The 288,358-nt window shown below is 43.1% G+C and overlaps 1 protein-coding gene across 4 annotated transcripts; it reads right to left on the bottom strand.

Moving 5' to 3' along the window:
* Positions 1–129,392: 129,392 nt before the first annotated feature.
* Positions 129,393–267,836, bottom strand: LOC118076889 (transducin-like enhancer protein 4). 4 transcript variants are annotated; one of them, XM_035100057.3, is made up of 21 exons: positions 266,666–267,836; positions 265,592–265,689; positions 264,235–264,298; positions 262,751–262,795; positions 228,328–228,390; positions 208,673–208,747; positions 191,298–191,502; positions 189,145–189,161; positions 146,681–146,800; positions 145,937–145,990; positions 145,594–145,746; positions 143,438–143,570; positions 142,134–142,327; positions 141,658–141,734; positions 139,942–140,191; positions 136,712–136,959; positions 133,843–133,990; positions 133,232–133,382; positions 132,913–132,989; positions 131,387–131,837; positions 129,393–130,216 (listed from the first exon to the last, which is right to left on the bottom strand). In XM_035100057.3, exons 1-20 carry the CDS (start codon positions 266,708–266,710, stop codon positions 131,730–131,732), a joined length of 2,325 nt encoding a protein of 774 aa, XP_034955948.1. In that variant the 5' UTR covers positions 266,711–267,836; the 3' UTR covers positions 129,393–130,216; positions 131,387–131,729. The 4 variants fall into 4 exon arrangements, with proteins under 4 accessions (XP_034955948.1, XP_060136050.1, XP_060136054.1 ...); XM_060280067.2 differs by having other exon boundaries at positions 191,298–191,499; XM_060280071.2 differs by lacking the exon at positions 208,673–208,747.
* Between the last annotated feature and the right edge of the window lie 20,522 nt (positions 267,837–288,358).

Genomic DNA, 288,358 nt, shown 5'->3' with positions numbered 1-288,358 from the left:
TTCAGGACTGGTTGCTATACTTTAAAGAAATTGTATAATCCAGGCCTTGTCATCAGCTTTCTTAATTTATTTCCCTGAAATGACAGACCTGGCAAAGGCGGGCTAGCCTCTCAGATTTCTGGATTACACTGTAGCTATGGAAACAGGTGTTAAAGTGCTATGAATTTCAAGTTATACCAATACTCTGCACATCACATTCTGTACTGATGGTATGTTGTTATTTTACACACTGACCAGTGTGGCAGCTTCGATTTGGCTTGACTTAAGAGAGGTGACAATCACGTGTAAGTTATTCTTCATGATGAACTTTGTGAGTTCCTCTTCAGAGATGGAGTTGGGCGTGCACGCTGAAAGGAGATTTGATACTCAGGTCAAAGAAATGAGAGCTTTTCGAAGAGAGGCAACTAAGGCCACAGTCACACCGTACATTTAAAGCACAATGGTATCACTTTAAACAGTTGTGGCTTCCCCTAAAAGCATTCTGGGAGCTGTAGCTTGTTCAGGGTGTGGCTAGGAGACCCCTATTCACACCTCACAGAGTTTTAGTTCCAAGAATCCCCTGTGAAGAATTGCAGCATCTCCTCACAACTCTAGGACCCTTAACAAACGACAGCTCCCAGAAAGGAATGCCTGTTTAAAGGGGTGCTAAGGTAAAGGTAAAGGGACCCCTGACCATTAGGTCCAGTCATGACTGACTCTGGGGTTGCGGCACTCATCTCGCTTTATTGGCCGAGGGAGCCGGCGTACAGCTTCCAGGTCATGTGGCCAGCATGACTAAGCCGCTTCTGGCGAACCAGAGCAGCACACGGAAACACCGTTTACCTTCCTGCCGCAGTGGTACCTATTTATCTACTTGCACTTTGACGTGCTTCCGGACTGCTAGGTGGGCAGGAGCTGGGATGGAGCAACAGGAGCTCACCCCGTCGTGGGGATTCAAACCGCCGAACTTCTGATCGGCAAGTCCTAGGCTCTGTGGTTTAACCCACAGCACCAACACTATAACTAGCAGGCAGTTCCCCAAATTCAGGAAATGGCAACCAAATTTCTTGGAAACTGTGCCACATGCAGTGGCGTAGCAAGAGGGTTGATGGGGGTGGGCCACCCCGAGTGCCACCCTGGAGGGCGGTGACACTCGGCGCCCCCCACTGGGGAACATTTTTTAAAAAAAATTCTGTTGCATGAAATTTTTCAACTGTTCTTATATGTTCTTTCAATGCTGATTTCATATCAGAAGTTGGTTTTGTTCTGTAAGCTCTAGGGTTTTTTTGCAATTCGTTTTTCACTTTTCACCAGAGCCTGAGCCGCGTGGAGGGGGGGTGACCAAAAAAAATCTGCACCAGGTACCACCTGGGCTTGCTACGCCTCTAGCCAGATGACCTGTCCCGTGCCCCACTCTCTCCTATATTCTGATGTGCTCCAACAGTAACAGAGAGAGGGAAAGAGGGGGGCTGATACTCAGCAGGGCTGGCTCCACCATTAGGCAAAATGAGGCAGCCACTTCAGGTGGCAGCTGCTGAGTGATGTAGGCCAAAACCAGAAGTTCTGTCCTGTGGCCCCTAAGCTAGCCTGCTGCCACCAAGTGCGGTGAAGGAGTCTGTCTCATTTCTGCTGTTAACAATCAACTACCAGTTTGGGTTTTGGGGGGAGGGGGGTTGTATGTGGAATTGGTGGGGTGGCACACTGTCCCTCACACCAGGCAACAAAACGTTGTGGCCTAGCCTTGATACTCAATCTTTCCCCCTACATTCTTTGTGTTCCTGCCAGTTGATGAGTAACAGTTTGCTGTTGTATTTGAACTTACAAAACTGTAGTTTGCACCAGGATCAAGGATAGGGGAGGGCTGCAGCACCTGACTCCTGGAAGAAGTTTACCTGTCAGCAGGACAGTGCAGGGACCGATGTGTGTGTGTGGCAAGCATAGCTGCCAAGTCTCCCGTTTCCCCCAGGAAATCCCCATTTTCCCAGCTGTTCCTAGCTGAAAAAAACGGATTTTTTTTCCCCGGTTTATTCTGGCGCGGTGGCCATTTTGGAACTGGGCGGAGCATGCTCAGAAGCGACTTTTGATGCTGCTCTGCCCAGTTCCAAAATGGCTGCAGTGCGACTTCTGGCGCGGTGGCCATTTTGGAACTGGGCAAAGCAGCATCAAAAGTCACTTCTGAGCATGCTCCGCCCAGTTCCAAAATGGCGGCAGCGCTACTTCCGGTCTGCTATTTCCAGCCCGGTCCCTTATTTCTCTGACAGCAACTTGGCAGGTATGGTGGCAAGGTCAGAGCCACATGGATGCAGCCATAGGAGTGCTGTATTGGCTCTGCTGGTGTCCCCACACTACCCTGACCTCAGCATTGCCCTGCCCCATCCCTGCCCCTTTCCAGGAAGTGGCAGTCACCCCACTGCTGAGAGGCTAGCTCTTCAGCACCACCCTGCCCCTCCACCCCCCCCCCGGTGCAAACCATAATGGTTTGCAAAAAATTCTACAAACTGGAATTGCAAACAGGCGCTCGCGGATGGTGTAGTTTGCCATGTTAGATGTAATAGCAATTTATGGCCTGTCAAATACATTTATATCAAACTGAGCACAGAAGAGGGGGAAAGAGCACACAACACTGGACCCTAGTCATCTGACCCCTTGATTTGGAGAATCAAAAACATTACATCTGGTCCAATACAAAGCATAAGTAAAAAGTGCTCTTATTAGAGTACGAGAGTGTGAAGATCCATGGGGCAGAGGCCCAGGGATTTGGGTTTACCCAGGGTTTGGGTTATCCAGGGGTGACAGAGAAAGGTCTTTCCATAATTAAAGACAATATTTTAGAGCATGGTGCTGATAACAACATGGTTGCAAGTTCGATCCCTGCATGGGGCAGCTGCATATTCAGGGTCTATTCCAACTCTCCAATTCTGTGATTCTATTTTTATTAATATTACTTCAAATGCACCATTTCTCAATCCTGCCAATGAACACAACATTCTGAGGCTTACTCAGAGTAAGCCCTTCATCGATACATATGAAGATATTTTCATGGAGATTATGAATTTGAAAACATAACTCCCAAGTGGTTCTCTTTTAAGCAACATCCTTATCAGATCCGAAAAGGTAGGAGAATTCATCTATCCCCAGAATTCATCTCTATCCTATTGCCAAATTGCTTTATCACTCATTATGTCTGGCTAGCACACTCTAATCTGAGGCAAAACTACAGGGGGAAAAGTGAGAGGGGGTTAGCAGAAAGAGATTTTCAATAAAAAGTGTGGCTTCGGGAACACAGCCTTCCTGATATTTTGAAGCAACTAAATTCAAGAAGTATGTCTTCCTTCATTTAAATTTATATAGTCTCCAGATACTGACATTGAAAAAATCTAACAACGGTCCCCAAAATGTCATTTGGGATAGAGACACTTTTCAACAGCGAACAAGATTGAGACCAGAACCGAGCAATTTGACCAGCCATTAGAAGCGAAAGACTTTCTAGCACGGGTGACCTTTTGCAGGTTTCATCCTGGAGGTCAAAGGCTCAGTACCTCATCAGCCCTCCAATACCATTTAAAAAGGTAAGGAGACCTAATTTCCTTTCCCAGCTTTGGAAAACGTGTGCTGAGAAATCACAATGAACAGTAGAAGAAGAAAAAATTATAATCTGTCACCAAGCATCAAGAGGTATGAAAGTCTAGTGAAAAGCAAGTCAAGAGAAATATAACCTAATCCGTCTGTCCCAGGTATGCTGCATCAGACAAATAAGGCGGCGGCAGCAGCAGCAGCAGAGGTAGTGGCAGAATACCAACCATATTCAGCCATGCATTTACAGAGGGAGTGAAACCGTTGGAAGAAATCTTGTTTATTTTACCACCATTGCTTTTAAACGAGTGTAATCTCCCACATATACTAAATTGGCATGCACTTTTAGCATAGCAGAGACCATAACATAGGGCTTTATTATTGGATTAACTGAAAATGAGGTACTGTAAAATGAATTTTTGAAAAATAAAAATAAAAAAATAAACCCTACAGCTTTATCATCAGATGACATCTGTGAATTCCCTAGGCTAATGATACTGTTTCTTTCTAGCTTTCCAGATTAAAATGTATTACTCACATGACACAGCAGGGCCTGCTGATTCCAGCAGGAATATAGCCTGCAAAAAGCTAGAAGGGGGGTGGGAGCTGAGGGGGGGGGCGTCGGATTTCCAGGCATTAAGAACTGATGCCTAGCAATTGTTGTGAACAGACAGAATACCTCAGAGCTGCTGCCTCGCTGCCAAGCAAATGCTTTAAAAATCATGTCTTTGCTCCAGAACTCATATGAATGGCCTATTATCTTCCATTTGCGTGTCAGCCCAGACCCTCCCTAGAGGCAAACGTGATTCTGTTAGGTCCAGTTAAAAATATCCCCAGCCACATAACACATAGTTTGCTCCACTAATTCCCCATTACTCTAGCCTGCGCTGCTTTCAGGCTAGAAGTCCCACAGGCTAAAAGGATGGATCATTAAATCCACTGCTCAATCAATCCCCCTTGCCTGCGTCGTCGACTACATCACTGATTTAAGCAAGCCTGCTTAAGGGCAAAGGATGGGAGGTTCAGAAGACGCTGCACACAAATAATTTGTTCTTTTCATATCCTCTCTTGCAAGTCTTTGGCAAAGAGATAAAGGAATCAAAGAGGAGGGAAGTGAATAATTTTAGAGACTGCCTCATAAACAGGCTTAACTTTAAAGTGAGAGTGACAGCGGTTACCTGAGACCCCTCAGAAAGTTGCAGCTATCCCGTTCGGGAAATTTAAGATGCCCCCTGAACTGTCATACGCAACATGTTAAGTGTCAGGGGCTCTTCCCCATAAAATGTCACCATCTCCACCTCGTGGGCGGCCTCTTTAAATAGCTTGCTTTATTTACGGGGCGCATAGTGTTAATGTCCTTCGGTTGCTCTATTTTCAAGGATGGAAAAGCAGTTGCTAAGCATTTCTAAATGACAGCCCCCGGGTTCATTAAAAATATGGCAAACATTTGCTAAGCTCATTAAGTGCAATTTTTTGTGTGTGTATCAGATTCCTTCTCTGCATGTTCTGCATGACCAAACATCTATTAACCCTAATCCCATTGATGAGGCTGATATATTCAAACCAGCAATTAGACAAAACAAAAGGCTTATTTATTGAGAGATTCATAAATGGGCTTTTCATATTGGTCTAAGCTGTTCCCTTCCGCTAATCCCCACCTAGTAGAGTACTCCCTTTGTTTGATTATAGGTTGTCAGATTTAGGGATTCTGACTGAATCAAAATTTGAAGTAAACCAGAAATACACAGTAATTACCCTAGCCAGGCACTCTTGCCTACTCTATATAAGCAAAATAAACGCTGCACAAATGAGAAATCTCCAAGAGGCTTATGGAAATTGCTACTCAGAAAAGTACACTGTTTACCAGAATGTTCCATTTCTGGCTTCTACTTTTTCCAAATTTGGTTGTCATTACCCCCCAAACCTCCTAGCCATAGCTCATCCTTTGCCCTGTAAGCTACCACTGTTGAGTTCATTTCCAAAGACTGAACTATGATGATTCAACCAAAATCACCATTACTGAAGATGTGAGGGAACCTAAGTCACTTTCAGATTCCTTTTAATTAAAAAAAGAAGTTTGCAAAGGTAAGGTGACATCAGCTATTGAATGAGCAGCCATACTTGGCCAATAAATTATTCTATTCTATTCTATTCTATTCTATTCTATTCTATTCTATTCTATTCTATTCTATTCTGTTCTGTTCTGTTCTGTTCTGTTCTGTTCTATTCTGTTTTGTTTGCAAGATGGTTACACAATATTGTGTCAAAGACTGTAATTCCACACTTTCCAGTGCATTTTCTGTCACTTTCCTTGTTACAAAAAGTTCGGCTTGGTGGTGGTTGGGAGTGTGTTTGTTGTTCAAGAGTGCCAAATCAATTTTAATTGTGCAACCTGCATTTCTCAATAGGTGATTGAATCCCACCCCAAACTGCTGACATTCTGGAAGAGGTTCCTTGTGACAAATCTAGGTGGTAGCATCTTGCCCTTCCAGAGCATGCCACCGGGAGTGCAAGGGAACAGCCACTACTCATTTACAGAGTATATGTTCAGTCCGTCTTGTTTCCATATTAGTGAAATTAGGAAGGCGTTCCAAAGTTGCTTCAGAATTTCTCTGAATCTCTTCAGAATATTGGTGATTTGGGTGCTGAGCTTTATCGCTGTGAGGTTGCAATGGGCAGTGTATATGTTTTGCTTTCCAGTAAACATTTCTGTAGCACTGTGCAGCCTCCCAGGCTGCCAGATATGGGGGGGGGACTTAATGGGAGGAGTTACCTCAGACACCTTCCCCTGAGCTTTAATTCAGGCACAGAAAGTCAAGGAGGTTGACTATTGAATGGCTGAGTTTGGGGCACTCGCTGATTTTGTTCTCAAGGGAAGTGCTTTCTTTTGGCTTTAGGAGAGAAAAATATTTCCACATTGATTTCTTCAAAAGTAAAATGATTTTGCTCAAAGTCATAAAATACTAACGATGAAGAGCTGTCAGCTTCACAATAAGCAACCTCTCCACTTTCTGTGCTTATAGGAAAGCCCAACTGAAGATGTCATGGGATTTCAGGAAAAGTGAACACCTAGGAAGGCTGCAGAGTCCATAGCACTGGAGAGATGAACCGTGGAATGAAAGGACTTTCACAAACACCCCTTGGCCACTTGAAATTAAAGGAAGCAGGAGAAAACTCTGCACTCCATCCACGAGAATTTCAGGTACTTGTAATCTCCCTTTTTGATAATTTTCATATGAAATTTCTTTTCCCATTAAATAGTGGGGAGTGGAAGTAAAAATAAAATGGAGAAGAAATTTTCAGCACAGCACTAGGCAGTGCTGAGCTAGAGGCATTCTGGTCAACTGAAAGCTAATCAGTCCAGGAGGCAGGGGGGAATAAATGAAAAATAAAAAGGATATGTTTGCTACTTTATGGGAGGGATGACATATGAATCTGTTAATGCCTTTTTGCGTGCAGGTTTGACATGCAAAAAAGCATGTGGTGTGTTTTTAAAGCTATATTTGCTAACAGCCATAAAAGATCTAGGAGTTATTTGGATGCCTCAGGTGCCATTATAAACAACCCCACACAATGTGATAAAACACACAGCCTCTCTCACACACAAAATTTCTCTCACACACAAAAATTTTCCTCAACATGTCCCTCTTCTCATTTACACTCATATTCAACAGCCTAAGCTTTGTTAACACTACCTTCCTTCAAACTGTTCAGGGCCTAATTAACAGAGCATCACTAGCTCTTCCAGTCTAGTTGTCAGGGAAAAGACCTCAGGATGGTTCAGTGTGAATTCTTTGGCCTACTGCTCAGAGAATGGCTCCCAGGGAACAAGGCAGCAAAACTGTACCACCCCACATGTCTAATTCCTAAGATGATGATAACAACAACAACACACTAATAAAAAAATTCCTTCCAGCAGCATCTACTTCTAGCTCATACCAAAATAAAAAACTTAGTTGGTCTTTAAGGTGCTGCTGTAAGGAATTTTGTTTTATTTTGTTTCGACTACTTCAGACCAACACGGCTGCCTACCTGTAACAACAACACACATTCAACATAGATGATTGCATGCATTTCCTTATTTTTATTTATTAAATTTATATCCCACCCTTCCTCACAAAGGAACCCAGGGTGACAAAGAGTTCATTAACAAAAATACAATTAAAATCATATTTATAACATTTAAAAGCTGTAAAAAAAAATCTAAAGCACAATAAAACACCTGGACCAAATTTAAGAACAGATACAGTGGTACCTCTACTTACGAATTTAATGTGTTCCGAACGCACATTCGTAAGTAGAAAAAAATTGTAAGTCAAATCCCATAGGAATGCCTTGGGAGAAAAAATTCGTAAGTCGAAGCAACCCTATCTAAAAATTTGTAAGTAGAAAAAATCCTATCTAAACCGCATCCAAGATGGCAGACGGAGCTCCGTTCGTAAGTAGAAACATTCATAAGTAGAGTTATTCGTATGTAGAGGTACCACTGTACAACCAAATCATGTATTTGAAGAGACTGAAACAGAAAAGTTTTCAGCAGGCCTCTAAAGGAGTACAATGATGACTCCTCATAAGCATGAAGTTCCAAAGGAATGACTCCTCACAAACACAGAATGGACGCTGTGTGGTCAGTTCTGCAGATCAACTGCTCCTCTACGAAAGATGCAAAACCTTTAAATGACAGTAGAGAAACAGCATCAGTGGACCTTGCTGCTGCTGCTGCTGCTGCTGCTGCAAGGTAAGCTCAGGAATTACACCTTGTTCTCTGAAGGTGGACCTCTCTCTCTCCCTCTCTCTCTCAACTTGCAGAGAGGCAGATTTGCACAATCCTACAGTATATCACAAAACATAAACAGAATCAACATGGAAGTCACCATCATCAGCATGCACTAGTGGCTGAAAAATATTTGCTTGTTCCTGCAGAGCATTATGCCTCAGAATGCCCGTCGTTGGGAATCCCAATCAGGCAGAGGACTGTTGTGCTCCTGTCCAGCTTGCAGGCTTCCCCCAGGCATCTGGTTGGCCACAGTGAGAACAGGACGCTGAATTAGATAGGCCATTGGCTTGATCCAGCAGGCTCATCCTATGCTACTATGAAAGTAGTTTTAAAGAGCCAAATATTGAAGCCATTAGTAAATTAGAGAATTCTCAAATAATTTCACCTGTTTGGTCATAAATGCTCCATCATACTAATCTAACTCTACTTGAAAGAGGGGCTTACATCTTCGTCACAGGAGGGGGAAAGCCTACATACTCCAAAGAGCTCAGTTATGAATTATCCAAATCCTTCTCTGCCAGATAGAAATTAATTCAGAACATAATAATAATCTATATGTGTGAGTCCACACATACCAGATTTTGAGGCTGACTTGGATATTCTTCAGCTTCTGTCATAGGAAACTTGAAACAGGAAAGAGAATTAACAATGTGCTTAGCTCTGAAAAAGCACTGTATTTTTAAACTGGAATACTTCAGAACAGCTGTGTCTCATGCATGAGGAAGTCTGAATTCTCTGTCTCATAGAAGGGAACCTCGGCATTCACTGTTCAATCCTATGCACTTTCACTTGGTCGTAAGTTCCATCATGTTCCATGGGGTTTCCTCCCAAGTAAGTGGGCATAGGTATGCAACATAAATTCTACATCATATTATGAACAACATGAATTATTAAAATCAAGTTACAGGTAGGTAGCCGTGTTGGTCTGACGTAGTCGGGGGGGGGGGGATCCTTCCAGCTCATACCAAAAATAAAGCTCATGCCAAAATAAAAACTTAGTTGGTCTTTAAGGTGCTGCTGGAAGGAATTTTTTTATTCTGTATTAAAATCAAGAAACATGTTAAAAAGATAAGTTGGACAATAGATGACCCTATTCAGTGCTTTTTTCTGGGGGGGGGGCACAGGGGTACACATACCCCTAAACATTTTGTGAATCTTTGTACTTTTGTCCATTTACTGTATTTATTTTATCCGATTTGAACTATAAAATGGTGGTTTTCTTGAGTCAAAAGGAGAGTACCCCTAAACATATTTTTTTAATAGAAAAAAAACATTGACCTTATTTATATTTTGTTTTTCTATTTTGAAATACTTCAGGTTTGTTTTTCAGAATTAATACCGGGGTGGAGGTGGTTAGACTATCAAACAAGCATGTAGTGATAGTCGCAAACTGTATAGCTGTTGATGGTTAATACAAAGAAGCATATCAAGTAACACACATCCACACTGACCCATAAAGTCCCTTGCTGCTTCTTTGCTAGCCAAGGGAAGAGTGTTGCAGAATCTGAAATGAAAAGCAAATTCCACGCCTGCCTTTGCCTCGAGGGTGTCCTTGCCACACAAGACCTTACAATCTCAATTGCCTGATCTACCGGAGCATATGAAGCAGAATAACACTCAGGGTCACTTCAATCATTCATTCACCTTCAGGACATAATAAATAACAAATTGGCCTAAACTCACCTAGAGCTTTCTTTAAGATTAATCCAAATGGGGTGAGGCAGAGAGCAGAGGAAGGGGAACCACATGTATTCAAAAACAGTGAGCAGGAGATGAATGGAATGTCTCCCTAGGCTTCCTTCTGTTTTGACTATATACAAGAAAAATGGCTCTTGGTACCTGAGACACTGACAGTCCTTGTATGCAAGGGCTCAAGAACATGCTGCTTCCTGATTGAGGTACTTCGCCTAAGAGTCAGGCTAGAATTTTATCAAAAGAAATGAGTCAATGGAAATGAATAATCATGCTTTTCAACTTCACAAATCAAATTTGAGGGCTCATTTCCTTTGCGGAGACTTGGATCGGAATGCATGCCATGTGGATCTGTTAATTAGTTGCTTTCAAATTTGATCATCTATGATAAACCCTCGTAATTGCTTCTTCTGTCATCCCATTCCACCCACCCACCCTCATCAAGTATCCTTCTTGACGTGTGTGGCAGTGGGGCATGGAATTGCAGCATCGAGAGAGCTCAGGCCTGAACCTAGGGCTTCCTTGCATGCTTCTTTGTCAGAGTGAAAGCACATGCTTTCAAGGAAAATCCTGCAATTGCTTCAAGTGAAATCATTTCCCAGTTTCCTCCTTCCTCATTGTTCTCTTGCGGTCCTATGATGCTATATAACAGCAATGCATGCTTTTCACAGGATCTCTCAAAATGTGCTTTCTGTTTGAAGAGTACAGAACTTATAGGGCCAATTTATGCAACCTGTCAACGAGGACCACAAAATGTGGTCATTCTGTGCACATTCTGATAACAGACTTGCAACCTGCTTAGAATTGGGTAGAGGGAGCAACTGTATGAGCCAATACCTCCATAAGCCTAGGTAGATAAGGAAGCTGCCGTATAACATCAGACCACTGAAGCATCTAGTGCAATATTGTCCACACAGATGGGCAGCAGCTGTCTATCTACAATCACTTGTTAAACAACTCTGAAGAGAGTCCTATTGAATCTAATGGGGCTACCTCCCAGGTAAGCAGGGCCACAATTGCAGTCTGTGTCATATAGGAACCTATTCTATTCAGTATGGTGGGCTTTTTGTCTATGAAGCATTACCATGAAGACATGAGTGAACATGTGAACAGGGCCGGCTCTAGGTAGACCCCCGGTGGCGCTGTGTGCCAGGGCGCCGGGCCAGTAGGCCGGGCGCCGCGCGGCAAAGCCATGCGGAAACCATGCTGCACCCTGCAAGGGCAGGGGCGCTGGAGCGATCTCCGCCCCTCAGCACCAGGGCGCACGATCTGCTCGAGACTGCCCTGCATGTGAAGAAGGCAGGAAGGAAATGAACTAGCTCTGCCCCCCCAACACCCCCCTTGCATTCCTGTGGAGGGTGACTACTGTGGGGTGCCTCCTGTTTTTATGAAAGCTGCATGTGCATTTCAGAGCCCTGGAAATGTTAAAACATGCAGGGAGCATCTACAAGTACAGAAGGCTGCCACCTTCAGAAGGTGAGTGGAAGGGTGGCAGGAATGGTGGTGGTGGGGTAGAGCTGCCCCCCTTTCCTCTCATGTCATCTGTTCACTGAACACTTCATCATAACACATGATTAGAACGTATATATCTACTTCTTTGTCAAATGCACCCTCCTTTTATCAGTTCCCATTCATTTCTAAGAGGCTGTGTCTAGCAACCAATGAGCGAGCCTTTACTGTAACATAAATATTTGAGGGTTTTCCTTGACAGTAATCTAATCTTAGTTGTACTTGTGGAATGCCTTCCATCCATCCCCAATGCATTTGACAGTTTACTTACAGTTTCAACAAACCATGCATTCATTTTGCTCTCTAACTCCTTTTTCTAAACAGCAGTTTAACTGTTTCAAGCATTTGTTTGCAGAGGGGGGAGTGTAACATGTTTGCAGCTTTTTAATCCAAGGGTTTATCTTCACACCCTGTGCAAGCTCCAGGTTTTGGAGGGTATTCATGACCTGCTGCTGCTGCTCTTCCTCCTCGTTCTGACTACCTGCTTTTTTGGCGGGCAAAGAACCGATCAGCAAACAGACAAAATACCCTCCACTTTTCCTCAGATGTAAATAGGGACATTCTATGCTACATCAGTATCGCTGCTTGAGCATTTCCTCCTGGTCAAGTACAAAAGTTATTAAAGGAAACGCACAAATTGAATGAAAAGGTGGAGAAACATTTGAGTTTTGTTTTTGTTTTGTTTTTAGTGGGGGGGGGGAGGAAAGGCTTGCAACTGGGAATTCAGCACTCTGCATGACAAAGTGAGAAACCGTGATGGTTTAAGGGTTTTCGTGAAGGTCCCAGCATTTTTATGGCAATTGGAGACTATGAGACAGTGGCGTCTGTTGTTCCTCAACCTGACCATCGCAGTAGTCTGGATCAAAGTGAGAGGCAGGTGAAGAAGCTGGCAAGTTGCAATGGGTGAATGGAAGGAGCAGATCCAGAGGGATCTTGTCAGTGAACCCCATGATGGGGTGTGGGCCCTCAGGAAATGGCTGGCCATGCTGAGCATTAGGGCAGACCCACAGCATGCATTTAAAGCACATCCAATGCACAGTTAAGGCACATGAACTCCCCCTGGGAGCTGTAGTTTGCTATGGGTACTCTGGCCTTAGAGAGATAGCTATATTCATTCTCCCCAATTTTGATTCCCGGGGATAGGCGTTCAGAGACATGCTGCACTAAATTACGGTATATGGAAAGCTACTTTAAAAATTGAAGCACAAAAATTAAACACCCAGGGCACCATCCAGCCAATGTTAAGTGCCCAAGTTGAGTTCCAGTGATTTCCATGAGAGAGATTAAATGCTGTGCTTAACTCTCCCTTGAAACCAATGAGACAGCAAAGTGTAGAAAATTGACTAAATTATATTGAAGTATTATTGTAAGAGCCAAATTACACTAAAAACCCTGATTTTTATTTATTATTAGAGATTACACACACACAAAGAGATTCCCAAAACACAACATTAAGACAGATGTCATTGAAGCAATGCTAAGCTTAAACCAAAAATTTGGAAATAACATCTTGGTTTGATCATATGTCTGGAAATAATAGGCTAGACAAGGGAAAAAAGAGAAAAATAACAGGATTTATATGATAAGTTTTGCCAGATATGAATCTAGCCTGTTAAAGCCCAACAAGTCAAGGAGGCTCCTGTGACCCAAGAAATCCTATGCAAATACAGTTGTCCTTTGATTTGCTGTGTCTTCTCATTTAAATGCACAAGTTTCTAGATCTTTGCCATGCTGGCATTTTGCTCCTCAGAAAGACAGAACAAAATGGCCCACAAAGGTCTCATTCATGTTAAATGAGTCTCTGCTGAAATCGCAAGTGACCTGTTAGGGGCTGAAGACACAGCAGGGGTGTTGCCACTCAACTGGTTTAGCTTTCCACCAGTTCGAGCCTGAATTATTAGTAGATAACATAGCCAGCTTTAAGAAATTTCAGTGGTTAAAAACAAAAGAAACAAAAATCGAAAAGGCGAGCCATAAAATAATTCAGAACCCATAACAATCACATCCCGAATACCAGTAGAATCATAATTCAGCTTAGAAAACAGGCACTGATGCCAAGGTTTCCCCCTCCGTCTCTTCAAAGCAAGTTCATGGGGAGTTACACATTAACAACCAGCCCCTGTTGTTGCTAATGGGATTTGTGCACCCTGCTTTGAAAACGTAGCCCTTTAGGCTGCGATACAGTTAGCATACCAAACAGCGGCTTCCAACAGCCAGTGGCGGGGGGGCGTAGAAGAGGAGGAGGAAGAGTGAACACACAATTAAAATGCCATGTCTTCTGAATCAATAAGAATTGATTCAAAAATAAACACCCAGGCTTAATCTATTAAGGTCAGAGAAAATCAACCCTTTTGTTAAAGACCACTGAGAAAATCATGCTGACCTCTTTTTGTTTCCTGTCACACAGATAAGCGTTTTCTACAAAGTTGCAGCCTGCAAAACCTCACAGCTATAAAGTGTGTAACGGATGCCTTGTTGTTTTAAAATGACATCCGCTGCCGCAGAATCTCTGGTCATCTGGCCTTTTGGGTCATCTGTGGACAAACTCACTCCACATTGGTCCATTAATTTTAGTAAGTAAGACAAAAAAACCTCACACTTTCCTCCCCATGGATTCTCAGGTAAAGAAAGCTTGTGGGCCTTGTTAGTTAGGCTCCTCAGAATCTGGAAAAGTGTCTGTCTCCCTCCCTCTCAGCATGTGCTCTGCAGGCACTTTTGCCCCTGGTCCCACCCACCACTGGAATGGGTCCCCCATAGATTTTCCCAGAAGGAAATGCAGCTCCCAAGCTAAAAAAGAAAAGAAAAAAGGTCTCCCTCCCCTGTCCAGAAATTACCCCTCACCAAAGGTACCGAGCATCCCAAAGCAGGGTTAGGCCCCATCCACCCCCATTGTTCTGCCCGGACACTGAGGTCCAGCGCCGAGGGCCTTCTGGCGGTTCCCTCACTGTGAGAAGCAAAGCTACAAGGGAACCAGGCAGAGGGCCTTCTCGGTGGTGGCGCCCGCCCTGTGAAACGCCCTCCCATCAGAGGTCAGAGAGATAAACCTAACATTTAGAAAATACCTAAAGGCAGCCTTGTTTAGGGAAGCTTTTAATCTGTGATATTTGATGTATTTTAATGTTTGTTGGAAGCCGCCCAGAGTGGCAGGGGAAGCCCAGCCAGATGGGTGGGGTATAAATAAATAAATAAATTATTATTATTATTATTATTATTATTATTATTATTATTATTATTATTATCTCCACCCAATATCAGGATTATTGGACAAAGTATGTAGGTGGAATACAGAATTCACACAAAGCACACCTGTTAAGAGTGGCTTGACACCACAAGCATATGCACCCCCCTATTATGCCTTAGCTCTGAACACAAACAGTTATATGCATGTAATACCACAAGCCCTGATACACTGCCCCCCCCCCACTCTCATTTCACATTTCTAAAGGCCCTTTGCTGCCCAATGCATGTTCTCTTGTCTGGATCAGCAGTCACTTTAACCTTAAAACATTTGTGATTCTGTAATGAACCCCAACACTTCCTCCTCCTCCTCCTCCTCCTCCTCCTCCTCCTCCTCCTCCTCCTCCTCCTCCTCCTCCTCCTCCTCCTCCTCCTCTCTTGAGAGTTTTCAGCTGCTTCCACCACCCAGCCATCCTTTCCCTGTTTCACAGACGCAAACTCTGCCTGCCACTGAGGCAGAGTGAAAAAGCCACACCAGGCATCCAATTTGGGATGCGACGAAAGGGCAGGGAATTGTTGAGTTATTTAATTCATTGTTGTATCTTTACTACCAGGGAGAGGAAAAGGTGCTTGTGGGATTTGGCTGGCCTTGAATGGGGGGTGGCATTTGCTTCTCTGTGTCAGGCAGAAAATGAATTGGGCCAGCCCAGGCTCACTCTGTACTAATAATTTGACAAAACCATTATCCACCCAACTCACTGGTTTGCCAGAAAGTTCACAAAGTAAGAGCCAAAAGGTGGCATTTATTCCACCACCCAGTTTACCGTGAACTTCAGAGAACCATTTCTCTGGCACTCTGTGATAAAATGAAAAATATAAGTCTAGCCTCTACATGTTGCAAGTTGGAGAGATTCTCACTGTGAATTCATTTTGTTAAGGTTGGATAAGAGACTTCAAGCCAAGTAGAAAACTAATGGCATTTTGATTGTACTCTAATTTTTCAAATGTGCATTATTTAGCCGGTAGCCCACGATGGCTCCTTCAGCTGCTTTACTTCTCAAACCTGTTTGAACAAAGAGACCTTTAAAAACCACAATGAATGGATATTAACAAGGGTACAGATTTATTATGGAGCCATAATAGTGAATAAATGAGCAGAAAAATAATATGCAGTGAAAAGGATAACTATGCATGATGAGCTATTGCTTTTCAAACATTGTTAAGGGGTGTTCATTTATTTCTGTTAATCACAGACAGACCTAGATCACATTATAGCCTTACAGCCATCAGGCTTTCAAGTTTAAAATCAAGCTCCCCCCCTCTTTTTTGACATTCTCAAGGAGTAAAAATGCACCTGTACACTCAAATCAATCAAGGCTCATTTGTATAGCCTCATGCTGGAAAACACACTGAATTACAGAGCTATATAGGGGTGTGTGTGTGTTTTTTTGGGGGGGAGAACTATGCCCTACAAATAATAGACAAATGTATGAAAACAGATCTCACAGAAGCAATTTGTTAACAGCCACAGAACATTAAACCGCAGAGACCAACAGTTTCTTTACCCTTGAATAAAGGCATTGCAAATTGGCCTCAGCTCATTCCATACTCGTAAACTCCAGTTGTAAACAACCACAAGGCTTGTATATTCTCTATGTAAATGTCAGCACAGAGAACAGTGCTCAGGACCAGCAGATGGTCAGATGGTTTGCACTGGACAGACTAAAGGTGTGTCCACATTAGCAGCTTGAATGTCATTAAAAAGTCATCCCCCCCCCATTGCGTCACATTTGCAGTTTTGCTGACATCAGAGAGGGGGCAGGGGTGTATTCACCCGTTTGTTTGTTTGTTTGTTTGTTTGTTTTCCACCTTTTCCCTTGGCAGGGGCTTATGTGCACCATGCCCCTGAAACACCTCCCCACACTCTGGTAATTCCTATTCATGAAGTTGTTCTTGGCGCATGCACAGCAGCGCATACCATGCTGAACCACAAAGTGATGGTGCCTTCAATTTTCTAATCTGATTGAAGCTGGATTGAGGGAAAGCACATCAAACAAGCAGTATTTGCCAATAAACTGCAGCCATTTATTTATTTATATGCCACCATTTATATGCCACCCTTCATTTTTTAAAAAAAACTACCCAAAGCAGTTTGCAATACACACACAAACACACAAACGCACAGAATAAAAAAAATGTTAAAAGTCAAACAATATGGAAAGTAATTAATGTGCGAATGTGGTCTCAACAACTCATAGTGAGAGATTGCTGGGTGCAGAGTAAGCAGTAATGTGAACACAGCCTCGGTCTAAGGGTACAAATTGTATAATTATGATTATTACTTATTTATTAAAAACTGCCCTTCATCCGTAAATCTCAGGGTGGTTCACAGCATAAAAACACAAGATAAAACACAAAATACGGTACATAATAAGAACAAGAACAAAGCAATAGCCCCTCACTCACCCAGTTCCCACAAACACCTTTAAAAGGTTTTAGGATTTTAATCAGCCAAAGGGCTGGTGGAAGACAAACGTTTTTGCCTGGTGCTTAAAGATATTGAATGTGGAGAGCATTCCTCAAATGGGGAGCCACTGCGGAAATGCCCATTCTCATGTTGCCACCCTCTGGACCTCTCAGGGAGAGGGCACACAATGTTGTACTACTGATTTATGGTGTCTATGTATTTGTTGTTGGGTTTCCTTTTATCAGGCTGAACACTCAAGTAGATGGAGTTTATTAGTATGGATATATTGCTGGTTTGAAGAACATGGCCTCCCCCCGTGCTGAATCGTATTCAGGAAATAAATCTGCACCAGTCACCATAAGAAAGGGAGCATACCACCTCTAAACGTAAAGGTATGAAACTAGACCTATCTTCTATGAATTTCTTTATTCCAAGACAGTGCATTCCATGAACTGCCCATTGTAGTATATGCAGCTTCTTTTCTGTCCTGAATCTTCTTCCTCAAAAGGTGGGGCACTTTCCTTAGTGCCTAGATGACCATTTAGGAGGAACTTTCCAACTCTGATGTTGTTGTTGTTTAGTCGTTTAGTCGTGTCCGACTAAACGTGTCCGACTAAACGCCAGGTACTCCTGTCTTCCACTGCCTCCCGCAGTTTGGTCAAACTCATGTTTGTAGCTTTGAGAACACTGTCCAACCATCTCGTCCTCTGTCGTCCCCTTCTCCTAGTGCCCTCCATCTTTCCCAACATCAGGGTCTTTTCCAGGGAGTCTTCTCTTCTCTTCTCATGAGGTGGCCAAAGTATTGGAGCCTCAGCTTCATGATCTGTCCTTCCAGTGAGCACTCAGGGCTGATTTCCTTAAGAATGGATAGGTTTGATCTTCTTGCAGTCCATGGGACTCTATGGTTCTGTAAGTCCAAGACTATCTACATATCCAGCGAAGGAGAAACAATACATGTGTGAAAGGGGCTCAAATAAATGAAAACAAGATACCTACCATATTTACAGGAGCCATGACCTGCCATTTACACAATGGGTTTGCACAGAACGACAGTCCTGAGCTACTGGTTTCATAATATTTTCAAAATATGCAGATTTGGGGGCTCTGACCATCTCCAACAGGCTCTGGAAGAACCAAGCAGTTTATGGGACCCTGCCAAAGTCCCAACAATTTTGTATTTCCTTTTCTTCAATCTGTTTCCTGTGTAGTGGCTTTAAGCTTTCCAGCCAGGTCTCTACCATTGCACATTGCACATTCAGAGCTGCCCTAGCCATTCTCCTGAATCTAAGAGAATTAGGAAGGCCTGCATTTGACCTGCACCAGAACCAGGGGCGACCCCCAAACCAACCAGGGAGAGAGCTTTCTATAGTTCATAGCATGTCTCAGGTAGTGAATGTGGTTGTTGTCAAACTGGCATCTATTCAGGGCTGCCCCGAGTTGCCTGGCAACATACTGTAACAACTTCAGGGTGAGTTCCGGCACCTATTTTTCTTGAAAAGAGCACTGTCCCTTAGCATGGGGATTGTAGCATTACATGGTTGTAAGTCTTAATTCTGACTTGCTTTGCAGTAAGATGGATCACTGGCCAATGTTGTGTTAATTCAACGAAGAACAACTGGCTTGCATTCCAGTATTCTAAAGTCAGTTTTAGAACCGATACATTTAATGAATCCAAATTTCAAAGTGAACCATGTCAAAATTTCAGTATGAGGTTTAGAGAGCAATGTGACAATTTAATCAGGCTTAGCAGAGGAAACTAGCAACACACAGCAGTGGAACAATACTTCAGCTCTGGGCTATTGATGCTTCCTCTTTTATTTTAAACGTAAGCCAGAAATTAATTTGGCTTGTTTATTTCCACAGTAAATAGGCAAACATATGTATTTAAAAATAATGAACATATGTGTTTAGAATGAAATGGGAGTGGGCGGATCAAGCAAGAGTATATAAAACGGCAGTGAGAGATCTACCTCACTCTGTTTGCCAACCTTCCAAGTCTGGGAGAGTTTCCCATTCCTACACCCACTGGATATACTCCAAAACAGTCTATCTGAGCACAAAAACTCACCAGAGAATGGCAAAATGCTCCAAACTAGGAGCAGGGGATTGTGTGCCTTGGAGGGGGGGGGAGGTGTTTGTTACATGAATATGATTATCAGCTGCAAGCCACAACACAATACCCATGTATCACTGCTAATAAATCAGATCAGAATCAAGGCTCCCCTTCTTCACTGCTTCACAAAGCATATCTGATTATGCACAGAGGGCTTGTAAGCCAGCAAGGCGATGCTAGATTGCAAAAATATGATGTCTAAACATGACATGTAATTTCATTGCACTTTCCTGTATCTCTTCCCTCCAACTCTGATGTCAGGTGCATTTTCATCTACAACAAAGGAGGACAGTGGAGGTGAAAGTAAAAATAATAAGAATAAAGGTAGCATTTTTAAAGCCACCATTCATATGCATATGTGCTGCTCATTTGTTAAAACTTAATCGTTTAAGAAGAAGGCATCTCTGGAAAGATGATGGTGATACAGTATAAAGAAGAAGAAGAAGAAGAAGAAGAAGAAGAAGAAGAAGAAGAAGAAGAAGAAGAAGAAGAAGAAGAAGAAGAAGAAGAAGAAGAAGAAGAAGAAGCATATGTAAAAGAAAAGGGTGCCCGGTTGGTTTTCTGCCATTGTGTAGTGATTGCATGCTTAATTAAAGGTAAAGGTAAAGGGACCCCTGACCATTAGGTCCAGTTGTGACCAACTCTGGGGTTGCGTGCTCATCTCGCATTATTGGCCGAGGGAGCCGGCGTATAGCTTCCAGGTCATGTGGCCAGCATGACAAAGCCACTTCTGGCAAACCAGAGCAGCACATGGAAACGCCGCTTACCTTCCCGCTGTAGCGGTTCCTATTTATCTACTTGCATTTTGACGTGCTTTCGAACTGCTAGGTTGGCAGGAGCTGGGACCAAGCAGTGGGAGCTCACCCCGTCACAGGGATTCAAACCGCCGACCTTCTGATCAGCAAGCCCTAGGCTCAGTGGTTTAACCACAGCACCACCTGGGTCCCTGCATGCTTAATTAGCCATGTCTAAAGTGCTGGAATGGTGGATTCTGCTTATTTGTGATTCTTTAAGCTTGCTACTGGTGTGCAACGTAGTGTATATGAAGAGTATGGACCACTGAGTACCTACTGAAAGCTCAGCCTGGAAATACCTGAAGGACACATTGAGCTCTTCAGAAATCCATGTCATGATACTTCATGTGTTAACAGAATGTGTGGGCACACAGAGGCATAGCAAAGTCTCCGCCTGGGGTGGGCATCTAAAGTGTTCTGCTTCACTGCTGAATGCCAGAGTGAAGCGCTGTAATTTTATTCCAATTATACTCTTAGTGCCATGATGTCACAGCATAAATTTGTACTTGTGCATGCAGCTCATGCTGGTGTGATGACAGCTCTTAAAATATTGAGTGATTGTGGGCCCGTCAGCATAAAATTATTCTAACATGGTGCCTTTATTAGTGCTTCAATAAATGCCATTCGTTTTGTGTTCCAAGGTGGCATTTGCAAATGAGCTAATTTCTCCACAGTAAAATAATTATGTTGCACTTATTTTGCAGGAATGTGGAAGGGAAGCAGGGGGTGGGGGGAGGGGAAAGTGCTATTACATAAAAGAGGCTATTTTGCCATCAAAACTACATTCACTGTAGTTAAGCATGTTGGAAAAAAGAGCATGCTAGCTAAATGACTGTACAATTATTCAAATGAGTTTATAAAGACATAGAGGGGAATCAACAAACAGATTTTTTAAAAAAAAATAGGAAAAAATCCAAATAAAAGTGGCAGACCTCTCTTAGGAAAGCAGGCCCTGAAATTCAAACAGAAACTGTTTGATGATTGATGACATATATTTTGATGATCAGAATTCATCTCTTTAAGCACAGTGCTAAATTCTAATCTGATGGAGCAAATTAAGCCAAGGGTGAAAACATTTATTTCACTTTTGCATGCTGTGTTAATTTTTTGTGTTGCATATTACTCCTATGACAAAAGAATGTGAAATTTTAAAAGGTTAATTTAATGACTACAACATCAACACAAAGCTTATCCCAAGACACACAAACAGGGGCGTGCACATACACACACACACATAGGGCTGGATTTAGGTTTGATGAGGCCCTAAGCTACTGAAGGTAATGGGGCCCTTTATATGTCCAGCTGTCCTTTGTCAACAACAAATTGTCACTATATGGTAATATATGGAGCTAATAGGTATCTAAAGTCATTTGCACACAACAAAATATGTATTTTATCAAAGAACTTCTACACCACATTAACAGTCATGCCTTGCCACAAATGATCCTAGGAACTGTGGTTTGTTAAGGGTGCTGAGGGAATCCAGTCCCCCTCACAGAGCTACAGTCCCCAGACTTCCCTGGGAAAGATTTGTTGTTAAACTACTCGGAGAATTGTAGCTCAGTGAGTGGAATTTGGTTCTCCTAACAACTCTCAGCACCCTTAATAAGCTACAGCTCCCAGGATTCTGTGGAGGAAGCCATGACTATTCAAGTGGCATAATAATGCGGTGCAGTTGTGGCCTAAGTGCTTTAATATATAACAGGAATGAGAAACCTGGAGATCCCCAGATGTTCTTGAACTCCAGCTCCCATCAGACCAAACCAGCATGTCCCAGGCATGCTGGGAGTTGGCTGGAGTCCAACAATGTTTGGAGGGCCACAAGTTACCTGTTCCTGACATAGATTATCAAGATGTCCACCTCCATGACAGAAGAGGGATCTAATTCAATGTTCAATCAAAAGTTTATTGCATTAGCCATATAGCCATAGCACATATAAAAGATCAAACAGGCAACTGTCGCACAACAACATAGAATACAACAAATACGATGATAACATTAAATATAAAATCCAGCTGAGTGCGGCTGGTGAGGTAAAAGACAAAGTGAGGCGTGTCGACTGTGAGTATAACAGGAATTTATATAGGACTAGGGCTGGGCAAGTTAGCTGAAAAGGTGGCCCTGAGTTTCAGGGCCTGTAAGATGTAGATGGCCACATCACGTGAAACCAAGGGGTTGGCGTCCACCAATAAGTACTTCATGCGGTCGATGTTGTTCCACTGCAGCAGCCTAGAGCTACTCCTGTCATGTTTGGGAGGCTTAAACAGCACCTCCACATGCAGCTGCTGGGTGACCTTGGGCTAGTCACACTTCTCTGAAGTCTCTCAGCCCCACTCAGCTCACAGAGTGTTTGTTGTGGGGGAGGAAGGGAAAGGAGAATGTTAGCCGCTTTGAGACTCCATAGGGTAGTGATAAAGTGGAATATCAAATCCAAACTCTTCTTCTACTCTTCTTCTCCCTCCTGAATTGTCATTTGCCCCACTTGGATTCCCCTTCCCTTGATTTTGGAAATGGAAAGGAGGATGTTAGAACACCAAGTCGCTCCTCTGAGTTAGCCTTATCTTCTACCAGTGGAACCAAGATGCATTGCCAAAAAAGGAGATAAAATGTGTAATCTAAAAATAGAGTGCACAGCTTTGCACAAAATTTGCATATACGTATAAATGCAAATTTAGAAATAATTGGTATAATTTAAATAGCAATGCAACACATTTAATAACAGTAGGGAAGAGTGTGATCTGTGTGTCTACTCTATCTCGATGCTAACTATTTATGGACAACTTCAAGGTCCCTAACTCCCTTTTTATGGTGCTTTTATGTTTGACTGAACAATGTATTTCCCGTATTACAAAAGCCCATTGTTATCTCAAGGAGATATGGGTGATGTTCAAGAGTCAGCTCTACTCCTTTTATTAAGTATTAGTTTCTCACAGTCAGTAATACCGGTATATCGATAGGGCACCATGTGGGGATTTTTATTTTTAAGATAAGGCTCCAGGACCAGCAGGCATCTGAAGTAGGGTGTATTGGTTATCCTTGAGAGTTATTGATGTTGACTTCTTACCAAGTATTAGTTAGCCTTTCACTGATGTGTCACCCAAACACACTGCTGTGGCAAATGTAGTTCATTTTGCCACTTTCTGGCATCTCTGTAGGATTGCACAGCTCTTTAACAGAATTGTGTGTATACGGTATTTCTCTCACTACCTGAGATGGCAGGACAGAAATGTTGTGGATTGGAGGGGGAACCTTGTCCCAAGCCAGGACATAATTCCACAGCTTCACAGCATCAGTGGGATGTTCCTCTGGGTTCTCAGCAGGTTTACAATGCAATGGTGTGAGGTTGGTCATGATATGCAAACTAGAAATCTTTGTTACTTCCTACTCAAAGTGATCCTGCAAAGATGCCCCAAAACCTAAAGGCAGCCACTGCAGTTGCCTCAGTGCTGCTGTTATAATACTTGCTTTGGCCATCTCTGGACAAACAACCACTTTGCAGCATTCTTGATCAGCTATAGCACCCAGACAGTTATCAAGGCAGCTCTAAAAATACAATATGGAATGGTGACGGCATTAGGTGCAAAATTGTCATGAAGGACTGGGTGGGGTGGGGAGGGGAGGGGGAGCTCCCCTGCATGAATGCCGGCAGAGCATGCCTTAATGCTTTCTGGTACATGGGATCCACACAATGCAGTTCAGTATAGGGCTCATATCTATTTTTCCATTGACTTTTTTTGCAATCCATGAGCCATTTTAGCACAATCAATTCGCACACATCTCCAGTAACGCAAAAGCTGGATCCATGTGATTACTTCACATGCTATTGTTGTGTTGCTTGCAAAGATAGTATATGAACTGAGGCACAGGCTGGGATCCGATCACATAAGTCAGAGAAGCACATTTATTTAAAATGAGTCCCATAGATTAAACATTAAAATGTTGCACCTTTGGCTAATGCCATGAAAGGAAGCAGGAATATTACTGGTGGGCACACAGGGAGAGCAGGCTGCTTCACTGTCCCACTGACCTCTGTTTTTCTTGTATTTCCTTGATCACTGGATTATTACTATCTGTATACTGTATCTTTCTTTCTTTCTTTCTGTATACTGTCTTTCATCCAAATATGAAAGGATACAACATGAGGACACAAAATACACTATAAAACAAGAACAAAAACCAACCAACCCTTCCATATGAGCTTCTTGCCATTTGTCGCCTATTCCAGTGGCTCCTAAAGATTTTCCCCATGCACCACTTGCAAATTGCTAAAGGTCTTGGTGGACCACATAATGATTTTTCTGCCTGGTGTAACGTGCTGTCTTACACATCACTGGGGAAGACAGGCAGACTAATATCAGTGTACTGGATGAAGCAAAGATCACCAGTGTTGAAGCAATGATTCTTCGATCAGAGAGCCAGTGTAGTGTAGAGCGGTAGACTCGTAATCTGGTGAACCAGGTTCGCGTCTCTGCTCCTCCACATGCAGCTGCTGGGTGACCTTGGGCTAGTCACACTTCTTTGAAGTCTCTCAGCCCCCCTCACCTCACAGAGTGTTTGTTGTGGGGGAGGAAGGGAAAGGAGAATGTTAGCTGCTTTGAGACTCCTTAGGGTAGTGATAAAGCAGGATATCAAATCCAAACTCCTCCTCCTCCTCCTCCTCCTCCTCCTCCTCTTCTTCTTCAACATCAACTTCGTTGGACTGGTCATGTTGTGCGGATGCCTGATTATCGTCTTCCAAAGCAACTACTCTATTCCAAACTTAAAAATGGAAAGTGTATTGCTGGTGGTCAACAAAAGAGGTTTAAAGACTGTCTCAAGGCAAATCTTAAAAAATGTAGTATAAACACCAACTACTCAGAAACACTGGCCTGCGAGCGCTCCAGTTGGAGAACAGCCATTACCAAAGGTGTCATTGACTCTGAAAACACGCAAACTCAGAACGCAAGGGAGAAACGTGCTAAGAGGAAGGCACGCTTGGCAAATCCACACCATGATCAACTCCCACCCGAGAACCAATGTTCCCACTGTGGAAGGATGTGTGGGTCCAGAATTGGCCTCCACAGTCACTTACAGACTCATTGTTAAAACCATGTTTATGGAAGACAATCTTACTCGGCTATGAGTGATCGCCAAAGAAGAAGCTAGATGCTGTATGATTTTTAACTGTTTTTTATTGCTTCTTTTATTATATACAGACTGTTGTTGTATTGCTATTTGAATTCCACAGAATGTGAATTTGCAACATTCACCTCCAAAGGTGAACTGGTTGGACTTTCTCTCCCATCCCTAACCAGAGCCCACTCAGTCCCACATATCTGAGCCCAGATGGCTCTCCAGCATCTTAATTTCATGCCAATAAAATACTGATAGTTTCTCCACCTAACAGTTTTTTTAAAAAAACAAAGCAAGATACATGATTTGCACATTTATGAGGCCACCTTGACTCAAGAGATAATTCACTTGCATTGCAACACATGCCAGAAATCTAGGCACATGCAGACACCCAAAAATGAACACGCCCAGCTCAGTTCTCAACAAGCTGCCTTTGTGCTTGATGGATTTCAGTACACATGTAAGTGTTTGGTGTATTTTGATTCAGAGGGAGGTACCCTTTTCAGCCGAAGGGCAGCACTCTCCCAGAAATAACCTTCTGGGGGCCACATACCAGTGGAGGGCAGGGACAGAGGCAAAGTGGGTGGAGTGACAGGTGTGACTTGTACCTATGTACAGTCAACTGCACTATGTGCAGGTTTCTACACCAACACACCTCTCCATCCCTTGCCCACCCAAGCTAGAAGCATCATTATAATTCAGGGACACACCCCAGCCAAGCAAAAGTATGAAGAGTACTCAGAGAAAGACCAGTGAGGAGAGTGGTCTGGGGAGAATCCTAAGGTCCAGGCAGAGAGCCCAAAAGGGCTACATCCTGCCCCCAGGCCTGAGGTTTCCAACCCCTGTTTTAGAACTCAAAACTTACAAAATACATTTGAATAACTTTTGTTCAATATAATAATAATAATAATAATAATAATAATAATAATAATAATAATAATTTCTTCAGGAAATCAGCCCTGAGTGCTCACTGGAAGGACAGATCGTGAAGCTGAGGCTCCAATTCTTTGGCCACCTCATGAGAAGAGAGGAGAAGAATCCTTGGAAAATACCCTGATGTTGGGAAAGATTGAGGGGACTAGGAGAAGGGGACGACAGAGGACGAGATGGTTGGACAGTGTTCTCGAAACTACGAACATGAGTTTTACCAAACTGCGGGAGGTAGTGCTATGGTAGTGCTATGGTCCATGGGGTCATGAAGAGTTGGACATGACTAAATGACTAAACAACAACAACAAATAATAATAATTTATTATTTATACCCCGCCCATCTGGCTGGGTTTCCCCAGCCACTCTGGGCGGCTTCCAACAGAAAACTAAAACACAGTAATCTATTAAACATTAAAAGCCTCCCTGAACTGGGCTGCCTTCAGATGTCTTCTAAAAGTCTGGTAGTTGTTTTCCTCTTTGACATCTGTTGGGAGGGCGTTCCACAGGGCAGGTGCCACCACCGAGAAGGCCCTCTTGCAACGAGGGAACCGCCAGAAGGCTCTCGGTGCTGGACCTCAGTGTCCGGGCAGAATGATGGAGGTGGAGACGCTCCTTCAGGTATACTGGACCGAGGCCATTTAGGGCTTTAAAGGTCAGCACCAACACTTTGAATTGTGCTTGGAAACGTACTGGGAGCCAATGTAGATCTTTCAAGACCGGTGTTGTGTGGTCTCGGCGGCCGCTCCCAGTCACCAGTCTAGCTGCCGTATTCTGGATTAAAAGACATATTGGTGTTCCCCTAGGCATCAGTAGAGTTGAGGACCTTTGTAACTTTCTTGGCTCCAGCAGGCCACTAGGAGTGTAAACAGTAGGATTGTCACTTAGGCCGCAATCCAGCTGAAAATACCCAGCAGCTCTTGAGCTGGGAAAGCTGTGGACAGCCATGCAAGCTGAGCTAAGTAAAGGACAGAACGACCTGTCAAAGAAGCCAAAATGAAATGGAGATGATCCACTTTCTGCAGCTGTGAAGTGTGAAGGTGCCAGAGGAAAAGCAAGGGAAAGAGAGGTCACACAGGGGGGAAAGTTGTGTGCCTTTCCTCCTGAAGACGAGTCCAGCCAGCTATCCAATGCACCAATCAAACTGCAGGCTGTTAGTTCACATGAAAGACATAAGATAAGCCCATCTTGTCCAATAATTTGTCTCTAAGAGTTATGCAAGCTTCAGAAAGTTCTACATGCTTGAGGACAAACGATTGTTGCAGTGTGTGGAAAATACAGGAAAATCCCACCTTGCACCATCATGAGCTGCCTTCATTTTTATTTTCTATTTTTTCGCACACCACAGCAAACCATTCTAGATGTGCTGAACTGGGAGTGAATTTATTCCACGTGACACATGCAGAACCAACTGGAAATCGGCGCAGGCTAAGCCCTTTCCCACACTTTCCACACACTGAAACAGTTAAGGAAATTGGCATCTTTTCCTGAGTCCCTGACAGCTTAGTGCTGTTCTCACTTCTTGGGTTGACAACTATGAGTGGATTGCTTTTTAATGTGGGCACTTTCATGTGTATATTTTATTTGCTTATTTCTCACCTGAAAAAAGTCTTGTGTGTAATGACCCTGAACCTGTGGAGTGCGGTTAAATGAATTAACTGGCAAACCACTCTCTTGCCAACAATGTCGTATTTCGAAGGGAAAAAAGAGGACACAAACACACCAAGCGCCCCCTTTATTTACTCGTTACTTCCTGCCCCTCCTCATTGTCAGTGGCTATTATGCTTCACAACCTTTCAGCACCCCACCCACCCACTCACGGGGGGGGGGGGGGTTGAGACTGTGTTATTGTACATTGTGACCCAGTGTCCACCCTCTGTCACAATTCGGTCTTGCAAGTTAAAAGCAGACAGAAATTTTAACCCTGAAAAGGAGAAAATGTCTGGGGGAAACCAAACGTATGGCAAGCCTAATATTGGTTCCACTGCGTGTTAACATGCAAGGGGCTGCTGTATGAAGGGTCCTGCTTTTATGGCAACAAGAAGGCCTCCTAAATCCCACCCCCCCCCCCCACACACACCCCAGTCTTACAAAGAGTATATCATTTAATTAGAAGTACTGAAACAAGAGAAAATTTATGAAAATCTTCCAGAGGCAAGATGCTGCTGGACTCATTTTGTACATTGGCATCTGTTACTGTCACAGAAATGCATTCCACGAACAAAAATATGCCTGCTCACCATCATTCGGCAGCATGAATTATGACTGCATAATTTTACAGCTGGGGAGAAATCCATCCCCATTTTTATTTGCATGTTGAACAATATCAGAATAAGAGGTTAGGAAGAAACCAAGAGAGTTAAATGCATCCTCCCCCTTTTTTCAACTCCAGCCTCACCAAAATATGCACATTTTGTGTCTCATTGAAAGTCACTGTAGCCTAATGACTTGCAATCAAGGTTTCTGCTTGAAGACGTGGAAGTTGCTCCATGTGCAACAAACTATTCTGGTGAAGAAGTTGCCCATGTGGTTCTAGCCATGTTGACCATACTATCACAAGCCCTTTGAGATTTGGGAACCCACAGTAAAATATAAACTGGAACCACATGTGGAGCTAAACACATGCATTCACATTTCCAGGTGCATAGGAATACAGAACATAGAATCATAGAGTTGGAAGAGACCACAAGGGCCATCCAGTCCAACCCCCTGCCAAGCAGGAAACGCCATCAAAGCATTCTTGACATATGCCTGTCAAGCCTCTGCTTAAAGACCTCCAAAGAAGGAGACCTCACCACACTCCTTGGTAGCAAATTCCACTGCCAAACAGCTCTTACTGTCAGGAAGTTCTTCCTAATGTTTAGGTGGAATCACATGAAGCTATTGTGTGCCTTATCAGAACATGGGTCCATTTAGCTCAGTATTTTCTGTACTGAGTGGCAACAGCTCTCCAGGCTTTCAGACAAGGAGTTTTCCAGCTCTTCCTAGAGATGTCAGGAATTTGGGCCCTTCTGCATGCAAAGCACTGAACTACAGGCAATACCCTTTAGCCATAGGTGACTATCATACCCATGGCTGAATGTGGTGTAGTGTATGACTTGAACCTGAAGAGTTCTGGACTCAGAGCACATCTCTACACTGATTCAGAGGCAGGTACCCTTTTCAGCCAAAGGGCAGCACTCTCCCAGAAACAACCTTCTGGGGGCCACATTACCAGTGGAGGGCAGGGACAGAGGCAAAGTGGGTGGAGTGACAGGTGTGACTTGTACCTATGTACAGTCAACTGCACTTTGTGCAGGTTTCTACACCAACACACCTCTCCATCCTTGCCCATCCAAGCTAGAAGCATCTTTATAATTCAGCCACCGTCATCCGCACATAGTGCTTCCCTCTTTGAGGGAGGACACGATTTGGAAGCAACTAGGGAAAAAGAAATTTCCTGTAGCTGTCATATAGGAAGCTATGTCGCTGGCCTTAATCTCATATGTTTTCTTTTTTATTCCTTCTTACTCTGCTAATAGCCTACCCTTTGGAGTAATCAAGTATCTGCCAATTGAGCTGTTTGCATTACACAGATGTATATGCTTAGAGGAATTGTGGGATCATGGAGGTTTTGTCTCTGAAACAGAACACACGCACACAAAAAGTTAAAGCAGTTTTATTCACAGTAGGATTGTAAAAACTCTCTTGCCTAAAGACCATGCTGATAATTTAGGCTAAGGAAGGCAAGAACAGTGACTCCAACCTGTAATCAATTGATTGGCAGTGCTAAGAGTTCTATATCAGGCCAGATCTGAAAAACAAAAAGGCAAGAGAGAAATATATGGAAAGGAGAGAGAGAATGAGGTTTATTATTCCCGTGCAGGCTATGGATTTATACACAAAAATCTATACAAGTCTAATGGAAATGCCAATAGGAACAACACAATGAAGGGAATGGCAAAGCACTAAGACAAAATGAAAAGGGAAAAGAGGATTAATTGTAATCTGTAGTGTGGACAAATATATATTTAATATCTCTCATTTTGCATTTCTGCTTCTAAACACTGTGGGATTTCCTACTATTTCTAAGTTGGATCCTCCTAACAGAGGGTCCATGTTGTGCACGGCCCTGGAACTCTTCCCCAACTGGATTGTGGGCAGGGCTTTGCCCCACTCCAGCCGGTGGTGCCACAATTATGTCAGGAGGTTCTTGAGATTGAGACCCCCTGGAGTTGGTCCACTCTTCATTCATCAAGATGGTTCCGCATTAACTAGGCAGCAAGTTACCCGTGTTTTGAGGAAGGCCATTTTGGCCTGTGGGTTGCCTGCAATGGAGTTTGCTGCCCATTCATTTAGAATAGGGGCAACCACAACAGCTGTTCATTGGGGTCTGTCTGTGCATAGAATAAAGAATTTCGGGCATTGGAACGTTGTGTCTGACCCCTTTTTGTTCATTTCCCTTATTCTTAGGTTCCTTGGTTTTAAAGGTTTGGATTATTGGTCACAGCATCATCCACTGGGACAGTTGAATCAGGTCTGGGTCGCCAAATGAGTATGCTGGAGAATGTCAGCCTTACCTGGGTCTCCAGACACAGGATGCGATGGGACGCCTTACTTCCGTTGGTCAAGGCTAAGGCAGTGGCTTGGGGACGGCCTTCTGCACTTGTGATCCAGTTGGGTGAGAAGGACCTGCCTTCTTTAAAAGGTGTGGCCCTGAAGTATCGCATAATCAAAGGCATGGATGAGCTGTTGGCTAATTTTACCCAATTTTACCCAATTGACTGTTATTTGGTCGCAAGTACTCATGCGATGTTGTTGGCGAGATAGTCACCACAAATAGGACCAGGAAGTTGGTGGACCATGCGGTGGCCAAAAAAGTGTTGGCGCTGGGTTGTGGGGTGATATGCCACCCAGGCATTTCTTATCACAGGAATGTTCTATTTAGAGCAGATGGTCAATAGACCTGGGACTTGAGTCCTATGTCCAACCTGAAGTCTTTAGCAACAGCTACCTTAATCTTCAATATACAACACTGAGTAACTGATTCAAAGGTAGAAAAGTGGAAACCGTGGGACCAAGACTTCTAAAAGCAGAGGGTAACTCACTTATTTTACTTTAAATACCAACAACGTGAATTATAAATGCCAAATCCATAATGCACTCTGAAGACAAGAGAGACAATAAATAATGCTAAAACAGTTAGCAGAAAAAACTATATATCCTGAAATCTTTGACTCAGTGTTTTCAGAGAATGGCCGCTGGCCACTATCCCAAGTTCAAATTGAGGTGTGGATAAAGTTGAGGCAAGTTGAGGTGTGGATAAAGGTCAACTGCTCGTGACCAGGGTAACCGCACCCCATGATATTGTTGGACTAAGTCCAAGCATGGGCAGTTATCAAGGATGATGGGAGTTGCAGTTTAACAACTGCTTTTTAAACATCTAAAGGGCCACGGGTTCCCCAACTGCTTTTTAAACAAATGCAAGTGAAGCATTTATGAACCTTCCCACAAGAGTGGGAAGAACATTCTTGGAGCTGCGGGCAGGAAACTAACCACATATTTTCTCTTAACATCCACGGGAGTTATGGAAGGCTTAGCAATTTGTTATCAGTTCTTACACCAGATTCTTCTGCAGCATCTATTTCCCTATTCAGGAGACCACAGGATAAACCAGTTCCTTTTAAAATATACCCAGCTGGGAGCACAGATGTCTTTTGACCTTTTTCATGTGGGAAGCCTCTTGCATTAAGTTGTTCAAAGGTGATGTTTTCTCTGCCTTGCACTTTTTCCCTCAAATGAGAAGAATTAAATCAGTATAACCTCTTACATGGCCTAGAAACCACAGTTTGAAACTGACTTTTCAACATTAATCCATCCTAGAGCAGGTTCAGCAACTGTACATCCTCTTAACCACATAAATTTAAGATTAGCTAATATGTTTTTGAAAGTGAGTTACACTCATGTTGGCACATTCACAGGGAGAAAATGTAGGCCTTGATTCTTATGACTGATGAAAATCCTCTGCAATCCCATTCAGCAAATTTTGCCTGGTGACCTATCACAGAGAGGTGTACGCTTTGATCTAACATATGCTGTGGCGAGGGAAAGCAAATGGAAAGACATGTGTGCGTGTCTGTTTGCATACTTTTCTATCTTCAGTAGAAAAATTCTAGGTAACAGCAAGAAGAAAAAAGTACCTTACATACAAACAAAAGAGTGTCCTGGCCAGAGGTGAAAGCCAGTCAGGCCCGGCTCTAGGTGTAGGCCCGGTGGCGCCGGGCGCTGCACGACGAAGCCACGCAGAAACCATGCTGCGTGTTGCGAGGGCGGGGGCGCCGGAGCGATCTCCGCGCCTCAGCGCCAGGGCGCCCGACCTGCTTGAGATGGCCCTGAAGCCAGTAGTGACTAACTCCTGATGTTGCATGAAGAAGCTACCAGAAATCCCCCTTAAATAACACACAACACACACGTTATTTTAGGTTTGGGTTTTTTGGCATTATTTTGGCCACAACTTTATTTAAAAACAATTTAATTTTGAGTGTTGGCTTAGGCTTTTGGTTAATCCATCTGTCCCCTTCTTGGGACAGGACCATTTCCATCTGTCCCGCTTGGGACAGGACCAGCTCTGACTTCCCTATGCGTATAGGGAAGTCAAGTAAACACCCCATGGGAGAGGAGGTAGCTGTGCCCAGGCATTCCCCCCCTCGACAAGGAATGTTCCCCAAGACTTGTGCTCTGTAATGGCCCCTCAGCCCTGCCTATGGTGAGAATGTATGGACTAGAGCCCCTGAGCCCCAGGATTCCTTTAACGGAATACTTCCCTATGAGGAGCAATATTAAGTAAGGGGAGCACCTCAATGCCATACCCCTCCTCCAACCAAATTTATTAACCAAAGCCTAACAGCCAACCTAACAAGTTGTGACGATTTGCTAAGCAGTAGGCAAAAACCAAATGGCAACAGGCAATCAGCCAAATGGCAAAATTCCTACTGGGCCCCTGAATACAGGCGACCCCATGGAAGGCAAAGCAATGTCAGGCTAAAACCTTCAGAAACCGCAGCGGGTGGGAGGGAGATTCAAACACTTGCAAGAGTGAGGCAAAACCGGAAGACACTGAATAGATAAAGGGGCCAACCTGTCAATCAAATGATGCAACATGCTTTTCTGCCCGACAACAACCACGCCCCCTATCATTCAGCTCTGGCTTAGCCAACCCCCACCCAAACCCTTATGAATTTCTTCCTAGCCCTTCCGCAATCCTCATTATCTCTTATTAGATAACGAGCTTTATCACAAATCCTATATTCTAACAGAAAGTAAGGATGGGGCTGAGCTAAAATCGGGACATGCAGGCGCTGCCAGTTATCAACAAAATCCTGTGCATAGTAGTGCTGTGCAGGACTCTCCGAAAGCACCAAAATCAGCTGATCACTAGCGCTTGCAGCGCTGTGTGTGACTCTTTGAAGCTCTGTCAGCTGATCATTGGCGCATCAAAGAGCCACATGCCACACAAGGTAAAAACAGGTCACATGTGATGTCAGGTGTCCCAGCCAACATGATGGTCAGGGAGATGGAAGCTGTAGTTAGACAGCTGGAGGAGTACTGGTTATATACTCCTGATCTATGGCCATCTTTTTATTTAAAATTTCCAAACCCATACGCAAAGTTTGGACTCAAAGAACTAGAAGCTAATAATTAAGAAGGGAGAATAATGTAGAGACCCAGGTTATGATGGAATGAGAAATGGTAGGTAAATCTCAGCAGGAAGCTCCCTAGCCAAAGCCTGGTGGTTGTCTGCATCAGCGAAGGCAAACACCAATCCGGCTTGATCCTCAATCTAGACATAACTACCACATTTAAACTACATTGGGCTTTTCCGTTTTTTAACAGGAAGGTTGTTGTGGACCCACCAAAGTCCAGGGGGAGGGGTGTCTGAATAATATATATTAACTGATTCCAGGGGACTTTTAAATGACTGATTTGATGACTGATTATGAGAGGAGGAGATGGCTAAATTGCCAAGATCAGCATTTGAATCTGTGCCAAATGGTTTGGGTTATCTTTGATTTGATTATCAATAATCGTGCCAGGTCTACTCCTACGTACCTCCCCTGACTTGATCCTCTACACCTTGATAGCTGACAGAGAAGATACCTAAACACACTTTTTATCTCAAATAGCCCTTTAGCAGAAAACTGTTTTGCCCCTTTTATTGAACAAAGAATTGACCTTTAACCAACAGATGCAACACCATTTGCTTTTGTTCCAAAAGTATTTCCGCTGATGCTGGAACAAAAGCTCGGTTAATAATTCATAAGATCAGACATCCTGATTCTTGTAATTTCTTCTGACTCATCATGCTAAAAGAACTCATGCATATACATCTGGTGCGACACAACAAGCGTATTGATATCAGACAGAGTATAAAAGTTATGCCTCAGAGATTCACAGCTATAGGCTTTCACAGTTGTTTGCACCCATTGGCTTTTAACAAGCATGAAAAGCAAGTTAATGCAAGTGTCAAATAGGGGCCCAAGTCTGCTGCAATTACAGTAAGCTGGGTGCAAAGCTCCTTAAAGGAGCAAAGTAGAAGAAAATGGGGGGTTTGTTGATAGTTCCCCTCATTGTTCCTGCAAATATTTTACAATTTCCATTAATTTATGGATGGGTTTCAAAAGAACACCAACTATTTCCGAGGCTTACATAATGATCCTATAATTCCGTAATTCTAATTCATACTTATAGAATATTGACATTTCCTCTTCAACATGATATGAATTTCTCCATCCAGACTTTCGTAACACCGAGCAAGCTTTGCTGTTGCATAAGCAACATATTATTTGCTTGTTCTGAAGCATCATTTGCATTATCTTCTTAGATTGTGTCTCAGAATCCAGGAAATAAGGCAGGCAGGGTGTCTTTTTAGGGAGTCTAATAAGAAAGAGTAAGGGAGAACTCCTCTTTAAATGCAATAGCAGATACTGTAGTAGAACTTCCAGTCTCCTCAAATCTTCTGATAGCATAATTTAAATTCCAGTTATCTCATTCCACATCCTATGTAACTCTTGGTCAATGTCATCGTGATGATTTTGACTGGCAAAGTGTGTGTTAAGTAAATGCATTACAGTCGTACCTTGGCTCTTGGACAGCTTGGCTCCCGAACAAATTGGCTCCCAAACGTTTGAAACCCAGAAGTGACTGTTCCGGTTTTCTAATGGTTTTGGAAGCCAAACGTCCAATGGGGCTCCCTGCAGCCAAATAGAACCCGCGCTTCAGTTTTTGAATGTTTTGGAAGTCGAACAGACTTCCGGAATGGATTCCATTCGACTTCCAAGGTACAACTGTATTACATTTAATGTAAATGACTTTTTAAGCTAAAATAGCAAAGAGCTTTGACTCTCTCCTACCTGCTCCAGCCAGATGAAAACGACATCCTCAAAGCTGCTACTTGCATTGGAAGAAAAGCTCTCATTGATGCTAATGGGAATTAATAATAATAATCAACTTTTATTGGCATCAAACAAACACACAAACAAAACAATATCAGATTAATACTATCACTGTGGCAGACGCTGTGCTAAGAGAGAGAAGGGAGTATTCCGCTATCCGCTTTCACGACACTGGGGCTTCTAATAATTCAGACGACTGCAGAATATAACGGCGAGAAAATAGCAAATGAAGATAATGAGCCACCGTCTTGGTGAGCACCTGGTCCTTCCCCAACAATAGGAATTGTAAGATTTCCCGCTCTGGTCCCCTACTGGGGATGCAGAGCCGGTCCAGGAATTGCTGACGAAGGTCGTCGTAAAGTTTGCAATGAAGAACCATATGTAGAAGGCTTTCCTCCTGGGGGACATGACACGGACAGATCCTCTCACCCTCCGCCCTGCCGGAGAACCTTCCCCATAGGAGATTCGATGGGTTTGCGTTGAACCTGGCCAACGAAAATGCCCTTCTTTAATGGGAGTTTCATGCCCAATATAATAGCAGCTGTGAGTGAGGATGGGTTTTCACTGAGTTGATTTTGTTAAAATTATTGCTAGAGATTGTATATCATCCTTCACCCAAAGATGGTGTGGTTCACAACATAAAATCCATAATAAAAAAGAGCAAAAACAAAACAACCAGTACAACCCTACACACAAACACATTTTAAAGGAAATAAAATGTTAATCAATCAAAGGCTAAAGGTTAAAGAGAAACGTTTTCGATCGGCACCTAAAGATATGTAATGAAGGTGCCAGGCAAGCCTCCTTGGGGAGAACATTCCACAAATGGAGAAATACTGCAGAAAAGGCCCGTTCTTGTGTTGCACCCTCCAGTCCTCGTGTGGAGGAGGCACACAAAGAAGGGCTTCAGAATATGATCTCGGGGTTCTGCATTCTTAGCAGGAAGGAAACAGTACCTTCGTCCCTGCTTGCAATGATTCTCATCCATTGCCCCACATCTGGCTTTTTAAAAAGTTTCACTTAACTACAACAATCCATTTAACATAATGGATTGGCTCTGAGTTTGTTTGTCTGCCATTTTATGGTGCTCAAACTCAATTCTGAGAGAAACCAAAGTTGATAAAGTTTAGTCAACCCTACTGGGTTTATCTATGCCTGTTACTTAGCAATGCAGCCAAATATAACTAGCTTTTGAATAGTTTTTCACAATCATCTCTCTGTTTTTATGGCTAGTATGATATTGCTTGGTTCCCATCACAGAGGGTTAATTATCCTTGCATTGCATTTATATCCCAGCTTTTTTGCATCATAGAATCCAAGACAGTGAAGACGTGGTTTCCCAGGCAGTCATCTGTCAGCGTTACCAATCCCAAAAGCTTTAAGTTTTAAAAAGAGATGGGACCTTGGGATATTCTCTAGCTATCATTTGCATACCACTCATTCCAATGTTGAAATGCATCAGCCAGAAGCTGTTCCCATCTGCCCATAGCATTTACGTGCATGGATTGGAAAGAAGACTGTGTCTTTTGCCCCTGGATGTCCCCAGGTGTCTGTGCATTGATGTGGAGATTTGCAAAGGGGGTTTCTCCCTGCCTTTGTGGTTGTCAACATAAACAAGTGGCCACCAAGAGAGTACAGGGAATTAGGTGCGATGTCAAGAGTGGTTTGAATCCCTGCGATGGGGTGATCTCCCATTCCTCCATCCAGCTTGCCAATCCAGCAGTTTGAAAGCATATCAGTGCAAGTAGATTAATAAGTACCATGTGGTGGGAAAGGTAAATGGCGCTTCCATGTGCTCTGGCACTCGTCACAGTGTCCCGTTGCACCAAGAAGCAGTTTAGTCCTGCTGGCCACATGACCCAGAAAGCTGTCTGCAGACAAACACTGATTCCCTTGGCCACACCAAGATGAGCGCCACATCCAGGGGTCCTTTACCTTTTACCTTTACGTGAATTTGGTCCTACACATGAATGGAGGGCTTAAGTGATTAATAGTTTTACTTGGCATATGCCAAGTACCTCAACAACCGAAGGTTTCAACTTCCGAAGGTTTCGACTTCCGAAGTCGACAACCCTGGAAGTCTTTTTGCCGTGCGCGCCCTGCGCACGCATTCTGTGCCTGCGCAAAGCGGTCGCGCGGTCAGCGCAAGCGCAGAAGCGCAAAATTGCGCATGTGCACAAGCGACGCTTCGACAACCAAAGACTTCAACTTACGAAGACGGTCGCGGAACGGATTGTCTTCGTAAGTCGAGGTACCACTGTATATTAGTGAAAATAACAAAAAAAATGCATTCTATTAGGGGATGCTGTTTGGAAAAAATGTGTGCATTAACAAAAATGTGCACTAAAATGCACATTTTTGTGAGGATTCACCCACCCCACCCCCAAAGAACTGCAAAGTGATGCAATAATATGGTGAATGGAATTCAAGTTAGGGAAAATGTGAAGGTGAGAGAAACCAAAACTGGCAGATTCATCCATTCCTATTGTAAGCCAGGGGACTATGAAACGTCAACAGAAGTCTGGAGTAACACTGATGTACCTGTAACAACACAGGACTTAGACCACGCATAGACTTCTGCACTAAAACAGACATGCAATGCTGTAAGCATTATCTGACATCATGGTTTTCTCTCCCCTGCTTCCTTATACTGGAAATAGTTGATTTTTAAATGTTTTTCATACTGACTGCATTCTCTGGATTGAGGTGGAAGGAACAGAAAAACAGAGAGAGAGAGAGAGAGAGAGAGAGAGAGAGAGAGAGAGAGAGAGAGAGAGAGAGAGGAGGGGTGATATGGTTGTGCCTCTCCTTGAATGAGTAGAAATGCAGCAATGAAGAATATTTGCTTTGAAGCTGCAGAGTGAATGGGTTAGCCCCACACTATCATTTCCTCAAGTAGTATGTGCTCTGCTGGAGTACTTCTCTAAACCTTCTTAATTACTAAAGCTTGCATTTTGATCCTTCATAAATACCACCTAAAATCAATTCGTTGTCAGGCAACAGCTGCAGCATTCACCATGGCTCATTCCCTAGAAAATGGTTAATTCTAAGATATGCTAATAGCCTCAGCTTTTCAATGGAAAGATTTAATAATCAACATTTTAATTTGCCATATAGATAGATATATATTTGACTATATAATACGCCTGCGTTTAAGACAGGTTAGCCTGACAAGGGCATCACTTTTGATCCAGCTGAAGGAGCCAAGAAGATTGTATATCCTCGTTAATTCCATAATTGGCATCTGGAATCTGTTCAAAAATTCCGATTTACTTTGTAACAGAGGATTAGGGTTGCATTTGGAGTTCTTTATGGTCCACAGAAGCTTGTGAAATTCAAATGTAAAAACTGTCAGTTAAACATTGTCAAGAAAAGTCCTACCTTATGCTAATCCACAGAAACAGGAGCAAGTGCTACCGTAGGAGCTATCAGGCTTCAGTTTTCAACAGACTTCCAATACAGGGTTTTTTTTTTATTTAAAAAAAATCAGAAGCCTCTAGTATTTATGAATTATTAATGCTGCCTTTCTGGGTTTTTCTTTTCTATTTTTTCTTTCTTTTTTTTTAGGTTTGGCTTTTGTGCGTGTGCTCAGCTGAGTAATTCAATAGAATGATAGAGACATGAATAGATATGCTAACTAGCGTGAGGGCTAACCTTTAAAGTTTGTTAAAGCTGCCAGAGAGCTTTCACTGAAATATTTGTAATTTTTATCTGAGCTGGAATATATAAATATTTTTTGAATGCTTGGCAAGGGAGGGACGAAGCCCCCAAGGAATCAGCGTTTTAAGATTTGAAAACAAGAAGAAGATGAAGCAGGAAAGGATAGGTTTAGGAAGGGTGTCAATTTTACAGTCTTGCGTTTACAGGCCTTGTCACCACAATATATTCATGTTGTTGCCAGTTAGCACTCTCGGTTTTCATTACAATCATTGTCATCCAAACACGGTGACGAAATTTGAATATCTCCTACACGCTCTCTATGCAATATAGTGTGATTGGAAAGCAAATAAATCTGTAGGTGGGAGGGGTGGAAATGTGGCAGCAGTGTGTGGGCCACTGATAGCACAAGAGTTATGTTCAGGCTAAAGATGGAACTTAAAGATAGCAAATGCAGTTTTGACCTATTGCAAACAGGGGAAGCACAAGTAATCACTTTTAGATCTCCTTCAAAGTTTATGTTTATGTTAACTGGAAAAGACGATAGTATGACAGCTGGAGTCCAAACCCTCCAACATTTCTCCAATGAAAATAGGGACATCATAAGGAAAATAAGTAATTTCGTTGTTCCCGCAAGGGGACAATGACAATAAAAGCGGAACATTCCGGGATCAAATCAGAAACTTGGGTGGCTTCTCTAAATCAGGGATGTCCCTGGAAAATAGGGACACTTGGAGGGTCCGGGAGTCCTGTCTATATTTGATATTCCCACCCAAAACATATAGGAACATGACTTGTGCCTAAAAGAAGCCTTCTAAATGGAGATCTTTATCCGAGTTGGTATTGAATTTGAATTGATTTTTGTATGTGTTGTTGTTGTTGTTGTTGTTTTGAACTGTGAGTGGATATGTATGTTTGTGTGCATGTCCACGCTTTTAATTATTTTGATATACACAACTGCTAGTTTTTATATAAGTAACTGTTTATATATATATTTATTATAAAATAAAACAAAGTAATAAGAACAATAATAATGCATTCTGTTTAATACAAAATCAATGAGAGTTAGATGGAAAGTAAAGCAGCAAACATAAGTTTTATCTCTGTGCAGTAAGCTAGTTTCTCACACAACCCTATCTTCTATCCATACAATCAAAGGGTGCTATCAGAGTTTAAGGTATTAGCAGACCTTGCAGCTTGATTGAATTGAATTGAATTGAAAGGATTGCTTACAGTTGTGGCAGTTCAAAGGCTTTATTCATGCAAGATTTTTTAAAGTATGAGTGGAAATAGAAGGAGAGAAATACCGTGTTTCTCATATTATAAGACATGTCTTATATTTATTTTTTCCTCAAAAAAACACACTATGGCTTATTTTCAAGGGATGTCTTATTTTTTCCCTCCTCCTCCTGCCGCGGCCGCCATTGCTGCTGCGCCTATCACTATGTCTTATTTTCGGGATATGGCTTATATTCCGTGAATGCTTAAAAATCCTGCTATGGCTTATTTTATGGGTATGTCTTAAAATATGAGAAACAGGGTAACAGATACTTGCTTAGAGAAAATAGCAAACAAAAATGGCTCTGCTTTTTAGTGGTGGAGTTAACTTAGGGAAGTTACAAGCAAGTACTGTCTAGATTGCGACCAAAGCAGCGCCCTCAGGTGATTTAAAGCAACACATACATTAACTAGATGCTTAAGTTAAGGAAATGTATTTACTTTCCTACAGCCCACAAGTAGATGTGGGGTGTGGCCTGCAGAGGATCCCAAGAGCTGGATCACCAAGTGAAGGTTCCCCACCACCTAAATAGGCCAAGAACAGTATGACATAGGCTCTTAAAAATATCTCTGAGAGATTCGGTTAGAGTTAGACCTAAGGCAAGTTAGAAATCTATATTCCTCATTAGCCAAGCTGGCTCCTGGTTAGGTTGAATTATTTGGGGAACTTCTTCAGATAGTAGGTAGCTTTTAGATTCGGTCAAACACTTCCAAGGATGTGTTAGTCTCAATTTTTGGATGGTCCAACCTTTTCTCCCACATTTGTTTTTGTCGGCACTGATTTCATGATCCACCAGGTGAAGCTTGGTATGGAGCCAGGGTAGTTGTCTACCTCAGTATTCAACATTCTGGTGTTTCATTTATAATTGTGGAAAGCATATAATGACTGAATGTTTCATCTTCCTGATTTGGAGAATGGAATATGTTCCTCTATGAGTAAGCACTAGCACTAGCTTACTCAATTTTTTCCTGTATGAGTAAGACAATCTTCACACACACACACACATACACACACACACACGAAAGTAACTATTATTTCATTCAGATTTGTTACATTTGTAGAAGAAGATACTTAGGTATTGCATTGTATTGTATTGTATTTCTGTTTGTTTTATGTGTATATGTCCCACTCTTCCTCCCAAAGGAGCCCAGGCACAGAAATGTACATGTGCACACATGTACACACTCATAGATACTCACACGTATACATATATTCAGGCATTCTGTACAAGCCCACAAATCAGAAGAAAATACTTTAAGAAATTAGCATCAGTTAATGTTGTATATTATCTGTTATAAGAAACACAATGGGTTCAACAACAGACACTGCCTTCTATGATGGCAATTTCTGTTAAAGAGCCATGGTAGAAGAAAACATCTCAGTAATTTATACAATTTTCAATTTCTATATTAGCTTTTTCACACTCACTTTGCATAAGGCAACAGGGAATTGAAAGTACAGAGATTAATTTAGGTAACAATTACCACAATTCACAATTGCATTAGCACCTATTAAGCTTCATTGTTCTGTGGAAATTTTAATGATATATCCCTGAGTGAATAAAAGCAGAAGATGATTAGAAGTAAAATTGTTTCTATGTATGCTGACAGGACCGCTGAGCATAATAATACATTTCTGAGACAACCTGTTTGGAGTTTACTCCATAATTTTATGTAAATTCCAAATAACTTCATTTTTTCCAGGTTAAATGCTAATGTGTTATTTTAACACATGGGGAGTACTAATGGACATGTATTGCCATTGATGGAGCTAGTGTCACATCAGAGTCCTGAATATCTCAAAATGACAGATATTTTGCTTCGTCGTTGATTTCCCCCTTTGCTCAATGTTTCAGTCTTGAGCCAGCTACAATGTTTACAGTTTTAAATAGCTGGAATCTAAAAACGGAACCAAGCCTATCTGAGACTAAAAAGCTACTCAAGATTTCACTTTTTTAAAAAAAGCAATAATAAAAAAATTGAAATCCAGCACATTTAGACATGCTTAAATCTATGGATTTAAATGGAGTTAAGCATGTCTAACTCTGTGATATGTTTTGGTCTAAGATTGCACAATGGTTTACAACAGTTTGGTGTGTTTATTTTATTTATTATTAGTGATGTGCTGGCATTCCTTCTGTATTTTTCCTTGAGCATTCTGTATCCATTAATGAAGACGAAGGTCGCTTTCAAAATTTATGAAAAGGAAGAGAAAAATTTGGTGACAATCTGATGGGTGGTGTCCAGGGTTCTTCTTGTGGTTACCTTGAGCAGTGGATAGCAGGATCAAGCAGTCGCATCTACCAGACCTCCTAGCCGCAGAGTCACTGCTGCTTACCAGGAGGGAGAGTGGGAGAGACAAAGTTATGGGGTTGCTGCTGCTGTGCAAACACAGTGGTGGAGCTAATACAGCGTCCCTGCTGGCACTTTTGCACAATGCTGATAATATAAATTTTAAAAAATGCTCCTTTTCCCTTATGGGGTACCCAAGAGCCCATATAGAGTCCTTTTGCAGGTTCTCTATCGGTAGGAGAAAATAACAGAGACCAACCAGAGAATATTCAGAAGCAAAGCAGCTAGTAAGCCTGATCTTTATTAAACTGTTGCAACAGGGTGCTCCCCACATGCAGGAGAAAGGAGGAGGACCCTGAGCCATGCGTGCAAGCCCTTATATAGACATTTTAAATTGCCTGCCCTGGAGTCCAAGACCACTCCCAGAAACATCATACATACATCACAGAAGGGGTGAAGCCCAAGACCACCCCCCAGATACATCATACCTACATCACAGAAAAGGAGGTCTACAACAGAAATCTGAGTGAGTTGTTTATCTCCTGTCTGGCAAGTTGCCTGATTGCATTATCTGGGTTTTGGCTACTCTTTTGTTAATATAATATAACTTAATAATATAATATAATACAACTTAATTCCTGAATCTAGGTCACAGGTCACAGGCTCACACCCTCTTCATATCTTGAATGTGCCCTTAAGACAGGATTTGTGAGGAAAGAGACAATGGGGAGGTTTCCCAGACCCAGTTTGACCTTAAAATTCTTATAACATTGATATCCCTGCCCCCTTGTCCTTCTCATTCTTCCTCCCAGTAAGCTGCAGTGACCAGGGCTAGCCCAATGCATTTTGGTACCTGAGGCAAACCACAAAATGCTGCCCATCCCCTGCCAGGCTAGAAGGGGTGTGAGTAAAGATCTACATTGGGAACAAGCAGTGGGAACATGCAGAGGGTGGTGCATACTTTGGAAGACGGGTATGCTACCCCTGTGGATCCTGCCACCTGAGGTAGTTGCCTCTCCTTGCCTCATGGATGCGCTGGCCCTGGCAGCGACTCTGCCGACGGGAGGTCAGGTAAATTCTACCTGTCCTATCAGAGACACCAAAGGAAGATAAAATTATCCTCCTGGGTGATTTTAATGCAAGAGCTGGGCGAGATTTCGATCTGTGGCCTGGGACTATTGGGAAAGAAGGGGTTGGCAACAGCAACCAGAACGGAATCTTACTTTTGACGATATGCGCAGAATACAACCTTGTTACTACCAACACACACTTTCAATAGAAAAATACATTTAAAACTTCATGGAGGCATCCTCGGTCAAACCACTGGCACCTCTTAGACTATGTTATTGTCCATGCTAAAGATTGCCGTGATGTGCTCCTTACCAGAGCTATGATGAGCGCTGACGACTGCTGGACAGATCACCGACTAATACACTCCACGGTGGCTATCAAGATTATACCTCAACGCAGGGTTCAAGGAAGGAAACCATGGCGCAAAACGAACACTCAAGCCCTTCAAGATCCCATTAAGTGGAATAGCTTCCTTTAAGGGTGACTCCCTAACGTCCACCTGGCCAAGCATGAACAGTCATGTCCTGCTGTGGAGAATGGAGATTGATTGCTCTAACCAGAGGCTGGAGCCCATTGCTTGCAGAAGACATTGGAAATTAGGGCCATATGTGGTGTACTATAATCTTCTCCTCGCTGGACACAAGACCACAAAAAAATAGGCCACTAGCAACCTGGGGTGGAACAAGCACATATATGTATGGCCAGGGTTTTTTTCAGCCAGAACTCACCAGAATTGTATTTCAGCACCTCTTAGCTGGGCCCCAGAAGTGGGGGAAGAGACCCTCCCCAAGGGATATCCTCTATGGACTCCAGAGAGGCATAGGCGAGCTGGAGGTGCAGCAGGGCCTTTGCTGAGGCTCTTTAGCCTCCCAACTAACAGCTGATGTGCGAAAAAGATGTGCCTCAGCTGAGCAAGCCCCCACAATGCTCTGGATCACGGGCGGGGGGGGGGGCAGAGCTCATTAAGTGTTCCACTGAGCCATTGGTTGTCTCAGTTCTGTTGTTTGAACAACACTTCACCTTCCTGGAATCCTCCATGTGTGGTTCTGTGCCCCTGAAATGTGCAATGTATGCATCATTCTGATCATCAGATGGTCAGGGTATATAATTTTTTGTTTTATTTTCAGCATTATTCCATTTTCTCCCCATCAGAGACATCTCCCGCATTAAAATACACAGAAGCAGATAAATGGGATGATTCTTTTCAGCAAATAGACAAAAGATTCCTGTCCTGCTTTACCTCTCCCAGCACCCCTTTTTATTCTAGAAGTTTAGATGTAGCACAAATATATAAGAAAGTGCAGGAAAATAAGTTATGAAATTAAAATAAAAGGACCTCCTTGTGATTTCAAAAATGATCTCTGAGCTAAGTACGATAAAGAAGAAGGCAGATGCTGCTGAAATGGTAGAAACCACAAATAATATTTTTGAATTATTTCCCAAATAGGTCATCACAGCAAGAAAACAGCAGCACAATTGGAGATGCATAAATTGATCGCCACATGTCTAAAACCCAGTGAATTTCTCTTATTTTTCCTGTTGATCCCACTTTAGAGAGCAGTTCAGCAAATTGCTGAGCCTGAGTCCTCGTGATTTTCTTTCTCTCCAAGGTATCCCTTTCTACCAGACCTCATTTGTAAGCTTCAAATGGTCTGAAGCAGGAGTTAGTGGGCCTGAGTTAGTAAAATGTGATCAAACTTGAAATAGCCAAGCCTATTCTGTGGAGAGGCCTGAATTACAGTACACTTTCAAGTTCAATGCTGTAGACATATTTTTAACCAGAGTATCATGTTCATTATAAAAGGAATAAGACATTTGGCCCTATTTGACAGAACACAAAAAATTGAAGTCTATCATAGAATCACATAATCTTAAGAGTTGGAAGGGACCCCAAGGGTCATCAGGTTCATCCCCTGCAATGCAGGAATCTCAACTAAAGCATCCATGGCAGATGGCCACCCAACCTCTGCTTAAAACCTCTACCTCTCTTTCAAATCAGAACCAGTGGTTGGAGGATGGATGATGGCTAACAGATTGAGGTTGAATCCTGACAAGACAGAAGTACTGTTTTGGGGTGACAGGCATAGCTGCAAAGTTTACCCTTTTCTCACGAGGAAGCCTATTCAGCATAAGGGAATTTCCCTTAAAAAAAGGGAGAACTTGGCAGCTATGGTGACAGGAGACGGGCAGGTGTGGAGGACTCCCTGGTCCTGAATGGGGTAACTGTGCCCCTGAAGGACCAGGTGCGCAGCCTGGGAGTCATTTTGGACTCACAGCTGTCCATGGAGGCACAGGTCAATTCTGTGTCCAGGGCTGAGACCCTACCTGCCTGCAGACTGTCTCACCAGAATGGTGCATGCGCTAGTTATCTCTCGCTTGGACTACTGCAATGTGCTCTATGTGGGGCTACCTCTATTTTATTTTTTCTCAATAAATTTTTATTATTTTCTTTTTTAAAAAATTCTTTAACATCATACAACACTTGATCAACAACTATACTACCAATAGCTTTGCCAAGCTCCAACTTCCCTCCTGCCCTCAACCAGTAATTTATTTCTTTTCACTCACGTATTTTCCTACTTTTACTTAAAATCAAAGATGCAGAGTTTATTTCAATCCCGCTAGTGTCTTCATATCTTGATAGTTATCTTTTACATATTCTACAAATTTACTCCATTCTTTCTGGAATCTCATGTCATCCTGATCCTGGATTCTGCAGGTCAGTTTAGCCATTTCCATATATTCTAACATTTTCGTCTACCACTCCGTTATCAAGGGTACTTCTTGGGATTTCACCTTTTGGGCTATCAATATTCTTGCCGCCACCGTGGCGTACATAAACAACCTTTGGTCTGATTTTACAATTTCCTTACCCATTAGCCCCAACAAGAAGGCCTTGAGTTTTTTAGGGAAAGTATACCTGAATACCTTTTTTAATTCATTATAAATCAATTCCCAATTATTATTTTTTTATCTTATCACACAACCACCACATGTGGTAGAATTCACCATCTGATGCCTTGCATCTCCAACATGCCTTTTTTTTTTCATTCTATACATTTTTGCTAGCTTTACAGGTATCAGATACCAGTGATATGTTATTCTTCATTACATTCTCTTTTAGAACTGTACATGCCATAAATTTTAAATTCTCCTTCCATAATTTTGTCCATGCATCAAATTCGATAATGTGCCCAAAATCTATTGCCCATTTAATCATTGCTTCTTTCACTTCCTCATGGGGCTACCTTTGAAGGTGACCCGGAAACTACAACTAATCCAGAATGCGGCAGTTAGACTGGTGACTGGGAGCGGCCACCGAGACCACATAACACCGGTCTTGAAAGATCTACATTGGCTCCCAGGTACGTTTCCAAGCACAATTCAAGGTGTTGGTGCTGACCTTTAAAGCCCTAAATGGCCTGAAGGAGCGTCTCCACCCCCATCGTTCTGCCCGGACACTGAGGTCCAGTACCGAGGGCCTTCTGGTGGTTCCCTTGCTGCGAGAAGCCAAGTTACACATAACACTTATATAAAATTGGCAGGGTTGTTTTTCAGTCTCTTTCCTGATAATTCTTTGCATAAAATTTGTCTTTTTTACAGCTGATGCAAAGTGAACCACTTTTTTCACCAAACTATCCAACTAAAACAAAGGTCCTCGAGAGTAAGAAAAGCAACAGACAATGGTTCCTATGACCTTGTCAGTTGTTGTTGTTTTCATAAAATTATCCACCATAACCTCAAGATCTTTGTCTTGGTTATCCACTAGTTCAGAGCCAAACAGTGAATATGTAAAATTAGATTATTATTTTTTCTCACAATGTTGTATTTTATTATTTTGCTGTCAAATCACCCAGATTAGATCTCACTAGAGGTCTTCACAGTTTTTCTTGCTTTTCACTGGCAGGAAACTACAAATTTGGCTACCTTCCTTCTCACTACTTTCTCCAGTTAATAGCCTGCTATGTCCTGGGAAACCATGACATAATCAGAAAATGCCTCAAGTAAGAACTCTGCTCCTCATACTGTCCATCATCTGTAATACAGTAGACAAGTGATGGCGAACCTATGACACGCGTGTCAGACGTGACACGCAGAGCCCTCACTGCTGGCACATGCCCCATTGGCCCATTCGTGCTGTTGTTGTTGGTCCCCCCCCCCATTTTTTCTCCCGCTCCTCCTCACACTACAGCTTGTCTCTGCTGTTAAAACCCAGATCCTTTTGTTGTTGTTGCTGCTGCTGGTAGCCAGAGATTGGTTTTTTAACCCTTTCTGTGCTGGTTTTTTTGGCGCTTTGGCAGACTATGTCCGTGCTGCGTGTTAGTTCCAGCGAAGGTATTATTCGTCATTTATTTCTGTTCTCTTCCCCCCCCCCAAAAAACACAGCACCTTTGGGGCACCCCCCCAAAAAGCAAAGCATCTTTTGCACCCCCCAAAAAAACTTAGGTCAGCAGCTCCCCCCAAAAAGCTCAACAACTCTGGGCACTTTGTGATAAATAAGGGTTTTTTTGTTTGGTTTGGTTAAATAATTAGTTTTTGGTTTATTAAATACAGTTATATATTACAATTATACATTTTTGTTATTTAAACTATAAATATCACGGAATTATGGTGTTTTTCTCGAAGTGACACACCACCCAAGTTATGCTCGGTTTTTTGGTGAATTTTGACACACCAAGCTCAAAAGGTTGCCCATCACTGCATAGATGCACAACATTTAACTTGTGTGCATTCAGCTTTATGCACTTAGCAAAAAAAAAAAGGAGCAGAAAGGGGGTGGGCATTCAGGAAAAAATGTTTGGCAACTCCACCCACCATTACACCCAATATGTTTTTAATGTTAACTCCCATGTAAATTGGTGGTCTACTTTATTTGAAGTATTTTTTGCCTTTGAATTCACAATCAAAAGGACTAAAAATTTACAGTGCTATCATATGCATATCTATTAAGAAGCATGTGTTTTGACACCCCAATAAGGGATATTGTCATTAGGGATGTTGGAGAATTCCGATGAAAATGGAAACAGGCAAGGAAATTGCTGGTGTTTGTTTATTCATCCCATGTCCACAACTGGTATTTGTGGTTGTTTTTGCTTTCAGTCTGTGAATGATAAATAAGTGATTACATTTTCCCCTATTTGCATTGTGTTTTACTTTGCACTGAAATGAATGGGATAGAATAATGTAATGATACTGTAATATAATTATGATAATTACATAAATTAGATAACTTCAGCAGAGTGAGCAATGAATGATTAACATAGGTCTTTAGTGGAAGATGAACTGCAGGAGAACAGAAACAGTGTTATATGTGACGAATACAGGGTAGGACAGATAATGATGGTTTATTACACCCCTTCTCATTCACACACACACACACACACACACGCCTCTGTTTCTCTCTCTCTCTCTCTCTCTCTCTCTCTCTCTCTCTCTCTCTCTCTCTCTGTGTGTGTGTGTGTCCTAATAACAAGGACAGGGGCAAGGAAATAGGGAGCACCCCAAGACAATAGGGAAAGATGAATCATGAATTTTCATAAGCTAAGGGTTTACATATATTTTAAGACATCTGCATATATTTTACATATATTTTAAGACATCTGCATATATTTTAAGACATCTGCATCTTACATATATTTTAAGACAGGTAAGTAGACATCTGTCTCAGATAAAACAATTTTGTAAAATTTACTAAGAATCTGTAATTTCTGTTTTCACCAGCAGTGAATCTGCCAAGATAGAAAAAGCTCGGGGGGAACGGGGACTTGTAATACATGTTTTAAACAAATACTGTATATAAATCTCCTCAGACATTCATCATTTGTAGAATGAAAACAGTGCAAAACAAAACATAATATACCGATGACTTCAGTTACCTCCTTTGCCAGGCCCTAGAGACTAGACCAAGAATGATTATAACAACAAACATTTTACAGGAAGTTGGTTCTGATAATATGGGGGAAATATATTTTGTCTTCCCCAACAAAGAAAATGGTTACAAGCATTATCAAGACAAAAGTGCCTAAACTGAAGCAAACAAGGGTAGAATCACTCATTTCCTTTTTAATGCACACTTATTTAATTATCATTTAACTCGGTGGGACTTACTTCTGAGTAAAGATACTTAGATCACAGGTTATGACTCTCTTTGGACCTATTTGCACATTTGCAAACCAAATAAACTGCCTTGGGCACCACCCACATACCCCAGCCAAGCACACACCACAACCTGTTCTATTAGCTACTACAGAATGCTTCTTTTAATCCTACTTCATAGGCAGGGCAGGGGTGCATATGTATCCATGGGTGCCATGTTGGCAAGCCAAGTAAGCAAGAGAGTATATTTTGGTAAAGTTTGGTTAATAATGCCACAAGGTGGTGAGAGGAGACAGTTTCCTGATATAAGCTGATTTATAATAGTGGCCCTGCCATAAGGCAGAGTAGGAAAGGGTCCTAGCTCAGTGGCAGAGAATATGCTTTGCATGCAGGAGGTCCCAAGTTCAAGCCCTGGCATTCCTAGGTGGTTCTGAGAGAGAAACCATGGAGAGCTGCTGCCAATGAAGAGAGTAGACAATACTGAGCTAGGTGAACCAATGGTCTGACTCATAGCATACCATGTTCCTTGTGAGGCAGATACAGAGGGGTGGGGAAGCCAACAGAGCTGAGTTACCAGTAGTCTTCAACCCTGTGACACAGTAGAGGATGCTGTCCTGTCCCCAGTGCTGAAATGCTGCTAACCTGGATGTCTTGAACTGGCTCTGTTGATGTAGCTGTTTCAGAAGGTATACTTCCCCATTCCCAGAAACTGTAACTACTGAAATAAATCCCTCTTATTTCAAAACTACATGTGGGTTAGGCAAGAGAGCTGTTCAGAAGACAAACTGGAGGAGCGAGGATAGCATGTGTAGATCCACCAGTGTTATTTCCCCATTTGAGTAACAGATTGTTTTTTGAACTATTGCAAGGTCAGCTCAGAAAGTTTGTGCCTACGTTCTTGTGGTTCTTTCAGACATTATGTTGGAGAGCCTGTGCTACCAGAAATTGCTGTGTGGACCTGTGTGTGAGAAGTATGGTGTCAGATTTTTGGAAGTTTCTTTCTCAGCCTATCATGTATGCAAGGATTGAACAGGATCTGTTTTGTGCCTTGGGTCAGTTGTCCATGAGAAACTGAACCAAACTAGGTGCATTGAACAATCATGATCAGGGTCTTTACTCTACCACTTCTCTCTCTCTCTCTCTCTCTCTCTCTCCTTCCTCTCTCTCCTCTCCTCTCTCTCCTCTCCTCTCTCTCCTGAAGCAGCAGGTGCATGGCTGCAGGTTCAGGTATAGCCTAAGGGTATAATTCTACTGAAAACGTATACCGCTTAACTGTCAGCTTAGTTCTCACAGCTTCTGCCATAGAACCTTGGGGGTGGTACTTGAGAACTCTGCTTTACAGTTCTCAAGACCACTCTCAAGGATGAAATAGGGTTCCTTGTAGAGATAAGTCAGTAGACACCTACAGAGGGGAATCATTACGTACCAACATTATACACTTTAAAAATAATCAGTCTAGTCTCTTTTTCTCTTCACCTGCATATACTATGCTTCAGGGGCCACATATCACAGTACATGTTAAGGAGGCTGTAGCCTGGTGGTAACATACGTTGTCCCCCCACCCAAAAGGCTCAACGTTTAGTCCTTAGTGTTTACATTTAGAGTTGGCAGAACTGTAAAGGACCTCTATCTAAAACTAGCCTGACCATTTATGCATTACCAAAACACAGGGAATACCTCACCCCAAAGCCAACCTAAAAAAACAAGGGCAAAAGAGGGCACATATATTATTTGCTCATTTATATGTATAGGTGCAAACTTATAAATCATAACAACACGTCTCACCATAGTTGTGGGGACTGTGACATGGTGATCTGTGTGCCTGTCTGCTGATGGGCAACTTCAAGGCCCTTGCTCCCACTTCTTATAGTTCTTTACTTAACACCAGACTTGGACTAGACCGCCCTTAAGAACAGAGGATGGTCCTTTGACAACCCTCAAACAGAATTCTGTAAATTAAGACATGGGGCCACCTTTCGGAAAGCAACGATCAAGCCAGCATGGTCATTATAGGGCTTGGAACACTGGCCTTTTGACAGGGACAAGGCAGCAGGGAAGCAGTTCACTGCAGATCTGTTAATAAACAGCCACATCCTTGTGTTGTCAGCTATCAACTATACGATTTTGATAGCACTATGAAGGACCTTATATAGTTAAAATAATTTAAGCAAAGTGTGATGGACAGCAAAGCCAGACCAGAGTCTGGTAATGCAGTTCCTCTGAAACTCCACCTGAGGGCTGGAGCCTCTCTCTGATTGGCTACAGTTGGCCACAGAGGGGGTGGAGCCAGCACTTTGAGGGGGATATAAAAAGAGTCATTTCTGAGGGAGTTGGTTAGATAGGGTTTGGTTTTGAGATAGGGCTAAGGTTCAGGTTGAGAGATAGGGTTTGATTGGAGTTGGGAGATAGGGAGTGAGATAAGGAGAACTGGTTCTGAGGAGGCTATCCATGGCGAGAGGACAGAGCCCTGCAGCTTGGAGAGGGAGACCAGGTTGAGGGTCTGGGAAAGGAATACAGACAGGAGTGTCCTGGGAAGGCTGAGTCTGAGCCGGGAGAGGTAGATCCTGTGGGAATTCAGGCTCCCTGGGTCTAATTCTAAGATAAGATAAGAGATAAGGTGATCTTTGTTGTCATTGCCCCCCCTGAAGAAATTCCTGGTTCTAGCCAGGAAGGGAGAGTTCTTCTAGGTACTGAAGACTCCCGACCCAGTGACAAGGGGTGAGGGGATCCCCTGGGCCTTATACCATTTAGAATACCTCAGGGGTGGGATGGTTAAGAGAAGGGAGAACTGCCCCTCGCTCATGAACCAAAGTATTAAGCTGCGAAGGAAGCTGTGCTGTAATAAAAGTATTTAAAGGAACCACGTGTCATAACTAAGTAACAGTTAAACTGAAGTCTAACAACTGGTTTTGAGTAAAGAGAGGTTAAGAGAAGCTGTCACTGTAACACTGTGTTTAAGGCTGAGACATCCTATAGTTAAAGTAAATAAGTTAACTTCTACCTGAAAGATTGCATTTCTGGACCCACTTTGTTTCATAACCTTCTTTTTGTTTAATGAACTTTTCCTCCTCCTCCACCTCCTCCTCCTCCTCCTCCTCCTCCTCCTCTTCTTCTTCTTCTTCTTCTTCTTCTTCTTCTTCTTCTTCTTCATTTCTGCCTGAGACTATAATCATTAAGTCTTCCCTTACACACGTCCCCCACTAGATAATATGTGGTAAATTGTAGAATAATGTGTAATCGCTATACTGTGAGGTGGGTACACTGTATTTAATTGGGGGCAGTTAGCCGGAGCAGATCTGCCACATTATTAATTGGTGGTATTAAGTGGTGGGTCCACTACACAAAGGATCTGAGATGAAGGAAATAACCAAATGAAAACAAAAGAGAAGAAAGACAAGCACTTTGCTGCAGGCATCCTTTCTGCGCAGAGTGCAAACCACAGTGAGAATATCAACCAAGGCTCTCTCAGGTTGCTCTGGTTGTATGTGATGACAGACAGGCTTTGAGGAACACAGTTCAATGAGTATGTAAAAAGAGAGACTTAAAAAAAAAGATCCTCCCTTCTCAAATGGTGCTATATGCTGTCTGCTGAAGGATTATGTTCCTTTTATCTTAACCTCATGCAGATGAAAAGTAACAAATGCATCATCTTCACACAGGGTTGGCAAGACGTGTGTATGTTGTAGATGAGATCAGCTTCACCTGACTGAGGCTTGAAATACACCTGCAAAATATATAAGCCATCTGAATACATATAGTAGGCCTTGTGGACTGATTCAGTTACTTTTGAGGATGATGATGAAAACCAGGAACTCCAGCCCTATGTCACCTGTTAACTAGCTCATCTTCCCAAGGTTTTCTACAAAATCTCAGGGTCTCTGCATGCATTCTTAAAGAACATCGGGGAAGACCAAGGCTGGACCTACGTTGACCTTTTTAACGTTATTGGAATGGTATTAGATATATTGTTCTAAAACGTCACAGGGTATACTGGTAAAATAAAAACGTTCCTTACCTTGTTTTTGCCCATCAAAACACAGTTTTCCTACTGCTGGTTCCTGGTTGCTCTGCAGTGCTCCGGTTTCACTATTTCTTTGTCTGTCACACCTTATTATACTGTATATTGTATTCTTTATTCTTATTGCATTGTTTGCAAAATAGAACTTATCCTCTCTCAACATATAAATAAGCCAAATGACTTAAAGGCTGTTAGAACATCTTATTTGTGTCTATTAAGAGCTTTAAAAAATGCTACTAATCATCTGAAAGACAAGTTTCTCTATACTCTTAATAAACAAAAACATTCTTGTGAAGCACCAATATAATGGCCATATGGATATTTTCTTTTGTTGCATAATGGATCACAATCCTATACAAGTTTGCTTGTATTGCCCCCCCCCCTTTCTGTACCCCACATGATGGTACATCTTACCAATGTGAGTTTTATGAGAACTGGATCAGGCTGGATCAGGCCAAAAGCCTATCTAATCCAGAATCCCAAGACCATTGCGCTCAACCCTTTGGTGCTGTTTGCCCTCCATCAGCTGGTGTTCTGCAGCATTCTGTCTGTGATCCTGGGTACAATAATCAGAGCCATTATCTAGGCTAGCCTTATTCTCCATGAGAGCCAGTGTGGTGTAGTGGTTAAGAGCGGTAGACTCGTAATCTGGGGAACCGGGTTCGCGTCTCTGCTCCTCCACATGCAGCTGCTGGGTGACGTTGGGCTAGTCACACTTCTCTGAAGTCTCTCAGCCCCACCCACCTCACAGAGTGTCTGTTGTGGGGGAGGAAGGTAAAGGAGATTGTTAGCCGCTTTGAGACTCCTTAGGGTAGTGATAAAGCGGGGTATCAAATCCAAACTACTACTCCTCCTCCTCTTCTTCTTCTTCTAGGGGACCCAGGTGGCGCTGTGGGTTAAACCACTGAGCCTAGGGCTTGCTGATCAGAAGGTCGGCGGTTCGAATCCCTGTGACAGGGTGAGCTCCCGTTGCTTGGTCCCAGCTCCTGCCAACCTAGCAGTTTGAAAGCACATAAAAAAGTAGATAAATAGGAACCGCTATAGCGGGAAGGTAAACGGCGTTTCCATGTGCTGCTCTGGTTTGCCAGAAGCGGCTTTGCCATGCTGGCCACATGACCTGGAAGCTATACGCCAGCTACCTCGGCCAATAATGCAAGATGAGCGCGCAACCCCAGAGTCAGTCACGACTGGACCTAATGGTCAGGGGTCCCTTTACCTTTATTCTCCATGAATTTCCCTAACCCTCCTTTTAAAGCCATTTGGTAGTATTCACTACATATTGTGGTACCAAATTCCATACTTTAGCAATGAACTTTCTTTAACAGTTTCTGAATCTTCCACCATTCCATTCCAACAGAGACAAATGAAGAGTAGGGAGAGTGGAGGCCTTGGATTTGCTCATCAATAGTTTGCACCTGGACAGCAGACTGAGCAAGGAGACAAGCTTCTCTGCTATGATTTGATGTGTTGTGTTTCCTTTTAAACTGCAGCTCTTATTTCAAATGACTGAAATACATACAACACACACACACACACACACACACACACACAGATTATTAGTGCTTTTTAGGGTATGTGAAAAAACAGGTGTGGGTACTCCTATATTGAGAAAAGCTTCATTGGTGCCAGCACAAAATAGGTTGATAACAGTGCTGCAGGACTTGTATAAGACTGAGACAAAATATGTGTCAGATAAAAGTAACTTTGTCCCACAGCAACTTCCTCATACACTAAGATCTTCTGTTAAGGCCTTCTTCAAGGCCCCCAGAGCTGAGGTAAATGGGTGAAGGCAAAGCCCTCATGCTACTGTTTTCTGAGTCTCCATCTCAGGAATGGAGGAAAAGTCATTCAATTTGCTTTTTCCAGTGGACTGTCCCAATCTGACCCTCTCACGTTTGCTTTCAGATCAGAACACAATTTTCAGCCAGATTGCACATTTATTTGGCTTCGCGTTGTATTTTTCATGCACAAGATTGTTATTTTACTTTAAAATGCACACATTTTTTTATGGAAAATACATTGCAAAACACTGAAAAATAAGTATTTTCTAGATAAAAACTGTGGATTTCATGCTAATAGTGTGTTCAATTTAAAGGTGAGCTTTCAGTGTGTTATTTTTTTAATAAAATTTTTTTGCACAAAATGAGATAGAACAGACCCGTGATCGAATGTCAGCGAAACAGAAATGGAAAAGAATTAAGCAGATTAGTCGATACATACTACCAAGCAAAGTGCTATCTATTTTCCTGGGCTTTAAACACCTAGTGTATTTTTATTTTGACTATATTTCATTTTAGTGCTTCCCATTATTGTTGTCAAGTGTTATATCGATTACTGTTTCTTCATTGTTGACTTTCAGCCTGAATGGTAGAACATATGTATTTTAATTCATTAATAGTAACTCAAAGCATTTTAGACCCCTCCTTTCATGACTAAGCCGCCAAGTGGGGAGTTCAGGTCAAGGGAAGAGGATTCAGTCTTCCAGCCTCTCAAAACTCCCTCCATGCCTGTCTTCACTCTTCAAGTATTTCTGCCCAGCTGGTAATGTCTCTTGCAGGTGTGCATAGAGAGGAGTGTGTAGGGGGGTGAAGAAAGAAGACTCCTGTACAAAGGTTAAATTTACATTTGTTGCTCCTCCAACTTTTGCTCCTAGCTCCACCCACCAATGGTGGTCCTCAGAAGGTTGCCCAGAAGGAAATGTGGCCTTCAGACTGAAAAAGTCTAAAGCATCCACAACTCAATGAATTCCAAGGCATTATGTCCATATGTGGGAAAGCCAGAGGACAAGATCACTAGTCTGATTCTAGAGTTTTTCTAACACGTTTCCCAGAAATAACGGTAGGATATGAGTTTAGAAGACTAGTTGCATACAGTGGTACCTCTACTTACGAATTTAATGCGTTCCGAACACACATTTGTAAGTCGAAAAAATTTGTAAGTCGAATCCCATAGGAATGCATTGGGAGAAAAAATCCGTAAGTCGAAGCAACCCTATCTAAAAATTCGTAAGTAGAAAAAATCCTATCTAAACCGCATCCAAGATGGCGGACGGAGCTCCATTTGTAAGTAGAAAAATTCGTAAGTAGAGTTATTTGTAAGTAGAGGTACCACTGTACTTTGAAGGACTCATAATATAGCCCAAGGTGGCATCCTTCGAACCTTTCTAGAACCTGAATCGAGCTCCTCTGGTATGTACAGTAAAAATGGCATTTCCCCTCTGATCATTGTTTCTAGCTGCCATGGAATTAGCAACCTGCTTTGAGTTGCCTTTCGCCAAAAGGTTCCCCAACCCTCTCATCCAAATTTGGAGGGTCTGAATACAGGAGGGGAAATAACTGAAAATTACTTCCTACCTTGTTCTTCTGACTATAGCCTTCCTCAGTGGTTTGGTTGGGGGGGGGGGTTAGGGGGAAAGGTGTCGGGCCTGTATTGGGTACCCTGGAGTACCCCATAAGAAAAAAAGCACTGGCATTAACTATCAGCTGAACAACACCAGCTGATACAACCCTCACCAATAGTTATAGTTATCTGAGCGGTAAACAAAATAAATAAAAAAATCTGAAGAATGCAATTGAAAATGAAGCAAAATCAGAACTGCAAAGTCAGTATAAACTACAGTGGAACCTCGGGTTGCGGACATAATCCATGATGGAGGCACATCCGCAACCTACAGAGTTCGCATCCTGAAGCACCGCGTCTGCACAGGCGCAGGCGCGATTTGGTGCTTCTGTGCATGCGCAAGCAGCGAAACCCAGAAGTAACCCGTTCTGGTACTTCCGGGTTTCCCGCGGTCCGCAACCCGAAAACACGTAACCTGGAGCATCTGTAACATGAGGTATGACTGTACTTTAAAATCAGAGAGAATAAAACACCTTGGTGCTACAACAACAAAAAGAGGAAACAAAAAAGCAAATATATTACAGAGCTAAACACTGCTAACCACAGCATATTAAAGGTACCTGCTAGGTACCAAGAGGACATTGTTGCGGGTGCTAGGTAGCCCTCTCTGTGCTCGGCTTTCCCATACCCTCCAACATTTCTCCGATGAAAATAGGGACGTCCCATTCCATAATCATAATATTACTATTTATACCCCACACATCTTACTGGGTTGCCCCAGCCACTCTGGGCAGCTTCCAACATATGTATATAGAAACATAATAAATCATTAAACACTTAAAAACTTCCCTATACAGGATTGCCTTCAGATGACTCGAGGGTCGGATAACTCCATACCCTTCAATATTTCTCCAATGAAAATAGGAATATCCTAAGGAAAAGTGAGACATTCCAGGATCAAATCAGAAGCTGAGGTGGCTTCTCTGAATCAGGGGCATCCCTGGAAAATAGGGGCACTGGGGGGGGGTGTCCTGGTTTCCACAACCAAGGGGTCACTGCCAAAAATACCTTTTCTCTCACCTGCCATGTCTCATTTAGTGGGGGCACTGAGAGAAGGGCCCGAGCCAATGATCTCAAGGTAGAGTCCTAGGTTCATGTAGGAAGAGGGAATATTTCAGGTATCACTTTAAATCCCCCTTAGGAAAGTTGGTGGAAGAAATACATATTTTATAAATAAGGCAAGCAGACAGAGGGGAAGGTTAACTTTCTGGATTTAAAATAAAAAAAAAATCCTTCAGTAGCACCTTAAAGACCAACTAAGTTTTTATTTTGGTATGAGCTTTCGTGTGCATGCACACTTCTGCAGATTTAATTTGTTTTCATCTATTTTATCCTCCCAACCGATTCACACACAAAATGTTCATTTAAATTCTGGACAGACATTATCTCTCAGGAAACCCTGAATATGCATATAGTGTGATTGTGAAAAGATTCAACAGCTGATGTAAGAAAATTCACACTGCTAAATATGGGATCCTGGGGAGGAAGTATTCAAATAAAGGCCTGAAGGACAGTGCTGCCTGTCCTGGATCGAATACAATCACAATTTTCGGTTGTATAAGGCAACCTGGTCTCCAAGAAGAGATTGTGAGATGTTTGTTATCTCCAGCCTGTGTGCAATAGCTACTATGTAATGCATTATTCAAAAATCATCCAAGTTACAATGTTTGTGTTAACTTCTACTTAGACTGCCCTGAGAGAATCAGAAAGAGACAAGCATACAGTATTTTGTCTCTTTGTCATTAGGAGATCCCTAATCTCCACTCAGAATTACAATTCCTAGAGTGGTTTAGCAATCAATTCCTCTGCCCAGGGGATTCTGGGAATTGTTGTTTTGAGGGGGAGGGGAATAGTGGTCTTCTAACAGCTCTGCACGCTTACCAAACTACAGAGTTCCCAAGAAACCGTGACTCTTTAAAGCAGGGGTCAGCATTTTTTTCGGCAGGGGGCCGGTCCACTGTCCCTCAGACCTTGTGGGGGGCCGGATTATTTTGAAGGGGGGGAGAACGAATTCCTAGGCCCCACAAATAACCCAGAGTTGCATTTTAAATAAAAGGACACATTCTACTCATGTAAAAACACGCTGATTCTCGGACCGTCCATGGGCCAGATTTAGAAGGTGATTGGGCGAGCCTTAGTGGTATGGTATACATGTATAAGTGAAAGACAGGAGTGCCTGGGGTCACGAAGAGTCGGACACGACTAAACGACTAAACAACAAATACATGTATAGTGCAGGGGGAGTCTATGTGAGGCCCCAGGGTTCTGTTAGGCTCCTGAAACAAATCCCACTTTTTCTTGCCTTCAGTCTATATTGTTCTGTGAGGTAAACAGGGAGATTTGCTGTGCCTGTAGGTACTATTCTACCTTAGTGCTCAAGAAACCTAAATAATTTTTTTAAAAAAAAAATCAGTCTGCTCTGATTTCTTTTCCCTTGTAAAAAAATAAATGTAAGATCACACATCTTTAACAAGTCAATCCAATGTTTGTTCCAACCTAGGAGGAGTCCATTTGTCTGCACGAGGCTTTTTTAAAACTTAAAGAAAAAGAAGAAAAAAGGTTCCAGCATTCTCAATCTGTCAGAGGCTGGAGAGCATAAAATTCATCACCCAGATAGTTTGAAATATGATAATAAAGAAATAAGCAGAAAAGGGATAAATTCATCAAAGTGCAAGAAATATTCGAGAGGAGAAAAAGGAATTTCCTGAGGTAACTGTCCTTGACCTGGCTCTTTAATCGAGTGAAATTTCATCACTTTATCTAATATCATGCTTCATGCTTCAGGCTCCTGGCAATTCTATTTTAGTGTGGTCTAATGGGCAGCTGACACATCCACTCAGCACCAGACTGCATAATATGTGCTGACACACTGTGTGGTGAGCACCCTATTGAGAGCTGTTTATTTGTGCCTGGCAAGGGAAAAATTCATCCAGTAAAAGTCTCTTCATAACAATTTCAGTTTCAGCTTTCATGGCCTCTATGGGCTTCACATTTCAAGAGGTTCTGAAACGCTTGTTGGGGGGGGGAGGGAGGGAGACAGTTGCTTATTTGGGTGGCTGTTCCATTATCTGACTTTAGGTGAGAGGTTGTGAAAGCGCTGGTTATGGTTGTCTGAAACCTGTATCTAGATAGGGTAATGAAGAGTGTCATCCTAACTGCTTTGCAGGCAGCTCTCCTCAGAACCCTTGATTCAATTTGATATTCTGAGGTTAACGCATTGCATTGGGACTGAAAATAGGAAGGCGCATGAAACACTTTTATATTTATTCAGTTCAGTAAGCATGGCAAACTCATCAACAGCTATTTGTACACTGTAGGCATGGTGGGACATTGATGTACTGATTTATGCTTGCTATTTTCATCCTGCAGTATTAGTTTCGAGTAGAAATGCCCTCTTTTTTAAAAAAAGAGAGAGAGAGTAAAAAGTAATAATAATAAAAAACCAGTATGTGAAGGGGGAAGGGAAGGATAGGAAACAAGGCTCTCACCCTAACAGAGGACATTATCATAAGCAAAGCAACCCAAGAACATAAAGGCATGAGACAATAAATGACAAATGATTCCTGCCCTCCTGCCTTTAGGCAGCAATCAATGTTTTCCCTAAAGGGAAATAAATTATTTCTTGTACATGTATGCCCATAGCTTTATACTAACATATTTACAAATGTATTCAAAGCTCAAACAGAATAAATGTGCATATGATTAATATAAACAATAGATCTGTTCTGTATATTAATCTGTTGCAAGGTTTGTAAAGCACATCTGCAGGGTCCCTACAGGGATCCTTCCCTCCAAAGGTGTTTGCTCCTTAAGGCGTCATTTGCTAGATTTCGAAAAGCACCGAACTGAAAGTACCCGAAGCTCCCTGTGAAGGAGCCTGGCAGAAAGAAAATGTTGATCATTTTCGTTAATCAAGTCCAGGTCATTTTTTTTCTAAACACTGGGGGTGATAGCCAGTGTTAATTCATCCTCAGAGCAGACCCACTTAGAATCATAGAGCTGGAAGAGACCACAAGGGCCATCCAGTCCAACCCCCTGCCAAGCAGGAAACACCATTAAAGCATTCCTGACAGATGCCTGTCGAACCTCTGCTTAAAGACCTCCAAAGAAGGAGACTCCACCACACTCCTTGGCAGCAAATTCCACTGTCGAACAGCTCTTACTGTCAGGAAGTTCTTCCTAATGTTTAGGTGGAATCTTCTTTCTTGTAGCTTGAATCCATTGCTCCATGTCCGCTTTTCTGGAGCAGCAGAAAACAACCTTTCACCCTCTCCTATATGACATCCTTTTATATATTTGAAGATGGCTATCATATCACCCCTTAACCTTCTCTTCTCCAGGCTAAACATACCAAGCTCCCTAAGCCGTTCCTCATAAGGCATCGTTTCCAGGCCTTTGACCATTTTGGTTGCCCTCTTCTGGACACGTTCCAGCTTGTCAGTGTCCTTCTTGAACTGTGGTGCCCAGAACTGGACACAGTATTCCAGGTGAGGTCTGACCAGAGTACAGTGGCACTATTACTTCCCTTGATCTAGATGCTATACTCCTATTGATGCAGCCCAGAATTGCATTGGCTTTTTTAGCTGCTGCATCACACTGTTGACTCATGTAAAGTTTGTGATCTACCAAGGCTCCTAGATCCTTTTCACATGTACTGCTCTCAAGCTAGGTGTCACCCATCCTGTATTTGTGCCTTTCATATTTTTTTTTTTTGCCCAAGTGCAGTACTTTACATTTCTCCCTGTTAAAATTCATCTTGTTTGCTTTGGCCCAGTTGTCTAATCTGTTAAAGTCATTTTGAAGTGTGATCCTGTCCTCTGGGGTATTAGCCACACCTCCCAATTTGGTGTCATCTGCAAACTTGATCAGGATGCCCTCAAGCCCATCATCCAAGTCATTGATAAAGATGTTGAATAAGACTGGGCCCAAGACAGAACCCTGTGGCACCCCACTAGTCACTTCTCTCAGGATGAAGAGGAGCCATTGATGAGCACCCTTTGGGTTCGGTCAGTCAGCCAGTTACAGATCCACTGAATGGTAGCATTGTCTGGCCCGCATTTTACCAGCTTCTTTACAAGAATATCATGGGGCACCTTGTCAAAGGCCTTGCTGAAATCAAGATAGGCTATATCCACAGCATTCCCTTCATCTACCAGGCTTGTAATTCTGTCAAAAAATGAGATCAGATTAGTCTGACATGACCTATTTTTCAGAAAGCCATGCTGACCTTTAGTGATCACAGCGTTTCTTTCTAGATGCTCACAGACCGTTTGCTTAATGATCTGCTCTAGAATCTTTCCTGGTATTGATGTCAGGCTGACTGGGCGGTAATTGTTTGGGTCCTCTCTTTTCCCCTTTTTGAAAATGGGGCCAACATTTTCCCTCCTCCAGTCTGTTGGAACTTTGCCTGTTTTCCAGGAATTTTCAAAGATTTTTGCCAGTGGTTCTGAAATCACCTCTGCCATTTCTTTTAATACTCTTGGATGTAGTTCATTGGGCCCTGGAGACTTGAATACATCTAAACTAGCCAAGTATTCTTGTACTACCTCCTTACTTGTTCGGGGCTGTGTTTCCCCTGCTGAATCACTTACTGTAATTTGTTTCAGTAAGTCTACTCTACGGCTGCATTTAGTTGTGGGGTTTGTTGCATTACTTTTACTGGGTTTAGTTCCACTCCCATAGAACTTGCCCAGGCTCTGAGATCTTTGGCGGATGCTCTTCTCTCAGTCCTGCCAACCTCACATGGATGCTTGGTGGAGATGCAGGACAGGGCTTTCTTGGTGGCTGCTCCCAGACTTTGGAACTCCCTTCCTAGAGAAGCTAGACTAGGGTTGCCACCTGTCCTTTAAAATACACATTTGTTCTGTTTTGGTGGTACAGAGTCCCCTGCTCTGTTTCAGATGCCTTTTGTTACGTTCTTGAAGTCATTAAAAAAAAAGTTTGTGCACTCACCCTTGTCTTGCACAGCCTAACTTGCTAGGCCCCTCAGAAGTTGAGCCCACCCTCCAAAGCTGGCTGATGGACTCTCCAGGCTAGCCAATAGAGCTCACCAGCCAGCAGGCTCTTTGGGGTTGTGTGGATCTCAAGAGAACCAGCAAGACCTTTCCTGGAGCAGCAGCCTCTGCTTGCAAAGTTCAGCCTCACTTTGCCTCTTGCTGTATGTTTAAGGGTCCTCTTGGCTTATTTCCACCTCTAGAATGGATTGCGTGGAGGCTGCAAAAAAGGGCTTCTTACATTTAGCATTTTGTTGCTGAAATTGCCCGGATGAAGGGTGGTAGAAACATTTAATAAATAATAACCCAGCCATCTCTAGGCATTAAAGCGTCATAACCTTCATATATTTGAGCCCTCAGGGGGATGAGGGGGTCATGTGAACCCTTTTAGGATGTTGGAGGCAAAGCTCTGTGAGGAAGAGAAGCAGAATTTCTTGCTATCTCTTCCCCCCTTTTCTTGCTTTGTTCTTTTTTTGCTAGCTTTCTACATTTACCATCCCTCTGGCAGGCAGAAATTCAGCAGGTGGGGTGCATTTCCTTTCAATGTTGTTGTTAGAATGTCTGCAGTTACTGAGAGCTTCCATTTGATCATTGTAATGGATTGCTTTGAAGTTATTTCTGCATCAGGTAAAGCCATTTTTAGCTCCCCAATTCCCTCCACCCCTGCCTGACATGTCCCTTATTTTGCCAGACCAAAGGTGGCAACCCTACACTAGACAGGCTCCCTCCTTCTTGTGCCTCCACTAACAGGTGAAAAGTGTTTTATTCCAACAGGCCTTTTGGAACTGACTGTGTTTTTAAGAAACGGACTTTAATAGTACTGTGTTGTTTTTATTATCTGCATTTTAATAGATTTGTTTTGCATTTTGTTTTCGTTGTATTAGAGTTTAATTACTTTTTAATGATTAGCTTTTATATGTTTTGCATTTTATCTGTGTTGTTTTAATTTGTGAAAGCCACCTTGAGTCCCAGTCTGGGGAAAAGGTGGGAGAATAATAATAATGGCTGTAAGGCTGACTCTTCTGTCCCAATTTATAGCATTCCATTTACACTGCAATACCTTGTTGCATTATGAAATTGGATTTTTAAATTGATATATCTCCATGTCATTCTAAGTTTTAAATAGTGGGAAAGAACTTTATACCTGGGCACCACCCCAAATTTCATCAGAAAACCACAACAGAAAATTACATCACAAAACTTCCACAATTTTCCAACTTCATGGGGTTGCAAACAGATTTTTTTTCTGAAAACACAGAAATAGCACTAAACAACTCCTAGCTGCTTTTCAGTTAGGGTCATTTAGCATACATTTGAGATTTGATTGAATTGTCACAGCCTGCACTTTTACATTCATTTGTCATTTAACTCCGGGCTTTGCATATTTTCCTCCTTACAGAATGGAGGATAGTGTCAGTGGCATTACAAAGCAAAATGGTCCTTTGATTTCACTTCCCTCCATAGAAGCAGACTTCTTCTGTCTCAGGAGCTCTCATCTCCTTCCATCCCCTTCATCTCTGACTTCATGCACTTGTGCGGGTGAAGCTTTGCTGCCACAAATAGAATCAAAAATTTCTTGCTTTGTAGGACTGAACCAAACTGCCAGAAACTATACTTTATGTAAAGAAAGCAAAATTTAGAGGAGGACACACATTCTTATTCCTATTCCTGTTCTTATTATATTATTCTTTTTCTACTTTGCCCATCTGGCTGGGTTTCCCAAACCACTCTGGGCTGCTTACAATACATATAAAAACATAGTAAAACCGCAAACAGGACCGATCTTCATTTTCTGCAATTCACATATTTGTCTTAGCAACTCACACATACATTGTATACATTTTCCTTTCGGGGTCAATTCCATGCATTATTGAGCTACACATTATTAATAGATAGGGCTCAAGTTTTTCTATAGAGAACCAACAACTGTCTTTTAAGGCGAAGGTCCTCAATTAAATAATTAACTGAGATTTTTTTTAAAGGGCTTGTTGACTTAATAAATACCAAATGAACATTAAAGACTTCTATGATCTAAGAGATTAACTGTTGTGTGTGGAACATCTGTTTGGCAGTTTTTAATTCTCTGTGCCTAATTAGAGATATTGAATATAACTTGCAGCAGTTTTTGCTACCCAAACAATTATGATTTTGCATGTAGTGGCTTCCATTTATCAAATGAATATGAATTAGTTTTATTTTTAAAGAACTTTCCAACCATCTGGTATGTGTGCTGAAAGACCGACAGTTTTTAAGTCGATCTCCCAAGATCACACAAGAACTTTTAATTTTATATCTTATTTTTCAATGCAGCCACTCGGAAGTTGAACTCCATCTGGTCATTTTCAACACTTGGTAATATAAATTGGCAAGGCTGGCAATAGAAAACAGAATTCTTTAAGACATCCCTCCTCCCTGCCCTGAAATGGCTCTCATTGGGAAAAGCCACCAACCAATTGAATGATGTTACATATGATGACCAGGCAGCAATGGTGTCTTTGACCTCAGAACGCCTCCCGGGGGGGGGGGACAGGGCCAGGATCAGGGAAGCCATTGGATATCTCCTATCATACCTGACCACTGGCTATGCTAGCTAGGGCAGGTGACAGTTGGAGTCCATCAACACTTGGATGGTCACAGGTTCCCATCCATGAAACAACCATGCTTGACAGTTGTCTGAATTCCCTTTCTGGCGTCTCTTCACAAATACTCACTGCAAAAAGACAAGCCAGCTGCCAGTTTTGTGGGTATCTGTTCATGTGGCCATTCATGTAGTTGTGGGGGCTAACCAGTTTTTTTGTCCCAAGTGAAGCCTCCAGATGGGCGCCATTTAGGCTCCCGGCTGTGTGTGTGCGTGTGCGTTCATGCGTGCAAGTGTGTGTGCCACACTGTGTCTTTGACCTGGGTGAAATAAAGCCTAGTTTCACCCATGCATTAAGGGTGCTTCCAGATGGGAGTTTATTGTAGATCTGGCACACCTTGTGACCCCATGGTTCTTGCAGCATCCATATGATGCTGTGATCATCAAAGTGGCAGCTCATAACTTCTTTTGCATGTTGAATCCAGTTGCAAAGCAAAATATTCCCTAATTTTAGGCAAACCTAAACTGTGTGCTTGTGACTGAATGGTGTGTAATGGAAACTGGTGCTACATACTGCTGAGAAGAGGGTGCCTAATTTCTGCCATATGTGTGACAGCCTGGTGCATAAACTGCATGTGTAATTCAGAGCTTTAAAATATAATAGATTCTATAGAAATAAGTGCCCTTGATTGTTCATGAGAGTGAATGTCAAGGTGAAAAATCAATGGGCAGTAGATTTTTTAAAAAAAGAAAAAGATCAGTGGGAGCTCTCAGATCTGTTGTGAGAGGATATATTCAGCACCTGATAGTATCAGCCCCACTATTTGCAAAGGACAATTAAACAAAATCGTCAGGTTGTATTTGTTCATCAAAGAAATAAGAAGAAAAAGAGGGAGTGGAGGAAGGCCCGGGCAGTTCCCACTTAATGCAGGATAACACTGTTGTTCCACTATGCTCAGAATAATAAGAGTAAATCTATTTAGCAGATTTTTGAGTAGCAGTTAGAAATGATGGCATTAATAGAATCAGGACAACGTGGCTGATTTGGCAGCTACAAGAGCAGAGCAATTTTAAAATATGGAGAGTGGATTGACGAACCTGTCTCCAGCTTCTCAAGCAGATAAGTGCTTATGCGATTCAGACAACACAAGAATGAAGCTGTCGATATCCAGGGCACATTTAACTTTTGTCCTTTGCAAAATTGATTACTAAAGATGTGGAAGCAATTTGTGTTGAATGAAAGTATTTGGACATGGGTCATGGATCTGAGTGTCCTAGTCAAGTAGTTATTTCCTGAGTGTCCGTGATGGAATTTCTCATCCTTTCTTTTGTTGAAGCATCGAAGACTGTGGAATGTGGATGGTTAGTTGCAGGAGTCTACTGGAGACCCGATGAATTGATCCTACTAACAATTCTTGCCTCTGTGCATAAGTGTCCATTTAAATAGCATTCTGGCCTCTGCTCATATAAAAGGTTGATACTGCTGTGGTCAAAGCTGGGGTGAGAAGGTCCATCATAATGCATTGGCTCAGGCATCCAGATCATGTTTTGATTTGCCATTCTGCCTTACCTCACTCGTGATACGCTTTGTTATCTGCACTTTGCATTCCTGTGTAATACGGTGTATCTACATCTGCTTGGTGATTCTGACCCAATGTGGGTGTCCCCTGAAACAAATGTGTGTGTCCAATAAGCAAATATGCTTCCATCATAGTACTGATTTCACCTGTATCTGTTCCATCCACGTATTGTAGTTACTAGAAATTCTATTATTTTCCATCAGCACTCTCTCCTCTCTCTCTCTCCCCTCACTTTATGCTGGGGCTTGTCTCATAGTCCCATTGCATTAAGAAGGAGGACTTTGGAAGATACTGCTTTTAATAAATGCTCTAGCAAACTATTTCTGGCCTTCTGGAACCATCTGCAATGTCCCTTCGATGCTTGTTGCATCTAGACAATTTGAGCTACTGCTGTATCTTCCAGGCATGCCTAAAATCTGATTTAACCTCAAAATGCTACTGATAAAAAATGTGAATCCTCGTGAACAAGGAAATTGCAGTTATTAAAAAGAAAGGGAAAAAAAGTTATGTTTCCTTAAGGGAGTATAAGAATGGTTGGGAAAGAACTTTTAAGTGATTGTAAATTATTGCAGGTTAAGTGAGGTGTTTAGGCAGAAAGCTGCCCACCCTCCTCTTCTTATTCTGAGGCACTCAGTGGCAGGGGGTGCCCAGATGGGTGAGGAGGAAATGGAACCTTGGAAGTGCGGTTACCCTGCAGGTACCTCTTGTGGCAGGAGGGGACCTGTGGGGGGACAGCATGAAAAAGGAGGAGGATTGAGTTAATATTATAAGATTAAGATTTGAAACTGAGTTGGAAAATTCGCCACAAGTAATCAGTTTTTGTTGGAAAACCATGAGGAAGACCACCGAGGGAGTCGCAATTAAGATGTTAAAATAATAAGAACTGGGAAGTTTGAATTCTTCCCAATTTTTTTCTTCTGTTTTTTCTTCTGTTTTTTCTTTTGTTTTTTCTTTCTTTCTTTCTCTTTTAGGTTTGTTAATATGACTATGAAAGAGTTGGGGGATGCAGATCCCCATAACTCTTCCCTACCTGTTATCTCAGTGGCAGGGGGGGGATATGGGGGGGAGGAGGGAGGGGGGAAGCAGAACTCAATTCATAATTGGACCCCTTTGATTCTTAAAGCACACGGGTCCTACTGGTGGCAGAAGTGGACCGGTGTGTGGAGGGAAAACGAAGGGACAGTGTTATACTGTATGTTTTGTTTTGTAAAATCAATAAAAATTTCTTAAAAAAAAAAAGGAAATTGCAGTTATTGTCCTTTCAATAAAGCACCAGTAAAATCTGAGTGAAGACATGACCCTAAGAATGGGATTTCGAAAAGCTATGAAACAATTTAAGTGTTCTACTCTACTGTTCCTTTGATAGCAGCTAAGTCCAATTAGACATATTGAAAATCTCATCCCACATATTGCTGTGTTGGATTGTTAAGAGGGTTATAGGAAACTATGCCTGCTTCCCAGAGACTTCATGGCTTAATTAATGGCTGCTTTCAAAGCATACCAAGAACCTTTAATAAAAATGCTAGAGAAGTAAAAAGTGCTATTACTTCCCATTTGTATTGTAAATGAATACAAATGCTATTGTGGAAGCTGACATTTTCACTGATACTTTCTGAATTGCTCCAGAAACCAATCCTTTGCTGTATTAAATATTTAGCAGAGCTGTGTCTCCCCACCCCCTAGTATATACACAAAAATGTAAAGATCCTATGGCTGAATCGTATTCATTTGTGTTGTGCCTTTATCACACAAACAGAAACATAGACCTCAATGTGCAGAAATGAACCCTTGCTCTTCCCTAAATTGACATTATTGTGGTTTATTTGAGGAGGTTGATCCACCCTCTTTGATGAAAGTTTGCATCAGTTAAAAATTACTTTGCATGCCAAAACCACTTTGACTACACTCTCTGATCTCAAAAACTCAACTTAAATGGCTTGGTGCAGTAAATATAGTTCAGTAGTGTCTTAGTTTATAAGACCAGTTCTCAGAAGACAGGGCATCTGTGTCTCTCTGTTGTTCTCAGCAGGTGCCTCTACAGGTCAGAAAGGAGAATGTCATTGGGCTGGAATAGCTCAACCCTAACTTGCTGCACTTCTGAGCGATGCAAGACCAGCCGACCACAGCCAAGTAGTGCCAGCCAAATCTCCCAGCTGATCATTTTGCAGACTCTACCTATCAGTCTGGGGGCCCCCTTCACCATATCACACCCTCCAAGGAAAGATGTCAGACCAGACCAACTGGATGGCAGGCAAACAGCTTCCTGGTGATTTGGAATTCATGTCAGGCCTGCATAAGTAGGGCCTTCCCCTACAGTAAATGAAGGTCACTGGCCTCTCCTCCCCAGCCTAATACTATGTGAGGTGTGACAGTACAAACACAAGCAGAAAACTATCTGGATTAAAAATGGCCACAACTTTATTGACTACAGGTGTAGGTGGAACATTGGCTCAAGCATTGGGTGTATATCAATTCCAGCCTCCTGTCAGGGGGCTGGAACTGCTTCAGGGCCATGCCACAGTTTATGCCCCCCCCCTAAGATGTCGATATACTGAGGTGGCCATCTTAAGGCCATTGGTGGAAACTATTGCCTATCTATCCCACGCTTGTCTCCTGGACAGGGAGACCGTGAATATGCCGCTGACACAGTACTGGGTGATGCACACTTGAAGACTAGGATTCTACCCAATGTGACTGAGGTAACATATCGGCCACAGCGCTGATGGGAATTGCAGTCCAAAACATCTGGAGGGGACCAGGCTGGGGAAGGCTGGTTTAAATGGTCCAATCACACAAATGAGGGCTAATCATAGGGATCGTTTCTAAAGAACTGTTGCCCAAGAGGAGGGAAATGGCAATTCCATGTGAAATACTCATTGACCATCTCTCACTTTTGTGGTTGGGTTATTTAAATGTTACCTTTACCGTGCTCGAGTCATATAAAGCTCTTCCAACCACAAATCAGGATTGTGTGCATGAACACAGGATACACATGCATGCACATGTCACACAGATGACTTTTACAGCATTTTGAGGGAAAGTCAATCAGACAGTTCATTTTTTAAATGTTCGTGAAAAAAATTCTGCCTCTCACCCTAGGGAAGGAATTATTACTGCAATCTACCATCTGAGCAAGAACATACTTCCCTAGCCAATTAACCTCAACTCAATTCTATTATTAATTTCCAGATCCACATACATTATTTTTCACTGAAAGATTTTGATAAGACTTATGTCCAAGTTTCTGTGATCCCATCTATGGTAAATATTCCCAGGAGGCCTTTCCTTCTTCAAACTACTTATGTTTTAATTTTATTTCTGATTGTCACAAAGATAATCTTAATCCTGGCCAATTCATTAAAGATAATTTTGTACAATCTCCTCTGATTTTATACACCTATTCGTAGTCAAAAGTGCTGGAGTGGGATTCAGAAATCACTATGGCATGAATTAAAGATAAAACAGATTCCTTCTCTCTTATCAGCAAGACAATACATATAAAACTGAATAAGAGAGTGGCAGATTACGCTAAAGTATACGAGCCAACGTGGCGCTGTAGATGTGGATATATATGTGTTAGATCTGGACCAGAGTGCCTCGGATTCAAATCTCTGCTTGGCCATAAAGCTCACTAGAATTTGTCAAGTAACTACCGGTATGTCCCAGCCTATCCTATCTCACTGTTGTCAAGATAAAATGAGATCATTGTGTATGGGTCACCCTGAGCTCTTCCTAGAAAAACTGGGGTGCAATATTGATAAATAAGTTGTTGGCACTGCTGAAGTGGACCACAGAGCTTCTCTGTTAGGACTCATTTTTTATTAGCTGTATGGCAAGTTTCCTTCAGGAATCGGTGGAGACCCATTTCCAAAAAAGGATTATTTATTTGTAACAATTAGTGGCACCAACTTCCAGATCTCATACCAACCTGCAGGTATCTATACTAATGGAACTACAAATCTGTGGAATCAGGGCACATCCAGATGTTTATATATATATATATTTCCTAAAACAGAATGGTCCTGCTGCTGTAACACCCAGACCCAGAGCAGCTTTTGCTATTGCAAATAGCAGAGTACTGGCTCCTACTTTTGTTTTCACTACATCTGTGCTGAAAGTACTTTGTTTTTCATGAACGTTTTCAGTAAGCATGAAAAAGTTTCCACGTTTCAATCTTTTGTTCTCACTGGGAAAATTTGATTGGCTGCATTACCTTGTGGCAGTGTTCCTTTTCTTGTGTTGTCCCTGTTTGGGTGGGAGCATTTGTGTGAACAATCTCAGAAGGAAAAAGAAGCAGCAAAAGGAAGTGAAATGTGATAAAGGAGCAATAATTGGGAGAAACCATTGGTTTTTTTCTGGGGGGACGCATGCCCCTAAACATTTATTTATCTTTAGCTTTCTTTCTATACTGCCAGTTTGTTGGGGGGGGGGAGAAATACCATGTTGGCGTACAATAAAATAATTAAAACATCATAAAAATATAAAATTATAAAATACAGAACAAATGACCTACACATAGCTCCAACTGAAAACAACAGAACTTCATAGAACCATAGAATCTTAGAGATGGAAGGCACCCCCAAGGGTCATCTAGTGCAGCCCCCTGCAATGCAGGACTCTCAACTAGAGCATCCATGACAGGTGCCCATCCAACCTCTGCTTTAAAACCTTCGAAGAAGGAGAGTCCAACTTAAGGGATGGATAACTGGTCCCATTGACTTCAGTGAGACTTAAGGGCAACTGAGTCTGGGTCTCATCCAATGTACAATGCATTCCTCATGGGATAAAACCTTTGGGATGGGCCCTCCAAATCAGGGGAAATGGTGTTGGATCCTCTTAAGTTAGCACTCCAGAATCTGGTAATTACTTCCAGCTGACTCACATATTGGGAAACTTCAAGCAAACAGATGTTTTCCCTAACCATCATAGTTAACATCTGTTGGCAACACTATTTTCCATGAATTTGGGCTTAAGTGTGCCTAACTCTGTGTGGGGATTGTGGCCTGGCAACACCAGCAACTTGCATTTGTTGTCCCTCCCTGTAGCATAGAAAGCCAACCACAGCCTATAGAGTTTATCCATGTTGTAGCAATTTAGGGGAAGACTTTAATTGTAAAGCCACGCACTTCCCCTCCACAGTGCACATAAGTCAGTTAAGCGACAGAAAACGTAACTGAACTGGCAGGGAGGTCTGTGCCCCCTTCCATCAGAAAATACGTACTGTATTGATGCAGTGGGGGAATGTGTAGCTTAGAAAAAGCAGTTGCATGTGTGTGTTTTCCAAAGAAAAGGTAGACAACTGCCTTATACTAGGTGAGGCAGTTTGCCCATCTAGTCCAGTTTTGCCTGCTTTTACCTGGAGAAGATTTACAGACAAAGGTAAGAACATATGAAGCTGCCTTACACTGGGTACTATTTCTGTGATTATAAGCTGCTTTAAACTGTTTTTAAGATTGTGTTTTAATGTTGTAATCTGTCCTGGGACTTTAGAAGGTAAAGGGCAGGTAATCAATAACAAGCAATACCAATGGTCCAGCTAGTTCAGTATTGTCTACAATGGCCTGGCAGCAGTTCTCCTGGGTTTCAAGCAAGAGCCTTTCACAGCCCTACCCGGAAATGCTGAGAAGTGAACTTGGGACCTTCAAGGTCTCTTTCCCACCCCCACCCCCTGCAATCTAACCCAGAGAGTGGGAGGACACCCCCCCCCGAACAGATTTGGGGAGGCTGCAGAGGCTGCGAGGGGAAAGGAAAATGCTACTTGGGCAACATGGTGGCTCACCCTCAGAGTTTAGATATTTTTTAAAAAATATATGATAAAATTCTCACTGAATGTATAAAGCCTAAAAGGAAGGACACACAGTTTGGAAGAGTTTCATTTAAAAGCCAAGAACCTTCTTACATTGACAGATTATTCTACCTTGTCTAAACACTCAGTCCTCATTTGGTCTCTTCCATGATAATATAATAACAATAAACACAGAGTGCAATCAGCAGCAGTGGCATTTCACACCACACATTAGTTAAGAGGCTTGAAAGAGGAAGCTCCCTTTTCCAAATTGCAAATGTTTGGATGGGCTGTCAAAAAGCCTCTCGGTAAATGCGCTTCCATCCAACAAAAACAAACCCTGTGCAAACAAATCAAGTGGTGCAGAAATCCTTTGCACAAGATGATAGGCGAGGCCTCCATGCTGACACTGTACGCAAGCCAAGTTTTCATGTAGTTGGATGGCTGACCTCCAACTCCTGACATATTCATTATATTCCAGCATGTTGGGCGCAGATTGCATTGAAGTGATGACAGCTACAAGACAGCCAACGAGGAATATGGGCATTCTGGCAACAGGTGCCCTTTCGCTTGTACTGGGGAAAGTTAATCTAGTTTATCATCAAAGTATATTACGTTCAAGGAGTGTCATGTTTTGAAAATTTTAGTGACAGATCAAATGGAGGGAGCACATTTCCACAGAATGTGACTTTCTCCCCCACATTTGAAACCTTTCAGACTACTCTAGTGTTTACGCTTGATCTAGGTCATTTAAGAAGTTGTCCTGCTGTTTCAAGTCATACATTGCCAGTTCCAAATTTCAGGTTGTGTCTTTTGTCAAAGAGAAAGAGTTGTATGTTTATAAGACGTTCCATGAGGGGAAACTTCTGTCTGGCTGTACAGTGAGTCAGTTATGAACTATTGAGATTGCATAGTGCCCTGTATGCATGAATCCCCAAGAACATTCCTCAGGATACCAAGTTTGAAAGGATCTTGCACCTCCTCAAAATTTCGCTTGGCACCTCTGAAAATGTTTCCTAGGAATAGGTCATCAATGGAGGTGACCTATGTTTACCTGGGAGTCCAGGCTCAGCACATGAGATCAGTGAAGGAGTGTGTGTATGCAACTGGAGCTGGAAAAAAATTGAACGCACCTTCCCAGTTATTCTTCAGGTAATGGTAGGAAATAATTGAATGGCTTTTTATTACCCTGATTAGTGGCAAAGAAGCAGTCTGAATATCTTCCTTAAGAGACAGATAGAAATGGATTGCAAGATAAAATGATGCAAGGGACTGAACAATAGCATGAATATCAGTTGCAAAAATTCATGAAGGGAAGTTCTTAATTATACTGAAATTGATGTAAATTGGAATTATATTGAATTTTCATATGCAGCCTGTTTAGCATGTGATATATTTCTATCTGGCACAAGACTCTTGCTGACTGGAACACCACCACGCCACAACTTCTCAGCACACTAGTTGGATAACTCCACTCCATGCCAGGTCTTGCATTACCATCTGCCCAACCAAGAACAAAATGGGGCCAGCCATAATAACAGATTGCTGGCACACTCAAGGAGTTCTGTTTGGGTGGATCATTGTGTCAAGGCAGAAGAGTAAATCAAGCTCAATCCAATTTGAACTGAGTACATCTGAAAACACTCTTACTACCTCCCTCATAATTTTTTTTTGTAAGTCTAATGTGGATTAGGAAAATGGTGCAATTGCAGCTGACGATTCAGCAAAGCACTTATTAAGAAAGCTAACGGTATTCATGCACATCCCCTGCCCAACTGACTACAGTGGCAATAATGTTTTGCTGAGAATTAGAGAGATGTTTAAATACGTAGCTTGCTGGACCTGGTCTTCCTTAAGAATTCAACTGTGTTAAGTGGGAGAGTGCAACTCATTACAAAGCACACATTAATGAAGAAACAGTAGGAAGCTTTTACTTGGCTTAGTTTCATAGGCATTAACAGGGCCTTCTTTTTGAAAGATGCTGATAATGAATCACCAGAAGGGAAAGCAGCATTCACCACCAAGCTTCAAGCTTTCCAAGGAACAATTTTGCTGGCATACTTTTGAAGCTAAAGCATATTCAGGGGAACTAACTTTTCTACTAACAATGCCTTTAAGATATTTTCAACAAGATTGAAAAACTTTCTCACCCCACCCTAAACTGATCAGAGAAATTTGCTTATTTGGCAGTACTGCATATAAATATTGTAAAGAAATAAGTAAGATTGTGGTGGCATGAAGAATAGGGTAGCCACCTGTGCCGATTTAAAAGGGTCTTTCCTTAACATGTATATTTTTCTTCTTACAGTATATTGTTCTGGCTAGAAATTTATCTTTTGAATAGCTCTACACACATTTCTGTTCCGAGAAAGAAAATATATATTTCCAACCCTCGCATTTTAAAAAAGTGGCTTTAATAAAGAAAAAGATACATTTCAGGCTTCAGGAAATTGAATAGCAATGAATGTCATCAAAGGCAAAGCTGAGAAACAAACTTAAAAAATTGGGAGGAAGAGAAGATGAAGCCAATCAAAACAAGCAACTTGAAGGAAATGTCTTATTTGAGCACTTAGCATGTTTGAGTAAAATGAAACAGAGGATTCTCTAAATTGAAGGCAAGTTCACTCGGGGACTGACTCCAAAAGCAGCTGATTGGTAACCTATGAAACTCACTGTTCAATTACACTGCTAGTTTGCAACATGACTTCCATTCTTACCATGCTTTCAGAGATGTTCCTAGATTTGAGGGGAGATGCGGACCAGGTGCCTTCCAAGGGAACTTCCACCTCTGATTGCTCTGAGGGCCCCTTTCTCTGGCCACTCTCCTCATCTCTCACCTTAAATGCAGATCATCACCATCTTTATGGTGCCGTCTTCGTCTTCCTCCCAAAGAAGTCCAGGGTAGCTTGTTGAAAGAAGAATGTCTTCAGTAGGTGCTTAAAAGGCAACAGATGCCTGTATGCCGTTTTATGGGAAGGAATTCCAAAGGGTAGGTGCCATGACAATAAAGGCCCCCTTCCTCTATATTATGTGGAATGGACCTCCTGGTGGAGATAGAATAATTGATTGGGTGTATAAAGCATAAGGGGGTCACCCCATCACAGGGATTCGAACCACCGACCTTCTGATCGGCAAGCCCTAGGCTCTGTGGTTTAGACCACAGCACCACCCGCATCCCTCTTAAAGGTTAAAAAACAGCAAATAACATGCATTCACCTTGTGCATTTAAGGTAAGGTAAGAGGCAAGCCTCCATCCTTCCCTTCTCTGTCAAGGGCCAAGTCCCCTCAGTCTGATGCACGCAGCACGTGTATGCTTTGATCCCACCATATTCCTAAGAGCTCGGTCACTATTACCCTAATTTTCCAGATGGTGAAAAGTTAGAGATATAGCAACACCTGAGGCCACAAAATGGAACTGGTGGGACTATGGAAAGGGAGAGGACCAATAAAAGGAAAGGCTTTCATTTGACATCTAGCTCAACTCAAAGCAATTTTCCTTTTAACCAGGAGTTACTCCTTCATGGAACTAATGTGGCATATACAGTAAGCACGGCACACAGGAATCCCTGTTATGGCAACTTTTGCCGTTTGGAACATACAGTTTGGAGCAGGCATCCCCAAACTTCGGCCCTCCAGATGTTTTGGACTACAGTTCCCATCTTCCCTGACCATTGGTCCTGTTAGCTAGGGATCATGGGAGTTGTAGGCCAAAACATCTGGAGGGCCGCAGTTTGGAGATGCCTGGTTTGGAGCTTCTGAGATCACAGCACATACATCCTGTCCATTTGTCTGAAAGCAATGAGTGAATGACACTAAGAATATGTTTACAGGTAGGTAGCCGTGTTGGTCTGGATCGAAGTAAAATAAAAAAATTCCTTCAGTAGCACCTTAAAGACCAACTAAGTTTTTATTTTGGTATGAGCTTTCGTGTGCATGCACACTTCTTCAGATACAGTGAAATGGAAGTTTCCAGGCACTTATGTAGAGAAGGGGTGGGGAGGGGTGGGGATGGGGAGGGGGGATCACTCAGAAGGGTGGTGGAAATGGGTGATTGACTGACTGATAGCTGTTGATGACCGCAAACGACTGCAAATGGTTTTGCATGGAAAAGCAAGGGTTGAGATGGCTGAAGATCGCTTATCATGTATAATGAGATAAGAACCCGATATCTCTGTTCAAACCAGGTCCCTCCATGGTTTTGAGCTTGGTGATAAGTTGCAATTCAGCAACTTCTCTTTCCAGTCTATTTCTGAAATTCTTTTGTAGTAAGACAGCTACTTTGAGATCTTGTATAGAATGTCCTGGGAGATTGAAGTGTTCTCCTACTGGTTTTTCAGTCTTCTGGTTCCTGATGTCAGATTTATGTCCATTTATCCTTTGGCGTAGGGTTTGGCCTGTTTGTCCAATATAGAGAGCTGAAGGGCACTGTTGGCATTTGATGGCATACACAATGTTAGAGGATGAGCAATTAAATAGTCCTGAGATGGTATGTTGGATGGTATGTTGGAAGAATATGTGTGTGCTATACCTTCAAGCTGTGGTAATCCCCTTCTGAGCATGCGTCAGTTGCTTTATTCGCGAGAAATCTCCTAGCCTTTTGACATTTGGACTCATAAACCTTCAAAGCAGTGTATTCACCTTGTCCAGTGCCCTGCTTTAGATCAACTGCAGAGACGTCTAGTCTGGGCTGCATCAATAGGAGTATAGCATCTAGATCTAGGGAAGTAATAGTACCACTGTATTCTGCTCTGGTCAGACCTCACCTGGAATACTGTGTCCAGTTCTGGGCACCACAGTTCAAGAAGGATACTGACAAGCTGGAATGTGTCCAGAAGAGGGCAACCAAAATGGTCAAAGGCCTGGAAATGATGCCTCATGAGGAACGGCTTAGGGAGCTGGGTATGTTTAGCCTGGAGAAGAGAAGGTTAAGGGGTGATATGATAGCCATGTTCAAATATATGAAAGGATGTCATATGGAGGAGGGAGAAAGGTTGTTTTCTGCTGCTCCAGAGAAGCGGACACGGAGCAATGGATTCAAACTACAAGAAAGAAGATTCCACCTAAACATTAGGAAGAACTTCCTGACAGTAAGAGCTGTTCGGCAGTGGAATTTGCTACCAAGGAGTGTGGTGGAGTCTCCTTCTTTGGAGGTCTTTAAGCAGAGGCTTGACAGCCATCTGTCAGGAATGCTTTGATGGTGTTTCCTGCTTGGCAGGGGGTTGGACTGGATGGCCCTTGTGGTCTCTTCCAACTCTATGATTCTATGATTCTATGATCAGTGATCAGGTAGAGAGTCTGTGTTTTTACACATGGCCCCTAAACTCTATAGTAAGTACCTCCCTAGGTCTCATTGCAGGAAGTAGTCAACTACAAGCAGAGCAACAAACTGTTTACACTCAGCAGAGTGGCAGCTTTACCACATTAGAAGCTGAGAGAGTTCTTGAGAATGGACTGCAGAGCATGAACAACATTAGAACTCTTTTTCACACAGTCTTAGAACTGCCCAAGGAAAATGTATAACGCTTCAGTTTAGGCTTAAAATAAAAACCATGGGCATATGCTATTTTTGTCAGACACTGTTGTAAAATGGTTGTGGCTGTTTCTGGTGCTGCTATAGTTCCCCTGACATTGACAGAAGTTTGTCACAGTAAGACAACTGGAGCAGACGATATATAATCTAGCACTGTTTGCAATAGGAGAACAAAACAAAAGAAGTTGAAACTTGTGCAGGCTGAAGCCATGCCTTGCTCAGGAGACTATTTGCTTTAAGATCCTGTTGAGAATTCAGACAAAGGATGCATATAGTTGCTTATTTTGTAATAACCATTGGTTTAAGTACATAAACTGAATTGTAGAGTATTCAGTGAAATAATGCCATAGTTCTCATACTACCATTTCTAGAAGTGTATGAACTGCAGAACTGGTGTACAATAACTCATTAGATACAGCATGTCCCTGCTTAATTTACTTCCTGCTGGTAATTGCCCATCTAGTGAGATTTAAATGATGCCACATCGAATAATCTCTGTCTCACTATGTACATGATCACATACAGTTGGAAGATGTTAATGTTCGGGGACACAACTTTCTGTTGTAAGTGGAATGGGGTTTGATAACAAAATACAATGTGGGTATAAAGGTAAAGGTAAAGGGACCCCTGACCATTAGGTCCAGTCGTGACCGACTCTGGGGTTGCGCGCTCATCTCGCATTATTGGCCGAGGAAGCCGGCGTATAGCTTCCAGGTCATGTGGCCAGCATGACAAAGCCGCTTCTGGCAAACCAGAGCAGCACATGGAAACGCTGTTTACCTTCCCGCTATAGCGGTTCCTATTTATCTACTTGCATTTTGATGTGCTTTCGAACTGCTAGGTTGGCATGTGAGTATACTTCATTACACAAATTGGGACAATTCATGTGGATCTTACAAAATTGCTATCAAGAGGGAGCAAGCACACAAGGGGAAGAAGAAATGGCAATTCAAATGTGACCACAATCCTCATGCCACCAGTGAACTTGGAGCCATTTATTTTTACTTGTGGAAAGTGCATAATACTATGGAGATCAGGTGTGGGGAACCTTTTTTTCTCAAGGACCTGACTGAGAACCTTCCAGGGCCCACATTCCAATGGAAGGTAGGGCCAGAGGCATGTGTGTATGGAGCAACGGATATGATTTTTACCTTTGTGTATTAGCAAAGCAAAAGCCCGATATTTCTATATATTCCCCACACATACCGGTATTTCTCCACTCGCCATCCTGGCAAGCTAGAGGCGTCATCACAATTTAAGGACACATTTCAGCATGGGTGTAGACAGGGGGGGCAGGGGGGGCAGCTGCCCCCCCCTAGAAGCAAAAAATTATTGTATTTTACAGACCATAACCAATACTTTGCCCCTCCAAAAACTGAAGTGGAAAGGGCTTTGCTTTAGCAAGAGCAGCTCTCCACTTGCTGGGGGCGGGAACACAGCTGTAACAAAAACACATCAAATAAATAAAGCAAAGTGGCTACCAGTACTTAAGCAGTTAAGACAATGGAGCAGAATATCCCTTCAGGCAAGGTCCACCCTATTCACCCTATTGTTATTCAGTGGGAGTTGTTAATGGGCATTCAGGGATCGCATTAACAGTTCTATTGGCGATTTAATGAGGGTGCAGAGGATTCAATTTGACTAGGGTGGCCCTGCAAGGCTAAAAGGAAGTGAATAAGAAGGGGGGGGCTGTAGCTTTGATAGACACAGTGATGTTTATAAAAAGCATTGGTGTTCCAGTCTGCCCCTCCTCCTGCATCTGTATACTGTAAATCAGGGGTGGCCACCTCCCAAGAGACTCTGATCTACTCACAGAGTTAAAAACTGGGAGTGATCTACCCCCTTTTGGGGGGTTCAGGTCAAAGCTGTTGAGTTTTTTTAAGGAAGGGAAGCCCTGTTTTGGGGGGTTTAGGTCAAACTTGTTGAGCTTCTTTTAGGAGGGAGGGAGGCCCATTTTTGTTTAGGGCTTCAGGTCATAGTTCAGCTTTTTTTAGGGAGGAGGAAAAATTTGGGTGAGCTTTTTTTAGGGGTGCCAGTGATGTAACAGTGATCTACCACAGACATCCAGTGGTCTACTGGTAGATCACAATCTACCTGTTGGACGTGCCTGCTGTAAATCAAGCAGAGAGAAAGCTGCTTACAAGGCTCCTGTACAGGTGTACCGGTATCTTCCTCTTGCTGCAGAGTTCTAGCATCACAGCGTCACCCAGAGGCACCCACAAATGTGAGTTATCCCTCTCTCTATTTCTTCCTTCCTTTCCTCCCTCTTCCATCCTCAATAAAATACTGGGGGGGGGGCAGATAAGCCCCACATAGAAAGCCCATCAACATGGGGGGGGAGAGGACTCTTTAAAATACAGTATTTACCAGTAATTTCTTTTTGGGGGGGAGGCACCTAGGCCTCTAGGAGTTGGCTGCTATGCCTAGGACAATTCAAGAAAGCAGAATCATGCATATGCTATGGTAATATATCAATAGAATCATGGAATCGTAGTCGGAAGGGACCACAAGGGTCATCTAGTCCAACCCCCTGCAATGCAGGAATTTTTCCCCAATGTGGGGCTTGAACCCACAACATGGTTGAAATATTATGCTGATATGCAGCAACGCCTCGGAGCCATCGAGACTGCGGCCCTGTCTTGCCTCGCCCTCGCCTGCCCTGCCACCCCCTCTCCCCTGCCCGACCCTCCCATCTTCTTGCTGCAGAGTTCCAGCTTCACAGCATCACCCAGAGGCACCCACAAATATGAGGTATCCCTCTCTCTATTATTCCTTCCTTCCCTCCCTCTTCCATCCTTAATAAAATACTGGGGGGGGCAGATAAGCCCCACATAGAAAGCCCATCAAAATGGGGGGGTGACTCTTTCAAATACGGTATTTACCAGTAATTGGGGGGGGGAGGCACCTAGGCCTCTAGGATTTGGCTGCTATGCCTAGGAGTAGGACAATTCAAGAAAGCAGAATGATGCATATGCTATGGTAATATATCAATGGAATCATAGAATTGTAGTCAGAAGGGACCACAAGGGTCATCTAGTCCAACCCCCTGCAATGCAGGATTTTTCCCCCAAGGTGGGGCTTGAACCCACAACATGGTTGAAATATTATGCTGATATGCAGCAACGCCTCGGAGCTGTCGTGACTGCGGCCGTGCCTTCCCTCGCCCTCACCCGCCCTGCCACCCCCTCTCGCCTGCCCGACCCTCCCGTCCTCTTGCTGCAGAGTTCCAGCATCACAGCGTCACCCAGAGGCACCCACAAATATGAGTTATCCCTCTCTCTATTTCTTCCTTCCTTCCCTCCCTCTTCCATTCTTAATAAAATATGGGGGGGGCAGATAAGCCCCACATAGAAAGCCCATCAACATGGGGCGGATGACTCTTTCACATACGGTATTTACTAGTATTTGGGGGGGGGAGGCACCTAGGCCTCTAGGAGTTGGCTGCTATGCCTAGGAGTAGGACAATTCAAGAAAGCAGAATGATGCATATGCTATGGCAATATATCAATAGAATCATGGAATTGTAGTCGGAAGGGACCACAAGGGTCATCTAGTCCAACCCCCTGCAATGCAGGAATTTTTTCCTAAGGTGGGGCTTGAACCCACAACATGGTTGAAATATTATGCTGATATGCAGCAACGCCTCGGAGCCGTTGTGACTGCGGCCGTGCCTTGCCTTGCCCTCGCCCACCCTGTCACCCCCTCTTGCCTGCCCGACCCTCCCGTCCTCTCCAGCCAAGCAGGGTAGCCGCCGCCGTTGCCAGCCCCAGAAGCACAAGGTTGCCGCTGCCGCCGCTGCCGCCACCACGATGTCGTCAGGCCAGCTGGCCCTGTAGCCCCGCCCACGTTCCCACTTTGTGGCCCCGCCCCTGAATGATCATGGCTTGCCCCCCCCTAGTTTTGATCCTGGCTATGCCCTTGCATTTCAGGCAGGCAAAAGCTCCCTGGGAGGTGAGCAGCAGGCCAGTTGGGGGTATGGCCAAGAGAGGGTCGCGAGGGCCAGATAACTGGGCCTGAGGTTTCCCATTCCTGATGCCGGTGCTCTTATGACTGTTAAATTATATATGATTTAACATAATGTATTCATCAGCAAAACCCAAGCTAAGGAAGCTATGCATCATAATACCATTTTTATTGGGTTGAAGAGAAACAAAGAAATGTGGTTACTTGCAGAGAAGTATTACTAGGTTTGCACAGAGGTATTTGTCAGCCAAGAAACTTCTGTTCAGGGCTTAAAGCTTGCCTTTCCTATTGCACTACACATTTGTTACAGCACTAGGGTTTCAAAAGATAGGAAGTTTGCTGGTTGTCACTGGCAATGTGCATCCATCTTAGACAAATACCCAACTGAAGCAGGCTGATTAGGAAGTATGCAAACCTCCTCCAAAGCAAAAAGGGTCTTTTTCTGAATTGGTCCAAAGATGGGTGGGTTGCTCTCAGACTAGAGAGGAAAATGGGAGGGTGTTGAAAACACCAGAAGTTCTGGTGTTTTTAGTTCTCTTTTGCTTGTGTGAGCGCTCCTCTTATTCTATTCCAGATGAATCATTTCCAAAAACCCAGTGCCTTGCATCCTAATTATTATATACTCTTACCGTTTGTTTATGCCTTTAACTGTTATTTAGTTCACTTCCCTCTAACTTCAGTGTTCAGAATTTGAAGGTCTGCGTAAATGTCAAGTTCTGTCTGTGTTCTTTGGTGTGACGATGCTGAGTGAAACTGTTGTGCACAGAGGTAGAGGAAGAGCATGCACGATGTTTTAGTGTGCACATTCACTACATCAGTGTACACTTTCAGATTTCAATTAAATATCCATTAAGGTTGAAGCAGAAGTATGCCTAAGCTTGTGTTACCCAAGGCAGTTTCTGGACCCTAGGGATACAGAGATCAGTCTATTTTTGGTCCCTGCCTTTGCATGTATTCATTCATAAATCTGTTCTATCTTGTTTCTGCTTTAGTTTACAATTTTTAAAAAATAGAAAGTGCACAAAAATAGGTTTAAGTACTTATTTTATCAGAAAACACACATTTTCATCAATATTTTATCTCAAAGTAGTTATTTCTAAACATATTTTATCCTAAAATACTTATCTTGCAATTACTTTGTGTTACAGTTTTTGAGTCATGAACCATATCACACATTTTGGAAAACTGAGAGATTCAAAGGATGAGTATATTCTAATCCATACATTAATCTGGGAGATGTGGATCGGGTCTGTTGACATTGAAATTCACAGGCATCAAATTAGAAATTATCCCTGCTTCCTTTTGTCCCGCTGCTTTTCCCTGGGGAAACTGTTCTTCAGTGTTCAATTGGAGCAAATGGCAATTCAAGTTTTTTCTGGATTGAAGTTTGCTCCAATTTGGCAGAGGTAGGGACACGGGTGGCACTGTGGTCTAAACCACAGAGCCTAGGGCTTGCCGATCAGAAGGTTGGTGGTTTGAATCCCCGCGACAGGGTGAGCTCCTGTTGCTTGGTCCCTGCTCCTGCCAACCTAGCAGTTGGAAAGCACGTCAAAGTGCAAGTAGATAAATAGGTACCGCTCTGGCAGGAAGGTAAACGGCGTTTCCGTGCACTGCTCTGGTTCGCCAGAAGCAGCTTAGTCATGCTGGCCACATGACCCGGAAGCTGTACACCAGTTCCCTCGGCCTATACAGCGAGAAGAGCGCCGCAACCCCAAAGTCATTCGCGACTGGACCTAATGGTCAGGGGTCCCTTTACCTTTTACAAGGCAGAGGTGACTTCCCTCCACAAGACACCAAGCACAGAACATAATTGGTGTCACATTTGGTAGGCTTCATCCCCTCATGTAGGTTGCCGTATCTACAAATTTCTACAAAAAGAGAGAGTTATACCTCTTTGTTGATTTCCCAATATAGTGTAGTGAGCAGACAAAAGAAGTTTCATAAGTGAGGCTCCACTTTGGATCTTGTCCAATGCAGCCTGAAATGAAGTTGGCCCCTATCCAAAGAAGGTTTGAAGAAAAACAAACAAACCTCTGACACCACTACTTGCCCCCATCTGTACTGGTAAGACCACCACCAGCATTTTATCTATTTTGGATGGTCAGAGGTGAGCAGTATTTCTTATGTGGATAAAATGGCACCATCTACATTCCGGAGGGAGAACACAAGGAGATCCCTGCTGAATTAGGCCGGTGGCCCATTTAAATGCAGCATCTTGTTCTCACAGTGGCCAGCCAGATGCCTATGGGAAGCTCACAAGCAGGACTTGACCACAACAGCATCCCCACTCCTGAGGTTCTCAGCAACTAGTATTCAGAAGCATACTGTCTGACAGCGGAGGTAGGTCAAAGCCATTAAGGTTAATAGCCATTGTAATGTCAGCAAGCTTGAAGGAAACCTGAGGTTTCCAAAAGCAAAAAAAAAAAAAACCAATGGGGGAGGACCTAAAAATACACCTGTGAGGACTGAGCCTATTCAGTGGCCAAAGAATGCCGACTGACTGGGTGGGTGAATGGAAATCCTGGTGGGAAGAGGGCTCTCCACGTTGCATTTTGCTGCAGGTTCCACTTGTTTTCTTCTGATATTTTGGCTACAGTCCTGGGTTAAGAATGGAGGCATCAGATATACTTGAGCTACCGCTTCCTCCTTTCCAATCAGAAAAAAAGTTTCAAATCTGAATTAGAGTGCCCAAATAATGTAGTCAAAGAATACAATAATAATCAATGAGCTAACACATTTTATGTCAGAAAACTGACTGTTTTAATTCTTGAGGTACACAACAGTATTCACCATGGAATTTCAGATCTAGCTTATTATTTTCATTGCTATTGCTTGCTGTGAACTTTAGAACGAATTAAGATCATGAACGAAAAGCTTGTTATTGCCATAATATTTAACTGCATCATAAAGTATTTGCTATTATACTTCCAAACTAAAAGCGATGTTGATGATGTGGCAAGCTTTCATATTTTCCTGTGGACATGAATGGGCACAATGCTGTTTTTGTTCCATTAGGATTAATGGATCTGTGTCTTTGGGATAGGATTTTCTGTTAAAGGAATGTACTTCTGCTTCATGAAGTCTACCCATCTATTGTCTGTAACTGCTTTGTTTACATTACAGTTGGCTCAAAATCCACATTTTATTATAGCCCAAAGTCCAGTGCTTGACCTCCCCAGGTGGAGTGGCATAGCCTTTCTGCTCCTTCGACTGTTTAAACAGGCCTTTGAGAATGGCTGCCATTGTTCAGAATGTAATCTGTCTTGTATAGCCTCTTTCCAGGGTCTGAAATTCAATGTTACCTACTTTAGCCTTCACTTTAATTGGCCTGTTTACACTCTTTACTTTCTGCTTAGTGATTTGCATGTATGCAATAAAGAAAGGTTCTCTTATGTGCTACAGTATTCATCATCAAGTGCTTCTTCAATTGCAAGAAGGTCAATGGTACTCCTTTTTTATTTGACAAAATGAAGGGGAGTGGGGTATTATAACAGTTTCCAAGCTAAGATGTATCTATATCGCCTTGAGTAGTTTAGCATCAGAAATCAAACCAAACCAACCTGTATCTTTTTTAAAAAAGCAACAGCAAAAAGGGACCATTTTAAATATTGTGAAGTTTGGAGAGAAATTTGATTCATTTCACATTTAAAGGTAAACCTACCTTTTGAAACAACACACAAACTGGAACACAGGCATCCTTCAAAATTCACACTTTTGCAGTGCAGTTCTCCAGCCAAGTAATGTATACAAAAATGCATAAAATGGGATAAAGTGAGCACAAAAATGCATGAAAATAACACACAAAAATGCAATGTCTTAAGGGAAATTGCTCTGTGAAAATATAAAATTCACACTAAAATGCAGATGGATTTCATGAGGACTTTTTTCTTGCAAAAAAAATCACAACTGCTGTGGAAATGTGGAAAACTGAAGTTAAGGTTGGAAAAATGAGAAGGGAAACAAAAAATGACAGTTTGCCCATCCCTAAAGTGAACCAAAGACACACTGTATTATCCAACATTGACAAGCGTCGTTCTCACTGTCTTGCTCTCGCTTCCACTCACCATTCACAAAAGAGTAGTTCTTAAGTTATGTGATGTATTGTGCTCTTCCAGTGTCAATTTCTTCTATGCTTGTTTAATTTCTTGATGATGCATTAACAGAATGTCCTTTTTCTGCTTCTAACTATGTGCTATCAGCAGTCATGCAACATGTACTCTCTGAAATCTGGCCTTTTCAGAGGCATTAAATGTGCTCTTGCTCCCACCCCCACCTGAATTTTCACTCTGGGCCATACGGTATCTCTTTCTGCCCATCATTAGCAAGGGAGATCACACTCTACCATATGATAGGAACGCCATCCCAGGGACCATAGGATTGCAGGGTATGAAGAGAGGACAGGGTCTGACTACATATTATACTAAATAGATCTTAGTCCATATGCAAACAGGAATCATGGTTGGGCTTGCTTGGGACTTAAGTGGGTGAGGAAGGAGGCCTGCAGCAGTCCCATTGAAATCTCCACCCTGGTCAACTCAGTGCTGCTATTTGCTTGAGGAGGGAAGCTCCCATTAGTGGCAATTGGGGACCGACCCTCCAATGAAAAGTAGCAGGTTGGGTTGAGTGACCATTTCCATCTGGTGAGGGGAATGGTTAAACTCCCTCTGTTCACCTCTTGAAGTCCCAAGTCTAATTGACCTCCCTTCCTGGTCAACTCATTGACCACATCTTCAGCAGTGTATTAAGCTGAATCTGTGCACAGAACCTTCCAAAATGCCACATAATTTGTATCTGTTATTTAGCCCCTCCCTTCAAATTTGGTGGCTTACAACATAAATAGACAAATAATGAAGATAAAATGCTATAAATCAGCAATATGCTTGGTTGTATCCATAGCCAATGGAAAGATTATAATAAAAATATTACTGGTAATAGAAATATCATTATTATTATTTATTTCATTTATTTGTCACGTACTACTGAGCCACTATCCTGATTAGCAGCGCATGCCCAACCATGACGATTGAGAGATAAGTCCTGTTGAATTCAATGGGCCAGTGGGGTTAGGATTCCATCTTCAGTTTCCATTTGTCCCACATTGCCAAGGAAGTTCCACATATGTCAATCATTTTCACAAGAGCTTTGCTGCCTCTAACAGAAATGACAACATTCTGCCAAACTGCTTATCATTGGACAAATGTAGTTATCAAGTTCAAGAACTGCTTAGGTTGTAGAATCAGAATCCTGTGTGACAGGTACATTATGAAATATATTTTCCCTTCATGTCTCACCCCAAAGAGCAAGCTACCTCTTTCTTCCAACAGAAATATGAACACTGTCGATAAACATGGAAGCAAAGCAATGAACACTACAAATAATAATAATAATAATAATAATAATAATAATAATAATAATTTATTATTTATTCACCAGCCATTCTGGGCGGCTTCCAACAGAATATTAAAATACAATAATCTATTAAACATTAAAACCTTCCCTAAAAAGGGCTGCCTTCAGATGTCTTCTAAAAGTCTGGTAGTTGTTTTTCTCTTTGACATCTGGTGAGAGGGCGTTCCACAGGGCAGGTGCCGCTACCGACAAGGCCCTCTGCCTGGTTCCCTGTAACTTGGCTTCTCGCAGCGAGGGAACTGCCAGAAGGCCCTCAGAGCTTGACCTCGGTGTCTGGGCAGAACATTGGGGGTGGAGACGCTCCTTCAGGTATACTGGACCGAGGCCGTTCAGGGCTTTAAAGGTCAGCACCAACACTTTGAATTTTGCTCGGAAACGTACTGGGAGCCAATGTAGGTCTTTCAAGACCGGTGTTATGTGGTCCCGGCGGCCGCTCCCAGTCACCAGTCTACCTGCCGCATTCTGGATTAGTTGTAGTTTCCGGGTCACCTTCAAAGGTTGCCCAACATAGAGCACATTGCAGCAATCCAAGCAAGAGATAACTAGAAGAATTTTAAAAGATTAAAAAGAATTTTAAAAAAACATTTTAAGAAGAACTCTGTGTTGTTCTGGGCAGTTCTCCTGGGCAGCAGCGGCAGCAGTGGCAACCGTCCTTATGAGGCCTGTCAGGCCCCGCCCTGGGCCAGGTGGTGATGGCAGGGACAGGACCTGCGGGCACTCACAGCAGGGGAGTTCTCCTGGGCAGCCCTGGCACATTGCATTCTAAACAGTCAAGAGCTTGAAATAAATAAGTAAAATTTAAAAAATTGTGCAGTATGTTATTTAAACAGTATTTTATGTATAGATAAGTATCGTGCCAAATTTCAGCCTTGAGTAAATTAATTTTTATTATGAACTTTTATATCCTAGAGAACAGTAGTAAATAGAAAGGGAACCTTGCCAAAGCGTTAACGACATTGGTGTTAACACGCATTGCTATAAATACATGCTTAAAGTCTGTGGCAATTAGCAGCTGACCGGAAAGATTAATACGGGGGGGGGAGGCTTACCCACCTTTACGGGATGTAAATTAACTCTCTTATCGATCTTGTATAAGCATGGCAATGTGTTAACTGTTTAAAATACTGTAGGGTATAGGAAATTAATTAGGGTGCTAGCCTCAGAAGTCATGCTAAGTAAGGATTTGCAAGCATTTTTAAAGTGAAACTTGTTTCCAGAGGTTTGTACTGCCAGCCATAAAAGTATGATCCTAATAAAACCTTAGGCTGACATGGTAAGGCAGAAGCGGCACCCTGCAGCTGAAAAAAATATATATTTGTTTTTAATGGCAGGCTGTGAGAAAATATGAACACTTAATGGCTTCCACCTGTCTTGGTTTAATTTTTATTTTCCTTTTTACTGTATGTGTAGTCTAATTATTAGGCTTCTAGTATTTGGGTGAATTTGAATGTCGGGAATGGCAAGCAGAAGCTGGAAACTTCTTTCTTGTCCTTGGGTGGAATTCCTGCTGCATATAAACAGCTGGCAGAGCATCTTTGCAGTTCTGATTAACAACGAAAGGCTGCATTTGAACTGGCTGCATTTGAACTGAACACAACTTAAAAGGTGAAACCAATATATGGGATAGATGCATGACATGCAAAGCAAGATACGTCAAGTCTTTACTTGTTGTAATTGTAATTATTTGTCGTTTTTGTTTTTGTTTTTGCCCAAGTGTAGTACTTTACATTTCTCCTTGTTAAAATTCATCTTATTTGCTTTGGCCCAGTTGTCTAATCTGTTAAGGTCATTTTGAAGTGTGATCCTGTCCTCTGGGGTATTAGCCATACCTCCCAATTTGGTGTCATCTGCAAACTTGCTCAGGGTGCCCTCAAGCCCATCACCCAAGTCTATGATAAAGATGTTGACTAAGACTGGGCCCAAGACAGAACCCTGTGGCACCCCACTAGTCACTACTCTCTAGGACAAGTAGGAGCCATTGATGAGCACCCATTGGGTTTGGTCAGTCAGCCAGTTACAAATCCACTGAATGGTAGCATTGTCTAGCCCACATTTCACCAGCTTCTTTACAAGAATATCATGGGGCACCTTGTCAAAGGCCTTGCTGAAATCAAGATAGGCTACATCCACAGCTTTCCCTTCATCTACCAGGTTTGTAATTCTGTCAAAAATGAGATCAGATTAGTCTGACATGACCTATTTTTCAGGAACCCATGCTGACTTTTAGTGATCAGAGTTTCTTTCTAGGTGCTCACAGACTGTTTGCTTAATGATCTGCTCTAGAATCTTTCCTGGTATTGATGTCAGGCTGACTGGGCGGTAATTGTTTGGGTCCTCTCTTTCCCCTCTTTTGAAAATAGGGACAACATTTGCCCTCCTCTAGTCTGCTGAGACTTCGCCTGTTCTCCAGGAATTCTCAAAGATGGTTCTGAAATCACCTCTGCCAGTTCTTTTAATACTCTTGGATGTAGTTCATCTGGCCCTGGAGACTTAAATACATCTAAACTAGCCAAGTATTCTTGTACTACCTCCTTACTTATTCTGGGCTGTGTTTCCCCTGCTGAATCATCTGCTCCATATTCTTCAGGTCGGGCATTGTTTTCTTTTTTGGAGAAGACTGAGGCAAAGAAGGTATTGAGGAGTTCTGCCCTTTCTCTGTCCCCTGTACGCATTTCACCATCTTCTCCTCTAAGTGACCCCACTGTTTCCTTGTTCTTCCTTTTGCTATGGACATACGCATAAAAACCCTTTTTGTTGCTTTTCACCTCTCTAGCAAGCCTGAGTTCATTCTGTGCTTTAGCTTTTCTGACTTTGTCTCTACACGTGCTGGCTATATGTTTGAATTCTTCTCTGGTGATTTCCCCCCTTTTCCATTTTTTGTACATATCCCTTTTAAATCTTAACTTAGTTAAAAGTTCTTTAGAAAGCCACCCTGGCTTCTTTAGGCACCTTCCATGTTTCCGTCTCATTGGTATTGCCTGAAGTTGTGCTTTTAATATCTCCCTTTTAACAAACTCCCAACCATCATGAACTCCTTTCCCTTTTAGTATTTCTGTCCATGGGATCTCACCCAGCGTTTCCCTAAATTTTCTGAAGTTGGCTTTCTTAAAGTCTAGAATTTGGACCTTAGTATGCTTGGTTGCTCCTTTCCGCTGGATAATAAACTCCAGAAGAGCATGGTCACTCCCACCTAATGATCCTGCCACTTCTACCCCACTAACCAGGTCATCACTATTGGTTAGGATCAGATCCAAAATGGCTGATCCTCTTGTTGCTTCTCCCACTTTCTGGACAATGAAATTGTCTGCAAGGCCAGTGAGGAATCTGTTCGACCTCATTCTCTTGGCATATTTTGAAACTGTGTGTGTAATATATTAACATGTGGTTGGGTTAAGCTGTTCTGCTAAAACAAATGTTTTTATTTTTTGAAAAATCAGCATGTCCTATGAGTCCATGAAACTATTGAGTGAGGGTTGTAATATTAGTACTCACAGGATCTAAGATGGTTAATAACTCTAAAAGGATTACTAGCATTAGTACTTATTTTTCTTGGCACACTGGAATTCCAACAGTTCACACCATGAAAGTGCTTACACATAAACTGTGGACGGTTTTTTAAAAAGAAAGGCTTATGCTAATAATATTTGTGATTTCTGAGCCTATTGCTTGTAGCAACCATTGAAAAAAATGACATCATCTTTGACCCCAGCAATATGGGTGACAAATGTAAGAGGATTAGTAACTGTTTTCTACTGGGCTTTCATGCAATTTCTTAGCTTGTCAGAAATGATTGCCTTATAAGCAAAGTGGTAAATATTAAAAAGTCTTAAGACGCTGGCAATTTTAAGAACTGCTGTTAAATGTTGTGCAGCTACGTATCTGGAAGCCAGGGCCACAGAAGAACATTCCAGGGTGTTAGGGGACTATAGCGTTTATATTTTCCAAAACATTTTAAGCAGCTAAAATTGTTGCCCTAGTGCCACAACTTCTTGTTCTGTGCATTTTCACAAGGAATAGAAGCATAATAATACTCCATCATGTTACTCTGCATAATAATACTCTGGCATAGACTGAGTGTGAAAAGTGTACAAAAGACACAACCTAGATGGCGCTTCCATGTCATGTTTTCACTTCTCTCCCATAATGTGTGATTCCCTGTGGCATTTTGGCATTACCCGCCCCCTCTAAGAGCAGCCAAGGATGTGAATAGGGAATGGGGAAATGCATGATCTGAAATTGTCATAAAGTAAATATAACTGTATCTATTGCAAGAAGAGGAAGGATCACATAGCCCATAAGTAGGTGGCAACATCCTTACAATAGACTATATCCAGCCAAGTCATACACAGTGAAAACTCATAAAAATCAATGAACATAAATTACTTAAGTCTGTCCATTTAAGTAGTTCTAATGTTGGATATTGCCCTAAGTCTTAAAACTATTTCAGTGTGCTTTCTGGTATATAAAAACATTAAAAACATGCTGAAGAATATGGAGTTTGAATTTTTTTATTTTTTTATTTTAAAAAAACTTTTAACAGAGGGGGGTTTTTTAATTCAGGGAAAAAGAAACATGTACTAATAAGTTTATTTGCTTTTAGAAGAAAGAAGAAAAAGCTCAAATCATTATTTTGCTTACCACCTTGATGCTTCTTGGGACCTTGGACCCGCGGCTTTCTCAGCCCCCAGATCAACTGACTATGTGAACTGAGATACTCCTGAACTGAAATTTGTATATGGACTCTGCCTCCAGGCAAGTACCCCCCTGAGACTTGGCTGGTTGGCTGGCTTCTCCCTCCCCTGAGCTCTGGCAGCACAGGACTAGGACAACCAGAACCTTTTACAGTCTTCTAAAGCACATCCTTTGAGGAACACATTCAAATCTCTTCCCATTCAAAGCTATGTTTAGACCAGTGAAGAAATGGCAGACCAGTTCCTCAAGTCAAGTGGAAAGCTTGACTTCAAGGTGGAGGGTGGTATGTTCTTTTTCACCAGCAGAACAAATAAAGTCCTTCACTTTAACTACACTCCCCAGAATTCTTGGAGACAAATAATGTGCTCTGTATGTGTTTTAAAGGTATAGTGTAATAATAATAATAATAATAATAATAATAATAATAATAATAATAATAATAATAATTTATTATTTATACCCCGCCCATCTGGCCGGGTTCCCCCAGCCACTCTGGGCGGCTTCCAACAAAACACTAAAATACAGAAATCCATCAGACATTAAAAGCTTCCCTAAACAGGGCTGCCTGTGTGTGTATGCACTCCTAGAATTCCTTGCCAATTGCCACCCTCCAACTAGCAATATTAAATTTAATTTATGTAATTATAAAAAATATTTAAATACCATCATAAAATATCATGATTGTGTACAGCAATATAAAACATAAAAACAATAGAAAACAATAGAAAAACCATTAAAAGCTGTACAGCTACAATACTGACAAATGCTGAACTCGCTCATCTTAGCGTCCATGCTTTGTATCGAGATGGTCCTCAGTACCACCTCCCGTTCAAAAGGTCTTGGGTAGTAGGGCTCTGTCCGAGATCTTGATGAGATGCTACCAGCCAGAGTAGACAACTGTAGTAATAGTAGTAGTAGTAGTAGTAGTAGTAGTAGTAGTAGTAGTAATTTATTATTTATACCCCACCCATCTGGCTGAGTTTCCCCAGCCACTCTGGGCGGCTTCCAACAGAAAATTAAAATGCAATAATCTATTAAACATTAAAAGCTTCCCTACATAGGGCTGCCTTCAGATGTCTCCTAAAAGTCTGGTGGTAGTTGCTCTCTTTGACATCTGGTTGGAGGGTGTGCCACAGGGTTGGTGCCACTACCGAGAAGGCCCTCTGCCTGGTTCCCTGTAACTTGGCTTCTCGTAGTGAGGGAACCACCAGAAGGCACCCGGCGCTGGACCTCAGTGTCCGGGCAGAACGATGGGGGTGGAGACGCTCCTTCAGGTATACTGGACCGAGGCCGTTTAGGGCTTTAAAGGTCAGCACCAACACTTTGAAGTGTGCTCAGAAACTACGTAGCTACATGGGCTAATGGTTGGACACAGTGTGAGGAAGCTTCATGAACTGGCTGCGTGAGCATGGACAGTGGGGAAGACTGAACAGCAGAAGCATGTTTGGTCCAAGTCTGTGGCAAGTAAAGAATTGTGTTGGAAAAGTACCGGTAAATTGTTACAGAGCAAAGAATAATCTCAACACTTTTTAAGTTTTAGTATAGCCAATTTAATATGATGACAGCTCCAACCTAATTTTCTTGCTCTTTCCATTTGAAAAGGATAAATTGAGGCACTTTTTCTTAGAATATTTTTAAATAATTGATTATTGTTTACCAGTGTCAGGTTTCTTTTTTTGATGTTTGTCACATTGTTTTTCAGACTGAAAGTGTTCCGTTTCATAGGAGGATTGTTTTGTCTTCCCTAAATTGACATCTTTCAGTTATTGATATAAGGCAAATCCCAACCTGACTGCAGTTGATTGGGTGGGTGGGTGGGTGTGTTGCTACTATAACCATCCACTAGGAGCTCCAAACGGGAAGTTTTCTGTAATCATGGAACTTTGTAAACATCTCTGCATGATGTCTGTAACTGTGGAGCCTCATTAACATATTCAGTACCAGTGGTAGGGAACCTCTGGCTCATGGACCTAAATAGGCCCAGCCATGACTTCCTATTTGACCTGCAAAGCCACTTGGAACAAGTCACAGCCACCTGGACTATCACATGATGCGTCTCCTACATTCCTCAAATGAAAACAGGGATATTTCTCACTCCCTTCAACTGACCCTCCTTGATCCCTCATTTTTGACTCCACCCCCCACCGCAGAGCATTTCCTATGAGAAGGGCAAGCGTCACCACCCCTCCACCAATGGGATACAGCACACACACCCTCCACCGTCCTGAGATGAGACGGAACAATGAGTCCACTTGGAGAGATACACCATTGAAAACATCCCCACGATAGCATACACATTTCTCCAAAACAAAACAAAGAAAATCCCCACAACACAAGGGAAAAGTAAGCAAACTATCCTCATCCCTATCCCCACTAACCCCCCCCCCTGGCCCAACACCCACTATTACAACACACAGCACAAAACCTCCAGATAAAAACCTATCAAGTAAAAGGCCTGCACTGTCTAAAAGACTTCTACAAAAACAACAAACCCACACCAACACAAGAAATACAAGACAAACTAGGACGCACCCAAATACCTTGGCTAGCACACCATCAACTACATGCTTTTTTAAACAATCCAATAGTAAAATCAGCAGCCACTAGGCCCTTGACCACCTTCGAAAACCTTCTCCTGACAGCAAAGGGACATGGCAAAGGGATGGTATCCACAATATACAAAATACTACTCCAAAATCCCACATATCCCCTTGGCGCAATCAAAAGAACAATGGGAGCATGACATAGGCTATGAAATTAACCCCACCCAATGGACTAGAATGTGGTCAAAACCTCCCTTTAAGTCCATATCAGCCAAAAGAAGGGAACTCACTCTGAAACACACCTACAGGTAGTATTTGGCACCATGGAAACTGGTGCCAGGAAGCTCACCAAGATGTTGGAGGGGCTGCACCTCCACAGGCACATACCTCCACATGTGGTGGAAATGCTCTAAATCCAACCCTTCTGGACAGCAGTCCTACAAGAGATATGCAAAATAACTAAACAGGTATTAGAACTCAACGCAGAACTGGCCCAACTGAACACCTTCCAAGATCATAAAGACACTCCCATTATACTGAACTTATAACCCACCTACTCCCAGCAGACAGAAGCCTCATAGTCAGATGCTGGAGAGACCTGTCAGGAGTAAACATGGACCAATGGCCTCAAACTGTATGGGAAATGGCCTTACTAGAAAAGCTAACCAATAAACTGAAACTGACATGGGGACAAACAGAAGAGGACGCCTTCACTCCAGTATGGCTCCCCTTACATACACAGCCCAATGACAAAAAGAATCCACCAACAGCATGCAAATCAATCTGGCTTACCTGACCCAAGTCCTACCCCCCTCACAAATGCAAACAAACCCCACTGCAGCCACCCACAAACAAACAACCACACCCTAGGCCCCCAATCCCTCTCACTACCAAGGAAATGTAATAAACGAATAGAAAGAGAACCAACCCAGTTGACGCTGACACAAAACCCCACACTTACACTGTAGAAAAGAATATAAGTCTCACTACCCCAACCTTACACTGTACTCAACACTAATGTCTCGCAACAAATGTCACTGATTTGTAAAAAGGACTGAAAAAAGAGACAAGGCATGTACTTTTGTAAACCAATAAAATCTTTAATAATTTTTTTTTAAGGGGGAAGAGTGCTATGCTTTTACATTTCAGCTTTGCAGGGAGTTGGACTAGATGAGCCTTGTGGCCCCTTCTAGTTCTAGAGTTCTAGGATTTCTATATTTGATTTCTCCCTACACGTTCAAATAGAATTGAAGTAGATTCAGATTCTGCTGCAGATTTGATTCCCTGTGTGAGCAAAGCACCATGGCTCTAACATACATTGAGGGGCATCAACTGAATGAATTTGTACACTCTTAATTTGTTACAAAAAGTCCACTGACTACTTAATGTGTGGCTATGGTGCTATGGGTTGAATTGTAAATATTTATTTAGAAAAAATATGTCTAGTAACCAGCAGTATATCTTCTCACTTTAGGGATGAACTTGAGTTGGTTTTGGGGAGCAGCACGAGATGTGCAGACCAACAGCAGACTTATCTCATGGGATTGCAAAATGTGGACTCATTATACAGATTGCATTGTGATGATTGGTTCCAAGCAGCATGGCTATACTTCAGGTGAAGACCTTGCCCTACCTAAACAGTTATAAAAATGAAGTTATTCCCATGATGAACAGGAAGCATGGGCACAGATGAAAAAAAGGGAAGATGGGTGCTTATTCTCACCCATTCAAAATGGCCCAGCATATAGTCATCACTAAGCGAAAGTAAGCGACTTTCAAGAGATAGGCATCTGAACGGATGGAAGAAAAGCAGCTTGTACTCAATTTGTGTTAATGTCTGCCATCCGCATCTATTGTTTGGTGTCGCCATTGATTAAGTGCTGTGAAGTGGAGAACTTGCAAAGTGCTTCAGAATCAACTGGGATGAAGTACAACAGTTAATGGATCTGAAGCCTGCATATGCCACATCTGGTGAAGAGCTGTAGACTTATAAAAAATGACAGATTGCACAAAAGAAATAAAATATAGTGCAAGGGTAAAGAGCTTGAAAGAGAATGCTGACAACTCAAAGTTAAAGGAAATGTACATTGACAAGAAAAATCTCAGGTTTCTACATAGCCAAAAGGGTAAAGGGGGAGGGGCACCTCTCAACACAACACAACAAAGACTGCGGGACAAAGACTGAATAAAAAGAGGTATTTCAGCCACTATGGAAGACCAGGTGCTGCAATAGCATCAACATAAAAATGAAGATGGCTGTGGTCCAAAAGGCTGGGGCTTGCTTAAACTCCCTGGTCTGATATTCGGACATTTATTGACAGATGTCCTTTGCCAATGCTCACATAAGACTATGTTACAAAATGCAAAAGGTAAGACTCTTTTTATCCTACTGGTAACCTATCAAGACTCTCGTGTGTGTGTGTGTGTGTGTGTGTGTGTGTGTGTGTGTGTGTGTATACATATATATATACATATATTCCGTAGTTGGTCTTAGAAAGTATTTAAGGCAGACTATTAAAACCACAATACCTTGTTTTTCAAGGCCTTCCCTACTATGCAAGAAGAAGTGCACTTGATTACACCCATAAAAGACATAAACAGTCTCAGCAGTCTCTTAACCCAAATTAAACTGAGCTGAAATGCCTGATTGGAGGAGGGAGAATAAGAGGTTGTGCAGTTCAGTCCAATTAATGCCCACAATGTGCTAGAAATTGTGCACAACAGAGAAGTGCCATGGTATCAAGCCATGCTGGGACAGTGGGCAGCCCTCCTGACATGGTGCAAACTGCAGACAGAGTGCTAAAATGCAGCAGGCCATGACTCTGAACCTTTATAGCAGGGCAAAGACGAAACAAAGCTCCCTAAATTTATACCAGACTTGGCCAATCCAGAGGTCTGCTATAAGCCATCTATCATAGGCAGTGCTGTTAAAACCCTCGCCTGTCTGATTTACTGTAGGAATGTGCGTTTGGTTTGGACAAATCCTGAACCAAATCAGACAGATTCAGAGGAATTTGAGGCTCTTCTGAGATGAATTGAGTCATCCTTCAAGGTCTCTCAAACAAAACTGAGTTGTTTCTGAAATCTTGAAACTTTGGATTTCCCAGAGCATTCAAACCCCTCTCCCTTACATCATTACATTCTGCCAAGATCTCTGTATAAGTATGTCATGTCAGCTGTAGTGCCAGTGCGTGTGGCTTGTCCAAAATGGCCCCATGGGTGAAACAGGGAATCCTACCAGACCTAATTAGTCTCACAAGCTGGAGGTTCCTCACTGCTGGTTCATAGGGTTGCAGCCTAAATCTCCTTTTTAAATAGGGGCTTCTTTGAATTGAATGAGAAGCTGCTGCTATGAGCTCACTTCTCATCCAGGTACTGAGAAGACGTCAAAGGTGAAGGAATAAGGCAGGGTTTCATGGCTGGGTTGAAGGGCTGCATTGGAGAAGGGATTATAAGTAGGAAGAGAGAATGCTGGGGTGATCCAAAAAAGAAAAGAAAAAAGAAGTGGATTGGGGTGGCAAAGTAAAGTTGGAGAGAAAGTTGGCTCCCAGCATTCAAGGTAAAAATACTTTCCAGCAAAATGAGGTGCATGGAGCAATGAAGAGAACAAAGGAAATCCGGGGAACCATGCAGACACCCCAAAACTTGAATAAAAGAGTAGGAGAAAGCATGTTGCAATCAATTCATCTAAGATGGTTTGTCAAGTAATTTCATCATTAGGTCTTCCTGGAGGTACATCCAGGGGCCTTTCTCACCCTAATAGTTAAATAGTAGTGCATGCCAGTCTGATCCCCAGTTGTACAGGAAGAGATGTTAGGAAATGTAAGCATGTATAAGCTGTATTTATTAGTCATGTAGAATGCAACTGTTTTCTGCTTTGACTGCTATGCAAACGGATCACTCCACTCATTAATCAGCAGCACAAAATCATACCCAATTTGGCTTCAGTGTAACATACTGATAAATCCCTTTGGTCTAGGGATGGACAAATCTGTCAGTTTTGGTTTCTCTCAGTTGTTTGTTTTTCCAGTCCAAAATTCTTGTTTTTCCAATCCAAAATTCAGATCACAAATTTGCACCACTTTGCAAATTCATTTATTTTAAATCTTCACATTTTCCAGCATTTTAGTCTGCATTTCTCCTACTACAAAATGTTTATGCAATTATACATATTTTTGCATGCAACCTTCCCTACTGTGCTGTATTTATGTGTTATTTTCTCCAGTATATATGCATTTTTGTACACTTCCCTCTAATATGCACATTTGTATACTTTCTCATGTTGTATAGCTGTACTGCAAAATTCAGAGAACTGCCAATTTAAAAGTATACCTGCATTTCATTTTGCACATTACTACAGAAAATGGGAATGAACTTGCTTTTCCACTTTAACAATCCAATCAAATCACTTTAAATATTCCAAATTATACATATCAAATGATCCAAATATTCTGCCAAATTATAGATTTTTGGGGGGACTTCCCATGCTTCAAAGTTCAGAGGGCTCTAATCATCATCATAGTTCTACTGCATTTTTTAATCATTTCCGGTGGTTCCTCTTTTTCTTTCTGTTGTTACCCTTCATTCTTTTGCAGCCTCTGAGTTGTCCCCATAAGCGAGTTAAAACAAACAATGATGTGTTTCTGTGTGAATTTTATGTCTATTTTTATGTTCCCTTCCATAAATTCGCAGTACAGTAGTACCTCAGGTTACGAACACGATCCGTTCCGGGTCGCAGTTCGTAACCCGAAAAGGTCGCAAACCGAGTGCCGCTTCTGCGCATGCGCAAAGCGCGGGACGCGCGCCGCCAAAAACACTTCCGGGTTTGCGGAGTTCGTAACCCGAACTGTTCGCAACCCGAGCGGTTCGTAAACCGAGGTACGACTGTATTTCCTCACAGGCTGGTATTTCTGGCAAATCAATCCAAAAGTTTTTTCACTGCTGGCAGCCGCCATCTTCACATAGTTCTAAAATCAAATCTAAGCATCTGCTCAATAATTTTCCCAAACCAGTTGCATCAAACATTAGCATTTCCAGGGGAGATTTACCAAATCAAACTGGAGGTACAAATATAATGACATATTAAAGGCTCACCTTTAATATGAAGTGAGGTGAACTTGCAGGAGATCTTGGGGTCCTCAATAGGCCCCCACGGTGAAGGTGGTTCTGTTAGATTATGAACCACCTTGAAGAGTCTCCTGGTGCTGTTTCCTGTAGATGCAATAGCAGCAGTGAAGAAGGTACTCTTCACCATTGCTATTGCCACTTGGTAGGCTCAACGTTGAGCTCTAATCCGTGTTTGGTCCTATTCAGAATGAGTTTTCCACCTGGAGTGCTCCAGCCACCTCAGTGATTGCTTATTGCCCTCAGCTCTAAGGAAACCCATGGGGCTGTCTGGGCTCCATGCAATCGGAGAGGGCACTTCAGAGCCAGATAGTCAATAGCCCTGGTTAACTCTGCATTCATGTCAGCTGAGAGGCCATCATCATGGGCTAAGACATACCCTGCCACTCTCTGAAAACCATTTGGATCCATTAAATGGCAGGGGAAGACCACATGACCTGGGCTGCTGCATGTAAGAGAAACCTAACCGACAAGCAGCAGCAAGAACAGGCCCATCTGCTATGTCCAACCAAGTCTCTGTTACAAATGCCAGATCAATTCCTCCGTCCATGATCAAGTCATGGATGACAGTGGACTTGTGAATCTAAATATTATTTACTCTTGACCAGCTATAACTCTTCATAAAGGGATATGCAGTCTAATTAAAACAATTGGCAAATAAAGGAACACAAAAATATGATACACCAAGTTCTGTTTTGTATGTGTGAAGGAATCCTTTGAACGTGTACTTCACTTTTGGGTGACCAACATATCAAAATTCAAAAGGCTCATTTCAACACACTTAACGGTTTGTCGAGATGCATGAGAAGGGTCACAAAAGAGCTGTGGGTGAAAGCTGTGAGATGGTCAGGCTTGTGAATTGAAAGGAGAAGGTGCTTTACAAATATTATTAAAAGTTCCAAGCCTTTTACATGGAGTGTTATAATTTGTGTGAACTTAGTACTGCAACATCTGTTTCAAAACTTCCATTAAGTGATGTTTGCTGGCAAGCAGTAGAAGGAAAGAGTTAGCAAAGCTGCAAATATTACTGAGTTAGGAATAGGGATTTGTCTGTTTTGCTCAGGAAAATAAAATTCTGTCATTTCTGCAAATCCATACTGAAATGACATTTTTATTTTGATTGAGTGACAAATAACTTCTTATGACTTTAAAGCAGAAAATTATGTGTATTCTCCTGGGTTATAAAATGCTCTCAGTGAGCATTCAAGAATAACAAATGTGCTGCACAGTTTCATGTCACATCTAAATCTATAGCAAACAAAGAAAAGAAAGCATGGCAGGGAAGGAAATTTGAACATTTGATAATTTAAGTGAATATGGTTTATTCAGTGTAAAGAAGGGCAATTGAAAATGTAGGATTGTGAGCTTCCAGAATCACAGGGTAAAATTAAGAATGTAGGGTTAAGTATACCAAATGTTAGGGTGGAATACAGGCATAATAATACCCTCCAATAGTTGGGGAATATTCCATTTTATCTGAACAACCTTGCAAAGTAGGCTAGACTGAGATATACTGTTTGGGTAAGACCATAGTTCAGTTGCAGAGCATGTGTCAAAAGGTCCCTGTCATCACCAGATAAAAAGACTATACATCTGAAATCTTGGAGATCCACTGCCAATCAGAGTAGATAGCATTGAGATAGATGGGCACATAAGTCTGACCTGGTATAAAGTCACTTCTTGTGTCACTCAGATTGAACACAAGTCTTCTCCTTGCTCCCAAGCACGATACTCTGTCCACTGTCACCACACTAGTTCCAAATGCACACATTTCAATTGCCCATATTTAAGCATAGGAAAGATATAAGTATGAGTGCCACAAAAGAAGAAAACTGTGCACACAACTACATCTGGCTTTGGAAAGCAAAGATCTGGAAGTTCAAATTGTTCCATAACTAATAATGGTAACGTCTCGTTGCACTGGCTGCACTCAGGCACTGAACTGTGGCCCTTCAGTCTAATCCTTTGTGCCTAGCAGTGCATGCACAGAAAGCCCTTTGTGAGGGTTAAGCTCCAAACTCAGATACCACCATCACCCTGTGCCAAGCAATGGTAACTGTTGCTCTCACAGTCACATCAACTGATGCTGCTACACTGACAAAGCAGCCTGGGTTAGCCCACAATTCACATGCCAATTTGTTTGCTTGGACTGACTATATATTTGTTGTAAATTCTGTAGTTTCTGGGAGCAAGGAAGTTAAGTTTTAATAAATAAATTGCAGTAGGATGTCATGAGCTGTCTCACTACAGTGGCTCTTTGTGTTAAATCCACCTGTAAGATACCGTGCACAACTCTGTCCATAGGAGACAGGCAGGCAATGGTGGATTGTAACAAAAAAATGTTCAGTCTGGCAGGAGAAAATAGCATCTGCTTCACATCTCTATTTCTCATTCTTATTTTAACAGTCATAAACACTTCCTAAAGCTGAAAAAGAACAGGGCTGCAATTCAGACAAGGTAAGATTTCTTGCAAAGTGCATTTGGATACACATACCCAATCAAAACAAAACACATTTCATGCTGAACATGGCTTCTTGGTTTTCTCTCTCTTTGAAGCCCACAACGGTGCTGATGGATTTGCTAATTCTTTGGCTGTTCTAGCCCTGGAAAGTCTGATGAGAAAGTAAGTTCCAGGCTCTTCTAATAAATAGCTGTCGTCTGTGCTATGTACCTGGAAGGATCACATTAATAAGGGAATGTTTCAAGGGAAGAAAGTCAAGTCATAATAAACAAACATATGGGAACCTCTATGATCAGCAATGTAGGCAACAACTGAGCCCCAAAGGTAAGATATACAGCATGTGTATATGTGTGAATATATTGATACACACACACAAACACACACCACAAACACACACCAGGGGCTGCTGCTGCCTCTGCTTACATTGCTTGCCAACCACACCTATATCTCACCCCTTTACCAATCCATTCCCCACCCCTCATATTTTGGTCAAAACCACAGAAGGACTAGGGGATTTGGAGAAAATTGTGGGTAGTGGCAGCAACAATAATGAGTTGCTTAGCCAGGTCACCCACTCTTTCACATTCTGGGCTTCCCTGTTTTGCATGCAAGCAAGTGGGGGCGGCAGGGGGGGGCAACAGCAGCACCCAGAACATAGGACTGCCCACCTGGACCACTCACCTGCCCACTTTGCCCACTCATGGCACAGGCCTGCCTGCTTTGCTTGCTCAATCACTCTGCCTGAGGTTGTCATGCTAGTTTTGTAGCGGCTGCATGTAGATGTTAAAAAGCATGGGGAAGAGAACGGAACCCTGAGGCACAGCACAAGTGAGAGCCCAGGGGTCTGAACACTCATCTCCCAACACCACTTTCTGGACACGGCCCCGGAGAAAGGAGCGGAACCACTGTATGACAGTGCCCCCAACTCCCAGCCCCTCTAGACGGTCCAGAAGGATGTTATGATCAATGGTGTCAAAGACTGCTGAGAGATCCAGCAGAACTAGGAAACAACTCTCACCTTTGCCCCTAGCTCGCCAGAGATCATCGACCAGCGTGACCAAGGCAGTTTCAGTCCCATGATGAGGCCTGAATCCCGATTGGAGGGGATCCAAATGGTCCGCTTCTTCCAGGCATGCTTGGAGTTGTTCAGCAACCACCCGCTCAATCACCTTGCCCAATAATGGTAAATTTGAGACTGGGCGGTAGTTGGCCATATTGGCCGGGTCTAAAGATGTGGAATGAATGAGGCCTGTGACAAGCACATTTTCCTCCTCCCTCCCCATTTGTCATAGAACTATCATCCAGAAATCCCTGCCTCCTGTTTCAGGCAATGGCACCACACGTCCCCTCAAGTCACAAAGGCAGGCAAACCATGTACGTGTGTGGAAACAGGTGCACACACACACACACACACACACCTATTCCTTTGTAAGCGGAGGTGCTGCCATTATCTTCTTGTCAACAACAGTTTCACCCTGTCCAAAGAGTAAATGAGTTCTTTCATCCAATGCCTCTGTTTTTAAGCATCATCTGAGCAGGCTCATTTACCCTGTCATTCAGAGCATTGCCTTAATAGGCATTCGTATCTCTGTCATTTTCCACTAAATTAACAGTTCCCACTATCATTGGCACATTCCTATTGGAAACGAGTTCAGTATCTGACTTTCAGCATGGCAACAGCACTCCCTCGCTCTTTGCAGTGTAAAGTGCTTTAAAAGCAAATAGTTCAAAGGGGTTTATATTAGAATCACTTTCACCTTACATTGTATACCAAGTTCCCAGTTAGTACAGTCTGACATCTTGCTGTAACTTTACACTTCTCTCCGGTGTGGAGTTGAAGGCTAATGGAAGTTTAAGAGTATCATTCCAAGGCATTAGTGAGCCCACGTTCTTTTTTAAAACAGAGGGCATCGTGGTTTGCCAGGCTTAGAATGTCACCAGAACAAGCCTTGCTTCCAAAGAGAAATTCTAGGAGTGACATACCATCCGCCTCTAGCTTCGTCACTGCAAGAAATTAAACTAGACCGTGATAGACAAGATTAACTGACTTTGTAACTGAAATTCAATTCAACTGTGTGCCTCCTCTAGGTGTGTGTGTGTGTGTGTGTGTGTGTCCCTCTGTCTGTAACATGCATATTTTTATTGGGGGGGGTAGCATTTTAATGAACCTGTAAAAACTGAATATATGCAGTCCTACTCCCCTACCTGCAAATTGGGATGCCTGAACAAAGCTTTGATGTCACAGTCACTGAATTGTGAACATGCATGTACAAAAACACCGTTCAGTTGCATTTATTTGTCTTTGGATTGTTGGGCTATAATCTCATCAGGTATTAACCCTATTCTTGGCACAAGGATCAAACAGAATTATTCAATGACTTAAAATGTGTTTAATTTTCCATTGGATTGTGCTCCATACGTTTAGGAAAGGGTGGGCAAACTGTTTTCTGTTGCTAGCCACATTACATCAGGGTTAATAATAATAATAATAATAATAGAAATATTTTTATTTAATAACATTTTTTATTATTTATACCCTGCCCATCTAGCTGGGTTTCCCCAGTCACTCTGGGCAGCTTACAGCATATATAAAATATAATAAAACATCAAACATTAAAAACTTCCCAATACAGGACTGCCTTCAGATGTCTTCTAAAAGTTATGTAGTTCTTAATCTCCTTGACATCTGAAGGGAGGGCTTTCCACAGGGAGGGTGCCACTACAAAGAAGGCCTTCTGCCTGGCTCACTGTAAGTTTGGTTCTTGCAGTGGGTGAACCAGCAGAAGACCCTTAGAGGAGAACCTCATTGTCTGGGCTGGACGATGGGGGCCGAGACACTCCTTCAGGGTTAATGAGTTTGGGGCAGCCAGGGGCATCTCAAGGGGTGGAAATCAATGTAGCACTGATTGGGGTATGCATGGGGAGGTGGAAGGTCTGCTCACACAACAGAACTTTCCTCCTCTCCTCTGCCCCCTCTAAACTTGGTCTGTGTTTCAACCCCCACAACCTTCCAGAACAGATTTAAGGAGTGTTGGGTGCACAGGGGTGGAGAGCGAGGAAGTCCCATTGCATATGCAGCCTTTGTTCTGCACACACCTTTTGCTGAATTTCGCCTAATACATTTTGTTGCCTGAAGCAAAGGACAAGCTGGTGCCCTTTGCCTTTACATGCACAAAAGCCAACTGCAGCTGACTGACAGTTGAAGATTGCTTTTGCACTGTCATCAGGTCAACAAACACCCTAAGGTCCCAGAGTAGGTCCAAGCAATGCATTAAAATCACTTGAAAACAAAATACAATTACAAGAATAGAGATTCCTAAAATATGCAACTCAAGTGTCAAAGGCCTAGGAAAAGTGGTATGCCTTCAGCAGAAGAGGAAAGCTGCATCGTGAAGGTGCCAAACACACCTTGGGTAGTGGGGGTGGGAATTCTACAACTTAGAAGCTATGACAGAGAATGTCATCTCCTGACCTACCCACCCCCAGCAAGCTCTTGAGGGCATAGGAACACCCAAGAGGGGCCCCTCTCCTGATCTTAACACCCAAGAGGGTTTGTAGAGATATTTAGGGAAGCTTTTAATGTTTGCTGGATTTCTGTATTTTAATATTTTGTTGGAAGCCGCCCAGAGTGGCTGGGGGAACCCAGCCAGATGGGCGGGGTATAAATAATAAATTAGTATTAGTATTAGGGTCTTGAGTCATTAGGTTTTAAACCCTAACACAAGCACCTGGAATTCTGCCTGGAAAAGAACTATTGCAGCTGTTATACAAGATCTAGATGGAACTCCAGACAGTAACCTGACCATTGCATTTTCTGCCAATTGAAGTTTCCAAGTCATCTTCAACAGCAGCCCCACAAGGAGTGCATTGCAGCATTCCAGTCTGCAACTAGATCATGGAGCACATCATTTCTGTCATAAGGGTCCGTAGCTGGCAAACCAGCCCATAGCTGCCAAGTTATCCCTTTTTTTAAGGGATTTTCCCTTATGCTGAATAGGCTTCCTCGTGAGAAAAGGGAAAACTTGGCAGCTATGAAACCAGCCAGAGCTGGGAAAAGGCACTCCTGGCTCTCAAGGCCACCTGAGCCTCAGGTGACGGTGTTCCTCTAATCATGTACATAGTAAAGTCATACTCTGTTCCTCTAATCATGATAGAAAGAAAGTAACCATAATACTTTTTCTGTATGCACCCGGGATAAATTTATTTATGAATGCTCTGTGCCTTGAGATCAAATCATTACAGGTATACCAGTGGACCAAAATGGATTTGCTAAATGAGACTACGAACTGGGTATCATCAGTTAAGCTGAAAAAATGGCCTTGGTGTATCTTTACTATCTGTCACAGTTGGATACGAGGGACCATCTGACACACACTCAGGTAACTCCCGAAAGTCAAAGGAAAGAAGTTGGAATAGATTGCATGAAGTTCATGCCCTCAGACCTGAAGGTATTGTATATCTATGCAACTGAAGGAGAGCAGATCAAAGCAGACATGTTGCCTCCTGATCACTTCCTCTCAGCATCAGTTTCAGGGGTTTGTTAAGTATCCACTTTCTCTTTTTAGATTAGCTTGTCTGCACCTCTCCATTCTTCTAGTTGCATGCACTGCAACATTCATTAGAATTGGGAGGAGGTCTGTTCTCCCAGTCCCTTTGGTCTCTGTTCTGTATATATTTGGGCCTCTCTCACAACCCCCAACTTTACCACATTTTGCATCTTTTTGATTACCCCAATCTCAGCATTTTTGCTACAGCACTCCATATTATTAATAATAATGATGCCTATTGCATCAATGGTGTTCCAGGAGATTTAATCAAACTAAACTAGGATTTATTTATGTTTATTTTTTAAAAAAACAAACAAACAAACCCATGCTTACAAAGAAAGCAGCATTAGCCTTTAAGGCACCACAAGACCATTTGTTGATTTTACTTGGCAGTGGAGATGAAAGGAGGGCATCAATTCCCATCCCTTCCTGTGCTCATGGCAATCAGGGCTTTGTCTATTCCACTGCAGTTCAGCTTCTGTTGAAAACTATGTTATTTGTCTCGCTATCTGCTGGTGCTAAAACTAATACAATTCATTACATAATTAATCTCAATGTAAAGAAAACGTCAAAAACTATGGAGAATATAACATAATTTCTGTTCCTGACTTCAGACATACATGCGAAGTGTAGCAATTTCCACTCTCATTTCTATTTCCAACATTCTTAAAAGGAAGAGTAGACTTTAGTTGGGAGTGGGAAGACTGTGACTATCAAAAAGAAAGCAAAAGCTAGATTGATACAGTGCCGGGGGGCGGGGGGGGGGAGTGTGAGCTTGTGGGATTCATGTGCCTACGTCCAGGTTATTATCCTTACTTGGTCATGAAAGCAGCTTCATGTCACTGCTCGGTGTTTCAGGGCCACTTTACACAACCAAGATTCCTACGTTTTCAACCTGAAGGATGTTATCTTGTGTTAATAGGGAATTCCACTCACAATTTCCTTGGACCACCCACAGGAATGATGTTGCACTGTGGAATAGTGAACCCAGAGATATCAGTGCTGCTTTTGTTTACATGAATGCTTATTTCAAGATCAGAGAGAGCTAGCTAGGTCAAGAACCTCTAACCTTGATAGGAATTACTGCACACTTTGACCTCAGGTTCACTCATAACTGTGGAAAACGAACAAAGCTAATTGAATCCAGCTCAGAAAGATGGCACAGGGGAGAACATGAGGGCTGCTGCATCATACATCACATTTTGAGGTGTGCACAAAAACACAGTTTTATGTGTACACCTATTAATGTGAGTATGACTGCAACAAGCAACTGCAATCCTGGCTTCTTCAGGGAGCCGGGATTGCTTGCCCACCACCATACGATGCTGTTTTGTGGCCCCAAGAAAGGAATGGATTCCAGACCTTGCTGAGTTCCTCTAATGGTAGGTGAAAATATGTCATCATTGCTCATTAGCTTACTTTTTTAATACAAGACACTATATGCACGATTTGCCAGCATTTCCCAGACTGGGTGTCAAATGTGAGGAAGTGTAGGCACCCCCTCCAGTTTGAATTCCTAAAATAAATATGGCAGGAACAGTTGTTGACAACTTGCCCAGGAAACTAGAGCCTTCACATGTCATCATATAAATAGGAAAACGGTGATAGCATCATCCATACTCTGCCTAAGTCGCAGAGAACTGCTGATTCCTTGGCTGATTATGGGGACTGACTCAGCCCATACTGAAAGGTCACAGCTAATTTGCGGAAGGGACATGGGTGGTGCTGCTGTCTACACCAGTGTTTCTCAACCAGTGTGCCTCCAGATGTTTTGGGACTACAATTCCCATCATTCCTGACCACTGGTCTTGCTAGCTAGGGATGATGGGAGTTGTAGTCCCAAAACATCTGGAGGCACACTGGTTGAGAAACACTGGTCTACACCACTGAGCCTCTTGGGCTTGCTGACTGGAAAGTCGGTGGTTTGAATCCCCGCGACGGGGCGAGCTCCTGTTCCTCTGTCCCAGCTCCTGCCAACCTAGCAGTTCAAAAGCATGCCAGTGCAAATAGAGAAATGGGTACCACTGTCGTGGAAAGGTAAATGGCGTTTCCATGCGCTCTGGCACTCATCATGGTCCTCTGTGTGCCAGTGGCTGTTTAGTCCTGCTGGCCACATGACCTGGAAAGCTGTCTGTGGACAAACGCCGGCTCCCTCGGCCTAAAAAGCGAGATGAGCATCACACCCCATAGTCACCTTTGACTGGACTTAACTGCCCAGGGGTCCTTTACCTACACCTTTTTACTAATTTGCAGAGCCCCTGTTGCTAGCGGTATTTTATTTTACCACTTCTGCACTATTATACTGTGAGGGACAAGGGATACCGGGAAGTCCCTCCCATCTTAAGTTCCAGCCCATCCCCAAGCGCTGGAGAGAGTAAGGAGAGCTCTGCCTCCAGCGGAGAGTCAGGAAGTGGTGTCCGAGGCTCAGGCAAGGTTGTGGAGCCCATGCCTCAGGTGGGACAGGAAGTTGGACGCACGGGGGGGAGGCCAATCCCCCCAACTCCCGAATTGCGACGCAAACGTAGGGGGAAGAGGTTGGGTCTGCCAAAGCTTTGGTGCTGGAAGAAAACGCGCCAATCGCCATTCGGAGGTTCTGACACCTCACCTTAAGGATGCATTTTTACCGCTCTGAACACTGTAAATAATCAGCACTTAATAAAAGCCTTAAAAGACCATGCTGGAGTCGTTACTCTAGAGTAGCCATATCAGGCCCTCTGACAGCAACCTCCGAATCTTTTTTTGGCTACTTTGGAGTGCAGCGATGAGCACTCAAGAGGCTGAGCATTGGAGGCTGGAGGCCGAAGCAGCGAAGCAGGAGCTACGGAACCTCACAGCGCAGGCACAGCAGCAATTGCATGCCGCTCAGGAGGAAGCGCGAGGGGCGCAGGAGGAGCTGAACAAGCTGGTGGACCAGGTGAGGACAAAAGAGGAGACTGAGAAACAGCTAAGGGTGATGGTATTGGACCTGCAGAAAAAGTTGGAAGAGGAGAAAGCCGCTAGAGGTGGGGGGGCGCCCCAGCCGCAGCTAGTCCAAGTGAGAAGGGGACAGAGCCTAGTCACCAAGTTTAGCGGCGACCCTAGGGAGTACCTAGGATTCGAGACAGAAATAAATTATGCGCTGGAATTGCATGCAGCAGAATTCCCAGATGACGCGCACAGAGTCTCCTTTATCATAGAGCATTTGACGGGGGCCGCCCGAGAATGGGTAAGACCGCTCATCGCGCAAAAAAATCCTTGCATGAAGAACGCAAAATTATTTCTAGAAGCTTTAAAAATAATGTACGCTAGTGACAGTGAAATGGAGGCCACTAAAGAGGAGCTTCATAACTTAACACAAGGAAAATCGACAGTTAGGGACTACTGGGCGAGATTCACCATGCTGGTGCACAAACTGGGGTGGGATCTGCAAAGTGAGCCAGTGAAATCAGCCTTCTACCTGGGTTTGCACGCAGACGTTAAGGATGAGCTGGCAAGAGGTCCTAAACCGCGAACTATGGATAAGTTAAGCAAAGCGGCGCTAGCGGTGGGGGTGAGACAGGAATCCAGATGGAATGACAAACAAGCGACGCGCGCAGCAAAACCTTGGTTCCCACGCTCCCAGGACAGACCACATCACCAAACCCCACCCCAGGGCCCGCCCCCAGACCCGCCCAGACCAAGCCCAGAGCCGGAACCGATGGAGATCGGTGGAGCGCGCGCGCGCAGGCTTTTCAAACCCCGGCGACGCCAAGACGCAAGGAGGGAAGAGGCGGGAATTGCTTTCTCTGCAACTCCCCCCGGCATCGCGTCAGAGACTGCCCTCATCGCAGAGAGTGGCAAGGAAAGGCGGGAACGGTTGTACCTTCCCCCACTGAAGCAGCACCACAGCAGGGAAACGAGACAGCCTGGCTGCAGGAGACAAGGGGCATCAGCCAGGCACAGACAGCAGACAACAGCCCCAGCCCGCCCACCCGCACAGAGAGGAGCAGAGCCAGCCCACCCCTCCCAGAGCAGGAGTGGTTCTAGAAGTCACGCTAACGCTCCCAAATGGCTATCCCCTGACGGTCCTTGCCTTAATTGACAGTGGTGCCTCAGCCAACTTCTTCTCGAGAACCTTTGCAGAAGAGCACCAGATCCAGCTTCTGCAGCTGGATTTTCCCCTGCACGTAGCCACCATTGACGGCAGAGAGTTGCTGGGAGGGGCCATCACTCATCAAACCCCCCCCCATGAGAATGACGGTGGGAAGGCACTAAGAGACACTGGCTTTCAACGTCACGACCATCTCAGACCCCCCCATCGTTTTGGGAATGAGCTGGCTGGCGCGCCACGACCCCACCATAAGTTGGCACCAGAGATGCATCACGTTTGGGTCGGACTTTTGTCTGGAACATTGCATGCAGCACCAACCAGGGGAGGGGCCTCCAATAGCCACGGTGGCCACCATGCATGTCAAAGGGGGTGAGGCGATACCCAAGCAGTACTGGGACCTGCAGGAGGTCTTCAGCGAAGCGGAGTCCGACCACCTACCCCCACACAGGTCTTTCAACTGCCAGATCAACCTGGTGCCAGGGGCAACGATACCCCCAGCCAAGCTGTACGCCATGTCAGATCAGGAACTGGAGGATCTGCGTGCGTTTATAGACAAGAACCTCAAGAGGGGGTTCATCAGAGAAAGCAAGGCAGCAGGGGGCAGCCCGGTCTTCTGGGTGGACAAGAAAGACACGCAACAGCGCCGTCTTGTGGTGGATTTCAGACGGCTCAATTCAGTGACAGAGCCAGTGGCTTTCCCCATGCCCAGAGTGGACGATCTCCTGACAGCGGCACGCAGGGGCAAGATTTTCACCAAGCTAGACCTGAGGGGGGCGTACAACTTGATCAGGATCCGGGAAGGCGATGAGTGGAAAACCACGATGTTCACGCCTCTGGGCTCTTTTGAATATCTGGTGATGCCCTTCGGGTTGCAAGGGGGCTCAGCCTGCTTCCAGGCCTTCATGCACCACGTCCTGGGGTCCCTTCTCTTCAAGAACTGCTTGGTCTTCCTGCATGACATCCTTATCTATTCCGCTGACCCAGTGCAACATGTGAAGGATGTCAGGGAGGTGTTGCAACGCCTGAAGGAGAACCACCTGTATGTGAAGCTGGAGAAGTGCAAGTTTCACACCAGGGAAGTGGACTTCCTGGGCTACAAACTGTCAGACAAGGGACTGGCGATGGACAAGGACAAGGTGCAGGCCATCCTGGACTGGCACAGCCCCAGGACGCGCAAAGATGCCCAACGCCTCCTAGGATTCGCCAACTTCTACAGGAAATTCATCAAGAACTTCTCGCGGGTTACGGCTCCCATCACGGACTGCCTGAGAGGCAAGCAGAAGTTCAGGTGGATGCCAGAGGCGCAAGCAGCGTTCGAAAGCCTCAAGAGGGTGTTCGCGTCCGACCAGAACCTGTTCCACGTGGTGCAGGATGCGCCCCTACGCGTGGAGACAGATGCTTCAGACCGGGCGTTGGGAGCGATCCTGTTGCAACTGGACGCCAACAGAGAGTGGAGACCTTGTGCCTTCTTCTCCAGGAAGCTGACACGGCCTGAACACAACTACACGGTGTTTGATAGGGAACTTCTTGCGATCCACGCTGCTTTCCAGCACTGGCGACACTTCCTGGTGGGCGCCAAGCACCCCATCCAGGTGTGCACAGACCACAAGAACCTGGAGTTCTGGAGAACGGCCAGGGTGCTCAACCAGCGACAGATACGGTGGGCAGAGTTCTTCTCGAACTTCAACTTCTCCATCCACTACATCCCGGGGGAGCAGAATGTCAGGGCGGATGCCCTCTCCCGCAAACCAGAGTACATGGAGCAGGAGTTGCCACCAGCGCCCAGGCACATTTTCCCCCCATCAGCATGGTCCTGCGGAGCAGCAGTGGTGAGCGAGGCAGAACTCACAGCACTGACGGCAGCAGATGAGTTTGCCTCCCGCATCTTCAGAGACTTGCGAGGGGGGAGGGAGCAGGCCAAAGACTTTGAGGAAAGGAGGGGTTTGCTTTTTTACAGGGGAGCCCTGTACCTGCCCACCAAACAGCTGAGAGGTAAGGTCCTCAAGCAGATGCACGACAACCCAACGGCAGGTCATTTCGGAAGGGACAAAACCACTCACCTAGTCATGAGACACTTCTGGTGGCCAGGGGTGCGGGAGGATGTTCGGGATTATGTAAGGGGATGTGACACCTGCCAGAGAGCAAAGGTGGTCAGAGCGCCACCAGCAGGTTTGCTGGAGCCATTAGCCACACCGCACAGGCCGTGGGAAGTGGTGTCCATGGACTTCATCACAGACCTGCCGTCGTCCAGGGGCAAGACCGCAGTGTTGGTGGTGGTGGACCTCATGTCCAAAATGTGCCACTTTATACCGTGTGCCAGGGCGGTCTCGGCAGAAGAGACGGCCAAACTGTTTGTGGACCACGTATTCAGACTGCATGGATTGCCTTTAAGAGTTATTTCGGATCGTGGCCGCCAATTTGTTTCCAGGTTCTGGCGGCGGCTAATGAACCTCCTGCAGGTGGAGGTCAGTTTGTCTACGGCTCGGCACCCGCAGACCAATGGACAGGCGGAGCGGGTCAACGCCATTCTGCAGCAGTACCTGAGATGTTACGTCAGCCAGAGGCAGACGGACTGGGTGGATCGCCTGCCACTGGCAGAATTTGCCTACAACAATGCGGTGCACGTCTCCACAGGGGTGTCGCCCTTTAAGGCCAACTACGGGCGCGACCTCAGATCTTTCCCGGAGAGGGAGGGGGAGGAGGAGGAAGAGGGCCCACAGGCAGAGGATTGGGCAGAGGACCTGGAGACGGTGCACCAGCAGCTCAGAGAACACTTGGAGAGGGCCAAGGAAGCGTACAAGAAGGAGGCAGATCGCCACAGGCGACCGGGAGAGGTCATCAGGGTGGGGGACAAGGTTTGGTTATCCTCGGAAGGTCTTCCCACCAGGGGGCGATGCAAGAAGTTAGCACCCAGGAGGCTGGGCCCCTTCACGGTCACGCAACAGGTCAACCCGGTAGCCTTCAGGCTAGCACTGCCTGAGGACATGAGAGTGCACCCAGTGTTTCATAGATCGCTGCTGTCGCCGTACAGAGAAAGTACCAGGTTCAGGGACAGCGATCAGCCTCCAGAGGGAGGGGGGGGAGACGGGAGACGCCCGACAGCTCAATGAGGCAACTGAGATTTTAGACTCAAGGAGAGGGGTGAGAGGGCTGGAGTACCTGATAGCATGGGAGGACGCTCCGCCGTCCCACAATGAGTGGATACCGGCCACGGAAGTACCCGAGGAATTTTTAGTGGAAGAGTTCCACGCCCTGTTCCCCCACAGGCCCAAGCCCTGGCACATGGAAAGGGAGGGAGAGGGGGAGGGGCGGGAGGAAGGGATCGCAGGCAGCAGCTCTCCATGGAGATGGGAAGCGGAATTTGAGGATACGGAAGAAGAGGTGTGGGTTTCACCGAGGTCGACTACGTCAGAGACAGGAGAGGACTGGCAGAACATTTTTACTCCCACCAGCTCTGACGCCACTGACTTCTTGGGATTCCCGTCTTCTCAGGGGGAAGGGGAAAGATCACAGGATTGGGGGGAAATTTTTACACCCACAGGCTCGGATGCCACAGACTTCTTGGGGTTTCACTCGTCCCCAGCAAGCAGAGAGCCCCGAGGGAGGGGGGGAGAGGAGCCTGGGAGGGGGGTGGATGTGAGGGACAAGGGATACCGGGAAGTCCCTCCCATCTTAAGTTCCAGCCCATCCCCAAGCGCTGGAGAGAGTAAGGAGAGCTCTGCCTCCAGCGGAGAGTCAGGAAGTGGTGTCCGAGGCTCAGGCAAGGTTGTGGAGCCCATGCCTCAGGTGGGACAGGAAGTTGGACGCACGGGGGGGAGGCCAATCCCCCCAACTCCCGAATTGCGACGCAAACGTAGGGGGAAGAGGTTGGGTCTGCCAAAGCTTTGGTGCTGGAAGAAAACGCGCCAATCGCCATTCGGAGGTTCTGACACCTCACCTTAAGGATGCATTTTTACCGCTCTGAACACTGTAAATAATCAGCACTTAATAAAAGCCTTAAAAGACCATGCTGGAGTCGTTACTCTAGAGTAGCCATATCAGGCCCTCTGACATATACCAAAGAGCCTACGATCTAAAATCAGACAGAAAGGAGCATACAGACATGAAATCATAAGAGCTCTGCTTGGTCAGAACAAAGGGATATCTAGTCTAGCATCCTGTTCTCAAACAGCTGTGAGAAGATAGCTGGGATTGGTGTATTGCCTGATGGTGTCACAAAAGCTAAGCATTGAAGAACTTCTGCTCTGTAGTAGTCAGGGATAAAGGGACATTTGGGGAACTCTTTTCCAGGTGAAATACCACATTCTACAAACACGGTTTATTTTCTTCTCCTTTCTCACCTATCTCAGTGTCACCTCTCCTGGGAAGAGAAGCAAGCAACAGACTTGCAGATATGGGAAGTTTTCCAAAGGTGCTGGTGAAAGTAAAAGGGGAAAAAAACTAGACAGGCTAAAAAAAATATCAGAAGAATTATGGAAACAGGCATTTTATACAGTACCAAAACATTGGGCCATCTAGCCTAAAGTGGTTCAAAATGAATGTCAGCAGCTGTGTTCACACGGCAGTTTATTCCATTTTCACAACTTTCCCCTAACGGTTAATTCACATCCTCTAGATGCCTGAAAATCACTGATTCCCAAGGTGTCACGGTGTCCCCTCAAGTGGGGAAAGGGGTGCAGCAGGAGGAGGAGGCCCATCATCTGAGAAGGGTCAGCCGCCCCCCTCCCCCAATGAAATTCACCCCACAATTGCATACTGATGTAGATTAAAATGACCCTATTTTCATCTGATGAATGTTGGAGGGTATGTTAATTTCCACATCATACACAAGCTTTCCCATGATGTAAAGCAGGGGTCAGCAAACGTTTTCAGCAGGGGGCCACTCCACTTTCCCTCAGACCTTGTGGGGGGCCGGACTATTTCTTTTTTTAAAAAAATGAACAAATTCCTATGCCCCACAAATAACCCAGAGATGCATTTTAAATAAAAGGACACATTCTACTCATGTAAAAACATGCTGATTCCCAGACCGTCTGCGGGCCGGATTTAGAAGGCGATTGGGCCGCATCCGGCCCCCGGGCCTTAGTTTACATCAGGAACCCCTGATGTAAAGCCACTTCTGGTGCTATAGCGGAATGTAGTGCCAGTTTAGCCCTTATTTCCATATTATTTGCAAATGGATTTTTTCCCCCGAGGCAAATAGAACTAAACTTGCTCATTTGGGTGACAAGAGACTGAACCCTGCAAAACCATATTCTGCTATTGAGCTGTATCTCTTCCCTAGTACACCTGCCTTGAAAATAATATAATAGTAATCAGAATACAGCATCCCAAATGCTGCAACACCTGTGCATTCATTTCTCCAATATCCCTTCAGTATTTACAGCTTTTGAACATTTCGCACATGATGTGTTGTAGAAGAGGATTAGTTCATCCTGGCTACAATTCTTTTTTGTTTTTGTGTTACTCTTAGAAATGTTGCTAATGCAATTAATGCTTAAAAAAAAAAGAAAAAGCAGACGGGATCAGTGATTGTGTTTAATTGGGTTTCCACACAGCAGGATTTATATTTCCCAAGGCTAGTCTTACGTGTCTTGTGGTAACAGACTTCCTTTTGTGGATCTCTTTTTCAGAGCTGCCAAGAAACGTTTGTCCCCTGGCAAGCAGCCAGCACAGATATTAGGCCCATTGTGAGAGGTTGCTCTCTAATGCGGCTGCTTGCTTAGGCGGAGAGGCAAATTGAAAGGTGTTCTCCCAGCACAGCTGCAGTGAATATTACTGCACTTAGCTATTGCAAGTTTGCATAGCATGTTTTGATTAGGGACGGGATGAGCCATGGAAGGGTCTGAAGTCTGGCTTATTTCTCTATAAGCCAGATTTTATGATGCCTGGAAGTTGATGTCGCCAGAGCTCTTGGTGATACACAAAAGAGGAGATCCTATGCTTACCAGCAGATTGACAGAAGGGCGTAAGGGTGAAGGGGAACGTTGCCAAATTCAACATCTCTCTCTAATCCAGCTATAAAGAAAAGTGATCATGTGGTTTTGAGTTTCTCTCATGAATCATCATAGAAGCTGCCTTCTACCAAGTCAGACCTATGGTCCAAAGAATCATAAAATCTTGGAAGGGACCCAAGAGTCATCTAGTCCAACCCCCTGAAACGCAGGACTCTCAGCTAAATCACCCATGAGAGGGAGGGAGTCCATTCCCATCAAATACATCTTACTCTCAGAACATTGTTTCTGATGTTTAGTCAGAATCTCCTTTCTTGTAACACGAAGGTATTGCCTCTAGTCCTACCCTCCAGAGCAGGAGACAACAATCATCTTTCATGTGCCAGCCTTTCAGATATTTGAAGATGGCAAGCATATCCCCTTTCAGTCTCCTCTTCCCCAGGCTAAGCATACTCAGCTCCTTCAAGTGTTCCTCGTAAGGCTTAGTTTCCAGACTCTTAATCATCTTGGTTGCCCTCCTCTGCACATGTTCCAGCTTGTAAATATCCTTCTTAAACCATGGAGCCCAGAATTAGACACAGTATTCCAGGTGTGGTCTGACAAAAGCAGAATAGAGTGGTACTATTACTTCCCTTGATCTGGACACTAGACTTCTGTTGATGCAGCCTAGAATAGCGTTAGCTTTTTTTGCTGCTGCATCACACTGTTGACTCATGTTAAGCTTGTGGTCCACCAAGACCCCTAGATCCTTTTCACATGTACTGCTGGTAAGCCAGGTGTCCCCCATTTTATATTTGTGCACCTGGTTTTTCCTGCCTAAGTGCAGAACCTTACATTTGTCCCTATTGGAATTTATTTTGTTAGCCTGCGCCTACTTCTCCACCTGGTTCAGTCTTATCCACACTGACTGACAGCAGCTTCCAGAGTCTTGCCCATCCCTACCTGTGGATGTGAACCTGGGACTTTCTGCATGCAAAGCAAGACTCTCTACTGCTGAGCTATGGCCTTTCCCCAGTCATCTCTAAAACAGATTGGCTGCTCTCTCCTAACACACATGTACATTCCATTGATTTAACACGCACAGAGTGACTTCAAGACGATTTACGTGCATGAAATTGGGGGTACAATGCAAATGGACAAAACAGATCCATCTTCAAATATGACAACTGTAGGACCGGCAGTAATTTTCTTCATTTTTCTTTCATATTTAAACACATTCCATTAGGACAGGAAGATTATGAATCACATCCTGTCCAGGCTGTAGAACAAGTAGTGTCGGTAATTAAAACCACCATTTTTCTAGCTCAAACAAGAATGCTTTATAGGAAGCATTAAATGTGATTGAATTAGTTTATAAATGTATTCATTACATTATAAGTGTCTGCACAGACGCTTCTGCTGCTGGGATTACAACTTACTTAATTGTGGCTTTGCTGAGAAAGGGGCAGTGAGGAAATGGGGGTTCCAAAATGAGGAGTCCCAAAGTAGAGAGAGCAAACATAGGGGCAAACACTTTTCAATATAAATTGTAACTGGTTGCCCTTGAATATGGCCTGGTATGGTATGGTAATTCGGACCAGGCGTTATGAACACATTCACACTGATCCTGGCCCATGTCCACTGGGCCTAATTCAAAGTGCTGGCTTTCACCATCCATGGAGGCTCTCATTCTGAATTATGCAAGGTGGCAACAAATGAGAGGCACCTTTCAATGGTAGCCCCCAATCTGGGATGCTTTGCCTAAAAAAGATATCTATATTGTCATTGTCCCCTTGCGGGAACAACGAAATTACTCAGTTGCTACATCCACTCAGATAAAGCATTCCGCATAATCCAAAATTACAAAACCTAATTAAAAACAGTAAATATAATACAAATAACAAGTAAAATAAGATGACTTCAAAGTCCAGGCTTTCCATTTAAGGCCAAAATCGCTCTAGAGAAGAAACTGTTCCTTGCCTGCATAGTTCTATATCTCCGTCCCGATGGCAGGAGCTGAAAGAAATGGTGACCAGGGTGCGTTGGATCTCTTGATATTTCTAGTGCTTTTCTATGTCACCTGGTGGTATAGATTTGTTCTAAGGTGGAGAGTGAGCAGCCAATAATGCTCTCTGCTGTTTTAATAATTCTACACAGCCCTGCTCTGTCCTGAGACAGCTTCCGTACCACACACATAAACCGTACGTGAGCATGCTCTGTATGGCACAGTGATAGAAGGCAAGCAGCAGCTTTGTGGAAGATGGTTTTTCCTTAAAATTCTAAAAAAAAAATACAGTCTCTGCTGCGCCTTCTTCACAAGCCCCCTTGTCTTAACACTCCAGGACACCATCAGTAGCACCTTAAAGACCAACTAAGTTTTTATTTTGGTATGAGCTTTCATGTGCATGCACACTTCTTCAGATACAGTGAAATGGGAGTTTCCAGGCACTTATGTAGAGAAGGGGTGGGGAGGGGTGGGGATGGGGAGGGGGGATCACTCAGAAGGGTGGTGGAAATGGGTGATTGACTGACTGATAGCTGTTGATGACCGGAAACAACTGCAAATGGTTTTGCATGAAAAAGCAAGGGTTGAGATGGCTGAAGATCGCTTATCATGTATAATGAGATAAGAATCCGATATCTCTGTTCAAACCAGGTCCCTCCATGGTTTTGAGCTTGGTGATAAGTTGTAATTCAGCAACTTCTCTTTCCAGTCTATTTCTGAAATTCTTTTGTAGTAAGACAGCTACTTTGAGATCTTGTATAGAATGTCCTGGGAGATTGAAGTGTTCTCCTACTGGTTTTTCTGTCTTCTGGTTCCTGATGTCAGATTTATGTCCATTTATCCTTTGGCGTAGGGTTTGGCCTGTTTGTCCAATATAGAGAGCTGAAGGGCACTGTTGGCATTTGATGGCATACACAATGTTAGAGGATGAGCAATTAAATAGTCCTGAGATGGTATGTTGGATGTTGTTGGGGCCAGTAATGGTGTTGTCTGGGTGTATGTGGCAGCAAAGTTGGCATCTGGGTTTATTGCAGGCTCTGGTACCAGTGTCCATGTTAAGTCTGGTGGTTGTGTTATTGTGGGTGAGGAGTTGTTTAAGATTGGGTGGCTGTCTGTAGGCAATGAAAGGTCTTCCTCCCAGAGCTTGAGAAAGGGAGCTGTCATTGTCCAGGAGAGGCTGTAGATCTCTGATGATGCGTTGTACTGTTTTAACTTGGGAGCTGTATGTGATGACTAGTGGTGTTCTGTTATTTTCTTTTTTGGGTCTGTCTTGCAGCAGGTTCTCTCTAGGTATCAGTCTGGCTCTGTTGATCTGTTGTTTAACTTCATCAGGTGGATATTTTAGTTCTAAAAAGGTTTGCTGTAGATCTCTTAGGTGAGATTCTCTGTTTTTGTTTTTGTTTTGTTTTTTATTTTATTTCATTTTTTATTTTACTTCGACCCAGACCAACACGGCTACCTACCTGTAACCACTCCAGGACAGATCCTCCTGTAACTCAATGCCTAGAAATCTAAACGTTGTTACCCTCTCCAGCGGCTCACCCAGGGTAATGACCCTTTTCTTTTTCTAGGTCTTTTAACACCGTGTACATATTTTTAACACCAGTTAACCAGTATTAACTTCAGCATCTCTTTAAACTGGCGTTAATGGATACACGCTTAAATAGATGGGCTTTTCCATTTTGATTGGCAGCTAAGAACTGGAAACATGTCTGATGCGCCTACTTGTTGACCCTGCAGGGTGGCGAAAGGTGAACTGGGGGCAGGCGGCACTGGACTGTTTTAATGTTAACTTTCCCACTGGATTACAGCCGATGCCACAGTCCCTCGCTGTAACTGAAGCTTCTTGTAAGTTGTTTTGTTTTCTTCATTAATAAGCTGCGTTTGGCTGTTCAAATTCTTGAATCTGTTTCATTGTGTGTCACCTAGAGGCTTCTGCATGAGATGACAGACAATTTATCTATGAAAAGAGACAGCTGTAAATGCTTATAGGCACCACAGACTATCAGGCCTTCTTAGGGTGGAGATAGCTACATAAAGTTAAACCTGTGTACGTGTGACGAGAAATGATAAACTTTCCTTTTATCTTGGCAAGAGTACCGTACGTGATTTATGGTAAACTTTAATGTACTGACGTGACATACACAATTTGTCACAGATGAAGAGCTTGAACCACTTTCATGTAAACAAATCATAGCTTTTCTTCCTGGTGTCGCTAAAAGGCTGTTTGACACCCTTTGTAAGCAGTAGAGAATCACACAGGATCCCTTATCAAGTTAATCTCACAGCTGGCTTCCCACCGGCAAACCTGCTCCATTAGACATTGATTTCAACTTTGAAGCCTTAACTCTCTCATATTTGCCTATTTACCTAATTGACACTGTCTGAGACTCAACTCCATACATAAACAAAGCCTGCAACAAACCCTAGCATATTTCAGTGACCCACGTAAAACAAAACAAAACAAAACAAAACCAGGGGCTGGAGCAAGGCAGCTAGCCAAGGGTATAGGTTATAATAAAGAAAGCATCATCTGATACCTGGGTCTCCTGTGCCAGAATGTTTTCAGTCAAGTGCTGTTCTTACATTAATTCACTGAGCTGGAATTTTAATGGACTGCAAAAGTCATATGACCAGCAGAAATCCAGAGTTAACAAAACCCATTACTTTAAGTGATGAAGGCAGACTGGACTGGAAAAAAGACATGATTATAAATTTGCTTTACACCCACTGTCCTTGTGTTCGTACCAAGTATGAACTTCATGAACCAGAGCAGAAATACCTAAAGAGCAAATCCTTGTAATTCACAGTTGTAATGAAATTATTCTAGTGATACTCCATCTGTGACTAAGGCTGCAATCCAATGCACAATTACTTGGCAGTAAATGTGGTTGATCTCACTGAGACAGACTTAATAAGTTTTTAGCATTTCAGTAGCACTTTTGAGTGTCCATAGCTCCACATACATTCTGCCAGTAGTCCTTACAACCACCACCACCACCCTATAAGGCAGGCACCCCCAAACTTTGGCCCTCCAGATGTTTAGGACCACAATTCCCATCATCCCTGACCACTGGTCCTGTTAGCTAGGGATCATGGGAGTTGTAGGCCAAAACATCTGGAGGGCCGCAGTTTGGGGATGCCTGCTATAAGGCATATCAATAGTGAGAAGCCATCCCAACAAATCAGAAAAGCCACACGGCAAAAAAGGCAATATGTCTGCAACCACCCACTGCAGGAAACACCTCTTTACCTCAGGTGACCTGGCGGTGGGCCCCATCAATCTTATTGAGACGCAAAGCCCCATGGAAAGCTCCGTGCTTCATTATCTTTGACCTATGACCAGGTTAGGGGCCTGAACTTTGATTGCAATGGATTGTTTGACTCCAAGTCCAAAGCAGACTACTGTGTCAAATCATTTTTGCCTACATGAAGGATGAGGGCATCAGGAATGGGACTACTGGATGCTAGTGTTGTTGTTTTTTTTGTTTTTTTTACAGCACTCAGGGTGTTGTTATGGTTTAAAGGCAGAGCAACTAACAACAAAGAATGACAGCAATGTTCTTTTTGAGCTTTATTTGGCTGATGCGCATATGTGCTCTTGGGCACTGGTAAAGCACTTCATGAAAAGGAAACAATACCAATTCTGAAATACTTCGTTCGGTTTCTGAACTCCAAAACTCTGTGGTCTTCTCACCAGGCTAGGTGGTTCACAGCCAGCTCTCTCAGCTGCTCCCAAAGAACATGCAAGAGGGCCGCACTGGGTCATGGCAATGATGGTCTTCTATGTAATTTGTCTATGGGCAGATAGGACCTATAGGTTGCCCCTTAACTAGCTCCCCATGGAAGAGTGGAATGGAAATTTCAGTTCCTTTGTTACATATATCTAAACCTGCCTAGTTGCAGCAATTACTGACACTAAAATGGGGCCTTCAAGTAGTTCCATCACCATTTTTTTCTTTTGAAGGAAACCCCCATGTTTTATTCTGTTGAAATTTTGTGCTTTTAATATATTATGAGCTGCTCTGGGAGAACTTGCCCTGAAAGGTGACATACAAATGCTGAAATAAATAAAATTAATGGAATGAGGATAATTTTGGAATTAATTTACATGGTGAAACCTGAAGAAAACTTCTTACGGACTCACAACATGAAATCTAAGTTGGCTGACATAATAAAAGAGAAATGTGTAAGATGGGGGTTGAATAAAAGCAAGATGCAAGCATTACAGTTCATAATAATTGGAGCTTAAATGTATGCTAAACAGGCACATCTATAATATTTTACAGAAGCTGAATGGTAACAATTGGCCAGCGAATGGCATTTATACCTACAATGGGGCAGGGAACCACTTGCAAGGGATAGTCATAGATAGCACAGATATCCTGACATTGGTGAACTAACACAGATATTATGATAAACAATCTTTTGTTTCAATTTAACCCAACAAGTGACATTAGATTTCTTTTATTTCAATCTAGCTGCTTCACACTGTATTTCTCTTTTTAGGTCCTTTGCACCACAGTGACAATTTTCAGGTCAGTTACACAGTGTTGCTTTGTCTCCAAAAGCTTATGCTGTTAGTCTTTAAGAACCACAAGGCTCTATGATGGTTTTTGCTGCAGAAAACCAAAATTGCTACCCCTCTAGTGAAGTAGCCCCCGTGAGATTTTTGTTGAAGGAAGGAACAAGACTAAAATTCAGCGCTGCAATTAGGATCGGGGCCAAAATACAGACAGCTTCAACGAGCAGTGCAATATACTTTGGAACTCCCTGCCTATTGAAATCAGGAAGATGCCTGCACCAAACTCTTTTTGACGCCTACTTGTTCAGGCAAGCCTATCCAGATGTATAGAAGATATATGCATTATTATCATTATTTTAGGCACTGTTTAATCATCATTAATATTTGTTGTTTTTAATAGTTGTTTTTAACTGTTTATAATCCATAATATTAAAACTTTATATTTCTGTAAAACTGCTTAGAGGTGATGTTTCTTCCTTCCTTCCTTCCTTCCTTCCTTCCTTCCTTCCTTCCTTCCTTCCTTCCTTCCTTCTTTACAATTGATGAACAAATAAATAATCTGGGTAGACAAAATGCTGAGGCAAGAATAGGCAGCCATGAAAGGAAACTGGAGGGCCTTCAATTCTTGAATCTCCATGTCCTGCTCCCTTAGAAGTCTTCCTGGAGTGGAGAACCTGTGGCCCTCCTGGTGTTCTTGGGACTCCCATCAGCCCCACTTGCATAGCCAGTGGTCAGGGATGATGGGAGTTGTAGTCTAGCAACAGCAGAAGGCAAGGACAGATGAGATTTGAAACAAGGAGTCAGCAACTCAGCAGACACCAATGTTCAACTCTCATAAAGTCTCCTATATTCTGAGTATCTCTGCATGCCGAGCCACACTGATGCTAACATGAGAGTTTGGTCTCCACAACTTCACATCTTCTCAGCAGCTGAGCTCAAAGAAAGCAGCAGCCCAGCCTTTTCCTCTATTTTTCACATTCTCTTGCACTTCCAAATAACCCTTTACTTCTGCTCTAAAAGTTAGCATTGGCTGGACTTCAAACAGAGAAAAAATGAAAATATTCCCCTTACCACCTCTTTTCCCCCCTCGTCAAGGTCTTTGGACAAAATGGGGCTGGATAAATGTCACTTTTTATTGTAGATGACGTGTGTGTGTGTGTGAGAGAGAGAGAGAGAGAGAGAGAGAGAGAGAGAGAGAGAGAGAGAGAGAGAGAGAGAGAGAGAGAGCTGTCATAGTGATATGGTTAGTGGCTTCCTTTTACAAGTCAGGACTGTAAAGTGAAAGAGGGCAAGAGATTATAGTGCTTGTTCTGACCAAATTCATCAAGTCTGCCCAACCCCATCAAATGCGAAAGCACTGGAAGGCCACTGACATGGAGCCTAAGAGCTCTTTGGGGAAAATATAGCAGCTGCCAAACACAAGCTTGCGCCCTCTATGATCTCTACTGTTAAATGCATCTGTTGCGCATATCACGGGCAATATGCATTAAGAATTATTTGCCTGCTTCTCCACTAAGTTAAAAAAATAAATCCTTTTACCTGCCTCCACTTTCCACTTGTCCATCAGCTTGGCAAAGAGCTTTCCACTTCAGTTCCAATCACCTAAATGCAATGGCAGCCTACCCAGGAAGTCTATTTAGGATGGAGAATCATATAGTGTGGCTTGATTTTAATTATACAAAGCCCTGCTCTCCACGGGAAGGGAAGCTTGATTCTGAAGGAGTCTCTCTCAGCATATTACCCATTAGTAGAATGACTCTACATACTCCTGCACTATTGTTCAATGTATTTTAGGAGTCAAAAGTGCACTACATACCTAATTTTTCAAAAGCAACCCATGATTTGGGGTGCTCAATAGAAGAGAAGCATTAAGGCAGCCGTTTTCCAAAAGTATAGGGATCCATCCTTAGAAAAACAACAACAAGGCTTTCTTTTAGTAGCTGGGTTTAGATGTTACCCACCCCCAGAGGAGCCAATGTGAGGCAATTGAGCATACTTCAGAAGATTTATTTAGAGAATGTAAAATTACATAGTTACGCAGCACTCTCGAGACGCTGCACAGTTCTCTCAATATGCTTTTAAAACAACTACTGATTTTCATCAATGATATATTTTTAAGTCTTATTGCGTACTTTAATTTTCTTTTAAAAAACTTTCTTTTCTATTCACTGAAAAACCTTAGTTGAGCTTCACACCCAGTGCTGGAGATTCATTTACTTGACAAATTTTTAGCTTCATTTCCCCAGCTAAACACATTTGCATGAAATGCTACCACACTGCTGAGAAAGAAATACATTTTCTAAGATGAATGTAATTAATGAAATGTAATAGCGATGCTTATTTTTGTTTATTTTTGTATTATTGTAACTATTTGTTTGATTACTGTGGAATTTCCAAAAGAAAGCATTTGTAAAAATTAAAATTAAAATAAAAAATAGTAAGCTGTGTTACTGAAATAAATAGGAAGTTCTGTTACTGAAATGCACTTTTTGACGATATTCTAATTTTCCGAGTTTCACCTGTGTGCTTTAAGTGTGTGATCGTACATCCCTTGGTTGGGTGTCCAAGGGGTCATAGGATGGATTGGATTTACAGCTGTGATGTCAGAGAGGGCCAAATTTGGCATGAGGTGATTCTAGGGATCCTAAGAAACATGGCGAACTGTCTGTTCTGACACCTTAGGACTTCTGCCTTAGTTAAGATATTCTACTTCTAAAAACCCCTCCTCACATTTGCTCTGCAAACCTTGTTTTCTGCACTTTAAAATTCGCTTCAAGTTCTGGACACTATTCAGTTGTCTAGTAGAATATAAGGATATTTCAATAATATTTCTGACCCCACACATTTCTACTTTTAAGAGACAAAAAAATAAATAAATCCTGACTTCACTAACAAGATAACTCTATTGGCCACCACAAAGCATCATAGCTGTATAAGGAATGAAAAATAGAGGCAATGTTTTTGACTGAATCCACATGAAGTCATGTGACCCACAGGCATGCTTCACTGCAGCCAACAGCAGTTTTATGGACACATTGTAAATGTCAGGCTACGCCTTTTTTAATAATAAAAAAGACACTATAATACTGTTTCCTTGTAACCAGGACAGAAAATCTTTTGGTAAAAGTAAAAACATTTATTGGTTTTGACATTAAAAAAAAAAACCCTTGCTCTGCGGGGTAGTGATGTGGTACTCCAAATACCGGAAGAAACGTGAAGTCTCGAGGGTTATGTTCAGTAACTCTTGGTTCAAAAGCAGATGGGGCAGGTGCATTATTTAAGAGCTTGTCAAATACGATCTTCTACAGCACATTTCTTCAAGCTTCATCTCTCCCACTGATTGTGAAGGGGGCACACGGTGGAAAATGTGGGACATAGGACTTCGTCTCCGCTCTCTTTTCAGTACTACCACCCACTGGCCCAAACCATATCACATACATGGCCATAATTGATTACATAAATGAGCAACCCATTGGAATCTTAGTTCACATGACAACTAATCCACAACCTCCAGTCTGACTGTCTGCACCCTGTGATATGTTGCAGACTTAATGTAACATAGGGAGTGCAATCAAGGATAATATACCGTGTGCTTTCCTTGCAGAAGGCCATCAGTCACTGTTCGTTATTTGTGAATCAGATTTAACTGGATTTGGCTTTTCAAAGCATCCCAGTTAACAGAATATAAGAAATTAAGTGCACCTCAAACAAGGACATGTGTGAGCTGATACAGCAATAATCAGATCCAGCATCTGAACAATGACAAAGAATATTCCCAAGGGAAGGCCATCCAAAGCAGAGAGCAACATCATGGATGTTCGGAATAAAGCAGTTTGAAGGGGTTGCTTCATGGTCAAGGCTTTAGAATCATAGAATCATAGCATCATAGAATCATAGAGTTGGAAGAGACCACAAGGGCCATCCAGTCCAACCCCCTGCCAAGCAGGAAACACCACCAAAGCATTCTTGACATACTGTATGCCTGCCAAGCCTCTGCTTAAAGACCTCCAAAGAAGGAGACTCCACCACACTCCTTGGTAGCAAATTCCACTGCCGGACAGCTCTTACTGTCAGGAAGTTCTTCCTAATGTTTAGGTGGAATCTTCTTTCTCCATTGCTCCGTGTCCGCTTCTCTGGAGCAGCAGAAAACAACCTTTCTCCCTCCTCTATATGACATCCTTTTATATATTTGAACATGGCTATCATATCACCCCTTAACCTTCTCTTCTCCAGGCTAAACATGCCCAGCTCCCTAAGCCGTTCCTCATAAGGCATCATTTCCAGGCCTTTGACCATTTCGGTTGCCCTCCTCTGGGCACGTTCCAGCTTGTCAGTATCCTTAAAATTCAGCTGTCATTGGGATAATGGCAGCAACAGGGCAAGATGGGACAACTATCACATAACTATCATTGAGAGCTGATTAGCAAAACCCTTAAGTGTGCTTTCTGGCCACAAGTCAGCCTTGAAGAGTGCAAATGCATAGAGATGGTAAGAGCATATTATCAAGATCATCCTGCCATTGAATGTGCCACCCTAAACAGCCCTAGAACAGTCTGACCAGTTGCAAAGTGAATTAGAGCACTCATACAAATCGCTTTGCCCCAAGCAAGCTTCAATCTAGGCTGTCAACCCATTTTTTTAAAAGGTTCCCCACACACATGTGATCATGCCAATTACACATAATGCCATAGAACCAAAGGAAAGAGGATTGCATTCTGCTCAATACAAAATTATATCAGAGCTCCTGCCACCAGGGAGGAGAGAAGGCGGGAGGGATTGTTCTCTGGATGTGTGGAACATTACTTGCTTCCACACCCAATCAACAAAATTACAAGAGATAGAAAAGGGTGGATTTACATCACAAACCTCTATCTGTTTTATACAACTGGTTTTACTGTCGTGCCTTCCCCCCCAAAAGATGACAAATGTACAGAATTGTTAATTTGGTGAGAATGCTGAGAATTTTCTAATAGACACTTCTAACTCTCTCTTACAAAACTGCAATTTCTAATTTCCCCCGGGGAATGACTATCAACACTTTAAGTCTGTAGTATAGAAATTCCCTGAAAAGGGACACATAAATGGGAGCTGAATCCTGCAATGCTCATGAAGTTGGCAAAAACTGCATTCCATATCTCTCTTCTGTTCATAAATGGGAAAACAGACACACATGGATGAGAAGTTCTTTCTAACACACACATTGTTCATGGTGTAGGCTTAAAAAGCTTTTATGCCTGTCGGTTGGGGCTCATTTTTTGTCACACATAAAGGGAGGGAGATTAGAAAAACCACTTCTTACAAGTTACTTATGTTTAATGCTTAAAAGTTTGAATGCACAAACAATAATCTACCATTATAGAAGTACTTGTGGTCAATACAATGCATTAGAACTATGTACAATGACACAGTTTAGTATCAAAATCTTTCTACACTGTAGAGTATTACGAAACTGTTAATGACATCAAACACTGAGTACTTAACACAATTATTATCTTTTTTTTGCTACCACATTTGGAACTTCAATGAACAGTCCATTTCAACTTGCAGCATTAACCAATTTCTAGTATGAAATTAAGTAAATTTCTACTTACACAATAAAGATTTATCTACACAGTTCTTTTGATTTTGATCCATAGCAGCAAAGGCACTGTACATCAGCAGATCCACAGACTTAAAAGATTTTTTTTAAGCATTCAAAAAAAAAAGTCACAGGTCATAGTTTAACAGCAACAACAACAACATAAAAAGATAACACAATGTATCTGGCACAATGGCTCAGCCTGCGTCCATTTCAGGGACGTTCAACTAAGACTTGGGTAAAACTGGCGGTAAATAACACAAGTCCTTCTCCCGAGTGAAAATCCATTCTGTTCCGCACTTCAGAACGAGTGCTCTTCTAAATCCTACCTCTGAGGTCCTCGCTTTTATAGTTTGTACACTTGTAGAATCCTTTCCCTTCTCAGTGCCATTTCCAATGAATATATCAAATATTTTTCTGTAATCTTTGTAACTGCGGAATTGCCCAAAGACTCACATCTCCCCTTTTCAAAGAAATGTGGCAAAAATGTCCAGAAGGGATGAAGGTCATTCTTTGAGACACATTATTGTACTTCTCTCTGAAACATACAAAAGAGAAGTTATATTCATCATTTTGGGCAACACACTGCACTTGTTTCAAAAGAACAACAACATACACAGCGCTGTTACAAAAAAACCACAGTAAAATGGCAGATTAATACAGTATAGCAATTCTATTTGGGGCGTATTTTTTGGATACCCTCGTCATACATCACTTGAACTTGCCATTGATAAATCAGAGTTACTGAATGAGCCCCAAAATACAGTAGGTGCAGCAGGCAAGACCCCACTGTGTGTGGCCTCTTGAGATTAAACCAACACCCATTTGAGTTCAGAAGTGGCAATAATATGACCCAGTTTTGATATACAACTACCAATTTCTTCCTTTTTTTCCTTTCAAATTTCCAATCAGCATGTTTGTCTGTATAAAATTTCAAGACAGCAAGAAAGACTTATGCTTGATTATGTCTAGGTTGGCCTGGGTCTGGAGAAGCATCTAGTCTATGCTTGGTGGGGAGGCACCTTGATCATTTTGCATCTGCTATGCCCCCCCCCCACAGGTGCAAGGTGTGCATAAGGCCTACGCATAAAAAAATATCAAAGGAGCACAGCACCAACTATCCTACATATAGGGAAATAAGCCCGGATCATGCACCATGCTTTGAAGTTAAGCCTTATTCCCTAATCCATAGTCAACATTGATCAGTTTATCTGGATTTGGACTGAGAGGGACAACTGCAACTTGTTAAAAACAGAAGTGAAAGTTTCCAGTCTCCTCAAAGCCATGCCAGAGGTGGAGAGGGAGGGAGAACGAACAAGCCCCCAGGGCTGTAATGATAAATCCTAGTTTAGTTATTGTGCAAATTGGACCACAGTCTGGAAAATGGGGGCTGGGCCTACCATTGTTAGTTTTAACATATAGAGGACCTTTCAAATATCAAGGCCATCCTGTCTGGCAAGGCCAAAGGCGAGGCAAGTCAGGTGAGATCTTGTGTAGTCCCTGTTTTCCCAGACTGCCATCTGACCCAGTTTATCAACTCTTATAATAAATTATGCATTATTTATTAAACAATAAAATTTAATGAAGCACTCGTTTGAGATCAGAATTGGTGCAGATGTGTACACTCGGTAATAAATGGTAAATTCCCATTCTTCCCCAAATAGCCTCATCCCACACAAACAATACAAACATTGAGAATGCAACATACCTTTAAATCCAAGGCAGAAGCAGACTACTTTATTTAGTCAGTTCCTTGTTAAAAAGATTTTCTTTAAACAAAATAAATACATTACAGCTATGATACATAATTGAAAGAGTCAGTTCCCTGTTAGGTATGCTTATTTCATCTTCTTCCAAGTAGATAGCTGGAGATTTGGTATTACAAGTCCTTAATGGATGCCTGATATTAAATAGCAAGTCTGGTGGGGGAAAGTCCACAATTGTGATGAACGGTTTCCATCCTCACTTTGGGAAGGAAAGAGAAAAAGAGAGAAGAAAAATATACAGCAAAGTGCTACAAGGAGGAGTACAGTTTTCATTCAGATTTGTCTCTAATAAATAACTTCATAGACTGTAGCCTTCTTGTCCCCAGAACCGGTAACAATGTATTTGTCATCCACAGAGATATCACAGCTGAGCACAGAAGATGACTCTTTGGACTGAAAAAAGAAAAGAGAGAGAAAGAGAGTTAACCAACAATATTGCAAAAAATTGCAATATTAAACTCTTCCCTTCAAACAAGACTTTTTTTTAGAATGGTCTAGCCATTTTTGCTTCCTTCCCAACGTCTTTTTTTGCTTGTTTCTGCACCGTTAAACTTCAGTAAACTCTGCAGACCTGAAACATTGATCATGTTATTGTTTACATGAACCGTCCTCTAGAGATTAAGATCAAGATAAATCAAGAACCTACAGGTGAAACTCGGAAAATTAGAATATTGCTGAAAAGTGCATTTATTTCAGTAATGCAACTTATTTTTTCTTTTTCTTTTAATTTTTACAAATGCTTTCTTTTGGAAATTCCACAGTAATCAAACAAATATTTACAATAACACAAAAAACCCCACAAAAATAAACCATGGATTACATAAGCTTACATCTGGCTTTCTTATTGCTTCCTCTAATTTGTTCAAAGCTTGATGGATATTTCCCACATTATTATTTTTTGGCATCAAAAATCAGATTCTTAAATATTGTTATTATTAATAAGAGTATGTGTGTGTCCATGTCCCAAAAGATAGTTATCATCATCTTAAACAAAAACTGCCGGGTTAGATTTTGTAAATTTTATGAACAGGACACAGGAGAAAAGTTTAATAACTTTACTACTCTTAGCAGGTGATTTTAAAGTTAGAATGGTGAACAGATTAAATTTAAAGCTCAGTAATCAATGTACCGGGTAGTTGTCAAGTTCTTTCATAAAGATAATCAAAGGATAAATATTACAACACTGCTAATTGCAAATTCAGTCAACAGTGGCAAACAGCAGAAAAATGGACACTTCCCAACGCAAACTACAGGTAATCTATTACTTCTCACAGACCTGCTTTGCAAGCAGGAAGTCACATGTTCAATCCCTATCATCTCCAGGTAGGGCTGGGAGAGACTCGGTGGTTGAAACCCTGGAAAGCTATTGCCAATCCGTGTAGACAATACTGAACTAGACAAACCATTGGTCTGACTCAGTATAAGGCTGCTTCGTATGTGCTTAACATCCCACCTCTGTGATTTATACCTGGAATATGCTGGCTCCATAAGGTGTTCTCCAAGCATTCAGAAGGTTGTCTTTTCCAGTGCTTACAAACCATTTGCCTGAAATCAGATTTTTAAATAATTAGAAGCAGTTTTCCAAGTGATTAATCTGCACATCTCTTCTCCCCTTCCCACCCACTCTTTATCCCTGGTTGAAACAATGATCTGCAGCTGAATGGCTCACCAAAACAAAAAACCCAAACATACATGTACAATTAAATATCTGCCATTTGATTCTCCCTTCTTGGTTTTTACGGGAAGCAGGTTCGGAAGACGGCGCTACAGTATACTGAACTGCTTACCGCAGTGAGCGAACTTCAGGGATAACACACAACTCTCATGAAGATGTAGTTGATACTTGTCTGGTTTTGTGACATGCAGCACTTCAACGTTGCTGTTCTCCATTCCTACTGCCAACCATTCTCCAGTTGGGCAATAACCCAGTGAGAAGATCTGCAATTAAAATAGGACACAGGTTGATGCTTAATGAAACCTTTACACACCTGTCTTGGTGACGGAATTTATTGCTGTTGGGAAGATCATTTGGTCTAACACAGTTGTTTTATTTTTAAAAGAGATGCTAATCAAGCTACAGCACTAGTTCAAGAGACAGCAGCTCAGCTCACATAAACAAAACTCAATTAACTGTGTAACTTACAGCACTCATCGAGACCTACGTTTTAATTCTGAGATGGGTTGAAGTAATATTTTCATACAGGGTATCTTGGAATAGGATCTACAGATAGCTGATCATCTACAGGAGCCCTGCACACACCAATTAAAGGATGCAAAAGCCAAAGGAAAAGATTCTTCTGTGGCTGTGGCTTCAAGCCTGCTTTAAGAACCTTGATTTTTAAAATATAAAAACAACACAGACTGCTTTTAATATGTCGTGAATTCTTCAGGAGAGTACCTGTGATGTGAAGTCATGCTGCTGTAGCTGCCTGCCTTCTCTTAGGTCCCAGGATCTCACTGTATTGTCCAGGCCTCCTGTCCAGAGCTTAGTGCCATCATTTGAAATATCAATACAACTGGCTCCGTCTGTGTGGCCCTGGAATTGCCTGGAAATGTGAAAATAAGGCAAAAGTGCCATCACTTTCAAAAGAAGTATGAATTGAGGCAGGAATTTCACACACACACACACACAATTTTGGATGTATCCTGAAAACAAATTACTTGATCCATGTTTTTTGCATCAAGGTAATGCTAGAAAGCACCAGATCCAAAATTTGTGCTCTTTAGTCAGTGGACCCAGGCGGCGCTGTGGTTAAACCACTGAGCCTAGGGCTTGCTGATCAGAAGGTCGGCGGTTCGAATCCCTGTGACGGGGTGAGCTCCCGTTGCTTGGTCCCAGCTCCTGCCAACCTAGCAGTTCGAAAGCATGTCAAAATGCAAGTAGATAAATAGGAACCGCTACAGCGGGAAGGTAAATGGCGTTTCCGTGTGCTGCTCTGGTTTGCCAGAAGCGGCTTTGTCATGCTGGCCACATGACCTGGAAGCTATATGCCGGCTCCCTCGGCCAATAATGTGAGATGAGCGCGCAACCCCAGAGCCGGTCACGACTGGACCTAATGGTCAGGGGTCCCTTTACCTTTACCTAGTCAGTGGAGATAGATGTGATCTGCAATATGATGGTGGTTGGTGAGGAACCCATTTAAAAAACTATGCAGTTTCAAGAAAATCCATTTTTAAAGATCCAACATATGTACACCTTCTCTCTCTCTCTGTCAACCCAATCACTGCATTTCCTGTACCCCCCTTCTGCTCCTTCCCCCCCCTCTACCACCACTCAGCCTTTCTGACCTCATGTGCTGATCTGAGCTGTGAAAAGCACATATAGCTAAAATAAAAGAAGTGAAAAGAGTGCTGCTCTTCCAACTTCCTATTTAGCTTTCTGTACTTCTAGAAGCAGAGCAGGAGAGTAATCATCATCGCCACCTCATCACAAAGACAGTAGTAAGTTTGCAGTGGAGTGGGCTCAAAATATTTCACTGGCAGCTGGGGAAGTCCTTAAGAGCACCATTTCACCCATAGCTACCACAAAGGCGAATCCAGACTCAGAAGAACCATTTAGTTTTACTAAACTGATGGCCAATATGCTACATTAAGTCTATTTTTAAACTTTTGTTCTTACGTCTGCTTATAGGATCACACTTCTAGTATTCTGAATGTTTTTTGATCCAATAAAATGAATTACATCTGTCTCAACTCCCCCCACCCCACCCCCAAAAGATTCTCCCAAATGAGACTAACAGGACTTAATAAGACTTGGCCTACTGTGACTTTTGGGATCAAACAGCTTGTCAGTATCAAGAAAGGACATTCAGCAGCTCAATATATACATGCCATGTCCCCCAATACATGCCATGTCCCCCAATTAGGGTTGCCAGACTCAATAGAGGACAGGACTTCTGTGCCTTTAATTGCCCTGCTCTCTTTTGAGTCTGGAAACCTTAAAGAGAAACCAGCAGACCCTTTGCTTGGAAATTAAACAAAGGGTCTGCTGGTTTCTCTTTAAGGTTTCCAGACTCAAAAGAGAGCAGGGCAATTAAAGGCACAGAAGTCCTGTCCACTATTGAGTCTGGCAACCCTACCCCCAATATATACATGCCATATATATGACATTGTGCCAAAACTGACTATCTTTTCGAGGAAGACCAACATTATTAGAGTGGCTTCAAGACAGAACATGATTATTAGCCAAGGACAACCCATGTTTTCCATGTATTATTACCCTTCAGATTTTGCATAGGCTATTAGTTTTTGTTCAGCCTTATTTTCCACTGGAGATAACAGCACACCAATGCATCTCAAAGAATTCCCAGCTTGGAGGTACTTAAGCTCTCATCTGTATTTATAATTAGGTTTATTGCCTGCCCTGCCCTCAGATCTCAGGAGCAAAATTAATTCATACATTTTTTAAAAAATAAATAAATCAATTTTTCCACCCAAGCCCCAAAAGAGCCAATGAAGAAGAAACAAAGGACAGCCACTCAAAATCAAGTATACATGTTCACACAATCTAATTGCAGAGACTACAAACACCAGGGTCTTTTATTCAGCCATTAATGCATATATACATAATTTTGATAGGAAGCTGTTTTAAACAGAATCAGACCATTCCCCAATCTAGCTCAGTATGGTCTGACTGGAAGTAGTTTCCCAGGATTTCAATACAGGTCTCTTCCCCAACCCTGAGCTACAGCCCTTGTTTCCATTAGGTCTGCACAAAAATAACAAATTGGCAGGCCACTTGAGCCATACTGTGTATTTTAATACTAATACTCTTGTTCTTTCAAAATCTAATTCTAACCCCTAGACCAGTGTTTCCCAACCTTGTGCCTCCAGATGTTTTGAGACTACGATTCCCATCATCCCTAGCTAGCAAGACCAGTGGTCAGGAATGATGGGAATTGTAGTCCAAAACATCTGGAGGGCCGAAGGTTGGGGATGCCTGATCTAGACTACACACACACACACACACACACACACACACACACACACACACACACATAGCAACTGCCTAGAAATGTCTCCTTTGATAGAATGGGGAAACACCTGGCAGAATGGGAAGTGGATGGCTGAAATAGGCCCTATGACTCTTCCCATCCAAATAATCCATCATAAAAGGTAATAATTCATGATTCTGGAAGCCTAATGTGCAAACAACTATTGACCTTTCACGTTTATGGCTGCTTCATTTGCTATAGCTCCAACAACATGACACCCCCAGTGCAAACACATTTAGGGTTGGCTTGACAATCCAGCTTAACCTGACCTACCTGACCAGAGTTTGATTGTGCAGATCCCAGACTGCAATGTTCCCATCACTACAGCAGGAGAAGCAGACCTTGGAATCGGGGCTGATTGCCAGAGCATAGCAGGCAGGAGCCGAGGACGTCAGCTCTGCTTTTATACGCGGAGTTGGAGCTGCCAGGTCCCAAATGGATAGTGTGCTGGCTTCCCCGCCAACAATCAGGGTGCGGCCGTCGGGGAGCAATCTGCAGGAGCGGATGTAGTTATCTCTGTTCTGTAGAGACAGAAGCCATCAAGAGATTACTCATGAGGAAAGGAAAACAGCATTAACACGAGAGCAGGAATCCATAAAAGTATTGTATTCCCTCTTGGTTTTAATGAGCCATTTATACTTATGACAATGATAAAGTGGATTAATGCCAGAAAATTACACGACATTAGGGAAGTACTTAAACTTGATCTACAAAATTCAGCAGTGAGAGATATTTAATCTTAATTAGTATCAAAACGCACATGCAGGCCTGCGCCCAGTCCCAAACAGTTCAGAGCTTGCGAGCCTTTTGAGTGCTTATGGAAGCCTTCATTTGAGGAAGTTTGTGTTTCTGTTATTTTAACCCCTTGAAGGAAACTAACGGCATTCTCAGCAGGCAGTGACTTTATAAAATCTACCACCGCTGCCAAGAAATAAGAAAAATAAAGAAACAAAGATATGACAAGGATTTTCAGTAATGTAATGTTTCACTACCAACTGATAGTTTGTAGTAATAGTAGCAATAAAGGGGAAGAAAGTATCAGGTCAAGAATGGGGAAAAGATAACAAACCAAAAGCTAGAACAACAATGCTTCTCAAAGATTTATTTATCTTCTTCTTCTTCTTCTTACATTTATTTTCTGGCTCTCTTCCATCATGGAGCCCAAGGTGTGTATACACACTTCCCCTGAAGGTCTACCATCTAGCTTCAGCAAGTTGATGGCCTCATGTGCCATCAGACCAAGGATTAAATCTTTTTGCAAAGATTGTCGAGATAATCTAGTCCAGTTCACACATTATGCTTAACCAAAGTGAATGGTTCACCATGAATGCAGAGATTTTTCCCACTTTACTTGTCCTCCTCTAGCCAGTAGCAGCAAGCAAGGATCCCTAACTTGGTGTTATGTCTCAACTAGGGACTGCATCTCTCTCTCTCTCTCTCTTTTGCTTCAAATAAACCATGCTTGTAATCCTAGAACAAAAGTTCCTTAACACTGTGGTTTGTTTGGAGCAAAACAAACCAAGATCTCAGTTCAGATGCAACACTGGATTGTGGTTTGTTGTTCCCACTGGTAAGAAGAAAGGAACAAATTGGAGCCTTCTGTGTGCTCATGATAAGCTATTAGGTAAAGGTAAAGGGACCCCTGACCATTAGGTCCAGTCGTGACTGACTCTGGGGTTGCGCGCTCATCTCGCATTATTGGCCAAGGGAGCCGGCGTATAGCTTCCAGGTCATGTGGCCAGCATGACAAAGCCGCTTCTGGCAAACCAGAGCAGCACATGGAAACACCGTTTACCTTCCTGCTGTAGCGGTTCCTATTTATCTACTTGCATTTTGACATGCTTTCGAACTGCTAGGTTGGCAGGAGCTGGGACCAAGCAACGGGAGCTCACCCCGTCACAGGGATTTGAACCGCTGACCTTCTGATCAGCAAGCCCTAGGCTCAGTGGTTTAACCATGGTTAAACCACTATGGTTTATTTCAGCTTAACTATGGTTTATTTCAGCTTACAATCAATTAAAACAAGACCGTTCCTGCCTACAGACTTGCAATCTAAAAGACAACTCAGAACGAAAAAAAGACACGAAATGGAGGGAAAGCAAACTCAAGTGTCAGTTAAGTATGGTAGTAGTTCTTATAAAGACCTGCTGGGATGGAAACAGCTCAGGGACAGGAGGTGCCTGACAGACATTTCAAAGTGTGTAATCAGAAAAAGGAGCTTTATAAATAGTATCATAAATATCACACACAACTACACCAGTGAATGCTCATAACTAGATATGAGTATGTAGATTACTGTTGCACCTTTCCCTCCTCCCATCAGCTTAAAAAGTGGCTATATGATTATTCAGATGTCAGGATACTGTACAGAGAGAGAGAGAGAGAGAGAGAGAGATCACGAGGACCTTTAGTTCAGAGAAGCGTACTTCATGAGGCAGTAGTAGGTTGTCAGCTAAGTTCACCAAAAGGTAAAGGTAGCCTCACTAAAGTTAAGGACATAACACAAACCCGTCTGATCAGGTCAAAAACTGATCAGACGGACTGTTTAAATCATGGGTAGGCAAACTAAGGCCCAGGGGCTGGATCTGGCCCAATTGCCTTCTAAATCCAGCCCGCGGATGGTCTGGGAATCAGCGTGTTTTTACATGAGTAGAATCTGTCGTTTTATTTAAAATGCATCTCTGGATTACTTGTGGGGCATAGGAATTCGTTCATTTTTTTTTTCAAAATATAGTCCAGCCCCCTCCCCCCCACAAGGTCTGAGGGACAGTGGACCGGCCCCCTGCTGAAAAAGTTTGCTGACCCCTGGTTTAAATTAGCAGTTAGTTGTTTTTAAATTGACTTTAAAAAGTCCCAATTAATCAGGCAATAAATTTTTATTTTATTTTTATTCAAGTAGCAAGTATGGTCTTAAATCTGACATTTTTTCTCTTATTTATTTAAGTCTTGTAAGATTATAGGTGCCATTGTGTGCATCATCTAAAAAAACAAAATATGCTTCTTGCTTCACAATTATTGCTTTTACTCAGATGCAAATTCATGTTAAATGATGAACTAGGTAATCTACTAACATCATGATTAGCCAGTTAAAATTTCTTTAACTGGATTCCAGCCACAATAAATGTCACTTTTAACAAATGCAGGTAATAATTTGAAAAATATCTAATGATTATGTTATTTCTTGGCTAAGCACCCAAAACTGAAGAATTATCCTCTATAGAAAAGCATAGCCTAAATTTAGAGATACACAAACTATGTAGCTTGCACAGAAACCTCTATTAAAAGTTGACAGGTTCCTTTGAAATTCAATCAAATTTCAAATATGTGATTGATTATTTAAGCAGTTGGCAAAATTACTGGGTTCTAGTACTACTTAAACTACATAGGAATGATCAAAGTGGACGACCAATTTACAGATGCCCCAACCACCCAACAATGGTCCCTGGGGACCTCACCACCGCCAGCACCAGCTCTCTCAAGACTTTTGTACTGCCATTACTCACCAGGCAATCCAGCTGAGAGACAGGGCTCTTGTTCCCGGGATGACTGATATCCCAGACCTTGACACATCCTTTCCCACCAGTGTACACATGCCTTGTGGGGTTGCTGATAGTAACTGCACATACCACTTCCCCGTGGTTCAGGGTGTTAATCTGCCGAGCATGACGCGGGATTCCTGGCCCAATGAGGGCATCAGGAGGAAAAGGCACCGGCTGCATTTGGCCATCTGCACTTACATGAAATGAGTATGCCCTGGGGAAAGAAGGAGAGAGAGGAACATGTTTCAATGAGCCACACGTGTGGTATGCACAAGACAAAAGGTTTACATAGATGCAGAACGTCTCCCTTAACGTAGAAAAAAGACACAATTTGCAAAACATAGCTTAAGATAGTTGGGCTTAACTCATTTTAGCCCCTTGCAATATATTTTATTGGGCACAAATACCGAGGCGTTTATATATTTTTTTCTTCAGAAAGAATTGCCAAAATGGCAGACCAATAAATGCTGAGCCAACATGGCAAACAGTACATCTCACCAGGAACAACATGTTATATGACTGCCAGTTATACCACCTGCGAATAACCTATCAACAACTTCATCTCAAAAGCTCTGCTAGGGAGAGCACTCCACTGCTCAAAACAGCTTTGTTCTAAGATGCGACGTGCTGGAGCGCTTCTGCCATTGCTCACAACTTTATTGAAGGCGCAGCAAGAGTACATTGTATGGAAATATATGGCTAATGGAACGGGTGGGGGAGGCTAGCAGATTCATGGAGGCAGTGCGCAAATGGAAAACTCACACAGGCCACTGAAAATGGATCACAAATCTTTCCTGAAGAAGAAATTCTGCTGCCTTATTTCCTGTAGCTTTATTATAAGACATACTGGCATGTGAAGCAGCCTAAGCTTTTTTAATGTTTTTCTTACATGTAGTATTTATGACTTAGAAAGTGCAAAAAAACAAAAACAAAACCTGATCGGTTTTTTTAAAAAAAACAAATAAACATGTGAAAAATGACTACTTATCGTCAAGAGCTCTGCCACTTCTTGCTTTTTTGCTTGCAAAAAGGGATTGCCATGCCACAAATATATGCACAAATGAAGGCCTGGGATCGCTGTGTCTATTTTCATTTCATTGAAGAGGAATACTGAGTGAAAACTCAGTATTAATGATATAATTCTTTCATGCCCAGCTCCCAGTGAACCAAGCTTGTTAGAGCAGGTCACCTTTTCTGGTCAGTTCCATCAAGGATGCATTTGTACATTACAATACCATAATTCTTTTTAGCATTCTCAATCAAACAGAACATTTCGCTGTTTCTTTCTCTGCAAAGTGCTGTTTATGGAATCCAGTAAGTCTGCAATTGATTGCAGGGCTTCTTTTGTGCACAAAGGAATTATTTCTAAAGCGGAGAGGCAGAACACTGAAGACATGCACACTAGAGAGCCCTTTGCAATTTGCATTTCTGTGCCAAGTTGAGCTACTGTGGTCCAGCACGTCCCATTGCAGAAGGATAACCCCTACCCCATGGCCTCTTTTATCCACAGCATCCGATACCCTTGGCGCGTATTCACCTATGGGAAAAACTGCCAAATAGGCTTTTAAGATTAAAAGGAGGATTAACCACCCTCTGCCACGCATCGAATTCAGTATCACAGAGGGAGCAAAAGGAACAAAAGCTTAATAATATGATTGAGTTTGTACGTTTAACACTCACGGTTTTCCTCCTGGGATGCCTGTCAGATTGGGAGGGATGCCTGGGACTCGCATATGATGGTGTGGATCAAAACCAACCTGAAGTTTTCCCACAAACAGAACAAAGAAAGTTCAAACCGTTAATGGGAAATGATAGAATTCCATCCATTAGTTTTAAATCTCAGGGGCTCACAAACATTTCTTTAAAAGAGTCCTCCCTAAGGTTTAAGAACATAAAAAGAATCCCTGCTGGATTAAGCAGAGGACCCTTATTCCCAAACCCTGTTTCCAGCCATGGCCAGACACCTGTCATTCCCACCAGGTGATATTCAGAGGTATACTGCCTTTAAACATGGAGGGTCAGGCGTCTCCTGGTTTATTTTTGCTTCTCTAGGGCAGCCTCCCTCCCTTTTTGTGCCTCGATTGAAAACAAACCCCTTCCACTCAGGAGCACAATGAGCATTCGCTGGGATACAAACCAGGAAGAAAGAAACTTACCACTGGAGATCTCCCGTACGCTGCGGCGGCGGCGGCGGCAGCTGCTGCTGCACTCATTTGAGGAGAGATGTTATGGAGACCTGCATAGGCAGCACCAGGGCTGGTCAGCTCCCCATTCATCCCAGAGTGGGGCACTATTCCAAATGGGGCAGGGTAAGGACAAGGTACTGCCATGGGCGTTCTCAGGCCTGAAGCTATAAAACATAGAAGGGGAGAGAGAGAGAGAGAGAGAGAGAGAGAGAGAGAGAGAGAGAGAGAGAGAGAGAGAGAGAGAGAGAGAGAGGTGACACCATTGTTTAAACAGCCGCACTGGCTGCCGATCTGCTACTGAGCCTGAAAGTTCTTGTAGTGCTTTCCAAAGCCCTGAAGAACTTGGGTCCAAGATACCTGAACCCTTATATCCCAGCATTTTTGGTCATTCCCAGAGTTGGTGAGGCTCATGGCATCACAGAACTGTAGCGCTGGAAGGGACCCTGAAGGTCATCTAGCCCCAGTGCCCAATGTGGGGCTCAAACCCATTAACCTAAGATTAAGAGTCTCTTGCTCTACCGAATGAGATACAATGAGAAATCAATTACTTTAGTGTCATTGGCCCAGTCCTGTGGAACACTGCCAATAAACTCAGTGGGAGACTTCTGTGCCCACTATTAAACACCTGCTGAAAACATTTCTATTGTGCCAGGCCTATGTAGGCAAATGAGAATACACCCCACAATGGTCTACTGATTTTTTTTTATTTCTTCTTGCTTTTGACTTGTTTTTTTTTAAAAAAAACTTTAATAATGTCTTTTCTTGGTTTTATATTGCTGTAAACTGCTGTGATATGTTTTTATGCTACAGTGTTACATAAATGTTTTTTTATAAACAAACAAACAAACAAATGTCATTTCTGCACAGGTGAATAATCTCAAACATAAAACTGAAGGCAAATTTTGACTGATCACTTGTAAAGTCCAAAGTGCTTCACTGTCTTGACCAGGCATCTCCAAACTGCGGCCCTCCAGATGTTTTGGCCTACAACTCCCACGATCCCTAGCTAACAGGACCAGTGGTCAGGGAACATGGGAATTGTAGTCCAAAACATCTGGAGGGCCGAAGTTTGGGGGTGCCTGGTCTTGACCTTTGCTGGTATACCATGAGATGAGTTGCTTATGATGAGATGAGTTGCTTATCTAGCAAACCCAGGGCAGGTGTGGAATCTGAACCCAGATCTAAACTCAACCACTTTACCACCGAGAGTGCAAAGTAGCAATGTGATCTTTTAAAAAAGGAAGGCAGCGCCCTCCTTCAAGAGGTCTACAAACCTAATGGGTCAACTCCTGGTGGCTTCCCAGGCACAGGCCTCAATCCTGGTGTAGAATTACTGCCGGGAGTTGGAGCGTCAGACCGTGGAGTGGGGGTACTCGATTTAGACACAGGGGTGGTGGACTTCTCATTCTAATGTGGAAAGAGACAGGTACGATTATTTACATTTTCAGCAAAAGACAATCAACAAAAGCACAATCTAGAATGGGTTGACTTGTGTGGTTTCTCTTTCAGTTTTCATCTGCTCTTACTGGCATCTAAGGGTGCAATCGTCCAGCTACAGCTTGTGCAAAAACAACAGCGAATGCAACTTGCAGACGATCATTTCAGTGGGATCTATTGGTACATAGCCAGGCTTCCCAGCAGTCTGTATTACAAAAAATGTGCATACGGTACTTGCTTGCTGTAATTAGCATTAAAAGCCAGTCTCGTTTGAATCATTAAGGTGTTTCCAGGAAAGGTAAAGGGCAGACATTAAGTGGTGTTATTTTTAGGCCCTCCTACTTATATAATCATTTATTTAGTTACAGTACATATCGCTTTGGAAGCACTAAGTCATCCCCCCACAGACAGAAATATGAAGCTGAGGAACCGTAACTTCTAAGATAGGTGCCCAGTGATGGGATGGGAAAGGATTTTAACTCAGCTTTTATATTTCCAGCCTCCACATTTATAGGATGGATCAGGCAATGGTATGTTCCTTCTCTGCCCCAAAATGTGCATAACTGAATGAAGGGATTCGACATTTAATGGATCCCACTGCCAACACTCAATCAACGAAGTGTAAAAACCCCTTTGAAATAGGGGTTACCAATGGGGTGGCTGCACATTCAGATATGCCCATGGGAGCCTTCCTTGGTGCCCACAGGGTCTTGTGGATCACCCTGATAAAAGTAGGGTTGAAAGTAGCATTATATTGTAGTCAACAGACTTGGCTGCAGTGTGTCCTCTGCTTTGCCAATGTGCCAACGAACCCAAAAGGGATGGCAACCAAACTGCAAAACCTAGTTCAGGCTGTCTGAATTATTTATTTAAGAAATTTCTATCTTGCTTTTTGCCACGTCTTAATACAGCTTACAGAAAAAATAAAAATATGAAGTATAAAATGTACAACATTGGCTAAAACATCAGAGAGTAAAACATCAGAACAGCATTTCTGCAGCACTCAGACAAAAGACGTCAAGGAGTATGGGTGGAGGAGTCTGAATCTGATTGTTTGAATCTACCTTTCTACAAGGTACCAGTGACATATGCAATGTTCAATGGTTATTCAGCCCAGAATGTAATGTAACATGATGTCTGACGGAGGAGGTGAGGATGAGACATGGTGCTTGCCTAAGTCCTTCCTCCCTCGCCTTTGCACTATAACATAGGAACAGGGGTGCAAATATGCATATACCCTGTTTCAGGCCACTAGTCACATGCCAGCTCCTTATTCTGCCTGGGATTTTGCGCAACCAAAAGGGCTACTACTAAATTTGCCTCCAATTCTCTGCACCTTCTAGACAATAGTGTGAGAAGAACAAGAACAGTATTTCCGAGAAAAATGTGAGCAAGGCATGACATTTTCTATTCTCTCTCTCTCTCTCTTTTACACACAGTGCACATATGTGCCTATATATGTACGAACACAGAAACAAATTATTCTGGCTTTGCAAGCAGCCCTTTTCTGAATTATGACTTGTTATGCAAGTCAAGAAAGGCTCTTGTGAATGACAGATTAGTTTTTAGATAGAAAATGATTGTAGTTGAACATAGCCCAGTAATACAAATAAAGCCAAGAAGCAAATCACGTCCAAGTAGAAAGCTGAATTTACTGTAAACTGCCATAGGAAAAAAATATATTCAAAGAACCCCTGTGTGCTCTTATTTATCCACAGAATGGCAAGCTTCCTGGCATGAAAAAAATATATCACAATAAAGGCATATACATCATTTTGAGACACTGCTAGCAGAACAAACCCTCTCTATCACCTAAAAAGAGTCTGGGTTTCCATTTGCTTTCTCTCTTTTTTTAAAGTAGAAATGCACTGAAGGCAGTTTTGTATCAAGATGTGCAACTGGGGCACATCTCATTATTTCCCCCCTCTCTATTTAGGCACCCAGCAGTGCACACAGGGATACGAGCCTGGGCATAGATTGTATAGTCACTTACAAGGCTAAGTTCTTTGGATTTGGAGGAAGGAGTGCTGCTGGAAGATGCTATTGAGGCTGGGCTAATTGGTGCATCTTTCTTGAGTAGACGGGTCTTGTCTAAGCCATTTTCCCTTGGAGAATGTGCTGGGCTTCCTCGTGGCGATGAAGGATCCTGAAAACAAACTGTAATTATAATCAGGGCATCCTATTTGCTGTAGGTTGGATGAGCTACATGTGTCTCTTTGGCTATTGCCTTTGGCAGAAATGGCCAAAGAAACATACATTCCAGCCCAGAGGACATGACAGTGATGATGCTTTCCCATTGGGTCTGATGAAGAGAAGAAATTTAAAGTTGCACATACCTCATTGGAAACATCAACCACTAAGTTGTCGTCACTCTTTTCACCATCACTGTCCTGCAGTGAAGAAGAATGAGTAAGTATTCTATAGCTCTGTAACTTCTTGCACAACCAATTATTTTTTTTATTAAAATACGAAGACTGGTAGGGCTGCAGTGCCAAAACGAATAGGACAACCAAAATGTAAAGGCCAACGATCAATGTCTGACATAATAGTTGGGCCATACAAAAGTGCCCATGGGTCACAGCAGAAAAAAATAGCTCTTGGCCTCTGTTTTTTCACCATAGGTCTCAAAGCAGCTTACAACAATTAAAGAGACAAAATTTAAAATATTAAACCTCCAAAATTTAAAACCCAAAGAACATAAAATCTCATTTTTAAAAAAAAAAAATGTAGAAATCTGGTGCAAAAACCTCCCGAAACAAAACAATTTTGACCAGTTGTCTGAAATGCAGTACTTAAATTAGGGGCTCACAATTAAGGGTGTTGTCAGAATTCCATAAAGGTAAGTTTGTCTGCTCATAGCCTATGGCACCACCTGCCACCTCTGCAACTGCAGCCCATCCCCCTTCCCTGGTCCCTGAAGGGCCCTCACAGATGATCTAGAACAGAAGATATGGCACAGCTGCCTTCACTGGAGCCATCTCTGCCCTGTCGCCTTTCTCGGGGTATGAAAAGGAGGCGGCAGTAGATGCAGAAGCCTCGGTGCATTGGAGAATGTTCAAAAGACAGACGGTTTTACTCACATAGCGAGTTGCTATTTCTTTTTCTTCTGTTTTCTGTTTTTTGCTTTCAGAGGAGTAGTCTGTTGAGTTTCTGTGCTTCTCAGAGGCTCTGAAACTGGCTGATGGAGACACAGATGAGCTCTGAAATCAGAGAAAAGAGGAGGAAAGGTGACTGAAAGTGTTTATATCTCATCTTTGAGAAGATCACCAACAACCAATGCTCGCTCTTTCCACAAACAGGGTCTCATATTTCCTTCCGCAACAAATAGATGCAAACTGTTCTGCTCCTGGCACAGTATTAGAGCAGCACATGAACTCTGTGGAACTAATCTAGCCAGCCATGTCAAGCATCAGGCTGTGTGGAACTTATTCACAAACAGATCTCTTCCTGTCTTCCACTGTAAGCAGTGGGCTGGAGGGCTCACTTGCAAAACAACCCCATATCTACTTCATGAGACAGCAGGCCGCAACAGATCTTGTGAACAGGGTCTTGCGAATGGGGAACAGCGCCAGGCAACCTTTCCAAACACCAGGTCCCTCCCAGAGGACCTGATGTTTGATAAGCACTTTACTATCTTGATGGAAGGAAGTGGAAAACAGGGGTGATTACTCTCAAGTTGGCAAGTTTGTTGGTGGCTGCACCAGTGTGCCACTTGAAACAGCAGGCTGGGGTTAGCACTGCATGAGCAGGTCTTCTTGCTAGTACATCTGCTGTCATTTCACATTGAAAACATGGGAGAATAAGCCTTCTTGCTGTCTCAATGGTGCAGGAAAGTTAGTACCTCGTAATGAAAGGTAAAAGTGGAGTCCTAATAAAGGGAACACAGCCTGTAATCCCAGTGTTTGTTATGACTTCAAGCAAGCAAGTGGCCCTCTAGTAAGAATTTTATTTTGTTAAGTCACACAAAATCCAGATCAGACAAAAAAGGGGGACGACGACTCTGAACTATTTTACTTAAAAAGAAAACTACACCTTCAACGTTAATGCTTCTTTTAATGTGTAAGAATGCTGGGTGTTCTTTCCTATCACACTGTAGTCTCAAATGATCGTCTTGGTACCCTGATGCTCAACACACTTGAAGAAAGCTCCACAGAAATCACTACAACTTGCTTAGCAGTTAAAGACAGACAGGATAAGGGGACACCTGAGTTGGGATGATGAAGGAAGTTGATTTTATACATGTTTTACCTAAACAGCCTCAGGGCGTTATTCATTTGTATTTTTACACACCAAGTGCTTGATTTCATTTTCCAGAGTCAAGAAGAGTATCATGTGTGAACACCTATTGCATCTTAAAAGCAGAAGGCTAATGCTGCACTATTTTGCCCAAGGAAAACATAAGCTGTATACAGAAGCTGTGGTTCTGATCACAAGCATTCTACAGTTATTTGTGTGTTCCTGGTATGCTACAGGAGCAATTTCTTAACAGCCCGGTCCCATGCTGCACCAGCAATGTATGCAAATAGGAAAATACGCGGGTAGGGCCAGAGAAAGTAACCACACCAGAAAGAAACACACAAAGCTGGTCTAATCTTGCAAATCAGGATCTATGCATCCCATTCTCACACTAGGTTTCTTGGCCCCACCAAAAATGCCCCTGGTTACCCTATGATGCAATACATAGGGACCTAGTTAGGGATCTAATGAAAGATTCATGGTGTGTTGGGAAGGGGGCTGGGATCGGTATAAAGAAGTTACAACCTCTTATCTCTAAGCAGCAATATTTAGGGTTCAGGGGCATATCCTTTCCCCTTTGCCCTAATACTACTAGAAACCTAGAGCTTTTCCCACAGCTTTATGCAAATACCCTTATGCATGTCTTAAAAATACCCCTGCTCCGTTTATTTTCATCCCACAAATGGAGAGAAGGCAGATTATAATTTGAATTCAATTTACTATGACTCATCTCTCTCTCTCTCTCTCTCTCTCTCTCTCTCTCTCTCTCTCTCTCTCTCTCTCTCTCTCTCTCACACACACACACACACACACACACACACACATAAAGTAATTGGCTGCAATAAGGAGAAAACTAATTGCTGAATGACAATTAGAATGATGACTACCGTGTTTCCCCCTTTTTAAGACACCGTCTTATAACTTTTTTTCCCTCAAAAAACACAGGGTGGCTTACTTTCGGTGGGGTGTCTTATTTTTTATTACCGGTACGGTTTTTACGGTTCAGGGCGCTGGCTCAGGGCGCTGCTGGGCTGTCTTGAGTGCTCGGCGCTGCAGCAGCCCCCAGTTCCGGGTGGCGGGGTGGCAGGCGTCTTTGGCCGGGCCAGGCAGAGGCCGCTGGCTCATGCGCTCCGCCCGCCGCTGCAGGCGCTCCAAGCTCCTTGGCCGGGCCAGGCAAGGAAGAAGCAGTGAGCCCAGCAGTGGCGGCAAGCACGGAAGTGGCAGGGATGGCGGTGGACGAGAAGGCAGAGCGCGGGGATGCAGCCAGCAAGGCGGGAGCGCGATCAGCTGTTAAGCGGAGCTCTTGGAGCGCCTCTTCATAGCTGATCGCGCTCCTGCAGTGCTGGCTGCATGGAGTGACTCTGCGAGTGGAGGTGCCTGCGGAGGTTGGTTTCCGCGGCGCGGAAGTATGGCTTATTTTCGGGGTATGTCTTATATTTCTCAAATACTTAAAAACCCTGCCATGGCTTACTTTATGACTACGTATTAAAAAAGGGGAAACAGGGTAAAGAGGGAGGAGTAAACCATGGTACTGATTTAAACGAAAGTATTTATTTTCATAAATTTGAAACCACATGGTTTCAATTTTTCTCATTCTAATTAGCCTCAGTGCTACAAATACCCTTTTAATCTTTGATTCTGGTGCTTAATAACGTTATAATTCAGAGCACTCTAGAAGCATGATAAAGCAGCTAAATTATGGCTAGCTCTTTAAAGGATGATCCACACATTGGGACAATGTATACTGCCTAGCATCTGTCTAGACATGACCTTAAAAATGGTCCATACACACACTTGCAAATATTCTTCTATATGACCCCATGTTATGGAAGTCCAAACCTAATCCCAATTTTAGAGTGTAACATAAATACAGGGATTTATAGAAAGGTGAACCACAGCAAACCTACAGCATAAACTACTTTAGTAGGCACTCTGTCTCCCCAGGAAAGTGCTAGTCTTGGATGGAATTGGCGGCTGGAGATCTCTTAATCATCGGCACCAACACAAAACCAGTGGCAGGTGGCATGGTGGGACACTGCCACTCACTTGGTGTCCAGCTGGTCACGTTGCTGTTGCTTATCAGGAGGTAGAGGATGAGGCAGGGATGAGGCTGCTGTGGTGCAAACACATCTGTGAAGCCAATCCAGTGCTCCGACCGGTGCATTTACACCATGTCAACCTCCACACCACCTTGCCTAGGTAAAGGTAAAGGTAAAGGGACCCCTGACCATTAGGTCCAGTCGTGACCGACTCTGGGGTTGCGCGCTCATCTCGCATTATTGGCCGAGGGAGCCGGCGTATAGCTTCCAGGTCATGTGGCCAGCATGACAAAGCTGCTTCTGGCAAACCAGAGCAGCACATGGAAACGCCGTTTACCTTCCCGCTATAGCGGTTCCTATTTATCTACTTGCATTTTGACGTGCTTTCGAACTGCTAGGTTGGCAGGAGCTGGGACCAAGCAACGGGAGCTCACCCCGTCAGAGGGATTCGAAACGCCGACCTTCTGATCAGCAAGCCCTAGGCTCAGTGGTTTAACCACAGCGCCACCTGGGTCCCTCCCACCTTGCCTACATCCCGGTAAACAGAAGCAATGACCAGAGGTAACATGGGTGGTGATGATCCACCACAACATCAATTACTGCAAAAGACTAATTCTCAATGGGGGTGAGGGCAACTACACTGTTATCAAACTGATTTTACACACACACACACACACACACACACACACACACACACGGTTGATTCACATAAACAAGTATTATTCAATGCAGTTGGGTACAGAAGTATAAGGAGAAACTTTAGTGTGACCAAGTGGATAAAGTAGAAAGGGTATGATTAAGGGAAAATGCTAAGTCTGATAGAAGGGACACGGGTGGCGCTGTGGTTTAAACCACAGAGCCTAGGGCTTGCTGAACAGAAGGTCGGCGGTTCGAATCCCCGCGATGGGGTGAGCTCCCGTTGCTCGGTCCCTGCTCCTGCCAACCTAGCAGTTTGAAAGCACGTCAAAGTGCAAGTAGATAAATAGTTACCGCTCTGGCGGGAAGGTAAACGGCGTTTCTGTGCGTTGCTCTGGCTTCGCCAGAAGTGGCTTAGTCATGCTGGCCACATGATCTGGAAGCTGTATGCCAGCTCCCTCGGCCAGTAAAGTGAGTTGAGCGCCACAACCCCAGAGTCGTCTGCGACTGGACCTAACGGTCAGGGGTCCCTTTACCTTTAACTAAGTCTGATAATAAATACTTGTCAGTGGACAATAGAAATTTTGCCTTAGAACTATACAGAATGTTGCTTGCTTCCAATTTCAAGGAGGTGTTTTGTTTTGTTTTAAAGACAAGCTTGGGACAAGACCTTGAAATGTCAGTACCATTGGACATCTGGCTGTACACACGAACAGTTGTGCATATTTTTTGGTTGTGCCCTAGTATATGTTTTTAAAAGGTGTTGCTGGTGTTGCACGCCTTTCGAAAATAATGGAGTGGGGGCAGTGCAATGGAGCTGCCCTCCCAAACTGGAATCACTGCCCTAAACAGGATGGTAGAAGGGTGTGGCAGGGCAGCAGTGAGGTTGGGGCCGTTTGTAAAATTTAAGCACCAGAAGATGAAAATGTAAATCTAATACTAAAGGGTTCTTCTTCTTCTTTCATTTATGGTGGAAATGCAAGAAAGCAAAGAAACTTCCAACACAAATTAAAAGTAAATAGAAGCAAAACAACTTTTTTTAAAAAAACAGATAAATCTGTATTAATATTTGGAATACTAGACCATGTTATTCAAAACCCAAGATATTTGAAATATTGTAAAATATATACCCACTAAATGTGTGATTGTACATATTATGACTTTGCACTTATGGAATCCAGAGTAGTTATTAAGAAAAAAGATGTTTAACTTTGTTATTTGTAATTATAATTTAAGGAAAGTCAAATAAAAGTTGAAACAAAATATAAATATCAAATCAGGAGGATCTTTAGAACAAAATATGGACACCGGAAGCTAGATCAGTCTCTATATACAGATTTAGAGGTTTTTCGAATTGATTTATTTGACATGACTAAGACCTCTTTAACACATAAGTTGATAGCACAGCTCCCCACCCCTCTGTAGATATGCTGCTATGCCTGCCTGCATCCATATAACATGGTGTCTCAACCACATGCTTAGAACGCTTGGAATATCATTCAGGTGACACAAAGCCCCCAGGCCTCAGTTGGGTGGTATGCTAAGCACACGCTTAGAATAATCATGTGGCTGGAAGCTTTTACACACAGCCCCCAGTTGCTGGAAAAAAAACAGTAGCAACCAAATGAACATACTGCAGGGAGTTGGCACCATGTCCCTCAATGCAATTGTGGGGTGTCAGCCACTGTTGGAAGCAGATGTCACCTATGGCCTGCCTATCCTAAAATTTACTGACCACAAAGGTGGCAGAAAGCCTCTTAGAAAGCCATAAATATCTCACCAGCAAGAGGGCAAACATCAGCATGCTGCCTGCCTGCAGTAATTAGTACTTCAAATTACTGCAAACCAAGAATTATTATTACCCTTCCACCCCCAATGTCCACTGAATATTACTTACATTAGCATAGTCAAAGTGAAACAAGGGAGGAGAAGGAAATACAGTGAAATAAAACTCCAGTTAAAGCAAGCTTTCCACACTGTTCAACTATTCGGCAAAACGTCCCAGACAGTTAACCTTGGGCAGACCAAGTTGGGGGGGGGGAGGAATTCAGGAAAATTAGAGCTGGAAATCATGACTAAGGACAACTGAGAACCCTCCCACGCAATAAGGCTGAGGACTCAAAATGTGATCATTCCCTTACGAAACTTTACAACACCAGGACAATGATGTATTTTGCGTGCAATAATTAAAACATCAATTCCCAACAAAGTGGGGATTATGAGATAATTGACCATCCCGGGGTATTAAACCAACCATAGTAAAAGCCAAGGCTTCTCGTCGCAATGGTCAATTATAATATAATTATCTGAATGACATTATTGGTGTTATAAAGTCTGCTCAAAGTACAAATGCAACAATAAAAAATTAATAAAGTATGCATGGCAGGAAAATGACCTCAGAAGAAAAGGCTACTAGGCTGACTATGCACTTGTGTGGAGTCTACTTTGCTGCCTCTCATTTTCACTCTGAAGAAATTCTAGGAAATGCCGCACAAGAGGATTCTGGGCCATTTGGGTATAACCATTCAGCATATGCAAAGCCACATGCTTAAGTGTCTAAATAGCAACAAAGAAGAAGTGCGAACTCATAATGTATACAGTCATACCTCGGATTAAGTATGCTTCAGGTTTAGTACTTTCAAGTTAATTACTCCGCGGACCCGTCTGGAACGGATTAATCCACTTTCCATTACTTTCAGTGGGAAAGTTTGCTTCAGGTTAAGTACGCTTCAGGTTAAGTACGGACTTCCAGAACCAATTAAGTACTTAACCTGAGGTACCACTGTACAGTAAAGGAGTTCAAACTGAATGTCCCTTTTATCCTGGCAGCGTGTCATCATAGAATCAGACTTGGAAGGGATCCCAAAGGTCCTCTAGTCCAACCCCCCAAGCACTGCAGGACTCTCCGCTGGATCATACAGGACAGATCAGCATCCAGCCTCTGCTTAAAAACCTCCAAGGAAGGGGACTGTCATACAGCTCTTATTGTCAGAAAGTTCTTCCTGGTGTTTAGTCAAAATTTCCTTTCTTGTAACTTGAATCCACTGGTTTGGGTCCTAGCCTCCAGAGCACAATCTTCCACAAGACTTCCAGAACAAGCCTAGACCTGCTTACTCAGAAGTAAATCTCACTTTCTCCAATGGAACAGACCTCCTAGTGTGCTTAAGAGTGCAGCTTTTGGTTTCTCTCCAGAGAAAGTAGACACATTTAAGCCTCAGTTAATTCAATCAAATTTTAAAGCCCTAAATGGCCTCGGTCCAGTATTCCTGAAGGAGCGTCTCCACCCCCATCATTCTGCCCGGACACTGAGGTCCAGTACTGAGGGCCTTCTGACGGTTCCCTCGTTGCGAGAAGCCAAGTTGCAGGGAACCAGGCATAGGGCCTTCTTGGTGGTTGGCGCCTGCCCTGTGGAACGCCCTCCCATCAGATGTCAAAGAGAAAAACAGCTACCAGATTTTTAGAAGACATCTGAAGGCAGCCCTGTTTAGGGAGGCTTTTCATGTTTAATAGATTATTTCATTTCATTTTTCTGTTGTAAGCCGCCCAGAGTGGCTGGGGAAACCCAGCCAGATGGGCGGGGTATAAATAATAATAATAATAATAATAATAATAATAATAATAATAATAATAATAATAATACTTGTATGAAAGTTCTATGCATGTTTACTTTGAAGTAACTCATATTACATTCAATTGTGCTTAATTTCAGGAAAGTGTTGCAGGACTGTAGCTTTAGGTATTACTTGTGTAGAAATCTCATTGATTTCAATGAGGCTTTAAGATTGCCTGTCTCTGCATTGCAGCCTTAGAGTTGTGCATTTTACAAAATTCAAGTACAAATCACTTTGTCTCACATTGGCCCTGTAAGGTAATTGGTTTGATATTAGTAATGCAAGGGTTCAATCATTACTTTTAATGAAAATTATGATTTAAACAGGCAGTGTTTGATGTTTATATGCCATTTTACCCGCTAATTAATTTCACTAATTGCTGATTAAATGAAGTTAATTAACAGAAAACAGTGTCCTATATAATATAGCAGAATACAAATGTTTAGTTCTGGTAGTTAACAATAGAAGTAAAATAATTTTGCAAATATATATATAAAGTTCCTTTTCCTTTTGATCGGAAGTCTACATAAAGCAAATCACTGACAAAATGGCAATATTACACAATGGGAACGGAATCCCAAGGATCCATAGTATTTCTGCTCTATCAAGAAAGGATGCTCGATGCCTAGATTAGCCCATATAATCTGGATGATTAATTGATGGATTAAATGTACACCCTGCACCCTCATCCACTGGGATCCCCATGGCTGTCCCTATTCTGTGGAACAGCCTCCTTGGTGAGGCACAACAGGAACCCACTAGCTCTACTTCCAGAAACAGCTGAAGATATTTTTGTTTCAACAAGCTGGTCCAGTTGGATGAAATGGTCTCTGCCTTAGATGTTCATTTTGTTTTGGTTTTTAAACCAAGGAGGGGGTTGTACTGTTTTGTTTTTTTAACTATCTTTAGTTCTTTTTTTGGGATGTCACTTTGAGGCATATGTAACAGGAGATTCACAAATTATTATTAATATTATTTTATTAGTAATTGAATAGTTAAAGCATAGAGGGTGGAAGCATAGAGGGTCAAATCCAAGACTGTGCTGTGTTGAACGTTCCATCTGCACAAGCATATCAACTTGCCAGATGGATCAGTTCCTTCTGCCTGCATGCCGTTCTGGGGGTTCACACAACCCCTTTAGAGCCAATTGTGGGATGCAGGAAGGGAGGGAAGCCCCACTGCACAAGCAGAAGCCCTTGTACAGGTCTTCTAACAATGGGGTTTCTTAGGTGAATCTCACTCGCAGGAAAAGAGAGAAAAGGGGTGGGAGGAATCAGTAGAAGTAGAATGTAGCTTAAAGGTAAAGGTAAAGGGAACCGAACCCTGACCGTTAGGTCCAGTCACAGACGACCCTGGGGCTGTGGTGCTCATCTCCCTTTATTGGCCGAGGGAGCCGGCATACAGCTTCTCATGTGGCCAGCATGACTAAGCCACTTCTGGTGAACCAGAGCAGCGCATGGAAATGCTGTTTACCTTCCCGCCAGAGTGGTACCTACTTATCTACTTGCACTTCGTGCTTTCGAACTGCTGGGTTGGCAGGAGCTGGGACCGAGCAATGGGAGCTCACCCCGTCGTGGGGATTCAAACCGCCGACCTTCTGATTGGCAAGCCCTAGTCTCAGTGGTTTAACCCACAGTGCCACCCGCAGCTTAGGAGACATTTAGCAGTGTGAGGGAGCCTGTGGCCCTCCAGATTTGTCCAGACTCAGATTCCAGTTCCATGAGCTGCAGCCAGCATGGCTGATAGTCAGGGGTGATGGGAGCTGGAATCCAACACCATTTGAAGAACTGCAGGTTCTGTATCACTGCCTTAAATTTAATAGAAGTATATAGTCTTATTTACTCAGTAACCCTTGGAACAAACTTGCCCTCAGAAGCACATCAGCAGCTCTCACTTAAAAAAAACCAACCCTGGCTATCAATTTATCACCAGACATTAGATACCAGGCTACGCAGACCATTTTGTTTACCCATAAACAGCAAACTGAACTAATTAGACTATTCTTACCTAAGACAAAGTAGAGTGCTGTGAAAAGGAAAACCAAAAGCGTAAATGCTTAATCATAGTTGTAAGGCTGGCGATATATAAACATTTAACTAATTTGGAGGGTCTTACTAAGCTGTCTGCAGGTTCGCGTCAATGTGTGCACTTAAACACGCACAAATGCGCGCGCACACACACACACACACACACAGAGAACGAGAGAGAGAGAGAGAGAGAGAGAGAGAGAGAGAGAGAGAGCGCATTTGTACAGACAGATCAGGTTACACAATGGAAGCCAAAACATACCAGCCAATTTTGCAGCATAATTCTGTCAGCATGGGCTGCTGATTCTCTGGCCCCTCCTGATTCACAAGTGCACAAAGGCAAGCTTAACAGGTGTTTAAAGCAACAGCAAGGGCAGCTACCTTGCGCTACACAGGTGGAAGTTTAAAATTAATCCTTTAACATACAGCTTCCTCTGCAATCATTGACTAAGGGGATCTAACACAGGTGAGGCCTAGCTGCTACTGAACCTACAAGGGTCAATGGAGGGTGAAAGTAACCAACCATGCCGAAGTACAGTCAGTGAAAGAAAATGAAGAGCACAGCAGCAACGCTTAGGGGAAAGATCACTGGAATAGCATCATGGGAAGGCTGATAAAAATAAAGGCACAGGGTATGACAAAAGGCCTTTCTTAGTAGGAAGATGAATACAGACAGAGAAAATAAATGTATATTTTGTTCAAGACAGACAATACAAAAAATTGCTTAGAATTAACAATACAGTACAATATTGCACACACAGGTGTCCATGCAAGCATGAAAGCAGCTGTGTTGCAGCAAGAGAAGTTTAGGATAAATATACAACCCATAAACCATGGTTTCTTAAAGAAGGAAGACCCTTAGAGGTGGTGGTGGTGTAAGAGTGTGACTTCTAGGAAGGAAAATGATCAAATACAAAAGAAGTTCCTGGCATTTTTGAAAGTCTTAGCAGGTACATAGAATGAACATGTTTGTGAACATAAAGTCATAGAATCATAGAATTGTAGAGCTGAAAGGTACCCCCAAGGTCATATCAATGCAGGAATCTCAGCAAAGGCATCAAAGACAGATGGCAATCCAACTTCTGCTTTAAAAGCTTCAATGAGGGAGAGTCTGCCACCTCCATGCAGATCTGCCTTCTTGTATCACATGTTCTCGAGTTGTTTCAAAGCAAGTTAGCATGAACCCACCTAGGTATATGGGTTCCATTTGCTTGTGTTGAAAGTATGTTGTGGCTACCACAAGCAAAAGCAATTTGAAGAGTTGCAAAGGGGCATGCAGAAATAGGAACATGGAAATGCCTTGTGATCACCCAATGTTGTCTGCTTTGACTGGCAGCAGTTCTCCAGGGTGCAATGAATGGCATTCCATTATAAGCCACTTCCTGATCCTTTTAACTCTCTGTATGCAATACCTGTGCTCTTCTACCCCAAAGTTATGATCTCTCCCCCAGTTCTGTCTGCATTGGATTGGATTTTAGCAACCCATAGCAAATGGCCAGAATTCCAGCCTTTTGCATTACTGTGCTAAAAACAGGATGTGAGCAGAGTTCTCCACGCCACTTCACCCATGGGACGGGAATGCAAAGGTTCTCCACGCCACTTCACCCATGGGACGGGACTGCCTCTCTGAATACATTCAGTGGATGTACCAAGAGAGCATTTAAAGAGGTGGAAGAATGGAAAAGTTGTGGACTCACTTCTCTTTAAACATTTTTTAAAAAAGGTTTGTGTTGCATTTCAAACTACTGCTCTAGGAATATAAAAAATAGTAAGCAGAATATTGATGGGGCTGGAATTTTATATCTAGTCCTGGTTTGGGTGACCAATTTTGAACTAGCTATGGGCATCTTCTTTATTTTCCGGTGGATATTGCCCCACAACTATTGAGAGAGAAAAGTTAATATTCTAGACTCACAGATGATAAACTGGAGTTGACAGAGATTGAGAGCTCACGACTGAGCTGGGATGCATCTTTATGTTTTCAGATAAACACTGAACATTTGGGCACAAGAGACACACTGGATATACACCAAAAAAAGTTATAAAATTTATGTTGGGATGGAATCAGAATTTATACTAGCATTTGAAAGGGAAAAACCAGGCAGAGTAGCTAGTCTGATTTAATTATTCCAGAAAAAAAGGACTTGGACTGTGGAGGGCATAGTAGCAATGGCACAGAAGGGAGATGGGAGTGAAGTGTTGTATCAGCAAGAACAAACAGGGACAACTACAGAACAACTCTCCTTTTTAAAAAACCTCATTGCAGAGAAGTTTGGAAACTCTTTCAGTGGTCATTTTGCAAGGTGTTTTGGCAACTGGCACCTATTTTAATGTAATGGAGGTACAGAACATATTTCAGGAGAAAAAACACAAGGTCTAAAGGTCTAAAGGTTGTGACCACCTTGAGTTTTCAAGTGATGGCTTGGTTCATTGCAACATGTATCATGATAGCTTGGTGCGTATCCTACTCATGACGTAAGAGTAACACTTATATGAAGACAGTGTAACAGTGTAATAAGAGTAACACTTATATGGGTGAAGTGGCATGGAGAACTTATATGAAGTTTACATGGTACATAGCTCAGGTAGGAGTGAACTGTCCACCAGAGCAATTTGTACAGAAGTCAGAATGGCTGTTTTTGTGGGACCAATCCAGCCCCTTTCCCCTCGATGATTTTAAAGTACTAGCATGGAGGCAGTCAGTCAGTCTACATCAACATATTTGTAAAGGGCAGACACCACACTGCTAATAATGCTAGACAGGAAATAAATCTCTGGCAGAGTTGTTTTTAAATAGCAACTATAGAATAGAATTATTTTTTTATGACACATCTCACAAGACTGTCTAGAGCAGGCATGGCCAAACTACAACTCCTATCATCCCTAGCTAACAGGACCAGTGGTCAGGGAATTGTAGTCCCAAAACATCTGGAGGGCCAAGTTTGGCCATGCCCGGTCTAGAGCAACTACCACACACGGCAATCTTACACCTCACTACTCAATGCCAGTAGTTATGTGTGGGTGTAACACAACTGAAAGCAAGACTTTAACTCCTCCCCACCAAAAACATAGTCAAGTTCCCAAGAATGTGAGAAGTGTAACATTTCGATTAGGTTTACCACCAGGGTGCTTTCATAGGATGCCCAAACCAATCCCTATAAACTGTAATGGTGTAAACTGTTGTTTGTTTACTTGGAAGTAAGTGCCTTTGTATTCCGTGGAACTTACTCCTCAAGTGTGTTTGGAATGCAGCTTAAAAAAGTAAAAGACAATAATACTAAAAAAAAAAAGGTGAATAAACAAAGCCAAAGCTAAATGTTTGCTACATAGGTATTTTAGTAGCCCCCTAGTGGGCCTGACTGTGAGCTGCTTAGAAGCTGCAGGGGGGAGGGAATCAGTCAAAGCAGAAATTAAGAAAGGCTGACGTGTCTTACTAAAACATTTACTAAAGCTGCGATCTTATCTACCCTGAAGTGGGTGTAAGTCTCAATGAACTCTGTGGAACTTCCTTCACTGTCCCCATGCACAGGATTAGGCTCTAAAAATGCCTATTCAGAACCAACTGTATTCATGCAAAGGACAATATAAACAACCATTATCTACTTCCTTGTTTCTAATTTCTTCTAATGCGGCACGAGGTCATGCCCTGTCTGTAGATCCCCGGAACACTGAGAGAGAGAGAAGGTCACTAGGGCTGCAGTGCAGAGGATAATGCAGCAAAATGAAGCAAAGGGAAATTCTCTTCCAGGTCAGGTTACAGGTAGGTAGCCGTGTTGGTCTGGATCGAAGTAAAATAAAAAAATTCCTTCAGTAGCACCTTAAAGACCAACTAAGTTTTTATTTTGGTATGAGCTTTCGTGTGCATGCACACTTCTTCAGATACAGTGAAATGGAAGTTTCCAGGCACTTATGTAGTGCACTCTACATAAGTGCCTGGAAACTTCCATTTCACTGTATCTGAAGAAGTGTGCATGCACACGAAAGCTCATACCAAAATAAAAACTTAGTTGGTCTTTAAGGTGCTACTGAAGGAATTTTTTTATTTTCTTCCAGGTCAGTAATTTAAAAGGATGGGCTCAATCATGAGACCAAATATGCATTATGCAACAAGGGTCACCAAACTCTATCGGATAAGCCACACCTGAGCATAGCTGAACCCCACCAATTTTATGCTTTTCAACTGGTGGTTGTTATCATGTGTCTCATCAGAGACTGGGATGGAGAATGGTTCTGTTTACAATAGCAAATGACCCTCAGAAACCTCCTCAAGTCAAATGCTGTCTCCCAAATTCCCCTGACCCAGTTGTAGAGCCATGTTGGCTTCTTGAGATTCTGGGAAACTAAGGGTAATGAAGTGGCAGGGCCAATGACTGGAATGTAAATGGGAGAAGATTCATAATGAATATGACTCAGCACAGGTAAGAACACACTGCTGGTCTTTCCTGTGGCAGCAACAAAGAAATCTTCACCATCATTTTATCCGCTCAACTTCTTCCAACGGAGCAATTTCATGTGGTGAAAGGCATAGACTAGACTCTTGAATGCCTGCTGTGATGAGTTGGCTATACATCCTCAGAGAAGGGAGCTTTGCAGAGGGTGCAGCTTCTACCTTCAAAGAAGCAGCATATCCTTTCCCTTGTTGGGCAGGGATACAAGCCAACAGAAGCTAAGAAGAATGGTGAATTTACCTCTGGCTGGGAGGCTACGGGCCAAGGCAGAGAGAAAGACTACCAGTGTGAGGCTGCTGCACTTCCAGAACCAGTTCTGGAAACCACACTGGACCTGCCCAGAGAAAGAGAAAGACAACTCCCAGCTTTTGTTTGCATTTCTTTTGACTCACTCCTTATTAAAGCAGAGGAGCTACTCTGTGAATGGGGCTGAAAGGCATCTCCATCAGATTCTGAGGACACAGAATCTGTGTCCTATGATTCAGTCCCTACACATCATCAATGCAGGAGGAGCTTCTGGCAATACGGTCCATTTTGACTGGCCTGTAGTACATTGGTTTCCTCCTCTCCCCATTGTTGTTCAGTGTCTCTTCTAACCACTTTTAGTACATTCAGATATACATTTTAATGCTTTATTTTCCAACGTCCCCTTGTATTTAACCTAACTGTTAGTTGATATCCTGTACTTTTTAACTCTAATACAACCTGTTTTCAGTATTATTATTTTTTACAATTCCACAAAATGTACAAGTAATTGGTTCTTAAAACCTGACATCACCTAAAAATTATATGTTGAATTTACAGATATTTTCTTTGAATTATGTGCAGCTGACAGAAATTTACCTGTGTAGCTTGCAGTTGATACTACTGATCTTCTTTGAGGATAGTTTTCAAATCTTTCACAGGGAAGGGTAAGCTTACTTTCAAAGGGTACCAAGCCTCGTACTCACTTCAAAATATGCTAGAGATTTGCAACATAAGCCTCCTTATTTGTAAATACTGGTAATGGTGGCACTTTTAATGTAGCTTTAGAAATGTTGATTGAAAGAAAAAAGGAAGTTTATCATTTGGCATTGCCCATATGCAGAGTGTGGCAGTGGCAATGAAATCTATTGGACCAGTTCCACCTGGAAACCACAGGTGGGGAAGGGTGCTCCATAATTTATGACCCTGCATATCCCATTTGCAAAGGAACTCAATATTAAAATATTCATTTTGCCTTTCCTACACTTTTTTTTTTTTGCAGCTCTGTCAACAGCTCTTCCCTCTTCCTCTTTCTATTATTGGAAGGAGAAAGAGTGCTAAGTTAAATTTTTAGATGTTAAAAGCATGATCAAGCCTGTCTGGCTAGAAATGTTTTAATGTCAGCAACGAGTGGCCAATAAATTTTTAATTCAAACTAGAGCAGCTGAAAAACAGGTTTCGTTGTCTAGTGCTCTCCCACATTCTGCCAACATGTTAAGCGTGATAACTGTTATTCAAACATGCAACCTTCTGTTTTGTTCTTTAGATACATTGAAAAGTCTCTATTTGGGGGGCGGGTTAAGTACTTCGTTCATAATAGAATCCATATTTCATTTTTGTTAAAAACAGACTACTGTAATCCTTCTAAAACAGTGTTCTGGCATGCACTCCTAAATTCACCAGACTCAACTCAGCTGTTAGAATCACTTTCAGGGAAAGGGGATATAATATATTATCATTATAGCTGTATGGAATGAGCCAAGCTTTTTTTTCCCCGTTGGCTCCATTCCTAACATTTTCATGCTGAAATTTATCTATTTTAAAAAATATCATTTGAAAGGTTTCTGAACACTATACATGTTCAAGCTCTTCATTTTAAATGGTTCAGAAATGAAATGATATAAACAGAAGGGGGGGAGATGCTTCTGTTCTCTAATCTAACATTAAGTACCATTTTAAGGAACAACAGGCATGTTTCCAAACAAACTATTGCAGTGTACAAATTACCCAGCAGGGACCGAGATAACAATGTCTCTGGTGTGGGTTTAGATCTTTGCAAAAGCTAACATTTCATCAAGGTTGTCTAGGAAACCACATCCTTAGATATCTATCTTCAAATGCGAGCAGTATGTATCCTAGTTTGGGATGCTTCTCGAGATGCTACTACAATGGCAATTCAAGGGTGATTACTATTTACGAGGCAAGGCCCAACTCCCCCCTTTTAAATACCAGGAGACAGTGGCCTTGATCAGAAGTTCTGCTTCTTAAGAACTCACTGCTACCGGTAAGACTGCCCTTGACTGTACGTCAAGAAAGAAACACTTGAACTCGAGTCCATGTGACCTTCTGCAGATAAAAAGCTATTGCAACTTGCCATTCAAATCTACCAAATTCTAGGAGTCGGAGTCCAACAACTTCCCACCCCTCTCTACACATTAGCAAGAGCACAGATAAAACCCTTGCATCTGCCTGGGGCCCGTTGTTGTTCAACACCTTTATAAATAACTTGGATGAAGGAATTGAGGGGTTACTCATCCAATTTGCAGATGACACCAAACTTGGAGGGGTAGCTAATGCCGCAAAAGACAGAATTGGGATTTCAAGATGACCTTAACAGACTGGAGAACTGGGCAAAAAGTAACAAAATGAATTTCAACAGGGACAAGTGTATGGTTCTGCACTTAGGTGGGAGGAACCAGCCGCACAAATATAAGATGGGAGACACCTGGTTTGCCAGTAGTACATGTGAAAAGGATCTTGGGGTCTTGGTGGACCACAAGTTTAACATGAGTCAACAGTGTGATGCAGCAGCAAAAAAGCTAATGCTATTCTAGGCTGCATCAACAGGAGTCTAGTGTCCTGATCAAGGGAAGTCATGGTACCACTCTAAACTGCCTTAGTCAGACCACACCTGGAGTACTGTGTCCAGTTTTGGGCACCACAATTTAAGAAGGATATTGACAAGTTGAGGCTGATGAAGATGATCAAGTGTCTGGAAACTAAGCCTTATGACGAACGGTTGAGGGAGTTGGGTATGTTTAGCTTGGTAAAGAGGAGACTGAGAGGAGATATGATAGTCATTTTCCAATATATTAAAGGCTGTCACATGGAAGATGGAACAAGCTTGCTTTCTCTGGCTCCAGAAGGTAGGACTCAAACCAATAGATTCAAGTTACTAGGAAGGAGAATCCAATTAAACATCAGAAAGAATGTTCTGATGGTCAGAGCTGTTCTACAGTGGAACAGATTCCCTTAGAAGGTGGTGGACTCTCCTTCACTGGACGTTTTTAGTTAAGATTCCTGCATTGTAAGGGGTTGGAGTAGATGACCCTTGGGGTCCCTTCCAACTCTACAATTCTATGGTGCTTTGATCTCAGAGAAAGACTACCCTTTACTGGAAATATGTCTCCCTAAGAGCATTTGATCCTTTGTCACACTATTCACAACAGCACTACTGATCCACCAGGTCTACTGATTTCCCTAAGAAATTGCCACTCTGAGCTTTTTCCATAACTCCCAGAAGGAAAGCCCAACTAATCCTGCAGGGGGGTTGTACCAGTCCCCTCTGACTTTGCAAAGCATAGGAGGAAAGGAAGAGGGAGAATTAATATCCCATCCTCCTTTCAGAAGGCTAAATGAAACTGTCTTTGCAGGAGTATAGCCGCTTCCTCATGCTCAGTCATTCGCAGTCACACTATGCTGTCCAGTAACCTGCATTGATAATTCCTCATGAATAAAAATCCCAGCATTATCATCCACAGCTATGTTGTTGACATGGTTTTCTGCTATTTCACTAAAAAATACCATTAATTTTCTGGCTCCACAACAGCTGAGCTACTCCCCATTTGAATATACAAAAGAGCATTTTGTTTAAACCAAATTAAAAGCGTTCCAGTAAATGACTTCAATTTTGCTGGCTATACCATTCTGGGGGATACTAGTCTAATCCTGCACCTCCCATTTCACTCCAATCCTCCATCTCCTGCACTTTCCCAGCTCCCCCTCCTTAACCCTTGCCTGCCACAAACCAGATTCTCTCAGTCAGAGCAGGAACTCCATCAAAGTAAAACACATATAGTTCAGAAGTGGAAGAAGCTGTTCTTCTTTGCTTTGTTAACACCTTTGTTTGCAAACAGCAATTTAAGGGGGGGGGGGAGATAGAGAGACAGAGAGAGGGAGCAGGGAAAAGAGAAGTCAAACATCCTAGGCACCTTCTAGACACTTTCCCATCCAGATTAAGTGCCGACAGCCCTCATTTCAGTCAGCCTGTAAACCGCCATGTCTGCCAAGCCCTCCTGGCACCTCACCACTTTATTTGTTCCCATTTGTATCTAATGCTTTTGTCAACAGTTCAACACAAGGCAAAGCAAACAACCCACTACAAACACTGAGGGTAACAGCAACAAGCAGCGAATCCTTCACAATTATCCAACCCCAGCTGCTCAAGGCCTGTCCAGGCCGCTTTCATTTACAACAATGTCAACAAAAGGCTGAAACCCAATAACTAGGGGTGGGTCAATACTACCACTGTAAAACCCTCTGGAGGAGGAAATGCTCTTCTCCCGCTTTACTGCTTCAGCAAACATGCAGAATAATTCAGCCAGATAGACGAGGGCTTGTCTAATCATTTGTCGTGCATGAATTATTCAAGGCTCGTCACATAAACTGCTTAAAGGAAGGCTCCTCAAATATTTCAGAGAAAGTGCCAGCTGTCCAATTTGTTAAACGGAAGGCGCATTAGGCAAATCCTGAAACAGAGGACAGAAGTAAACTTAGGCCCTTACTTTTCTTTTCTTTTTTAAAAAAGCACAACCTAATGCTATAGCTTATAATTGATTGTAAACCCCCCCCAAAGGCTTATTGCACCATTACAAGAGAGGGTGGTGGTGGTATGCACTACTGTGATAAATAACGTTTATGACAGCCCATGCCTCTGAGGTTATATTTGCACACCAGAGTTTGATGAGAACACACACAGTGAAGTCTTTCATATCCATGTTAACCTGCAAGAGCCAATGTGATGAAGTTTGGAGGGTCTGGATGTGGGAAAGGCAGGTTCAAAGCTCCACTCCACCTGGAAGCTCACAAGGTAGCCCATCAATATTAACATAAGGGGTGGTAATCAACTACGTTCTACTCAGAGTAAAGCTAATAAAACGAATGAAGATTATGACAGAGCATAATCAGATTGTTTCAACAAACCAGCTTTATAACTCATTGTTTGAATGTGGCATGCTTTGAAACTGATAAGTTAATGTTAAACCACAATTCCCAGTTTTCAGGAAACAACCAAGCACAGTATTCCAAAGTCTTCCTTTAAGCCAGGCATCCCCAAACTTCGGCCCTCCAGATGTTTTGGACTACAATTCCCATCATCCCTGACCACTGGTCCTCTTAGCTAGGGATCATGGGAGTTGTAGGCCAAAACATCTGGAGGGCCACAGTTTGGGGATGCCTGCTTTAAGCCAAGTGGTGGTGGGGGGGGGGAGGAGGAAGATCACATGAGCCTGGGAGGTGTTTAGGCCCCTCCCCCGAATAATTTAACATGTAGCTGTAACACAATACCTTTTCATTTTGTTACATGGAAAATAAACAATTGTGAATTGCAAAATAGCTTCATGTTGGGCATCACAATTTGGGTGTGAAAACAGGGATGAAGATGCTTTTTAAGAGTTCATGTCATAAAATCAGTAATGGAACTCCAACCAAGAAGCACTGGTAACAAAGGCATTATGGATAGATGCAATTTAGTTCATAATCTTCCAGCGTCCAAATGCTAATGATGGGCAAAGACTGAGGACTGGCATGGTCCACCCTATCTCCCTTCAAACAACTACAGATTTCAGCAATTGCTGGATTGCCCATGTGCCTTCTGCTCTCTTTCTTACACACACACACACACACACACACCTAGCTAATTTTAATATATCATTTAATATATCATTTAAGAGTTAATGATGATGATGATTTATTGAATTTATATTCCACTCTATACCCGGAGGTCTCAGGACATTTAACAGAACAATATATATTTTCCCCTTTCGGGATAAATCTCAAGGATGCCTCAAGGCATTACTTTGATGTCCAGCATATACTGTGATAGATCAGGATTATCATTTAGATGCCATTTGGTGGGAAAACTGAATTATACTCTGTTATTAAATATCTTTATTTATTTTTATTTGCATTTTTAATTACAGAAACCTAAAACACACATCCCACACCCCCTTCCTTCCATCCACCAATTATGCAACTTTCATACTGGTTCTTAAAATATTCAATAAACATTTTCCTATCTTCCTTATATTCTTTATCATCCTTTTCTCTTATCCTATTTGTTATACCTGCCAATTCAGCATATTCAAGCATTTTAAACTGCCACACTTCCTTAGTGGGTACCGTACTCGTTCTCCATCTTTGTGCCAACTAGATTCTAGCTGCAGTGGTGGCATATAATAATAAATTATTTTGTTTTTAAGAGACTTCTATTGTTACCATTCCTAAAAAGAATGTTTCAGGCTTTTTAAGGAAGGGTTTTTTTTTGAATATTTTTTAAAATTCATTGTAAATTACTTCCCAGAATTCCCTGATTTACTTTACTTTCACCACATGTGGAAAAAAGATCCCTCTACTTCATTGCATTTCCAACATTTGCCTTTTTCTTTTTAAAATATTTTCACTAGTTTGGTAGGTATTAAGTACCATCTATGGGTCATTTTCATCATATTTTCTTTTAATGTGTAACACACCATAAAATTCATGTTTACTGCCCATAAATTATCCCATAGCTCATAATCAATATTATGACCCACATCCTGTGCCCACTTAATCATACTTGATTTCACAATTTCCTCTTTTGTTTACCACTCTAGCAGCAGTTTGTACATTTTTGATAATACTTTCACTTTTGTATCTAATAAATCTCTTGTAAACTGGGATTTTTGTTCTGCAAATCCAATTTTTTTTATCTATCTTAAACAGTTCGTTAATCTGATGTATCTGTAACCAATCGGTTAATATTTTTTTTAATTCCTCGAGATTTTCCCACCTTGGTGCCTGTCATGTAAGATCTAGGGTTTCTTTATATGTTAAGCATTTTTTATCCATATTGGTTCTTTTCCTTTTAGTGGCTTCACATTGATGATTAGTGGCTTCACATTGATTATTTCTTTTCTAATAGATTTTTGTACTTTTCCATACTCTCTATAATTTTTTTCTGTTCACATGGTTTGTAAATGTTTTATAAATTTTTACCTTCCCATATCATAGGCAGGCATGCCCCCCCCAACTGTACATCATGCCCTTCCAAATTCAATACTCTGATATTTTCTAACAATATCCAGTCTTTTATCCACCATAAACATGATGCCTCAAAGTAGATTTGGAAGTCCGGTAGAGTGTTGCCTCCTCTTTCTTTTATACCTATCATGACTTTATGTTTCATTCTGGGCTTCCTTCCCTGCCAGATAAACCTTGATATATTTTTCTGCCACTGGCTGAAGCATATTCATTTTAGTAGCCGAAATCCTGCAGAGTTAACTTTTTATCGGAAGCTATCAATTATTGTCCTAGTTCCATTTATGTGAAACATTTCCATTTTGGATATCTTTTGAAAATCTTAAGGTGGCTAATTTTAAGTTAAAAACAAATAAAACTATAACTAATAATAATAATAAAACACCTTCTCCAGTAATTATAAAAACAATTCCGTGCAGAGGGATAAGACACAAATCAGTGTAGGAACTTCAAAGCATTATGCCCAAAGCCCTCCAAAATAAGACACACCAATCACTTGTCTCCATGGTTTAAATTGTGGGGGCAGTTGAATCAGAAGCTGCAACTACCAACTTGTGTTTGTTAACTCCTCCCACTGTGCACAATGTAATTCCACCCTGCATCGCCATGGCAGAATCACTCCCTGGTCTACAATATGGGGTTCTTTCCTCCAACTACTATAAGTGACTTATATTACCTTAGGCAGTGGTGTTGAGCTTTTTTATTATTATTGTTGAGCTTTTTTATTATTATTATTTTACTCCAAAGTTGTTGAGCTCTTTTAAGGATTTTTAGGACTGAAGTTGTTGATATTTTTTTAGGATTTTACCCCAGGAAATAAACTGCCACAGGTGCAGAATTAAACCAACCGGCAGGCCAGATTAGGCCCCTGAAACGGACTTTGGACATGCCTGCCTTAGAGTCAGGGATTGAGAAATTTGTTCAACCCCTGGTCCCCAAATGTTTATTACAGTACTTAAATGCAGCCCCTATAGTCCTTGAACTTTAGTTTTCAGATGTGAAAACCAACAATGCCTGAAAACCTAACTAGACTTCATAGGAAGCAAGCCCCATGGAAAACAATGCGACGGACGTCTAAGTAAATTTGCCTAAGATTTCACTGCATGGGCACAAATCCTAGTGTAGCTGCAACCCCTCCCCCTCCATTTATTAAGCAAATAAAAAGAATATTTGCGCAAATATGCTGCTAACCTCTCAAGAGATACAGAAAAGCCAGGAGGTACGGCTTCAATCAGCCAGTATTTGAAAACAAATGGTTCCGGGCTGACTGGATATAATATGCTTCACTTAAAAGCACCTCAGTATTCTTTGATAAGCTCACAGCTCAAAAAGAAGTAGAAATATGGAGCAATCTGTTGCCCTCTTAATGCAATTAGCAGATTAAAGCAGTATTTCACTTCATTAAGATACCGACTGCACGCAGCATTAACTGATTATATGACGTACACAGTGTTCCCCCTACAGTCCTCTCAGAGACACACTGGAAAACAACAAGGGTAAGCCAAGCAGTTTACAAGTGAGCATCTGGTATTGACATTAGGAGCTGAACACAAAATCTACGCTGTAGTGTGCCCAAGGGGTACAGGGAAAGAAGCACTACATATCAACACTCAGGCTCATCTGAGAAGTTAACTGCTGGCTGATGTTCGTATGCTTTGCAATAATCAAGTGCCACACTTCAAATTTCAGCAGCACCCGAATCATACCCATCTCCACTATTTTGGCTCCCAAATAAAAAAATAAAAAACACCTATGTCTGAAAAATTATAATGGTACTATAGAACTGGATCACATGTTGACATCCGGATTTGCTCTAAACCATTTTCCTCCTCTCCCTAACCCAATAAGAGCCCAAGCAGGGGAGTGGTGAGGTCCAGTAAACCGCAGTATAAACACAAGCGATTATTTCAATTTTCTCCTCAGATTATGCTTCCGTGGCAGACCAATAAACCCAATAATGCCTAGATTTACTAGAAAATTTTTTATTCATTTCCCCAATGCAGCAGAAAGTAAGCTAATAACGTCCCACCGAGAGGGCTGTCAGACTAAATCCCTCAACTACTGAAAGCAGTGCCTGGATAAATCTCACTTCACTTTCCATTCTGCCAACCACTTAGGGCAGGGCCCAGGGGAACTCTTCAGCTTATCCCTCCTCACGCAATGTCACAAGCGCAAGCCAGAGTGGCCCAATCAGTGCCAAGAAAAGAACAAACTTAAAAAAAGATTAATTCACAGATGTTCATGCATTTCACATACACTGTGCCCTATGGCCCGTTGCTAGGGCAACAGGAGACCACCAGTGTGCGCTTTATTGGCTTTATGAAGTGTGTCTCGGGGACTATAGTCCGAGAATTGCTGCATGATAATAGCAAGGCTTTTCAGGAGGCTTGTTTTGTGTTTATCCACATTTAACCCTCAGAGTATTATTAAGCACATTGCTATGCACAGCCATGGCACACACACACACACACACACACACACAGATATCAACAGGGTGGGAAAGATGTTCAGCTTCCAGATCTGAGATATGCATTTCCGGAGGTTAGCCTCAGATAGGCCTGTGGTAAAATTCTGCTGCAAGCTATTTTTTAAAAAAAAAACCTCTTCAGCATGTTTACAGTGAAGCAACATAGTTTCCCTACCAGTATGATATTTATATGTAGGATTGGGCACTCGCCTCCTAATTCTCTAGGAGAAAAAAGAATGCTTCTGATCTAAACCAGGTAATGATTAGTCGAAAATAAGACGAATTTTCACCAAGCTTCTTCAGCCTTTGCCGTCCTATAGCAGGGAGGAAATTTTGGTTCCTGCGACACTGAACCATTTAACCAGAGGCTTAGAGAACAAATCTACTCAACGGTCGCACAAATAACCTGGCTCAATGCATTTATTCAGAAGCTTTCTACTCTTCCTCCATCATGCTTTGAGTTCAACACCTCAGCGTTTGTTCAAGCTCAACAGGCCAGCCAACGCTTAAGATAAAGAGGTTTTGTCTGTTCCCTTCTTCTTTGAGGGGCTGAGGGTTAAAATCACAAATGTCACAAATCGTAGGGTAGCAGCACATATCAAGTGTTAATCCAAGGAAAAGAGGGGGGGGCAGAGGAAAAGGGAGGGCGAGCAGAATAGATCAATAGAAGGAACGGCTTACATTCAGATTCACAGGAGAAATAACATGCAGAGACAATCATTTCCTGGGAAAGCTAAAGCCTAATGAGAATTTACTCTGTCTCTTTTCTTCAGACAACCAGCCCTTTTGTGGCAGGGGCTTCCTGACTGACAGGAACCCAGGGCCCCTTAATAGGATTTCCATATTATTTCTAACACCTGCCTAGAAGTTATTTGTTTACATTGAAGGAGGCAAGATTCTCAAATCAGACATCTGCTTCTAGTTCAGGCATATCTTAGGAAGCCACCTAGAAAGCAGCTTTGTTACCATGGTGACATTTTTATTTTCTTCCCTAAGTTGGCCGGGAAAAAAACATTAGTATTTCCTATTTTATTTTGTTCTTCAAAAGGCCAAATGATGCTTAAGAAAACATAGAACTTCAAACATTGCTATATGCAAGGGGTCATCCAAGATGTATTTGTTTTATCTAATTAAATTAATCAGGTATGAAAAGGTGAAAAGGAAGTATCTTAAATTTATTATCAGATTTTTCCATTTCCCACTACTTCTTTTCTTTTTAAAAAACCTATTTATGATTAATATATCAATTTTCCAAAACAATACCAATATCAAAATTAAACCTTCTTACATTAATCAAAGTCAGTGTTCTACCTGTCATTATCTTAATAAACATTTGGCATTTATTTACAGAGAGCACACATACACACAAACTTTTCTGAAAGCTTAAAAGTATGGGGTATCTGCAGTATGAAATTCGACAGCATCATAAAAACATTTTTGGAATAGTTTTTGTCATAGGACTAGAAATATGCAGAAGGCTATCAAGTCCTCTCTCTTAGACACACAGATCCATCCACTCATTATCTACGAAGTGGTAAATATTGAAAAGTCTTAAGACGGTGGCAATTTTAAGAACTACTGTTAAATGCTGTGCAGCCATGTACAGTGGTGCCTCGCAAGACGAATTTAATTCGTTCCACCAGTCAATTCTTTTTGCGAAAAATTCGTCTTGCGAATCACGGTTTCCCATAGGAATGCATTGAAATTTCTTTTTTCTTTTTTTGCCCATAGGAACGCATTCATTAAATTTCAATGCATTCCTATGGGAAACCGCCATTCGCAAAAAGAATTTTTCGCAAAAAGAATTTGTCTTGTGAGTCACCATCAGATCGCAAGATGCATTTGTCTTGCGAAAAATTCATCTTGCAGGGCATTCGTCTTGCGAGGTACCACTGTATCTGAAAGCCAATGCCACAGAAGAACATTCCAGGGGGTTAGGGGACTATAACATTTATATTTACCAAAACATTTTAAGCAGCTAAAATTGTTGTCCTAGTGCCACAACTTCTTGTTCTGCACATTTTCACAAGGCATAGAAGCATAACTGGCAAATAGGTAAATACTGCAGACCCCCGTTTTTCAAAAGCCAAGTAATAGGCCCCCTACTTTTGATAATTTTGTTATCTCTATGGTGGTTTTTGTTATGTGAATGGTGCCATGGACACTCTGGGTGCATTACCCCCCACCCCTGCAGATCATCAATTGGGAACCACTGGTACTTGAGTTGATCTCTGCAACACAGGTCTCCTGAATAGACAATAGAAGTGCTACATTAACGACCAGAGTTTAGTGATGGAACACATCTCAAGGCAGTGCAGGGAAACACCCTAGATTAGAGAGCCACTGCCAGTGCAAGCAACTCCCCTAAATTTACACAGGGGTTGTGTTCCAAGGCAGCTGCTAGTATTGAGATGGACCAATTACCAGTAGTATGTTTCAGTGTAAGTAGCTTCCTACATTCTTCCTAGAATATTAACAGTTTCCGGACTCATTGGGAAGATGGATGACCAAGCCTATTTTCAGCTACTGCAGCACCATTTATAAGAGTAGAGTGATAGTTACAGTAGGGACCAGGAAGACAGTTTAAATATATATTCAAGCACGAAGCAAGCCAGGTTTGCTTGAGCAAGTCACAATACCTCATCTAACCTATTTCACATGATAGTTGTGCTTTCTTAAATAAAATTTAAAAAATAAACTTGTATATGTAATTTTGAACTCCTTAGTTATGCAGCTATACAACTGTGATAAATACATGCATAAATTAGTAGCATAAGGCCCTTTGTTTAAATACATTATCATAGAGTTCCTTAAATATGTAGGTTTCAGACTGCATAAATGTGTTACAGATTTCAAAACTATTTATAATTAAATTCAAGCAAATATTTACCAGAAAATGCATGCAAGACCACGAAGCTTTTTTTGAGGTTCAGCTTTGGTGACGTTTGATTAGCACCCATTTCCGCTTGCAATAATACTAGAACTTATTTGAACTTTAAATACAAGTCTGCTAGTTTTGAGCCATTGCTGTTAACTATGAATAAAGTGTAGAACTTCTTAATATCATCATATAAAAGCTAATTGTGAGAGTAAAACTATATGATAGCTTGGGAAATCTCACAGCACATAATTCAGTAATTTATTATTCTCCATTTTCTCTGAACTGTATTAGGGATTGATAGGACTGAATTGCAGGTTAAGTGGACTGGACAAAACCTTGTCCATTTTTACAAACACAACCAACACTTGGACTTCACTCAACAAATTATCTAGTTTTCACTAATTTAGTAAACCTATGTCTGGGTCATATTACTTCAAAATGCAGATAAGGGATCACATGACTGAATGCTTCTCCATAAAGAACAACAACACATTTTTATGCACATAGAAAGCTAGCATGTCAGGGAGTTGATCAGACTAGATCTATTACATCCAACATCCAACTGTCGAGTCACATTCTCTTTCCAGTAACTCATTAAACATTGGAACCTATTACCCATGTTGCTAATTTTACCTTGATTTTATTCTGCTTTGGATTTTTTGGTTTTTGCCTCATCTTATATTTAGACTTTAAAGGTGGTATCAAGCTAATTAAGTCCACTGCTTTCAGTGGCTTGAGTATCACTTAGTTGTATATCACCCTAGAATTAAATCATTTTATTTGTAAACCACCTAGATAACTTCCTAATATTGGGTGTGTGAGGGACAGGGGATATCGCGAAGTCCCTCCCCTCCTGAGTTCAAGCCCATCCCCGAGCACAGGGGAAAGCAGAGAGAGTTCTGATTCCAGTGGGGAAGCAGGAAGTCGTGTCCGAGGCTCAGGCAAGGTAGAGGAGCCAGGGTCCCAGGTGGGACAGGAAGGGGCGAATAAGGGGGGGAGACCCATCCCCCCAACTCCGGAATTACGCAGAAAGAGGAGGGGAAAGAGGATGGGTCTGCCAAAGCTTTTGTGTTGGAGAAAGACGCGCCAAAAGCCATTCGGAGGTTCTGAAACCGAATGACCACATCGTTCCTTGTAAATAGCAATGACTTCAGCACTGTAAATACGCAGCACCAATAAAAGAATAAAATGCAGAGCTGCGTAGCGTCGTCACTCTGAAGTAGCCTGATCCGGCCTCTGTGACAGCAACCTCCGAATCCTTTTTTTGGGCTACTTTGGAGTTGGCGGGATGAGTGTGTCAGAGGCGGAGAAATGGCGGCAGATCGCAGAGAAAGCCCAGCAAGAACTGCAGCAGCTGGCGCAGCAGGCGCAGGGGGAATTAAAGGCAGCTAAAGAAGAAACCAAGAAGGTCCAGGACGACAGGCTACAACTTGCGGAACAGGTGAGAGCACTTCAGGAAAGAGAGCAGCAATTAAGGGCGGCGGCGGTAGACCTCTAAAACAAGCTAGATGCAGAGAAAAACAAGGCGGGAGGGGCACCCCAAGTCCAAGTGCTGCCAGGAAGGAGAGCCGGGACCCTAGTAAGCAAGTTCAATGGAGACCCGAGGGAATATCATGGCTTTGAGACTGAGATTGTGTATGCTCTTGAGCTGCACCATGATGAGTTCCCTGATGATGAGCACAGGGTAGCGTTTATTGTGGAGCACCTTACCGGGGCAGCCAGGGAGTGGCTAAGACCGTTAATCGCAACAAAGAATCCTTGCATGAAGAATGTCAAACTATTTCTAGAAGGTCTGAAAACGATGTATTCGTCCGATAGTCATATGGACCAGACTAAGGAGGAACTTCATAATTTACGCCAAGGAAATATGACAGTTCGCGCGTATTGGGCGAAATTCACCATGCTGGTGCACAGACTGGGGTGGGAACTAGAGTCAGCCCCAATGCAAGCGGCGTTCTACCTGGGGTTGAATGAGGATGTGAAAGATGAGCTCTCGAGAGGTCCAAAGCCCAGTACTATGGATCAGCTGAGCAAAGCGGCTCTGGCGGTGGGGGTGAGACAGGAATCCCGGTGGAGCGACAAGCAAGCAACGCGCGCAAAGCGGGCTTGGTTCCCACGGTCGCAGGAGAAGCCACTCCCCCAACAACCCTTTCAAGCCACGCCTGGGGCCAGCCAGGACCAGGAACCCATGCAAATTGATAGCGCGCGCGCGCGGGCTTTTCAAACCCCAGCGGCGACAAGACGCAGGGAGGGAAGAGGCGGGAATTGCTTTCTCTGCAACTCCCCCCAGCATCTCGTCAGAGACTGCCCACATCGCAGGGAGTGGCAAGGAAAGGCGGGAACGGTTATGCCCTCCCCCACTGATGCAGCACCACAGCAGGGAAACGGGAAAGCCTGGCTGCAGGAGACAAGGGGCAGCAGCCAGGCACAGTCAGCAGACAACAGCCCCAGCCCGCCCACCCGCACAGAGAGGAGCAGAGCCAGCCCACCCCTCCCAGAGCAGGAGTGGTTCTAGAAGTGACGCTAACGCTCCCAAATGGCTATCCCCTGACGGTCCTCGCCCTAATTGACAGTGGGGCGTCAGCGAACTTCTTCTCAAGGAACTTTGCAGAACAGCACCAGATCCAGCTTCTGCAGCTGGATTTTCCTCTGCACGTGGCAACCATTGACGGCAGAGAGTTGCTGGGAGGGGCCATCACTCATCAAACCCCCCCCATGAGAATGACGGTGGGAAGGCACTCAGAGACACTGGCATTCAACGTCACCACCATCTCAGACCCCCCCATCGTCTTGGGCATGAGCTGGCTGGCGCGCCACGACCCCTCCATCAGTTGGCACCAGAGATGCATCACGTTTGGGTCGGACTTTTGTCTGGAACATTGCATGGAGCACCAACCAGGGGAGGGGCCTCCAATAGCCACGGTGGCCACCATGCACGTCAAAGGGGGTGAGGCGATACCCAAGCCGTACTGGGACCTGCAGGAGGTCTTCAGCGAAGCGGAGTCCGACCACCTACCCCCACACAGGCCTTTTGACTGCCAGATCAACCTGGTGCCAGGGGCAACTATACCCCCAGCCAAGCTGTACGCCATGTCAGACCAGGAACTGGAGGATCTGCGCGCTTTCATCGACAAGAACCTCAAGCGGGGGTTCATCAGAGAAAGCAAGGCAGCAGGGGGCAGCCCGGTCTTCTGGGTTGACAAGAAAGACACGCAACAGCGCCGTCTGGTGGTGGATTTTAGGCGGCTGAATTCAGTGACAGAGCCAGTGGCTTTCCCCATGCCCAGAGTGGATGATCTCCTGACAGCGGCACGCAGGGGCAAGATCTTCACCAAGCTCGACCTGAGGGGGGCGTACAACTTGATCCGGATCAGGGAAGGCGATGAATGGAAGACCACGATGTTCACGCCTCTGGGCTCTTTTGAATATCTGGTGATGCCCTTCGGGTTGCAAGGGGGCTCAGCATGCTTCCAGGCCTTCATGCACCACGTCCTGGGGTCCCTCCTCTTCAAGAACTGCTTGGTCTTCCTAGATGACATCCTTATTTACTCCAATGACCCAGTGCAGCATGTGAAAGACGTCAGGGAGGTGTTGCAGCGCCTGAAGGAGAACCACCTGTATGTGAAGCTGGAGAAGTGCAAGTTTCACACCAAAGAGGTGGACTTCCTGGGCTACAAGCTGTCAGACAAGGGGTTAGCGATGGACAAGGACAAGGTGCAGGCCATCCTGGACTGGCACAGCCCCAGGACGCGCAAAGATGCCCAACGACTACTAGGCTTCGCCAACTTCTACAGGAAGTTCATCAAGAACTTCTCTCGCGTTACGGCTCCCATCACTGACTGCCTGAGAGGCAAGCAGAAGTTCAGGTGGACACCAGAGGCGCAAGCAGCGTTCGAAAGCCTCAAGAGGGTGTTCGCCTCAGACCAGAACCTGTTCCACGTGGTTCAGGACGCGCCCCTTCGCGTGGAGACAGATGCTTCTGATAGAGCTCTGGGCGCCATTTTGTTGCAACTGGACGCCAACAGGGAGTGGAGACCTTGTGCCTTCTTCTCCAGGAAGCTGACCCAGCCAGAGCGCAACTACACGGTGTTTGATAGGGAACTTCTTGCGATCCACGCTGCGTTCCAGCATTGGAGACACTTCCTGGTGGGCGCCAAGCACCCCATCCAGGTGTGCACGGACCACAAGAACCTGGAGTTCTGGAGAACGGCCAGGGTGCTCAACCAGCGACAGATACGGTGGGCAGAGTTCTTCTCGAACTTCAACTTCTCCATCCACTACATCCCGGGGGAGCAGAATGTCAGGGCGGATGCCCTCTCCCGCAAACCGGAGTACATGGAGGAGGAGGCGCCACCAGCACCCAGGCACATTTTCCCCCCGTCAGCATGGTCCTGCGGAGCAGCAGTGGTGAGTGAGGCAGAACTCACAGCACTGACAGCAGCGGATGAATTTGCCACCCGCATCTTCAGAGAACTGAGAGGGGGGAGGGAGCAGGCGAAAGACTTTGCAGAACGCAGTGGGCTGCTTTTCTACAAGGGTGCACTGTACCTGCCCACCACCCAGCTTAGACGTAAGGTCCTCAAGCAGATGCACGACAACCCAACGGCGGGTCATTTTGGGAGGGACAAGACTGCTCACCTGGTCATGAGACACTTCTGGTGGCCAGGGGTGCGGGAAGATGTTCGAGACTATGTACGGGGCTGTGACACCTGCCAGCGGGCAAAAGTGGTCAGAGCACCGCCAGCAGGATTGCTGGAGCCCTTAGCCACACCACACAGGCCGTGGGAAGTGGTGTCCATGGACTTCATCACAGACCTGCCTTCTTCCAGAGGCAAGACCGCAGTGTTGGTGGTGGTGGACCTTATGTCCAAAATGTGCCATTTTATACCGTGTGCCAGGGCGGTCTCCGCAGAAGAAACGGCCAAACTGTTTGTTGACCACGTCTTCAGACTGCATGGATTGCCTTTAAGAGTTATTTCGGATCGTGGCCGCCAATTTGTTTCCAGGTTCTGGCGGCGACTCATGAACCTCCTGCAGGTGGAGGTCAGCTTGTCGACGGCTAGACACCCGCAGACTAATGGACAGGCGGAGAGGGTCAACGCCATCCTGCAGCAGTACCTCAGATGCTACGTCAGCCAGAGGCAAACAGACTGGGTGGATCGCCTGCCACTGGCAGAATTTGCCTACAATAATGCAGTGCACGTCTCCACAGGGGTGTCGCCCTTTAAGGCCAATTATGGGCGCGACCTCAGATCTTTCCCAGAGAGGGAGGGGGAGGAGGAGGAGGAGGGCCCGCAGGCTGAGGATTGGGCAGAGGAACTGGAGACGGTGCACCAGCAGCTCAGAGAACACTTGGAGAGAGCCAAGGAAGCGTACAAGAAGGGGGCAGATCGCCACAGGCGACAAGGGGAGGTCATTAGGGTGGGGGACAAAGTTTGGTTGTCCTCGGAGGGCCTTCCCATCAGAGGGAGGTGCAAAAAGCTGGCGCCCAGAAGGTTGGGCCCCTTCACGGTCACGCAACAGGTCAACCCGGTGGCCTTCAGACTGGCACTGCCAGAGGACATGAGGGTGCACCCAGTGTTTCATAGATCGCTGCTGTCGCCGTACAGGGAAAGCAGCAGGCTCCGAGGCAGCGAACAAACCCCTGAGGGAGGGGGGGAGAGGGAAGGCAGGGAGCAACTCAATGAGGCCACGGCCATCCTGGATTCAAGGAGGGGGGTGGGGGGCCTGGAGTACCTCATGGCATGGGAGGATGCTCCACCGTCCCAGAATGAATGGGTCCCAGCCACTCAGATACAGGAGGAATTCCTGGTAGAAGAATTTCACGCCCTCTTTCCCCATAGACCCAAGCCCTGGCACATGGAAAGGGAGGGGGAGGGGGAGGAAGCACGGGAGAGCAGTTCACCATGGCGCTGGGAAGCGGAGTTTGAGGAACCAGAGGATGAGGTATGGGCGTCACCGAGATCCACCCAGTCAGAGGAAGGAGCAGATTGGCAGAACATTTTTACCCCCACCAGCTCTGACGCCACGGACTTTTTGGGATTCCCGTCCTCCCAGGCGGAAGGGGGGGGCTCGCAGGACTGGGGGGAGGTGTTCACACCAACGGGCTCGGAAAGCACTGAGTTCTTAGGCTTCCAGTCGTCACCGACACCTGGGGGGGACCTGGGGAGGGGTGAAGGAGAGCTTGGGAGGGGGGTGGATGTGAGGGACAGGGGATATCGCGAAGTCCCTCCCCTCCTGAGTTCAAGCCCATCCCCGAGCACAGGGGAAAGCAGAGAGAGTTCCGATTCCAGTGGGGAAGCAGGAAGTCGTGTCCGAGGCTCAGGCAAGGTAGAGGAGCCAGGGTCCCAGGTGGAACAGGAAGGGGCGAATAAGGGGGGGAGACCCATCCCCCCAACTCCGGAATTACGCAGAAAGAGGAGGGGAAAGAGGATGGGTCTGCCAAAGCTTTTGTGTTGGAGAAAGACGCGCCAAAAGCCATTCGGAGGTTCTGAAACCGAATGACCACATTGTTCCTTGTAAATAGCAATGACTTCAGCACTGTAAATATGCAGCACCAATAAAAGAATAAAATGCAGAGCTGCGTAGCGTCGTCACTCTGAAGTAGCCTGATCCGGCCTCTGTGACAGGGTGGTATATAAATAGTTAAAAATAAACAAGTCCATAAGATTTTTGCCTTCTGGGAGACTAGAACATCTGGAGAAAGAAAATACATGTTTCTCTAAATCATTAATCAGTCAGAGATTTAGTAAAGTAGGCATCAGAGGATTTTGTCTGAAGTGTCTTTATAGGGGCTCTCCTTACAAGCATAAAGCAATTCTTCAGCAGGCAAAGCTGGGAGAAGGTACTAGATAAGACTGCTTCTAGCACTGAAATATGGACACACACATCTATATCTACCATGTATCCACACACACAGGACACTGAGAGATGGAAAATCTAATTTTTTGCAACAAGAATACATGCTGTTATTCTCAAATGACTGTTCTATGCTGAATTAAAAAGCACAAGATGACTTCATTAGAAAGAAAAGTGAGCGTGGGAGAAAAATGCAGAAATCTAAAAAGAGTTTAGTGCATCAGGCAGGGAGAAGACCCCTTCTGAAGACATTTACCAGAATATCAGGTTAATGATGCAATTTAAATATGTATATGTATAGTCGCAATGACCTGGAAGCTGTACGCCCGCTCCCTCGGCCAATAACGCGAGACGAGCTCTGCAACCCCAGAGTCGGTCACGATTGGACCTAATGGTCAGGGGTCCCTTTACCTTTATAGTTGCAATATGTTCAGGACCCAACAACAATATAGGGTATTATAAAGAACAATGCAAAATTAGCCACTTAAGACAGACCAATACAACAAACAGGGCCTTACTAATTAATATTTGCTTTGCTTCAGCAGTCACTGGCTGAGATTGCAAACAAGCAAGCCTGTCTCACCCAATCACATCATTAATCCACTCATGTTTCACCACCTGAGGACTGGGCTGTGCCCCACAGATATTTATTCATCTGCTCCACAATTGCAACACATTTTCTGGAATTACAGCACCTGTTACATTCCCCACAGCTCACACATCCAAAGCCAGGTATCAATTAATACAGCACAAATTGCTGTACTGCCAGACCAACCAAAATTTTCTCATCATGCTACAATGCGGTGACCTTCCTCCCTTTCCCCAAAAAATAATAGAAAATAAAATAAAATACCAAGTGTCTCCAGGGTATACACCCTTGTGAAACAAAGGAAAACTCACACTGCATCTCTTTATAAATGTTATCCTGGAAAAGCTAATCAAAACTCATGTCAACCTCTTGGGAGTGGAAATAGGTAGTTGCTGCTTTCAACGTCCTGCTGTTGAGATTCGGAAGATTCCGTCTGCCTCAGTCCCACGTGAGTCTTGGCAGCAAGGAAGGTGGGGTGACCCTCAACTCACCATGCCAATGAGTCTACAGATCCGGAGAGTGGGGAGAGGGAAGAGTTGTGAAGCGCTGGCCTTGTAATAAACCATCAGTCTCAAGGCTTGCTCACACATTCAGTAAGTCAGAGCTTCGCATGAGCTTAGCAGTTTTTTAAAAAAGGAATCCTGATAAAATGAGTGGCATTCAATGTACATCTCCTTTGGCAACCTGTTGTGCTTTTTTATGAAAGGAAACTGGGTGCTCTCTCAATACAAAAGTGCTACAATGCTATAGTATATATAGTGCTATAGTAATTGGAAAAATCAACACACATCAACAAAGAACTAAATGTGTACATGTATACACATGTTACATGCTACAGAGAACCTTGCTAGTTATTACGTAAACATCTGAAAGGTATATACATGTGTCTCTCCTTATTCTTTTGTATCTACAGTGGCCTTAAAAAATGCTGCTTTCAAAAGTAATTTTTCTATTACAACGTAACATTATATTGCCAAATAAGTCCACAGAAACTTTACTAAAACCGCTGAATTTGTTACAATTTATTCCCTCGCTACAAAGCTACCACAACTCACAGTGCAGGGAGAAGTATTAAGAGGAGGTATATTCCCACCTCACTATGAGACTTGCCAGTGAGCAAGCAAAAGGCATCTACTGTATAAGCAAAATTCCCCATTTTCACTGGTATAAGAAGTCACTATTACAGGAAACTAAAGACAGACTGCCTGCACCTCTCTGTCTGGTAAATTCCTCCTTACTTCCCTTATTTTGATCCTCACCACTGCAAATGGTTTCTATCATTAAAAAAACAAAAACAGAACAGAACTATTCCTATGTTGCAAAATGCAACTCAGAACTACCCATTGTTAGCAAAGTCACTTAAATAACGCAGACGGAGTTGAGGAGTGAGAAAAGAAATTCTGATAGCACTTTAGTGAGCAAGATGAACCAGTGTATAGTTTGAGGGGAAAGGAACAGAGAACTTTTGTCTTCCTTCCTTCAGGCCTTGTACACATTCAACCAAACATACAGAGGAAAAAGTCACTGAAAACTACACAGCCAATCAGCGCATGTGTTACTTCAGCAAAGATCATGCCATTCTGGCCTGCTGCTAAGCAATATCTCCACCTATCCCCGTTTATTAGACTTTAATACTAACAGAATTAACCGTTAAGCTGTACACAGAATGATCTCTGGGGTTTCATGTCAAACATTCAGCCCAGCATACCTGAAGACTTATCTCTGCTGTTACATTTCAAACAGCCTCGGCCCTGTGGAATGCCCTCCCATCAGATGTCAAGGAGATAAAGAACTACACAACTTTTAGAAGACATCTGAATACAGCCCTGTATTGGGAAGTTTTTAATGTTTGGCATTTTATTATGTTTTTATATTCTTTTGGAAGGTGCCAAGAGTGGCTGGAGAAACCCCGTCAGATGAGCAGGGCATAAATAATAACATTATTATTATTGATGACATTAAAGGTCTGGGAAGCACAGAAAAACAGTCCCTACTTGTGGCATGTCAGTACAGTGGAACCTCGGGTTGCGGATGTAATCTGTGATGGAGGCACGTCCGCAACCCGCAGCGTTCGTAACCGTCTGCACACGCACATGATGTGATTTAGTGCTTCTGCGCATGCACCAGTGGTGAAACCCGGAAGTAACCCTTTCCGGTATTTCTAGGTTTCCCACGGTCCGTAACCTGAAATCGCATAACCCGAAGTGTTTGTAACCCGAGGTACCACTTTATAGAAGTGGCAGACTGCACATTTGCTATCAACAACAATGTTGTGAATGGTACCATATTATCTACACTAAACTTTAAAAAGTATAAAGAATACAGAAAAATAAAGATTTTCCATAGTTGCACTCATAATCACATGAAAGGGGCTCTAGGCATTCAAAGGCTAGTGGGACCAACTAAGGACACACAGCTTCTTTGCTTTCCAACCATGTGTTAGTTTCTGATTTGAAAAAAACAAACCAAAATCATTATGCTTAGCTCCCTGTAATAATTCATGGGGTTAAAAAACACATAGGTTTCAAGGCCTACACATAAATCATGGATGTGGGGAGTTGAGCTGAGAAGTTGTGGGTGTCTGAGTGATATATGCCTGGAGGGGGCTGTTCCAACAGTGAATTCTGTGCATATGTATTCAGAATTAGGGTTCTCATATTTTGAAGGGCAAAAAAGAGGACACATTTGCCGACTTCTACTTTTAATTATGGGTCGCTATGACGCCTCTTATTTTACATATTCATGAAAAAGAGGACATATGGCAACCTCCTGTTCGCAGTGTCCAAAGGGCTTACATCCCTAGTTCAGTGTGCTTGGGATTCCAGCCTAAATTACTATTACTCATTTGGTTAGCTAGCACTTTAAAAGAAACATGTAATTTCACCGAACAATTATTTTTCTTCTACACATCTGTGCAAAGAAATGTTGTACCCCTTTCTCACTGGTGCTCTTTCCTTCTGGCCTAAGGATCCACCTCCATGCATTGATCTAGTTATCTACATTTTGTGAACCTTTTACGGAATGGTCATCACATCTTTTCAAAAAAAATGGGAATAAAAATACAATTGGACATATTTCTTTCCTGTTCACACCAGCGAGTAGGCTACCTTAATTATCTCATTCTTACAGCAACACCTAAATTTACATTTTATTAGCTATTCTAAAATCTGCCCTGCTTAATAATCTGTATCTTCAAGAAAACACTTGAAAGCGTCTCCCACAATTAAACCCAGCCACAACCTTGTATAAATCAAACTTTTGCTACCATATCAAAACGTTACACTGGGGCTGCATAACATTGCCCACATCCTCATTACATGCTACACTAATTACTACCAGCAGATTCAGAATTTTCTGCACATTAGAGGCTTTTAGAGGAGCTATAAAAAATTTCAGGCACCATTAATTTAAATTTGTATTGAAATTTCCTTTTGACAGATGGCCAAAAATTACTTATTATTTAGAGCGCCAGAGCTGCCTGTTTGCACATTAGAAGAGGAAAGGGAAAAATTAAAAGCAAGGAGGAAATTTATGTCACGTTCATTACCTGTTAAATGTTAAGGAGCATTATCTTGCATGAATAAATTATTTCATACAAGCACACAGTCTCCAGCTGCTGGCAACTGGCACGTTCTGGCTGATAAAAACCATCTCAAGTCACACAGTAGACAATCATAAAAAGCCTCTCTTAACCAGGAGCCACTTAAGAGAGGGCAGATCAATAGAACAAGCAACTAACTGCTACTGTGGGCATCACAGATCACATTAAGGAAATTAGCAAACTATTTCACCTTGCAAAGCTGGCAAGAAGCCCTAGATGCTGACACAATCCAACTTGCAATTTGATGGGTGTACAAGACAAACATTTATTAATAGCTATCACTGCCTAATAAATCAGTGCAAAAGGAGCTGCACCCTTGCATGCTGTCATTCCAGATGTCTACCTAATGGCTTAGGGAAAAAAGTAACCCCGCATTAATTGCAGGTGAATTAGTCGCATCTACTGAACAATGACACACCTCATTGGTTAATCTCTATTGCCCTTTCTTCAGTTTTGAGCAACGCTGGCCATCCTGCAATATCGTTTACACACATTCATGGTTCACACAGGATTTGTTAACATGCCATTCATCAGTTTACGATTCCGATCCAAATCCCTCTCTAACCATAAATTCTCAGTGTTAAATTGCTGGAAGACTTTGTTATAAAGAGATGAATAACATAAAAGCAACCAACAAACAATGAAGTGTTCATATGAAGGGGTAAATTAAAAGCAGTAACATTTTTTTAAAAAAAATTGCTCAAAAGTTTTGGGTAATAATGCAATCTTTCACAAATTATGGAAAAAACTCGTGGAGATAGCCATGACTATGGACACTCTAAACCACTAGTATACAGGCCCAATTTACTTTTATTTTCCTAAATCACATGCAGCCTTCCAGCCAAAAGCTGTATCATAAACCGCCTGATATTTGCTTGGGCAACCCTTTTGGTTTTGCAGTTCCAAGAAAGCAGCAGAAATGGGAGGTTTGCTCCTGCAAGGCCACCATACATGGCTGAAGACTGTGACGCTTGGAAAGGTCACAAGTTGCTCCCATGCATTCTTGTTTAGGTTCATGCAGAGAGAAAAACTAGCAGAGCCATACTGCTAGTTGAATGAAAATTGGCTGCAAATACTACTGGAGAAACACCTATAGTCTTTGTATATTTCTGCTTTTCAGCTTATGCCTCGCCTTTCCCCCCACCAAAGCAGATCTGAAAATCAGTGTCCAATCATATTAAAACCAACTTAAAAACATAAGGAACACACACACACACACACGAAGATCACAACAGAAATATGCAAAGCAGAAACAGTAATGCAAGCATAGAAAGCCTTCAGCCATGACACCTCACCACTACATCTCTCGAGTGGAGCTGATCCCTGCTTGCATTCTTCCTTTGCATCCCCTGTTTGAATCCAAGCCACGCCTTCAAAGGAAGAAGGGGGAAGCGTCAGGAGTGCACTCTAAGGGTGTGCTCCTGATTCGTTCCTTTCATGTTAAGTCATCTGGCATCATATAGGGATGTCAGGTTGGTGACTGACCGGGAGGGGGGGTGACCTTGCCTACCTGCAACAATGGCATGAAGCTGAGGGTGGGGGCCATCAAGGATGGGAGCAGCTTAGGATGCAGCCCACCAGTTGGATCTTATTCCCAACCCATGATTTACAGAGACTCTGTTGGAGACATAAATTTAAAGGGAACCCAGGGTTTTATGAGAAAGGGCAAAATCAAATTCATTATGGACCAACTGCTCTGGATTACATTTTTTTATTGTACTGTTATAGTTCAAATAAGAAAAATAACAAAATGGATTGTTTTATTGGGGACTTGGTTTTTTTGGATGAACTTATTATAACTGTTAACAAGGACAGTAAATTGGTTGTGTATTTTAGGGCAGAAAGGTGGGGTACCTATATGGCTTCCTTCCTTTCTTTTTGAGGACTTATTATTTGGGAAACTGGACCATTTGTAAACTGATTTAATGCTGGCTTCTTCAGTCTGCAGAAAGGCAGTTATCCTGCCACTGCTGCACACACTGGAAATTATTGCCCAGATGGAAAACTGACAGTTCTTGTCAGTTTGCAGCTGTTAAGAACCCTGAGGGTAACTGTGAAAGTGACAAGAACAAGGTCAAATCCACCCTGTTGCAACATGACAAAGCTGTGAACAGCACCAGCAGAGGACTGGGATAGGGTTCAGACTGCAGACCTCTCCCATTTCAGGAGAGAGAGAAAAATAGTTGTTAACATGAAGCCATTTCCTCCACACTCCAAGGTGGACTTCATACATGCAGGTTTATACTTTCCTGTTATTTTCATGCTAAATTGCACTTGTACCAATGGTGCATATCTGGATATCACATCTAAAAACACATCAAGATCAACTCTGTTTTTGGTAGCGTCTTATGCATGTATTGTTAGAAACATTGTACCTGGGAGTGTATCACTGTGGCACGTCAGAACAACACTTACTATGAAATGCACATAGGAAAAAGTTTCAGGTGTCATTAACTGCAAACCTGAAGTCACTCTGGCACTTCACTGGAGACAAAAGGCTTTGAGTATGAATCACTTCCAACTGCTCAAGATTGTTTTTGCATAAAACCTTAAGTCCTATATACTGTAGATCAGAGGTGAGGGACCTGTGGTCTTCAAAAATGCTGTTGGATTACAACACCCGCTGTCTCTCGCCACTGGCTATGTTGGCTGGAGCTGATGGATATAGGAGTCCAACAATGTTTGAAGTGCCATAGGTTTCCCAGCCCTGCTTTAGAAAGTGCCTTCTTGCTTACATGCTTCATGAAAGTATGCATCAACTGCAAACAATGTGCAAAAAAGCACCCAACTGCTTCCAGGTTTGAGCCACCTTTTCTCTTGAACAGGGTAGGTGGGTGGGAATTTAATGAAGCCTGAGCATCTTCAGAAAGCACTGCGAGATCTTTTTTGTAGAATGAACACTGCGTATCTTTAGTGCTGTGCTGATTTTCCTTATCTTACTTCCATGTGAGGTGAGTGGGAACAGAGAGCATGGGGAAGCTTGTTTTATCTTCTCTGTGGTGCTGCTGTCCCTGTGGAACTCCTCTCCACAGAAGGGATGGAGAAAAGTAGCACTTCAACCTGGAACCACAGCCCTCTATTTGGGGTGTGAAAACATTCCTGAACCCAGGTGTGGTTTCTTTTCAGCAGGTTCTGAGTCAGGAGCCAGCTAATTTTGGATGGCTAGCCAAAACCCTATGGTTGTCAGGACATACTCCTACCCCATGCCATCTTCGTCCAGCTTGAAGCCATTGCGAAGTGGAGCTTTTCTGCCTTTCACTATAAGCACCTGCCAAGCTCTTGGAGCTTCAACTGATATGCCTCCACCTTGAATACGGAGTGTTTTGGTACTCTGCTTGAGCACAGCAGGCTTCCATTCATATTTGGGGTAGGAAAGAGGCAAGGGATCATCTGCAGCTCTAGTGTTGAGAGAAATCCTCATATTCAGCAGACACCCTTCAGCTGTTGCTGGCCTACAACTCCCATCATCCATGACCATGGCAGTTGGTTGAGGCTGATGGGAGCTAGAGTCCATCAGCACCTGGCAATGGCATGGCCATTGGCTAATCCTGCACTAGAGGATGGCAGAGCAGTTTCTGTGGTGAAGATGCCAGCCTTGTTCCAACCCCCTTCTAAAAATACATGAGAAGCTCATGAATAGCAAAAATCCATTCAGGATATGTGTCTACTCCAGAGTTTTGGCAGCGGTGAATAAATGAATTTCATGCGCATCCAGAAATCTTCTGGAGTGGAATCATGAGGTACTGACCAACCTTATGATGTGGGAGTTGGCTGGTTCACGGATGACTTTTAGAAAATTAATTTATACACTTTTTTGTTTAGAGTAGCTTTTAATTTACTTTCTGGCTGAGGTTATTTTATTGTGTTATGTTGTTGTTGTTATTGTTGTTGTTTAGTCATTTAGTCGTGTCCAACTCTTCGTGACCCCATGGACCATAGCATGCCAGGCACTCCTGTCTTCCACTGCCTCCCGCAGTTTGGTCAAACTCATGTTGGTGGCATGTAATAGACAAGGCTATTATTTTAATTTGGTTTTTCAACTATCATCAATTGAATCTGTTTAGTACTGTGTCATACAAGCAGCCATTAAACTGTTTTTGGCTAGTTGGCTTTATTTTTTTACACAAAAATACAAAGCATATTCTATTCTGGGCTATTAGATCAGCTCTAATGTTCTATTTTACATAGCATACCAGCTTAGAATCTGGGTTGGAGAATGTTATTAGAAAGACATCTGTCTTAGTTTCTGCTTGACAACAGATTAGCGCTCACATTTAGGACGCTTTTCATACCCAAAGATCTGAAAGGCCATGCTTCGGTACAGCTAATTTGTGTTAAAATATCAAAAAGCCTCCAGGCACCAACACTAATTCCAGTGAAAATATTCATTACTAGGCTCAAAATTATGGGAGTCACTCCAGACAACCATTTAACAGATGGGAGACAAGCCCATAGTGAATTCTCTCTCTGCTACAGAGCGGCACATTGGAATGAAGGTCCTCTTGGGATTTAGGAATTGGGGAAGCAGGAAGGATCCCTTGTGTGTTGTCTCCCCTGCAACTCAAAACCTCTCAAAAGAGCCAGCATGCATCAATTCATTCATCCTGAAAACTTCCTGATAAGAAGAGTAGGATGTATTGCTCAGGAATCAGCCAGCAAGCAAAGCACACATAAATAGTTCTCACAGCAGCTACTGATCGTTATCGTGTGACCGTTTGAAGTTTTCTTTATATGTAGCACCTTTGGAATAGCTGACCCAAGACTCTGATAATCAATATAGATTATATCTGGCTACAATCACAACACACCTCCTATGCTTTCTTTCAACTACAATAAAAAAGTACTGCATTTCTTTTCAGCTAATCCTCCCAATTGTGAAATGGAGTCTTACCTTTATGGAGTCTCTATCTTCATGCACAACCGCAGCACCAACATGGCCGAGAGAGACAAGGGGGAGGGAGAGGGAGAGAGAGAGAAATGTTAGCTTACATAAAAATATGCATTTCTTTACCCTCCCCCCCACCCAATCCCTGCTAAAATAAATAAATAACACACATATAATCTAATCTGTGCAGTCTCTTATTGACACCTGTATTGTACAACTAATTTTATAAATTGAATTTATCATCTGAATATATTGGCCTACCGACACTTTCTTGCAACAGATATTATAGCAATAATGTAGGAATCTACAGTACAAGATATAGCTAAGTATTTGCTTTTCAAAGAGAATAAATAGGAGCCAAGTACACTGCATCCAATCCTTATCTCTTCACATTATGGCCCACAGCAAATTTCTTGTCCCAACAAGAGTATACTTCCAACATTGCCATCCTTACACCATCCAAATCAAGGGTTATACATACACAGCATCATTATTTTTATTTACCCAAACATAATGCTTAACCTCTGGCTTTATAGCCCCCCCTCCCTCCTCCTATGTACACACAATGGGACTGGATATTTCCACTTTAGAACTATCCACTATTTCCTGTGATATTCAAACTCATGGAGCTGTGGCTTGTTGTTTTACTAGTTAACACCAAAGAGAATCAAGTTAACTCTTCTAAAAAGAATCAGAACTAATGGTTGATTTAGACAGTTCTAAATCAAATGCTGAAGCCTTTAACCTCCTTGTGCAAAGGAGATGTGTGCAAACCCAAGGCTGGTGCAGGCTTGTTCTTGCAATGCTATACCATGGTTTAGCAATATAACTGAACCAGGCCAGTGGCTATCAGCAGATCACAAAATCAAAGTGTTGGAAGGGAACTTGGAGGTCATGTGCTCAGATGCAGAATTTGCGATGCAGGATGCAACTACAGCATCCTGGAGAATGACAGTCCAGCCTCTCCTTAAATATATCCTGCAAACGCAAACCTTACACTACCCCCTGAGGGAATCCCTTCCCCTGCCGAACAGCTCTTATTGGGCGGTTTCACCTAATATTTATCGGAAATCTGCTTCCCTGCAATTTCCACCCACTGGTTCTAGTTGCTCCCTGTTTTTCTAGAGGACAGAATTCTGCTCCATCGTCTGTGGGACAGCCCTTTGAAATTTGAAAGCCACCTGACTCATGGTGCCTTACAGAATTACTGGTATCTGCCTGTCTTGAGAAACAATGGAATGCACCTCCGGGGGTGAAGTCAAACTGCTGTGTTAGCAGCACTGAAGTGACCTCCCTGGGGTGCAAAATAAATTGATCCCTGCCCCCAAGAAGCTGAGATTATGAAAATAATAGAGAGATGGGCAAAAGAAGGGTAGGGAGGGAATAATGTGGGCAGATGCAGTTACAGTGTTACCTCTGGTTACGAACTTAGTTCATTCCGGAGGTCCGTTCTTAACCTGAGGTACCACTTTAACTAATGAGGCCTCCTGCTGCCACCGCCGGCGCGTGATTTCCGTTCTCATCCTGGGGCAAAGTTCTTAACCCGAGGTACTACTTCCGGGTTAGTGGAGTCTGTAACCCGAAGCGTTGTAACCCGAGGTACGACTGTACATGTCTTTCAGGATTGGTTACAGTAGGGAATAAATTTTATGAGACAAGCCAAAGGGCATATGGAAAATGTGGATTCTGAGCAAGGCTTTCAAGGAAAGGAGAAAAGAGGCATGCCACCATGTACAGTGGTACCTCTACTTATGAATTTAATGTGTTCCGAACACAGATTTGTAAGTCGAAAAATTTTGTACGTCGAATTCCATAGGAATGCATTGGGAGAAAAAATTCGTAAGTCGAAGCAACCCTAGCTAAAAATTCGTAAGTAGAAAAAATCCTATCTAAACCGCATCCAAGATGGCGGACGGAGCTCCATTTGTAAGTAGAAAAATTCGTAAGTAGAGTTATTTGTAAGTAGAGGTACCACTGTACATGTTCCATGGAGGGGATTCTATGAATAGGTGACGGGAAAAGAGAATGAGTTCAATTCTTTAAGGCGACCGAACCTTCCATGAGTTCCAAGATGACTCTTGCCCTTGCATGCTCACCAAATCTTTTGTTACCCACTCCTCCCTCTCCACGAAGAGGAAGGCCAGTGAAACATCTCCTACCTCTTTGGTGGTCGTTATCATGATGCTTCTTTTCATCTTTGATCGGGAGATGGGACTGGCCCCCAAGGGCACTCGACAAGGCTAAAAGGCCAGCGCTGCTGCCAATGGGTGGGATGGCTGGTGGTTGCAATCCTGAAGGGTGCGGAGTGAGAGGCACTGGGAGACCATGTCCATGTGACAAATGCTGGGCCTGGAGTTGCTGCTGCTGTGAAAAATTAAACACAGATATTGAATTTGTTCCAGGGAAGAAAGATTTAAATGCAGTTAACTGTGTCCTGGACTGCACTCGTGTATCTTCAAGGGCTGTCAACCAGTCAATGGCCTTGCTTCACAAAAAATAATTAAAGACAGTACAGCATCTTGGTGCAGGTGGAGACATTTGATAAATGAAATTGGCTGAAAAGCACAATTGTTTACTGCAAGAGTAGCCAACGCACCACCCTCCAATATGCTGTTGGGACTCCCAATTACTATCATCTCCAGCCAGCACATCCAATGGCCAGGGATGATGGGAAATGTAGTCCATTAAACATCTAGATTGGCACTACAGCCTATAATGTCTGGAAAATTACGGGGTAGGGCAGTGAGGAAGGCTGCACACCATCAACTTTATTAGGATATTTTTAAACTGCAGGGTTGGAAAGAACAAAACCAACATGATAAGCCTGGCCTTTCAAGAGCAGCTCTTCCAGGAGCAGTAACACACATATATACACATGTATAATCAAAACACACAAGTTAACAATGAAAGCAGCAATAAAGTTTTGCGCACGCACCAAAAAAAGGAGAAAATTGAGAAAATTAGTGTTAAACAGTTCTCCTAGAGCTGCTGCGCAGCGTGCAGTGAGAGTTAATTTGAAAGAGGAAACCTGAATTAACAATCCAGAAAAGGAAACTGGTTGCAGCCACCGTTTTAAGTCCTTTAAGTGTCCTCAGCGGTACTTGAGCAAATTACTAAAGAAAATCTAATGTAGCAAAGCTTGGGTCCTCCTGTAGGCTTGCTCAATAATGCTGAAATAATTGGGCACTCTGCGCACGTTTAGTGATGCTCGAATGAAAAGCTAGAGGCCTGCCCTTGTACTCTTCTCTAGCTGCTGACTCTGTGTTGTGACAGGTTTATTTGAGTGGGACTGTGATGCATGCACCAGTAACTGCGCTGACAAGAGTTTAAAGTCATTTTTACCAGTACACTGGCAACACATAGAGAAAGCCCTTGAGAGGTTAGAATTGGAGTGCTTGACCTCAGCCAAGGCTGCATCAAGCTTTCTACTATACTAACCATTGTGGGGTAGATGGTTTGTTGATGCTGCCGAGTGAGAATCGTGGGGGGGCGGGGGTGGGGGGGATACAGTGGTAGAAGGAAGAAATGTGTCATGCTCAATCTATCCTAACAGGGAACAGCTTCAGTTCACACTTGCCCAGACAATAGCCCCCCCCCCGCCCCCCTTTACTTACGATTCACAAAATGACTCTGAAATCAGCTTTCACTTTCACAAACCATGCTCTTTAAGCAAACTCACTCACTCTCTTTCTCTCTGTGTGTGTGTATCCAAGCTTTTAAGAAAGTTTAAAAGGGGGCAGGAACAACTTGCATTACCACCCTCAAATAACAGAAACAAAACACCCCATCAAAACTCCAAGACTTACCCCTGCCTATTATGTAAATGGGCAACACTGTACTGTGTTCAAATCTTAATACCTTTCAATCAAATTTATCATTTGAAAAAAGGTAGATAAATCTTTATTACGGTCACCGACCAGCACAGTAATTTACATTATATCATCAATGTTTAAAATATTTTTTTAAAAAAACTTTTTAAAATAAACTAAAACAACTTATCTAAAAGGATCAATCAACCTTTGATCCTTATTTTTATACTGATTATTTACTTTGCGCTATAAATTAGGATGGAATCTGCCTGGCTCTATTCAGTAGTTAATTTAAGAACTGTACTTCCTGAATTTTGATAGCATTTGCACAGAATCTTGCCACCGTAGCAGTGACCTTTGGATTAGAGTCTGAAAGGAGCCATTTAATTTGCAATTCTTCAGATCGTCCAGGTAACTCATCAAATATCTTTAGGGTAGATTCGTTTCAGAGGTCTCTGTAAAAGGAGCAACGAAAAGATACATGGTGGTGGTCTCTATTTCTCCAGAACTGCACGGACAGAGACTGTCTTCTTGGGGAAATTGTCTAAACTTCCCATATAGAACCGCTGACAGCAGTATATGAAACCTGGCCAGAGTAAACGCCTTTCTGTGTGATGGTACAGTATCTCTAAATGGGTTAGATAATCAGCTGGAAGCGACAGATATCTTCGGTCTTCTGATATCAGGAAAGATGGAACTTTATTTAAATCATTTATTTAAATCATTCTGTCAATTATTCTCTGTTTGACTATATTTTTGGCTATATTGTAATTACAGGAGAAGAGGTGAGTTTGTTAAAGGCCTATAATTTGTAACTTATTTTCAATGGCTCTACTCCATGGCAAACGATAGTTTTCTTTCAGTATCAACGGGACCAGGCCCTGAGGATTGTGATGTAATTTCAGCCATAGATTGCACACTTGTATCCAGATTTTTGCCTCCACGCGTATCATTCCTGTTTCTAACCATAAGGTGGCATTTGACACACAGGGAGGTGTTTGGAGAGCCGCTCTAATAAACTTTGACTGGACTGTTTCTAATTGGATTAAATTTGGGATTAAACTTGGATTAAACTTGAAAAAGATATATATTAAGCTACCTTCCCCTACCCCACCTCCACCGTTTCACCCTGGATTTAAATCAGATGTACAACCGGTTGCATCAGCTATTTTATTGCAACTTTTGGTTCTAAACCTTTGGAAAGGTTATCCTAGTTTGACTTCTGCTCAGACTAAAACTAGTACTTTAGCCGCGGAAGGAGTGCTGTGACAAAATTGCAAACCTAAGCCAACAGTTCCTGTTCAAGCTGAAATTAATACTGAGGCCACATCAGTGTTACAGGGTGAACATTTCAAAATAAAGATGTTTCATTGAGAAGTGTGATCCAATCAACTGTCCTACAAGAAATATGCAAAATAACTAAGCAAGTATTAGAAGTCACCCTAGAACTGGCCCTACTGAACATTTTCCAAGATGATAATGCCCACTCACATTATAAAGAGCTTATAACCCACCTACTTGCAGCAGCCAGAAACATCATAGCCAGACCTGTCAGGAGTGAACACGGACCACTGGCACCAAACCATATGGGAAACAGCCGTACTAGAAAAGCTAACCAATAAACTGAAACTAACACAGGGACAAATAGAAGAGGACACATTCGTCCCGGTATGGCTCCCCTTTATCACATACACAGCCCAACAAGGCAACAACAAGAATCCACCGACAGCACACAAATCAATATGGCTAACTTGACCCAACAATCTCCCCCCTCACAAATGCAAGCAAACCTCACTGCAGACAAACACAGACAACCAACCACACTCTGCCCCGCAATCCCTCTCAATACCAAGGGAATATAATAAGCGAAGAGAAAGAGAACCTACCCAGTTGACGCTGACGCAAAACCCCACACGTACTCTATAGAAAACAGTATGTTTCCCCACCCCACCCCACCCTTCTCTTCTTCCCCAACCTTATACTGTATACAATACTAATGTCTCATATCAAATTTAACTGATCTGTAGAAAAGACTCCACAACCTGAAAAAGAGATAATGCACATGCTTTCTAAACCAAGAAAATATACAACTTCCAATGTGTGCAGTTAAAAACACGGCAGGACAAAGACATATTCTTTTTGACTTTATTATTTGTCTTCTCAATCTACCAAGCATATATCAGATAATCTAAGAATTGCATTTCCCATAATGCCCAGATGCCTTGGATTCATCACATACAGGAGGAGGATCCCTGCAACCTGCACCCAGGCTCTCAAGCTGTGTGTAGTAGTGTCCTCTCCTCCTGTCCTGCACATAGTGGGTTGAGATGCAGAGGCTCTAGACAAGCATCTATTCTGAAAGGGCACCCAGTGGGTTCTAGAGGCCTCATTCTTTCTTAGAAAAATCTGGGGAAAGAACCAGATTCATTTATGATTGGATCATTAGAAATCACCAACTTTTTCAAGGAAATGCAACACTGAATTGAATTATATAATCAATGCTATCCTACCTTCCAACTATCTGGCTAGCTAATACTAATACAAATTAAGCAAATAGTGTCATCAGGGCAAATGTATTCTGTAATGGAGTGTGGCATCATATATTGGGCAGAGTCCTTTGGGCACTGCTATTTCTCCACAAACGTATACCCACCCTGTTATCTTAAAGGTATTCAAATAATATCCAGTCAATGTGAGCTCTTGAGCATGCAATACCAATATATCACCTTTATTATTTAATTGTAATTTAGAAGGCAAGTGAAATTAAGGGAGTCGTTATTTAATTATTTTTCTGGAACCAAATATCCTAATCAGGATTTCTGAGCTGAGGACCAGTTCTCACTTCATATTTTGTAACCTGAAAGGAACGCCCAAGCTTTTCCTTAAAACAAATTGTATGAATGTAGGAGGTTTTAAAAACCTCAGAAACATGAGCCCAATCTTTCAGAATGTTTTTAAAAAGCATGTAGAGTTGCTCTCTTGACCAAAAACTCAGGTAATTTGTCTATTAATAAATATGTATAAATATGTATGGCATTTTTAAAAATTGGTATTAATCTCTAGGTACATAATACAAAATGAGAATCAACCTGACTTGGTGTGTTTTAAAGGGGAAGTGGGAAAACATGGAGGGAGTCAAAAAAAAGTTTACCATTGATTTCATTACCATTTCCTAACTAAGATATGAAATATTGATGGCAAGCTTAAATCTTCCAACTACATATCTAAAAAAGGATCAAATTAAAAGCACAATGTGCTTATAAACCATGGACAAATTAGCTTCTAATGTTCTCTTGTTAGAGTCAGCACATTCAGAAGCCTATTTTCCTGGAAAGGATTCAGGTTTCTACTGGATATCATCCAAGCAGTGCCATGCCAGAGTAATCTAGTGCTTTCCCCCTTATAGACCCTGAAAGCTCATTGCCATTATCCAAACAGCCCTAACATCCTCCTCCAACCCAGAGACATTTCTAATGTTAACTGACAAATTAATCTCTCGAAGACCTCACTTTATATCTCAGCCCACATGCATGCTGTACCGGTATGTATATCCTTTCAACGCTGCCTGGAAAATAGAGGCAACATCCAATTAAAATATTCTCATTAGTATTACTATTCAAGTCACACTGCATACAAAAACAGCTACCAAGTGGAGGAGACAGAATTAGAGGAGAAAGAGGAAATAAGCAACCTAGAAAGTTACAAAACCTAGAAAGGGAAAAAAATAAATTATAAAATATCAAGCACTTTGACATAGAAATCCTTAATATTAAATTAACAGTAAATCAGCAGCCAAGATCCATTTCACTCACCCCAAAACCCTGCTCCTCTCTCTCTCTCTCTCTCACACACACACACACACACACACACTCACACACACTTCAAAAATCATATTCCTTATAACATGTATGTTGAATATGCAGGGTTAGCACACATAGACTAACCACTACTCCTGCCTCCCATACTAGTATTGCCCTCCTGGACTTTATCATAGAATAAGAAATGTAAGAGGAAAAGTCAGTAGCATGTCTCCTTTCAGGGAAAAAAGTATGCTGAGAACATTAGCAAGAGGGGGGAATCACAGGTTTAGAAGGCAGCCACTGACATTGAACAGGACATAATGGGTTTCATATGATGGGTTTCATATGATGCTATAACCTCACCTCCCCCAATGCAGACTGGATTTTACTTGTTATCAATTAAGAATTTGTCTTCCTTAAAGAGATAACACACTTTCGGACAACTGGCCAAACTACCCAAGATATGAGAACAACACATCTATCTTCACTTCAATGGCTCTCAAGATGTGGGTTAATTAAGAGCTCCTGCAATGCCTACACTCACCTTAGAGTAACTAGGGTGTGCCCATATGTATTGACTAGGAAAGGAAATTAACTTATCGGATGCATCAACAAACCAACTAAGCAGTCTGTATTTTCCCCAGAGAGTTTTGCTTCCCTTCACACACCCCTTGCAAACCTTCAAAATGGCCAAGGGACTGAATAATCCTGTGCCCACTTTTTCTTTTAGTATTTCTGCATTTTAAACGTTAGGCTTTGCAATATTCATCAGAACAAAACCATTCACCCTACTGGTTCACTGCAGGATTACTTTGCCCTCCTATAACCAAGTTTAGCTTACAACAAGAATAAAAATGAATAAAGCTAATGTACACAATAAAACAAACAAACAAACAAACAAACTGTAAAATGTACAAAAGCAGCATAAAAGCAGTGGCAAAAACAAAGGAAACAAGTGAGAAAGGCCTGGAAAAATAATAAAGATATTTCCCGGTGGATGAAATTTAATCAAAGCAGGTATTATATTGTTCATTTAGACTATCTTTGAAATGCAGCAAAACACAACCCCAATATGAGAAGACCTGGAACTCTTCTTGCCTGGGAAAATGGCTGAGAACCAGAATTCTTCTGAATTAGCATCACTATGTGCAGAGCCTATTCAGAAGTCTTATTCCCAGTAATATAACTTTAATTTTTGAACCAGATGATGAAGGGGGGAAACCCTTCATGACAAGTGCTATGATCCACCAAGAATTTATTAAGCCTATTTAGGCAGTGTACTAAGCTACTGCAAGTGAAATTTTTCAAATTTTAATTTAAAATCTCCAAATAGGATAGTATAATATGCAACTGCAGACACTTTGAGCCATGCCACTGCACCTGTTTCATACTGTGATTAAATAAGATATGACATATTTCAGCGTTTCCTAAAACATGAAACAAAAGACAACATGAAACAGACACACCATTATGTCAACCCCTTCTTCTTCCTCCTTCCCGCCATAACAATCTGTATACAGTATACAGCAGGTGGCCAATTTGTTTTACAGCCTTTAAGCTCCAAGCACAGCTTAATATAGGCAGAGCCTTTGATCAAACAATAAAAAGCCAGAAAAATAAGTGATTGCTGCACAGAGGTCACAGTCTATTACTAATTTATACAACACCCTCCCCGGCTCTCAGAGGTTGGCAGCTCTGAACACGCACACATTCGGTGGGAATTACTTTACTAAACAAACTGAAATTGTAACCATCCATAATTTACAGGGAAAATGCGACTTTCCCCTCCCTGTGCATTAAATCAAAACGTTCAGAATCAACGGGGACAGTCAAATCCTCTTCCCTGTGTAGATTCAGGAGGAGACACTCTTAGCTGGCATAAATCAAGGTACTCAATGGAGCTGCACCAAATTATGCCATCCCAAAGCCTAGCCCTTATTTCTTAACCTTTGTTTCAGATCAAAGACCCAAAGAGTAAACTCATTTGAAAGGCAAAAAGCAGCCCCTTCACACAGTCAGAAATTCCTCCTTGCGTTAAGCACCAGTGCAAAAATGCATTAGCATTTAGCAGCATGAGCCATGGACCAGTGGCGCCATGGGGATAATAACATGCACCGATGCTAAGTTTTTATTAGAACTTGTATGCACTTATCTGTACCACATGGCTATCCAGAGATTTCCACTTCCCTCTCAAACCCCAAACATCTCAGAAAACATAGAAAGGAGGTGGCATGTTAAATACTAATCAAAAGAATAAACATTATATTACAAAAAGCTTTAACCAATGTGCTGCCCACTTTTAAAAAATAATAAAGAAAAATACTGGAAAATGAGGAACACAGAGACATTTCAATCTCAAACACAGAAAGGATTCTTTGTACATCAAGAGCATTAATGGGGGAAATTAAATCTACTAATTATATGCAATATAAAAGCTTGCCATTCACTTTTAACACATTTTTAATTTTCCAAAGCAAGTAAATATAATTGTATTAATAAAACAAAATGCTTAAAGGTTAAACCAGACTGTTTTAAAAATTATACACATATATGTATACTATATATATATATGTATGTATGAGAGAAACAGTACAGGCAAAATCATTTAAATCATTTCCTTAGTAATACAAGTAATATTTAAATAGATTTAATAGTACTGCTCCAAACCAGTGAATTATGAGTTTAAAACCTATTAAAATGTAATGTTTTTTTTTCCCTGAGCTGAGGGGAGAGAGATTTAAATCCACTGAATTTTAATATTTCAGCTTGAGCTGCAGGAGGTAGAGAGAGTCCAAATGAACTATTCCATCAGCACCATTCAAGCATGAACATTTTAATCAGTTTTACTTCCTTGGAGTTCTCTAACACAGTTTACGCTGTCATTCTGAAAGCACTTAACACAGAGAGTGTGAAAAACCACCAAGGCTTGTTATTGCCTTCACAATTGATAGCAAATAATTTTGCAGGCTTCCTATCATTAAAGTGTCACTGCTAAAAATTGAGGTTCAGCACTTCTTGTGCTAAATTGTATTTTTTGGAACATCGCTGCATACCTGGTTCTTACATTTTTGTTACATTTCCCTCTGTGATAAACAAGCACAAGTGCAAGGTTCCACTTGTATGCAACATAAATAGGGGTATGTGGCAACAGTGTGTGTGTGTGTGTGTGTGTGTGTGTGTGTGCGTGTGCGTGTGCGTGTGCGTGTGCATGTATGAGGATACACAAACACATTTAAAGACAAATGATCACTACCTCCAGAATTGACGGAGGGGGAGCACTGAACAGCCACCAATTTATTTAAGTTCCAAGTTACTACTCCACTTTTAAAAAGTGTGGCAATTACTTGTCCAGTGGATTGCGGCTAGCCCTGCACCCCCAAAGTGTTCTGTCTACATAATAAGTAAAAATGAAATCCTTATGTTAAAACAGAAATTATTTATTACAAAAAATTGTTTGTACCTTTGATTGCTGACATCACAATCTATTCTACATGTCTTTATGGAGCCAACATAAAATTTATTTCCTGCTTTACATTTCAGCATCAGACTATAATTAATGGCCAGCTGCTGTTGCTCACATGCAGTAAATTAAACCTTGTACAGTATATTAAACCTCTTTCCATCTGCCATGGATGCTTTAGCTGAGATTCCTGCATTGCAGGGGGTTGAACTAGATGACCCTTGGGGTCCCTTCCAATTCTATGATTCTAAGTAAACTACAGCCATTCAGTTTCAGCTGGGGTCATCTATACTAACTGCTTATCACAGTGGTTGTGATCCAGAGAGGTATTTTATTTTGTAACACTTTCCCGCTTCCAGCAACAGATCCCAATGTCCTCTCCCAAACTGCTTTTGAAACACCCCAACTTCAAAAAGCAGTTTACCATGTGAAATAGGGAGCTGATGGACAGCTGACATTTTTGAAATACAGTTTGGTAGTTCTTTGATCCAGGTCAATATGTACAAATAGGTTCTAAATTGTTTCCCTCATACTTCCACACTTACTTCCATATTCTTCTCTGTCCATCTCTATTACTCTAAATCAGGGGTCAGCAAACTTTTTCCGCATAGGGCCAGTCCACTGTCCCTCAGACCTTGTGGAGGGCTGGACTACCTACCTACCTACCTACCTACCTATATAAAAATTCCTATGCACAATGCGAGTGGGGCAAGTAGTCCTCCTCCCCACCCCACCCCACCCCCAACCGCCTTCTCAGTTTGCCGCCTGCCTCATTCACCGAAGGGCTGGTGACAGTGGCGCAAAACGGGCTTCCTCCCCACCTGGAGAAAGAAGGCATTGTGCTTACCTTCCCAGGGGCTTCCGCCCCCGCCGCTTCTTCTTCTTCTCGTGAAGCGGGTAGGCAGAGGGAGCTCGTCTGCTCCGCTCTCTGGCCCACAGGAGCACCAGGGCCGTGGCAAAGGGAGGAAGACGGTGAGTGGCGGCGGCTCTGCCAATCAAACGCCACGCCTAGTTTACCCCTGCGTGGTGCGGGGACGTCTCTGCCAATCCAACACAGAGGAGGTAAACCAGGTGCGGCGTTAGATTGGTAGAGCAGCCGCTGCTCAACCTCTTCCACCCATCGCCATCGCTGGGAGTCGCGGGTTCCGGCGTCACGGCATGGGCCAGATTTAGGACCGGGTGGGCCTGATCCAGCCCGGGGGCTGTAGTTTGCTGACCCCTACTCTAAATCCCTTTCACCTATGCATCTCTCATTCTACTGACACATTAGGTAAAGGTAAAGGGGCCCCTGACCATCAGGTCCAGTCATGTCCGACTCTGGGGTTGCGGCGCTCATCTCGCTCTATAGGCTGAGGGAGCCGGCGTTTGTCCGCAGACAGCTTCCAGGTCATGTGGCCAGCATGACAAAGCTGCTTCTGGCGAACCAGAGCAGCGCACGGAAACGCCGTTTACCTTCCCGCCGGAGCGGTCCCTATTTATCTACTTGCACTTTGATGTGCTTTCGAACTGCTAGGTGGGCAGGAGCTGGGGCCGAGCAACGGGAGCTCACCCCGTCGCAGGGATTCGAACCTCCGACCTTCTGATCAGCAAGCCCTAGGCTCTGTGGTTTAACCCACAGCGCCACCTGGGTCCCTAATGACACATTAATTAGGGTTTAACATTGTGTTTTTTAAGATGCTGCCCCTGCCTCCTTGAGAGGGGGCACAGCAAACAACTTCTCATCCTGTCTTCTCCTTTCCATCCCCAGTTTATATTATTATAATCATCATTAAGATCAGTACTATCAATACTAATGATGATGATAGATACCTATCTTTTACCTCACCTTTTCATTTTCTTCAACAACTTCTCTCTGGTCCTTTGCCCTCAGAGAAGAAAGGCCCCTTCCTTCTCTCCCCCTGCCAAACTTCTCTGCCTCCTGACTACCTTTACTGGCCCTGGTCCACTGAAGAGGCCCCAGCCCTCAGGCACAAACAGAAGGAGCTCTTCCTCTTGCAGAAGGGTAACTCGGGATACTCACGGTAGACTCTAACCCATTTTATGTAAAAGCACACCAGAAAAAAGGAAAGAGTCATAGACCAATAGCATTTAGCTGCACAGACAACTCCAGCCAAAACATTTCAGTGAAGAGCAGTAGTTCTGGAGGGGGCATCAAATGTTTCTATATGTGTAGCTTGGAATAAAAACTCTGGAATGTGAACAGTGACAAAGTAGTTTTGCCTCAAATGGGTTCTGTTATAATTATAACAGTGATGTTTCCCCCAGAAATCCTTCTCCCCACCCCCTTTCATTTTCCCTGAAAAACAAATTTTAAGAAGGATGGCTAATATTTAACTTGTGACAATCTGTCAGTAATTTTCAATGGAACATGACCTGTGAAAGAAGTCATTATAAGTGTTTCATTCCATTAAACACAACTAGTTTACTGTCAAGAGAACAACCCGTCTCTCCGTGTTTCAAGTTCACTTCAGCATTCCACATTTAAATGGCATGGATCAGTGGTTTGGTTCATTTACCAATGAAGGAAGAATATTGCAAAGTTAACAAGGTGTTTCATTAGGTTTCACAAAATCCTAGCATCAAGGTATGAAGGATCTACAACGTACTACAAACACATGTTCACAAAATACTGAACTACATCACAGAATTCCTTTAAATCAGGGGTCCCCAAACTACGGCCCCCGGGCCGGATGCGGCCCAATCGGCCTTCCAATCCGGCCCGCGACGACCCCCGCCGCCCGCTGCCGCCGCCCGCTCTCACGGCGCGCGGCGCAGCGACAATCAAAAAAATCGGCAAAAAATCGCCGAAAATCCTTTGTGCGCATGCGTACAGGCCTCTCCCGACCCGGAAGAGGTCATTTCTGGTGCACTTCCGGGTCGGGGGAGGCCCATACGCATGCGCACAAGCGATTTTCGGCTATTTTTTTCCGCCCGTGCGCGTGTGCGCATGCGCACGGGCGCGCACTCCCCCGCCCTCCGGCCCGCTGCGCGCGCACTCCCCTGCCGTCCGGCCCACCGCGCGGACGGCGCGGCGGGCACCGGCCCGCCGCTCGGTAAGTCTGGGGACCCCTGCTTTAGATCAATCCTTGATTACCCCATATATCTTCCATGTATTTTATTCTACAAAGAACTGCACTTTCTTTCACTCACATTTCTATGTATGTATGTACCGTGTTTCCCCTTTTTTAAGACACCGTCTTATAACTTTTTTTCCTCAAAAAAACACACGGTGGCTTATTTTCAGGGGGTGTCTTTTTTTTTAAGTGCTGGTACAACTGGGTCCCACTGGCTCAGGACACTCGGTGCTCTCTTCCGCGCACATTATAAACACCACACTCTAGCCTACTGTGCTATCCAGGTTTTGCTGTCAACCAGGCTGGCAGCAGCTCTCCAGAATTTCAAACTTGGGGGTACCTGGGGGTTAAACCTGGGATCCTTCTGCTCCCCGGGCTCTCTCACGCCGGCCGAGGAATGAGGAGGGAGGCCGTGACCCGTCCCGCTCTGAGATGCTTGTGAGGGAAGCGCGAGGGGGACGAGGCTTGGGCCCATGCCCCTGGCGCGCGCGCGCGGCTGAATGACGAGCCGAAGCGGAACCTTTTCTCTGTGGGGGGGGGGGAGACGCGCGCGCGCGCAAACACACACACACACACACACACACACACACACACTGAGAGAGAGACACGCACAGGGAGAGAAAGAAAGAGACGCGCGCACACACACACACACACACACACAGAGACGCACGGGGGAGAGAGAGAAAGAGACGCGCGCACACACACACAGAGAGAGACGGACGCACGGGGGAGAGAAAGAAAGAGACGCGCACAAACACACACACAGAGAGAGACGGATGCACGGGGAGAGAAAGAAAGAGACGCGCACAAACACACACACAGAGAGAGACGGATGCACGGGGAGAGAAAGAAAGAGACGCGCACAAACACACACACAGAGAGAGACGGACGCACGGGGGAGAGAAAGAAAGAGACGCGCACAAACACACACACAGAGAGAGACGGATGCACGGGGAGAGAAAGAAAGAGACGCGCACAAACACACACACACAGAGACGCACGGGGGGGGAGAGAGAGAGACGCGCGCGCGCACACACACACACACACAGAGACGGACGCACAGGGAGAGAAAGAAAGAGACACGCGCACACACAGAGAGCGTGCGGCTGCAGCACACACAGAGAGCGTGCGGCTGCAGCGCTCACGAAGCAGCGCTGCACTTAGGGGAAGATGGCCAGGGAGGGGGGCTGCGGGGTCAAGGCAATGCGTGAAAGGGAGGGATGGCGAGGAAGAAGTGGGGAGTGAAGTGATCGGGGCTTTAACATGCCCGCACGCGCAAAAGGGAGGCTCGGAATATGGAGATCGGTTCTGGCTGCTTCTCTTAAAGTGCCGCAAGTAACGAGCCTCTCTCTCTTTCCTCCTGCCGCTCGTGCCCTTGGTGCTTCGTGCGGCGCTGCTTCACGCTTTGTCAGCGCTGCAGCCGCCACCGCTTCTGGGCACCCACCCGACCCCACAGGCTTCCTCCTCCTGCCGCGGCCGGCATTGCAGGAGCTGGGTCCTGCTGGCTGGTGCTCCGTGCGGCACTGCTGCACGCTTTATTGGCACTAAAGCAGCCACCGCCGCTTCCGGGCACTGACCCGACCCGGCAGGCTTCCTCCTCCTGTCGCGGCCGGCATGCTGGGTCCTGCTAGCTGGTGCGGAAGTATGGTTTATTTTCGGGGTATGTCTTATAGCTCTCAAATGGTTAAAAACCCTGCCATGGCTTACTTTCTGACTACGTATTAAAAAAGGGGAAACACGGTATGTGCATCATTTACGCCCTGCCTTTTTCTACTGAGGCACCCCAAAATATGGATATTAATGAAGCACTATTATTTTGTATACAGAGTTTTTTTAAAAAAAATTAAAAGGGATGAAAATGGCTGAGGGTGGGCACATGGGAGAAGAATGAGTTTCGCCCCAGCCCAGTGAATGTCCAAATTCAGTTAAAATAAAAAAAAACCTTCCAGTAGCACCTTAGAGACCAACTAAGTTTGTCATTGGTATGAGCTTTCGTGTAAGGGTCTGGCGATTTCTGTTTCAGTGTATCCGAAGAAGTGTGCATGCACACGAAAGCTCATGCCAATGACAAACTTAGTTGGTCTCTAAGGTGCTACTGGAAGGAATTTTTTATTTTGTTTCGACTACGTCAGACCAACACAGCTACCTACCTGTAACTAAAACAAATTCAGTTAAAACAACCACCTAGCGAGGATAAACTCTCCTACGTGCTCAGTGAAATTAAACACATTTTGCAAGACAATGTTATTCTCATATTTCTTCATTTAAATACATATAACCACGTAGGGTATCTAAATTAGTTTGAAAGGCTGTAGCTCCAGCTGGTAGCAAGCAGCCAGAGGGGAAGCATTCATTTGGTGCAGTTTGGAGTTCACAGTAGCACAGTGAAATTAAAAGGAAGATTTTCACTGAAACTCCACACAACAGTTTAAAAATGAAATTAAACAAAAACTACACACACTGGACTACAAGATGCATGTCCATCAACTAAAACAATGTTGAGTAGTTTAAAAAAAGTCTAACAATCAGAGTAAAGCAAGGCTCACACTCTCATAATTTTACATAAAAAGCACTTACATTAAGAAAAATCAGACCTTTTGCAATTTATTTTATTCAAACAATATTTAGATAGCAGTAGTTTTATTAGGTAATGAAAACTAATTGGGAAATTATTCATCTTCTAGTCTCCCCACTGGAGCGTAAAAGACATATAACAAATGTTATTCATGATTCGACACAACCTACTCTGTCTGATTCATCTCCTCCTTTCTAAGGGGCACTTCAGAGGAAATAAAGGTTACTCTTTCCCATTTATATTTTTTAATTGACTGCTGGTATTTTCTTGTGGTCAGAGGGATAGGAAAGAACACTCAAAATAGCCTATTAAGAAAAACAAGCTACAATCAGACAACGCTCTACACTACTGTCAGCCAGGATCAGAGTGCCCTTACTTCCTTGTTAAAAGATAGAAGCATAAATGAAGGAATATCTTCACTACAGATTGATTATTCCGCAACCCTTATCCACATCTTCACTCAGCAATTTGAATTTTAATGAAAGTAAATGGAATAATTAGCATTTCAAAGCGTGTTTGATACAGTGCATTTTTAAAGGGAGACTTTTATGTATATTCAATACACAAAAGGGGGGAAAGCATTTGCGAGTGGGCAAAAAAAGGAGAGGCACACTGGTAAGGTCTCCATTAGAATAACTTAAACAATTGCTTGAACTAACTGAATAATTACAGATGTGAATCATGGGGCTATTAGTGATTTTTCCTCACCTTTATTTTATATGGTACTTCTGAACAACCAACTGTTTTATCAGTCTTTAGAAGTGAATCATAAAAAGTTTCCCCCTCCTCCTTTGTTTAAAGGGAGCCCGTTAAATGTTGCTACTGTGTGCCCAATGTTTGAAATTCAGGAGGCAGCATTTAACATTTCATATTAAATTTACTGGGACAAAATCTTGTCCCAGTTGATGCCAAGGAGGAGCCCACCAGTTCTCAAGGAAATAAAAAGCCAACTGAAATGTAATGATAGATGGCCACTACAAGTCATAATTACCCAATCCCTTATTCCTAGATAATTCTGCAGGAAAAAAAACCAACAACCCACCTTTGCCTTGGAATATGACTTATGGCTTTCCATAAAACTAAGTATGAATTTGGGATGGCAGAAACTTGGAACTAGCTACAAAGAAAGGCACTAGTGCGCAAGTGGAAAGTGATTCCATATGAGCAGGTTTTGCTTCTTGTGCCACATTGAATTTGATCTAAAATATCAACCTCAAGCTCTTTGGAGTACAAGGGGCTGGTGGGAAAAATATCCTCGGTGTGGGCACAGAGCCCTGCGTGTGGCACTTTGAGTCCTTGCTACAAAATACTTTACAATTATTTCGGGTCAAAACAACCCAAATGATATTTGCAAAGAGGCCCAAAAGGCATGCTGGAATTGTTAAACGGAATCAAAGCAACATGAAAAAACGAGGTGCTCTACCATGGTATAATGGCTGACCAGCCAAAGCAGCCCTTTTAGTTGTCTAACTAAAATAGGGCACATGGGGGGGGGCGCTTTGTTTCCAGGATTCAATAGCACCATTTCTTCTAGAGGCGTTTTTTAAAAAGAGGTGCGCAAAACAACAAGCAAAAAAGTCAAAGGGTTTACGCTATGCAAAGTCAAGACACAATCAGTGTGCAGTTTACTGATCATATTTGGATAGCTTTGAAATGCATCTTGAGGTTTGCACAGATGTTCCTTTAGCCTCTTTCTTCATTCACAGAAGCCATTCTCCACCCTAAGCTATGAGACGTGCATTCAGAAAACAATCAGATCTGATGGTTAATTTTGAAAAGACTTATTTCCTGTGGCTGATGGCTTCTTGTTGTTTTTATGTATTTTAATGTTTAATCAATGTTTACTAATCTTTTAGATATTAATTTTTATCTTGTAAATGACATGACTTAAAAACACACACAACCTTTTTTCCCTATTTCTTTACAACCACCTTGAGAACTCTGGCTTGAGAGGTGGGTTGCAATTTTGAAAAATAAGTAAAACCAAATGCATAGTTTGCAGGAGCACATGAGATAAAAACTACAGTCGTACCTTGGCTCCCGAACGCCTTGCAAGTCAAACGTTTTGGCTCCCAAAAGCCGCAAACCCAGAAGTGAGTGTTCCGGTCTGCAAACATTCTTTGGAACCAAACGTCCAACATGGCTTCCTATTGGCTGCAGGAGCTTCCTGCAGCCAATTGGAAGCCGCGCCTTGGTTTCCAAACGTTTGGGAAGTCGAATGAACTTCTAGAATGGATTCCGTTCGACTTCCAAGGTACCACTGTACTGCAAATCCTACTTGTTCTTCTACGATGGCAGCTTCCACATCCTCAAAAGAAGTACATTTCAGATTGTGGAACTTGCTACAGCAGATGTCTCAGTTCACACATTACATCTTGATGCCCAAAGATACTTCCAGTGAGTAAATGAGGGGCTGAAAGTAAAATATAAGGCTGGCAAAGCTCTCCACCAGATAGGAGCTTCTTCTGTCAATTTGGTTGTCAGTCTTTTGAGCTTCGACACATTTAAAAAGAAATGAGTTGGAAAAATGAAAATAAGAAATAGCTACACGGTCAGCAGAATTCTTTTGTTTACCATCTGGCTTGTTACGAAGTTTTAAAAGCACAGTGTATATGTATATATTGTTAGGTGGGCTGCTTGATCAATTTGTAGAAGCACAGATTAACCAGTGCTTGGATCCACTGCTGTCCAATTTATTTCTGACCAGCTGAGAACTAAACTTCACAACAAAAAGCAGAGTTTGGAGGGGGGGGGAAGAAAGAAAGTGAACTAATTTTTAAAAAGACTATGAAAGCTAAAATGGAAAGACCACATACCCCAATGATTGCGTTCAGTTCTGCCATGGTCACTTGCTTGGCACGTTCCACAGCCTGCACCACTTGTTGCTGGTGCTATAAATGAAGATCAGAAACAGAATAAAATTATTTGCTTTCTAGTGAATTAAGCACAGAATTTCCTATTTGCTTCTCTCCTTTAAAAATAAGCTTTTTTTAAAAAAAAAAACCCTCTTTAGATTGCATGCAGGCCTGAAATAATATGTGCCTTACAGAGCAAGAATTCTGGGTGGATTTGTAAGATAGCTCGAGGTGAGGGTTTATTTTATCCAGACCAAGTAATTAACTGGAATTCAGCTTTCATCTCTCTGCCCAGAGAGAACTCTCTGCTCCAAATGGGCAACAGCAGCATACCAATCTTTTTGACTTAAGAGGACAGTGCTGTCCTCAACTGCAAGAATTGTTCTCTAGGCACAAGACAGCAAAATGTTGTGAACAAAGTGATGCATTTGAAAAACAAGGAGTGCATTTGGGCACCCACCCACCCACCAACCATGTTATTTCCTTGTCAGAAAAGCAAACATTAGTTCTAATTCTCCCTGACTTGTGCACTTGACTGCTTACTTTGATATAAATATATCCCTTAACTTGCTTCAGCTTTAAATTTATTTATTCCAATAAAGGGGTTAATCCAGACTTGAAGCAATTAAATGAGAGGGGGGGAGGGGAAAAGAGGAGGAGAGCGAGAGAGTCAGCTTAAAACACCCTGGCCTTTCATCTGTATGTAAACAAGGCAAAGACAAGCTTGCTAATTTAGGATTACAAGTCTGGAGACAAGAAGACACAGGCCTTGGCACATTTTAAAGAAGCTTTGCTATAGGGAAAAATACATGTTGAATCTTTGTTCATATTTCAATCAAAATGTGAAAGCCTTTGGCTGTTTCGATCACCAGAGCCATGATTAAGGCTAAGGCTGAGATTCTAAACATGCTTACACTAGAAAAAAAAGCCATCAAGAAACTCTCTGAGACTTGAACTGAGGTGGGCTGGCTTACCTGCACTATATCATCACACAGCTTTAACTATCATGGCTCCCCTGAGGCTCCAAGAAGTCACAAATGGGTAGTTTTGGGTGAGGGTGCTGAAATGTTTTGGGGTTTTTTAAAGATCTCTCTGGCCCCTCCCAAAGAACCGTAATTCTCAGCAGCCCTTGGCTTAGAGCCATGGTAGTTTCAATGCAATTAGTTTCATAAAGATCAGGTAGACTGAACATATTGTTAAAGTCTCAATGCTGTTCAGCTCAGCAGGTTTGAAATTTGCTTGCCCTATAGGAAAGCAGAGTGGTGCACAAAATGGAATAAAAAATGTTCTGGACTGGAGCGCCACAAAGTTTTTCCGTTTAGGGGAAATGACACTCCAATAAGTACCGTGTTTCTCCGAAAATAATCCATACCCCAAAAATAAACCATACCCCGGAAATAAGCCATAGTGATAGGCAGTTTAACTCTGTAGGTTAAACTGTACCATACTTAATATAAAAAGACATCCCCTGAAAATAAGCCACCGTGTGTTTTTTTGAGGAAAAATAAATATAAGACGGTGTCTTATTTTTGGAGAAACATGGTAAGATGGAGCTCTAAGGAAAGACAAAGGGCAGGATACTCTAACTGTAGGAACACTGGGCAATGAATTGCCAAATAGACGGTTGGTGAATTGATGCAAGAATCAAGGTTTTCCTACTTTAGACCAGAGGTTCTCAACCTTTTTGAGTCCACGGTTCCCTTGACCAACTACGTTCTTTCTGCCTCACTCCCGAGTCTCAGGAGCTCAGTTATGTTTCCCCTTCCCTGCCGAGCCGGCAGCCTCTCACCCCTTTTCGGACACCTTCCCTTGTGGAGGGTTCCCTCAGCCTCCTCTCCTCTCCCCTCTCCTTGGGCTCCCTTCCCTCACCAGCTTGCTTACTCCGAGGCCACCTCAGTTCCTGGCAACCAGCACCCCCTGACTGACCCCAGAGGCACCATTCACCTGGAGAGCCCACTGCAATAAACAGCTGCACAAGCCTCTGGAGACAGAGACGTGGGAGGACATCAGAGGGGGAAGGAAGGAAGGAAGGAAGGAAGGAAGGAAGGAAGGAAGGAAGGAAGGAAGGAAGGAAGGAAGGAAGGAAGGAAGGAAGGAAGGAAGGAGGCTGGTGCTGCCTGTGGCATCTCTGACCACCATTCAAGGCACCCCAGGGTGCCATGGCACACTAGCTACAAACCACAGCTCTAGACGTAATGATGGAGGACACCAGCATCATACTACCAACACCAAAGAAGTATAAACATACTCAAAACTCCCACACACACGCCTGTCCTGTTCCTTCTGTGCACAGAGGGGATTCTTACTAGGGTTGCTGAGCATTCAGCTGCTTTAAAAGAAAAGGGGAAAGGACTACAAATATGAAGAGCTTTGTGCACTGAGTGCAAAACAGGCAAACAGGGCTGCAAAAATCCAAATAAGCAGTAGTTTTAACACTGGCACCAGGTTTGCTGGCAATGCTTCTTGTGTGCTGCTGTTTGCAGGACTTGGCTATTGCCTCCCATGTTCTCTGTTTTGTTCCTTTCCCGCCTGCCCTGACTCTCACAGCCACTTGGCTTACTCCATTCCCTAACCAAGGTGCAGGTGGATTAGCAGCAAAAGCAGAGGGGTTGGTCACTGTCTCCTCCCCTTCCCTCCTCAAGTCACTCATAAACCAGCTGAGTCCAGTGAGCAGCAGCTGCTAAGTTTGGCTCCAACGACTTGATGATGATGACGATCCAAGAGGTGACCTGGAGCATCGAAGAATATGGTGGTGCCTCAAAGGGAGAGTGCTGGTGGCCTGGGAACCCTCCTCAGATTCTTTTGTTTTCCATCTTTTACCCTTCCTTCATATCATAAATTTATTCCTGCTCCCTTCCTTTCTCATCCGTTCACCTCTTCACATTCCCCATCCCTTTCTAATCCTGGAATCCTCCTTCTCCCCTCTGCCATTTTCTTCTTCATTCTTTTCTTTCTTCACAACTATTAGAACTGTTCCCCATGTCCTTTTTAGACCCAGATCATTCTCCACCCCAATCCTCTTCCCCACTCGACTGCTTTCCCCCCAGGTGTGCAGTGGGGCCTTAATTTATTTCTTCATCTTTTCCAACTTTGCCTTTTTACCTGAACTACAATGGAACCAACTGGTGGCACCCAAGATCACAAAGGCTGTATGTGCAGCATCTAAATCAACTTCTGGGGAAAGTAGACCAGGATTACCAGGGCCTGACTACCAATGCCTGATCTCACTCACACTCACCAGGGGACCAAGGGTTTCACAGAGGATAGGGAACGAACCCCGCCTTCTCCCCAGTCCAAAACTTTGGTTAAACCTGGAGTTGCTTTTGACCAGACATCCCCAGACCTCGGCCCTCCAGATGTTTTGGACTACAATTCCCATCATCCCTGACCACTGGTCCTCTTAGCTAGGAATCATAGGAGTTGTAGGCCAAAACATCTGGAGGGCCGCAGTTGGGGGGTGCCTGCTTTTGACTCTTCATTGCCTCCCTGCTCCCAACTCCAAGCTCTGAGCTACAAACGAAGGGCAGAGGCAGTCAAAAAGCTGCCTAAAGTCATTGGCACCATCTAACCCACTACTGCCTACTGTGGTGGCAGCAGCTCTCTAGGGTGATCTACGTGTGTGCTCATGTGCACCTTCAGCTACCTGAGCGCAGTACTTAATTGGCATAACAGAATCAACAAAATAGAAGGAGGCAACAAATACAACAGGGATCACTTGCTGGCTGGGATGAACATGAAAGACCAAAGTTGCTCCTCCAGTACAAATTCAAATACATGTGGTTGTGGACTTCTCCAGTCTAATTTGAATTTTTTTTGGGGGGGGGAATAGAGTGACAGCTAAGTAATTATCAAATGTGGACAATCTGAGGGGGGCGGGAAACAGAATCAGAAGCCTAGAAGAGCAGTAAACATCAATAGGATACTGTTACCCCTGGATACAAAATCTGTGGGTCATATTAGAGTACCACTATGTCAAAGGAAGCACAGTTCCAGCTCTTGCAGGAAACAAGTTTATTCACAGAATCACTATGGGTAGAAGTTCAAGCCAAAAAAAGCAATACATATTATGCTACCTGACCAAAATTTTGATGAAGATTTTGAAATGCGGGGAGGCATCAGGAAGGTGGAAGAAGGTAGAAATATAATAATGAATGTCATAAATATATGAGGGTTAAATGTAATTTTGGGCCTTACAAAACTAGACAAATTTCCCCGATGTAGTTATTCATAAGTCTACTCTACAAGGAAAGAGGCAACTGTTGATTTAATCACCAGCGGTGCCAAGAAACTGATTCAAGACAAACAATGTTGAGCTACTTAGAAACAGTGACCATAACATTGAAAATGAAATATGTTTAAGTGGAAAATTACTCCAACCCCTCTTCCACAAAAAAGATAAACCCCAAATATGCTTTTCCAGCATCACATTTTGCAGAAGAGCGAAAAGGGAAGTTGAAGAATGAAGCTAGAGGGTCACATACCTTCAACAAGCATGAAGCCTAATTTTCAAAACATACACATACACTTGTAATAGAGGCTTAAATACAGTGTCTATCACAGACTGTATGTGAGTCAAGGAGGCTACAAAATGCAAGGCATATAACTTTAAGAAATGGAAGCTTTGTCCCTAAGAACAAAGAGCATAAACTCAGATAAATCAAACCCAAATTCACCAGAAGGCAAGACAGGAAGTCTGAAAAGCAAAATAATTAATAAGAAGGTGTGTGTCCAAGGAACACCACAACAGACAAAGATGCTGAAAGAAGTATTTGCATCAATCTCTGCTGGGAAGATCTTGTTGAGATAGCAACTTGCTGCTGGTGGTTTCTTTCTAGCAGTTTGCAGCTGGCAAATAAAAGGCCACAACAGATGAAGTTTGGATTTGATCACCTTAAAAGTTGCTGATATGGAAGTCTGCAGAGAAACCTGATGCCTTCCGGTTGTTGCTGGACCGCAACTCCCATCATCCCTGACCACTGGCCGTGCTAGAGTTCAAAATATCTGCAAGGGAGGTTCTTGGTTGAACACAAACCAGAAGGATGCCACCACTTCACCAAAGGTGCCTCCTGTGAAGGCGCTCAGATGCTTTAGATTCCTTATTGTAAGTGCTATAGCAGGATTACACATGAATGAGCTCAAGAGAATACATTTTTAAAACTTCCTTCTTAATAAAATCTCTCTCTCTCTCTCTCACACACACACACGGCTAAAGTTTCTGAAGCCAGCTAATACCTTTAAATGTAGACTAATGTAAGAGTATGACAATTCACTCCATCATTCAGAATGAAGTACAAAGTGAAGGGATTCTGTCTGGTTCTACAAAAACGACAACTGGAGTATTATTTTTTAGGGGGGTGGGAATACAATATATTAGTCTAATATGATAATGCTCATCAGTAATCAGTGCATAGACAATAGGAAGCTCCATGTAACGCCATTATCAACACCATCCAAATTGTTTTTGCTAATGTAGGTCAGGCCTATTTTATTTCCCTGAGAAGAGCCGCGAAGCCTTTAAAAATCTTCTTTTCAAATAATTTCCATTTGCTATTCTGCCCAGAAAGCATAAGAAAGGAATGGAGTGCTTCAATATTAAACATTTACTCCAAGGCATTAATACGTTTCTGTGCACAGTCCTTCCTAGTAAAAAAAAAGAGAGAGGGGGGGCATCCAGATATTCTTTGCTGTTAAATGTATCTTTATTTCAGTTAATCCTCTTTAGGATGGGCACAGAGTCTGAATTTGCAAATGCTCTGGAGATAACATTTACTTTTAAAAGATTTAGAAAAGTAGGTTTAACCAAAAAAATAAAAGTCAGTGCTACCCCACAGAGCGCAAGCAGAGCATTAAAAACTCTCTTAGCAGTACACACCAACTGAAAAGAGATTTAAGAACTGGAGGATTTTCTTTATGCTGATGGGAATTGGGGAGGAGGGGTGGGTGGGAAGAGCAGGTCTTAACTACAGTAAGAGGCTTTTTAGCCATTATAAAGGACTGGACAAAGAAAGCAAAGACATTGTATTCAAAACTGGGTGGAAGCCAGAATGTTCTTGAAGCATCTCCTTACACTGCTGCTACATAAAATACCCACGGCTTCTTCCTCGGTGTAGTGTACTATCACAGCACCATTTCCTTGGAGGGAAACACATTCACACACAAACACACACGAGTTTGGTGGAGGAAACACATACGGTACTTGCTTTTGAATGTCTCAAGATAGCAAACAAAGTTTTAAATATATTCAGGCAAATACTACAAGCTCAAGTAATTCAGGTTGGGTAGTAAGAGAGAGAGTATAGTTAAATACTGTGCGGATGACCGGTGGGGGATAGCGGAGGCAATTTCTGTATGTGTGTGAATAGGCATCATAAATAAAATCTGTGTAGATACTACTTCCTATATTCCACTTTGTTAACCCAAGTTTACTGGGAATACGGTATATTCCAGTCTATTGCATTATAGCAGAAGTGGCCAATGTGGACTCCAACTTCCATCAGTCCAGCCAGCCTGAACAATGGTAAGAAATAATTGATGTTAACAACAACTGAGAGGCACCCAGGTCCGTCTTAAGCCCATCCAGGGCTGTGGCGCAAAGGTCCCTCTAGCGCCCCCTCCCTTTCCCAAAATTTAGAATTTGGGGCCCAACTTGCAGACCACCTCGTAGCCCCGGGAGCCGCTGCCCACAGAAGGCGGCAGCGGCATCCAGGCAGAGCAGGGTGGGCAGCTGGAGCAGCACCATTGGGCCCTCCCCTGCCCTATGGCTGCCCGGAGTCGGCTGGAGCTCGCGAGGAGTAGCAGCACGTGCAGCAGCAGAGCCATAGGGCTTAGTGGCTCATTGTGCCCCGCCAATGCTGGGGCGCCCCTGAGAGGCCAGCGCCCTGGCGCAACGAGCCACTAGCCCCTATAGGAAGGGTACCACATTAGCTACATAGGCTTTGGAACAGGATGGGTTCTGTAATTGCCTATACACCACCAGAAAATCCTAAGTAGAAAGAAGGGTAGTACATACTGTAATTGTTTTTAGTGCATATTAGGGTTCCCATATTTCAAAGAGTAGAATTGCTTTTTTTAAGAAACCCACCCGAATTGTTGAACTTTTTAAAGCTTTTGGAGCTCTTTCCGCTTTTACCATTGCGTCGCCATACACCCAGGTTTACCCTGACATTTTGCTGATTCGGCAAAATTCCCCCAGCGCCATTTTTACATCCAAAAGCCAGAATTCTCCTGATGTATGGCAAGCCTAAAACACAATAGTCCATTGTTCAGATCATTCTTTTGAGAAATATCTAGTATATCTTACTAATGTTTCAGTAAGAAATTGCTGAATTGCCCGTTTCCTTTACCATAGAATCCTGGAGTTGAAAGCAACCCAAGGGTCATCTAGTCCAAACCCCTGAAATGCAGGAATCTCAGCTAAAGCACATCCATGGCATAAAGCTATCCAACATCTGCTTAAATACCTCCAAGGAAGGAGAGTCCACAACCTCCAGAGGGAGACTGTTCCAGTGTCAAACAGCTCTTACAGAAAAACTTTCTGACAGTATGTTTAGTTGAAATCTCCCTTTCTTGTAACTTGAAGCCACTGGTTCAGGTCCTACCCTGTAGAGCAGGAGAAAACCCTCTCTGTGTGACAGCCTTTTAGGTATTTGAAGATGGCTATCATCTTTCCTCCCAGCCTCCGCTTTTCCAGGCTAAACATACCCAAATCCTTCACACCCTCCTTAGGTCTAGTTTCCGACGCTTGATCATTTTGGTTGCCCTCCTCTGCACACCTTCCAGCTCCTTCTTAAATTCTGGTGCCCAGAATTGGGCACAGTATTCCATGTGTGGCATGACAAAGGCAGAAAAGAGTTGGACAATTACTTCCCTTGATCTGGACACTCTACTTCTGTTGATGCAGCCTGGAATAGTGCTAGCCTTTTTTTTTTTGCTGCTGCTGCTGCTGCATCACACTGTTGACTCATGTTGAGCTTGTGGTCCACCAAGACTCCTAGATCCTTTTCACATGTACTGCTGGTAAGCCAGGTGTCCCTCATCCTATATTTGTGCAGCTGGTTCTTCCTGCCTAAGTGCAGAACCTTACATTTGTCCCTATTGAAATTCATTTTGTTAGCTTGGCCCCAGGTATCCAATCTGCTAAGGTCATTTTGAATTCTGATTCTGTCATCTACAGCATTAGTAACCCCTCCCAGTTTGGTGTCATCTGCAAATTTGATGAGCATCCCCTCAATTCCTTCATCCAAGTCATTTATAAATATATTGAACGACAATAGGCCCAGGACAGAATCCTGCAGCACCCCACTTGTCACTTTTCCCCGGGATGATGAGGAACCATGAATGAGTACTCTTTGGGTTTGGTCCGCCCACTAGCTACAAATCCACATAACAGTTACCTTGTTCAACCCACATTTTAGCAGCTTCCTTGCAAGAATATCATGGGGGACTTTGTCAAAAGCCTTACTGAAATCAAGATACACTATTTCCACAGCATTCCCCTGATCCACCAAGCTTGTACTCCATCAAAAAAGAAAGAAATTAGCATCATCTGACATAACTTATTTTAAAAAAACCTATGCTGAGTCTTAGTAATCACAGCATCCTTTTCTAAGGGCTCACAGACTTACCGTTGAATTGTCTGTTCTAGGACCTATTATATTGTTCTTGCAAGCTAAACAAGTAGTTTTACCCGATTTGCATTATAGGTCAAATAATTGCAATAACATTAGGACACAATTTTCAGAAAATATTTTTCTATTGAGATTATTGTTGAAAAGAAAAATCACTGGTGCAGAATCACTGTGAAACAGAATTGTGCACACAGGGAGTGCAGCATGAAACAGAGACCTTCTGGCATCAACAAATTAATGTACAAGTAAAATACTAGCCTTTGCTCATCAGTGCTTATGATGTTCATTCACCTCTATGACTGTCTCAAAGACAATAATGATGACCATTTCCCAGACAGAAGATGCTAGTCCCATGGAAATTGACAGTAAGTCACATTCGAAAGTTATGGTTGGCAAAAGAACACAGCACAAATGTTCTGAACACAAAGTCTCCAGGATTTCCTTATGCCTCCCCCCAAAAAAGCAGCATGCATTTCCTTTATCGAGAGGGAAATGGCTAGTTCACATATCATATTGTTCTTCTATTGATAAGAAAACATGAGCAGAGGTGGAAAATAAAGGCAAAACGAAAGTGGGGAAATTCAGGAAGACTGAGGGTCCTCCCAGATAAATCAGTTTGCAGAGTACCAATGTACAATGTACTAATGTACCGAGTAACAAATGTGCATTTATTCTTCCTCAAAGTATAACTTCTACAAAGTGGATGTCACATTTTCCAAGCACTCAGTGTTTGGTGACTGGGAAACTTACTCCTCACCCCCAGAGCTGCATGCTTACTGCTAGAGTTGCATTGTAATAGTTGGACAAGATTCACTGGTGTCTACTGAAGTATGCCTGTAGAAGCCTCAAATGTGGAGCAACACCAATCTCCCCGCACCAAGTCTTTGGGTCATCTTGTAAAAATGTTTTATCATCTTCTAAAACTCGGCACTTTTTAAATTTAAAGCCAAAATGTGTAGAATAGGACAGTCGCCCTCCTCCTGCTCCAGGAAAGCAATAGAGCAAAGTTATTTTGCTACATCTAGCGTATGCCAATGGAGTACCATGCCATTAGCATTGGGCGATGCTAGAATGAGCATACATTATGGGGAAACTTAGTTCATTTGTCTAAACCTTGGGGAAACATACCGTACTCACAAAATAAAAAGGGGCAACCAGTAAACTAAGGAAGGAAGTCTTTCGGCACTGGTGCCATTCCACACGTTGCATAAGAAACAAGCAAGGAGTTCCTATATGCGACTACAGGAGCGAGGGTAATTCTAGCTCAGGTCTGGAAACAAGAGTTAATTCCATCAGTAGAAGACTGGAGAAGGAAAATGGTGGAATATATGGAAATTGCAAAACTAACATCGAGAATAAGACAGCAAGGCAGCGGGGTGTACATGAAAGAATGGGGAAAATTTATAGCATATATAGATAAGATAGTTGAAACAAAATAACACCTTAAATAAGAAATTACTCACAGAAGGAAACAAACCCAAAACAACAAACAACCCCTGGCATGGGCACTGGCCCCAGACCCACTGCCAAGGGCACCCTGGACCTGCTGCTGCTTTTCTCCACTGTTGCCCACCCAACTACTGGCCAGCTCAGAAGAGATGAAGAAGAGACTGGTGATAGCCCTGAGGAAAACAAGCAACGGTTGCTATAATCTGCTTGCTGACTAGTTCTCTCCTTGTCAAGCAAGCCCCAGCAGTGAAGGGCAGAAGGACCCAGGGGGACGGGCGGTGGGGGGTGGCACAGAGCGTGTCTAGTTTAAGCCCCACCCCAAACCTGCCCCCATTCCCTCTGTGGCTACACCACTCCCACAACTCACCCCCATGTGAGAAGCTGGGGGTTGACCTCTGCACCGGGGACCGTCTTTGCCTCATGATATCCTAGGGCAGGCACAGGCAAACTCGGCCCTTCAGATGTTTTGGGACTACAACTCTCATCATCCCTAGCTAGCAGGACCAGTGGTCAGGGATGATGGGAGTTGTAGTCCCAAAACATCTGGAGGGCCGAGTTTGCCTATGCCTGTCCTAGGGCTCTAAATCGTGTGGGGATCCTACATAATTCCTGCGCAAGTCCAGCCCCCAACGCAAAGGATTGCAGGAGCAGTAATGTTAATGCAATAGAAAGAAATAATGGGGCCACAGAGCACACCACAATGATTACACCGCGGGAAGAATGCCTAAACAGGGCTAAACTGGTTACAGGTAGGTAGCCGTGTTGGTCTGCCATGGTCGAAACAAAATTAAAAAAATTCCTTCCAGTAGCACCTTAGAGACCAACTAAGTTTGTCACTGATTGTCCCACTTAATAGCCATGATTACTAGAAATATGCAATACACCATTTTAAGTATTATAAGGAAGCAAGCGTTTCCACGGTCTTTAGCTGGTTTGCTGCTGAGATCATTTATACGGCAAGGTCAGAATGTTCTTAGGCATGCTGATTAAAGTGCCCCGCATATAGTTCAGACAATGGTGGCATACCACAATGCCAGTCTTAGTAAGAAATCTCTGGTGACTTAGACGATGATCTCTTCCATCGAACCATGTTAGCGCACGCCATTGATTTCTTACGAAGTTAACAAGCAATCAGATGAGTTAACCTAGCACGGTTTTCAGGCTCTAACGCTGCCATCGGTGCATGCAGCCACTGCATTTTGTTCATTTTCCCCACAGGCACAATAAATAAATGACGGGTGACATTCTCCAGCCTTCCCTTTTCTTTCTTTTTTACATATGCGCATAAAAGGAAGGATACAGATTGGAGCATTTACAAGTGTCAATCAATTTCCTCACGTGGCTGAAACAAAAGACAACTTCTTTATAGGTGCTTCTGTTTTACACTGAGAAGTAAAGTGGCACAGGATATGAAAAAGCAGCTTCTGAGAGAACACCAGGATCAATAGACAGATATCAACAGTATCACAGATACTGTTACTAGGCCACCCTCGTATGATTATAGGCAGTTGCAACAACCCTTCCCTGGGCAAAGGTCAGAAATCAGGAAGATTGTTGCTGGTACTCGAAGACTACTCCAAGTCTACCATCTTTTGCCAAGGTTCAGATCTGTACAGCACCATTATGCTAACCCCCCCCCCCAAAAAAAAGCTTAACAAAAGAAAACAAGAGGGGATGTAGATTGGTTTGGACCACAGAGAGGGAGTGCCATGCTCTTTCCAACTGGTTACTAGTTTTGACTCTTCTGCTCATCAACATCATCTCCTACAAAGAGCATTGATATATGTGCTATATTTCCGGAATCTGATATTTGTGCTCCAGTCAGGGTGTACTGCTCTCTCTTTGCTACATGGTCTCAGAGAATAAAGTAATGCCACAACTAGATACAAGTTGTAGAGTCTAATGCAGGCTTCCTCAACCTCGGCCCTCCAGATGTTTTGAGACTACAATTCCCATCATCCCTGACCACTGGTCCTGCTAGCTAGGGATCATAGGAGTTGTAGGCCAAAAACATCTGGAGGGCCGAGGTTGAGGAAGCCTGCTCTAATGGATTTATTTCTCAATAAAATTGAAAATGGAAAAAATCTGATGAAGTCTTCTTCTACAACTCAAGATGACTGATCACCGTAGCTGGAGTCAGAAAGGATTCTTTCCCCTGGGTTATATTGGCTAGTGACTAGGTTGCCTTTTTCACCAGCTCTTAGTGGGTCTTATTCACAGAAGTCACAAGGGAGATTTACATTCACTAAAAATGAGATGTGTGGCAGCTTAAAGAGTAACAAATGTATTACGGCATCAGCTTTCATGGACCACAATGCACTCCATTTAGTAGGCACGCTTTCATTCATTTCCTCTGCTGGCACATTATGGTCTGGGTAATGTTACAAGATCTGCTCTGGGTTCTGATGTGCAGGGAGATTTCCTGCATTGCATTATAAGGAAGAGTGTGCTTGATGGCATTTTGGTCTCATCCAAAATACATATTTTTTCTTGAAGACATAAGGACAAAGAAAATCACAAGCACATACACAACAAGTTACTTCTTTGTAAGAAGTATATCCCATGCCCACCTGCCCTGCCAAAATGTCAAGCAACCGCCAATACACTGCATAGGAGATATAACATAGCAGTTATTTCATATCACAACGTTCTTTGTGTGTGCTAGAGGATTTGATTTTTCAAAACTTTAGCATGTACTGAGTTTTCTCCAATTTCCCCAACCACAAAACTCCACAAAGGTGAAGGAATTGTACATGTAACTCCATTCTTCATTGCTACACAGAAAGAAACCCAACATTTTTAAAAAAAAAAAATCCTTTACCTTTGTCAAAGAGGACCATAAGCACAACTCAGATTGCTCTAGTCAAGTATGATGCCTATTTCATCCCCAACATAAATGTAGTTTATTAGATGGATTCCTTCTATCAAAGATCTCATAAACCTGGACAAACTTTTGAGTAATCTGCTCAGTCATGTATGAACTGGCTGAATAAAATGAATGGCTTTATTTATTTATTTTAAAAAAGAGGAGCCATATATAAGTTGGTGTTTGGAATTCCAAACAAATGGCTTTCAAGAAGAATGAAGTTAAAAGAAGACCTAATGCTTCACCAAGTTAGAGAAATAGAATGGCAAGCCAGTAAGCTTGGTTGATCTAAATCCAGATCAGACAACTTGGGAATGTGGTATTAATAAGTTTATCGGGTTTATAGAAAAATATGTACTTCCAGTACTAGAGGACCTTCACCAGAAAGTGGATATCTCAGCCCCTGTCGAATTTGGTTTGCAAGGAGCAGAGAAGGGAAGAATCTTGCCCATTAGCCAGATCAGCTTCCTCAACCCAATCCATGGCATATTGGAGTGCAAAACAGACTACATTCATCACAACTTTTGCAAGATTCTATTTTTAGTCCATGCCATTTGGAAACACCAGGGGCAAAGTTAGGCATTATTTAGCCTGGATCAAAGACCCAGTTTGCCACCCCCCATGCACATTTGTACACACACACACACAGAGAGAGAGAGAGAGAGAGAGAGAGAGAGAGAGCACTCACACATTGAGTGTGGCACCACATTTAACCAATCCTTCCTCTCTCCCTTATGAGTTTACTCCTTCTTCTGCCTCTCCCTTATAACTATTTGGCACTCCCGACCCACCCCCAAGACACACATACAATGCTGGCCCACAACATTTTGCTATCTGGAGTAGAGCGCATATAGTCCCTCATCACCACCTCAACACTTTTTAATTAGATTTTCCAATTTAAACATCTAATCCATTTTCAAATTATACAAATTATACAAATATCAATTAAACAATTAATTCAAATCTTCTGCCAAATTATACTAATTTAAATTTGACTTCCCGTGCTTCAGACTCAGAAAGCCTAGTCCTCTTACAGTCACGGCTTTCTAATCAATAAAATCCAGATCTTATCCAATAATCTGTTAAAATCCTTCTATCTTCTTTCAAGCCCCTGGGTTTTGTCGAGCAAGCAAGTTTAACCAAACCAATGTTTCTGTGTGAATTTACGCCTATGATTCCTCTATAAATTAGCACTGTCTCTTCGCACGCTGGTATCTTGCCAAGTCCATCCAAAGATCCTTCACACAGCCAGCAGCAGCCATCTTTCGAGCAGTCCCCATAAATCAAATCTTTAAGCTCCTGTGATGTTTCTCTCCAGATCGCTCCAGATTGCTACTCAATATAGTCTTTCCAGGGGAGATTTGCCAGATCAAAACTATAAACAGGCATCTAATGTCTTATTTATGGCTCTCTCCCCCTTTGACTAATATCGTAGCCGGCTTTATTACCAACATGGCGGACTCTAAATTATAGCTGCGTCATAACTCAAAAGATTCTTGACAAGTTTCCAACTGCTAATGAGAAAGCTTCTCTTTGATGTCCATATATTGAGGAATCCCCAACCACATTCCAAGCAAATCCAAGAATACAACTTTGATTTATTTTTGTTTTCAATTCACACAGTTTATATATGTAAAAAGACCATATTAATTCAGTAAATTTCCCACTTTCCAATCTCGCTTGCTTTATAAATGTTATTTACGGTTCTTCAGGCGAGAGTTTTGTTAAGTGAATTGTAAAGCACAATAAAGCAGACTTATAAAGTTCTCGCTCTCTCCTTCAGTCCGTCACATACCATTTCTTGCTGATTGCATTCCTCTGTTATCTTTTGTTTTCTCAGTGGCTGAGCTTGGCAGTATAAATCTTCTTTCCTTGTCTGAAGCATGTCCACGGCTTATATCCAATCTTTCTTTTGTTGTTGAGCCTGTTTTCGCTCGTAGAGATGGCGTCCGGGGGATCCGGGCTCCCATGGGGGCTTACCATCCAGAGCCCCCAGCTTCTCCCTCCTTCCGAAGTCGAAGCTGGTAGTGGGCACTGCAGATGAGACTGCATCTCCCCATACCCTGGGGAGACTTCAGGAGGCTGCATACTCTCCTCTACAGCCTCATAAATTTCTCCATGGGGGTCGGAGAGATGGAATTTTCAACCATCTTCTACGGCGATCCAAGCGGAAGTCCACCTCAACACTTTTTAAGTGGTTGGGGCATTCAGACAGAAATTTCTGCCTATCACGCAGTGCCAGTTCTATTTGGTGGTTCATTATTTTTGATAGCAGGTTTATAGTCTTGGGCCACAGAACTTCATTCTTGTCTCTTAATTCATGAAGGTCCACTTTTGAGAAACTGTAATCTACCATACAACAAACCCAATGTGGTGAAATAAAAATAGTATCTCATATGGACAGGGCTGACCTAGGCTCACTAGCTCAAGCACACCACTCATGCACTGGGTGGCCCTAGATGAAACATTTACAATGTACTGCATGGTATTTACTTCAGCAGTAAATAGCTGAAGTAATTAACATTACAGATACAAATGATCTGTGCTCCCCACCAAATCCTGCACATCTCAGCTGACTGCCGCACAAAATAGTGTAATCCTACATGTGATTTCAAAATATTGACAAAGAGAAATGACCTACTTAGAATCTGATACAGTTCAACAGTATTGTCCAATAATGAGCACAATTCTGGGAAGACATTGCTTAAACGAAAGTATGTGGTTACTGGCATTTAAATATTGCTTCCTGTGGCCAAGCAGATGGTAAGGTGGTGAGAAGATGAAACGTCTGTCTCAACATCTGGTATATGTGCTACTTTGTACATGGCAAGAGTGGGCAGACTTCAGGCCACTTGGATCTACTTTGGTGTTTTTTTTACTAGAACTCCAATATTTACAAGCCAGAGCCAAGTGAAGAAGACATATGCTAGGTACAAGGTGCCACTGAATACGTTCTGAGCCCAGGAAGTTGTTTTCAGTACCAAAACTGAACTGAATTTACAATCCTCAACCAATAATTCCACTCCTAGTTACTTTTTTCATGTGAGAAGCCACGTTTAGGTGGAAAAGTTGTATTGTTCATGAACAGCTGTGCCTTAGAAACCCTTGCTGATCTGACAATAGATCCTAATCTATCTTCTGTCCACCCCGATGTAAGATACAGAGGAACAGAACTAATTGGGTTTTGGGGGGGGGAGGGAGATAAATCTCCTCTGAGCACCCATTTCTTCTAGCATTCTACTTAAACTCTATATGGAAATTCTGGCAATTACTTTTCTTTTGGAATCCTGTTGCTCCCTAGTCAGATACGAATGGCAGAGGATATGGAAGACTAGAAGCAGAACAAACAACTGTTTGTAAAATTACAACCCAAAAGGATAATCTCAAGGGTTTAGGGTACCAGGGATTTGTCTTTACACATCTGCTTATGTAACCAATGAGATGATAAAACAAGCAGCAGGATGATTCATTCCATACTGTTGATCATCTGCTCCAACCACATTTGTAATTTCAATGGGCGACTCCATTTTTAAAAAGACCATTTTCATATTTGCACTGCCAGTGAATAAAGAGAGAAACTATTTTTGTGAACTGGAATGCTATATGGAAAATGGAAAAGGAAATACTGTGACCGTGATTCAAAGGAAAACATCGAAGCCACAATCACAAAGAAAGGTAAGTATCATAGCACACCTGAAAGCAGATATTAGCCCTGCTACTAGCATTTGCACTATAAATGTCAAATACTTTCCAATTTTAGGAGCCAAGGTTTCCTACAAGAAACCCTAGAAATGCAAATTCCTGGACAGTTCTAAAAATTATCTCCAGATTCCTGAGATGGAAGTCGTGACCAGATTAGGTTTGTAACACCGACATGCTGTGTAACAGAGCGTACACTGTCTTCAGAATCCAAAAAAGTTGTTATTATTTTGCTAGTGTACATTGCAGCAACCCATCTTCTAACAGGGTTGGGGGAACTTACCCCAAGTGCAGTACTTGCTCCAATCTCTGGGGTCCACAAGAACCCTCTTAACAATGCCATCTTGCATCACATTTAGACATCAGTAGAATAGAAGGAGTGGTATTTTCAGAGGCTACTTTGCTCCAGTTACGGAATTTCCTCCCACTATAGCTCATGTGGATACCTTTGGCCTTCCAGTTGTTGCTGAACTGTAACTCCCATTATTCCTGGCCAATGGTGGTGCTTGCTGGGCTGACGGGAGTTGTAATTCATCAACATCTGGAAGGGCCAAAGTTCCTCACCTCAGCGCTAAAGACTCAAAACCCAAAACCCATGAAACGACGCTGTAAGGCCTACTCAGTTGGGCTGGCCTTAAGAGTGGGGAAATCACTGCACAATGCTATTTCATTTAATTCTGCTCCATGTGGGGCAATGTTTTCTTTTCAGGGGGTAGTCAAGGGTACGCAGTACTGGCATCTCTCTCTTTTTTCGGGGGGGGGGGGCGGGTAAAGTGTGTGACACTTACTATAACCATGGTGAATACCAGCACCTATTTTTCTAGGGGAAAAGCACTGATGTGGGGGTTGTTGTTTTTGGTGGGAAGGAGGGCTTTCTGCCTTTGAAAAAGTACCTTTCATTTCTAGGTCACACTCCATTTCTATCCTTGACCACACTCAAAATACGTATAAAGAGGTTTGGACCCAAAGGCAGCAAGCCTAGCTATGATAAGATGCATGGAACCATCACCCTGATTATGCTGTGAACCGAAGTCCCCCAGATCCAGATTACCTTTCTTAGGATCACTGAGAAGAAGAGAGAGAGAAATAACCATGCAAAAATAAGGAATGGGTGGGATGTGAAAGGTTCCATTATTCCAGGTCTACTCTCTCATCCCCAATCCCAATGAACATTAATTTACAATTAAGCCATATGAAATGTTTCATGACCTAAGAGTCATATTTATTTCCCCACTAGCCAAAGGTAAAAAGTTACCAGCAGCCTATTAGGAAAGCATAATTTTTCATTTCAAGGAAAGCGTGGGATTTGGAAAACTAGCTCACCAAGTCTATATGAATTTTCTCTCTCCAAGCCTAGATAGATTTCTTTTTTTTAATCCTTAGTTAATAATCAGGTTGAAGAAAGAGGAACCAAGGCCGGATGGTGGGGAGGGAGAGACCTACATTAGCCTGTTTACTCTCTAGTACATCAGCAGTTGATGGCTCTTCTCATTTTTCTGCCAAGTTTAACACCAATTGTCAAGAAAGCTGCACAAATCATGCCTTTCCAGCAATTTTTCAATATATCCTATTAGATGCCAGCTTGAGAGAGAGTCATTTTTTAACACCAATGTATCAGAATGACAGGCAAACATTTTAATATAACTAGCGGCCTGGTCCTAATGCCTACTGCAGCAGGACGAAAGCAGAATAAGATGTAGACTTTCCAGCTGCTGATGCCACAAACCACAAATATGGAATTTCACTATCCCTAAAACTTGGTGATGGAGCTAACTTAGATATATACAGACTAGGTGTTGGATGTTTTGAATAGTCAAGTTACTTTAGAGCTGGTCTAATTTAAATACTGTCTGTTTAAGAGAAACAGGTGCCGGTGTTTCTGTTAATTGCTCACAGGCGTGGGCTCTGCTTCTTGTATATAAGGCTCTGCCAGAAAGCCTTCTGCATCTCCTAGTTAGATCTTTCAGTTTGATTCATCTCTTAGTAGATCACTCTCTCAGTTGTTCTCAGTTTAAGAGATTCCAAGTTGAATCTTAGTAAGAGAGACTCTCAGTTTAAGAGATTCCTTAGTTGAATCTTAGTATGAGAGTTGCTTAGTTATAATTTTGCTGTTAATTCTTGGGTAGTTTAATGGGAGTTATGTGGGAGTTTGTGGGAGGTTTGGAATGGGTTGAAGGTTGGAATGTTGCTAAGAGAGAAAGCATTTATCTTTAGTTTAAAGTCTCTTTAGAGTCGGTTTGTTTTTCAGTTAAAGAAACCCAACAGTTTGTATTTTCTTCTGTATGTTTTTACAAGCATACAGCTAGTAAGGGGTTTCATATAAGGGAGATAATTCCCTACACTCTTGGTGGTGTTTTCTTAGCCAGGTCAACTTCTGACTGCGTATACTCTGTGTGAAGCATACTTTAAAGGGCCGCTGTAAAACTGGGATATATGATTTAGATTAAGCAAGTTTCAATACCCAGTTTTCTCCAATATTATTCTTATCATATATATATTATTTTCCAATACTAGGTTTATTCATGGAGTGTTAGGACTATTAATACCTTTTACCATGACCTCTAACTAGAACCTACATGTTCAGAGACAATATGCCTCCAATTACTACATATGGGGGGGGTGGAGGTGGGCAGCAAAGCAAAATTTGATGGCTATAATTCTCTTTCCTCTTTATAAACTTCCAGAGGCACCTGGCTGGAAGAAACAGGATGTCAGATTAAACTTAAGGTTCTCCCAATTTCACATTGGCATTGGGGCAACGATGCTGTAGGCACCAATATTTAGGACCACTGATTTAAAACTGTCTCTTGCATACATATTAAACCCAAGTGATGATGGACAAGGAATGAAGCGGCAGAAAAGTGAAATATAAACACTGAAAGCATTGCACTGCCAGAGAGACCCCTCATCTCCTTTTTTAGTTAAAGCAATTATCCTGCAATTTGAGGCCAGCACATATAAACAGCCCCCCTTACCTCCTGGGATAAGAAAGGAATGACCTGGGCACATATGGCATTCAGCCTCTTGACAATTTCTGCCTGTGGATGAGAAAGGGAAAGTTAGTGAGCAACATGTTGCAAACATATTATTGTGATCACAAATAAAGAGCAAAACACATTTTAAAGCAGCCGTTTTGACAGGCGGGCAGCTCAGTCCTCTGGACTGGCTTCAGGTGCTGCACCAAAGCAGCTAAAGCGTGAAAACAGGAACCTCTGGTGGGTTGAGACACATAGTTGCCCTTTCCCTAACAAAATAGCCTTACTACAGGAGCACAGCAGTATGCGGTTGTGCATATCCTTGAGACCAATAAGCAACTCTTAAAACATGGGCTGAAAGATCATTGCAGCTTCTATCCCCTCACCTTCACAGCCTAACACTGATGGACATGGATAGGAAGCTTTTTTCCCTTCCCATATAATAATAGAACCTTAGGTGACGCTGCAAGACGGGAGAGTCAGGGCAGACAAAAGTACTTTTCCATGCAGCACATAAGACGATTAAATTCACAACCACAAGACGCAGTGACGGCTACCAACTTGGACAGCTTTAATCAAGATTAGACAAATTAATGAGCAAGGCTTTCAGCAGCCTCTAGCCAGGATGGCTGAATATCCCCTCCAGAATCAAAATAACAGTGCTTAAATACTACTACAGTGGGGGGGGGCTGTTTTGCTCGTCTCCTGCTTGTGGGTTTTCCACAGTCACCTGACTGATCACGGTGGAACAGAATGCTGGCCTGGATGGGCCTTTTGGTCTGATTCACCAGACCTCTTCTTGTGCTTTCTGCTGCCCCAGTGTTTATGGCTGGACCTCACTGCCAACCCAAGCATAGGGGTGTACTGGTTTAGCGAACCCTGCAATTCCAGCATCTGAACTCTGGATTCCTTGGAACTCTACAATTACCCAGTTGTATTCATCCTTCCAAAAGGAAATCAAATGTAAGGAACAACAGTGGCAGACCCAGTTCAGCAATTAGGAAGCGAATAATGGTCAACAATAACCACTTGCTGCTCTGAGAGCTCCGCATAATAGCAAGTGCTTGAGCTTCAATACAGAACAGAGAATTGAATTTCCATTGGTGAACCGGACTTTCTTGAAAAAATTCGGGAGCCTTTTGTAGCAAAATAAGCATATACACACACACACACATACAACCTCTGAGATTGGCACACACTTTTCCCTTCTTAAATAAGATTCCTCACAACCCCTGCGACCACCCCAAAAAACAAGTGAAAAGAAAAACTTATCTTTCAACTGCATATGGGATCAAATGTACATGTTTTGCCTTTTTTTAAAAAAAAAAGTGTAGTTTCACACTGAAGCAAGCACCTTATTTACAAACAGCTACAAGATGATTAAAAGTTTTTATTTGATTGGTCAACTAGCATCAGAACAATCCATTAAAAACAAAACGTTTGCACACCCCACAGATAAAATCTCTATATTTAAAAAACACCCCCTTACATGGGCACAGCTCCAGTTGAAAATGAACGAAGGCAGAAATTGGTATCTGAATGCCTCAGGAAGACTTTAATTAAAAGCGTTATTCCTGGTGAACCCAAAGGTTCACTTCAGGGCACAAGATGCACTGGGCCAGACATTATGATGTGTGGGTGCTTGCTTTTTGATAAACTCTAGCCTCAACCACAGGGCGAACATTAGCCCCACCACACCCTGGGCCACCCTGATTGCATAAACAACATCAAGGTTGCTAATGCCCCAAATCCAATGCCTCTGAAATGAGCCCTGTTATCAGGGCCACTCCACACAACTGCTGTGGTACTGTGGAGGAGAGATTTGCCAATTGTGTTATTGAGCTAGATCTGATCCTATAGTTTGCATTGCCTGCATTGTATAATTGTGAGTGTATGGCTTTCACACAGGACTAAAACTTTGGCACAATTACAAAGAGAGAGAGAGAGAGATGTTGTGCTTGTAGTGGTGTGCAAAAGACCTCCTAAACCTTACATATGGTACTGACCACATAGAAGCAACTGGCCATGGCAGGAAACCAAAATGCACAGGAATTTCAAGCAGTTAACATCAGCTCAAGGGTCATGTGAATTGGCAGCCCTTAGGGATCTGTAAATAGTGTGGATTTGAGCAAGGAAGGTCTTGTTCCTGCAGACTTCCAACTTCACCATTAATAAAAGCAGGCCCATGAACCTTGGTCCACATACCAGCAGCCCTAGATGAGCAGTATTCACACCCCTAGCTCGGCAGCCCATCGAAGGATGGAGCACTCTTGACTTCAGCTGCCCAGACCAACTGAAGACAGAAAACCTTTGGTCCTACTAACATATTGTCCTGAAATAAGAGTCCCTCCAGCTTGCTTTTCGTTCAGAAGCAGCTGTGTTAGTCCAACGTAGTTCAAAGAATAATGTATTGTTACATGAACTTCTCCAGGCACTACACCAGATTACAACACATTCTGATGACAGACGTTTGTGTCTACAAAGGCTCACCCCATAGCACAGGTGCAGGGAACCTTTGGCCCTCCAGATGTTGCTGAACTACAACTCCCTTCATTCCTAGCCATTGGCCAATGAGGCTGATGAGAGTCAGTAACATCAGGAGGGCCAAAGACACCTGCCACAGCAATTGACTCGCACCTGGACACAAAGAAGTTCAAACAGAACGTTCCCACCCTCTACTCCTTGATGCAGCCTTCAAAAAAGCCACTCCTGAGGGTCAAGGGCAGTGGCGGAGAGCAGGTGCGCTGCCCCCAGTGACGTGGCGCATGTTCTGGGGCGCACCGTGCGCAGTGATGTGGCGCGCATTGCGGGACATGCAATGCGCAGGGGTGGGGCGCACGTTTTGGGGGCAGGGTGGGGCGTGCAGCGGCGATGGCACCCCTGGGATCACGTTGCTTGGGGTGCACCGCCCCCACCGCCCCTATCTTCCTATGCCCCTGGTCAAGGGACCCTCCAGAATGAAATGGGATGTGCCCCCTTTTTGGCAGGGGGAAGCATTGTTCATAAGTGGGAACATTGTACACTCATGAAAGTGTACAAAGTGATTCAATCCTTCTGACTTGGGACTGTGCCACAAGTCTCAGAGGTACTGAGCAACTGGAACATGGCTTCAACACCCCCACCCTGACTTTTTAAAAACGAGGGCTGGTTATTCAAGACTAAGAGTTCTCTTAACCAGGAGAGTCAACACTGCTGCGTATCACTAACTGCATAAATAAATCCCTTAAAGGGGGAACATGGTGACGGGTGCTGGAGCCTCCTCTTCCATTGAGTTATTGCATTTGTTACTGTACTTTGGAAGCATCAACAGGTTTTTGCTGAGCATCAAATGTCACCTAAGCACCACATTTTATACTGGCAGATCTGTGAACAAAATATTTTAGCTAGTTAACACAGAATAAAAACAGAGCAGTTACAGGTAGGTAGCCGTGTTGGTCTGAGTCGAAGCGAAATAAAAAAAATTCCTTCAGTAGCACCTTAAAGACCAACTAAGTTTATATTTTGGTATGAGCTTTCGTGTGCATGCACACTTCTGTATCTGAAGAAGTGTATCTGAAGAAGTGTGCATGCACACGAAAGCTCATACCAAAATATAAACTTAGTTGGTCTTTAAGGTGCTACTGAAGGAATTTTTTTTATTTCGCTAAAAACAGAGCAGCTCAACATGAAACTGAGCCCTTTCTGTTCTCAAAATATGATCCAATAGCTCGCATGGTGCACATTCAGCCCCTTCTGTTCTGTAATCCACTCTACGTGCTTTGCTGTAATAGAGGGAAGGAAGACAGACCACCTCCAAAGGGAGATTTTAAAATTGCATTCTACTTTGGGTCAGTTTGTCATTACATTCAGTGACAAAATGCTCTTTCATGCAAAGTCATTACCCGAAGGACAGATACACTCATACTTGTCTAATTTAGGTTTCCTTCTTTCATCAGCAACCCTTTCGACCTTCTCACTATGCAATCTTTTAAAAGGCAAATACTTCAAAACCTGTCTAACACAGAAAAGAATACAGAGCGACCAAGAAGAAGCCGTTGTTCCTGAAAGATCCTCACTAAGGAAACCCCAGCTACGTTGTTGAAAACCAGGAAATGCCAAGTTGCTTTTTTCATTATTAAACTTCAGGATCAGATGATTTTTCGATTTGGAGCAGTGTTGACTACTCTGAATAGCAGCAACTCTGCAGGGCCTCAAGACAAAGATTCTTTCATATTACTTGCAACCTGAACCTTTTAACTGTAGGTGCCAAGAACTGAACCTGGGATCTTTGGCATCGAAATATGTCCTCCTCCACTGAGCTATGATACCCTCCCTATGTAGCCATTAGTACACAGATAGGATCCTGGGAATTGCATGGCAAATTTGAATTTGCTTGGAAGGGAGCACCAAAAGTTCTATTTGCAAGCAGAATTCACATTCTTGCACACTCCAATATCACATGTGTGCAAAGTTACATACACAGAATTATACAAGTGAAACTAGAATTTTGATCACATCAGCAGCAGCAGTCTCAAGCTGAGCAATCTACATATCTGCTCGAGAACACAAGATTGTTAAGCTGTACCCTACATACAGCACAATTTCAAAGCATTTGCACATGGGCATGGAAGCGTCATTGTGCAACTCTCTGGATGAGCAGTAACTGTAAATGTACAGACTACAATAACACCCACGTTGCTGTGTCCTCCTGTTGCCCAACCTCCATGATCTTCAGGCTTATCTGTGTGGTTCTATCAAGGTACTATAATTATTGAAATCCAAATGTGGCAATCTCCAAATATCAAAAGTAAGGTCCATTTCAGAAATGTATCAGGCTTTATATTATACAGGTTTTATATTAAGATTGGCATTTGAATGGCAAAATAAAACACCACCAAACGAATTGACTAGCCAAGACACTGGTCGCTAATAGCCAAGCATTCAAAGCACAATTTAAACCAGCATACATCAAGAAAGAGAGGAAAATGTTTTTTGTAAAAAAGAGAGTGGTGCTGTTGCTGTTACAGATCAGCCTTCCCCAACCTTGGGTCCCATTGAGCCATGCTGGCTGGGGCTGATGGGAGACACCACCTAGGGAACCAAGGTAGGGTCCACATGACTCCAGGCCCCCAACAAAGTTGTATGGCAGACCACATGAAATTGCAGTCGACTTTGACCAACCCTACTTCTGGTGAGCTGTATCTATAGCACAGAGGTTGCTACCTCTGTTTGCATCTTATTTCTTCCTGAACCTTGAGTTCCTGTTTGGAGATGGCTATATATAAATATTTGTATACCACCCCTTCAACCCAAGTTATCAGGATGGTATGGAAAGTATACAGTAAAAGTATAACATAAAACCAACACTAAAAGCATAAAATTATCCAACTCACAGTTGAATTACAAGATAGCAGTAGTACATAAGTGTACTTTTGTATACAATACAAACTGGCCAATTATCTCTTTGGTCCCCAGGTAAAACATATAAGACTTCAGCAGATGTCGAAAGCATTCTCTCTCATCCAGCAATCCTGGCTGGTGAACTATTTTCTTGAATAATAACTACTGAACTATTTTATTTTTTAAAATAGATTGCTTCTCACTCTGCTTCCTATTGCTTTCATTCTACTCCTGTATTTGCTCTACTCTCCCTCACAACCTGGCCCAAATAACTTCTCAGATTTTCATGATACGCTCCTTGTTTTGCTCCTCTACTTTTGTTATTATGTTTTTACATATGTTGTAAGCAGCCCAGAGTGGCTGGGGAAGCCCAGCCAGGTGGGTGGGTTACAAATACCGGTAATAAAATTGTTGTTGTGGTTGTTGCTGTTGCTGCTGCTTGCACTTCTTTCCAGATTTTCTGTGCTGCCATCACCTACAAGGATTTTGCCTCGGTTCTTTTGCCTCTATTCAAAGCAGCTACTTGCACTCTTGACCCTATTCTTTTTTTCTTCAAAAATTCTCAGCTTTCTTAGCTTCACGCCTTCACATTTTTAACCTCCCATTGGTTCCTGACGTTTCCTTCAAACTTTAAATCTGATTTCTCTAAAAGCACTGCTGATTCTGCCTTGTTGACGAACTCTTGTCCATTTTTTCTGCTTTTGTTTCTAAATCGCTTAAACATGTTGTTTTCTCGAAGTGTCGCCACTCCTTTTATGTAAATCCTGTGTCATCTTTATCAATCTGGTTTCATACCCAACAAACAACAGAAACAACTTTCCTTTCTTAAGTGATTTTCTTTAAGTGTCTCAACAGCAGCGTGGAGTATTCTGCCGTCCTTCTTGACTGACCCTGTCCTTTTCAATAGCTGAGCATATGTGTGTGTGCGCGTTTTGGTCAGTCCTTAAGTTTACATTATCTTAAATTTCCAGCAATATTCCCTGTAAAACGTTAACCTGAAAAGGGTTAACCAGTGAAGAGAAATCAGAAGTTTGCAATCACTTTAAAATGCAAGAAAGCAAACAAAGTGTTTTAAATGTTATATTCCAATGCATTTGCAGCTTTATTTAGACAATACTAAACATTCCTCACTATTGCATTGGCTATTCTGGCTGGGGTTCATGGCAGTCGGTGTTCAACAACAACTGGAGGACCACAGGTTCCTTATTCGTGGTACAGACTGATAGAAGGCAGCTTCATATGTTACAAGGTCACTAATATCATTTTATAGAACAATGTGTTTTTAGAAATAGATTTTTTTCCCAGATGAGCAAATATAGTAATGGAAATTTTCTGTGCCATATAGCGTGTTCTCCTTCATGGAGAGCACGTGTTGTGGTGGGGGCAAACAAGACATCCCTCTTGTTGGGCGGGTTAGCTTGAATGACCACGAATATTATTGGGCACCTCTTGGTTGTTGGGGAGAATTTGATGTTGCAATTTATGATTGTCAGGCCAAGGGGCTATTTATTCCCTGCGTGCAGCGTTGAGCTGCCTCTTTTCGCTGCACCCATCGGATCACCTGCCCAACCTCCCTATATTTAGGGCTGTTCGCGTTGACCTTGCTATGCCTGTCATGGGGTCATCTGCTTTGGGGCAGGGGCCCCATTTGGCTGATTGGCTGGTGCCATTTGGTTTTTTGACTGCTGCGTAGCAAAATCGTCACAACTTGAAAGGTTGCAGTTAGGCATTGGTTAAATTTGGTTGGTGGAGGGGGTATGGCTGACTGTGCCTGCCCCTCCAATGCTGCTGCTGCAAGGGTATTCCATTAAAGGAATCCAGGGGCTCGCCATACCCTTGTCCGAACCCCAGTCAAGGGACTAGGGCCACACAAGAGCCCCTGGGAGCATTTGGGGAGAGGTGAGGGCCTGGCACCCAGTGCTATTCTCTCCCCAAAAATGTTTTCCCTTATTGACTTTCACAGGCTTGCGGATGTCAGTTCTGTTCCTACCTCTAGGTGGGAACAGATAGTCACGAACCGATGCCTAAGCAACCACTCACATTCTGTAATCAATAAACTTGTGGCCAAACATTATGCCAAAAACATATTTTGATGTTCTGTTGGAAGCCGCCCAAAGTGGCTGGGGAAACCCAGCCAGATGGGCAGGGTATAAATAATAAATTATTATTATTAATTATTTTTATTATACAAAAATTCTGTGTGAATTGTGTTTTATTTGAGGATTGCTTGGGGACCTCGACACGCAACACTGACTGCTGGACGAGGGCATCATTTTTAAGTCAGCATCTTTTTAAAATGGTAACTGCAACACCAACTGAAATCAAGATTCCAGTCATCAGGAAAACAACCAGCCCTGAGAAAATGGATTCCTTCCCCTCCCTGGTCCTGCAACCACCAAAATCTGCCCTAGAGGTTTGGGGACCCTCCAAAGCTGATTTGGGTGGAGCTGAGGAGCTACAAGAGAAAGATAGGGAGGGGGAATCTTGCCAAGGGAGGAAAAATCTGCCTGCTTGAGGTGGACATTGATCACAGAAGGTGGACATTGAGGTGGACATTGATCACAGATCAACATTCAGAAATATGGTCAAGAATCCTAGAAGTATCCTGGTTTTCAACAATTTCTTACAAATCCAGAAATCATTTCTGCCCTGTTGCCATAAGAGCCATTATTACTTTAGCCTCAGAAACAACATACTGAAAAAAGTGAAAACTTTCATAATATTCTGTTTGATGACAAGCAGGAGTAATGAAAACGTTTTGCGGCTTTAATTACGGTTGTCTATGCCACTCCCAAACTACCAGCTCTTTCATGATTCTAGGCTGGAAAATCCGGTTTCATGCATTTGTTAAGACGGTACCTTCCGCAAGGATAAAAGATCAGATGGAAACATGCAGAAGAAAACAAGGATTTAAGGCCATCTTCCTGGAAAACATTGAGATACGGTTTCCCTTGAGCTACAAGATGATGTGTGAAAGGAACAGAAGTTGGCCAAGGTCACAAAGAAGAAGAAATAAGAAAACAAACAGAGCATGTTGAGATAATAACATGTTTAGAGTCACTAAATGAATGTTCTTAAACACCCTTTTTAAATGCAGCCTACCAGCAGAACTGTAGGTCTCTTAATGCTCACCATTATTCCATTGTGTAGAAGTTGCAGCATCTTTAAGATCTACAACCACTAGGAGAAGATGACCACAGTAATAGCAAGTTATAATCGGTACGGTAGTAGGAGTTATGTAAAGAAAACATTATTTGACTGATCCATTTTTTTAACAAAATAAAAAAATTCCCTCCAGTAGCACCTTAGAGACCAACTAAGTTTGTCATTGGTGTGAGCTTTTGTGTGCATGCACACTTCTTCAGATACACTGAAAAAGATCCCCACATATAGTGAGAGGGGGGGCACCACTCAGAAGGGTGGTGGGAACCGAACTGTTTATGACTGCATTTGGTCTTACAGGAAGAATTTACGACTGTTTACAACTGCAATTGGTCCCACAGGAAAAGCAAGGGGAGGATGCACTTGCTATCCACAATTTGCACTGGGCAAAACGTTAATTTATTTAATTCACAATGCTAATAGGGAACCCAACAGCATAAAGTTCTGTGGGTGGCTTACACTAAAAGCTAGATCTACCAAACAAGCAAATAAAATAATAAAGCTAGACAGCCCAGCATAGCCTAAAGCAGGCATCCCCAAACTTTGGCCCTCCAGATGTTTTGGACTACAATTCCCATCTTCCCCGACCACTGGTCCTGTTAGCTAGGGATCATGGGAGTTGTAAGCCAAAACATCTGGAGGGCCACAGTTTGGGGGTGCCTGGCCTAAAGGAAGTTCTATTGTGGGTAGGGCAAATTCCACAGCTGGAGTGCCACTGCTTAAAAATAAAAAACCTCTCTCCCTATTAGCCATCCAACACACCGGAGGGGGGGGGGAAGGCTACAGAATGATTTAATGTCAGAACAGGTGTGGTGCTTCAGGTAACTTGGCCCCAAGGCACTTCAAGTTTTTAATGTTAATGCCAGCACATTGAATAGGGTCAAAAAACGAAGTTAAGGTCAGAACAGATGACAGAGCACTGGCATAATATGATCAAATCGTCCAGTCCCCATTTACAGTCTTGTTGCCCTATTTGGAGCCAATTTTAAAATTTAAAAATGCCACTTTCTCATGATGGCAATAACCAAGATTATGGCTTGTTAATGTTCACCTTGTGACACCAGAAGCTGATGTTCTTCTGCTATGCAAAGATATAAAATATCATAAAAGTAGAGACTCCAGCCCAGCAATGGAGGATCTTCAACCTTCCAAGTGTTGTTGTACTCCAACTCCCATCACCAGCATAGCCAATGTTAAGGGAAGATGAGAGCTGTAGTCCAACATCATCTGAAGGGCCACAGGCTTCCCAACCCTGCTGTAGATTTTAGATTACCTACAAACAGGACAGCTAAGGAGTTTTAACTAAAAGATAATGTGGTTTTTAGGAAAAAACCCAAGTGTCTCCTAGGTGAGCGGGAGAAATGTAGACAGAAGCACTACAGAACACTGAAAATTAGATAATGAAAATGGCAACTAAGCTTTATTTTATTCTCAAAATTCTTGTGATTATGCAGGGCGGCTGACTCATTGTTTTTACAATACTTAGGGCTGGCCACCCAGAAGCCTGTGTAAATCTTTCCCTCAAAGCCAAAGATTTATCTTAACCATCAAATAAAAGTTTATTGCAAATAAGCGGGTTGTTCTATGTGTTCACCCAAAACCTGCTGTAACCTGCCACCTGCTAAACCAGATAATTATGAGGAGAATCATACAAAGGGAGAACGCAAGGTACCGGTAATTTCCCCTCCCTGAAAATATGAGCCTCACCCCAGGAACAAAACCAAAAAAAACCCCTGAAACCCAGATGCTCTGGCATCCTTATACTATAAAAGTGTAGCAAAAGGATTATACAACTCTCTGGGCACAGCAGAAACCTTCATTTTGTTCTGTGTGTACTACCCGTGCAAAGGTATTATTAGTGGTATACAAATTATTCTTGGTCACAGGCTTGTTGAAACCATTCCTCAATCATTTCTTCACATCCCATTAAAGCAGATGAAAAGAATCGCCGCACACATCTACAGCTCTCTGGTAAGGGATGTTTGGTTGTACTGTAATCACACATAAAGGCAATTCTGAGTTGCGACATGCCTTCAACTCTCGGGCTAAAATTCCAAACAAGTCCTTTTAAATGCCAAGCGTTTGCTACGCGTTCCCCTTTGCAGCCAGTGGCAGATTCTACTGACTTGGGACTGAATTTTTTTACATCTGTTTGTATTTTAAGACAGGAAGGACAATATATCCAGAGGCACCAAGCGGTGGGGGGAGATGCACACCCTGGAGCTGCCAGCTCTTGAAATAAAACATTCTTCTTCTTTTTAACGTAAAAAAACACACAAAAACAACAGTATTTAATAAAATACTGGGACACGGGCACAAAGCCAGCTGGGACAGGTGGCAGGCCCAGGGGTACAGCCAAAGGGCAGAGCCCACAGTGGGCCCAAGGATGGAGTACCAGTGGTGTTTGACAGCACAAGCCATCTATTCATCTATGATACACACAGACACAAAAGTGGCATGGAGGAGGGAGCAGAGAAAAGGGCCTTGCTCCTTGCTTTCCTGGCAACTGGCCAGAAAGCAAGCAAAGCAAAGCAAATCCCAGGGGTTTCCTTTAGTTGGTTGGCAACTTCTACTGGGCCTCACTGTCTGCCTCCCACTACAACAACCTCCCATGTACAGTGTACGTCTTGGGTGTGCGAAGTCAGTACAGGACAGGTTTTCAAGCCACAAACGAGACAATGATGAAATGAGCTGCGAGTATTCTTACCTACCGTAGTTTACATGGCTCTCAAGTATCTCCCTATGTACAGGGACTTGCCCATGATTAAAGGCCTGTTTATCGGTTCCACCTCCTTTGTGCCAGAAATTAAATTTTGTGCGACGCCTGCACCCAGTAACACTTACTGGGAAAGTCCCTGCATCAACTGCATTAGTTGCTTTCAAGCCACCATTACAGCAAATACCATAATATGGAGCTTTAAGACCTAGAATATGTTTTTATTGTAATTAACTGTATTTAATAGTTCTTATGCATCTATATGGGAGTGCAGGTGGCGCTGTGCTCTAAACCACAGAGCCTAGGGTTTGCCGATCAGATGGCCGACGGCTCGAATCCCTGTGATGGGGTGAGCTCCCGTTGTTCGGTCCCAGCTCCTGCCCACCTAGCAGTTCGAAAGCACGTCAAAGTGCAAGTAGATAAATAGGTACCGCTCCGGCGGGAAGGTAAACAGCATTTCCATGCACTGCTCTGGTTTCGCCAGAAGCGGCTTAGTCATGCTGGCCACATGACCTGGAAGTTGTACGCTGGCTCCCTCGACCAGTAAAGCAAGGTGAGCGCCACAACCCTAGAGTCGGTCACGACTGGACCTAATGTTTAGGGGTCCCTTTACCTTTACCTTTTATACATCTATATATAGACAGATATAGATGTATAGTTTTGATTCTATTAATGTTTAATGGTATTTCATTTCATTTTGCTGCTCCTATTTTATCTGTAAGCTACCTTGAGTCTCCGTCAGGGGAAAAGGTGGTTAAATAAATAAATGGTGACAATGGGGGTTCTTTTCATGCCATTCCTGTGATGGTATAAACAAGCATCAATGACAGAGAAGGGTCATTATTATTTTTCATAGAATCTGGCATTTAAAAGGTCTGGCTCTGACTTAGAAACTGAAAGCGTGCAAATTTAAGAAGTTTAAATTTGAATTTATTTTGTACAAATTATTCTGGGTGAAGAATTAGCGTATGGATACCTTCCAGGTATCACTAGTCTGCCATTCATTAGGCCCAGCCAAGATGGCCTGGGACAGGAACACTGGCAGCTGCCTTTATACCAAGTCAGATCACTGGATCATCTAGCGCAGTACTGTCAACACTGACTGGCAGTGGTTCTCCAGGGTTTCAGGAAGGGGCTTTTCCCAGCCCTAACAGGAGACACCAGGGATTGAACCTGGGACCTTCAGCTGGCAACTCAGATGCTCTACCACTGAGCTACAATCTTTCCCTCAGCTGATGGGAAAGATTGTAGCTCTATCATATGGAGGGTGGGTGTCACATTGACTACACCAGAATTAGAGTACAGTATTTCTCCCTGGTGCCCAACTAGGTTAATATGAATGACATAATTTCTTGCCAGCATTTGCTCAACTCTGCATACAAAGTAGTTGCATTGATTTATTCGTTGTTGTTGTTTTAAATAAAAAAATCCATATCGCAAAACATTTAAGGAAGCTACTTTCACTTAAGATGCTCTTTTTCCTCATTCAGATGCTTTTGCCAATAGAGTTTTTATGATCCCCCTAATTGGCAAGAGGAAGCAGAGAAAGAGACCAAGCGAGGGGGAGAAGCAGGATTTCACAAAATTAAGTAGCCAATTCCTCACTTTGAAAGCTAAAGTTGCCTCGGAAACACTGCTGCTTCCATGGTCTTCTAATTTTGCTTCTTTTGTCCCGTGGGGCCATGCTTTAGAGAGGCATTTATTTACAAGGCTTTCCAGTGGGCTTCAGTTATCGGCCAATAATACTGTGGACACACACTTCTAATGGCCTCTGTTTTGAAACCGAGTCTAATCTAATGGCACAGAGCCCAAACTCCTTTTTCCAGCACAGCCATTAAAGGATGTAGGTTATTGCTGTTGTCACCATTGATATTTGTCATTGTAATGTAATTAGGGCCCTAAAATGATGCATTACAGCCCTTGGCACAGCTTCTATTAAAATCTTTTCTTCTGCTCACTGAACTGCGACCTGCTTTCTGATGAACAACAGTCAGACAGCTTCAGGGTGAGGAGCAGATTCATCAAAGAAGTATTTTTCAGCACTGGAAATGAGGGGGGGGGCAAGAGAAAGAAGGCAACCTATGAAGAAAAGCACAAGGGGGGGGGAGAGAAACCACACGGCACATTTGAATTTCATCTGACCACTTGAAATTCTGATTGCATCTGATGAATCTTGCTTAGACAATATATTCCCAGCCTGCGAATCACATGGTTAATCAGGGTTCTAATCTGCTATCCATCAGCCTATGCCAGCAATGTAACTTCCAATCAAATTTATAGGTTATGTGGGTCACGCATCCCTGAGCAACCACATTCACAGATCTCCCATTTAAAAACAGGCATGGATTCTAAAACGCTGATGTTAGGGTGAGCGAATGTTAGAAGACCATTCAGGGCTTTATGAAAGCCTCTGATAAACAGCTGCTAAATTATTGCCTGCGGATGCAGCACGATGTTCCGAAAGAGCATTAATGGCCCAATAAAAGGGCGATTGTTCATGCCAAAACCTAAAAAGGATAGCCTGTGCTGCCATACTTTGTCAAAAATGTTAATAAATACTGACGTGCCTACTGCTTCCTTCCTTAACACGAAAAAGCACTCCCCTTGCATAAAAACACACCAGTGATGACCCAGAGAAGACAGGCTATTTCCATGTCTTAAAATGACACAGCCTAGTACAGAGTCCATTTTTTTGTATTTTTAAACAAAGCACATTATTGTACATTTGCGTTGCTTTTTAAAAAAACATGAAAGGTCCTCCCCCTATCAGCTACATAACAGTGTACTCTAAGGTTTTGATATGTTCACTAGAAAAATAATTATTATTTATGCATTTACAGCATTTACTTGCTTACTGATTATGGAGCCAGACTACCCATGAGCAGAACTGTGTCCAGTGAAAAGGAAGTTGCTCTGGGGGCATCAGGAGGAACTAGAGAAAAGAGCCCCCCCCCTCCTTCAGTGGGAGCCTCTGCTGGATTTCAGCAAAAAGAGTCATTCCGTTTGTGAAGGGAAAAGCTGGTTCCAGCTCAACATATACAGTATATATAAGCCACTTTTGCTCCAAAGAGAACAAGAGAACATGGTTCCTCTTTCCTTCTATTTTAACTTCACTATAACCCTGGGAGGCAGGTAATACTGGGAAATATGACCTCATCCACAGTAACCCAGTGATCTACTTAACTGAGTAAGGCTATAAACCAGGGTCTCCCCAGCAGTAGCATACCGTGGGGAGGGGGGCTAGCCAAAGGAGATGAACTGGTGGCTGAATAATGGTTGTTCCTCAGCATATGCAGGATAGTATACGCAAACATTCTTCAGTCACATGAAGTTATGCAGCAACCCCATCCCAAAACCTTGTTATCCAAGACTCTATTATTTGCTATGCTTTTCTTTCTCTTCAGTCCCAGATGGCATCGAGCAATCATAAATAAAATTAATAATCTAAAAACTAGATTTAGTTAGCAAAGTTTTGAAGTCATTCTAGGATCCTGCTGCGACAGCTCCAAAAATTAGCACACTTTGCAAGTGAACAAGGCATGCATGCAGATCTGAACTATCTAATCTGGTGCCATCATAACAAAGAGGCAATGGTCTCTTGCAAGGTCTCTTTGGAACATATGCTGAAGGATTGTGATCAACTATGGGCAGGCAGGCAGGAAGTCTCTAGATCTAGTTAATAGGTTCTGGAAACAGTCTGCATGTTTTTGTTTATTTGTGTAATTTTGGGCTACTTTCTATCTATTTGGGCTTTTACCAAACCCTGACAAGTTTGGCTGCATAGGCCTTTTGGAGGCCAAGCTGTCTGTCTTGAGCAGTTGAAAACCCCAAACCCCCACGCCAAATATGCAGCTCAATAAATGAGCCAAGCACCCTGGCAGTTCACAACAGGGTGGTATTTATTATATTCCAAGTACATTTAGTCTCGCTTTTTAGAATGCTTTCCTTTGTGTGTGTCTTTAAAAGAGTCCCTCCCATCCAGCATCAAATACTTACGAATGTAAATAAATTTATTTCAAAACTTATGCCTGCATTTTGCAGCATTATAAAGGCAATGGACAAAATGTGTAAACTCTGGCGAAAACCATCATCTTAAGTAATTCATTTATTTGTTTTTTTCAAAATATAGCCTGGCCCACCACATAGTCTGATGGACGGTGGACCGGCCCAGGGCTGAAAAAGGTTGCTGACCCCTAGGTTATAGGGCTGATCTCCCCACCCGCCTGAAGCTCACCTTGGGCAAGTTACTGCCTCTTGGGCTAACCTGCTTCATAGTGTTGTCATGGGGACTAAGTGGGGGGGACCAGTACTCACCACGATCCTCTTCCCCCCTCTTTTCTCTCCTGTCTCAGTTTGTGTGCCCCGCAGACATGGAAACAGCAAGCAGAGATGAAAGGGAAGCCAGCTCTTGCACTTGCCCAGCCATGAGGAATGTGAGGCAGCGGCATAGCAACTTGTCCAGGGGGAGAGAGTGCATTGCGAGGCAGAGGAGGGGGAACGGTGCAATCCGTTGACTGAGAGCGGAAACCGCAGCCCCAAACAAGGGCCTCCTTTTCCTCACCACAGCCACCACCTCGGCTGAGCTCCTGCTTTTCACAACCCCCTTTTTAGCCACTGTTGCTTGCTTGCTCTCCCAACCCTCCATTTCCTTATCATAAGATTTTATTTGGGGGGGGCAAGGGGAGTGCCAGTTCTATGTACTGTTTAGTACTGCCAGAAAAACAGCACTGCGGAGAACCACGTACGCCACCTTGAGTTCCTTGGAGAAGGAGGTGGGATAGGAATGCAATCGGCTACACTCAAGGCCACCCAGGGATCTTCCTGCTTGAATCCTGGTTTAACCGTGAACTTCCCAGTTCCGAATACTCTCACCACTGGAGCACACCAGTTCTCTTATGGCAGTGGATGACAGATTACTTCAGTCACTTACTCAGGGACAGCATAGATATGCAGAGAAGTGGTGACGGGATAGGCAAATTGCTCTGTGTTTCCACCCTGGCACAGAAAGGAGGGAAACTGGGATCTCTGCTCCACCTGCAGCAGAAATATGTGAATTCCTCCTTTGCAAGTTAAAGTACACATCGCTCACAGATCCTCTGCTACTGCCTTGTTGAAAAATTTGTTGCCTGTTCTTAGAATGGGGAAGACTTCCTTCCTGTCCTAACCACTGCAGCCCCAAGAGCAGCTGCAAGTGTAACACCGAAATCTCTTTACATGTCAACTAGGCAGACACAAAAACAAATTTATCTTTATGACTTAAAAACAGATAAAAGGGAGGGGCATGTGGGGGGGTGAAGCATTATAATTCACCATATCATCAATATGCATGCAGGTATGTGAGGGGAAGAAAGAAACACTTTGGTCAGACTTTGGTCACACTAACCATGAGGCATCCATAGATGAGAAGAAGACAAACATTCAGAAAACCACATTATTGCTTGTTTAATGTTTTTAACTGCCGCTGTGATTTCTGCCACTACGCAATACTGAGGCTTACTGCAGGCCTTTCTGTGAGGCCTGCTACCTTCAGATTACCTTCAGGTGTAATGTTCTCACTTTCTCAGTTCCTTCCCCTGTTACCTGGTGGACATGCATTTGGCATTGTGTACTAGAGTTATTCCAAGCAATCTAATGCACATGTGCTGAGGAAGCAACTCCCCTGGAATTCCATGTCACGCACTCCCAACTCAGTGTACAACCTGAATTAGTCGTTTCCCTCCTCTACCTTTTAATATCCTCAATTATGCAATGGCCTCAGTATACCTTTACATTAGTATTCTTAGAGATGTGTAGTCTACCACATCCCCAAGGCAGAGGGTGGGAAATAATCATTCTTCCCTCACCAGTTTGTCCCCAAGAGCTCAATGTGGCAAGTCACATTATTATCCCCAACTACTAGTGCTTATTCTTAATTATATTTGCACACCGCCCATCCAACCAAGTTCACACAAACAATGAAGTTAAGAAATGATTAAAAAATAATAAGATTCAGAACGAAAATAAAATACAACTTAAAATAAGCATAAAACCCAGCCATGAAAACTATTTAAACCACCTGAAACCATAAAAGCCAGCAAAGGGGAACTTGGTGCAAGAAATGAGGCACCTGGTGGATTGTGATTCAAAGGCCTGGGAGGACAGGAAAGGGCTCATCCAGCAGCAAAAGGACACTAGTGTGGGTGCCCAGAGTCACACCAGGGAGTCTCTCCCCCTCTGGGCGCTGTGACTGGAACAGAAAGGACTTGCTGAAGCCCACACACATGGCCAAGACCTATAACTTGAACCCAACTTGCAGAGGGCCAAGGCTGACTTTTCCCGTAAGACGAGCCTGGGAATGCTGTGGAGTCATTGCCAAGTTCCCTGGAGAGACTCTTGATCATTTATTTCAAAAACATGTTGAATAAGCCACAAAATTGGGAGTCAACCACGCATACGACACCTCTCTTAATAAACATGACAAAGATGTAGACTTAAACTTTAGACGCACACAGTCATCTTAAACTCTGCATGCGGTAGATTTGAAATAGATATATATGTGCTCGAACCGTTTTTGCCTGCCACCGCCGGCCTTGTCCAGCTCCGAGCTTTTATCTTCACAGTAGCCGTCTTACTTTGCGCCATGTCACGTGTGATCTGGATACAGTAGATAGATGTAGATATACCCCCTCTCTTTAAAGAAGGCAGACAGTGCCACCGCTATGGTGGAGTCTCTCCCCCTTGCACTCAGTTGTCTCACATGCTAATACACTGCCATCTTTCAAAGGGAGTACTGTGAAATGGGAAGGCTGTCATACAGAGTGAATGGTACTGCAGGGAAATCGGAGACGTGTAGAGAAAACTAATTAAGTAATTTCTCCCCATTGTTCCTTGTTCTCCGCAAGCCTCCCTCAGACCACGATTCCAGTGTAGACTTTGATTGACTTAAGCCTGATGCGCACTGCCTTTTGTGCCGGCATAACTATGGGGGCGAGTTTGCCAAAACTGCTGATAGTGGCGCAAGGAAGTGCACAGACCCAAAATAAATAGAAGGTTTTATTTCTCTCTTGACCCCCCCCCAACACCCCATGCTGCTTATCTCCATGGCATTCTCATGAACACAGAATGGGGTGGGAAAAGAGCGCTTTCTGGTACAGAGAAAGGGGTAGGCCTTCTTCCGCATCCGTCCGATCGCTCTCCTACTTCCTCCTGTTCTTTTAGGCTCCCTCATCCCTTGTACAATGCATGTGGCTCTCTCTCTCTCTCTTCTGTACCCAGTATCTATTCCCCTTTTCTCTTTCCCTCCCCCTCCTCTCCATTTACTCTGTCCTTACCCACAACTTATTTCACCAGCAGTAGCACAATGCAACATCGGGAGGGTGCAAATCACAGCATAAGAGTAATGCAAGGTGCGAGGGCTACAGCATTCCTGTCACAGTGACACTGTAGGCCCCATGCCTCAAAGGGCTTTGATGCATTGAATGGGAGCATGTAAGCGTGGCTGCATCATTCTCCCTGGATCTCAGAGGGCGATGAGACTCATCAGCTGCCAGATCTTGCACTGCTGATTAGAAAGACTTGAGGAGCAAGTCGTTCTCCATCAGCTCACCAGAAATTGGGGTTGGGGGTAGGCAGGGAGGTAATGCATCTTAAGCACATTGTCTCTCCCCCTCTCACAGAAATCCAAAAGTGTTCTGGTCACTCCTGTGAGATTAGAATCCTCCCACATGTCTGAGACTCCCCCCCTTTCCCCCCTGTTTAATGTCTGCATCCATTTCAACATTCACAGTTTCCTAACTTTGGGCTCTGCTTCTTTTCTGCTAGGTTCTAGTAGTTCCTAGCCAAGCTTCTTCTGACTGGCCGGTTCTGGCATGGCTGTTAAGCACAGAGGAAAAACCACTTGTCCCTAATACCGGCTCACAGAAGTCTTTGGAGGCATTTAGAAATAGCATGTTAAATTGCTACTTATGGGCCAATCATGTAGCGTTTGTGTGCAACAAAAAAGTAACATTTGAGAAACAGGTTGAAAATTATTATTTGCCAACCCATAAATTGCTGCCTTGGGCCACAGATTTTTCACTTGTGGTATTCAGTGTCCATTCTGACAGTGTCTTCTGGTCTGCATTTCACACTTGTAGACAGGCTTGTGACAAAAAACCTGTCATGGCTTAGTTAGAGAACCACCAGGGATTAGCAATTCCCCACTGGCCCCCACCCCTGCAGTCACATCCCAGGCTAGCCTCCTCCCCACTTGCCATCCACAAGTTGGGTGTGTGTCTGCAGTAAGGAAGCACAAAGCCCCCCCCCCCAAGCAATTGATAATTACAAGGCAGCTGTGTCAGGTAAAGGCTGATGGCGCAAGGACCAAATGGCCACCCCAGTGAGTTAACAAGGCCCATTTTGTCTTTTATCATGACTAATAAGGCATAAATATATAATAACATTGCACTAAACATAATTCACATATGCAAACACACAAAGAGACAACGCACTTAAGTACCTGCGAACGCTGTGATCTGCACAGAATCACTTATTGCAGAAAAGTCCTACACATACTATTTTAATTGTAGAGAGAAAGCAAACACTGCTTTTCACTCAGTCAAAATATTCATTTACTTGAATAAAAACTCCTAATTTATCAAAGATCTCTGCCAATATTTGTTTCAGATCTTGTTTTAAGCTTGAATAGTATCATTTAACACTTCTACTCCTCACATCAACCCAGCCTCCTCCATCCTTGTTATTTCAACTGATGGGTTATTTTTATCTTTTCATTCACAACCGTCAAACTACAATATTCTTCCCTGATCAGAATCTCCTTTCTTGCCAAACCATTCCCTCAAGTGCTTTTCTCCACATTTTCTAAATCCAGTTGCAATTTCTATGTGTTTTTTGAACCAGAATACAGTAAAAACAAGAATACCCCATGATTGTGTTCTCAGGTGTTTTGCTGGCTGCAGAAGTAGTTCCTCAAAGGATTCATACATTAGATGGGAACAATCACTTGGAGCTAGAATTCTACTATGCATCTTAAAATATTTTTACTGTGGCCAACAAGAAACATTTAAAATAAAACCACAGAAGCAGCAAAGTCTCAAGCCAGTACTCAAAAGTAGCATTGACTTACAATATTTAATGTACTTAATGCATTTCAACATATAGGGTTGGGTTCAAAAGATCCTATTTTAATTTAATAAACCAAGATATGCTAGAGTTTTTTGCCAACATGCACAGTATGTTCTCTCCGCATCTAAATGAAATGAGAAGTCTCCACTGAACCATTTCAACCGAACTTGGAAACTATGGTTACTAGCTATGAAACAAGCCAGGATCTTAAATCATAGTTTGACTTTTTTTTAAGACAGTGGACCTCCAGATGTTGTTGGACTACAACTCTCATCAACCCCAGCCAGTGTGGTCAATGGTAAGTGGCGATGGGAGTCCAGCAACATCTGTGGGATCAAGGTTCCCCTTGGTTTACGACCCTAACTGGAGACCTATTTCATTCAAGTACACTATGAAGGAAGAAGAGAAGGGGCTACATGCAAAGCAAAATGACTTGTGTCCAAACTGAAATATGGTAATCTGAACACAGCCGTTGTCTTTCACCCGAGGCAAAGAGATTGCAACTTGTTTTATGCTTGAAGAGAGCTTGTTTCTGGGCAAACTGCTGTGGTTACAGACGGGCCTATGTCTACAGAGAATGCAAGATGCTTCTGGTGAAAATTTCATGTCTGAACATTAAACAATGGAAATAAATTCCACTGTTGAGCTTTGCAGTTTTTTATTTTTTGGTGTTGCTCCTCTTATCTTCTGTGTTGAAATTACACCTTCAGTCACTTCTTAGCTAAACTCTTTTCCTACAGTGTTAGACACCGTCTCCTCACCAGTATAAAAAAGATCCTTCCAATGAAGAACAGGTACTCTAAAAAGCAATTAAGCCAAACAAACTGGGCTTCAGAAAGCTGCATTAAGTGGGGCTCATTTAAGTTCCAAATGGTTGCTAATTCATACAAACACGGGAAACTGCCTTATGTCAAATCAGGCTCCAAGGCCCAGCACAGATTACAGCCACTAGGAATGGCTCTCCAGGATTTCAGATGAGAGTCTGCCCCCGCCCTACCTAGAAATGCCAAGGATTGAACCTGGCACCTTCTGCATGCCAAACAGATCCTCTGCCACTAAGACGTGGCCCTTCCCTAATAGACACAAGCAGGGACAAGTCTGGCCACTAAATAAATATTTTTACAGACTTCCTTTCAGCTAGCCTCAGGATTTCACTCAATAGTACTGTGACGGGAGAAACTGCACTCACTGAACTTCTCACCTAAAAGAAGAAAAAAAGGGAAGAAGAGGAGGAAGAACTGAAGAACTGCTGAAGGCCAAGTTTCATCAAACTGAGTGGCTCAGACTCTCGGTGATGACATTAATCTTCTGTAGCCCATTTTATCTGTGCAACACAAAAAAACACTGACAAGGCCCAGTGGCCTTCAGCTCTATCAGCTCTCCCCTCAATAGGTAGCAATCACAACTCGTAACACCCCCCAACTGCACTTCTATCGTCAACACAGCCTCAACCTATAGCTGGTGGATTTTTTTATTACTCTTTTTTCCTTCTATTTCACCATCCCTCTGCAGTATTAAATTTCCACACAGCTTTTTTTTTCTGTCAGTGCCTACAAGTACCAAAATGTTTTATTAAGTCTTTGCAGAGAGCATATGCTGCTCTTGTTGTATTTTGATTTGTTGATTCTGGGTCCAAACTCTTGAAAAGGCAAGGAGAAACTGGTCCCTCAGCTTTCAGAAATGCTTTTCTAAGACAGTAAATCTGCATCCCCGGCCTGAGGATGCAATTGAAAGCACAGCATTACCATATGCCTTATTTACTGTTTCTATACTGGTGGTGCTGGAGGCCAGTAGTGGGTTGGTGGCTTCTCATCATCTAGTTAGCCTTTCCTTTTTGTTCAATACCTTCCTAAATAAAAGTGGCGAGGGGAACTGCAAACTAAAATGAATATGGGGATTTGCAGACTCAGGCATACAAGTTGAAAAGGGAAGCATACCACCAAGGAGAACATTTCTCTAGAAGGTTGCAGTAAAGCTTATGATATACAGGGATGCATTGCACACAGTAATATGGGGGGGGGTCGGTGGGGTGGAGGCTCTGGCCTCATAGCCACAAAGAGAACTGGGATGTGTGATATTTTACACTGCACACCCCAAGAGGAAACAGAACAGTCATGGTAAAAAAAAAGCCAAGGAGAATGTATGTTGGCCCATCATGCTACCCCAACAAGGCAAGTGTGGAAAGAGTTATGACCCAGAAAGTAACAGGAATGTAGTTGTGGAGTTGAAGAAATTGTCTACTTTGATTGAGTTAAGGCGCCAAGCTTTTGCACACTTACCTGTGAGTAAGTTCCATTTAAACATACATGCATACATCTGTATGAGGAGCAAGCCTGTGCATTGAGTCTTGCAGTGCTATTTTTCTAGAAAAAGAGGTGCCGGAACTCACCATGAACGCCTCCCTCGTTCTCTTAGAATGGCATTGGCGCCCACCTGAGAGGTGCCAGAACCCACCTGAGGGGTGGTGGAACTGAGTTCCTGTGAGTTCCCGACTGGAAAAAAAAGCCCTGCATAGTTGTATAATATAGTGGCAGTCCTTTATCATCCTTCTAAGAAGGGCTCCATTCTCAAATGCAGAAGCAGGCATTGAAAGCATTTTGAGATTGTTATTATCAAGTGTATTCACTGGAGTGGAGAGGAAATACTTCTTAACTTTTATTCCTATTTATTTAAAACCATTCAGGCACCACCCATTATTTGACAACAGTAAGAGCAGTTTACAGCCAACTAAAATAGAAGTTCATTAACAACGGCAATAAATACAGTCACATACATAATCAACTAAAATGCAACAAGGCATACTAATGGGCTCCAAGAGCTGAGTCAAGAAGTTGGTTTTCAACAAGTGCTGGAAACACATCACTACCCTTATCCTGGCCCAGTAGCCAACTGGCAGCCAATGCACTTCTTTTAAAAGCAGTGTTTTATCCCTGTTGTAAACGGCTGCACTTGTGGGACGTGGGTGGCACTTGCCAATCAGAAGGTCAGCGGTTCGAATCCCCATGACGGGGTGAGCTCCCGTTGCTTGGTCTCTGCTCCTGCCAACCTAGCAGTTCAAAAGCACATCAAAGTGCAAGTAGTTAAATTGGTACCGCTCCGGCAGGAAGGTAAAACGGCATTTTCGTGAGCTGCTCTGGTTCACCAGAAGCGGCTTTGTCATGCTGGCCACATGACCCGGAAGCTGTACGTCCGCTCCCTCGGCCAATAACACAAGATGAGCACCGCAACCCCAGAGTTGGTCACGACTGGACTTAATGGTCAAGGGTCCCTTTACCTTTACCTTAAATGGCTGCACTTAGCAACCCAGCCATGGCATCCTGCTCTAGTTACAACCTCCGGACTAGCCTCAAGGGCAGGTCCACATAGAGGGCTTTATAAAGTATTTCAGTTTTGAGAGTACTAATGCATGAGTTGCAAGGCTATTGCAGTTCAGGCATGGTCAGAGCTACCACATCTAAAGCTGGTGAAAGGTGTTCCGAGTGTTCACTTCAGCCCCCAGTGGTGATTTTGGAATGAAAAGCACCCCTAGATTAAGTACTTGTTCCTCCAGCCCTGTCTCAAACAAGCAAATTACCCAATTTTCAGTCCCAGGAACCCGCCACCACCCACAAGGTCTTTGTCTTAGCAGGACCCAACCTCATTCAGTTCACCACAGTGTCAAACATAAGAACAGCCTGGACCAGGATTTACATGAGCACTCCTGACACAGATGACACCAAACTGCATTTCTGGTTACATCAGCATACTTCCAAATTTTCATGTATGGAGAAAACCTGATTGCAGCAAGTCAAAGAACCCAAAATGAAACTCGTATATATATACAGTGGAACCTCGGTTTATGAACACCTCGGTTTATGAATTTTCGGTTTATGAACGCCGCGGACCCATCTGGAACGGATTAATTCACTTTCCATTACTTTTAATGGGAAAGTTCGCTTCAGTTTATGAACGCTTCAGTTTATGAACAGACTTCCGGAACCAATTACACCCATGTTTCAGTTTATGAACGCTTCAGTTTAAGTACTTCACGGACCCGTCTGGAACGGATTAATCCACTTTCCATTACTTTCAATGGAAAAGTTCGCTTCAGTTTATGAACGGTTACTCCGCGGACCGTCTGGAACGAATTAATCCACTTTCCATTACTTTCAATGGGAAAGTTCGCTTCAGTTTATGAACGCTTCAGTTTATGAACAGACTTCCGGAACCAATTGTGTTCATAAACCGAGGTACCACTGTATATCCTTCTGACCTTGACAATCAAGTTCAGTGATTACTACAGGCCAGGATGCGGGGAGCCAAACCCAGCTGACCAGGGTCCAACTCAACCTTGCCTTTGGTATAAAGCAGGAAGGGAGAACACAAGTTCAGGAAATGTGGCTTCAAAAGGAGAAGCATCACTGAAATCAGAACTAGTATCTCTATGGTTTTTTTAAAACCTACAATAAAATCCCTATTTAGAAGGAAAAAAAGTTTACATGAGAACTTCTTTTGTGGTATGTAAGCATGGGGTGTTTTCACACATCAGGTAACCACAGACAAGGAGAGACTTTTGAGCGAATAGATACACAAAACACACTCACAGTATTCATGCCTTCCGTGCTAAAGCAACTACTGAAAACAAGAATGAAATGAAGGAAGGAAGGAAGGCTCCATTTTGTTCATCATCAGAGCCCTTCAGACTAACACACAATCACCATAGGAGACCTTGAAATGAATCAAGCATTTCCAAATACATGTCAGAAATCATTTTAGAACCTGAAAAGACTTCATTTTAGCAGGCAGCACTTTCACGATTTTGAGTTATTTATTTCACCTATTTTTATCCATCCCTTTCATCCTAGGATCTCAGGGCGGCCTACAAATTAATAAAAATGCAAGAAACCGAACAGACAAACAAGAACAAATAAGAAACATGCCTAAATAAATTAAAGAACCACCATCGAAACCATCTTCTGGGACAAACCCAATGCTTTACAAACAACAAACACTAATGCCAGAAGCAACTTGGAAAGGCCTGGAAGGTGCCAAAATGTCCTGGGGTAGTGGATGGCACTGTGGTCCAAACCACTGAACCTCTTGGTCTTGCCAATCGAAAAGAGCTCCCGTTGCTCTGTCCCAGCTCCAACCTAGCAGTTCAAAAGCACGCCAACGAGAGTGGATAAATAGGTACTGCTGTGGCGGGAAGATGTTTCCATGCACTCTGGCACTCGTCACAGGGTCCCGTTGCACCATAAGCGGTTTGGTCATGCTGGCCACATGACCCAGAAAGCTCTTTGCGGACAAACACCAGCTCTCTTGGCCTGAAGCAAGATGAGCACCGCAACCCCATAATCACTTTTGACTGGACTTAACTGCCCAGGGGTCCTTTACCGTATCTCCTAGAGGAGATTCCACAACTGGGGCACCAATCAGATAATGACCAAAGATGCACAACTTTGGAACACTTGAGGAGTCAAGTGGAAGCCTGAGAAAGTGCCTGGTTAACCTCCCCAGATTTTATCTACCACAGTCTACAATTCAGATCACATCGGGCTACTTTTGCATTATCAAGATGAGTATTGTTAGTCATATTCTACCTACTTCCTAAAATCTCTCAAAATGTCAACACAGAATTGTAACTTTAGATATCGCTATGAGGAACAATCTTAGAATCAGATATGGAAGATACCCCAAGGGTCATCTAGTCCAACCCCCTGCAATGCAGGAATCTCAGCTAAAGCACCCATGACAAATGGCCATCCAACCTCTGCTTTAAAACCTCCAAGGAAGGAGAGTCCACCACTTCCCAAGGGAGTCTGTTCCACTGTTGAACAGCTCTTACTGTCAGCTTTTTCTGAATGTTTAGTCAGAATCTCCTTTCTTATAACTTGAAGCTATTGGTCTGACTCTTACCCTCCAGAGCAGAAGAAAGCAAATATGCTCCCTCTTCCATGTGACAGTCCTTAAGATATCTGAAGATGGCTATCATATCTCCACTCAATCTCCTCTTTTCCAGGCTAAACATGCCCAGCTCCTTCAAGCACTCCTCATAAGGCTTAGTTTCCCGTCTTTTACCATTAACAATCAGAGCCAAAAACTGAAAGAGTCCATGCTATAAATTTGAATTATCAAGTGAATGATAAGCTGAAGGTGTTCCAAAATAGTTTAAGTTGGTAGGAATAAATGTGGAAATATTTGGAGTCTATAAAGGAAAATAAAGTAAACTTCCTACATTTATTTTTAGTGATACATCAAACCCCACACATAAGGACTACAAAAGGATAACTTGAGTTTGGGTTGAAGGCAAGCACATTCTATTTGGACCAGACTAATTGAAATGAATGACCATGATGACATGACATAACCCCTAGTGGTGCAGCAATAAAACGGTTAGCACATTTGCAAAGCTAAGTAGGGTCCAGTATGGTTTCCTGTTGGATGGGAGACTAGTGTGCGCTAAGATTCCTGCATTGAAGCTGGCTGGATAAAATGACCCTCAAGAGTTCCTTCCAGTTCCAGAATTCTATGGTTCTATAAGCTAAAAGAGGGAAATGTAATGAAGTATGGTGGACACGTGCATACTGTCAAAAAACAAAATTGCTCATTGAGTTAAATAGCATGCAGTATGTTTTCTTCACCAAAAATTTCACAGGCAATGCTGAAGGGCAGATAAAAAACTGTATTGTGATCCACAAATCCCTACTTGGCCACCCTGCTCTGGAATATGACCAGCTGCTTTGGCAAACATGTCTGCAAATGAAATTAGAAAAAGAAAAAAAGTAGGGGGAGGGCCTTAACTGTTCAGAAATATTAGAAGAGAATGTATTTTCTTTTTCTTGGTTAAAAACCACAACATAGGACACCGGCTAAAGAAAATGTTCCTTAATACTGTATGGCTTTTCTAGCTGTTGATTATAAATGTAGTATCCAGAGACTTGCTACACAGTAGAATAAATGTTTAGGAGAATGGTGCTCAACAATTGTTGCAACCGTGCAATATAATAATATGACATTATGCCAGCCTCATGAGCTGTTACTCGCAGGCTGCAACACTGGCATAAATATTTAGGTCTTAACTTCAATGGACTGACAATTGGTCCAGTGTTTACACTCTTCAATTAAGAGGAATATTAGAGGCTTTGTTGATTAGAGGCTCACAAGCTGACCTATGTTTGCCAATTAGCATCAGACCTGCTGAGATCAGTTCTGCTTTGTAGTGCAAAAAAACATGGAATAAATGGCATGCACTACACGTCACAGACATCAAATTCTTCAGAGAGCCAATAGCACAACTTTCTCCCAACGTGTAGCCAAACACTTTCTGAAGCAAATGGCGCACTCAGAACTATTAAGTTCCAAATGGGCACTGAGCGCATATAGTCACACAAACTCTTCTCTCTTACTTTTCAAGTATGGAGTTTAATTGCACCAGAATAATTAGAACAAATCAAACTCAATCAGCCCTAATATTTCTATTTATGAATACGCGGCAATTAATAAGAACATGGATAAACATGATGGAAAACTCACTTGTATCATCAAGAACATCCCACACTGTACACAGCAATCACGTTTGAGAAAGATAAACATCATACTGCTGTTCCAAGGTGTGCCTCTATTCACACTCTTGTGTGTTTACTATGTAAAATGCCTTGCATGCAGCCTAAAAAGCAGCACGAGCCAACTTTTTACCAAATGGGCCCAATTGCTACTGGTACGCTGCTGCTGCTGCCCCATCAGTTTTTCCCCCTCACAGTGTGTGAAGTGCAGATAAAAGAGCGCAATCTTTAGACACCTGGATTGTGGATGTTTAAGGATGTGGCCATGCTAATCCATGGCGTACGTTTTTGCTTTGCAAAATGTCAGGGTAAGTTCATCAAGGCAAAAGAGATATCCCATTCACCATGCATACCTGCGGGGCAAGGTAACGTTATAGAAGCGGTCTTTTTCTACTATTATTTATTTATTATTTCTCAATTATAGGAAGATCTAATTATACAAATGATTCTGTTCTTTCCAGGCAGTGCAGGTAAATGAGGCTTATGCTAAACTGAGAGATACAGCACAGAAATTAGTGCCTTTAAAAAAAGGGGGGGCGACAAATTCGTATTCAGAGCATATCGGCCTCAAGCCAGCTATCCCAAGAGTAATGGATCCCTTTTTCCTCCTACAGCAATGAAAGATACCAAGGGACTACGAAGGCCCCTGCAACTGAGGTCCTGCAACAGCAAACCTCATTCTATTAAAGACGTACATTTTATTTTAAATTTGGAACAATACTTCATAAAAAAGGAAGAATATCATATTCTCCAATTCTCTGCTCCTGTTCCCAAGTATATGACTCTGTTTACAAGAATCTCCTCCTGCTGACAAACCCTTGCTTCCCCCATCCTCCCATGTCCAAAGAGCCGTGGCCATAGGAGGGCTCTGTGATCCAAATGTCACACATAGGAAGGTGTGGTCCAAAATCAGTCTCACAGTACATGCTAAATAATCTTAAACTAGGACATATGAAGTCTGGCCTTCATACTGATTTGTCAACACACATTTTATATTTTAAAATTTGATGGAAAAATCTCAAGGTTAGAACCTTAACACTGCGAGACACCACAATCTTTTACATTTTCACTTCTAGTCTATCTGATGTTAAACCTCCCAGTTCTTCTGCCAGCTCCTACTACATTGCTGGTATCTCAATTAAATCTTTCCTGCTGTATATAAATGGGGAGAAAACTCAAAGAGGTGCAATTCTAGTGGGTTCCTCAGCTTTCCTCCAGAATACAGGGCAGCATCTCTCCAGCTAAGGATCAATATAGCACACATACATTGTGCAATCTTATGCAAGCCAAAAACATTTCAGGTAATCAGAAAGATAAACAGAGAGAAATGTCATTTAAACAATTACACACCTTTTTATTAATTTCCACAGATCACCAAGTTGCTTGTCCAGAATGTAAAGAGATACACACGTCCCAACACAGATGCTCCTTGAGCGCGTGCGAGTTCCGTCCCACATAAAGGCATCCCTCTGCAGATGGGATCTGAACCCTGGGCTGTTCTCAACACTTAAGTGACTAAGGAAGCCTGTGCAGAGTATAAGTGGAGGCAGACACTACTTGCAGCAAGAGGCTGCAAACCAACAAACAGCAGCTGCTTCTGGTTGCTCGCCACTAGTGCTGCTCACCTGCTCAGGTAGACACACTCTGCCGCTCAGGGCAACAGGCCACCAAGAGTGGAAGGGAACAGCTCGTTTGCTTATCAGACAGGCACACCGAAAGTGGTGGCAGATCTCTTTTTTTCCCCTCTAGGAAAAAGAGGGAAATGTGCGTACCTGAGGATGGGGTGGTAACCATGGCATCTGGCACTGGCTTTCCACTACGGGCAGGTCAGGGGTTGACATAAGCCCTCCTTTAAGTCAGAGGCCTGAGCAACCCTCCGAGACTTCATTACATTAGAGAATATACCAGAGGTTCTCGACAATATAAGCATTCTGTGACCCCAGAGATGAAAAACAGTCCACATTCAGCTCTAAATTAAACAAATGGATTTCCATCTTTGGTCTTTTACCAAAGTAATTTACTGAAGCACCAGCAGTAAGCAGACTCCAGGCTAGGATGTCATATGAACCATATATCAACCCAGTCGGCAATAAATCTGCTCCTCCCCTCCGAGCTCTATGCTACTTTCTTAAATAGCTCACTATAAAGCCCCAACCTAATTAAAAACAGCTTCCTCTGCAAGAGTTGCCTTGATTTCACTTATTTACACATTAACTGCAGCCTCTGTTTGGCCAATCCAGCCCTATTCCCTGTACTATGCGGGGCCTTTTATCTGCCCTGGACAGCATTTTCTCCAGCAGATGAAGTAGATGCCGATTGATTTGCTGTCGAGCATGGTAAATTAATAGCAACAAATTGCTGAGGGCCCCATCTCACTGCACCACCATGCTTCGGCAGTTTTGCTTTATTTGCTCCATGATGGGCAGCAGTCAGGCCTCTTCAAGTCAATTTCTTCTTAACAACCTGCAATACTTTTCAATGGTGAAAATAGAGCTGTTCCTTGTAAGTCAGAAATCAATATCCTATTGCCCTTAGAAAATGCTAAACAAGCAGTATTGGCAATCCACTTGGTACCAGAGGGTATCAGATATAATGCAAATCCATACCGCTTCCCTCCTTGTAGTTATTACAGTTTGCTAAAAGGTTCCTAATGCCATTTATCATCATTTACCATCGACTACTGCAGCTACGATTATGATATCCTATCAGCTGGCCAGAGCCCTTTCATTTCTACTCAATTAATATTTTAGAAGCACTCACATGGTTGTTGCCTAAGACTTGTAATAAAATTTACATGGATTGCAGTGAAAGGAGGAAGGGAAGAGGGGCGTACAGAGATGGTTCTTAAAATGCACGCACAAAACCTCCAAGGTCTGATCTCCTGAAAATATCCATAGGAAAAGGAACCAGTTTATCTGAGAATGCTTTCAACTAGGAAGAGCTTTGCTGAAAAACAAAAGGACCACTGTAATCTCAACTCAGGGGGAATAAACACGCAGAGAATGATATTTGCCTCCTATTTGACTTCCCACTGGTACTATTCATAATGGTCTTATCTGCAGCCAAGGGCTAATTCTGATTTTAATAGTGAATATTGGAGTAAAAGCACTTCAATTCCCGATTGACTAAAACGATGAGATTATTATACCCTATCATTATCAACTAATTAAAATAACAAAAATACAATCCAAAGAGTCAAAGAAACAACACATCCATGTGTTTTTGAATTTATGTAGAAGTGCTAGTGTGTGCATGTGCTTTTAAGAAGGTTTGGCCCATTAAAACATTTCTCAGGACACTAATTCTTTTAACAGCACAATTGCATGCGTGCTTGATTGGAAATAAATTCCACTGAATACAAGGCACTTGCTTCTTAGTAATATTCAGGATGATAACCTTATCAATAGCATCTTGCCATAGAGAGCAATGCTTACATTTTTTTCACATCCCAAGGCAAACACAAAAGGGGGGGGGCGAACACCAGATTTTAATCTGGCATCTCCCAACACACTTATCCTACTCTATTGATCTTAGCAAAGATTGCAAACAACAACAACAACAACAACAACAACAACAACAACAACAACAACGAGGCTTCTGTGCCACATGCCAGGGTTGTTGGTGTTGAGTGTCTGTTTTTTTTTAATAAACCTAAATAATTCAGAAAACTAATTCTATCAGTCTAATGCTATTTACTCAGTTACCAAAATCTAAATTAATTATGTTCTCAAACATAATTGTTAAAAATTGGCAACATTATGCAGGCTTAATTAAGATTAAATCCAATTTGCTAAATGTACTTTAATTGGTACTAATTACATTAGCTTTCCTTTCAGAATGACAAATTCCCCATAGGTTTCACTTTAATAGTCTCCTATCAAAATCAACACAGGATGACTGATGATCAGCCTTGCAAAGGGGGAGGAGAAAGAAAGGGGGGGGACCTTGCCACATCCTCTTCCCCCCCCCCACCCTCAAGGCACACACACACAGGGCCAGCCAGCTATGTGCATTTATCCTTTTGTCAATTTGCTAAATCACAGAGTCATGACTCCATCACAGCCGTCATTTTCTGTTCCAATGAAAAAAATTCTCTAAAAATAAATACTTGGTGGCTGGGAGCAGCCAAGAAGAACAGACGTTTTAACAGAAAAATACACAAAGGTTTCAAATACCAGGGCCACCAATTACTAGGGTACTTCTTCCAGGGGCTCCGGGGAGCCCTACTTTTGAACCCACGGAGACACAAATCTAATAAGCGAATAAGCCTAACCTGATCTTGAGAACTAGGGCCCAATTATGCTGCAGGGCAACTTCGCTCCATTATTGCCTGCTTTCCATTACAAGGGCATCCAGCAACTACATCTGGAAAAGGAGCTATGAGAAACCAAGGCTGTCTGCCTGGGAAAACAAATAAAGATAGATAGGCCCTCTGTGCTTTTTTTCTTTGTGGGGGGGGGATGAATGGAGGAGGGGCAGGAATAAAGGAAATATAATAAGTAGGTGGCTTGCAGAGCTGTCTGTATTCCATAATGTGATAAACTGCCCTCAGGATTTTCGTATGATTGAATATAAGAGCAAAATCCACAAATAACCCCCAAAGCAGATCACTCTGCCTCAATTGGTTAAAATTTGGGCGGTGGGGGGAGGGCAGGACAAAGAGGTGGAGGTCGGAAGGCTTTTTCCCCCTTTGAAGAAGGTGGCTTTAAGTAAGGGAGGCTTCCAATATTCCCATAATGTCAGATGGAGAACTTTACTGGACAGGGTTGCAGGCAGGTAGAGAAATACTATGATCAACATTACCAAGCCCACATATTACACAGCAGAGAAACAGGGCTAAGGCAGTCAGAGTCTTCAGAATGATAATTCTGCGAAGAACTTTCTTTGTTGCATTTCATTAGAGTCGGCAGCATGTGATAAAAAGTATTAAAAGAAGTGTTTTCTGCAGAGGTGGAGTGTTGATACTACTAATCTGAACAGAAATGACAGCAATGGAAAAACGATACTCTAATTAAATGCAATCCTTCAAAATCAGCACATTTTCAAATTAAATATAAAATTTACTCAGAGCACCCTGCTGCAAGCAGTTTCCAATGTGAAATATTCGAAAGCCCACTTTTCTTTATTTTAAACCGAGGCAGTGCAAACATTACAAACTTTATATCTAGGCTTTTCCACCTTCTAGGTTCCCCCTGCCCAGAAAAAAAAAATTACATACATATATTAAATTATTCTCAATGTGTTCCTGAACAAAATGTTAATGGCTCTTTTGGTACACATACCAGAAACTTCATAAGCTAATCCATGAGGATTTTGGTTACCAATTTTGCTTAGATACAAAAATACTCTATTGTCCTTTAAAAAGGTAGGTGGATGAGTTTTTACATCAAATTCAAGACAAAGTTTTTTCTGACTTCAAAAGGTTTTAACAATTCTTCCCAATAGCTCACAGCACTAATTAATATTAACCATTAATCCTATGAATACTTACACATGTCCTCAACATCTGAATTGGCGCAATTAAAATGAACTGAATTGCAGCCAAAACCTGTTATGCGACAGAATAGGAAATTTAAGCTAGTAGACACTAGACAGTGTGTTGCTATTATGCCCAATTTAGCAGCTTAACTATTGTGACAAACCCGTAGAAGTGTAAATAAAGGAACAAACTATGAAGTAGCTCCCAAAATTCTGAAGTCAAATTTTCTCACATTCTGTACAGAATTCAACACTTGATCAGAATTATGCTGCCGTGCTAGAGGACTTCCATTACCACCTTCCCATAACTTTCAGCAATACACAATTCTAAAAAAACTTTAATCACGCTTCTTCACCAGGAAAAGTTAGCCTCATTCAGCCTAAAAACAAAAATCCTCTTTACCACAGCATACTTTAACCTACCAGTCATGGCCTGATTGCTGGTGTCTACATCAGTATAAGCTTATATGTCGTGAGGAGTGTTTGGCACTGAAGCACAGGATTTCCTGAGGTGGTCCACGTAAAAGGACACAGAGGCATGCTTTCTCGTTCCGCATCAACTTCCTTTTTTCAAACTACAGATCTCAAGAAGTTCACCGACTCGCACGTCCAACACCTTTAAAAGGCGACTGGCCCCTTCACCATACACAGACTGGTCTCAGGTCCACTGCCCATCAGCTCATCTACAAGGCAGTAGGCTTCAACTCAAGACAGCTCAAACCTAAGATTCTGATTTTGTTATCAACAGGCAACAACTGGACTACTTGCAGGCAGAGATTACTTCACACAACTGTTACCAAATCCAACAGCATTTACCCAACACAAATCCACCACAGGCATTTTAGGGAATGTCCGCAAAATATTAAGACCACCTACACCTGCCTGCACAGGCTCTTATGTCACATTCAAAGAATCAGTTTGTCCCGGTGAGCAAAAACAAACAAACCAAAATCTTGTCTGCAATTGAATGAGTGCTGTAGTTTAAGTGGATTAAAAATTTAAAAATTAACAGCAACTTTACAAAAAGAGGAAATGTGTTGCCTACCTGTTTATGCATTTCTATGTTCAACCCGTAGGACATTTCATAATACTAAGAAGAAAGAGGAAAATGAACTCATTTTAGAATATGTAATCATACAAACACACACAATTTGCAATCTTTTGAAAGCATACGTAGCATAATGTAACTAAGCTGTATCTCCTCAAATCATACACATTCCTAATTTGTGTTGGTCTGCTTTTAATTCTACATTTGTTTAAACTACCACTCAAAAAAGGAGGGGGGGAAGGAAATCACACACATGCATACCAGAAAGGGAAAATGACAAATACAATTATTAAAGATCAGACAGAGCCCAAGTATACATTGTGTTCCACAGCACCAATTTAAGATGGTAAAATGTTGGAAATGCTAGAAAGCAGACAGGGTCATAAATCAGCAATGTAGAGGAGACTTTTCTTTCGATATTTTAAATTAAAAACATGAAATGACTACAAGCAAATATAGGCTTTGCAAAGAAATAAAACAGCAGAGCGTTTCAGATTCAAAGCAGACACACAATTGTGTATGTGGTAAAGAAAAAGAAAACCCTGCTTTCCTGTATTGCAGAATAGCTCGGCTTTGCCAGTTAGTATCATATGCACAAGGAACATCAGAGCAGGTGAAGGCCAGAATAGAAGGTTTGATGGATAGCTTTTGCTCTGGCTAGAAGGCGCATATCTCAAGGTTATTGTCCTCCTTAAAACAGAGTCACTCCATCACGTAAAGAAAGCAATTATTTCCTCATATAAACAGATGAGCAGATAGAAAACAGCTCTTTGGGTGTCATCACAATCCATCAGAAAATTAGGTGTTTAGAGACTTCATCAAATGCCAATCATTGCTGCAGGGAATCCACAAATACATACTGGGGAGGGGGAGAGGTCTTTTCTACAAAAATTCTGGTCACCAACGTCCTCAATTAACCATGAAGCCTTTAATTGGCAGCTCCTAAGCAACAGGTTTAAGAACTAAGACTTTTTATTAGAGTGCTGGTTCTCTTTGTCTTGCCTCTTAAAATGCAAATGTCTTTCTCTGAAATGACAAATTTATTCTGCAAATCAATGGCAGGTGGAAGTATAGACTGGAAGCTTTTGTCTTGAAGACTACATGCAAACTCGTATACGCCTCCGACCAGCTAATCATATTTTCATCAATATGCCAAAGGGTAAGGAATTCTTTATACCTAAAACACCAAGAGTCTTCAAAGACCTTCTGCCATGCAGGACCCATTGGGTGCCGGAGTGAACACACTCATTTCACACAAGAAAGTCCAAGTGGATTGTTCCACTGAGCAGAAAAAAATTATGTCAAAGCGCCGAATAACAAGCAGGCGCCAAACCTTCAGGGCCCAGGTTTTCTAATGCAACCTTCATCACAACAGTGCCTCTTATCGCTAGCTAGCTGACTGCCTCCAGCAACCTTCGCGTTCCTCTCTGTTCGTATACCACCCTAATAGACATTTTGAATTCGTTATGCCGCTTGCTTACCATGACATAATGTCGCTGCATCTCTGTCTTTTCACTGGCCAGTTTTTCACATTCTAGCTTTAAACTGTTAAAGAAAAAGAAAAGAAACAGGCACACACACATCCATGAGTACTTAATAATGCCCCTTTGCATAGCCTCTCGATATATGAATAGTCCCTGCAGGATATCCTCTGTAATATTAATAAGAAGCCAAATTCAAGTAGTTTGAGCGTATCTATGATTTCCCTTGTCGATAAGATCCACTTGTCCTTTGCTCAAAACCAAAATGCAGTAAAGTTTTCAGGCAAATGCATCTTGTGTCAGTGAGGTGGTGGTAAGGAAACAGGTCAGAAAAATGGAATTCTTAGGCAGGCGGCTTGACTGTCTTCGAAGGATAAATATCACCTGCTATTGTGGAATTCTTTCAAAAAGACCACTACTTAAGCTGCCTTTATGTGTGATCTTGCTTGCCCTTAAACGGGCAATATAACTTTGAGTAACCACTCAAGATAGAAAGGGTTGAAAGGTTTTAGGCTTTTAAAGGAAGCAGCACAACAGCATCTACAAGTGACATCTTCTGAGCAATAAAGCCTTCTTTGCACTCCCCCCCCCAACACACACACACACACACTTAAGGTTGCAACAATCTTGAGAGTTGTTTGTCAAGAAGAGTATGAAAGTACTTCTACCCTAAGGATAATGAGAGAACACTCCAGCTCCAATTCCATTCTATCAGCACCTGACATTGCACATTGTCACGCAAGATATGAAGGAGCGGGGTCAAAAAATTTAATTTAAGCAAAGATGTGCATGGATGGGTGGGGAAGAGATTTCAAATCCTGTTAGCTTACACCCCTAGAACTGGGGCCGGGAGAGGCAGAAATCCTTGCCCAGCAGTTTCCAAACCTCTTTGCTCTTGGTGCTTTGCCCAATCCACAAGAGCACTTTTATTTGTGTTTTGTTTCTAGATCTGCCAAGACTAACCTTTTAAAGGTGTGTTTCCTCCACCTGGATTAATTCAGAAGAACTTAAAAAAAATAGTAAGTACCTTTGATGGAGTGTTTATGAACATATTGAGGGATATGTTTAAAAGCACACTCCTAGTATTTGAAACCTCCCTCAGTCAAGTGGGCACAGCTCATTGCCAAGATAAAGGAGATGAAATGACACCATTCTATCAGGGCTGTGACCCGGGAATGCTTTGCTTTGTTTTGTTTGGCAGAGTGGTGGGGAAGATTGCCGTCTCTTTGTAATGAAGACAAGAGTATGATTTTTTAAAAGAAGAAGAAGAGAGACACATGCATTGCCTGGAGGGGGTAGTAGTGGGAGTGACAAGAGATAAGCAAACACAAGGATCAGGGAAAGTAAACATCATTACCTGTGGTACTGAGCCTGTAAAAACTGAAACTCCTCCTTAATCCGATCACAGGATTCGGAAATGGTGAATTTGAAGGGTTGAGCAGGCTGATGCGGTGCCTAGAAGCGGTCATCAGAATGAAATGTTTTAATTACTCCTCTGCCCAGCCTTGCCATTGGTGCACGCAACACATACAAACATGCCTGCCGAGGTCACCCATACATCAGTAATGAAAAGAGCAATTAAAACTCACTCTGGGCACGAGGGTGCGCGCGCACGGACACGCCGAGTGTTTTTGTCTTTCAATCATGCCAGTCCTGCCTGCCTTATGCACCCACCAAGTAGAGCCTTGCTTGTCCACACCTCCATAAGCCTCTAATAGAGGCGGCGGCAGCTCTGCTCAGCCGGCTCATCTTCCCTCTCCAGCATTATAACCAGCCAACACCACTAGCAAGGGCTTAAGGAAGGAGGGGGGGATATTGTGTTACCCCACGGAGGGTCTTCATATCGGGGAAGTGAAGGAGCGGGCGGGTGGGGATGAAAGGGGGCAGAGGGCAGGGAAAGGGAATCGCAAGGTACAAATGGGCAGCAGAAACGCACTGGGCAGCTAAAACGAATTAAGATGACGGCTCCTCCGCTCCCTCTCCGCTTAATTTGCCTGTGACTCTTTCAAAGGCTAGCAAGCCGGAAAGTACTACGAAACCAATCCCTGACACCGTAAAGCCTAGAAAGCCAAAGACAACAATAAGAAAATGGCTACAACTCAATTGTTTCACCCAACTCTCCCTCCCACCTCTTCACCCTCTCCCTCCTCCCTCCCTCCCTCCCTCATTTGCCTTCTCCTAGCAGGAGGGAAAGCGGAGGGGGAGAGATTGGTCTTTATTCTCGTCGACCGTCCCCAGACCTCGCTCTCTCCCACCCCCTACCCGGACCGACCGCACAGTTCCGCCCCTCCCATTTGGTAAACAAGACTTTCGGGAGAGGGGGCCGGGGGGCCGGGGTGGGGTGGTGGGGGAGATGCTGCTGGAACCCGAGCCTCGCCCCCAGCCGCAGCCCCCAGCCAGCCCTTCCACCCTCGGGCTCGCCGCTACTCACCGGGTGTCTGCTTTGAGGGTACATCTTGCTCAGATCGCGAATCATCCAAACCGATTTAGTGGGTGCTCTGGGCCAGAAAGAAAACTCGGTTCATTGATTTTAATTGCAGCGATGCAAAGGAGATGATGGAGGAGGAGGAGGACGGGGCTGCCCGGCGCTCGCGCTTCGAGGGGGAGCGTCTCAGGCTGTGCCCGCACCTTCCCACCCCTAGGACTCGAGAGGCGAACACACAAGAGGCGGCAGAGGCGGCTGCTAAGTCCCCGGCAGAAGGGGACCCGTGAAACATTCCACAGGGGGTGTCCCTGGCCAAGGACCAGACGCGCCGGCGAGGCTGCGGCCAATGCCCGCCGCTCCCACGCCCAGGGCCCTAAGCGCAGTCCGAGGGTCCAGGTGCCTCGGCGCTCCGAAGCGGCGCTCGAACAAGTCCCTCTTGCGATGTCCCAGCGGTCGGAAGAAGGCTGCTCATTCGCGGCCCGCCAGCAGCGCTGGCTCGGCTCCTTCCTTCCTCGCTCGCTCGCTCGCTCGCTCTCCCGCGGTCCGAGGGTCGACGCTCCTCTCCCTTTCACCGCGGCTGACCCGCCTCCGCCTCCGCCTGTCCCCCTCGGTGGCAAGCAAAGCAAAAGGAAAGGAAAACTCCGCTCATACCAAACGCGATCCTCTCCCGCAGCAGATGCCTCTCGCAGCCGCCTCTTCCGTTTGAAAACTTTTATTGATCTTAGTTGTTGGCCCTTCGCAACGAGGCAGATGAGAGAGAGCGAGAGAGAGAGAAGGCGGCGGGGCGGAGGGAGGAAGAGAAGGAATCCTTTTTTCTTTAAAGCAAACAGGAACTCCCGAGATGAAAAGAATGTGTTGTTTTCACTCCCGTCTTTTTTCTCCCCACCGAGGAAATTATACGCGTCTTCAAAGGTCTAAATGCAATAACCCTTTTGTTGCGGTTTTGTTTTTCTTCTTCCCCTTTAAATGCCTCTTGTTCTCCCTCCCCTTTAATAAAAAAAATTAAAAATTAAAAAAGAAGAAATGCGATCTTGGTTGATTGAGTTGTTTATTTCCCTCTTTTTTATCCTCTCCTTTTCCTTCCAAACTCTTGCAGATAGCAAGACGGAACAATATAACACGAAACCGCAGCGGCAACCCAAACCCACCGCTCCGAGCAGCTCTAACAACACGCTCTGGCGAGGTGACTCCTTTGACCAAATTTAGCAGCACCAAATCATTAACATTCTGATACATATTCACAACAATCGGAAGACAAGGTAGCTGCAAAGCACCCTGGGAAGTGGAGTCCTTGACGGAGCCATTCTCCCCGCCTTTACGTGGCCAATGTAGTAAAAATAAACTACCACTCCCGTCGGCAAGCACGCAGCCTCTTTAGCCGCCTGTCTATTTCCCCCGCTACGACAGCTCCTCCTACGGAGGGCGTCGCCAACGACCAATCAGCGACGGCCACTCATTAATCGCCGTTCTGTATTAATGCCCATCATTTCGCCGCTGACAAATGGGCTTACGGCTCTGAGGTGGGGGGGCGGCTCCGCTCCGTCTCCCCCACGTGGGGACCAGACGCGGCTCGGCACGGCAGCCAACCGGGAGGCCCCGTCTGAAAGGCCACTCCCCCAACCCTCCCTCCTTCGCTCTGCCCGAGGTGGAGCTTTGAGATTGCTGACGTTCGATTGCGCCGGCGTTCGAACAGGGGAAACATTTGTTCAGCTGTCAATCAAAGTAACGTGGGGTGGTTGCTGCTGCCGCCGCCGTCACCACCGCCGCCGCTACTGCTGGCTCTTGTACGCTGGGTGGTGGCACAACAAGGGAGGTGTGCGGCTGGAGCGGGGGATCCGCGGAACCTCCCCGCGTCGCACCCCCCCCCCGCACCCAGTGCCACTCATCGCCGCTGTATCGCCCACACCAGGAGGAATGCGGACTAATTAGGGGCCAATGTCTCCTTAAAGAGACAAGCTCGGCCTTGTGTAACGCGCCGAAACCCCTGTTGAGACAAGAGAGGGGAGATCACGCTGATCCCACTTCTTTCAGTTCACATCAATTTTACGCGCCACTGGAGCTGGCATAATTTTCATGTGAACGGGACTGAAACGCTGCAGAGAGCGAGGGCGAGATTGGGACACAGACGCCCAGGGAAGGAGGGGGGGGGGCGGGAGAGATTGCGATCTTTTCATTTTCTTCCATTTAGGGATATGTCAGGATTTCCCTCGGTATAAAAAAGGCTGGCTGCTAATTGGGCACAAAGACGCCTGGCACTGAGAGGGAGAGACGGCAGAAGGAAATGAAGGCTGTTCAAACGGATAATTTATCCGGAGATGATTTACTCAGCGCCCATGACCTCTGTCCAGAGTGGCGGCAGGCGAGCAGTAATTTCGGGGCGGGGGTGGAGAGTGAGAGAGATACCTAGGCTGTGCAAAACGGGCCGGGACTTCCCCTGATGCCAAAGAGGCTTTGCGCGAGGTTAATTGGGAAATCATCGCATATTGAATCGCTTTTCCTTCGCCGCCATCACCCCGAACGCGGATGCTCCTTTCGAAATCCGAGGGCGTTGCGACGGAGTCGCGTCGCACTCCCTTTCTGATAAGCGGATGAAGAGAGGGTGGTTTGCCTTGATTCCAACAGCAACCAAGCAACGCCCACCCCCCCACCCCAAAAAAATCTGGTAGTTTGCTTATATGCACAGAAAACCCAGCTGGAACACGACTGCATTCTGCAGGCTACGGTGAAAAACAAACTGTTTGGAGACTGCGGGGTAAGGGGAATATTGGCAAACGCTGTAGTTTAAGTGCTAGAGCAGTGGTTCCCAACAGGTGGTCCAGGGAACCCCAGGGGTCCGTGAGCTATGCCAGAGGGGTCCGCAAGATGCTATTAGAATAAAAAATATATTAAATATATTTCGTATGATAACAGATTTTTTGTTTTGGCCGCTTCCTGCATGAGCAGAGTCTAGCGCAAAACTAGAATTAGATAGAGGCAGTAGTTCTGCTGTATGCCGTTAGGTGGCGCTTTACAAACACTACTGTTTTGCAAAGAGGCAGCGCGCGCATTCTACTAACGCTCACCTCCCCAAGATGCTTTGCACGCATCGGCTTCATTTGTGCGCTACTGCGCAGGTACCCTGTCTTCTCCATTCCCCTCCCTCCTCCCTGGCGCGCGCTGCCTCTTTGCAAAACAGTAGTGTTTGTAAACAAAGCGTTGTTTTTCGCGGAAGCTACAGTTCGCGTAGTTAAAAATGGACCGTTGGTTTAAAAGTGGTTCGTTAAAACGACAAAGGCCTACAGATGAAGAGGAAGAACTGTAAAAAACGTATAAATATAAAATATAAAAAGACTCTTAATTTGGCTCTCACTTTTTAATTTTAGGATTAGGAATTAATGGGGGTCCTTGTCACAATAGCGGCTCAATGAGGGGTCCTCGAGAAAATTTTGTTGGGAACCCCTGTGCTAGAGCATGGACGAGACTCCGTGTCTGAGCCGAGTGTACATCTGCAATGGACCCTGAGTTGTACTGCCGTCAAACGCATTGCTCTGAGAGCCTTAGGGTTGCAATTCTACGCGCAGCTATGGGAGGAAGCAGAACAGAGGAGCACATAATAAGGAAGTGCAAAGGAGTAGGGAATAAGTGCGGCTTCAAACTTTACACAGCGCATAGGATTGCTGCATGCATACAGCTGTTAACACCAGGGTTTCCCCACAACACATGTACATGCCTTATATACATGCCAAGTGATTCCTAAATGCATGCAGTGTTTATAATGATGCAATTACTCCCATGTGTATTACGCACAATGTCTCCATTTTAGGTAATAGCACATACAGTACCAGCAAATTCAGGTCATGCAGTTAAAGCAGATTTGGCACTCTTGTGCTGCATACATATTCTGCCTTTCTTCTGTCATTACAACTACTTTACAAGCAGTCCTCCTACCAGATACTGACCGCAGACCCAGATCTGCCTGACTTTGACAATGTGGTGGCCTCGTGTACCATCAGCCCATGCCCTCTGACCCAAGGAAGCCTTCCAGGTATGGGTGTAGCCAGGGAGGGGCAGCTGCCCCCCCATAATCAATAAAAAATACATAGTTAACTGACAGGATTGTGGGTGCCCACTGCCAAAACACATGTGTGACGTCTGTGTTGTGGCAGTTGGCAGCAGTGGCGCCTCCTCTTCCTCTCCACAGCCAGCGAGGCACCCTTTTCCATGGGGAGGGGCTCAGACGCAGAGACAGAGATACTCTGTCTTCACGTCTGAATCCCCCCCCCAAAAAAAGGTGTCTCGTTGGCTGCAGAGGGCAGAGCTGAACCGCTTCTCTCAAGGGCAGTGCCACTGCCACCAGCTTTTCACATTGACTTTGTGGGTGGCCAGCTCCCACAATTATATTATTATGTGTGCCCATGACCCCCTGTGCTACTGTGCTAACTGAGGTTCTCCCACACACACAAGGTGTGCCCCCACTAACAAAAATCCTGGCTACGCCCATTCTGATTTGTGCATTAAAAGTGCACTGGAAAGTGTAGGATAATAATTGATACCATGATGATACCTCACTGCAAACAGACCAGAACGAATTCTTTAAAAAAAATTCCCTCGGCCAATAATGCGAGATGAGCGCGCAACCCCAGAGTCGGTCCCTTTTCCCTTTCCCTTTACCTAAAATAAAGTTATTTTCGAAAGCAAGAAAGTATGCATTTTGAGATATTAGCATCTTTCCTTGAGTTTTATATGAAATGCACCATCCATACTCCAGTGCATATACTTTCAAAGCTTTGCAAGATTTAATCTTGGACAGTAATTGAGCTGTGTTAAGATTCCCAAATGCTCTGGTGTGATATGGCATACCAGTTCCCAGACCACCAGAAAATGGTTCTCTCTCGTGGTGTTTGCTCAAAATCCATGGAGGGTGATAATGTGGCAGGAAGAGTAAGGGGCGAGAACACCACAGTAAAATATATTGCAGACAATGTGCACCCCAGGCCACCAAGCAAATGCTATTGCAGAAGTATACATCTTGATTTGGGCCTCAGAAATCAATACAATCATAACCAAAAAAAGAAAGCATCTCTAGGTGCACTTCTTGTCGGTATCCATGTGCAGGCACACAACAGAATGTGAACAAAGAGAACATTGTAAGGCTGCGCAGCTCATGTGGAGCAGATACAAGCTGGCACCAGCACCACACGCCATGAGTAAAAAGCAAGAATGGTTTTACTACTGCACAGGGAGGAGCATGTGCACAATTAGATAGCACTGGTGATATATTTTTTCTTGCCAAGCCAACACTCCCGATTAGCTCTTTCAGCTTTTTTGGAGTACCAGTAAGCACTTGTGAATTATAGGAGGTGGCGGGAAAGATATTACCAGTAGAATAATACCCATGATGATTAAGACTGCAGTCCTAACTCCCACTTACCTGGGGGTAATCCCATTGAATTCAATAGGAGTTACTTCTGAATAGACATAGTTAGAATTGTGCTCTAAGTGGACCCAGTGGTCTTCTTTTGCTACTATGGTGTGTGAGCATTTATATAAGGGAAATGCTCTTGTGCAGAAAACTTTTTCAGCAGTCCCTCAGACCTTGTGGGGGGCCAGACTATATTTTTGGGGGGGGGTGAATTCCTATGCCCCACAAATAACCCAGAGATGCATTTTAAATAAAAGGACACATTCTACCTATATAAAAACATGCTGATTCCCGGTCCATCTGCGGGCTGGATTTAGAAGGCGATTGGGCTGGATCCGGCTCACGGGCCTTAGGTTGCCTGCCCCTGCTCTTGTGCATACTAGCCATTATTATCACCATTGTGGTTTATTTCCCTATTGCACCCCCATTGCACACGGCTAAGCACACAGCTACCCTCCTACAACTCCCATTCCTTTCCATGTGACTGTCCCATAATTTTCTTTTGGATTGTGCCCAGGATCTGGAACAGCCTTTGCATGTTTCTCCCTTTCATGATCAATCTGGAGCTTTCTGTTGTATACACACTTGGATTGCTCTGTTCAAGGGAAGCTGTTACGTAAGGTAAAGGCAGTTTGAAACTGAATTTCAAATTGACACACAAAATTCTACAGAGCTTAAATACAAGTTCATCTGGGAATCTTCCCCTTCATTGTAGCATGATAAAATTAGACTTCTGATTCTTCAGTACTGAAACGATGCCTTGTGAACAAACCTCTCCACTGCCAAAGACGCCTTCACAGCCAGGCATCATATACTTTTAATGGAAGTCATTAACCTGAGAAATCTTCCTAAGCCATGAAACTGAGCTTATCAAGCAAGTACAAAGAAAGCAATCCCACACCACTGAAAGCCTCCTGCATTATTATTTACCGACTGATCCTAATTACGGTGTCCCACAACTGGGCCTTGGCAAGTCGAGACATAAAAAGCAAGCAGTTACCTCATGCAGCACAATAATTGAGGGTGTGTTCTTGAGTCTTCTATATGAGTAATTAGTAGTTTTGGCAGCAGTAATACTCCCACAGTAAAAGCCTCTTCCCATTAATGCAAACATTAAAAACCTCCCAATGGTGACTTTGAGGAGGCAACTCCCTTCATCACCTAAATATCAGAGGAGTGTTCCCCTCCAGGTATTTCATTAGACATTCTAGAGCCAGTAGGAAGAGTATTCTACCCTTTTGTACTGGAAAACAGGGCAAATCCTTCCCCATATCAGCATAGCTGTCAACCCTCCCTTTTTTTTTGCGGGAAACTCCCTTATTCCAAGCCACAGCTGTCAACCTTCCCTTTTTTTGCTGGAAATTCCCTTATTCCAGCGCCGTTTCCCGCTGCTATCCTGGATTGTTAAATATACCGTAGACTGTCCCTGGGACAGGTGAGGCTGCTGATCCCTTATTTTCAAATCCGAAAGTTGACAGCTATGCGTATCAGGTAACTTCGTTTTCCTTATTAGTCGAAACCCATTGGTCCCAGCATTGGGGGGAAGGGTGTTCATCTTGCAGAAAAGTGTTCCATTCACAGGTGAAACAAAATAAAAAATATCCTTCCAGTAGTACCTCAGAGACCAACTAAGTTTGTCATTGGTATGAGCTTTCGTGTGCATGCACACGTATCTGAAGAAGTGTGCATGCACACGAAAGCTCATACCAAGGGCAAACTTAGTTGGTCTCTAAGGTGCTACTGGAAGGAATTGTTTTTATTTTGTTTCAACTTGAAACCATTAACGGGTGGCCAGAGAGGCCGCAACTAAGTTACCTTTAGGTATGGCCTCCATTTTTAGAACATATGAGACTTCTAACATGATGCCACATTGTAAAGCTAGCCATAAAAGTCAGTCAACCTACTCAGTCCTCATTAGGCTATTTTGAGATTCCCACTCCAAACTCTTTTTGGATTTCTATAAACCTTGGGCTTTCCCCAAACTTAATTTTCTTTGTGTAGATGGTGTCATTTTGGCTGCATAAAGATTAGAACTTAGAGAACAGAGTTTGCTATAAGACTTCTAGGAGGTTCAAAAAGCAGCCCAGGGCTGCTTGAAAGCCCTTTTGCAAGCAGCCCTGCACTGTGCTTTGAAGTACCAACAACCAGGGCTTCAAAGAACAGCATCACCTGATGTCATAATGACATGAGGTGATTGAAAGATGAACAGTCTCGCCCACTTGTCAACTTTGATCTGCCATGGTTGAGGAGATAAGGATATGGCCTGCTCCCCACCACTATTTTGAGTGTATAGGATAGGGAAAGTCATAATTTGGCTGAAACTCTGAGGAGTTTAGGGTGGCATTTGCAGAATTCATTAAGGGCACTTGATTTATAATCTGAGCATCATTACAGAATTGCCTACAAACATTTCTGCCTTTTCATGACTAATGTTGTTATGAAAATACCACAGAAGGAATCCCAAGTTGCAGAGGGGTAAAAGTAAAGGTAAAGGGGCCCCTGACCATCAGGTCCAGTCGTGTCCGACTCTGGGGTTGCGGCGGTCATCTCGCTCTATAGGCCGAGGGATCCAGCGTTTGTGGCCAGCATGACAAAGCTGATTCTGGCGAACCAGAGCAGCACACGGAAACGCCATTTACCTTCCCGCCGGAGCGGTCCCTATTTATCTACTTGCACTTTGACATGCTTTCGAACTGCTAGGTTGGCAGGAGCTGGGACCGAGCAACAGAAGCTCACCCCGTTGCAGGGATTCGAACCGCCGACCTTCTGATCAGCAAGGCCTACCGGTAGACTCTGTGGTTTAACCCACAGCGCCACCTGGGAGGGAGAAGCAGTAATTGCAAGCCAGATAACATTTGTAGTAATTAGGCAATTGTTGGGTAGTAGTCCCAGACAACAACACACATACACCATGCAAAATGTTTGCTAAACAAAAATAAACATGGTGCATGCTCAGATGTGACACCCATTTTCTCTCACTGAACATAGGTAGTAACATCCTATGAAAACATGGTAGTCATGAACAGGGGTCTGCTGGTGATGTCATGAAGTCACAGTTTAATTATTTAGTTGACATTTTGTAATTCATGACCAGCTATTTATGACATATTAGATAGTAATTTATTTCCGTATTTCAAATCCACACCATAAAGGTTAATTTGCTAAATAATAGGCCACCACATCACAATTTTTGAAGTACAAATTATGAAGTCAAGAACTGCAAACTGAGAAGCCACAAATTAATTAGTTGGGAATTAAAAGATTGCAAAGCGAAAAGCCAGAATTTGCAATTGCAAATAATAAGCAAACTATTTCAGATGATATTTAACTCTAAAGTCTACATGGGCCTGGGGGGAGGGGAGGGAAGTTGAATGTAGATCTGATCATAACTGGTAACTACAGGAGGTTGGAGGACAAGTGGAAAAGTGGTTGCTGCTGCACACCAGCTGTTAGGCGGGGAGGCTGAGCAGCGTAAACAAACCCTCACTGCACATTCTGGTCTCTTTCTCCGCCCTCACTGATGTTCTCTTTGGACTCCAGGGAGGATCTCCTTGTGAGCCATGAGGGCTCTCCAGCACTCTTCCACCATTTCCAGGTATGAATTGAATTATTTAATTATTTCCCAGCACCACGTCTATATGCGGTTGTGCATGAGTAGAACACTCATAAGCAGGGCAAATACTGTTTTCCTATTGAAACCTCTGGTACTGAAGTGCTTAACTTTGGCAGAGCTGTAGCTAGGGGGCATCTAAGCAGGGTTTCTGCCCCAGGTGAAGCCTCGGGAGGGGCACCATTGAGGCTCCCAAATGGGGAGAATGATGAAAAAGTGAATGGCAGAGGCTGCATGGCTCTCCCCAGTGAAGCGGAAGATAGGGTCCCCTGTGGGTTTGCTACTGTGTGAGAAAGACATTATGGAGGGACAGAGGGAGGGGTGGGAAGCTGAGGAAGAGAATCAGTTGGACTAGAATGATCCTTGGGGTCTCTTCCAACTCTACAATTCCATTATTCGATGATCCCTTCAGAACTTTGAATGTGTTTGAATAGCTAAGGTAGATTCATTTTACAGACCATACATGATCTACACACAGGAAAGTAAGGGGTGTGTGAGCATTTTTTCCTGCCAGTTGTATTTCTCTTTGTCATCTGGTGGGAGGGCGTTCCACAGGGCAAGTGCCACTACCAAGAAGGCCCTCTGCCTGGTTCCCTGTAACTTGGCTTCTCATAGTGAGGGAACCGCCAGAAGGCCCCTCGGTGCTGGACCTCAGTGTCCGGGCAGAATGATGGGGGTGGAGACGCTCCTTCAGGTATACTGGACCGAGGCCATTTAGTGCTTTAAAGGTCAGCACCAACACTTTGAATTGTGCTCGGAAACAGCCGCTCCCAGTCACCAGTCTAGCTGCCGCATTCTGGATTAGTTGTAGTTTCCGGGTCACCTTCAAAGGTAGCCCCACGTAGAGCGCATTGCAGCAATCCAAGCGAGAGATAACTAGAGCATGCACCACTCTCGTGAGACAGTCTGCAGGCAGGTAGGGTCTCAGCCTGTGTTCCAGATGGAGCTGGTAGACAGCTGCCCTGGACACAGAATTGACCTGCGCCTCCATGGACAGCCGTGAGTCCAAAATGACTCCCAGGCTGCGCACCTGGTCCTTCAGGGGCTGCTTGTGGAAGAGTAGCATAGAATCATAGAATCACATAATTAAAGAGTTTGAAGGGGCCCAAAGAGGCATCTAGTCCAACCCCCTGCAATGCATTGCCAACAGGATAAACACACAAACACACACACACACACACAAACATAGATGCTAGTAAAGGTAGTAAAGGTAAAGGGACCCCTGACCATTAGGTCCAGTCGTGACCGACTCTGGGGTTGTGGCGCTCATCTCACATTATTGGCCAAGGGAGCCGGTGTACAGCTTCCAGGTCATGTGACCAGCATGACAAAGCCACTTCTGGCGAACCAGAACAGCACATGGGAAAGCCGTTTACCTTCCCACTGCAGCGGTACCTATTTATCTACTTGCACTTTGACGTGCTTTCGAATGGCTAGGTTGGCAGGAGCAGGGACAGAGCAATGGGAGCTCACCCCGTCGCAGGGATTCGAACCGCCGACCTTCTGATCGGCAAGCCCTAGGCTTTGTGGTTTAACCCACAGCGCCACCCGCGTCCCATATAGATGCTAGTAGAAGCTGCCTTCGGCCAGGACACATACTGTTTGTCCATCAGCACAATACTGTTTGCTCTGGCTGGCAGTGGTTCTCCAGGTTTTCTGGCAGAGGGCTTCCATGTCCCGTTCCCCCGGCCCTTAGAAACTGAAGATGCTAGACACTGAACCTCAGACCTTCTGCATGCACTGCAAGGACTTTACCACTGAGATTTCCCAATTCTGCAAAATGAGTCATTTTATTACAGCCATTTTTATCAGCTGTGGTCTCATTTTCAGAAGAGTGAGCCTTTAATAATGAAGAGGAATGTCAGCAATTATACTAAAGTCAGAGCAGTGTGGCTGGAGGTTTTCCATACACACATTCCAGAGAAAGAGCAGCAGCGGTAGCGCCAGAATTTCTGTCTGGGAAGTGACCAGAAGCAGTATTGTTGAACAAATTGCCCACTAGCTCCCTCTTTTTATACCGGGCCAAACTTTGGAAAGAGGGGAGTGGTTCATTTTTGCAGTGAAATCTACTGGTCCAGCATCAACCTTGTACCTGGAAGATGCACACTGGGTAGAAAGCATCCTTTTATAAACTCAAATGGGGAAGACTTAGCTGTGGTTACTCAAGGGCAACAATGATGATGATGATGATGATGATGCCAGTTTCATTTGGTACACCACCTGTGGCCAGGAATAATCTAATCACTGTGGCCAATGGTCAAGGATATTGAGAGTTGCAGTCCCTTTGTCACATGAATTAAGCAAATCTATCTGACCTTTGCAGAATTGGTTTCACCCGTATTGTTCTCTCCCTATTGCTTTCTTCTGAAAGATATTATTCAGGAGGTAGGAACAGTCAGAGGAAAGGGGGAAGTGAGTCACAAGTTTAAAAAAAGAATTGAATTACCATTAAGGACCATTTAGATGAAACAACAGTATATAAATATATTCTATATAACAGTATTGTAATAGTTATATGGCCATACCCAGATTCTTCAGAAGTGCTCACCCCAACTTAGCAATATAGATCTACATGAGGACGTGAGACTCTATATACTCAGTCAATGCAGATACACAGCAGGATGTTCTCTAAAACGGGTAATGAGTCCAATGAAGTAAGTTTCTATTGTTTCACCAGGGGAGTATGCACCAAACTGACTCTGTGTAAGGACTGTATTAGTGCCACATAGAACCAAGCATCAGAATCAGTCCTAAAAAGGTTTTTTTAAACAAAAGGAATGATTCCCCCTCCCCACTCATTTTTTGCTTTGGCTCTTTCATTCTGAAGCAAGAAGGGGAGAAAACATAAAGACACACAGACACCAAACTAGGACAAATGTTCTTTGTAAAAAAAGAAAGATATGGAACTTACTTTGAGAGTATAGATAAGATTTCAAACTTCTTTTGCTCACACCACTTGCTGCAAATTTCCTGGTTTCCTGGACTCACATGTTATTATGGGTCTGCCAACTCAGCAAGAAGTTCAAGACACTAGTTAGGAAAATGTTTGTGTTTGTTTTTTAAAGTTTTGCTCCTGTTGATAGATGCATTAGGCAAGAGGGTTTTTTTTGTCCTTGTTCCTTCCTTTGGTGAGAATATCATATATAAGTAAGAAAAAATATATTTATCTTTGTTATGGGAAAGTTATTCATGAAAAGAGTTTAGCTATGAAGGACTGATTTGAAAAAGCGGTTGCTGCACTATTATTTACTGCTCTGTGCAGAAAGAAGGTGGTGTGAATTCCAATCCATTTACGTTTTTTCATGTTCTTATGAACAATTTAATGCTTTCTCTATAAATCATATTTTTCATATCCCCCCAAAATAACCCCCCTAGTTGAAAGTGAAGCATGAAACTGAAACATGTGCACATATGGGGTAGATGCATGGAGTTTTCAGAGATAATATGAAGCCTTTTGAATTATGGTGCTGGAGGAGACTCTTGAGAGTCCCATGGACTGCAAGAAGATCAAACCTATCCATTCTGGAGGAAATCAGCCCTGAGTGCTCACTGGAAGGACAGATTGTGAAGCTGAGGCTCCAATACTTTGGCCACCTCATGAGAAGAGAAGACTCCCTGGAAAAGACCCTGATGTTGGGAAAGATTGAGGGCACAAGGAGAAGTGGACGACAGAGATGGTTGGACAGTGTTCTCGAAGCTACGAACATGAGTTTGACCAAACTGCGGGAGGCAGTGCAAGACAGGAGTGCCTGGCGTGCTATGGTCCATGGGGTCACAAAGAGTCGGACACGACTAAACGACTAAACAACAACAACAATGAAGCCCCTTCAGAAGGACTCTCAGGTTACAAGTGAGCGCCTGTTCCCAAATAGATTTCTTCACTGGACTTTTTCTTCTCCTTTGTTTTTCTTCTCACTTGTTTTATGCTGATATGCTGCATACACCTTTGGCCAGGAGTCACCACTGGCTGGTGCTTATCTAGTTTTGAATGCGTTGATTTTTGGATTACAATAGGGAGACAGGATTGAATCTGAATTATATTTGACGCTTAGTCCATTTATACAGTATACAAAAAGTATCTCTGGACCTTGCAGATGTTAGTTTATTGGGGTGAGAAGAGACTAAACAGTGATTGCTCAGATCCCATCCCATCAACAGGTGGTTTATGAGGAGTGAACTCACTATTTCCCACTGCTAAAACTGTAGTCCAGTTGCTTAGAAATGATGATTGTTGCCCAAGCAAGAAAACACAGTGATAATACATGGGGTGGTTGTTTGTTTGTTTTGGGACAGTAATAGCAGTAGTACTTGTTTTGAGCACCTGCAGGATGGTGCCAATGACATAGGCTGGCTATGTGGCCAAGTTTTAAAAGGCCTCTCTTTAAAAGACTATCAAATTACAGTCCTCTGTTTGAAGGCATCCTCTCTTGGAAGGGCTGTCTGGTCCAAATCCAGTTAAAAGAACCAGAATAAGAGAGACCAGAGCCTTGAAGTTGCCCATCAACAGTTAGCAATACTGTACTTAGTTACTCAGCCACAGTCTTTTCCACTAAGGTGAGATCAGTGCCGGCGCTAGGGCTTTTTGCGCCCTAGGCAAAATCACCTTCTGGCGCCACCCCCCGGCACATGCGTCATGACAAGTGCGCCGTGCGTCATGACGCATGCACAACGCCGCTGATGCCCCTGCGTCCCCTCCAGGGGCGGGAGGGTGCTGAGCTCTCATTTTGACTCACACGCCTCCCGCCTATGGAGGGGACGCTGTAAGCTCTTCAGCGGTGGCGGCAGCAAGCGAGCGAGCGGCGGTGGCGGCAGCAACAGCGCCCATAGCTGAAGGCTTCACTACGGGCGCTGCCACTGCCACTGCTCGCTCATTGCTCCTCCATAGGCAGGAGGAGTGTGAGCGTGCGCCGTGGGAAGGCGGCGTCGGCGTGGGGTTTTTGCGCCCCCTCCATTTACGCGCCCTAGGCAAGTGCCTAGTTCGCCTAAATGGACGCACTAGCCCTGGGTGAGATTCATTGCATATTTCTGTTTAGATTATAGTAAACATTTCTAAATTTCCATCCATACATATACATTAGGGCATGCAAAATTTGTGCAAATTCATGTCACTTGTTTTGTTGATGGAATTTCTCTTTTTTGACAGTGTGTAACTGGCATCCTATATTACAGTGACATCAAACAAGGCATAAACACAACTAACTTTCTGTCCTGTTTCATCTGGCCCTTGCAATCTTTGTCTCTCTTTGCTTGGGATGTTTTGTACTCTCTCTCTCTCTCTCTCTCTCTCTCTCTCTCTCTCTCTCTCTCTTAAAATAGGGAAGCAGGATAATCCTCATGCATTCACTAAAGGAAGGCTAGTCCTACTCCCTCTCATTACTTGGAAATGGCTAGTGCAAATCAAATGTATTAAGAAAGGGGCAGTCTAAAAAGGCCATCACTGGCTCTAATAGCAGCACAACAGGCTCCCCCCCCCCCACAGATGCAGAGGCAGATGCACACACAAATAAATACACACACAGTTGTGGGATTGCCAGGGAGTTGTATGTATTTGTGTTATTTTAAAATAAAAGCATTGGGGAAGTTTATTGGGCTGGATGAGAGATTACTGAAAACAAGCTGAGGAGGTTTGCTAGCCCTTCTTTCCAAGAAACAGAACTGTTCCCATCATATCAGCATCCCTATCGGGGGTGGAGGGGGGGGGACTAAGCGCATCAATAAAACAGTATCCTCACAACCACTCACTTCCTGCAATCAAAACCGCACTAGCGTGTGGCTTTCCCAAATAAAAATCACTGAACTGAAGCCAAGGAAGCAATTGATGAGTGTGTGTGTGTTTGTTTCAGGGCTTATGACACATCCATCAAACGTGTCACTCTTTTATAGTGTTTTATCTTTGTCAGGATCTTCCTTTACATTTAAGTATGTGCATTTTTGAAAACTAAAAAAAGAGAGAAGTGCCCTTGTGTTCATTCATAATGATTCCCTGCTTGGGGCTGTCCTTTTATCGCATTCCTGTCTATTTTTTCTTTTCTAACTGCTTGGGTCATTTGCTGGAAGCCTCTGCTGCCTCTAGACAAAGTATCTCTCCTGCTGTATCAGCTTGCCTTCTCCTTGTGCTGATGATGCCGTTGCCTTTCCACTGACTTCAGCACTGCCGTATTGTAGCCAGAGCAGCGCTAAGCAGACGGCAACAAACAGAGTCACTGGGCCTTTCTTGGGGCTGCATCTTATTAACTAATCTGTGGGAAATGCTCTTTAGGCTGTTGAAGTACATGAGCTATTGCAACAATAAATTAAAGTGAACTGGAGGCAGCTCTGTGGCTCCTAACACAATAACCCATTACAAGTAACCATTGCAGGGCGGGGGGAGAGGGGATATTCTGTAACTGAACAGAGACATCTTGCTTTCAGATGGCATTTATACTTTTGCTATAGTTCATCTCTCTTACTTATCTTTGACATCAGCCCAACAGCCTTAAAACTCTAGATGCAAGGAATAATGTGTTTCCCTGATACTATCTAACAGAACAAGTAGTGGAAAATAACAGGGAGCATTCTCTGGCATTGTCAAATTTCTACATCTTCCCCTCTTCCCCCTCAGGAGGATAATAATTGACCTATCAGAGTAAGAAGTGCTTCCAGTATATGTTAGAAATCACAAATATCAGGTTGCCGAAAACACTGTAGATTTACATTGCAGGCTCATATGCTAATAATATCAAATCAAATGTCTTCTTTACAGTGAATTAACTCCTAAGAGGAACTTTAAGATTTCCACATAACACAATTGTCTCACTTTATGGTTTGATTATACACTTTAACATATAAAATCTGCCCAATATGTGAAGGCGCCCTGCAGGGCTATCAAAACACATGAGGGAAAAAAAAGGAATATCTGAACTGGTTCTCTATTCTTCATTTATCCCATGAAAAATCAGGTCCTCCCTCAAAGAGGACATGTTAAGATTGGTCAGCCACAACACCCGATTGGTAGGTCCCTTGATGTTGGGTTCTATCCAGTCAATGGCGCGCAGTCCAAACGGATCAAGGGACCTATATATACCCCTGCAAGTGACCCAGAGCTTCCTCTTTCGGTGCGTGCATCGGAACACCCGCCCACCTCTCCCTACTTTTAGGGCTTTGTTGTGCTTGACCTTGCTATGCCATCGTGTGTCGTCTGTTGTTGGGACAGGGGCATGGCAGGAATTTTCCCCACTTGGCTGATTGGCTGGTGCCATTTGGGTTTTGCCTGCCACGTAGCAAATCGTCACAACTTGTAAGGTTGCAGATAGGCACTGGTTCAAGTGATAGGGATAGGAGAACCGTCTCGTCATCCCTATGTGAAGGGCATTCCGTTAAAGGAATCCAGGGACTCAAATGGTTTGGTCAACCCCTGTGAGGGGGTTGTGCCCGTGCCTGAGTCCAGGGGGACATCTGGGGGGTGAATAGAGCATGTCTCCGGTTCTTCACCTACCTCAGGTGTGTTCACTCTTGCTGACCTATGCTGGTGCCCTGGGTCAGCGCTGCCTGCAAGGGTGCAAGGAGCTAGTCGAACCAGAGCCTATGCGACCACTCACTTTCTGTAATCAATAAAGTTGTGGCCTAAATTCTGCCAAAAACCAAACCAAAATTTGAGTCATGTGTGAATTTATTGAGGGGGGAGGTCTCTGGGTCTGAACACGCAACAATGAACTCCTATCACAAAGCAATAGATAAAGGCTCAAGCCTTTATGAATATATCAGCCGCACAATGTTGACAACTCGGTCCAGCAATGACATAATTGGCAAGAAGGAGGCTATTCCCTCTGTAAGGACCTAGGGAAGCTCATATCCATGAGGAAGGAAGGTGGTTATTTGGCAAGGCAGCTATCAACCCGTCTGCCTGCTGGAGAGGCCTGTAAAGCAGCCTCTGCCTGTCTTAGCCCATCAGGATCACATAGACTTGAGATACCACAGTGGGTAATAATCACAATAAAATATTATGATTTCGGATTGCTCAAAGCAATATTTTCTGATTAGGTCTAAGTACCAGTGCTGATACTTTATGTCATTTCCATATACCCTGATTGGTTTTTAAAGTAATGTTTATGTCAGTTTAGCTTTTCAGAAAGTGTGCATACCACCGAGACAAGGAATATCAGATGTAATTTAGCCATTTGGGATACCCATTTTTTTATTACAATTACTTCTTTAAAAGAGGGGTTTAATTTTTAAAATAGACTTTCCTATCCAATAGGAATATCATTCAAGTGTTTTTATTTATCAGAGCATTTTGTGCTTACTTTAAAAACACATTTTACAGTCCTTAGAGAAATTCATAATGTGCTCAGTGAAAACATTTGCAAATGATGTAATCAAGAGATAGGTGGGTCGAAAGGAATAGTTTAAACTTTCCTTCTAATGATATTTATGATGCATTTATGATACATTAATAATTGCCACCACACTATAGAAAGAGAGACCCAGAGATAGTGACAAGGTAATAAAGGCCATTACTTTATTTGGCAGAATAATGTGCAGAAGAGAAAACTGTGTAAGAAACTTTGCCATTCTTGGAAAGGGTTATCAGAATAACCTGGCTGGGCACACCCTCAATGAATGGAATAAGAGCTCCTCTGACACATTACACAAATTAGGTGATAAAATTCTGGACTGTACCATTTTAGATTGCAATTGGTGGAGGTGTGTGTGGGGGGGTCATAGTTTTGAGTGCTTTCCTAAGGAAAAAATATCCTAACATCAAGGAGAAGTTTTGTTAACGTTTACTACTTGTAGGGTACTGGGGGAGCATTCAAAAAACTATGACCTGAAATAGTATAGTCCAGAATGTAGCTACGTTGCATTGCATCTCATCCTGCGCAAAGTATGAGGTGCAATTCAAAGTAGCTGAATTCTGGACTATACCAGAGTTTAAAGGTACCCTTTTGCATTGCCTTCCAAGCTTGTGAGCTGCTACAATGCATCTCCTGCCTTTACCCCACCTATTTATGTTTCTTTCTTTATTAGATTTATATTTCACCCTTCATCAAGAGATCCCAGGGTGGATCCCACCCAGAAACTGGGACAATGCTTTGTGTGAGAATGATGAGCCATGCCATAGACTACTCCCATGTGACCTGAGTCTTCTGGCACATGAAGGAACCGCGTGCCATAGCAGCTCTCCCACAGTGGGCTTAATCTGTGGGGGTAGTCCCTAAAGGCTGACAACCAGAGGCACACATTAAACATTCCTTGAAGTTATCTCTGAAGAAGCCCACAAAGCACAATCCTAGATTAGCCATATTAACCTGCCTGCGCCATAGGTAAACAAACTGGAAAATAAATAACAGTTTTAGTATTGCTATAGTATAGTATAATATACAGTTCTGCTAACAGTTCACATTGGCAAGAAAAGACTGTGTTAGAAAGTCCTTCTTTTTCTTTGCCAACTCTACATTATAGGTGGCAATGGGTGTTGTCAGACAGGTCAGGCTGAAAAGTGGAAAAATTCAAATTTTAAGAAAAGGGGACTTAGACTTTTTTAAAGGATTGCATGGGTACAGAGAGCTGAAAGATTTGCCTTCATTATCTAAACTCTTTTTTCCTCTGATACCGGAAGTAAATTAAACTGGGAGAAAAATCCCTGTGGGGAGGGGTTACACAGAGGTAAATGACAGGAGGGTGGGAAGGGAAAGGGTTCAGTTTTAGAAATACAGCTGCCTGTATTAACTGCTGCTTCCTAGCAGGAATGAGATTACTTTTGCAAATATACCAGCTAATAGTCTCACCATTGAAACAAGCCAGTTTCACCTTCTTACTATACAGGGGGAGCAGATTCTGATCGAATAATGTACCATTCTAATTTGTTTCCTGAACGTGAATAAGACAAAAACTAAATAATCTGAGAATTATTTGTATCTGTCATTGAAGCAAAAGGGAGCAGCTGTTGAATAGTGCCCAGTTAATTCTATCTAAGAGTTCCAGCTAGGAACAATATTGTCTCCAACTAAAGTAGCAAAGAGACTCTAGAAAAACATGAATTAAAGTGTTCAGAATTTGAGATTGGTCAGATAAATTGAGTCAACATCTTTTTCAACATCCATTTCAGTAAGGCTTTTGACAATGTCCCTCATGATATTCTCATGAGGAAGCTGGTAAAATGTGGGTTGAACAAGGTAACTGTTAGGTGGATTTGTAGCTGGTTGACTGACCGAACCCAAAGAGTACTCATTCATGGTTCCTCGTCATCCTGGAAAGAGCGTCAAGTGGGGTGCTGCAGGGTTCTGTCCTGGGCCCATTGTTGTTCAACGTCTTTATAAATGACTTGGATGAAGGAATTGAGGGGATGCTCATCAAATTTGCAGATGACATCAAACGGTGAGGGGTTACTAATGCTGTAGAGGACAGGACCAGAATTCAAAATGACCTTAACAGATAGGAGAACTGGGCACAAGCTAACAAAATGAATTTCAATAGGGACAAATGTAAGGTTCTACACTTAGGCAGGAAGAACCAGATGCACAAATATACGTTGGGGGACACTTGGCTTACTAGCAGTACAAGTGAAAAGGATCTAGGGGTCCTTGGTGGACACGAGTCAGCAGTGTGTAAGGTAAAGGTAAAGGGACCCCTGACCATTAGGTCCAGTCGTGACCGACTCTGGGGTTGCGTGCTCATCTCGCATTATTGGCCGAGGGAGCCGGCGTATAGCTTCCAGGTCATGTGGCCAGCATGACAAAGCCACTTCTGGCAAACCAGAGCAGCACTTGGAAACACCGTTTACCTTCCCGCTGTAGCGGTTCCTATTTATCTACTTGCATTTTGACGTGCTTTCGAACTGCTAGGTTGGCAGGAGCTGGGACCAAGCAACAGGAGCTCACCCCGTCACAGGGATTCGAACCGCCGACCTTCTGATCAGCAAGCCCTAGGCTCAGTGGTTTAACCACAGCGCCACCTGGGTCCCTTAGTGTGTAAGGTAAAGGTAAAGGGACCCCTGACCATTAGGTCCAGTCGTGACCGACTCTGGGGTTGCGCGCTCATCAACTGCATCAAAAACTGCATCAACAGAAGTAGAGTGTCCAGATCAAGGGAAGTAATAGTACCACTCTATTTTGCTTTGGTCAGACCACACCTGGAATACTGTGTCCAATTCTGGGCACCACAATTTAAAATGGATGTTTACAAGCTGGAACATGTGCAGAGGAGGGCAACCAAGATGATCAAGGTTCTGGAAATGAAGCCTTATGAGGAGTGCTTGAAAGAGCTGGGTATGCTTAGCTGGGGGAAGAGGAGAGGAGATATGATAGCCATCTTCAAATATCTTAAGGGCCCATCTTAAGGATGGAGAAGGGAGCATGTTTGTTTTCTCCGGCTCTGGGGGGGTAGGACTCGAACCAATGGCTTCAAGTTGCAAGAAAGGAGATTCCGACTAAACATTTGGAAAAACTTTCTGACAGTAAGAGCCATTCAGCAGTGGAACAGACTCCCACACATAGGTGTCAAATTCTCCCTTTTTAAAAGGGAAATTCCCTTATATTGAATAGGCTTCCTCGCGAGTAAAGGGAAAACTTGACAGCTATGCTCCCCTGAGAGGTGGTGGAATCTACTTCCTTGGAGGTTTTTAAACAGAGGTTTGATGGCCATCTGTCATGGATGCTTTAGCTGAGATTCCTGCATTGCAGGGGGTTGGACTAGATGCCCCTTGGGGTCCCTTCCAACTCTAAGATTCTATGATTCTGTGCAGAAAGACATGTTTGGATTTTATTTTATTAGAAGTTTTAGCAAGCTGTGGAAATACATTTTCTTACACACACAAAGTTTAAACCATTTGTCTGCTTAACATGAAGCTGCTTCTGGTATCTCAAATCTTGGACCGCAACAATCAACCTCTCTCCTCCACCCTCCATGTTAGAGCATCACCCTGATTATATCAGAATTGCCAAGACACCCTGAAAGTTACAGGGCTTTTTTAAAGGAAACCACCAAAATGGTTGAGCTTTTAAAGGAGAGATGCCTACTTTATTGACAAACACCAGAGTTGTTAAGCTCGGACATCAGTTCCACCATTAAAATCCCGGCAATGTCCAGGAAAATCCAGATGTATGGCAGCCCTAGATTATTTGCAATAAATAAATGAATAAATAAGTTTTTGTCCAATGTTTTTTTCATTGGATGCTATGTAATAGTATTATTGCTTTGCATTTTGTATTGCTGAACACACACACAGCAATGCTTGAAACCTCATAAGAAATGTGTCTGTATCTGTATAGGTGTAAAGAAGTACAGTGGTATATATTTTTACAGCATTTTTACAGCATTTGTGGCCTCAAGTTCTTCCTGAACAAGGCCTTAATGAAATTCACTGGTTGTGCATTAAATTATTTTGACCCACATCCAAACGCAAGTTCAACCAGGCTCACATTGTGTCTCCCACTTCCTGGTAAAGCAGCAAGGATCATAACAAAATTGGTACTGTACAGCTGCAGGTCATTTGTCCATATTGGCACATCAGACCCGATGTATTATATGCCTTTGGGCATGAAGAGGCAGAGGTCTTTGTTCAGAAATCCTCCTTTCTAGAGAGAACAGCACTGACTGAACATAAAGACCAGCTAGCCAATTGTCACAAAATGCAGCATTTTTCCAGGATGACATTTGAAGTTACAAATTGTATTTCTACTGGAGGTGGTATAGCACAAATGGTCGTTTT

This window comes from Zootoca vivipara, chromosome 10, assembly GCF_965207765.1.
Source record: "Zootoca vivipara chromosome 10, rZooViv2.hap1.1, whole genome shotgun sequence".
Lineage (NCBI taxonomy): Eukaryota > Metazoa > Chordata > Lepidosauria > Squamata > Lacertidae > Zootoca > Zootoca vivipara.
The sequence above is the reverse complement of the archived record's forward strand: the minus strand, read 5'-3'. Positions and strand labels throughout refer to the sequence as shown.

Excerpts from the sequence above, each read along its gene's own strand:
- LOC118076889 (XM_035100057.3), bottom strand. The coding sequence starts at position 266,710 with ATGATTCGCGATCTGAGCAAGATGTACCCTCAAAGCAGACACCCG. Across the intron at positions 145,747-145,936 it reads TGGTTGATGTTTCCAATGAG|GATCCTTCATCGCCACGAGG; the intron begins GTATGTGCAACT and ends GTTTGTTTTCAG. Across the intron at positions 133,383-133,842 it reads AGCATGACTTCACATCACAG|ATCTTCTCACTGGGTTATTG; the intron begins GTACTCTCCTGA and ends TTTTAATTGCAG.